This window comes from Paramormyrops kingsleyae, chromosome 9 (assembly GCF_048594095.1).
Source record: "Paramormyrops kingsleyae isolate MSU_618 chromosome 9, PKINGS_0.4, whole genome shotgun sequence".
NCBI lineage: Eukaryota > Metazoa > Chordata > Actinopteri > Osteoglossiformes > Mormyridae > Paramormyrops > Paramormyrops kingsleyae.
In genome coordinates this window covers 1,317,574-1,522,908 of record NC_132805.1, presented here as the reverse complement: position 1 = coordinate 1,522,908, position 205,335 = coordinate 1,317,574, and the positions used below count along the sequence as shown (strand labels likewise).

General features: G+C 43.6%; 5 protein-coding genes and 2 long non-coding RNA genes across 31 annotated transcripts; 5 read left to right on the top strand and 2 right to left on the bottom strand.

Moving 5' to 3' along the window:
- Positions 1-3,787: 3,787 nt before the first annotated feature.
- ahr1a (aryl hydrocarbon receptor 1a) lies at positions 3,788-26,810 on the top strand. 3 transcript variants are annotated; one of them, XM_023802663.2, is made up of 11 exons: positions 3,788-4,338; positions 5,954-6,138; positions 12,752-12,828; positions 13,125-13,214; positions 14,147-14,300; positions 15,736-15,836; positions 17,807-18,009; positions 18,372-18,481; positions 18,657-18,798; positions 21,444-22,659; positions 23,212-26,810. In XM_023802663.2, exons 1-11 carry the CDS (start codon positions 4,283-4,285, stop codon positions 23,371-23,373), a joined length of 2,496 nt encoding a protein of 831 aa, XP_023658431.2. In that variant the 5' UTR covers positions 3,788-4,282; the 3' UTR covers positions 23,374-26,810. The 3 variants fall into 3 exon arrangements, with proteins under 3 accessions (XP_023658431.2, XP_023658432.2, XP_023658433.2); XM_023802664.2 differs by having other exon boundaries at positions 3,789-4,338; positions 14,147-14,270; XM_023802665.2 differs by lacking the exons at positions 12,752-12,828; positions 13,125-13,214; positions 14,147-14,300 and having other exon boundaries at positions 3,790-4,338.
- An 18,865-nt stretch (positions 26,811-45,675) lies between these two features.
- hdac9b (histone deacetylase 9b) lies at positions 45,676-92,425 on the top strand. Of its 14 annotated transcripts, none has more exons than XM_072715973.1 (12): positions 45,676-45,706; positions 46,952-47,083; positions 72,686-72,915; positions 76,183-76,333; positions 76,994-77,117; positions 77,216-77,337; positions 83,570-83,692; positions 83,900-84,015; positions 86,549-86,671; positions 87,476-87,695; positions 87,825-88,042; positions 90,284-92,425. In XM_072715973.1, the coding sequence occupies exons 1-12, from the start codon at positions 45,691-45,693 to the stop codon at positions 90,584-90,586; spliced, it is 1,878 nt and encodes a 625-aa protein (XP_072572074.1). In that variant the 5' UTR covers positions 45,676-45,690; the 3' UTR covers positions 90,587-92,425. The 14 variants fall into 14 exon arrangements, with proteins under 14 accessions (XP_072572074.1, XP_072572073.1, XP_072572080.1 ...); XM_072715972.1 differs by having other exon boundaries at positions 77,213-77,337; XM_072715977.1 differs by lacking the exons at positions 45,676-45,706; positions 46,952-47,083 and adding exons at positions 64,355-64,458; positions 72,558-72,585 and having other exon boundaries at positions 77,213-77,337.
- Positions 92,426-99,062: 6,637 nt separating this feature from the next.
- On the top strand, positions 99,063-110,716 carry LOC111839000 (uncharacterized). Its single transcript, XR_002837008.2, has 5 exons — positions 99,063-99,161; positions 103,158-103,245; positions 105,023-105,100; positions 109,990-110,094; positions 110,543-110,716. It is a non-coding gene; the product is annotated as an uncharacterized lncRNA (long non-coding RNA).
- Positions 110,717-132,866: 22,150 nt separating this feature from the next.
- Positions 132,867-134,353, bottom strand: twist1b (twist family bHLH transcription factor 1b). Its single transcript, XM_023802518.2, has 2 exons — positions 133,658-134,353; positions 132,867-133,376 (listed from the first exon to the last, which is right to left on the bottom strand). Exon 1 carries the CDS (start codon positions 134,202-134,204, stop codon positions 133,683-133,685), a length of 522 nt encoding a protein of 173 aa, XP_023658286.1. The 5' UTR covers positions 134,205-134,353; the 3' UTR covers positions 132,867-133,376; positions 133,658-133,682.
- A 15,976-nt stretch (positions 134,354-150,329) lies between these two features.
- On the top strand, positions 150,330-156,120 carry LOC111839068 (uncharacterized). Its single transcript, XR_002837011.2, has 3 exons — positions 150,330-150,855; positions 151,945-152,043; positions 155,862-156,120. It is a non-coding gene; the product is annotated as an uncharacterized lncRNA (long non-coding RNA).
- Positions 156,121-161,581: 5,461 nt separating this feature from the next.
- Positions 161,582-171,204, bottom strand: macc1 (MET transcriptional regulator MACC1). Of its 5 annotated transcripts, XM_072715970.1 has the most exons (6): positions 170,854-171,204; positions 170,333-170,401; positions 168,191-168,307; positions 165,999-168,043; positions 164,591-164,779; positions 161,582-162,915 (listed from the first exon to the last, which is right to left on the bottom strand). In XM_072715970.1, the coding sequence occupies exons 3-6, from the start codon at positions 168,297-168,299 to the stop codon at positions 162,712-162,714; spliced, it is 2,547 nt and encodes an 848-aa protein (XP_072572071.1). In that variant the 5' UTR covers positions 168,300-168,307; positions 170,333-170,401; positions 170,854-171,204; the 3' UTR covers positions 161,582-162,711. The 5 variants fall into 5 exon arrangements, with proteins under 5 accessions (XP_072572071.1, XP_023658265.2, XP_023658263.2 ...); XM_023802497.2 differs by lacking the exon at positions 170,854-171,204 and having other exon boundaries at positions 170,333-170,413; XM_023802495.2 differs by lacking the exons at positions 170,333-170,401; positions 170,854-171,204 and adding an exon at positions 169,670-169,898.
- A 10,175-nt stretch (positions 171,205-181,379) lies between these two features.
- LOC140592535 (ATP-dependent translocase ABCB1-like) lies at positions 181,380-197,941 on the top strand. Of its 6 annotated transcripts, XM_072715965.1 has the most exons (30): positions 181,380-181,392; positions 181,479-181,547; positions 182,803-182,846; positions 183,006-183,144; positions 183,873-183,927; positions 184,034-184,184; positions 184,832-184,916; positions 185,014-185,205; positions 185,758-185,929; positions 186,084-186,208; positions 186,507-186,684; positions 186,910-187,023; positions 187,114-187,224; positions 187,487-187,612; positions 187,791-187,994; positions 188,194-188,364; positions 188,880-189,041; positions 189,899-190,135; positions 190,596-190,748; positions 190,845-190,949; positions 191,354-191,431; positions 191,551-191,634; positions 193,299-193,502; positions 193,628-193,728; positions 195,095-195,235; positions 195,339-195,495; positions 195,720-195,917; positions 196,098-196,304; positions 196,699-196,845; positions 197,001-197,941. In XM_072715965.1, exons 4-30 carry the CDS (start codon positions 183,011-183,013, stop codon positions 197,196-197,198), a joined length of 3,990 nt encoding a protein of 1,329 aa, XP_072572066.1. In that variant the 5' UTR covers positions 181,380-181,392; positions 181,479-181,547; positions 182,803-182,846; positions 183,006-183,010; the 3' UTR covers positions 197,199-197,941. The 6 variants fall into 6 exon arrangements, with proteins under 6 accessions (XP_072572066.1, XP_072572065.1, XP_072572068.1 ...); XM_072715964.1 differs by lacking the exon at positions 181,380-181,392 and having other exon boundaries at positions 181,399-181,547; positions 182,978-183,144; XM_072715967.1 differs by lacking the exons at positions 181,380-181,392; positions 182,803-182,846 and having other exon boundaries at positions 181,399-181,547.
- Positions 197,942-205,335: the final 7,394 nt, after the last annotated feature.

Here is a 205,335-nt window from a genome sequence, read left to right as displayed (position 1 = left end):
AATACTTTCGGCTGCCGAAATGCAAAGACATGTGAAGTACACGGTCGGAGAAGTGGATTTTTATTTTTATTTCTAAAATACTCAATTCACTTTCTTTATTTTCATATATCACACCAGATAGTAACTAATTAGTTTTATTGGTGATTTTAATTAGTGGACTTAAAAGCATGTAAGACGCAGAGAATCATTTTTATTCTGTTTTTGGACTTACGTTGTATTTGGACCTAATATACATTAAGAGGAAGTAATGGACTGTTACCTTTTTGAAGCATTGTCTCCATCTAATGGCCACATAGAAGATAACAATGTACTGTTTATGCTCTTTGATAAGTGATAGGACTATTAACAAAAAAACTTGTCGTTTAGATAAAAACATTACAAACAGCTGTTCAACATAGCGAATATGACCGTCATTGTGATAATCTGAGGTGGTGTAACGAGTCGAACATCTTGACGGTATTTCCAAAAACCTCATTTATTGAGTCAGCTCAATTATTATTGGTTTTTCTCGACAGAGAATTGTCCGTTTTCATTTTTTTTCTTTGTTGGTTGAGAAGTTATATTACCACCACATTCAGTTATTAAGTTATCTAACCATTTCTATATTGTTGAGAACGAAGTCATTTAATCATTAATGCCACTTCGCGCATTTTCACTATAGGCCTACTTATATATGTTAAATATATTGTATCATCCCTTAGATTACATTCATTGTGCCATAACTTTCCAAAACCTGGGACAAAGAAAATACTGCATTAATCAACACTGCCAGTGGACTCTTTCCAACATCAGCCGTGCAGTGTCAGATTATCTGCGGCATGTTAATTTAACAGAGGAACTACTGGTTACGAGTACCTCAGAATCCGACTCAAAAAGGAAACATTTAGGCTTTATTTTAAGTAGGAGTAATTAGTTATTTTTGAACATCATGGCTGTTTACTTTGTAACCATGTGAGTAATACAGGTTTACAATCAATGATAAGACCACAGCTGAGGCATTATGTACATCAAAGAAATTGGAATAGTTTTTGTCACACATACTATGAATTCGATCCAAACATATACTGAAAGCAAATGAGCATGCATGCATCTAATTACAAATTCTTGTTTATGTTCTATGATTTTTAATATCACCAAAACTTAAATTTACAAATGTTAGAGGGGAAAAGGATTTTGGATGATATACAGCATTGAGTAGCTAATTGTCAGGTCCTGCCTGCTATGTCCACCTGACCCTCCTGCCTCCTCCCCATCGTGACCCTAACAAGCCACGCCTGTTACTTGTTTGTCTTACCTCTCATCCCTAACCCTCATGTTAATCACTCCCAGCTGCCTCTCATTAGCTCCCTCGTTAGTCTCATATATATGTGCTTCCCAGCCCTGCGTTTCCTAGTCTGGTTATTGACATCTATCCTTCTTGTTACCTGTGCCCTCCTTTGTTCCAGGCCCTCCTTTCTGATCCCTTGTGATCTTGTTTATTTCCAGCCTCTGTTCAATAAAACTCCTTTTTGTCTCACTATCACGCCTGTCCCCGAGTCCTTCATCCCATCTGTAGTGACACTAATAAGGCAAATAATATATATTGCTTCTCACAGGAGAGCAAGAAGTTGGGATATATGAAAAGAAGCATTCCGATGGACCTGTACTAATACGAATGGCAAATAAAGCACCATTTCATTTCACAATGTAAATATCACTACATAACACTGTTCACTTGAGAATTAATTTTGTTCTTGAATTTGGTTGGACAATGAAACAATAATAATCAATATAGGCCAATAATATCTTTCACTTATTGTACTAGGGCGATGGTGGTGCTACCGTTCGGCAACCGGAGGGTTGCAGGTTCGAGCCCCAGGTCCTCCTGACCCCATCAAAGTGTCCTTGAGCAAGACACTGAACCCCAAATTGCTCCAGGTGAGCTGGTTGGCACCTTGCATGGCAGCCTCCGCCACCGGTGTGTGAATGTGAGGCATACATTGTAAAGCGCTACATAAATGCAGTCCATTTACTTATAAATTACTGTATGTATGTTTCAAGAATTCATGGAAGGTGGGCTTTAAAAAAGTTTCTAATCTTAATCTGTTTTAGCATCAGGTTAGATGGAGACTAACAACTACAGTACATCTTTACTGCATTTAATTTTTATGCTTTTAGTACTATAGTGATGTCACTTTTCTTGGCAGAATTCCGTTTGCTGTAAGGTACACTTGTAAATGACGACGTCCTTCTTGTTTGCTAAAGGGAGGCCAAATTTCCAGGTACTTTAGTTGCGAAAGGTTGTTCATCCTGTTTAGAATTTAAACAAGCTTTGAATGCCCTGCTTGTACGTTTCTAACATATTTTTGTAAGTACAGCATGTCAATTTGGATAGAATACTTATTCCGATGAGATTGTAGGCATTGTTGAAAAGTGTTTCTGTAAAATCTAGTTATGACATGCACTAATTTGAATACTATATGCAGAATGTTTTTTTATGTCATTTGCATCGCCTAGTACACGATGTCAGGCTTGTCTCAAATATGAAAGCCGAAGGAACAAGACGTTCTTTTATTTCTTTAAGCCCACAAGAGTGTTCCTCGGGTTACAATGAGTTACTCAAAAGGAAATGTAACTTTTTTTTAATTGTATGGGAATGAACATACAGGGCTCTAAAGTCGCTGAATACCCAACTAATGAGTTGTTGGGTACGTTCAGTGGGGGAGTGGCCTCCCTTTCTGGGCTGTGAGTGTGATTGCTGCCGATTTCTGTGTGAGGTGTTTACATGTTCTGCCGAAGTTCCGATTAAGGACGTACAGAGAGTCCAGTATTTGTATCTGTATCTGTTGAAACAGGAAAATTATTTGCATTTGTATTCAAATAAAAGTGGAAATAGATTTAACAATCCAGTTTTCATTTTTATTACGCTTATTAGGATATTAAAGTTTTAATGTAAGTGCTCTTTAAAACCTATTGCTGGTTTTATGAGAACCATACACCAATATTACATTTAAGCATTTATAATTATTATAATAAACAAGTAGGCGTATAACCATAAACATCACTGAAAAGAAAATCATGTTAAACATAACATTCAGTTCCTAATCCACACTCAAACCAAAAAACTAAACTTTAAACTAATAAATGCCTATTTGAACATTGTGAACCCCCCCGACCGCCCTGATAGGAGGACGCTGAGCAGACAGCTTTACAAATAAAAACTGTTCTGAAGTACCGTATGCCAAGAACTAAACCTTAGTTTAACTAAACTTAATTAACCTCGGTCAGAGATATGGAGCAGAGGTCCGGCTCCATCAATTTAGGCTACACATGGGCCATATCTAAGCTATTTTATCAACTGTGCATAGGCTTATTTATTTTGATGTATTATGCCTTTTAATACACCTCAGTGGAATTACCCGCTTCTTAGTAATGCATAGGTAGCCAAAGCGAAACATGAGCTACGGTGACAAGTCCCCTTTTCCCCGGACTTGACCTAAAAATCCCTGAAATGTTTGGGATTTCACGTTGTTTCATGTTGACATTTGCTTTCTACAGTTAGAATACTTTCTATGTGCATATTTGCGCTGCTTCGAAGCCTCTTTGCTCATTTTTGTAAAGCAGAATATGGTCCCTCCAGCATGAGTGGGTCTATTTCGATGCCAAAACTTGTCACAGAATGACACCTATGACGCCAGAAAATTTCGTGCAAAACACCTTAGCATTTTATGACTTTTTTGACGGTAGGAGAATTTAGATGAAAAAGGAACGAGCGACAGCGCTGAGTTCGCGTCGCGATGGAAGTGAGGCGCCGCTCGGTGCAGCGCCGGCCGGGCCAGTGCCGGGTGCACGGGGGTCTGGTCGGGGAAGGAGGCTGGCTGGCTGGGGACACTGCTCTCCGACGGATCGCTGACAACCTAATTTGTCCCGAAATATATTTATGGAGCGGTGCCGAGACAGCGTCTTTTTTTCGAGCTCATTAAGCTTCTGTAGGCGTCGCCCTGCGGCTGGTTTCCTGGCTGCACCGCGTCGTTGGTTATATATCTGATTTGTAGTTGTGCGGCTGGGTATCATACCGTAAAGCCAGCTTGACACGAGATACCTGTATGATTCTTGGCTAATCACCGAAATCGCTTGAGTGGCCCGATTCAAGCAGGAAAACACGATTAATGCGTCGTCTTTCGTGCTGGGCGACGCTTGATCACTGGAGTTTTTTGCATTTCCATTGTTATTTGTATATGTTTGCCAAGAATATAAGGCGAAGTCACGTTTAAGGGGAAACAAACTTTTTGTAGAGCTGAAGATGAGCAACAATGGTTTATATGCAAAGCCAAAGAGGAGAAAGCCGTTGCAGAAAAGGTATGTGAGACGGGGACATTTTATCCACGATTAGACCTCACCTGATCAGTCCCTCGAAATATTAATCTTGCTCTAATTACAAAAAAACACTTGTTCTTATTTACTTCTTTTGCGTAAAAGTTAATGCTCACTATGCAGTGCCCTCAGTTTCTATCTTCTTGCCCGTAAAATCGTTTATTTGGTAGCTTTCTACCTGTAATACTATAGCATAGAATGTTTGCTTAATCAGTCTATTTGACTTCATTTTTGGTTGGAAAGTTAAGATGAAATTATAGGTGTGCAGATGAATTTATGAGCATTTAAATTTTGTCTTTACTGCAGCACGATATTTACGTGGTTAGACTTGTTTTCCGGGGATTTTTTTTTAGGAATGCATAACACTTCTCTTAGCACCACGTTGGGCTGTATAGTGTTTTGCTGCATTAAGAAGATAAGCAGTAGTGCGGAATGAAATGTTCAAGTTCAACGTCACTTTTTCAGACATCTATTCTCCGTCCCAGTTCCAGCTTGGAAACTTAATGACCATGTGGTTCACTTAAGGTTACCAAACGTTTTTCTTATTTCAATTATTATATCAAAACATGATGTTTCTTATTTGTTCACTACAAGTCAGTGTTTTTCTTGTTTGGTTATGGCCACTTTCATACCAAAACCACACTTGACATGTGAGGCACCCCTGGGAAAAGATAATAGGAATAATATAAAAGCTTTATATGAACTTTATATTATACCATACATGATAACATATAGCTTTAGCGGGAAATGCATGTTTATTGCTTGTTGTTTCTTAATAAAAAAAAAATATTGCTTTTATATTATTCTAATGAAAGGCACGTATGATCCCTCCACACCCAGTTGGTTTAATTATACGTTTGAAAATTAATGTTTTGTTATCAGAACACAAAATGCATGAACCGAAACAGAATGTTTCCTGTTCGAAATGCTCATTCTAGTTGTGTGGAACCGATGTGCATGATCGAGTTCATTGAAAGAAACATGCATAAAAACGAAAACATCATTTTAATATGTATTTTACATGAATAAATGACACATTTGAGTACACAGTTTGTCTGCCAATTGTACACTTAGCTGTAGGTCATTGCACCTTTTAAGATACAGAAATGGACTATGAGGATTATTTTGTACCATTGGGCTACATTAATGCTGTTTGTACATTGGGCAGTCCATTTCTGTACCTTAAAAAGTACAAACATGTACAGTAAGGTACAGCCCCAGTGACAAGTAAAGGTGCAAACTGGTACCCTTTTTCTGAGACTGTAATGACACACACACACACACACACACACATTTAGTATGGATTGTACAAGAATGTAGGACTTATATGTTTGACGGTACATTCATTTCATATGTATTTCAATCAATAAAGGAGACATATTTCTAAAGACACTAAGTTAATATGGATTGTATATTTATTTTCAGTGTCATATAAAGAGCTTATATGATTTTCATACTTTTTCATCTTTTAGTTATTTACTTAGTTTGTTTAAACAGTGTTTTCTCAAACATGTGGGTTGAAAGAGTTTCACATAATTTACTCAGAGATCAATTTGAATCTGAATCTGATAAATGTCACCTATATATATATTCCTTGTAGTGCAAAGTCCAGCCCTGTTGGTGTCAAATCAAACCCTTCCAAGAGGCACCGGGACCGCCTGAATGGGGAGCTGGAGAGCCTGGCCAGCCTGCTCCCGTTTCCGCAGGATGTCGTCTCCAAACTGGACAAGCTAACTGTGCTGAGACTCTGTGTCAGCTACCTCCGGGCCAAGAGCTTCTTCAGCGGTAAGACCTGACAGCGGGGGAGCATGCATCATTCGCCACAGAAATATTTCATTTGCATGAAAGAGACTCTGTGAACAGGTGCAATAATCATCAGTGACAATGCATGAAAGGGCCCTGGATTATTTAAAACACCGTCTATTTTGTTTCTGAGAAACATCGGGCTGTACTGTGTGCTGGGCATCACTGTGCTTTCTCCAGTGAAGTCTATTTCTCGGGTGCAGCTGGGTAAATTTCACTGCATGCGGGCTAACTATTCCCAGCAAAAGGGAATACATCTGTAGTATTTTAATTATATGACTATAGTGTTGCTCGTTAAAGAGCCAATGAGTGAAATTTCTGCTGAGGCAGTACCTTTTTCAGTAGATTGTGACATCCTCCGCATGGTTGACTGCAGTACTGAATAGGTCCCTTTTTTCAGTGTGGACCGGCCAAACTTTTAGGCAGAGATGACAGGTAGATGGTACCCTGTCTGCGGTGCTGCCTCTTGTGGGATTATAGACGTAGCTCCCTCTTGCAATTGTCTATTATCCTGCGCTCTAAAGATGATAAATCTGTTTTGAACTCTTTTGTACAGGACTTGGTTTTGCCCAGATAAGTGAAAGTGATGAGTGGTTCCTGTCGTGTTTATTGTTTTATCTGTGCCCCTTAACCCAGCCACTCCCCAGCAGTTTCTCAAAGGTAGTTGTAAAAAGTAATATTTCCTAGCTATTAACTCAGAAAGGGGCACTGGGGGAGCCTGATTCACGAAGCCGACCCGCTCAGTGGGGCCAGGGGAAGCTCTCCAGTAAATAACAGGATGCTATTAGGGTGTGTGAGATCCTGCGGAAAGTGAAATAAAAAATGCGTAATCGTATAATCTCCTCTGAGGAAGTCTGCACTGTGCTGTAACAATGGATACTTTTTTGAAGAAAAATAAACACGTACATGCTTTGTTTTTAGAAACCTTCAAAAGAGACCCAGATATTACACGCAATACTTTGAATTGTTCCTGTCTTAATTCTGTTACGCTGCTCTGTAAAAATGTCGATATCTTAGTAGCTATCAGCGGTTTGGTTGATAATCCACCAAATGCTATGTTACCAAGTGAAGCTGGTAACTGTTAATTAACCTCCCAGTACCTTTTTCCGTGGTAAGAACCGAGGATTTCACTTAAACATTCAAAGCTCGTGTAATCCATGCCTTATCGATGATTTTGCTGTGTACAGGACATTTAGACTAATTGTCAAAATTGTGGCAACACCTGGCATTTTTGGCATTATGATTTAAAAATTATTACACAAATATTGGCGATAATGTCTGTAAACAATCAAAGAATGTTACTAATATCATACATTGGACGATTAAATAGGCAACTGGAGCAACAGTTAAATAAAGTTCTGCAATCTCTAAAAATTGGAAGCATTTCCACAATTTTGGCCACTAGGGTACATTTATTTAACTAGCGGACATTTAATGACGAGACACTGATGTTGCTTTAAAACTTTAAATCAAAATAAATGAAGTGTTGGCCAAAGCAGTGGTTACTGAGTCATTTAGTTCTGCGGAAGTTTAAATGAGATTGAATAACTCAGGCTGAGTGTTAAATGGCAGCAGGATCAGATGAGGCGTGTTTGTCCTGTGGCAGGTGGTCCGTGGCCTTTTCTGGGTAGGTGGGCAGGCGCCCTCCGTAACAGCAAACATTTGCCATGACTGTGCACGTTTTTATCAGCCTGTTTTTCCGTGTCAGGATTGATTTTGGCCTTGACATGAACCCGAAGGGGGTCCATGGACAGAGTGAGAATGACAATTTCCCCTGACCAGCCACTCGTATACCATCATTGTCGTCTTGAGCGAATGTCTCAGCACATCATCTGCACTGCATTGGATTATGGGAAATATGGTTCTCTGCTATGCTGTCATTCCATCCAAGGCTCTGGGATGGATTTTAAGGGCTAATTTAAAGGTGTTAGTGATCTCACACAGAGCATAATGTCATTCATGGACTTGTGTCCTCTACTTGAGCTTCCCTCCTTTTTCCTGTTCCTTTACCATCCTGGGGCGGTTTGCAGCCGCAGTTGTGCAGACATCCGTCCTTCCGCATGCGCTGGAGGACGCTGGGCCCGTCTGCGAGGGCGTCGTGGGTTTGGCTCTCCATTCATGGTTATCACACACCGAAGCAGCTTCTAGGTAACATTTGTTGTTCCTGCACCAGTGGGAGTGTTTGTCTCTGTGGGTCACGACTCCTACAGTTACATTTCGGGTTCAAATCCCACAGCTGATCTGAGCGATGTCACCGGTGAGGCCGTGATTTTCCATACCCACTTGTTCTATGCAATCAGGGAATGATCTGGCAACTCCAGTTCACCTTAGCATGTCTTTGGAAATCGGAGAGAACCCCACGACGACTTGGGGAGAACATGCAAGCTTCACACACATAGGAGATGGGAGGGCTAGAACCCTGGTCATCAGGGCTGTGAGGCTATAGTACAAACCACTGTATCACCATGCCACCCCATCTGCTAAGTCATAAATATGTAATATAATAATCAATAATAAATAAACATGCCTTGGCCGGGACTGGCATCCACCCAGGGTGTACCCCAGCCCTATGTTGTCTGGGATAAGTTCCAGGATAAGCAGATAAAAAATGAATGAATGGATAGATAATAAATTAAAAAGGGAAACATACGATGAGCTAAGTGGCTGGAGTGGCTGACGTGTAGCAGCAGTGAGGCGCTGACAGGGATATTGTTCCGCGCTTATTGTCTCTGGGAATGTTTCGGCACTACGTTTGTCCTTAAGGTTGCATGAGCTGTGTGGCTTTTTCCTTCTGTCGGGGCTTGTTTTGTTTCGACGGTTGCTGCGTTATGAACATTCCCCACTGTGCCGCTGTTTAGACAGACTCCCGGGGGAGGGGGGCCGTGGGGGCTTGCGTGAGTAATCTGGAATAGTTTTGTTGAACTCTTGACTCTGCAGACACGGGTTGCGAAACACTTAGATAGCTCTCGGCTCAGACCGCAAACCTTGACCTGTGTAGCTGAATACCAGGGATTTGAAGCACTGATGTGACTCTGTAGTACGTGTGTGTGTGTGTGTGTGTGTGTGTGTGTGTGTGTGGGGGGGGGTGTCTCCATGGTCAAAGGGGGCTTGCATGTGAGCAACTCTGAGATCCTGCCTGTGATAATATCTTAATGTTTTGCTTGCACAGATTGTTTAAGCCTGAGGGACTGTTTATTTAAGGCATTAGAATCAGCTGCTCATGGAAGGTTTTCCTGTTGGCGGGGGCTGAGGGCCCCTATACTACAGTAACAAGGCTGCAGAAGAATGCCTGGGTTTCATATCTCAGAGCTTGTGTTTTGGAATATTTTAAAGATTTTATTTAAAAATAAACACTTAAATTGGAGTATTTTCCTTGAATCTTTTCAAAGAAATTTAGGTAAATGTGATGTGTACTCTCATCTTTACAGTCTTAATAAACAGGTCAGCCGAATTACTCATATGAAAAGTGCATAATTAGAAATACTTCCAGCAACTACCTCAGCATGTGCTCTAATGGTGCTTTTCCACTGCCACCAAGAACCAAGCTGTACCCGAGTCCTACCACAAACTGCCCGTTTTCCATTGCAAAGTCAAACCCAGCTGGTTTGGTCACCAGCAGCTGATTGGTTGAAATGCTGAAATGCATGGAGATGCCAGTGTTCTGCACATTGATTATCTAAAGATAAGAGCAGTGGAAAACCAAACTGCGCTGGAACCGCGCTGGAACCGCGCTGTAACTACGTATGGCTCAGCTCCTGTATGTCAGTGGAAAAGTGCTTTAAATAGGGGTTTCCTGATTAAAGCGTGTGTATGTCCTATTTTCTTTTAACTCTGTGTTTTATAGGCTTTGTGCAGAGTGGTGGCTGTATGGCTAGGGGTCTGTGCTAGCAATCTGAAGGTTGCTGGTTCAAATCTCATCAATGCCAGGAGTGATCCTACTCCATTGGAAAAACAACCTTACACTGTTCTATTCCACTTGAACTGGTGTGGTGCTGTGGTATCACATGGCTGCACCATATTTTCACAATATCTATATTTATCACGATATTCTAAAATTCATATGTAGAAAACCAGTAAAATATGACAGGTGGTTTTGAATTTTTCTGATCATCATGACCAAATTATTTTACTAATAATCACTAATAATAATAGTGACATGGTATAATAATGAATTATGCCAACAACAGACTCATCCCTTGATGGAATTTCTGTAAAAATTGTGCATTTTAACTGTTAATTATGCAAGAAAACAAGTGTTTAGGCTATATCATAACGACGATATGAATATTCATAATCACAATGCGATATTTTATCACTGTCACCCAGCCCTAATGTATATTAGCTACATATTATGAAGGACAACTGCAATGTAGCTGTAGCAGATCACTGCTTAAAACCAGGCATGAGAAAACAACCAAATGTTCAGGCAGGGAATGTAATAAGAGGCCAGACCCAAAAGCTACAAAGAAATTGATTTGTTCTTGGTCTGTTTTTGTTGTTACTAAATATTTGTGTGAGAACATCCTGAACTGAAGTTGCACTGTGAACAATGTCTAACTAAAAGGGCACAGAGTTATATTTCAGAGAGCATAAATGCTGCGTGTGTTTGTTGTGTTACATTGTCTCGCCTTCATTGGTGCTTCGGGTGTCTAAAATGGCTTTAATGAACATGCTGTTGCTCCATGTGTGCAGTTTGTATCATGCAGGAATGCAAGGAATGCAATCATGTCCTGCTGATGTCACGAGAAATGCATGTTGTGTTTAAAAAAAACAATACTTTATTTTGTGGCTTGCGCAAGGACATAGCAGTTCGTTTGCTTTCACATGTTCCATTTTGTGTGCTTATAAGACACGCAGAGCTGAGTGCAAAGCGTGGGGGTTAGGGTACAGTCATTTGGGGTTAAAGGCTTTGCTGAAGGAGCCGACAGTGGTGTGGACACTGTGCTGACCATAGATTTGAACTGGTGACTTTCTGACTGCAGAAGTCTCAGATAGAAGTTCAAAGTGTGCCTGATAGTTATGTATTTACAGTCTACATAAAAACATTTGACTTGCAAGAGGAATTTCTCTGCACTGATTTGAAAGTCTGGTCATCTAGTAGCTCACAATGAGGAAATGATGAAATGCGGTTTGCTGGCCAGGGGTTTCGGAGGTAAGTAAGCAATGAGGATCCATGGTAGCCAAAATGGGGGCAGTTTGTGGCCAGAAGAGTTTGGGACACACGTCAAATTTAGTCCAGTTTCATGACACCATGCGTCGTGTTCACAATCACCGTAGAGATGATTTTGAGGAATATCTGCAGTAGATTCTTAAATGGAAAGTCTTATGGTGTCTGCTGGTGTACGTCACTAACCCCCCCCCCCCCCCCCCCGCAAAGTCCAGATTCCTTATTTACACTCCCTGCAACCTTCGGGGCTGTGGAGGTGTTCATAGTTCTGTTATCTTACACAGGTCATAAGCTGTGTTTATACCTGAATTAGAATTAATGCTTGCTTATTTTGTGCTTTACGATGGGACCTCAAACGATTAGGCCGGTTCATACATACTCTGACTTTCCTAACGTTCATCGAACACTTAAAACCTTAGGTGCAGTTGTACTCCTGTTCTCGTATCAGATAGTCCTCCTCTTTAGTGGCTGATAGTGCAGTCAGTTAAGTAGAATTGTATTTTATAAATGGCCAATTAATGAGTTGCAAAGGCGATAATCAGAGCCCTGGCCCCAATCACAGCTGCTTGTCCCCCTGGCGACGCCCATTTTTGGGTAATGAAGTGCCTCCTCCAGGCTCAGCCTGCTCTCTTAGGTGAGAGAACTCTATAGGAAGTGAATAAGCCTGCGTTTCCTGTGCTGGACTATGGCCAAGAATAACAGGATGTATCATTTCTCAGTCAGTCTGATCTAGTGCCTAATATAAGTGCTGTTGCAAATCTGTCACGCTCTTGTCTCTGCCTGTAAGTTCATTTCCAGAGCTTCTGTGAACATGGGGCTTCAGTCAAGGCCATTTTTGTGGTTTTTCTACAAACACTGTGTGATTCAGGTCAAATGGACCCCAGACATTCTCTACGTGATTTGATTAGATGTCATCCTTCTGGCAAAACCGTCATCACATAGTCACTTTCACTTATGTAATACAGTTTAATTTACGTACTGTAGCTGCTCTCTCTCCTGAGTCTTCAGCTAGGTGCTGGCACTGTGTAGATGTTTTTTAAGTCCCTGTAGGTTTTCAAGTGCAGATCTGTCTTTGTTGCCACGTTAAACCTGGTTTGTTTTGTCTGCCTCTGGATCAGCAGTATTTTCGATGACAGATTTGAAGAGCCTTCTTTGGAAGATGATTACGTTTGGAGTTTGGCTCGTGACCACAGCAGCGCTCACATACGTGCTGCACGGTGACCGATCCCCGTCACAGGCTGTGCACCTTGTCTCCTGTGTGCACTGGGCTGTCGCATGAACGTGACCTCTGACCTCTGATAGTGGTGTCAGCTGATGCGGAGGCCGAGTGCGTGATGTTGATGAAACGTTGCGTCGGTCACTTAAATCGTACCTCAGTTGCTTACGTGGGCACCAGTCTTACGTTGTGTCAATGTCTGTGCGCTCCAGTGGTCTTCGGATCCTCGGACGCCAGAGGCCCCAGTCTGCAGGGGGAGGAGCTTCTGGAAGCGGAGCTCCTGCTGAAGGTGCGTGCTGGGGGGTCTGCATGCGGAGATCCCATGTGCGGAAGTGCCATGCCAAGCTCTCTGAGACGGTCATGTTCAGTTTTTGCTTTTAAAAACACCCAGACCTGAAAACATGACCTCATTTAAGAGGCTGTTTCTCCTCTTAAGCTACATTTCAATGACACTGGATTATTTTAAACGTACTTAAAATTGGCATTGTTACTTTAAAATGCATATTCACTTCTACTCTAAATAGAAGTGGCTTTATGTTTGCAGTTATATTTGTTGCTGAACAAATTCTTCACAACCTCCATCAGGTGCTAAATGGTTTCCTGCTGGTGGTCAGCGCCGATGGAATGATCTTCTACGTCTCTCCTTCCATAAAGGACTACCTCGGCTTCCATCAGGTGACTGTTTGCTCTGAAAGTTGACGAACGCATGACATCCGTTTCCTGCTCGTCTGATTTCATCTCCATCTTGCCGTTTTACATGGGGACAGATTTTCTTAACTTTTGGAAAACCAAAACACTAGTTTTACTTTACCTGGTTTATGTTAGATTAATGGAAAGGGGCGAAGAAACTGTTAATATTTATAACTAAGATATTTGTCATCTGTTGATCGATCTTGATAAACAGCGGTCTCAAAATCACGAACTAGACTGAACTGAATGCTTGTTTTGGACATTTCCTTGATAGCTGCTGGATGCCGCACAGCATTTCCAGTCCTCCACCAGCACTACACCATTATCTACCATTGCGGTTACCCTAAGGTTGGGGTTAGTGTCAGGCAGGCGTCGGCGTCCCGCAGAGGTTAATGGGGGTGGGGAGGGGGGCCGCAGCACATGCAAACCGACTCACACAACAAAATGGCTGTTGCCATGGCTGCCGTGGTGGAAATTCTGTGTCATTTAGGCCTTAACTGAGGAGGAAGGAGCAGCGTCTGTCAAGCAGTGATATCGGTTTATACGTTTTGAATAATGGCAGTTATCAGCTACCATTAAAGCATTACTTTATTTTGTTAAATATGGCCGTGTAATGAATTTGGAACCAAATTACTCCTGGATAGAGTGTTAAACGAGCAAGCTGGGAACATACTATGTTATTTTAGTGGCCTGTGGGAAACTGCTGGAATGTCCTACTTTTGGGAGGGAAATGAATTTCTCTTCCAAAACGAAATACCAACAAAATTTTATTGGATAACGTGTCAAATGACCAAATGTCCACCCTACTGGACAGTAATGACCATGGATTTAAGGTAGAAAGGGAACCTCAAAAGATGACAGCCGTGTGCATTTTGGCATATCCGTCCTCCTGTTGATGCAACACCTCTCCCCAATAGTCTGACGTCATCCACCAGAGCGCCTACGAGCTCATCCACACGGAGGACCGGTCCGAGTTCCGGAAGCAGCTCCACTGGGCGTTCAAGCCGCCCCCCAGCCCTCAAGGCAGCCCAGGGGACTCCTGTAAGACCCGACCCCTGAACCATGAGCCAGGTCCAGAATGATACATTACCTATGGATAATATGATAGATAGATAGATAGATAGATATGGGGAGTTCAGGAGGTGCCAAACTTTTACAAAACTTTTCAAAGGAAAATCAAGTTTGTAAATCCTCCTGACTCACTGTTCCCTCCATAGACTGATTTATGGGAGTCACCCCCCCCCCCCCGCTGATTTACGGGAAAGACGCAGCATCTCTTTCAGTTCGCTTTCGCTTTTGTGCCATGCCGGCTTCTGCTGTGACCCGCGTTTCACACCATGTTTGCTTTTTTTGTTTTCGCAGCTCTGATTTAATCTCCCTTCCTCTGGTTTCTGCCCAAAATAACATTTCAAAGTAAGAGCTGTATGTGACAGTAACCAACGTTGAGAACGTTTTAATACGTTGTGTGTGGGGAACAGCTTGTTTGCTCTTCGTTTACTAGGCATTTTGCTGGACCTCAGCTGCTAATGCATTACTGACACCTTTGAGTAACCAGGCCCATTGGTGTCTCACCTGTACCTTCTAAGACCTTTAAGATCCTCCAAGGAATCACCGAGAGGGTAGGACCCTGTAAAGGAAAAGTGTGGATGTCTGAGTGTCGTGTGGACAAGCCGCTTCTTCTGCTGGCAACGATCCCACGTGGCCCCACCACACGGGGGTATCTGGAAAGAAAATTCCCTGAGTACTGTGGACAAATATCTCCACAGAGTAGCCTGGGCCTGCTCAGGATCATCATATTCGACACTGAGATCCACTGAGATCCATTGAGATCCATTGAGATCCGGTTCAGTTTGGGAAGGGGCTCCTCTTCTTTTGCCGTGTTACTCTCTCAGGTTGTGGCTGTCCACTCGCTGCCTGAACTTCACAGGGACGTCGATGGTACTTATTAACTCTACAGCGGTGATTAGACCTCTCGATTCTCTTCACCTTGAGATCGAGACTGAGATGAAGCTGTTGTGACAATACGCATTGCGATAACGGATCCTCCATTCATAACTTTATGGTCAGCCCTGTTCAGAATTTTCTTTCATCTGATTAACTCGGGAAGAATGAAGATTTACGACGCTCTAAGATATGAAGCGTATACAATAGTATATGGCGTTCTGATCTTCATCCCCTGGTCTTCAGAAAAGGTTGTGGGTATGCATTTATGAATAAATAGCTAAGGGCTAACGATAACCTGTCTGATTAGCTGCAATGAGTTGAAGTTTATTTTCTATCCTTTGAGTTTATTTTCTAAGTGGTTACTTGACCTGCTTATTAAGAGGGGCCTATTTACTTTTAGAAAGGAAGTGAGTGTGTCAAATCTGTGGCCTGTGATACCCCCAATGTTATTGCAATTTATCTTACACTTTAACAATGCATTATATTTTTAACTGCCTGTCACGTTGCCAGAAGATAGATGTCATACTGGTGATCTGACAGAGAAATGCCGACCCTCTTCCAGCTTGCAATCCAGAAAATCTTCCTCCTGAGAACTCAGCCTTCCTCAAGAGGAATTTCGTGTGCAGGTTGAGATCTTTTCTGGACAACTCCTCCGGATTTCTGGTAAGTCAGAGAGAAATGGGTTTATGCTGAGAGGCAAAAAAGCCTGCGTTGCTAGACAGTGAAGCCCTGGGTGTCTGAGGGAGATTGTCTAGGTGCGGTAGACAGTGAAGCCCTGGGTGTCTGAGGGAGATGGTCTAGGTGCGGTAGACAGTGAAGCCCTGGGTGTCTGAGGGAGATGGTCTAGGTGCGGTAGACAGTGAAGCCCTAGGTGTCTGAGGGAGATGGTCTAGGTGCGGTAGACAGTGAAGCCCTGGGTGTCTGACGAGATGGTCTAGGTGCGGTAGACAGTGAAGCCCTGGGTGTCTGAGGGAGATGGTCTAGGTGCGGTAGACAGTGAAGCCCTAGGTGTCTGAGGGAGATGGTCTAGGTGCGGTAGACAGTGAAGCCCTGGGTGTCTGAGGGAGATGGTCTAGGTGCGGTAGACAGTGAAGCCCTGGGTGTCTGAGGGAGATGGTCTAGGTGCGGTCAGGCGATTGCTGCCTTGCCTGCGAATGAGACGTTGATTTCCGTAACTCTGACGGAGAGCGAAGGGTTAAGTATGTCTCTGCGTTACGGCTGAGGGCCGGTCGACTAAAGTTCACGCCAAGGTTTCTTTCGTTTCCCATCCCTCCATGTGGGTTCACGTAAGGGTCACCGGCTGCTTATTTAGAACAGGAAACGATCGTACCGCTAGTTTAACACGCGAGTCGGGGGCCCGCTGGGGCTGCATTGCTCTCACAGTCTGCATACGGAGGCGTTGCCGAGTTCCACCCGCCAGCGTCCGCTTCTCTCGTGCCGTTATTAGCCGTCGTTGCTGGTTAAGCTGAAGCTAAAGGGAGCGTGGTTGGTACGGACAAGCTGCGTCGTCGCGCCGCTGGTGCAGCTGTGGTTTGCAAGGAGCTGTTAGAAGCCGAATTATTACACAAATGTAAAACGGGAAATGAAAACACGAAGTAAAACGGTTGGTGTGTGCACAAGCATTGATTTCCTGGTGAACTTTTGAACTCCATGTGAGTTTTATCATTTTCTTAGCCCCAAGCGAATGGTTCCGTTATTATGGTCATCTGACACCCAATGTCAGTATCATACTCACTATCTACAACTGCCCCATACCAGTATGGACCCCCCCGGGATGGTGTACATTCGCTGCTTGCACAAACTGTGTACACTGTTGTATTGAGCTGTTATCTACGCATTTGTGATCTTCCATTGTGGGTAAAACAAGTCTGGTCATTCTCCTTTAATGACTTGCATCAACAAGGTGTTTTCTCCCACACAGCTGCCTCTGATTGGATGCTTTGTTTGTTTATCCCACCATGCCCTGTAAACTCTAGACATTGTGTGTCTATCCAAAGATGATGGAAAGTTTCTGAGATGCAGGAAGCACCACGTCTGACACCAACATCACTAAGATCACGCGCCATGCTTGTTCTCATATTTAGTGGGACGGCGAATGAACCTTTTAACCTCTGTCATGCTACACATACAGAGTCGCAGCCCCGTAATTCGCTGCTGGGGGTTATAGGTGTTAATGAGCAGGTGTACCTGATGTGGGGCCACTGTTGTTCCATGACTATGTGTCCAAACTGTCACATGTTGCGTGAAATGACAAGTTTGTGTCTCAGAGTTCAGAGACTGACAACAATCAGGCTCGCAATAGGGGCATGGATACCCTGCAGATCCGGGAGGGCCGGGACTTTCCAGGGGCCTTTGAATAAGAAAAATTATAAATAAAATTGTACGGAATGTGACGTGATTTCAGGGAGCCCAGAGTATATAGCTGACGGCACTCATGTGAAATTCAGTTAGAAGACAAACAGTTGACTTTCTGTATCCAAATTGAGCGGATCGGCTTTAACGAGAGGTGAGGAGCGTATGCTGATTACAGGGCTGTAAAATAACGGGGTAAATATCAGAATGCATCTTTATCGCTTCCCGTGTGTCTCCCTGCCCCAGTTTGACTGAAGGATGTTTCTCCGTGGCTCTTCCAGGCCATGAATGTTCAAGGCCGCCTAAAGGTCCTGCACGGGCAGAAGCGCAGGTCCCCAGATGGCTGCTTGGTGCTGCCTCAGCTGGCCCTCTTTGCCTTGGCCACGCCCCTTCAGCCACCCTCCATCGTGGAGATCCGGACGAGGAACTTCCTCTTCAGGACCAAACACAAGCTGGACTTCACCCCCACGGCCTGTGATGCCAGGTCAGATGGCTGGGCTCCTGGGCACACTGGGAAGTTCACTATGTGTGTTTGTGTGTGTGTGTGTGTGTGTGTGTGTGTGTTTTGGGGGATGATAACAGGCTAATACAGTTTGAGATGTAATAGGTAGATAATCTTATGTCCTCCATCCATCCATCCATCCATCCAACCATCCATCCATCCATCCGACCATCCATCCATCCATCCATCCATCCAAAGTACCCTTGGTTATGTTACAGAGCAGTAGTCTAAATAGCTGCAGAGAAGTGTTTTTATAGGATGATTGTTGTTTAGGGGAATAGTCCTCTTTTCAGTTACTCTTATTTATTTGCTTCTCTCTTCATTTTTTTTTACCCCATATTCAGAGGGAAGCTTGTTCTGGGCTACACAGAGGCTGAGCTTTGTGACCGAGGGACAGGTTACCAGTTCATCCACGCGGCAGACATGCTGTACTGCGCTGAGAATCACATTCGCAGTGAGTGCTGGGGTCCCTGCTGACATCGAGCCTCGGGGAGGGTGACAAACTGCACCTGCGTGGTCGATGTGTGACCATATAACCTGACAGAAAGACGCAGATGTCGATGCTGAGACCTGCCACGCTTCCAGCCATTCAGGTGACTGTCAGTGGCTGTTGACTGTCTCTTCTGCAGTGATGAAGACCGGAGACAGCGGGATGACCGTCTTCAGGCTGCTCAGCAAGCAGAGCCGATGGTTGTGGGTCCAGGCCAACGCCCGGCTGATCTACAAGAACGGCAAACCCGACTACATCATTGCTTCTCAGAAGGTCCTCACGTAGGTTCATGTTTGGTCTCGCACCTGCAGCGACAATCATGCTGTTTAAATGTTAGCTGAGGTAGGTAGGTGGGTAGGTAAGGAGCGTGCACTGATCACAGCGTGTAGGGAGCGTGCACTGATCACAGCGCGTAAGGAGCGTGCACTGATCACAGCGCGTAGGGAGCGTGCACTGATCACAGCGCGTAGGGAGCGTGCACTGATCACAGCGCGTAGGGAGCGTGCACTGATCACAGCGCGTAGGGAGCATGCACTGATTACAGCGCGTAAGGAGCGTGCACTGATCACAGCGCGTAAGGAGCGTGCACTGATTACAGCGCGTAAAGAGCGTGCACTGATCACAGCGCGTAGGGAGCGTGCACTGATCACAGCGCGTAAGGAGCGTGCACTGATTACAGCACGTTGCCACATTCACCACACAACAAACCACCTCAGGGATGAGAACCTGAGTGCAGCCTTGCGGCGGGCGATACCTCGGCACCACACCAGTCCGAATGGACCAGTGTCAGTTTTTTCCAGTGTCTGGAGTGCCAGTCCTGCAACTAACCGCCAAGTTTTTTTTCCCTTCATGTTGCAATGTTAGTGAAATAGGGAATATCTCTCTCCTGTATTTGGGGATCCATATTAAGCAAACGTTTTAAGAATAAAGTCAGGAGGAAAAGGGCTCTGTTCCACAACTGGAAAATAACTAATGATTTCAAAATCAAGCAGGAGTATCTAAGTCTACAGGCAGAGTTAAAAAATGACATTAGGCTATCAAAGAGGGATGTAGAAAGAAAAATTGCATTGGAGGCTAAGCATGACAGTAAAGGTTTCTTCCAATATTTTAACTCCAAGAGAGCACTAAAAGCTGAAATCACTAATTTACAGGATAGTAAGGGCCTTATAATTGATAACGAAATTGATATGGTAAATGAGTTTAATGATTATTTTTCAAGGGTGTTCACAATAGAGAACACAAGTAACTTACCACCAATTAATACGAATACAGCATCGTCATTGACTAATATATGTATAACTGAGGTTGATGTGATACTAAGCCTAGCTAAACTCAAAATAAATAAATCGCAGGGGCCTGATGGCATCTTACCTATAGTCTTAAGAGAGATGAGGGATATTATTAGCCAACCTTTGACTTTAATATTCCAGAAATCGTTATCTGCGGGTGTGGTACCATCAGATTGGAAGCATGCTAATATAACACCCATATTCAAAAAAGGGGATAGAAGTAATCCGGCAAACTATAGGCCAATCAGTTTAACTAGCATTACTGGAAAAATAATGGAAGCTATAATTCAAGTGAAAGTGGTAGATTACCTAGATGCAAATAACATTATAAAGGATAGCCAACATGGATTTAGGAGAGGTAGATCCTGCTTAACGAATCTGCTTGAGTTCTTTGAGGAAGCTACAAGTGAAATTGATCACAAAAAGGCCTATGATGTGATTTACTTAGATTTCCAGAAAGCCTTTGATGTTGTCCCCCACAAACGGCTCTTGTTAAAGCTTAAAGCTGCAGGAATTTTAGGAACTGTGGCAGCTTGGATCAAAAACTGGCTAACTGATAGGAAGCAGCGAGTAGTTATTAGAGGCACTATGTCACAGTGGGCCTCCGTTTATAGTGGGGTACCGCAGGGTTCAATTTTAGGACCACTATTGTTCCTAATTTACATTAATGATATTGACACGAATACATACAGTAAACTGGTTAAATTTGCAGACGACACTAAGGTGGGCGGGGTAGCAGATACTAATCTAGCAGCAGAGAGGCTCCAACGGGATCTGGATTTAATTAGCGAATGGGCTGATACTTGGCAGATGAAATTTAACACAGATAAATGTAAGGTAATCCATGCAGGGAGCAGAAATATACAGTACAGATATTTTATGGGTTCCACTGAAATAAAGGTAGCTGATTACGAGAAAGATCTCGGTATGTATGTTGATGCTTCCATGTCCCACTCTCGCCAATGTGGGGAAGCAATAAAAAAAGGCGAACAGAATGTTGGGTTATATCTCTAGATGTGTGGAGTTTAAGTCAAGGGAGGTGATGTTACACTTATATAATTCCTTGGTAAGACCCCACCTAGAATACTGTGTGCAGGTTTGGTCACCATACCTCAAGAAGGACATTGCTGCCTTAGAAAAGGTGCAACGAAGAGCTACGAGAATGATTCCTGGTCTTAGAGGAATGTCTTACGAGGAGAGGTTAGCGGAACTGAATCTGTTCAGCCTTGAGCAAAGGAGGCTAAGGGGGGATATGATTCAGGTCTATAAGATTCTAACGGGTCTGGATGCCGTTCAGCCAAATGACTATTTCAATATTAGTCTAAATACTAGAACTCGTGGCCATAAGTGGAAATTAGCGGGAGAACATTTTAAAACAAATTTGAGGAAGCACTTCTTTACACAGCGTGTAGTTAGAGTATGGAATAGTCTTCCTGCTATTGTAGTGGAAGCTAAAACCATGGGTTCCTTTAAATCAGAGCTAGATAAGATTTTAACAACTCTGAGCTATTAGCTAAGTTCTCCCCAAACGAGCTTGATGGGCCGAATGGCCTCCTCTCGTTTGTAAATTTCTTATGTTCTTATGTTCTTATGTTTTCTTATTTTTAATATTTTTCCATCATGTTGTTGGTCTTCAGGGATGAAGAGGGGGAGGACAACCTCAGAAAACGCAATCTCAGGCTGCCGTTTCACTTCGCCACGGGAGAGGCGCTCCTGTATGACTCCGGCTTCCTCAGGTCCCTCAGTGATGCCGGCCTGGGAGGCGGAGTCCCTTCTGGGCAGGGGTCCCTGGACCCCGACTCCCTCCTGGGTGCTATGCTGAAGCAGGATGACTCCATCTATGTCTGCCTTCCAGGGCAGGAGCAGATCTCCCTCCAATCTGGCGAGCTCCCCAACACTGCTGGGGACGCGGGCTCCATATTTCACAGTGACTGGAACCAGAACCATTTGATATTTCCGGAAAGTATTGTCACAGAGCCGGATAGCCGATCAGAAGAAGATAAAAACGGCGACCTGTGGACTTTGATGAGCAGCTTGGGCGTGTGCAGCGAGGACCTCGAGCTCCTCCAGCAGGACGGGACCTTCTTCAGAGAGGACACGCCTGGAAACGGCGATATCGCAGATGTAGCCGATGAGATTCTGGCGTACGTAGGGGAATCCCTCACGATCCAGTCTGACTGTGTGCTCGCCGGCGATTCTGGGATGGCAGCGTGTTTAACGCAGTGCCAGAAACCTCACAGTCTTCTGTGCCAGAGCCGTCAGGAGCAACCTCCGGATCCGCCGCGGTGCCCACCGGCACCCGACCGGCAGGACGTGTCCCTGGAAACATGGACACGAGGAAGGGCGGCGGAGCAGCAGAATCCGCATGTGTGTAAGCAACCGCAACTTTTAATGCATCGGGATGATCTCCTGGCCGACTGTCCACATCAGCGGCCACATCACCGGTTGAGCCACGTGCAGGTCAGCGAGGACCCGCCCTCTTCTGTCGCCATGGACGCTATGAATGGACACCCTTCCTCATTCAAGTTGGATCAGCCCCACCTGCAGATGCTGCCCCCCCCATTATATGGATGCTTCATTGTGGAGGGGCCACCCCCAGAGCTCCACGACCAGGACGGGCCGGTCTCGGACCCCGACGGCCTGTTCTCAGCCCGGCTGCCCCAATTCCCGGTGGTTCTGGAGGACCACTTCCCTGCACTGGACCTGGAGGAGCTGCTGGGAATCCCTGAGCTGGGAGGAGTGGGCGGTGAAGCGTGCGTCACTGTCAACCACCCGCCCGTGTCTCAGTGTGTGTCTGTAGCTGAGCTGCCTGGCCTGGGGGAGAGTCCCGTGCCCCCGCAGGCCCACTTCCAGGTACAAGGGGGGGTGCAAATGTGGATTAATACAGTATGCAGATCTGTCCAAAAGCTGCTACACTATGCTAGTTATCATTGCAGTATTATTAGCGTGATGATGGGGGGCCGTGTGTGTATATTATTAATGGGGTGTATTCAAACTGCACATTTCTGATGAGCGGAGTTCTTAGAAAACCATTTAAGACAGCAATTACTTAGGTTAAAATGCTTCTTCTGGAAATTTTGCCTGACACAGGAGTGTCTATGGAGTGTATCTATGGAGTGTGTGTATGGAGTGTGTCTACGGATTGTGTGTATGGAGTGTGTGTATGGAGTGTATCTATGGAGTGTATCTATGGAGTGTATCTATGGAGTGTGTGTATGGAGTGTGTCTACGGATTGTGTGTATGGAGTGTGTCTATTGAGTGTGTCTATGGAGTGTGTCTATGGAGTGTGTCTATGGAGTGTGTGTATGGAGTGTGTGTATGGAGTGTGTCTATGGAGTGTGTGTATGGAGTGTGTGTGCTTTTGCTCTCTTGCTTGTTAATTTTCATGTTTATCTACGTTTCAGAGTGGCACCGGTGACATGGACGCGTTTTCCCAGGACTCCTGCACGCTGTCCTCCTTCCACCAGCAGGGGGGGCCGCTGCACCAGCTTCCCCGCATGAGCGCCCTGTACCCTGACCTGCCCCTGGGGGGCTTTGCAAGGTCCTCACGCCCATGGCTCGGCTGAGTGGCCCCCGGTGGGGATTCCGGAATGAGGGGGGGGGACTTGGCAGTGATCTCAAGGGACAACAAAGCACAATGTTGGAGATGGGAGGCTGGGGTATAAATGTTCCCCTCAATGTAATAAAAACCTGTTATTTTGAAGTTGCGGGGACCATTTTTCAGGTCCCCACAAAGATCTGTTAATGCAATCAAAAAAGTAAAAATGCCAAAAGTCTTGTATGTTATTTGGCTACTAATGGTTAAGGTTAGGGCTGGGTAGGGGTTAAACTCATCAAGTTGGTATTAGTTTTCCCCATAGAAATGAATGGAGTCCCTACAAAGATATAATTACAAACCTGTGTGTGTGCGCGCGTGTGTGTGTGTGTGCACGTGCGTGCGAGCGGGTTTACCTATCCTTATGGGGACACAATGTCCCCATAACTTGATAAATATCCGTTTTTTCCCTTATGGGGACCGGTTTCCTGGTCCCTGTTGACTGCTATGAAAAAACTAAAAATGCAGAAACTCTTGCATTTTGTTTGGTTACTTATGGTTATGGTTAGGGCAGGGTGGGGGTTAAGGTTGTCATAGTTAGCGTTAGCATTTTTCCCATTGAAATGAATGAGCGGTCCCCATAAGGATATGTTTACCCTACATGTGTGTGTGTGTGTGTGTGTGTGTGCAGTTTGCATGTCCTCACTGTCCAGAGACATACGTTGATTTGGTGTTCAGATTCCCTCTAGAGCATGTCTCTACTGTGATGGATAGTCTGGACTCTACTGAAAACCTGTCCTGGGTCTCCCCTGCCTTGTTCCCCTGCCTTGTCCCCTGCCTTGTTCCCCTGCCTTGTCCCCTGCCTTGTTCCCCTGCCTTGTTCCCCTGCCTTGTTCCCCTGCCTTGTTCCCCTGCCTTGTTCCCCTGCCTTGTCCCCTGCCTTGTTCCCTGCCTTGTCCCCTGCCTTGTCCCCTGCCTGGTCCCCTGCCTTGTTCCCCTGCCTTGTTCCCCTGCCTTGTTCCCCTGCCTTGTCCCCTGCCTTGTTCCCCTGCCTTGTTCCTTGCCTTGTTCCCCTGCCTTGTCCCCCAGGACCTGTCCTGTGATTGGATCCAGTGTGGCCAAACGGCTACAGAATGTAATTCTCTCAAGGAAAATTCATGTCTCCACCGTCCTTATTTGGTAAATACTGTGCCATCGAGTAGCAGAGCAAAACCAGCAGTATTGTAATTTCTGTGAAGAAAAAAAAACTTTTGTAGTAATTTCTATAAAAAATATTTGTTATAGGTTTCAATTTTAAGGTTTTTCTAAGAAGCCAAATGACTATTTTTATACTTGTTACAACCATTTGTATGGAGTATTACCTGAAGTTTGGGGGGAGGTGGGGGGGGTAATGGAGCTGCAGTGCCTGACGGAGGAGCGTCTGCAGTTTCTGCAAGTGGCCGCAAGTGGGCAGTATTGTTCACATTACAAACAGTTCAGTCGGGTTAAATCAGCCCGTAAAGGTTAGAACGCAGAATACGCACATTTTGTATGGAAATACGCAAAACTTTAAATGATACTGAGCCTACGCTAATTCAGATGAAAGAGGTAGCTGGGCAAGTCGACGTGAAGAAGCGTCGGACTTTACAGGGATGGTTCGCTGTCGGCTCTCATGTTTACGTGCGTTACTCCTGCCGCAGGATTTATTCAGGAAGAACGTGTGCCGCTCACAGGCGACTATGTGTGAAATTAGTGCAATTAACAGTTTGGTTTACTTTATAAAACGATTTTTCTGGCATTTAATAATATATTTTGGCAACGTCCAATAAGTGTTTGATGTATGTCTTTAATTTAAAAGTAAATTTGTTAAGGAGTCCAACTTATGCGTGTTGTATATGGTATTTTTCTCTTAATGTGTCTGTGTATGTGCGGAAATTCAGATGAGCGATTGAAAGTTCGTCTTTGAGTCCAGCCATTGATATTTTAAGCGCTGCTGGTTTTTTTTTTTTTATAACTGCTCATTGAGACATAGTCACTATTCTCAGTTTGCTTAAACTATGTATTAAATTAAAACACATTTAAAAACACCCCATTAATAATAATTAGGTTAAAGTTTGAGTAAATCGTTGTGTAGTCATCTGCTTATATGCCTGATCACTTGCCTGTATTACAGGAATGATGTGATGTGTCAGATTTCTGACCTCAGAGGGTTATTCCTGAGACCAGAAAATCATACGCTTCTTCCTTTTAGATGAGTAACTTTCACCATACACATATTCTGTCAATATCATGATATTGTTAGGGCTGGGCGATTATAAAATATTGTATATATGATATTTATATATGAATATACAAACAACATATTGTATCGTTATTATGAACATTCGCATTGTCACCAATCTGAATATCGTTAATATTGTGATATAGCTTAACACTTGTTATCTTGCAGGGGTTAATCACCTTTGTTGTGTAATCACTTAATTGGGGACTTACACTCAGTGGATACTTTTATGTAGACCTAGCTTGTACTGGATAGGACTTAACTTTTCCTTCCAGAATTGATCTTATAGTAAATGTGTTTGTTGTTCAGAGAAGCCTATCTGCACAGCACTGTGATTTCTGCGACTGTGGTCTTCCTGTTGGTTTAACACATGTGACTATTGTACTATTCTATTCTACTTCTGCCCGTAACAAGATGTTTTTTTTGTTTGTTACATAACTGCCTCTGACCTGACGTTAATTGTTGGTTGCACCGTTATTTGTAAGCTCTAGACACTGGACATGAAAATCCCATGATGATGGTTGTTTCTGAGATGCTGGAACCGCTATGTCTGATACCAACAATCACACCATGCTTAAAATCACCTTAGGTCCTGGCTGCGTGCTGTATGCAGTTACAGTCACATGACTTATGGGGGCAGGCTGTTTACATTAGCAAGCGGGGAACCCGGCTGACAGGGGGAATAGGGAGTGGCTTGGGGGGTTAAGTCTCTGTGCCTATGATCAAAAGATTGCCAGTTCAGGCCCTGGCCTTGGTGGAACAGTCACATGTCTGTGGGCCTTAACCCCCCCCAGCTCCAGGGGGGGGGGGTTAGCTGACTCTGTGCTGTGCCCCCCCCCACCGGCTAAGGAGAGGAAGATGGGATCAGCAAAGAGAAGCAGCCCAATGTACCTGTACTTGTGCAAATGGCAAATAAAGCATGTTTGCTGTTTTTAAGAGTAAGTAGGTCAACTATTTTAAGATGATTCAGGTAATTGTGAAAGCATGAGGATATGAGAAAGTAATCAGATGATTTTAAATTTCTCATTCCTGTACACTTCCCACTTCCTGTTTTTACTAAGCATAGCGCAGAATTGCTTCTTGAAGAATTCTCTCATGTTTCAGCTGCCCCCTAATGGCTGTGAAGTGAAACACATCATTTGGTCTGTTCGGCCTTGTCTTTTCTTACCCTGCATATCCAGCCCATTAAAAAATTACCCATTCGTTAATTGCATATTGTCATTTTTCTGGCCACGACCCGTTTTGAGGTCAGAAAAGATGGCTTCTCATTTTTCTTTTTTACACTAAATAGCAAGTCTGTTCAGTTCGTTAAATGGGACCATTAACATGCCACACAAGTATCACAATCAAAGGAAGACCGCTGGAAGGTGCTAATGAGAGCGAGCTGGTGCTGGTTGTGTCTTTTCTGCCCTCTGCTGGCCATGTAAAGTCAACCTGTCCTGGGGCTCAGGGTCAATATCGGTGTGTTTAAGTAACTGTTCCCCAATGGCTCCCATTCCTGCCACTTTCACTGTCAGTACAAAGGGGCAAAATAAGATCACAGTCAGTGGAAGAATGTGGCCTGATGATGTATAAAAAAAGAAGCTTGACTCAGGCCTGGCTCCAGCTGTGAATTGTTGGGGGGGGGGCACAGGGATAACTTGCCAGTGGTAAAAAGACAGTGATGATGCCAGTGGTTCGATCTGCAGAGGAGATTTAATAAGTTTGACCGGTCCATTGTCCCCAAGGGTGGCTGGGCCGAGCTTACGGCTGGGCCGAGCTTACGGCTGGGCCTGGCTGGGCTGAGCTTACGGCTGGGCCAAGCTTACGGCTGGGCCTGGCTAGGCTGAGCTTACGGCTGGGTCGAGCTTATGGCTGAGCTTACGGCTGGGCTGTATAACAAGGTCCTTCCATCATCTTTAAATAGCCTCGGCTGTTTCCTGGTTCACGTCTAAACACAACATCATTGCTGCAGTGGGTGAACCTGGATAGAAGATCCTCTCCATTTAACAACTGTAGGGAACAGATACATACATTCACTGATGGGGTAATGTGGGAAGTCGCATAAAAAGAAAAGACTTAGTAACTGGAACTATCTTTTACGGGAGCGAGGTAACAGTTTGCATTGGGGGTGCGTCGCCGTACCATGCGGGGTGGGGGCATGGATGGGCGGAGCCGAGGGCTGAGAACAGCTCCCCCAAGTGTTCTTGAAGGTGAGTGTGACATGTTATGTGATCATGTCTTATTCATTCTTCTTTAATACAAAGGAAAACCGAAGTATTTTCTCTCCATTTTCTGTTTCTATGGACCTTGTGAACCATGGAACTCTGACTACCCCCCCACCCCCAGTATTTAATTTGGCTTCATTCATCCTCCCAACAAAGTCCACAGTATTTAAATTAAATGATTAGGTTGTGTTACCCCAGTACAGTGGAACCTGCTTATAGTGATCACGGTCATATTGATCAACCGCTTACTTGGATCAAAAAGCTTGGGACAGAATCATTCCTGCACTAATACTGTTTATTCGCTTATTGTAATCAAGTAGTCCGTTTACAGTGTTCATTTTGAGTCTTTTCATATATGACAACATACGGAAAAAATTAAAACTAAGCTAATTTATTTATTTATTTATTTTTTTTACTTTAAACTTTTAAGCCTACTATGCAGTAACCCGTCTGCTTCTGGCTACCTCAGGCTAATGTTGCGTGCGCAGAAAACATGACAGGGAAAGTCATTTTCTCTCAATGACAAATAAAGACTCAAGACATATACAGTAGTAAACTGCCAAAAAATGAGCCACCGAGATGCAATGGCGAAATTACAATAAGCTATATTTTATGTACAATATTGTGTTGTACGATTGTGCGGTTATTGTGGTCTGTTTCACCCAGACAGAGGTGGTCACTATAAGCGGATTCCACTGTATCAAACCCTCCTAAACCTACGCCACTGCTTGTGATGGATGAATGGACACGTGCTTTTGTAGATCTTCCACAAAAACTCAAAACTATTCTCAAAACAAATGTGCCCCTGAGAGAAAAATGAATCAAGAAAAGCATGTAGATAAATGTGCAATCGCTGACAGTGAGACAGGTTTATGCTAAATGTTTTACCTTTTAGCCTGATGATGCTGGAGGGCTGGATTGTACTATGGTCAGCCTATAGTGTGCAGTGAATCATGAGACTGCGTACATGACGGCCATTATATGCAATCATTAAGCAGGTGTTTCAGTAATGAGTACAATTCAGCCCATGTTAATTGTTCTGTTTTAGTATGGGTTGGCTTTTTATAACCACTAGATGGCAGTATTGTACTGTTTCAAGTGGCACTTGTGCTAAATTTAGACATTACAAAACACAACAAAACTGAAAGTGGATTATTCTTTTATAGATTCAGAAAATAATGCAAGAACACTTGCCTGATTGTCGGAGGGCGTATATTTAGAACTCCTGTCCTTGTGCAGGTTCCCTTAAGTGAGACTTTTCTTATGAAAACTCGTCCTCAGACTGGTTGGACTGAATTCCATCTGAGCTACCAGTGATTCTGGGAGCCCGGTTCTCCATGCCGAACTCAGCACGTGACAGGAATGCTGGTGTTCATCACCAAAAACAAACTGGAGCAGTGCCTCTGGCTACACCATCACGTGTTGCATGAAATGCCCTGAAAGAAAAAAAAATGTGCGTGCATGACAGTGTGTGTGTGTGTGTGTGTGTGACTCCCTGCAGGTTTTCACAGATATAATTTTGTTGTTTTATCTGAAATATCAGCTGCAAATGTGGAAAAAGTCCATTTCGGAAGGAGTCTTGTGATTCGCACATGCAATTCAAGGGCATCTAGCAGTGTCGGACTTATCTCTAGAGTTGAATGCCAGTTTAGTGTAGCAGGAATTCCAGAGACTACACACTGGCCGCAGTGCAAATCCCAGTAAGAAGTGCCAGCACCAGTTGTTCAGGAATGGCTGTCCAAGGAGCATACAGATCCAAGTCTTCCCTTTGGAAATGGGACGCCATACTTTAAGATCCCATGTAGCTGGAAACATTCCAGAGAGAGTTCTTAACATAAACCAAGTTCATAAAATAATAAAATAAATCTGCTGAATGCAACAGTGTGTCTGTGTTAAAGAGTGTTATTTTAAAGACACAACCGACATAAAGAACTATTCTTTTTAGTCACTAATGTTTGAATGAGTGTGAAATATACTTTTACATTTACATATCCAAAGTGGTGTGTCACTTCTTGTGTAGACGAAGGCGCTCCAAGCCGGTTCATTTGCTGACTGATGGTGGCAATATGGGACATAGTTATTGAGGAGCGTTTTGATGGACAAGGGTGCCTGTCCATCGATGTACCTCTAAGTCAGCACCAAGGACTTGAACTTGATGTAACTGTCAATAGGGAACCAGTGAAGAGAGACAAAGAGGGGTGTGACACAAGAATGTTTAGGTTGAATGAATTTCAGATGTGCTGCTACTTTTTGGATCATCTGCAGTGGTCTGATAGCACAAGCTGGAAGACATGCTAGTAGAAAGTTGCAATAGTCAACTTGTGAAGTAACAAGTGCCTGGACTAGAAGCTGAGCTGCATATTCAGGCAGAAGATACCTGGTCTTCCTCATGTTATACAGGATGAATCTGCAAATTCTGGAGACTCCTGTTATGCGCTCAGCAAAGGACAGCTGGTTGTCTCTCATTACCACTCGGTTCCAGGCATTCCTTGATGGAGACAGTGTGGATGACGATCCAAGCTGAACAGTGATGTCATGATGGATGGTAGGCTGGGAGGGAATATAAGGAGATTAGCCTTGAAGAGAATAAGATGGAGGTGATAGTCCCTTATTCAGACTGCAACGTCAGCCAGGAATGCAGAGACCATGGTGCAATAAGGAAAGAAGGTCAAGTAGATCTGGATTAGAGATAGAAGCCATGAGACTAGATGATCTGACCTAGGTAATACAAAGACACAAGAGGAGATAACCAAGGATGGAGCCTTGGGGGAGTCTTGTTACCTGATGTGATTTGGACACCTCTGCACTCCAAGGCACATTTGGAATAATCTGACTGACAAGTATGAGTCAAACCAGTGCAGAGCAGTCACTGTGATGCCAGGCTTAGAAAGGGTGGCCAAGAGGATTTGCTGATTCACTGTGTCACAGAGGTCCAGTAGGATCAGGACAGATGGCTGATGCGTTTCAGATGCATTTCTTGGGACTTTCCGAGTGTCCACAACAGTGTGGAGAGGAGTCTCAGTTGAGGGTCCAGGTCTGAAGTCAGACTGAAGACAGTCCAGGAGGTTGTTCTTCATTCAGAGTTTTGACAGAGGACAGCACTTTGAAGAGTTATGAACAAGAATAGTAGGAAGAAGACTGGCTCATAGTTCTCAATCTCTGATGGATTGAGTGAGGGTTTTTTAAGCAGCAGTGTTACCTGAGTCTGCTTAAATTCAGCAGAGAATGTACCGGTGAAATGGTAAGAGTGCATCAAATGGGTAAGTGTTGGGGTAAATGCAGGAGAGATGGCCTGGAGGAGATGGGAGGGGACAGGGTCCCGGGCACAGGTTGTGGGCTGGTGGGCAAACAGGTTAGAAACATCCGGGTTGGGGAGGGGGATTGAATGAGGGAAGCAAAGGGCCGTGCATGCGGGGCCCTATGCGGGTGGTTTGTGCGGAGAACCGGCTGTCAGTGGCTGCCACCCTCTCAGGGAAGAAAGTGGCAAAGGCATCAGCAGGTGGGTGGGAGGGGCGGGGAGGGGGAGGGTCAACGAGGTGTTTAGGTGTTAAAGAGAACATCAGCATTAAGAGACGCACTTCACTTCACTCTGTTAATGAAGTATAAAACTTTTTCACACAATACAATAAAAGATTACCCAAAAAGCATGAAAATATGACAATAATTATTTAATAAAACATGGTATAATCACATTGACTCTCATCATGAGAATAGTAGTATCCATCCATTGACTGACTGATTGATTGATTGATTCATTCATTCATTGACCTCCTCGGATTTTCATCTGAGCGTGTAACATGTAACAGGTAATGAGGGGATGAAGGAGGAAGGCCCAGGATGGGGCACTGAGAAAGTATTTAGGCCGTACTATCTGTGCTTCTCTGACAGGCTCTCAAGTTTCCAGAAGAGAGGTGGGGGTTGGGGGGGCTGTCATTTCCCTCAGCTGGGGGTAATTCTCTCAGATCTGTGCCCTAACCCCAAGTGCAATGGCTGGAATGCACTCTCGCTTGGGGTGGCTGAGTTGTTGAAAAAGTGTTGGGGGTGGGGGGGGAGATTTGTCCCTACAAAATGAAATTAAAGGGTGTAAAATGCAGGGAGATGAGAGAAAGCGAGGCGAGATGGTGAAAACAGGTGCCAGGCCAAGGTGCCTGTCTCTCCTTCCTACGCGTGTCGGATCAGCTATTGGCCGCCCAAGGCCTCGCTCCCCGTGACTTCTGACCCCTGGTAACTCCTCTCGTGTGCATTCATTTGTGGCACCTGTCCTGCATCTGCTCTTCCTGATCTATAAAACAATGCAGGCTGGTTGGGCCCATGCCCTGTGAGTGATTATGGGACAAACAGCTGGCAAGGGACACACATTGTAGGTGGCACTGTTGGAGTCTGGGAGAGGTTCTACTTCCGGGGTAGCAAGGGGGGCTGTCTGTGTGATGGGCAGACATTTACTCTTATGTGTGTTTTACATTTAAACATGTAACAATGCATTATGTAACAATGCCACATTATTTAATAACTCGACTAAACATAACAAATTTTTATCACATAAGGCGATGTTATTACATATTGCGTTATTACCCACCATGTAATATGTAATAACTCGAAGAAATGTAACAAATTTATAGACTACATTATAATTTTATATTGCAACATTATCCTATTCATGGTGTCTGACAACACATCATGTATGAACTTTTGCATATTTTAAATGCTTCGTCATGGTTCGCTGTGGGTCATTTTTCCACTAGTATTATGAGCATTCCTGGTCAGTAAACCAGTGTGGAGATCTGAAGACTAAAGATTTATGCACTCTTGGCAAATTAAAATGAATATTTGATTAAAATCCAATTAGTACCATTAGACAAACTCTACCAAGATGCTCATCATTAGCCGTATGCATTTTGATGGTCTAAAAATGGTGTGGCTTAATTTCAAGCCATTAATCTTTATGAGGTATTTATCCCTGGCACATGAAGCCAAGGAGCTCGTCCTGGTGACCAGCCCCCCCGATCCGGTCTGTTCCCCGGGGGCCGTGAACCACGTCCAGTGCGGTCCACTGGGATGCACTTCTGCAGAGTCGTCCCCCTTAGATACTAGCGTGATAAATTGTGAACAGCTGGAGCACGTAGATCCTGAGAGGATGAAAGGGGTGTTACCCCCCCAACCCTACTCCACCCCCACCACCCAGAGTTATGGAGTGCCTCTCCCCGGCCCCACAGGTGGCCCCGGCGGTTCCCAACGGGCCCCGGAGTGACGATTCATGAGGCTCTTGTGACGAGCACCTTCTTCAGTAGTCGGGCGTTTTTATGAAACATCTGCAAGCGATGGAAAAGCGATTTGGAAGACCGTCACTCAGCGAGCCTTTCGCCCGCCGTCTGGACATTCTGATAAGAATCTGTACATTTTTCTGCTCAGGAATGAACCGTTTCGCCCACCGAAGGTGAAACACGGCTGAGATAAATAACAATGAATATAAATATCTGGATATAAATAATGTTTTTAACTCCTCTGAAGTATTTAGCTAAACACAGAGGCTTCAACACAGTGTCCCTCCATAAAAACATAAATGCTCCGTGTGGATGTGGGATGTTGTCTGGAAAGTCTGCTGACCTGCGTTTGTGACCAATGCACAAATACATAAACCTGGAAAATACGGAAGCCCAGATTTGCCAAAAATAGCTTAATTCTAAAAGAATTATGAAAGGGCACAGGCCACAGATCATCATCATTGTGACAACAAAGGTCAGATGGGTGAGGTTTGCAAAACCAACTCCTATTATATGTGTGGACCTCCACATATGACCTTCCACATATATTTACCAGTCTTTTTCAGTGTAATCCCCTCTGTACGGTTGTTTATGTATCAGCTGTATATATACTACTGGATCTGTGAATTTCTTGGTTGCTGGAACACAGATGCAAACATCTGATTCATTTCTCACAATACACCTGGATGTTTTATGGCTGCCCCTTATGTTGCGTGGATGAACTGCTTCAGAAAATACCTGGCATTTGTCTTCAAACGCTCGTTCCTCTCCCATGGGTGAAAAAAAGTTGATTTATCGTGGTTTAAGGCCAAGTACCTCATCTGCCTCCAGGCCTTCATGAGAATCAGTCTTGACTACAGTGTTAGAAAGACCAGTTCTGAGTTAACTATAAACTTTGTTTGTTTAATAAGACAAACAAAAACAGGAAACAAAGACGGGGATTCCTAAGCGAAGACGACTGTCAGTTGAACAGAGGCAATAAAGAGACAGAGAGATGGTGATGGACTCTTTGAAGTGACATATAAAAATGTGAAGAGCTGGACAGCTGTGGATTTATGACGATGACAAATCTGCATATAATCGGCGCTAATCTCACGGGCCTTTGCTCTCTCTGCAGATGAAAGACTCACCCTCCTCAAACAGTCACATTGATGATCAGTGATGTAATCTACACAGTGGGAAAAGACGTGCCGTTTCAGGGTTTTCTGGTCGACGGCAGACTTTGAAGAGAACTACCAATTGCCGGACGGGAGGGGGGGCCTCTTGGTTTTTAAGCTGTAGCCCGGGCCAGCCGTGGGCCGACTTTAAATGCTTTGCACACGCTGTTTAAATGCTTCATGCAATGGACCTGGGGGATTTGTTGCTGGGGCGAGTATGGGGGGGAATGCAAATAAGTGAGCACTCAAGGTCTCAAAATGTTGTTGTACTAGCCGCAATGACAGCAAAGTATTATATTCTTAAAATATTTATTAGAATTTGGAACCTGTGGCTAGACCAGTCGTTACAGATGTCACTAGAATAAATAACTCATAGTCTTCCATGCCATAATGTACTCAGTCTATTAACCCTTTAATACGAGCCAGGATGAAGTCTAACTGTAAGCACTAGGTGGTGCTGTAACCTTTCACAAGCCTTGGGTCTTAAACCTTGTTATCGCAGTCAGGAAGCTCCAGAGCGAGATGCCAGGGTTGGTTCTGTGAGAAATACTGCATGACATATTCACTTCAGATTCCAGCTGTTCCTTAAAAAGGGCCACTAATGATTCCCTGCAACTCAACAGCATATATGATTCAAAACGCAAGCATTTGAATGGCACCTAGATTACGACACTTGGAAAGACTGTCCAGGTGAGAGGAACACAAAAATACGGTGGAACATGTTCAGATGCGGAGCGTAGGCACACTGCAAAAACCCACGCAGGCCACGCCTTCTTATCCTGTGCGGAACCGGGCCCTTCAGTGTGGAGACGTAGGCAGTCTACAGTGAGCAATGAATACTGATAACAAGCTGGCAATTTGAAGTACTTAATTATAATAGTCTTTGTGATATTTTGAATCAAGTAGAAATTAAGTCAAAGGGAAATGTCATTCAGCGAAAAATGGAAACTTAAAAAAGGTGTAAATACAACATAACATTAAATGGGATTTTTTGATGTGGACGAACAAAACATGCCATTTTTCTAAATGTTAGACGTTACATTAATGGTGTAACGAGTAACACTGCAGGACGTGTCAGATCGGGGGCTTAGCTAGACGTCCAGTGGCTCTGGTGTGATGGTACCAGGGCTCTAGTCAAAACGACCTGTTCTGTAATTTGCAAGTGCAGTGACTTGCGAGTGGAAGGCCTACAGGCCAAGGGGGGGTGGGGGTGCCACCCACTTGTTCTTGCCTGTGTGCTCTGGGAACATGATTATCGCTCACAGTGTGCGTTCCCTGGCGCGGCCCGCGGACCTCAGAGCCTGAGCTACCAAACTCCCCGTATCTGGGAGGCAGATAATCTAGTGACCTGGGGAAGGGGAGAGCAGAAGCGGAGAAGGTGAATAAGGCAGATGCTGGATGATATTGGAAGGAATGGAACAGTGATGCTGTGGTTATTAAATGTGGTTTATGAAAGGCTGCGTGGCATTCTATGCATATCAGGTCATGTAATAAACATAGAACTCAGCAGTCATGTTTTCACTTCGCTCTGATGACACTCTTCAGTCAGACTCGTATTAAATACATCACAAATGTACCAATACAAGAGCAATAAATAATAATAAACAGTCGTGAATATTTTACATTTATTATGTTTAATTACCATCCCTTCATCCCTTCCTCCTGGGTATGACGTTAATCTACATCCAGCCCTGCAAGCAGGTCCTCCAACTTATAGGGAAATTTGGGGGTTGATTGCAGGATTTGCACTCCAGCCACCAGAAAAAAACTCACACTGTTCCATTTGGACTGGTGTGGTGCTGAGGTACCACTGCATGTCTGTACTCAGGTTCTCATCTCTGAGGTGGTTCGTCGTGTGGTGCCTGCTGTCTGCACATGCTCCTCACCGCTACCTCTCTCATCCATCCCTTCATCCATCTTCCATAACGTTTATCCGGTCTTGGGTCACAGGGTTCCTGAATCCCATCCCTGGAAGCAGTGTGGATGAGGGGGAGGATGGCCAGTATAGTGGCATATTTAGTTATTTACATGGAATATTTACAGTAATAAACTGAAAAAGTTTGGACTTTTATGCCTTTAAGAGCATCAGGTGTAGTGTTGTGAGAGAGCAGGTCGTTTATAACGTCTCAGTTATTTAGATGCAGTTAGTTAGTGTAGGAGGGAAGCCACATAGTCTTTTGACCTCTGTCTCTCTCTCTTACTTAAGCTTTATTTTAACTGCCTCAGAACTCACTAACAGATGGAGAATTTACATGTAACAGTCTTATTACCTCGTAAATAATCTGTGTTGCAAAACACCCCGACGCTTTTGATGTAGCTAATTTTAGTAATCTCTGGACCTTTTCTGCATACTCATGTATTGAGTCACACCCACACGATTCTCTGTTTGTAGGAGCGGGCTGTTACACCTAAAGACAATTCCAGCTGAGTGTACTTATACACATATAGTATTAAAACTGAATTTACGTCTGAAAGCTCATTCAAAACCAGAGGGCATGAAAGGCGTATCCTTTCCTGCTGAAAAACACAACGAGCTTTCTGCTTAACCTTCTCTTCTTAATGACTTCAGTCTAATTTGTCACCCCTCTACTCATAAAGAAAAATATTGTATGTAGTCACTACACTTGAAATAAATCACCGTTAAGCACCCATAAATCATACCAATTCACTTAGTAAATCAATGTCACAATGTTGCCCCAAAAAGCATCTGGGAGGACTTCCACCCTATGACAGATACAGAAAAGCTCCTTGTCTTTATCCGTGACCATGCAACTGACCTCTTCCCAACCCCCCTACTCAGCACACTCGTTCCAGACATGGAGGAGAGCTGGGATGAACGGGGCTGTCAGTGTTCGCACACCTGCTGCAGTGCAATGCTCCTCCAAGGGACTGGAGAAACCCAGCGGACAAGGCTGAGTGAGGGGAAAGGGTCAGGGATGTCAGACAGCAATCGGAAAAAGTCACGTACCATAGGTAATCGCCTGGTTATATATCTGCCATTCTGTTTCAGATCTACTTAATAAGAAGATGTATATGATGATAGCCAAGTTGAAAAAGTTTCAAGTTTGAAAAAAAAAAAAACGAGGATTGATAAAAGAGAAGGGCATTATTATGGTACAATAAACAGCACCTTTAAGGAATATTGCCATATAAAGAAAACTTTCAGGCAATTCGATCTTCAGCTTGGCATTTAGGCGCCAGATAGAACATCAACTTCTAACAGGGACACAAAATTGGGGAAATATGCAAAATCCAGTAAAAATCACCAGAATTGCCACAAGTTATAGAATGTAGAAATGTCACAATGTCAGGATCTGCTGACCTGTTGCCAAAGGCACATCATTCTGAGTTTCCTGGCAGAAAAAATACATGAGTCAATGGCAGTTCATAAGCTTGCTGTCAAAAGACGTCTTTTCTGGGGGGTGGGGGGGGGAGGTGTTCAGGGTTCTGCAATGCATGGTGTAGTTGGGTGTTATATTGCTTTAATTTCAACTGAAACCTTCATTCAGGCAGATGGCATCAAACACCAATCATCTATCCACCATTATCTGCATGACACATCAGTCATTGTCACCAGTGGTAAAGATTTTGCTGATAGCAGAAGTCGGTGTATGTTTAAGAAGAAAAATGAGTGAACTAACTACATGCAGGTTGGGAAAAAAAACACTTAACCTAAAAAAAACACTTAACCTAAAAAGAAAACTTAACCTAAAAAGAAAACCTAACATAAAAAGAAAACTTCTTGGAACTTTTACCTGCAGCATTTCAATATTTGCTGCATCTGCAATATATACTTGAAATTTATGTATTTTTGCTTTTGTCAGAACAATCTTTCTGTTTTAAGATACGCTAATCATTATATTAATCCATGTTAATAACCAATTACAGCTTTAAGTAAAATTGTTTCGTTTTTAGATATTATTATCATGGTGTGCTACAGATCAGCAGTAACCTTGAGCAATATTCTGAACTAGAGTGGTGGCAGTGAAATAGGTAAGATGATAATTGTATTTTATCTGAGGTACAGCAAACAAGCAAATAGATCAATTGTTTGGTGTAATAAGGAGTTCTATTCGGGGGGGAAGGACGATTCGCCTGAGTGACAGGGGCCCTAAAAATATAATTGTTTTAGTCCGGGTTGGGGGCCCAATATGATATACTTTCATGGGACCCAAAATTTCTAGCAGCACCCCTGGGTGTAATATTTAATATCAATAATGAATTTTTGTTGGGTTTCTGTATGTTTCAAATCATCTGCAATTCAAGAAGTAACATTTGTTGAGCTGTAAATTTGGGTTAAGTCAGTTAAGGATCTTCAATCATCACTGAACGCCTGAGAGCGAAAGATCTGTCCCACCCTGCTGCTTACTGGCTAAAGTCATTAGCATGAGAAATACAATCACTTATTATTTTAGGTGCTATTGGTCTGTTAAGCCAACCACAGAGAGCCTGCGGGAAATGTGCTCTCCAAGAAAAATACAAGCCGATCTGGCAACATCTATGCTGACAGATCAGTAGATTTCCTTCTTCTATGCTAATAGAATATCTATTTAGTCTACACTGACTGATATTTTTAGTCATTTTCTAACCTTACAGTATATTTTCAAATTAGACAGAATCCTTGCAAGGAATATGTTCACAGTATGTATCTTTATGTTACCTCCTGCTAATTCAGGAAGCTGTAAGGTTTCCTCTTTTCAGGATCCACACTGCTGTTCGCTAAGTTGGACGTGCCTTTTGTGCAGTAAACCTCCACTCCATCTGCACTAAACAGTCCTTCAGAAAAGCCCAGCCCACAAACTGGTAGTTTTGCAGTGTCATCATTAAAAATCTGAATTGCTCGGACTGTTTAAGTAGATAACACTAAGGTGGTGGGTAAGCAGATCAACAATAAAGAAAATTTGGTAACACTTTACTAAAGCAGTCATTATAATGCATTATAGATACCTTCATAATGCACTAAAATGCATTCATAAAGTATTATAAATACAGCTATAACAATTTATAAAAAGCCATAATACATTTATAACAATAATTATTATGCATTATGAATGCTCTATGAAGCTCTTGTCTATAGTGCACTATAAATACCTTCATATATATATTATGCTTTTGAGTAGGCCTATATGAAAGGATTTCTTCATTGCAGATTATTAGATAGTTCAGTTCAAGCATGCATTTATACAGCATTAACTATGCATTTTAATAAGAATTGGAGATTTCCAGAGGAAATATCAATGCAGTTCAAATTGGATTTACAATAGTCCAATGTTAAATTAAGTATTATAGTTCTTTGTACTGAGGTAAAACTTACGTGCTTACTACGTTTCCATAATTTAATTGATTTATAAAGAATCGTATACAACCCAGCTTTAACTTCATGGATCATAAAGATGGTTCTCTCTGGGATTATGCCAGTGGTCTGAAACAGATCAGTGCTTGGCAGTGCAAGTCCAGCAGTAAATTGGCTAGATTAGAGTATTACAGCAGTACAGTCACCTGTGTGCCTACATTGTGTCTGTGTCTCACATACTTGGCTTACTGTACTGCAACTGTGGTGGTTATCTAAACCAAAGGAGAGTGACACTTTTGAGGGGACACAAATTATGCAGTATTATGCCATTACTTATTAAGTGTTAATATGTTAGTTAAGTGTTAGTTATCTCATGTTTGTTCATCATTAATGAATCGTCGCACATCTTTTATCTCAAGCAAGTACTAAACTTCTTACTATACATCTGTTAATTCTCTAAACCTTTGTATCCTACAAAGGAACTACTGCAGGAACAAGTCATGAATGACACAAGGGAAGTACTGATGTCATTATTAATGAATCATGACACATCTTTCATCTTAAGTAGCATCTATATTTGTTCATGATTTGTACTTCAGCACTAGCTGAGTCACTACTAAGTATTTGTGTCCCCTCAAGACAAACGGGAGTATATGAGTCATTCACACAAACTCATTGCCTTAGCATATCAATTGAAACATTGTTTCAACTGTTGATTTAGCCTCTAGGGTACTTAATCAGCTTAGCATTTAAAACTAACCAAAAACTGAGTAAAATATCTTATCATACAAGTTGATTGTTTATTATGAGTTAAATGTAATACGGTTTAACGTGTCATTTTGACTACCTACAGTATGTTGTGAAAATAGTTTTAAAAATCCTCAAATCAGAGCAACCTTAATCAGGTTACCTAGGTGTCATCTTAGATACAAGCCTCTCATTTAAATCACATGTAGATGCAGTATTGAAGGCGTGATTCTTACAGCTACGCCAAGTCGCCAAACTGCGACCATTTCTTACTATTCAAGACACAGAGGAATTGATACATGCTTTTGTATACAGTAGGACAGACTGCTGTAATGCTCTGTTATCTGGAAGCACACACTGCACATTAAACACCTTGCGGCATATTCAAAATGCAGCAGCTCGAATTGTCAGCAGGGGCAGGAAGTTTGAACACATAACCCCTGTTCTTAGTTCCCTGCATTGGCTTCCTGTTAGGTTTAGAGCTGACTTCAATGTTCTCCTACTTACATATGAGGCACTTAATGGTCTAGCTCATGCCTACCTGACAGAACTACTTCAAGTTTACAAGCCCCATCGTCTACTCAGATCACAGAATGCAGGTTTCCTCATCGGTCCACATATAAATAAAGTGACAGTGGGCAGTAGAGCATTCTGCTACAGGGCCCCCATATTGTGGAATGATTTACCAGCCTTTGTTCATGATGTCGATTCGGTCTCGGTCTTTAAATCTTGACTGAAGACCCATTACTTCAGTTTTGCTTACCTGCAACCTAACACAAGATAACTATGGCTGCTGTACATGTCATTTTTATCTACTATGCTTGTCCGTTTATGTGCCAACGCATGTTCTGACCATCCATGCTCTCTGCCTTCCCACATGTCCAGGTGGTGCCCGCGGTGGGCACCATCTGGGCTGGAGTCCTGGGTCAGTCCCATGGAGGGTTGACATCGCGAATGGGACCTACGAACTGTATCATCATGGGTGCAGCCTTCAGTGCCACCTGACACAGCCCAACGTGGAGAAAAGACCTTGGCCACCCTTCAGAGGCCAACATGGATAATGGACTCATTGATGGACACTGTCTTCATTTTTAATCCCACCATATATCTCCCTTTTAGCAAGCATGTCCACTATTTTCTGTTTTCAGTGATGTTAGTCTGCCCCGGATGGGGGGGGTTGGGCAGCCAGGTGACCTTGGACTTGGGAGTGTTTGGTTCCTCTCCTCCGTTGTCTTCTGCCTTTCTTTATTCAATTTCTTTCTTTCCTTTTTTTCCCTGTTCTGTATCTCCCTCTACTTCTATTTCATATGTCACAACACAACCCTGTAAAGCGCTTTGGGACAACTCTGCTGTGAAAGGCGCTATATAAAAATTAATTGAATTTCTAACAAAAATACTACTTGCAAGCAAGTACAAGCTGAGTTTCACCAATTTCAAAATGGCAATTAAGAGAAGGCATTGTGTTGTAAATTGGGTTGTTATGCAATTATATTTTAATCCCACACACTGGCGATTAATGGCATGTAGATTCACACTAAAGGGACATGGGAGGAGAGATCTTGCAGTTCTTTTGCGTTACTATTAATAAATTAATAAGTTCAAGGGGCAGAGTTAATGGACTAATAAGTATGAAATGTTTGTTGAGCATTATGTTATGGGGGAAACGTGCACCATTTAACTTTCAGATTATGTGTTTTTGTATGTATTAATTATTAATTGCACTGTGCCCATTCATCACCAGTTACTATAATCGAGATAACTTTCGACCGTGAAGTGGAACTGTAAACACAGAAATATGAATTAAAATTGCCGAAAAGACATCTGGAAAAACCAAGTGTTGCAGCATGATTTTGCTGAAAGGTATTACAACCGGAGAAATAAATATACAGTAAACTATACGGTGTGGGAGTTGGGGTTTAAACGCAAACCCGCTTTCAGGAATACCTCCCTGGGATGATTCTCGCTTGGAGATGTATTTAGGGATACGATGATCAATTCTGATATAATTCTGAAATCAGGTTCAGGTTTAAACCTTAACTCCCACACCACGGTAAAATTAGGTGTGGCCCAATTTCAACACACTCTTAGGTCGTTTTTGTGTTTGCTATGATTATCATAGTTTAATGTGGATCATTTGTTTTCTAGAACTGATCTTTTAAAGACAAATTCATACTTTTAAGCATTTTTAGCAATTACATTCACTGTCTCCTTTGACAAGTCAGTGGGTAACAGTGACAGTTAAGGGCATATTTTTATTGTCCGGGTTGCCAGTTTATGTCCCTGGAGGCTAAAATAGCTTAAAAAGGAAGGCCTACTTCAGTTATTACCGTTTAACATATAGCTGCATAAATGAATAATGTTGTGGATTTGGTTAAAAGCACTGAATAATCCGCTGGATAATAATGCTATCATCAATTCTCACTTGCCAAGGGTTGCTCTTTTGTTTTCTGTAACCTTGTATAGTTGTATAGTTGCATTTAAGCTGCATCTCCATTGTGAAGTGAAGAGCAGCCGGCCTTCGATTATAACACATGTAAATTTTGTCGTTGCGTGACTGTAACCATTCCGCTGAGTGAACCTTCAGAGGCGGTCAGTTACATCTAGTGCCTGAATTCAGATGGATTATACAGTCTCTCATTCGGGGCATAAGAGTCGATCTCACTGAACTTGTTCTTTTTATATTGAAAAAATCAGATGGTCCATTTAATGCTAATAAAACTTGTTGCCGCGTGATAGGCTCCAGGCCCCCTGTGACTTGATGGATGGATTTTAAGTTATTTTTTTGAGAGTGGAAGAAATGGTATGTTTAACTATGACATCATTCTCAATGACATCATTCCCATTGAAATTAACTATCACTCACAAAGAGTGATCAAATTGACCTTGCAACGTGACAATATTCGAAATCCGAAGCAATGAAAAGAAAAATGTCATATCCTATAAACTCTATATAACCAAAAACTGCTTTCTTTTTTAGAGTCTTTATGAAGGTGCCTTGCTTATTCCTTTGCAAAATCTGCCAGAGAATTTTGCATGCTTTTAAAAAAAATATTAGAGTTGTTCTTGGCAGTCCAAGTCTAACAGATGTCCACATTCCCTTTAGGTGACTGTCGACCAAAATATGCTGACAGGCTAGTAAATAATATTAATTTTAGCAACACTGCCACAGTGCAATGTATGAACAAACTTAGCTTGCGTAGCTTAACAGGCACAGAGTAGTTTGGTGTGCTGTCTTGGTTGAAACAGATTTCATTTGCCTGAGGTCTGTAAGGAATCAATTATTCAGCTTTTCTTAATGTTTATAGAGTCTTAGTTATAGATACTAATTATAATGTGTTAGAAACATGGCTTAAGTGAAGGGTCTGTCAAACGCAACGTCTATTATCATCACAGACTGTTTTAAATGACTTTGAAGTCTTCACTTAAACAAGGCTGATTTCTACATTCACACAATTGAGAGAAGTGCTTGTTTTTATTCAAAATGCGAGGGAATTGAAATTCTTCTGGAATCTTTTTCACCAACTCATGGTTTTTGTTCTACAAATCTGAACCTGAAGGAGGACATAAGAACTGAAATTATTCAGTCTTATATGTACAAGCCTAGTGACCGTTTTGCTGTTTTGAAATCACTCATGCCAGAATCAGAACTGCAGAATCAGTACAGCACAATTTAAATGGATTGTGCTGTGTTGTTGAATTTTTGTGCTGTATTATCCTGGGCTCCTCTAATCTTTTTAGTGCGTAAAGCAGGGTGGCTCATTGTTCGCAGTTCTGCTTTTGATGTCTGCCCTACTGCCATTTGTCTGGAGATATTCTGCACCTTTTACTCACATGGGTTTCCTCCTATGGTCTAAAGTTGTGTGGGTTGGTGTCTCGAAATTGCTATATGCATGTGTGTGTGTGTGCGTGCGTATCCGTGCATACCTTGTAACTGTTCTGTTCACGGTGGGTCCTCTGCCTCCTGTGATAGCCTTTTGTGGCCCTGTGTTGCTGAAAGAATTATGGAAAATGGATATTAGAAAACTTCCGTTCATGGCAATTGCCCGTTTTTGGTGGATTAAGTGACCCTCGATTAGCATTGATAGATAGGTCTTCTTGATAGATAGGTCTTCTTCTTTAATCCTGTAGGGGAAATTGCAAGATGCACTGGTCACAAAAATGTGAAAACAAATTAGATTTTTTTGTCTCAAAAATCACAGCAGCATATGGCAAACAGGCTAGTTTCTACATTGTACATTATGAAGCTGGAGTTTATGGTAGGATTTGCTGTTTGGAAACCACATCAATCCAAGGGCAAAGAAGCACAGATGCATAATCGGGTAGAGGGACTTAAAACCTGCCCGTTTGTCAGATATGTGGATGGGTTAATGTATCGCAGGAGTCATTAGATTCCATTCTAGCTCTCCATGATTCTGTAATGGCCAAGAAACAATGAGGCCATTTTACAAGAGCAGGTGCACCTTGTGTTTCCTTATACTGTGCTCCTATCCGAGAAGACAATGCCCCTACACACAACGTTAGAGAAACTCAAATGTTTTCAACAATACCAGAATGTCAGATGCATTTCAATGGACTGTCCAATCATCCGATCTAAACATCTTTAAATGATAATAGGAAGTCTTGCAGTGCAGAGGACAAAATACATTTCAACCCAGTTCACCGTTCAAATAATTGAAGGCTTTTCTTCATAAAGAAAGGCAAAACATGGTTTTAATTTTTAATATAAATAAGCTCATGCTTATGTTTGGTGAATATCATGTGTAAGACTTGAGAGGTATGAAAATTACTGGAGCGATATATGGAAAAAAACAGGTAAAGGAAATGGAAGAATAATAGGATGTTTTCAAAACTTCATGTCAGGTGTATGGTATGTAAAATTATCACCTGAATTTAGCTACCTTATACATTTGTGGGAAAAAAATACCATGTCCTCCTACGATTAATGAGTAGCTGTCGGATAAGTTGACGGTCGTCTATGGCATTAGAAAGTCGCTTCTGCCCTCTACCTGGCCCATTCCCAGTGTCTCCTGCTTCACCTTATTCTTGTACGGCTGTCTTAGAAATTTTGAGCCTGGAAGCGGCCTGCTAGCAGAAACCATCATTAAACTAGGATTTCAAAATGCAGATTAGTTTATAAATATAGAGTGGTCTCTTAATTTTTTCCACGGCTCTATATTTAAACTGTGCATCTCAAAGTGTTTTAGTTTGTTAAGGAGAACTGTAACTAGAGTCATAATTCTGTGTCATTTTTCAGAGACATCAGCCGTAGTCCACTTGCTAACCACTTCCTGTGATTACTAGTGTCGTGCTTGGAGAACTGGGGACTCGTGTGAGTCTGTGTAAAAACCGGGGAAGACGGCAATACTTACAGTGCTATTAATCACAGACGGCATAGCTAATCCGGTCACCTGCTAACGAAAATCATGAAAATCAGAGCCGGTGAGTGGACACTGTCCCTGCGTCTGATCTGTATCTAGGGTGAGATGGCAGTAAGCTGGAGTATTTCTGGAAAATCTACCAATTATAATAGCGTCGATTGACATGTGAAGATGTGAGGCAGACACACATGACCGGTACTGGGACTTTTTCATTTTTGCAATACTGTATCATTAACTTTGATCAATTTTGTTTAAAATATAAAAATATTCTTATTTTGATAATTACGTTTCATTAAGTATTTACAGTTATGTTTCTACAGTTATGGGCAAGCTTAGTAATGTAGCCAAAGATATGTAATTTAATAAAAAGCTAACTTCCAAAGTAATTTATACAATAGAAAAATAAATGCATTAGTTATGTTGCTGCAATGCAATTACAGCGATGGTTCAAAATGTATTTAAGGAAAGATTACTAAAATCTAAGCTTGACTCATCACCCTGTGCTTGCTTGGCTTTGCGTCTGTATGTTTGAGTCACAAGGCCAGGGCCATGATGTTGAATGTCCTGCTGACTCATGACAAGAAGAGCAGTGGGTCTCTTGTCAGTTCAGACTTTTACTCGCCAAAGTAAAATGCCAGGATGCTTGTGCAGGTGGGGAAAAAGATGCCGAAATGAAGAGAGTAGCAGCAGGCTGTGAGTCGCTGGAGGAGCACGGTGGAGTCATTGCGATACAGCGAAAGCGTGGGGAATCATCGGCAAACCAGCTTAGGACCGCATGCGAACGTGACAAGTGGCAGCAAACTGCCTGAGGAAAATGGATAAATGGGTTAAAGAACCATGGTCAGGAAGGCTGTCAATCTGATAAGAGTTTACATCTACCTTAGGGTCTGATTCACCGTGATCCTCAATCAATACTACTACTACTATAGTACTACTACTAATAATAGTAATAATAATAATAATAGGTTACATTAAATAGTGCCTTTCAGAATCCCAAGGTTGCATATGATGTGAGCTTTTGTGGAAGGTAGGTGGAGGTGTAACTGTAACAGTGTCATACATGGCGCGCGTCTAAATTGGCCATAATGTACAAACGCCCCCCCCCCCACAGGAGTCTGGCGTCCCGGCTAGGATGTACCCCTGCCTTGTGCCCTGTGAAATTAAAGTTGTTAAAATGTTGGTAAAAGAGGCTAAAACATACTTTAGTGAAGTAGCTTTTAAAGCAGATAGTTCTTGGGCATAAACCATGGTGTGAGATGTGTTATAGATGCTAAACGGGAACTTATTTATTACTCCAACAATATAGCGGACAGCAGACGGAGCTGCGGCATTGGTGTGTCACAGCGGAGAATGTTCACGCCCAGGCCGGTGTACCGAATCCGAGGCGGAGGCCCCAACCCGTACTCCGTGACTCCGTGGTACTCTTACTGGCGGTATGGTAAGTGCCTTGTCATCCCTCTCTATTTTGAAGAGGAGGTCACCTGTAACATTTATTTGTAAATTAAAAGTCCCCATTGCCAACCATGGCTAATGCCGCCATCTCTGTATACGTTTTGGTAGTATCTTGAGTTAAATGCAGGGTTGTGAGGACAGTGCTGATTTGCATTTGGGCATCAGAAGTACTGAAGAGGGTGGGGGGTGAGGATGGGGGGATGTTGTGAGGGACACGGCGCACGTTGGTTCATCGCTGCATGAATGTGATGAACTTCATTGCTGCATCTGATTCCGCAGCTGATAAAAATTGATCCACACCGCAGTAAATCGTACAGTACTGAAAAACCATTGACATTCTCCACATTTTTCAGAAAGATGTACTGCAAGTATTAGTCCTTAGGCTACGACAAATATTAAGAGCTGATAAGAACCACTAGCGTAAGCAATAATCTCCCCTAGATAAAGGGCAATACTGTGTTTAACATGGTGGCTGTACAGCTAAAAATGTGCTTACATGCTCTGTGATGAACATACTCTCCTTACAATTGGTCTGGACCTCTGTAACATGGAAGTATTATGGGGCAAGTGTTACTGTATTGAGTGAAAGGAAACCTTTCCAAATATATAACAGACTGGTAGATAGATAGATAGATAGATAGATAGATAGATGAATCCTGAACTCCTGTGACTGATGCAACAGATAGACAGTGAACAACAATACACTGCTAGCCTGGTGCTGTTATTTTCAGAGACCAATGCATATCTATAGTAACAAATAGTTATTTTTAAAATTAAATCCCCTGACAGAAGTTTTTTTTTTTTTTTTTTAAGAAACCACAACTTTCTAAAAACATAACACAGGTACCATGATTACTGTTTGACATTTTGCTGAACCACTCGGAAATTTCCGACTTTAAATTATTTTCCCAGCTGTCCTGTAATAACTGTGAAATTGGTATTAAGTTTGAGTGCAGTGGTATAAATCAGCACAGCGCATACAAAGGCACAAAACAACCGGCATCCGTGCCCTTTACAGAGAATGATAAAACTCTGCTAATAATTTGCAGAAATGTTTCGACTTATGAGTAATTTTTGCTAATGACTAATATTGTAACTAAGTATATCAAAATAAGGAACAATCGTTTTTCAGCAGAAACATTTATTATTGGAAAATAATCTAACTATTCTAGTATCCACAAGCTTGTAGTTTTGTTTGATATATTTTTATATATGTCGTAATATATTTATCTTGTCTGATATATCCCCAAGTAGCAGATTGATACAGGTGGTTAAATCAATGTGAATATTTGTCAGTTAAATAACAGAATGGGTAAAACATTAATAACGTCATGACGAGCATTGTGACGTCACGTAATCTTTTAGAACACAACGGGGCGAAGGTGGCGAATCCTCTTTAGGTAAGTGCGTGTTTTTTTGTGATCGATGTGTTCCTCATGGTCGGTGCATTTTATTTTTTTAGCTCTTAGTGAAAGCAAACATGTGCTTGGGAAGGGGAAGTACAATTTCCTTTAAAGAGGAAACGCTACAATTTTATGGCTACGGTTTTCCATATTCTGTTATTTTTATTAAAAATGACCTTTAGGAACTTCCCATTTCTGTCACTAAACAGGGATTTTTTGAAAAAATAAAAAGTGAGAACTCAGTCCTGTTTTTCACACTCTTACAGTAAACAGAAACAGCGGTTGTGGTTTCAGTGATTGTTTTTCAGTCATGTGCTTTCTGGCAGATTCTATGCACCGCGCCGTCATTTTCCTCTCACCCTCTTGAACGGGCATTTGCGTTTTCAGCCGCCGTGATCGCGCTGCCACGCAAGCGGCATTTGAAATGACATTTAAAAGGGTAAATATTTGAACTTCTCCTCTCCAGTTATTTATTTTGTTTTAGACAGGAATCTGACTCACTCCTCTGACTGTGCTAGTTAGGTCTCTCCCTTAAATGAAAATATTCAGAAGAACCTCTTTGAAGTTATATGGGGGTAACTCTGTTGGTTTGGACACTACACTGGTGAACAGAAGGTCTCTGCCTGAATCCTATGGTCAGGAGGGGCATTTCAAAATTGGGCCCTTCAGCAAAGCTGACTTGATCTTAAAAAAAAAAAAACTAAATATATGTAATGGACAACAAGACCTTCATGTAGAACATACAGTATTGTATAAAAGTCTTAAACAGTCAAATAAAAATATGTTTAAATGATCTTCACATTTGTGAAAAACTATGATATTATGTCTTTTCAAAGTGTGTCAGCTTAGTCACCTCCTAAAATCTCCTAAATTCACCTCGGTATTTGAAGCAGCCGTCCGTTATGCATGTGTTTATTGACTTTACCACTAGCACATGGGTTTGGCTAATTAATGCTTTATCAGATCATTAAGTTACAGTATCTGGTGGTGGGACCCAAAAGCACACAGGAACTGGCTGTGCCGCTCCAGAGAGGAGGCCTAGGACCCAAACACTCTTCATCTAACCATCCAACAAGATATCAGTAACCTTTTGGTGGGCAGAATAAATTCTTGTTATTTTTTGTACATATTCTACAGTTTAGTTTTTTTCTTACCAAATATGCACTTATTACGCAGATATATAGTCTTAAACATTTTCTTTGACTGCTTAAGACTTTCACACTGCACTGTACATAGTATTGGTTTTGTGTGGGCGGCAATTTAACAGGAAATAACAGTGCATTCCTAATAAATTAATTATGTCTTAATGAACTCCATTTTCAAACTGCTTTTCCTGGATTGTGGAGTTAATGATAACACAATTATACATAAATTATAGTTATATAATATTAAAACAGACATATTTTGGGCGAGTTTATGCACTCATGAATATTAGAAGGACATTTTTATGTAATGTACAGTCCTGGGATGTTGATGAGAATGAATCGCTTCCCAAACTGCATTACGTACATTCTTGCATTACAGTAGTTACCCTTATTTTGAGGCAGCACCCTGCAGTAGGGTAGCATAGTGTTTATCTAAGTGGTTCTTTTATGAGCTGATACAAATAACATATTGGGTTGTCGCTTTCTATATAGATTATTTTGAAATCTTGATTCTAGGTATGTTTTTAATTAGTTTTTTTTTTTTTTAATACTACCATGCACAATTGCCCACGCTGTGGCTTAGCTGAAGTCCTCCTTCAAGCATTACAGGAGAGCTTATAGGCAATGAATTGGACAATTTTGCTTTTTTATATATTCTTTTTCTCAGGGGTTTTGAGGAAAATGGGTCATTCGTAACAATGTCAGTAGGGGAGTCAAAAGAGCTCACCTGTAATCAGCGGCATCGCTAGAGACTTTGTGGCCCGTGAAGGTATATTACAATCCAGACTAATCCAGGCATTTTTCAGTTTATTTCGGGCCCCTGTCACTCAGGGGGGCCTGGAATCGTCCTAACAATTATGGCTCCCCTGCTTGTAAAATTCACATGAGTAAGAACAATACACCGCAGTCCTTCCGGGGACGGCTACCCTATGGAGAAGACACTCTTCGTCCATCAAGCCGCCCCTAAGGAATGCTAAGATTGAGCTTCATTTTTAGGAAACCACTCCCTCAAGTTACATTGACCTTTTTATGTTACTGCTGTTGATAGCTTCATCAGATATGTGCCAAAACTTATGGTTCCAGCAGACTTGTTTTGGTCATATTCATACGTGCAAAGTTATTTCTCAAAAGCTGTGGGTCGCAGGTTTCAGGACACAATAGTAACATGCGTCATGTTAACTGGAACCTGCTGGGATCAGTTTCGATTATGTGTCCCTCTGCTGGCCAAGGCGTGACATAACCTGTAAGCGCAGACATATCACTGGCTTCATTATTTAATTTCAGTCAAATTTAGCATTAGTGCCTATTAAATTAAACGGGTGGTCTTGAGAAGTGGAAGGAATTATGATGTCTTAATTAGTTAAAATTACTTTTTTCAAAATTTACATTCATAATCAAGATTTTGGTAAATAAAATACACGTCTAATAGTTTGTCACTAATGGCAAGTGAGTCAAAGCCTCTCGAGTGCTCCAGACATGCTGATTGCTGGGAAAATCTCCACAAGCAAATTACTGTAAATCCGTTACTTTTCGCCAAACTTCACAACTAATGGGCCGGTTGTTTTCATTCTTGTTACCGTGGCCCTTTTCGCAGCCCATAAAACCCTTAAGCCCGGCCATTAACTTTCTAAGGCTTGTGTGGCACTGAAGCTTCTTGGCTTCTTGCCGGCATTGATCTGCGAGCCTCTGGTTACCACCTTAGCAAACCCAGTAAGCGGCCCTCAGCTGGGCTTGGGAGACGAGTGTAAAGAAACCGCAAGAGGTTCTGTGCAGACCAAGCTGCTTAAAGGGGATTTTGGGGGGGTTGTGGGGGGGGGGGGGCAAAGGAGTGGCAGGTTGGCATCCGTTTGTCATGTCCTGTTCCATGCGTGGGGAAATCGTCTGGACCCGAAAGACCCAGACGGTCCAGAGCAGCCCAGGTCTCGCAGGAAGAGCTGCATGGTCGCTCGCTTGTTCCTTCCGCCTGTTCCTGAGCCGCTTGTGGTGGTAATCGGAGTGGAACAAAGGCCTGACTGTTGGTGTGGCGTGAGTCGCACGTGCCCTGCTGTTCGTGCGAGAAGCCGCACGGCGACTCGCACGCCTGGTTTACGGGGCCTTTCCTCTGCTTCTCAGTCAGGGCACAATCAAGCCGGCAGCTCTCTACAAAACACGCTCTCTCCTCTGGCCAAAATAAATGTTATTGTAATTTTTTTTCAGAACAGCTGTTTATTATGGGATTTGCAGGAGGAGGGGGGACAGCGACAATTCTTACAGATATCGAACAGGCAAATCAAAGCACTCGGTAAAAGAAAAGCAACATAAAAGCAGATACAAAGTATTTGTGATGGTAGCATCACAAAGCCAGCCATGGTAACATCGTCAGAAGTGCCAAGGGACATGAGAAAAAATGCAAGATGGGATGCATTGCATGCGCTCTCCGCAACCTAGCATAACCCTGATATGGTAGCTGTGGCTTGCATGGTGTACCTGCATGAGCAGACAGTAACGAGATTCATATTTCATAGCAGAACGAGGAGAAGTGTAGCCGCGGGAACATCCTCCTGTACTTCAGAACTTTTCTGCTTTGCTTGCCACCGCATGGGAAGCTTTTAGGGGCCAGAGGTCAACACTTTGCAGAGAGAACAGATCTATCTCCCGCATATGATCAGCGGAGGTGCTGCAAGACGTGAGCTCTCCCCACTGCAGTCACCGGGAAACACAAATTCTGTCTTTCCCCGTGATATATGAATAGTCCTGTGGTCTCATCTGATGTTCTCACATCATTTATTCAGTGCTTACGCCCTCAGGGGATCAACCCGCTCCCACTCAATTTTAACTGCCCTTTACATCTCATTCACTCTGGCCGGAGTGAGTTTTACAGCGTGAATCATGTATGTCTCTGAATGGCCTCTCTGGGTCGAGAAATATAGGGGGTAAAAAATGAAAATGAGCCTTCTGGTGTAAATATATGGTTTCTCACTTTTAGCAAGTCCATGGAAACACACAAAACTTCAGAAACAATGTTATCAATCTCATGTGTCCCCGCAATCCTGTATTGGATGAACAGATGGATGATGGATGGTTGGATCTCAAATGCAGGTTGTTTTTATTGGATAAAAATGTACCTATAGGAAAAGATGACAATAGTAATGTGGAATGACAGTAGTAAAACTGACACGCATTTCTTTTATTTCTCATAGCTATTTTCAGCAGAAAGAGAAATGCTGGTGTACCTTGTGACCCAAATGGAGGATGGCGCAACTACAATACGGTATTCGGTCACGGGCTGCCAGTCTGGCACTGATGATATAAGCAGAAGCGTTTCAGGGCTGCTGACGGTGTCACAGTGGGCCAGCCAATCATCCGAGAGGTTCAGCGCTTTGTCTCTCCCTGTCAGGCCGGGGAGCCCCTCTTGTGAATTATGGGACAGAAGGCCTCAGCAGGAACTCCAGTCCGTGGCATGAAATGGGTTAAACCATCTACAGGGTCATTTGGGGATCGGAAGGAGGCTGCCAAGGTCTGACAGGGGGTCCCAGGGGTCGTCTTTAAGTGCCAGTTAAAACACATGTGAAACTAAGTACAAGACCCCGATTTTTCCACTTTATTTTGGTATTATATATACTTGGGGGATTTTATATTAGGAATGAGTTTAAAACTAATGATGTTTTGTCATATTTTAAAGAAGGATTCATGTCAGAATTTTAATAATTCTTCTGAAAGACCCATTAGTATTTAATCACAATTAAAATTTAGTTCTGTCAAAGTTTTCAATCAGCTGATGTGGGAGAAATGTACACAATTCTGAATTTATAGCTTCACACTTCATATTCTCACATCACAGTTCACATTTCATGTTTCATTCCTTTTTCATTTTGTTTTTTATTTTTCAAATTCAAATTTTATTTGTCACATACATCATCATACATAGAACAACCTACAGTGAAATGCTTATTGCAACTGCTCCAATTAAATATTGCTAGAAACTATATAAAAAGAGATTAAATAGATTAGATATAGTACTATCTATACTATATACAGGGATATACAAAATATATATCTGCTATGTACATCTATTGCACTATAGAACAACTCTTTTTTCCTGATTTGTGGCTGTGGGAACCAGTGAAGCAGCATCCATAGCCTTGGATTTAATCCCGCCTTCTGTCTATGACATCACACTGGCATATTATGTGCACGTTGTCACTGACAGCTTCAGAGACTTTGTGTACGTGTCAGTTGACAAATTATTGGACTGGAGAGAAGTAAAGGCTTAGGGTGACCTGGCAGCAGGGGGAACCAAACCTTTCCGTTCTAAGTGCTTAGGTTTTACCCCATTGACCTTCTCTGATCCTGAATTCTGCTTCCAAGCATCCATTCCAGGTTTCCTTCCATCGTTAAGTAGCAAGCATAGTTCTGTAATCCAATGACAAACAGTCTTGGCTCATTTCTTGGCAAATTAATATCCACCATAATTATATCTTGGCACATTAATTTTTATGGCTAATGGTAATCTGCATCTTAAACAGATATGGCCTTTTTCAGCAAACAGTTGAGGCAGATCTAAATTGTCCACTTCTTCTAAATTAGATGTGTTACAAGGATTATATTTTTTCTGATAGTAATCATTCTTCAACATCTTTCTGCCCCTTTTTGTGGATTAATTTAATTGTGTTGCAGCAGGTTTTGTGGGCTGTGCTAGTCAATTGGGTGCAGGACTGCGTTGAGGTGGCTTTCTATAGGAAACCTTTCTGCTTGTAGTTCACAGTCTTCCTCCAGGGGGAGCTGCTGCTAAGAAACCCAGCTATGCATCTCCAGGATTAAGACACGCCCACTGTCACATTGCATGGACCAGTGTTTTTAGGAGCAAAACTCATTTTCAACTAGAACTAGAAGACGTTTTAAAAGAAAAATATCACGAGGCTGGACATTTGCTATGTAAACCTACGTATATCAAAGAAATAAATCAAAAGAGTAAACAAATAGACAATTTGAGAGGCACACTTATGTAACCTGTAAATAAAATTAACGTGCCCTTGTGATGCAATAGCTAGATTTTCTCTCAAGTATGTGGCGGTTCAGATGGTTATATAAGGGAGAGAGTTCAAACTGCAGGCCAGGAACCTGCTTGAAGACATAAGTCAGAAAAAGGCCTTCACATGTGGAGGGAAATGTTGCTCTTAGCTATCAACCATTTGAGTTCAGTCACTTACATTTCTTTTCAAACAGTTTGGTTGATGATGTCATAGTTATCTTTAATATAGATTTTAATGATATTCTGTTTATTAAACAAAGCAGATCATCCAAGCTGCAGTATTGCCATTTTTTCCCACGCGTGTAAAACTGACTCCTTTTCCCTGAATGAAAATGGAAACTTGGCAAACTGCAAATAGTTGGAAGGGTGTCACATATGTGGGTGTCTGCATGGCCATTATGCTCTTTGGTGTAGAGCATTTGAAAAATGAAAAACATGCAGCATAAGACATTCCTTTTCCCCAGTGGCACAAGCATTATTAATTATAATTCATGCAATATTTAAAATGTCGTTCATATTGAAGTAACATGACAAAAAATATGTGGTCATATTGATCTGCAGGTCCTTTAAACTGGTTTTCAGATGAATTTATTTTAGAATGAGAGGAGCTGGCAAAGCTGAACGGAGTAACAGGAGTGTTAAAAGATATATAATATTTCCATATTGTCCTCTAAAAACATCCTTTAAAATGATCTGCAATTATTTAATTTTTGGGTCAAATATATAAAAATCATAGAGAAAATAACTGGCAATATTTGATGCTGGAGCCCTGCGATGGCAGCTTGGTGGCTCAGTGGGCAGTGTGACTGCCTCACACCTCCAGGGCTGTGGCTCTGGATCCTGCCAGTTGGTCCACATTTTTGCTCCCTCCGAGGTCCTGGTAGAGAATACCATGTTTGTCTTAATGGGTATAATTTAAATTATTCTCCATTTTTAAGTCCAAAAAATAACCCATGGACACATCATGCTTTAAAATAAATTAATGCAGGATTTTGAACATTACTGTGGGGGCGTTGATGTGTTTTTATGTGCTGATGTGTGTGATGACAATGGCTGAGTTATAAGGAGCTTAACTGAAGGAGCCACACGTCATTCAAAGATGTCTGTAAGTATTTAGTACTGATGGCAGAACTGAGGTTCTAAAAGTCAAGGTCTCAACCCATTTAAACCCCTATTAGTCACTTTCCATTTTAACCTAATGGGAAGCAGTGAAGCATCCAACAGGAAGCTGGTTCAAGTAGCCAGAATTGAGAAGCTCATTTCTCCCGTTGTTGGTATTTAGACCCTGTTTCACTTTATTTTTGCTCACAGATAGGATGGATGGATCCACCGTGGGCATTAGCTTAGAGGCAGAGTCACCGCCAGGAAGTTGTACAGCTGCTCCGCTGTCTTAAGATGCGAGCGATTTCTGCATGACAGTCGTGGTGACCTTTGACCTCCGTCCCAGCTGCCCAGGAAATGTGGCATGTGCATCCGGTTGAAAGGGCTGCTGTGGCACGTCTCAGAGGAGGAGGGTTGATGGATTATCTACACGGGCATGTTGGAGGGAGGGAAGGCTAACTGTGATGTGCAGTTTTGCGTGCATTTGTGTACATGTGTGTGAATGAGAGATTTAAGGAAAGTGGTGTGCTGACATCTTTGCACAGCATCTACCAGTTTTACCCCAAGTAAGAACCTTTCACTGACACATGTTGACTGTCTCCCATCTTCAGGGGCAGCCTGTTTGAAGAGTGGATGATTTTGCAGGAAGTCTTGGAGCTATTTGGTGTGACAAGTAAGGTGACCAACTAATCCATGTGAGGAGCGACACTATGAGCTACTTCAGGTTTTACAAACTACTTTAAAACTGAAAGGCTCCTGTGTTTGGTTAATTAGTTCAGTTCTTTGTACTTTTACTGGTTTGTTTCCTTGACCTAAAGACTCATCCAGCTGTTTCACATTAACATTAGTGACACATGCATGATTATAGGAGACTGACCAATCAGCACACAGCAAGGCCTTAGTTCTCAAATCCGGGTCCTTTTAATTGAAATGGTTGAAATGGTGGTTTACAGCTCATAGTGTCTGTCCTGACATGGACTAGATGGTCCCCCGATCAACAAGGGAAGAGTTTACAATGTTCCTTAAGCTCCACTAGTCTAGAATGGCAACAGAGAGGGAGCAATGATAAAAAAAAATCTGAAACAGTTCTGAAAAAAAATTATTTAAAAGGAAAAGAGTCAGCTCCTCTTCTGCCTCTGTCTGCCTCTGTCTGCCTCTGTCTGCCTTGACTTAAGTTGAGCTATATGTCACTTTTGAGATATACTTATACACCATGGTTGAGACACAATGGCTGTTATTAGTCACATAATTTATTATGCTTCCAAAGACTTTTAAGGATTCACTGCAAATAATATTTCATAGTTGACATCTGAGCTACAAACAATGTATACTGTTGATTTTTGAAGGAGACTGGGAGATAAAGTGGTTTGCATTGCTTGCTAATTTCATGACGACAAAATATTTAATAGTATTAATTTTTTATCAATTAAAAAAAATGATCTGTTTCCTTAATGCCTGCAGTTGACTTTTTAAACTGGAATCTAACCTGTATTGTTTGAACTATTGTAATTTTGCCAGGTGAGAAAGTCGGTAACTTTTGGTAGCTTGACGCCGATAGCAAATCTTAACAATTCTTCCTTCCTAGTGTTGTCTTGTATTTCGCTGAGCACTTCCACATCCATTTTTACATACAATGGGTCGTTCGCGCGTGATGTCATGGCTCTGTTTCCTCGATTCCTTGGTGTTAGGGTTGTGCTGTTCACTTCTGCAGGACGCTCAAACGAAACTAGTCGGTCACGGATTACTTGCTAGCTAGGCTTTAGTCCACAGCCTCAATCCGGACGGACTGTTTTCTGACTTCAGAGGTAAGTGCTTAGAGCTGGTGAATTTGTCCAGAGTCATAAGCCGTAACTCTGCAGGGGTGATGAGCATTATATTAGAGAGTGTCAGTGCCCTAGTTTTAGGGACAATGCATCAACAGGAAGACGTCAATGGCATCCAACTGCGATGAACTCGAGAATCGATTCCATTGCTATATGCCGTCCATTGTTTTATTTTTGCGAAACGTGCCGCTGAACTGTTATTTTTGGAATTCTATTGACGCTCGACAGGGAACAATAATTTGGGAACCGATTCAAAGGCAGGGCAACAAAGACGCCATATGTTGCCATAAAAAATGAAAGATGTTAGCCTGGAATATACCTGCTGGATATAGCCTCGGACGCGACGCGCCAACAGGTAAGCCGCCTGTTGTCACTCTTAAAAGATCTTTCCCGTTCAGCATTCGAGTTTAGCAGCATCATTACTCTTTATTATTTCATTAAGCATCAATGGAAAGTTCATATGTACATCTCCGGGGCTCCGCCTTGTTGTATGCATTATGGTACAGCAATTAGCATTTCCGGGCGGTGTTTACATTTATGAAGTCACTCATAAATTATTGCTCTTTAAAAGCTTTTGTGCGTTACTTGATACAAGCTGTAAAGTGCAGTGTGTCTCACCCAGAGAGCACAACAGGAAATACCAGGCCGGCTAACCTAATAAAATCCAGAGAGCCTAAATCATTAGCTGGGAATTCTTTCCCATAATGTTTCCGGGCATAAGCACTAACACGATTTTGATGTTAAATCAGCAGTTTCAGTGCATTTGTTCTTTTATGATCTTTGCTATAAAGTAAGAGAGACTGTATACTTCTGTGAGGCCCACAACGTTTTCAGGTTTCCCTTTTGGTCCAGTCACTTCTGAACCTGGTTGCTGCAACGATAACAAACGTTAAATCACCGGTTCAGCATTGCAAGTGTGGCTTTTGTTTCATCGAGGCTTAGATCTTGTACACCACTCCTCTGACGACCGAGGATCCAGGTGTGACCTACAACATTCTCACCCTCGGGAGACGGTGCTGCTGAGGGCATGAAGGATCCATGTTATGTTCCCCACAAAAAGAAAACAGATATGATGCAAAAATGCTAATTTCTGCAGTGCAGTGTAGGTAGAATACATCTGAACAAACATGTCATGACCGGGGATTGCACGTTTGCATTATTTATGTAATGTAGTGGAGACCGCGGATTGTACTTTTAAGAAACGGCATCCTGCAGATAATGCAATAATCCCTAGAGGATTAGAGGAGTAACGGAGGCTGAGAGCACTAATGCAGCAGTTAATGTTGTTGGTCTGATTGTGAGGTGCATTCTGCCATTCATGTAGATTTCAGAGGATGTCCGGCGGACACGTTGAACGCTGTCCGGCAAAAGTTAACCGTGTGTCCATAACCTCCTCCGGTGCAGTCCGGCCACGGCCCAGGCCGTAACCGGGAAGAGCGAGTCGGGCTGCCAGCGGCACGTGGGAAACCTGCGCGGGGAAACAACGCCGGTCATGGATGCACTTCCTCTCACTGCATACATCTGCGGTTTGGGCTCGAGAAAACTTCTATGTGGCGAAAGGAGGGCTGTAGTTAAGTCTGGCACACGTCTTCCCATCGACTACTGGGAGCTGCTCTGTAAAGAGCGGGCCACAGGAAGGCAATTAAGATCCAGAAAGATCCACTTTTGGTCAGTTTTATTCAGAAAGCCTTAGGAATTTAAGGCTCATCGTTTTCTTTGCTATTTAAATGTTTTGGTTAGTTTTTCTTCTTGATCTACAGGCTGCCTTTCTATCTATGTTCTTCATACCTGATGTGCAAATTGAACTGGGGCTCTGGAGCCACATGCTGCTAATGCAGGAATGGTGCAGCCAGAGTGGATTAATCCTGTTCTGGTGGCGGTTCCCCTGCTCGGCCCGTGTTTGCTTCGTGACGAATGCCCGTGGGAGTCCTCGGGGCTGTCTGCCGTGAGCGCTAATTATTCTGAGGTCACCCGTTTCAGGTGCTCCCCGAAAGTGTTTTCTCAGGTAATTAAGTGGCGCACAGCAGTTAATGCTAACCGAAGCTGGCGCCGTGACGTCAAACTCCAGGCTAGGTGCAACCTGGCCCTCCCCAGACGGAGTGATGAAACCATGTTGTTGGATTGCGCACCTTCATACGCACACAGAGACACACACACACACACACACATAGGCCTTCCTATGTAATTGGGGTCCGTCCATTCATTTCTAAGTGAAAAACCCTAATCCTAGTCACGACACCCTTAACCTCTACCCATCCCTAACCTTAACCAACCTTAAGCAACCAACCAAAATACAAGACTTTTGGCATTTTTACTTTTTTGATTGCATTCACAGATTTTTATAAAACTGAGGTTATCCAAATGGGGACCTCAAAAAATGTCCCCAAAAGTAAGGAAATTTCAGGTTTTACTACACTTTGGGGACAATTTGGTCCTCAAATGTAATCTGTGCAAACCCTCCCCCCCCCCCCCCCCCCCCCCCCACACACACACACACATTTCAGAGGATTACACCCACTTACATGTTTCATGGCATACACAGTTCTTGAAAATCCATATTCCGCTTTGCGTCGCAATGCATTCTGGGACGTTTGGAGTACGGTATATTGAGAGAAGGGGCAGGGAATCATCCACTCCCATACTAATGGGGTATGCTTATACAGAGAGCAGCTTTGGGTGCACAAGCTAGAGGACAAAATAGGGACGCCAGTTATCTATGTTATATATTTGTTTAGGTGTATGTTTATACAAATGGGGGATAATTTTGTGTTTTTTCCCATCTGAATGTCACTTCCGGTAGGTGAAGCCTTGGGGACTATGGAATCAAACTGCTGGAATTATGGAATCGGTTGAAAGTGTGTCCCTGTGTTGTACTGTCCTTAAGAGGTGAGGCGTGGGGTCAGTTTGGGTGGGGCTCTCCTCATTTGCAAGCATGCTTACCTCACTTGCTTCGGGTCTTAATCTGCACGTTTAAATGGGTAGTTAATCCAGCCATATTCATTAGTAAAGTCTACGTAAGTAGCATTGTTTAAAATTAGCCCCGGCACCCCGTCGACCTATATAGCAAAAGGCCTGGCTAATTCTGACATCCCTCCTGTGCTGATTCTTTTGGCTCGAGCCGCATGAGATTCAAAAGAAATACATACAGACACACACACACACACACACACACAGGTTCATGATTATATCTTTGTGGGGACTCTCCATTCATTTCTATGGGGAAATCTCTAATACCAACATGACAACCTTAATCCCTACCCAGCCATAACCTTAACCATGAGTAACCAAACAAAATACAAGACTTCTGGTATTTTTGTTTTTTTCATTGCAGTCAGAGATCTTTGCGGGGACCTGAAAAGTGCTCCCCACAACATCAAAATAACAGGTTTTTATCACATTGTGGGGAACATTTGGCCCCTACAATGTAGTATAAACATAATCCACACACACACACACACACATTATATACTGTATGTATTGTGTATATATATAAAATCGCAACTCAGCACAGGTTTTCCTGGAAATACAATTATCTATTTTTTTCCCTCTTCTCCAGTCCCACAGAGAGCCACACGTGTGCGATAGCAAACACTGCTCGCTTTCATCTGACACAATAGCCATTGTACTGTGACCTTTTGTTTTGCAGCCTTCCCTGTTCTGAGGTGGCCCTAATTGTCTTTATTTCTGCCTCGGGCACTGCACCCCTTCACCCCCCTCGCCTTTCCTACGCAGTGCGATGGGGTGATGGGCAGTCCGGCTGGGGGGGGGGGGGCGTTCCCTGGCACTGCCAGCTGGTTCGCTGACGTGCATGGCTAAATGCTTTAAGAGGACTTAAGGCAGGCCGAGGATGGCTTTGACGCAGGCGGGCTATTAAAGGCCTCTGTTGGGTTTTTAAGGAGAACTGGTCTCGCTGGCTGCTTACAGGACTGTTTACAGTTCCGCGTGTCACTCGGAAAGCTTGCTATAAATAGAATAGTGCAGGTTAATCGCCGCTATCGGCCTAAATGAATTAACCGAGGAATTTAACATAAAGAGAAGTGGGTCTGGAGGGTTCAGAACGCAAAACTCAAAGAGTTACAGCTTTCCTGAACGTGAATGGTGCGTCTCCCCTGCAACTCGTAAACGGTAAAACGTTCTCCGCGTTCCAGGTTTATCCGTGTAGGCTGCTGTCCTCTCCCTTGAACCGCCAGCATCCTGAAGGAAATGTGACAAACCTCAGCTGCGGCACTAACACCGCGGACTGACGCGTTTACAGGAGCCAGGGACAAAAATAGTATGGCGTACTGCTCACCGGAACACAGATTTCTGCCGCCTCCTGCTCTGGCTGCTTTAGTTATTTGTCCAGCTGATTCTCCAGCATACAGTGATCTAGCTGCTCTTTAATTTCTGCAGGTTCTAACAAAACCCAGAGTTTTATATGGTAACTGGGGGAGCTTCTGAGAATGAGGCGTGTTTTAAATGGCGTGCTGTAGGGAGGGGGCCGTAGGTGATCGTCGATGTGGAGCCGACAAGCCAACGATTGTCTGTTTTTGGATAACGGTCGCCCAGTACCCCAGCTCACAGCCAAGTTCCGGGGTTTCCATTCTCCTCTCTCTATCTTTATAAACCCGGGCTGAGGGGTTAAGCATTTCCCTGGCCGAATGAGCCCAGTAAAACTACATTTTTATCTTTCTAGTCCGCAAGACGGCAGAGCTCGACAGCTAAAAATAGCCCCTGCTGGCTTGCTGCCTGTGGCTGTGGAACAGGTCAAATTATGTAGAAAGATGAAAATTTAAAGGCACCTTGCTCTTGGCTATGCTCTCAGTCCTGCATCCCTGATCACCAAGACCTGGTTCTCTGAGAGTTCTACTTACCTTTGAATGTTCTTAATGCCATTTTGACTCCTGTGAATTTCTTATTGCCAGTCCTTTGCCGTCGTTGCAGTATCTGGCTTTGTAAACACTCCGGAAAGTGTGCATAGCAGCAGATGAGGAGTTATAGGGATCTGTAGAACGGTGTCTTGGAAAGTGTCTCCCGGCTTTTCCGAAATCCATGCTGCGTTGTGAGTCGATACGGGAGTCCCGCTTTGTTTTATTGGCAGATAGCCGCCATCATCGGGATCAGGGACTTGATCTTCCAAGCTTTGATGGTGCAGTTGTTGGTCCTCCTGCTCGTTGTCACAATGCCCCATACAGCACATTGATAGCTGCACAGATAGTTATGGGATTGCATGGGCGCCAGTGGCCACGTTAATTGAAAGTAATTATGTTTCTGTCACTGTTACGGTTGGGCTGGTCTGCATTCACGCGGTCTGGCATCTTCTACAGTAGCAGGTCTGCAAAAATGGTTACAAAGTTAATTTGGTGCCAAATCTCATTTGCCTCTGTCGTTATGGCTATGGGTTTATTTGTTTAACGTGAAAATGTTGGCAGATAGTGGCACTCGGTGTTGGGCAATTTATTCCATTAGCTATTTATTTATTCTTGTGCGATTCAGCAGTTTGCCAGTTGTGGGTCTGTTAAAAAGCTGCATTCAGAGATCGTGTTCCTGGACGTGCTGCCCAGTTTGTTTTGTAGTTAAAGCTGGTTTAGTGAAAAGACACAATGGTATTTAAAATAACCCCTAAACAACTGCATAGCAACTACGCTAATGCATATGGAACATTTTGCAAGCACTAATATGAATGATGGAGCAGCACATTTTATGGAAAGTGCTACAGGGCTGTAAGAGAAGAGAGGGACAGACGAGGGAAGCAGGGAGCATCTTCTGAAAGAAGATCATTTTCTGAGCTGTCAGTGTCAGTTTTAATGTGAATTTTCATTTTAATGCATCATTTATCAGTGGCTCAGCATTGTTAACTTCATCCATGTGTATTTCCTTCAATTGCTACCAGCACTAACTCGTTAGGAGGATGCAGAGATAATAGTGAAGGAGGAAACAGCGTAATCATGAAGCCGGGGGAACTGGGAGGAGGAGGAATGGGAAACCCTCTTTCAGAGAATGCAGAAAACATTTCATAAAATAAATAACGGGGAATATCAGTCAGGGTAGTTTGTGTTCCTTGATACAAAAACTGGAGGGAGAGAGAGAGACAGAGATGAAGAAGACAGCTGTGTTTAGCTGGTATTTTTAAGCGCTTGATTGCTGCTCCAATCCCCTAGTCTTGCCTGGCCTATTTTTGGCTCGGGACGGCCATTGTTCTTCCCCCGTCACCTGTGGGCCGAACCGTTGTTGATTCACATGCTAATGAGCCTGATCCCGTTCCAGTCGGCTGAAGGAGCGAGAGAGGAGGAACAAGACGAGACACGGTTCACGGGAGCTGCCGGACGCGACGTCTCGACCCGGGAGGCGTGGAATTCCTCCTCCTCTTTCGTTAAAAAGAGGGGAAAGACTTTCCAGTCGGCAAAATCAATGAAGACAGGAGTAGACAGACTGAGAAGGTGGAAAAAAAAGATGGCAGTTTTTGTTCGTCTCTTCTGTCAGGGCTAGGGTTTAAACCACAGAATTTTTTTTCATATGCGTGTCGGGTCCTATTCTATCGGGATCCGGGGATCTAAAAATACCCCTTGGCAAAAAGCGAGGACTCTGAGCATTGTGATTCCCCTCCCCGCCACTCCGGAGGCAGACGGGGGAGTGAAAGAGGGAGAGCAGGGTTTCACTGAGCTCTGCCTCTCTGGGGAGGGGAGAAGAGCGCTCTCTCCCCTGCGGGCGGCCGGGGGGCCGGCTTAGTGTGACAGGAAGCGTTGGGCGGCCATGAGCCAGCCCGAGACGGGGAGCTGGCGCTGAGCGGACGATGCTGCAGACGATCTACGAAGGTGACTCGTGCTTCCCCACGGTCGGGCTCCAGGCACCCAGGCAGATTCCAGCAGTGTACGAAATGCGCGGCGTGGACGGCTCAGGTGACAGAGGTGGCACTTTTTTTTTGGACTCCAAGGGGATCTCTCTCTCTCTCTCTCTCTCTCTCTCTCCTCTCTCTCTCTCTGTTGCTCTCTCTCCTTCCCTTCCTCACTCTACACCGAGGTGGGCTTTCAAACTTCTCTCAGTGACAGTACAGCATGCCCGTGCCCTGCTCCCTGCGTCTCCACGCTGTCCTTCCCCATGCGCGGCACCGTCTCTCTGTTTTTGCGCGTGTGATGGCTTGACTCCCCCGACCTGCCGTCTGTGCTGCTGCGTCTGTGCTGCTGAGTTCTAATCGGGTCTCTGGCCGCAGAGGGAACCTCCTGCTGTGAGTATGGCATCTTGTTGGCGACTGGGTGATCGAGCGCGTGGATGCATCGCGGGCTGGGTGCGGGGAGGGGGGGTGGGGGGCGTTAAGTGTAGATCAGGGAGGCATCGAGCATTTTCCAGATGCGTGGACATCTCATCCTGACGGCTTTTTGAACCAAGCTCCTGTCGCACCTCTGGGCAGGATGAAAACGTGGGTCTGAACGCTGCAAACAGGCATGGGGCGGGGGGGGGGGGGGGGGGGGGGGAATCTCCAGCATGCAAAACAGCTGAATGCTGTGACCATTATTGCTGAACAGCTGTGGAAGGCTTCTATTCCCCCAAGCATTCTGTTATACATAAATGCTTCTGTTTCTCACCCTGGTGGAAGCTGACATCGCGCTCAGTAACCGCTCCGCTCTCTGACTCAACCGGGTTAGTTCTGTGACTCAAACCACTCCTGCTCCGCAAGCTCTGGCGTTACTTCTGTCGACTAAAATTAAATCTGGTAAAGGAGTACAGTGTCAGCCAGTGCGTCACGAAGGCCTGGGCTGTCGGGAAGCCCGTCGGCTCTTCACATTAAATTTGCATAAAGGTAAAGTCACATTCTTCTTTCAGCCCCGTTTACGGCTCCCAGTGTTTGGTAAACATCGGCAAAAATAAGGCACTCGCCTTATTGGGTGACGAGCCGCTCAGCCCTGTATTGTAAGCTTCTCCTTACCTGGGTTACACATTTATTTATGGGCTACCTTATCCATCACTTCCCTAGCAATTACGATCCAGGGAAGGATTCACAAGGCATGTGAACATCATTTTTAACCATCAGTGGTAATGTAATAGGCACTGGATGTTTACCCAGCTGCCAAAAACAAAAAGATTTATTTCTTTCTTTCGGGGCGGGGGAGGGAAGTATTGTGCTGGGAGATATTTCTGTAATGCAGCTAGACAGCAGCAGTTTCACTGGGAGGTTATTAAAGTTCCATCTCATTACTAATCTTGTCTTAGGTTGCGGATGCAGTAGAGGACTGAGTGTTTTAGGGTCCTTTAAATGCCTGCAGAGTCTTAGGCCTCTTGCTTATTCTGTGGGTCAGCTATTCTTAGACGTTTTATTTTCAGCTTATGGCATTAGGGCGCTAAGATTAGGCCGCTAGGCGTTGTCATCTTGTCTAAGTTAGCTCCAAATTTAACAACACACCGGAACAGTTATTTATAGGGTGTTTGTCATTTTTCAGTCCCATCGACTGTGGTTCCGGCGAAGGTGGAGAATTTTCAGAAGCCTCTAGCTCTGCCCACATGCTGGCCTTATCTTGTTTCATCTTTTTGTGGGGGGGGGGGGTGGTTGTGGTACGTGCCTTTATCTAACGTGCAAACCAGGTTGGCACCGCAAGCGATGCCCGGTTGTTGTCAGGAGAGGTTTGTGGCTGAGCCAGTGCTTGTGACCGTTCCTTTAATAGGCAATGCAGTAACCATGCCATACCTGTGGGGGGCGATCAAGAGAAATTTTTCAAGCAACATCTACTGCTCGATTTTACCTATTGTGCAAAATACATAACTGGTTAGTAAAGCCTTTCATTATTACCATTTACCAAAAATATTTTCTCACTGTGTCTGACAGCTTGGTCATGACGTTAATGTCAACTACTAGTCAATAGCTATAAGGAGTCAAGGGATATGAGCCAATGTGTTGCAAGGACTCATATTAGGTGTGTATAATAATAGCGAAATGTTGTGATGCTTGATTTAGAGATCCGGCTGGATATAACAGCATCGGCCTGGCACACAAAGGCGAACTGAAAATCGATTCCATGCAGGTTCTTCTTCAATCACAGAAGCGGCATGGAACCTAACAGCATGGAACATGCGCTTATACATAAAACACTCCCAGTTGTCTTGAGCTAGGTCTTTAACCGGATTTGCCAGAATTAATACTGTCCATATCTTTGCAAATAGGTTAAACTGTAGACCGATTTAGACCAATGTCTGCTAGGCAACTAGAGAGAGAAAACACTTTTTGTTATTATTAGAAATCCCATGATAGCATTATTAAAAAGATAAATTGTTATATATGACTCATTTGTCAAGGCAAAGAGTGCAGTGTGCAACAGGTGTGCCTTCAGGGAAAGGAATATGCGAGTGATGTGTGAGATAATGAATAACGTGTATGTGGTCATTCCCAAGGGTTAGGGCAGGTGTCACATTCTGCTGCGGACGCCCCCGTCGTTAGGACTTGGCGCTCCTCTGCAGAATGTGGTTAAGAGCCGAGCGAAGTAATACGTCCCTCTGGGGGATTTATGGGCCCGTTACTAACTTTGGGGGGATGATAAAGTTGGATCTGACCGCACATACTCTGCCTTGTGCTTACGGGAGTCACGCCACACCCACATCGTAATTAAACTGCATGCCAAAAGCAACAGATTCTCCATGCACATCTGCATAAACCACCCCGCCCCCACCCCCTCGGCAACGTGGCATCGCCCAGTCGTCCTATCGCAATTCTTTTTGTCTAATGAACAACAATTATGTCAACGCGCTATTTTTTCTCCTGATGCATAAATATATGTATACCGAGCGACAAATGGTATTTTTTCGAAGCCCAGAAGGTGTTGTTTCGGCACGGCACGGAAATGCGATTTCGCAAGGCACTGCAGTAATGCATGTCCCGTTTTTGTGAGAAAAGCTACGGTGTATGTTGCGGGTGGGCACTCCTGGTCAATAGATGGCTCGTATACTAGAGATGCGCCTCAGATGCAGTGACAGATGCCTGACACTCAAAAATAATGCCCCGTTTCCTGCTTTAGACACGCCGGCCGCCCCAAAATAGACTTGCACATAATGCGAGAAGCAGCAGTGCAGTTCGTCTGTCTATTCCTGCGATAAAATAAGACACGGCTTTTGCACCCATCAGCCACTATTAATATAGAGGAAAGCAGAAGCGTGCTGTGGGTTATTCTGGGACCCCTGTGAGTTTCACTACACACAGGAAAATGAAATGTTAGCATGCCGATTTTTGTTTTTCTACAACGTGCTCTGTTTCCCGTGCCGTTCGAGGCTTTTTTATTCCCTGTGACAATGACATTTCGCTCTTGCGACGGCACCCTGTCCCCGTCAGACACTTGTTGCGAATTTCTCGTCCCACGCTTGTAATTCTACGCACTAAAGCTAGCGTCGCGCTGAAGTAGGGCTGTGCCGGAACCATCAGTCTCTATAATGATCGGCGTGAAAGCCTCGTACCGGGAAAGGGAACGGAAATGTATCGATGGCCGATGCAGAGTTTTGCCAGCAGAGGTTCTCAGTAAAAAGTCAAAGTGTCAAGTACGTGAGATGCTGTAAATGCGCTCCTGTGAGTCAGACTGCGCGCTCCACCCACGAAAACAGTCCTGTCAATCAAACCCCCAGACCAATCAACGAGCTCCGTATATCTGCGATACCGGGGCCACGATTTGCACCAGGATGATACCGGCAGACGCGAGGTCATTTTCAGGACAGTTCTGCCTAAAACCTTTTTGAAATCCCTGGGGATCTGTCGTAGTGTGTCTGCTAGTTGACAGAAAGTAGTATTTTAAAATGATGTAAAAGCCATCTGCAGATTTTTCACCCATGTCAAAACAGACGAATGTGAGTCGCTCTCACAGTCTCCGTGTGAAAATGTGGCTCAGAAGGCTTTATTTGTGGGGGGCGCGTGGTGGCTCACTGGGTAGCCCTGTCGCAGTACACCTGTATGGTTGGTGGTTGAATCCCATCTCTGTTTTTTGTGCGTGGAACTTCTGTGTCCTGGGGTCATGTGGTATGGCTTCTTGGTGTTTCCCACTAAGTCGTCATTTGGTGTGTTCACCCTGAAGGTCCGGCATCCCAGCCTTGTTTACTGCACTATTGGGATAGGGTCCAAGTCCCCCTGTTCAGAACTGGGTTGATGTTATATTTAGAAATTACATTTACACCTTAATTGGCCATTTTATTTTAAATAAATAGCAGATAGAAGTTCCTTCTTGTTTTGTTAGAGTGCCAGAAAGGAAAACAAATATCGTAAATCGGTCTGATGGAGTGAACGCCGCTGATTTGGGGTCCCGGGCCGGTCTGTTCTCAGGCGGTCTGTTCTCAGCCGGTCTATTCCCAGGCGGTCTGTTCCCAGGCGGTCTGTTCTCAGGCGGTCTGTTTTCAGGCGGTCTGTTCTCAGGCGGTCTGTTCCTAGGCGTCCTCCGGCAAGGCGCAGTACCTGCACTGCGAGAGTAAATGCCGGGCTGTGCTTTGAAATCGCTTGAATGTGGGTTTCTGCCTCATGAAATGTGGCCGCGTGTTTATCCAGTTCTCAGTTCACATATGTTTTAATGCATTAGATATAGCACTTTGTTAAGGGAGTGTTAAGTGTTAAGGGAAAGATGTGGGCTCAGGGTCTGCCCTCCAGGGGGCGGCAGTATGGGTTCTGTGGTTCAGTAGGGGTTCTGTGGTTCAGTACGGGTTCTGTTGTTCAGTACAGGTTCTGTGGTGTACTCATGGTGCTCCCATAATTTCCCAAAGCATATCTGGACTAGCACTCCAGGAAGTTACCTTCAGGGCCTGCCTCTCCTATGTTTGAGTTAGATGCATTGAGCAGAGCGCCCCCTGTCAAGCGCCGCAGGTGACGCACCTCTGCAGCAAGCAGGTGTTTTTCCATGCTATATTTAGCCTTTTCCGAGACGCGACACCGGCGTCTGCCTCCCCAAAACTCTTCCATTGGCCGGATTCCCAAGCGCTCCTCAAGCTCAGCCCCACTTTTCACTAAAAGCGCCGTGAGCGATTAAGGCATCCTTGGATTTTTCCTGAGTGCCATCCTCATCTCCTTTCAGCGCTGGCGTTTGTTGAATAATCTCCGGGCTTCTTGTGCCTGCAATTGGCACATACTCAGAGGAATAGCTGTTATTTTTCAATCACCCTGAGCGTGCCGTTTAAACGTGGGCGTCCTTCACGGCTGCTTCATTTTTTCTTTCCTATCGGGACTGTAATTTGTTTCAGTTAAACTTGTTATCCGAGTACGAGAGCACAGGCTGCGGTGCCTGTCAGGCAGGCTGGGCCGAGTGGCTGCGCTGAGTCTCCATACCTGCGAGACTGGGAGACAGAATTATGTCGACGTGGTTGCCATGGCAGCGAGGTAGAGGCTCGTCACAGGCCTCGGATTGCGCCATTTGGTTTAGTGTTTCTATTTATAATTGCCCCTGGAACGGAGTCACAGAGACATTGATCGAGATGCAGGGACATAGAAGACAACAAAGCTGATTACTGCTTCTCACAAAATAACACCTGTTAGGTGCAAACGAAGCGGCATGCCGTCCGTGAAGCCTGCTAATCCGACGTATCATGAGATCCGTGTAACATCCCTATTCCACGATGGCTTATTCCGGGCGTGGGCGGGAAGCCAGACCCAGGAAAGAGAGGGATTCAGACAAGGGCCATCAGAGCTGAGATGGTGGCCCGTCCACAGGGAAGCACATCGTAACCCACACAGGTGTGCACACGGGGGGTGCGAGTCCTGGCCAGGTGTAGCTCCACTGCTGCCCACGATGCCACCATGCTGCCTCGTATATAACACCCTCTAGTAAATGTGATTTTAATATTGCCACACTTTTGTTGTCGTGAAATGATCGTACAAAACGATCCATAGGCAGTTTTACACCGTATTCTGACTCTGTGAATTTCTGACTGCAGACAGTGACTCTGACTGTAGATTGTCGCTGACTGTGAATGTGTAACTGTAGATTGTGTCTCTGATTCTTTGTCAATTTTTCATTGTAGATCATGACCGAATTTATGACTACAGATTGTGACTCTGACTCTTTACAGTTCTTATTGTAGATTGTGGCTGAATTTGTGACTGTAGGCTGAGGACTCCAAAGAGTCAAATCCAAGAATTGCCTCTGAGCACATCTAACACTAGTCTTTCTGTGTACTGTGTATTTTCACCTTTCAGGAACCTGTGTGACCATTCTGTGGACTGTGTATTTTCACCTTTCAGGACGCTGCGTAACCTTTCTGTGGACTGTGTATTTTCACCTTTCAGGACGCTGTGTGACCTTTCTGTGGACTGTGTATTTTCACCTTTCTGGACGTTGTGTGACCTTTCTGTGGACTGTGCATTTTCACCTTTCAGGACGCTGTGTGACCTTTCTGTGGACTGTGTATTTTCACCTTTCTGGACGTTGTGTGACCTTTCTGTGGACTGTGCATTTTCACCTTTCTGGACGTTGTGTGACCTTTCGGTGGACTGTGTATTTTCACCTTTCAGGACGTTGTGTGACCTTTCTGTGGACTGTGTATTTTCACCTTTCAAGACTTTGTGTGACCTTTCTGTGGACTGTGTATTTTCACCTTTCAGGACGCTGTGTAACCTTTCTGTGGACTGTATATTTTCACCTTTCAGGACGCTGTGTGACCTTTCTGTGGACTGTATATTTTCACCTTTCAGGACGTTGTGTGACCTTTCTGTGGACTGTGTATTTTCACCTTTCAGGACGCTGTGTAACACTGGGACACACCGGCCGTGATATAATCTGCAGTCTTATTAGCAAATGGTGTTGAGGGCTCCTCTCTCCCCTTGCCTGATCAATCCGCCCCAGTGCCCCCATGCCCTGTAAGCTGTGACCGCACGCCGCTCTTGAATATAGCGATGAGCAGGGGGCAGGTACAGCAATGAGGACGGTCAGTATCACAGTGACTCACCCCTTTCGGCTGGAGAGGAAAATTGCCAGCTCTCTCAGACAATCATCCCCCCATGCGACAGAATATTCTCGCCTACACTAAACCTTGAAAACTCGCTGTTGATATTTCAAACCTGTTTATGCCCAGTCCCCGCAATTACATTGCTGTTAAGAGTCTCAGTGCATCGTTTCATTGAATCTTCCCCTTCTCTTTCCTCTGTGAGCTTTTCGTATTTATAATGATGCTATTTTTATTAAAAATAAAGAACATAGGAAAATGAGGTGACTTTATGCCTAAAACTGGACTGTGAAATAAAAAATAATGAACAACATCATGCATATAAGCTTTGAACAAGCTGATTTTTATTTAAATAAGAAAACTTTGGCAGCGGAATCTTGTGCGAACGAAAGGTGAACAAGCAAATACTTTGAAATTACCTGATTTTTATCGGTATTTATTCGGTAACCAAGAGCTTCCAGAAGACTTATCTAATGAATGCTCCCACTGCCTCCATAGGCAAAATATGATTTTGAGTGTCTGTGCTGAATTTATGTAAATAATAACACAGCCGTTTTTATCTGGGGTCAGGAGCGAGGGTTGGGAGAAGGCAGCCTTCTCTTTTCATCCATGCTTTTTCATCTTTCACTCTCCCTTCACTGGACGAGTGCCCAAACACGTCCCTTCCTGCCGTCCGCCTCCTGTGATCTGCAAAGATTCACGAAACCGTACTTTCAGTGACATCACTCGGGTTTTATTAATGAGCGGTTCCTGGAGAAGTGAATGGCTGCAGAATAAACACTAGTGGGCGTGCCAGTGATGTGCCCTATCAGTGGTGATGTTATAAGTGTGATAGCATAACTGGGGCAGAGAATCATATACAATTCATTTTTTGTGTTTTTTTCTGGTTTGAATGAGAGACCTGTGTGTGCTCTCACTTCCTGGTCAAATCAGAACATTTTGTGAATTTGTGGTTGCAGTTTGTGACCAACTGTGAATTTGTGATTGTAGATTGACTCTGACTCTCTGTGAATTTCTGACTGCAGACAGTGACTCTGACTGTAGATTGTCGCTGACTGTGAATGTGTAACTGTAGATTGTGTCTCTGATTGTCAATTTTTCATTGTAGATCATGACTGAATTTATGACTACAGATTGTGAGTCTGACTCTTTACGTTTCTTATAGTAGATTGTGGCTGAATTTGTGACTGTAGATTGATTCTTTGTCTCACTCTCTCCCCATTTCTGAATTCACAGTGGAAGTCAAACCTGAGGTTCCCAGCGCCCCTCTGGACCTGCGCACCACGGACGTCAGGATGCTGGGCTCCACGTCGGACCCCAGCGTGTGGGAGAAACAGCTGCAGCAGGAGCTGCTCCTCATTCAGAAGCAGCAGCAGATCCAGAAGCAGCTGCTCATCACAGAGTTCCAGAAGCAGCACGAGAATCTGACCCGCCAGCACCAGGCCCAGCTGCAGCAGCACCTCAAGGTGAGAGCCCGGCCCCTTCTGGCCTTGGGAGGTCACTGGCAGCCTGAGGCGGTGCTGTTGACCCAGATGTCGGCTGAATGCTGCATGGCCAGGCAGAATGGAAGCTGCTGGAAGGTGTGGGCACATATTCATGAATAACCCTATGCATGCTTCATACTTTCTAAAAATGATCTGATGAAATTCAAGTTCTACAACAGACTGCCAGGAAAACTTTTACAATAACAATGTAATATATTTGAATATTTCCTGACCTCTGCAGTTATCAGACCTTGAGACCCATGTTATGTTCAATTAGTCTATCCATCCATACATCCATCCATCTTCCAGCTCCAAATCCCACTGTACGGGGTAGTGATGAGATGGGACACTAGGCAGGGTACGCCCTGGACGGAGTGGCAGGCTGGCATGAGACGGGACACTAGGCAGGGTACGCCCTGGACGGAGTGGCAGGCTGGCGTGAGGCGGGACACTAGGCAGGGTACGCCCTGGACGGAGTGGCAGGCTGGCGTGAGGCGGGACACTAGGCAGGGTACGCCCTGGACGGAGTGGCAGGCTGGCGTGAGGCGGGACACTAGGCAGGGTACGCCCTGGACGGAGTGGCAGGCTGGCGTGAGGCGGGACACTAGGCAGGGTACGCCCTGGACGGAGTGGCAGGCTGGCGTGAGGCGGGACACTAGGCAGGGTACGCCCTGGACGGAGTGGCAGGCTGGCGTGAGGCGGGACACTAGGCAGGGTACGCCCTGGACGGAGTGGCAGGCTGGCGTGAGGCGTGACACTAGGCAGGGTACGCCCTGGACGGAGTGGCAGGCTGGCGTGAGGCGGGACACTAGGCAGGGTACGCCCTGGACGGAGTGGCAGGCTGGCGTGAGGCGGGACACTAGGCAGGGTACGCCCTGGACGGAGTGGCAGGCTGGCGTGAGGCGGGACACTAGGCAGGGTACGCCCTGGACGGAGTGGCAGGCTGGCGTGAGGCGGGACACTAGGCAGGGTACGCCCTGGACGGAGTGGCAGGCTGGCGTGAGGCGGGACACTAGGCAGGGTACGCCCTGGACGGAGTGGCAGGCTGGCTTGAGGCGGGACACTAGGCAGGGTACGCCCTGGACGGAGTGGCAGGCTGGCGTGAGGCGGGACACTAGGCAGGGTACGCCCTGGACGGAGTGGCAGGCTGGCGTGAGGCGGGACACTAGGCAGGGTACGCCCTGGACGGAGTGGCAGGCTGGCTTGAGGCGGGACACTAGGCAGGGTACGCCCTGGACGGAGTGGCAGGCTGGCGTGAGGCGGGACACTAGGCAGGGTACGCCCTGGACGGAGTGGCAGGCTGGCGTGAGGCGGGACACTAGGCAGGGTACGCCCTGGACGGAGTGGCAGGCTGGCTTGAGGCGGGACACTAGGCAGGGTACGCCCTGGACGGAGTGGCAGGCTGGCATGAGGCGGGACACTAGGCAGGGTACGCCCTGGACGGAGTGGCAGGCTGGCGTGAGGCGGTACACTAGGCAGGGTACGCCCTGGACGGAGTGGCAGGCTGGCGTGAGGCGGGACACTAGGCAGGGTACGCCCTGGACGGAGTGGCAGGCTGGCGTGAGGCGGGACACTAGGCAGGGTACGCCCTGGACGGAGTGGCAGGCTGGCGTGAGGCGGGACACTAGGCAGGGTACGCCCTGGACGGAGTGGCAGGCTGGCGTGAGGCGGGACACTAGGCAGGGTACGCCCTGGACGGAGTGGCAGGCTGGTGTGAGGCGGGACACTAGGCAGGGTACGCCCTGGACGGAGTGGCAGGCTGGCGTGGGATGTAGTCATGCAAACACAAAGGGCATTATATTGATGCCACTTTGACGAGTCACACGCTGGGCTGGGGTAGGAAACCCACAGGACTCCTGACGCACAGAGCTGTCTGTCAACCTGTGTATCTGTAGTCTCTCTGTAGTTACACTACAAACCAAAATGTTACTCCCATTTACTTAAAGTGTGATATTTATAATACAGAATAGCATTTAAATAATGTGCGTTATTTATTACTTTTTTTAGCAGACACTTGCAGCGAAATGACAGAAATGCATCCAAAGATATACACGGCTTAAATTTCCCCGCGTAGCCAGTTTGCCAGCCGCCCCTGTGATTCCCCATCGGCCTGAAATATGGTGCTCACTGCAAAGTATATCATAGGACAGACTGTATCCTTTGAACTAGATAATAATTCCCGTGGGGGGTGGGGGGGCTCATTCTAAAACACACACATTAAGTAGCATCGCTGCCTTGCCCGAAGCACGTGGTGTGATTCATTATCATCCGGTAGCTGACGTATTTATTCTGGGCCAGGAACTTATCGTTTTACACCTCTGCCCATCTCCGCAGCGTGATACTTATAACATAATGGGGTATCTTTAAGGAGCCCCCCAGGGGTCAGGCAACTGTTTTCATGGGATCCGCGTGCTAAGTCCAGCATGCTAAACCCCCAACCCCCCAACCACCTGTCGCGCTGCTGATGCACCACCGCCCTCTCTCTCCTCACTCTCTCTCTCCTCACTCTCTCCCTTTCTCTCTCCTCACTCTCTCCCTTTCCCTCTCTCTCCTCACTCTCTCCCTTTCTCTCTCTCCTCACTCTCTCCCTTTCCCTCTCTCTCCTCACTCTCTCCCTTTCTCTCTCTCTCCTCACTCTCTCCCTTTCTCTCTCTCTCCTCACTCTCTCCCTTTCTCTCTCTCTCCTCACTCTCTCTCTTTCCCTCTCTCCTCACTCTCTCCCTTTTTCTCTCTCCTCACTCTCTCCCTTTCTCTCTTTCTCCTCACTCTCTCCCTTTCCCTCTCTCTCCTCACTCTCTCCCTTTCTCTCTCTCCTCACTCTCTCCCTTTCTCTCTCTCCTCACTCTCTCTCTTTCCCTCTCTCTCCTCACTCTCTCCCTTTCCCTCTCTCTCCTCACTCTCTCCCTTTACCTCTCTCTCCTCACTCTCTCCCTTTCCCTCTCTCTCCTCACTCTCTCCCTTTCTCTCACCTCACTCTCTCCCTTTCCCTCCCTCTCCTCTCCCTTTCCCTTTCTCTCCTTCTCCCTCTGTCTTTCTCCCTCTCCCCCCCTCTCTATCACTCTCCCACTCCCTCTCTCTCCTTCTCCCTCTCTGTCTCTTACCTTCTGCCTCTTTCTCTCTCCTCAACTCCTTCTTCCTCTGTCTCTCTCCTTCTCCCTATCCCCCTCTCTCTCTATCCTTCTCCACCTCCCTCTCTCCTTCTCCCTCTCTGTCTCTCTCTCCCTCTCCCTCCCTCTCGCTCTCCCTCAGCTCCAGCAGGAGCTGCTGGCCATGAGACAGCAGCAGGAGCTGCTGGAGAAGGAGCGCAAGCTGGAGCAGCAGAGCCGCGAGCAGGAGATGGAGCGACACCGCCGGGAGCAGCAGGCGCTGGCGCTGAGGAGCAAGGAGCGCACCCGCAAGAGTAGGAGGCAATGCCGCCGGGCGTAGACAGGAGTTCTGAGCCCCCTGACAATGTGTCACCTTGCACCCCCCCCTTAATTTTCTGTATAATTTTACGTATAATTTGACTTATTCTGCCAGGGTGTCTATGCCCCTAATTGCCCCGGCCTGTAGACACACCAGCCATGCAGAAACAGTACAGGAGTCCATTACTGGACACTCGCATTGTTTTGTGCATCCTTTGCATGCAGCGAACACTGATGTGTGCACATGACTGCAAATTCCCAAGCATACACTGCTGCACGCTCCTATTACAGAAAGCACCTGTTGTTAATATGAGCTTTGAATATCACACCTGGTATATCTACTGCAGCAAAGCAATCATGCTTTAGGGTTAGGGTTATAAAAAAAAATTTTTATTTAGGAAGCCGAGAGCTATACTGCTTTTATGCTTATTTCCCCTGACTGTCCACTAGAGGGCGATATTCCTTTGTTCAAATTGTATGTTCGCCGGTTTGTACGCCTGTCCGTTTCCCAGGATGCTTCGGTGACATTTTTTCCCACTGATCTCTCAGTGTCGCTACTCTCCCGTACGCAGCCGTGACGTGAAATTCTCGCCCGCTGCAGACGACATGCCGAGCGGAGCGATGGAGGCTAATCGGGTGACTCTCTGGCCTTGCAGGTGCAGTCGCCAGCACAGAGGTCAAGCAGAAACTGCAGGAGTTCCTGCTGAGTAAATCAGCCAAGGATCCCAGCGTCAACGGCGGCCGGAACGTCATCACCCACCACCCCAAGCTCTGGTACCAGTAAGTGACGTCCTCGGAGCGTCCCAGACCTGTCCGCAGCTCGATGACCGCGTCCCACACTCTTATTTGTGTGTCTGCTTCCTTTTTTGTCCCAGCAGATCAGCCCACCACACATCGTTGGAACAAAGTTCACCCCCCTTGGGAGGGGCATCCCCCACCTACAAGTATACCCCACCCTCACCGATGGACTGCAAGGATGACTTCCCACTGAGGAAGACAGGTACCTGCATGGCCAGAATTCATTCATAACACAACTCCAGTAAAACTTGGGCAAAAACAGACGCGGTAGTGATGCCCTTGAATATACCCTTTTCCAAAAAACATTGCTCTTGTGTTGTTTACAGTGGCATTAGTACAGCTAAATTTGGCTGCTGTTTTTGTTCTCGAATGAGTCAGATTTGCTGAGGCTTTTGTAACCTCTTGTTAGTACCGTTCGGGTTTCTAGCAGAAGATCATAGGTAATGATCCCTTAAGATCCGGGGGGGCAGACCATAAATGTGTGACTGGCGGATTGGAGGAGTTGAAAACGGGGGCATTGGGTGCCGGGATGGAGATGTGTGGAGAGAAAGGATAGTGAAAGACGGCTGTTTCTGTGGCAGCACACAGAAGAGAGTGGATGCATACACCAGTCATTAGGCTTTGCCCGGACCAGGGTCTGCAATCCTGATTACGTAACACCTGCCCTTTGTTAGAAATGCCTTCTCATATCTATTCCTATAGGGCTTCAGGATTGAAGGTTTACAGCTGATTTATTCTGGAGAAAAGCAGGGTAACATAACGGTATAACGCCCAGCCAAGGACCGACCGTAGTGTCCCGTTTTACAGCCCTGAGCATGGGGAGGGCCAGCCTGTTTGTGTAATGTGGTCACATGACCCGAAAAACTGGGCTGAACACTGTTCCTTTCCCCAAGAGATGTCCTGACACTAACATAGAACTGTTTGCCTAAAGCCAAATATGTGCTTTTTTTTTTCTTGCACTGAAATTTGAATCTGTGATTTAAAGTAATACACAGTTCATATACTTTTTACACAGGTTTATAGTTTGTTCTTTCAAGAAACAGATGAAATTCTAACGAAATTGCAGACTTACAACAAACAGACATTAAACTGACTTGATCATACGCTACGTTGGTATTCCTGGGCTCCGTCTTGCTTAGATATACTCAGACATGCATAGTGCGGCTTTCGGCTATGATGTAGCTCTCTGAGGTCTGTTTACGGGGAACTTCGAACTTGCTGATGTGTGCTGGAACTGCGACCAGCTGCGTTTCTGCATTATCTAAGCGCAGCCTACCAAAGCCACGGCACGGTTGCGGTTACATCACCGGCAGGCCTGGCTTCGACGCCCGTGCGAGTCCCTCGCTGGTTAATAGCCGCCGCGGCTCGCCGCGTCAGGTTGGCGCCCCAGACGGGCTTAATGAGGAATGACGTCTGGGCCCATGTCTCTGTTTATACGCTCACTCGGGGAAGTGAAAGGCACCCATTAAAAGCACCTTTATAATCCACCGACACTGTTTAAAGGAATGCAGGAGACTGAGAAGTGTTTAATTTCTGCTGAGTTATGCGTTTTGTTAATTGTTTTGAAAATAATACAGGGCTCTCCATCGAAAAAGTGCTTACGCTTTTGGCGTATGTTATTTGAGGAATTCTCCAGGGAAATCTGTATAAATACGAATAATACCTCTCTTGTGGTTTCCACAGTTTCTCATTCTTTACAAGCCAAGTTTCTTTATGATCCCGCTGTGAAGTCAAGGAAACGACGTAACATTCCTTCCTTTTGTGTCGCTGTGAATTATAGTCGCAAACAATTACCTGGTAAATGACTTTGCCATATGGGCTGGCATGTTTGTATTCGCGTCTGTCCAATTAAGCGATCAGACTGTGGGAATTACGTGTCCCGACTGGCGAAATGTAAACACAACGTAAACAGAGCCCAGCTAGCCTGCCAATGCTGAGACGCGGATGACGACCGATCGTGTTTTATTGTATCACTTTGTTCCCGCCTGGGGACTCGATCGCCTCTCTGACAGGGGTCGTGCGTCACTATGAAAATACGCCTGCGGAAAGGGACCTGTAAGGTGGGCGGGTAGGAGGGAAATCGGGACTGCTGTCTGCCAAATTTCTGAACAGAACGATAATTATGGATATATACTGATTCAGCAACATCCAGAAAGTAGGAGAAAGGTCATGGGCATTATAGCAATTTTTTAATGAAAGGCACTTTTTAAATTCAAACCCCATCTTGATGGACGATTGTAACCCAATTTGTCTCGAATTTCTAAAGACGAGAGGCGTACTTCTGACCACTCCAGAAGTTCGTCCCATCCTCAGACTGCATACTAAATCTGTTGTTTTTATTCTTCACTTTTTTTTGGATCTTCCACGTTGAAGCTGTAACTTCTACTCTTAAGAACCACATTTATTTCTCGTAGGTGTACTTTTATACAGCACTTTCAAAAGAACATTCGACAGTCATTTCCTGTCTCTCTACATTATTATTATTTTTTTACCTCAGGCTTGTTTGGTTCTGTCCAAGGCCCCGTTACCCACTTCCTGTCTGTTATCCTTAAAGTCCTCCGCAGGAGGCATACAGGAAGTGCTTTGTTCTGTAATTCCCCTTGCGTCGGCTGACATGTAGGCCGACACCTGTCGATGCTGCCTCTGTGAAGGGGTGGATGCCACAAACCAGCTGATGTCTGGAGTGGCATAAATCGTAGGGGGTGAGCTGAACTAAAGGAAGAGAGGTCTGTAACTGGGATAAAATGATGCTGCATTTTCCATTTGCATAAGTATGAGTATGGGTACATTGGAAGGCTTCTTTTCTCATATCCCATCATGCTCTCCTTTGAGATATATATGCACATAAATAATGTGGAGAGTGAAGCTTGGAGTCTGAACACAGGGTCAAAATGGAGGTGAAGGAAACTTCTTTTACATGGGGATTCTGTGAGCACTATATGGGGGTTCTGTGAGCACTATATGGGGGTTCTGTGAGCACTATATGGGGGTTCTGTGAGCACTATGCCACATCATGTGATGTTTTATCCAAAAATCCATAAAACATATGCCAGTTTTGGAAGTTCACCTCAGCTTGGAACTCACAGGTCGTGCTGCAGGTATGCAGCTGTGAGCAAACACCCCCCCACCCAGCGCACCTCCCCCCCCCCAAGCTGCAGCTAGTGTTTGCTTAAGCGCGATGATGGCTTGGCAAAACAAGTGGCACGGCGTGTGGACCAGTGGGGGCTCGAGTACTTTTTAATGATGCAGCTTTATATAAACAAGAGAGGGGACACGCATATTTGCCTTCTGAATTAAATATCTTAAAGTCTTCCTGGTAATTGCTGGGAAAATATTTTTGTGGTGGGTCTCTAACTGGCACAATCCGTCATGAACATGATTGACTGAACGCAAATATTTTTTAATGCAATTAAACGAATGCTACTGATGAGAAAGCATCCATCTCAAGCAGTACCTAGATAGCTCTGATTTATTTCATTCATTTGCTGTTTTATTTATCGATATCTTCATCCACAAGGCTCCATAGAGATCATTTAAACAGATAAATTCTGGAAACCTCAGGTTTGTTTCTGCATTGTCTCATTATATTATTATACCCCTGATATATATAACCAATTGCCACTTAAAACCTGTGTCCAAAATAGCAGCTATAAAATTACATGTGTGACCTATAAACTGGCAAGGATTTCTGCTAAAAATTGTCTGTGCTATCAGGTGTCTTTCTGTATGTGTCGGTCTAATGACAAACAACGACAAGGAAGTAACCTGAAACGTCTTGCTAGGGTGTGACAGTCCTGCAGTTTGCTTGTGATGCAGTTTGGGACGCTGGCTTTGAATTTTGCTAGAATGGAGACACTTAGGCACAGTGGCCGTAATTATTTGTACAGTGTGACGATGGTTGAAAGCCCACTGGGCTCTGGCTGAGGTGCCGGACGAGGTGCACGTCTGGAAAGCCTGGCATGCTGAGGTTTTTATTAGAAACTGCGCTTCTCTTCTGTGTGTGGAAATTCGGTCTGTAGGGAAGTGAAAATTGCCACCAGTGAAAGACAGATGAAAGGTGAAGTCAGGGAGAATCAGGCCCAGTGCCCACCCCCCCCCCCCCCCAGCCACTGCCTTTTTCAGGCACATTCCATTGCCCCGCCTTCCACGCCCAGCCGCCCGAGGTGTGCGGCCCGGCAGCTCTGGGTAAAAATAGACGGCAGATGGGGAAGTGGGTCATGCGGCACACCAGTCTGGTGCCCCGCCCCCCATCCCAGTGCTACACAGCTGGGTGCGTGTGGGGGGGCAGGGGGGGCTCATAGGGAGCCCCCAGTTAACTCTGTGACAAACTGGGACATCCATGTGACCTGAAGAACTTTCAAAGAACCCCCCACCCCCCCGCGAGCTCACATACATACAGAGGCCGCCATTGTATGATTTATCATTTCTGTTACACTCATGCCGATTATGTACCAAGACACAGGATTTTCTTAGGCAAAGAAGGATTTGTGCACAAAGCCCCCCTCCCTTGGTGTCCTTTACTCCGGTGTGAGAGATCCTGCCAGGTGAACTATTGGAGATAGTTCTGACCGTGATGGATAGTGCTGCAGCCATCCGTGATCCATCCTCCATCCGACCCTGTGTTACCATGAGGGTTATGATCAGCATCTACCTTGCAAAGTTCTTCTGTTCACTGTCCGTGAGCTTAATATATTCGAGTTTCGCTTAAGGCAGAAAATGAATGGCATTTCCTAGTCTATTTATAAAAACATGATAGTGTAAAAAGGATGGTCATGTAATTATTATAAGAATAATATTTTCAAGTGCGTCCCATTACCATTTTGACTTACAGGGGCAAACCACAGCCTCACCTTAAAGTCCTATAAAAAGTCCCCTGATTACAGCATGTGCTGACTAGTTTACTTCCAAACAGAATGCAGGTGCGTGATGAGCTCCCCTGCTGGTGGGTCGGGGTACTGCGACTATGTTTCCCATTAGGAAAACAGGGGCCCCGTATGATTCTCCCGACCCGAAGCTGTGCCATGTTTTTCTGTTAGTTTAACTGCTGCTACTGTATAGGGCTGTGGACACCGGGCCGGCAGGTAGCGGATTGCAGTGACCGTAGCGGTAACATGGTCCAGATGGCAGGCAGCGGATTGCAGTGACCGTAGCGGTAACATGGTCCAGATGGCAGGCAGCGGATTGCAGTGACCGTCAGTGGTGACATGGTCCAGATGGCAGGTAGCGGATCGCAGTGACCGTCAGCGGTAACGTGGTCCAGATGGCAGGCAGCAGATCGCAGTGACCGTCAGCGGTAACGTGGTCCAGATGGCAGGTAGCAGATCGCAGTGACTGTCAGCGGTAACGTGGTCCAGATGGCAGGCAGCGGATCGCAGTGACCGTCAGCGGTAACGTGGTCCAGATGGCAGGTAGCGGATCGCAGTGACCGTCAGCGGTAACGTGGTCCAGATGGCAGGCAGCGGATCGCAGTGACCGTCAGCGGTAACGTGGTCCAGATGGCAGGCAGCGGATCGCAGTGACTGTCAGCGGTAACGTGGTCCAGATGGCAGGTAGCAGATCGCAGTGACTGTCAGCGGTAACGTGGTCCAGATGGCAGGTAGCAGATCGCAGTGACTGTCAGCGGTAACGTGGTCCAGATGGCAGGCAGCGGATCGCAGTGACCGTCAGCGGTAACGTGGTCCAGATGGCAGGTAGCGGATCGCAGTGACCGTCAGCGGTAACGTGGTCCAGATGGCAGGCAGCGGATCGCAGTGACCGTCAGCGGTAACGTGGTCCAGATGGCAGGTAGTGGATCGCAGTGACTGTCAGCGGTAACGTGGTCCAGATGGCAGGCAGCGGATCGCAGTGACCGTCAGCGGTAACGTGGTCCAGATGGCAGGTAGTGGATCGCAGTGACTGTCAGCGGTAACGTGGTCCAGATGGCAGGTAGCGGATCGCAGTGACCGTCAGCGGTAACGTGGTCCAGATGGCAGGCAGCGGATCGCAGTGACCGTCAGCGGTAACGTGGTCCAGATGGCAGGCAGCGGATCGCAGTGACCGTCAGCGGTAACGTGGTCCAGATGGCAGGCAGCGGATCGCAGTGACTCACTCACCCTGTGTAATATCCGCCCCCACCTTAGCTAAGGGATCCTGATGCGCTGGTGCTCCACCCCTGCAGGTGTGTGGGGCTGGTGATGATGAGCGCATTTCTAAAGACGACGACCCCCCCCCCCCCCCCCCCAGCGTATGATTGCAACATTATGTCTCAAGACTAATGTAAATTCAGTCTGAGAGAAACGTCCAGCGATTTATGTTCACACTTGTAGGCTGCGGTTTAAGTTTCAAACGGTCGCCTGGTTTGTGGTCGCCAGTGGGGGATTCGACGGTTACGGGTAAAAGCCTTGGTTGGGGGAGGTTGCATTTTTGTTTTTCTTTTTTTTTTTTGTCTCTGACAGCCTCGGAGCCAAACCTGAAGGTCCGGTCAAGGTTAAAACAGAAGGTTGCTGAGAGGAGGAGCAGCCCTTTGCTGAGGAGGACAGACAGCGCCCCGTACAAGAAGAGGACGCTGGAACTGCTAGGTGGGACGTGTGTGTGTGTGTGTGGGTCACATGATCACAGTCACATGATCACAGTCACATGATCACAGTCACATGATCACAGTCACATGATCACTGCTGTGTGTAATCTAGCCTTCTAATGGGGTTCAGTCACTTCTCCCAAGGTGCTATAGTGTCTTCTCTTTTTTTAACTGACCTGTTACGCTATGATTTTGGCTTGGGCCCCAGATTCTACCTCCAGCAGCAACGCCCCAGGAACTGGGCCCAGCTCTCCCAGCAGTGCCTGCAGCACCCTGGGAGGTGAGAATGGACCCTCCCCCATGTCCACCAACACACAGACTGAGGTACGGCTCCCTAAGCGCCCACCCACATCCACCTACATGGACCAGAAACATCCTCCGCTTGCACCCACTCATATCCATCCAAATTTCACTCGCATCAAGCCACATCCGCCAGTATTGCCCCCACGGCCATGAGCATCCTTCAGCATCTGAGCACACCCCCCCCGCTGTAATCTGAATGCACCTGCACATACCTGCATCTTCCCAGATCTGCACATACACACTGACCTTTATCCACCCTCGTCTCCTCAAATCCACCAGCCTCTGCCTGCGTATATCCACCCACATCCTCTTAAAATCACTCGTATCAGTCAAATTCCACCAGTGCCCCTGCCACCCCCCACATCAATGCATATTCCCTCAGCCTTATGGCAAACTCACCAGGGTATCAAAAGAGCAGATTTATTTTTCCCCTTTGGAAACAAAAAAAAATCTGCATGTGCTATTATTAGACTGAAGGGCATTCCACGGGTGAGACACGGCACTTGCGAGTTTCCTCTGAGAGTTGAAATACATTCGCGCGTTTAATTACTTCGCCGCTTTCCAGACGAAACCGAGAAACGCCGCGCACGTTCACTCCGCGGGTCGAAAGTGTATCTGATCTCATTGCACGTCATGAACTAGAAAATGACGAGTACGAGGCTCTGGAAATATCGCATGACATACGTTACGTACAAGCTGACCGTGCTGGAGGCCACCTTGTATGAGGTCACCGTGTATGAGGTCACCGTGTATGAGGTCACCGTGACACTTGTTGAAGTCACAGTCCTGTTCAGACTCTGTGGGCCTCAGTAGCTGCCTTTTCCCTTCTTCCCCAACAAACAATACAGACAATACTATTTACCGCCATGCCTGAAGGGGCGGCTGGTCCTCTCTGCGTGTCACATAGGATGCCTGTCACACAGCCGCATTTAGAACACTGCCTCATATTTTGGCCACTCAACAAAAGAACCAGAATATTAATAAAAGTCAACCAGTGGTTTGAGGAGAGACTGACGATACAAATACAAACAGACATTAAAACGCACGACTTTCCACAGGGAGATAGTTATAAATGTAGGGGACTTTTTAAGGGATGTTTAAAAAAGACGGGGATAAAAGCGGTCTGGGTTATAGGCCCATTTCATCCTTCTTAGAATGCAGAAGGATGGGCTCCAAGAGGAGCAGAAAGCAGCATCTACGTTAAAAGGGATTCTTTATTTGTCATGGCAGTCACAAATATGAAAGACTGTAGGGTCCTATCAGGTATTTTAAGACCATCTGCTTCCTGTGAATGGAAACTGGAAGTCATGCTCTGATGCTATGCTGATTTTTACAGTTTTACTTGTTAATTTGGGGGGGGGGGGCTCTGCTTTTTCTGAATATAATAAAAATTAAACTGTACCTTAAGACAGCCAGGTTTAAGCCACTTGAAACTCAGAGTTGGTTATAATCATGAAGGGTGTTTGGCTTTATGGAATATTGTTTGATTTATTCTGTATTTGTAATGTGTTTGTAAGGCTCCAACAATGGATCTAAGACACTATTAGTGAATCACAATGCAGGCTCTGTGTGTAACGCTCCTCTCCTCTGAGGTTCCTGAAGTTTTTCTGTGGCATTTCCTTATTGATTCATGGCTCAGTTACTGGCCAGGATTCCCCCAGGACTTTGTCCACAATAGAAGACATTATTGAGGGTGGCTGATCGCACACGTCGCCAAACAGTCTTTACAGACCAGCTGTGTTTTTGTAAAACATCAGTGTTTATGCTCCCATGAACCTCCAGTGAAATGTAACAGGAGAAAATAGACAAAGTGCGGGGACAGGAGGTGTAGACACGGAAAGAGCCTTCAGGCTTAATTGATATCCCAGGCTTTAACGGCAGAAGTCCCAAGACGCCAGCAACACAAGCACAAAAAGGCCGCTGTTATGTCATCAAAAGCCTCGGATCTTTAGCAAACTCATGGCACGGCGAACCTGCCCACTGCAGCCTCCTCTTGTCGGTTCCCAAAGCTGGCCGTGTTTTTGCTCCGTTACATTCGGTGTCCTTTTTCAGAGGGAAGGGTTCCCTAGGGCCAGATATAGGGCGGATATCCCATATGCGGGTCATTCCGTAATGGCGTCTGGGGGTAGCTAGGATAAACATGGCCTCCCACCAGCAGAGGCCAGAGGATAACTCTGATGGGTACAGGAAGCGTGCCCCCGTAGCCTTCCCCCTGGGGGGTAGCCTGAGGGTGTGTGTGTGTGTGTGTGTGTGTGTGTGTGTAGGGGGACTCGATGCTGCCGAGGCTGACCCACGGGGATAGGTTACGCCGCATGTAAACTTTAACCCACTGCACAAGAGCGGGATAAAGATCCTGACTGTAATGAATCTCTGCTGCTGGCTCCGCCCCCTTGGCCAGAAGGCAAGATGGAGGTCAAGATTGTTTTGATTGTCTCCCTTATATAACATATGTAACTCGCATTAGTAAATCAAATATGGCCGGCAGTAGCATGGCTCACGGTGCAGGAGACGGCGGAAGCTCATTTTGTCATCTCTCCCCCTCTTTCTCTGATAGTGCTGGCCGATACATCAGAGGATTTTAAAGCCTAAAGACTCGATGGCTTTGCTCAGCTTGTACACGTCCCCCTCCCTGCCCAATATCACGCTGGGCCTCCCGGCCTCGCCCTCGCCGCTCAGCGTAAGTCACCCGAGTCTTACTGCCAAGAGACCGCTCTCTCATCCTCCGCGTCACACTTTTGGAAAAATCGTTGTCTTAGGGCTGTTTGATAAAAAAAATAAATAAAAATGAGCCTCTCCTTCAAAGTTTCCCTGAATTTAATTCCTGGCAGAGTTTCCCTGAGCAGCCGTCGGCGATGTCTGCTGCACGACCAGCATAAAGTGGCCCTTTGCATTAATATATGGCTTCAGGGTGGTGACCTTTGACCCCAAAGCATTTTATACTCTTTGGATAAATACTGTTCCTCCGTGCCTGGTGTTACGGTGACTCTTATCGCATTGTATCACCTAATTCATCACCGTAAGTTAAATAGCCTGCGAGCTTAACTACGGCCCCAGGTACCAGTCCGCTGACATGGATAATGTCATTAAAATGGCGGTGGGGGAGGGGGGAGGGGGTGGGTTGTGAAGGTATGTTCTGGCAGTTCTTTTATTTATCTTAATATAGACACTGGTGTATTAGTAATGTTCTTAAAACTCTTTGTGTTATGTATTTCCTCTTGTATGCTTTCTTTTAGACACACATATACATACATATCACCCTGGGGGCCATGTAGAGTATTTCTCTATTGTCTGGGTTGTTGTTGGCGATTTACTTTATTACATCATACCGTTTTGTCTTTATGACTCATCTGCATCCCCCATCATGCCTCTGCATTGTCACTGTAAAGGAGCAGGCTACACCCGACCACAGCCCTGCTCTGCCTTAGGTGTCCTTCTCACGCCTTCTCTCCGTCTTCTCCCCCCCCTCTGGTCCGTCGCACAGGCCGGAGTGGCGCTGAAAGACAGCCCGCTGGACTGTGGTGGCGTGGGTACGTCGAGGCAGCCTCCGTCGGGCCCCTTCCTGGGTGCATCTCCCCTCCAGTCCAGTCTGTCCTCTGGCAGCTTGGAGGCCAAACCCACAGGCAGTGGCAGCAGCCATCAGGCGCTGCTGCAGCACCTCCTTCTAAAAGAGCAGATGAGGCACCACAAGATCCTCTCCACCGGTACGTTGCCTGAGGAGGTCTGCAGGAGGTCTGCAGGAGGATCCACGGGCTCCTCCTGGGCGCCGCGATCTGTTTCCTGCCTCACTGCTTATTGATGTTCTCCGTGTTTGCATGGTTTGACCTCGTTAGGCCCCGGTAGCGTTCCCGTGCGGCCTCAGTCCCCCCTGCCCCCGAAAGACCGGCTGACCCCCAGCGTCCGCCATAAGCTGCCCCGGCACCGGCCCTTGCACCGCACGCAGTCGGCCCCACTGCCCCAGGGCGCACTGGCCCAGCTGGTCATACAGCAGCAGCACCAGCATTTCCTGGAAAGGCAGAAGCAGTACCAGCAGCAAGTCCACATCAACAAGGTATCAGGGGCCTTCGGCAGGCCAGCATGCTGCTCTCTGCTGGTGCCAAACAGTCACTGCATGTGGTCAGGTGGTCCAGTTCAGTCCAGATCAATAACGATTGGGCTACGTACAGTAGTGTTGCTGTAGTGTTTTTAAATGGTTCTTTGTTTATCACACTCTTTACATCTGAATTCATATAACTGTGTAACTTGCACAGCTGATCCCTGTGACCGGAGGTTCCCGATAAAGACCCTGGCATCTGTACCTCCGATTCAGTTCCTGAGCTGCGGTTCCACATTCCACAAGCTTTTGTGCCACTGCAATATTACAGTGCAACCACTCCGTCTAAAGGGGGGGGGGGCAGTCTTACCCAGAAAGGGCTACTGGGTATGTGGGTTTTCACTGCCATTCCCTAATTAGATTACTAATCAGAGGACTGATTGGCTGAAGGATCCTCACACCTGGGTTTGAACAGCTGACCTACAGGTTATCCCAGAAACCTGCATAAATCCTGACGCTGAACCTGGAAGGCTAGCTGAGGTCTCACTCTGATAATTTGGGGAAAAAAGAAAACAAAATATGTGAGCCATTAACAGTTATACTAAATTTATTATTTATTGTACGTTCACATTTATTTTTACATTGCGGAAGACACGTCTGTTGTCCTCAGTGAGTGCACACGTGCTTTAAATAGAAGGACCCAAATATCTGTAATCGGAAGTAGGTATCGCTGACGGGTCCCGGTGGCCTGACCCCGTTTTTACTGAAACCTAAAACGAAATTCTGCCCCACCTGAAAGCCACAGGGGACGCCGGCCCTGCTCTCAGTCTCCGACCACAGGCGTCTAAGCCTTTTGTGACTGAATTCAGTCAACTGCACGCCGAAAAAGGGGAGTGGCTTAACAACACATGCTTTCTGCCCCTGTAGCAGTGTCCTGTTGTTTTGTTTTTTTCTTTTGCGCTGGTGGTCCTGATCTCTGGCTTGACCAGCCTTTGACCATAATTGTTGGGCATGTTAGGCTCAAGGTGGATTTGGGGTGCTGGGTTCGAGGCTGGAGGGGTGGAGTAGAGGGGTTTAATGTGCTTTGGCAGTTCTCACAGACACACTAACTGAAAGCAAAAGCATCAAACCACATCACCACGAAACCCATCCCAACTGCTCTCCGTAGCTTTAAATTTAGGCCTGACCGGGCTGAACCCCAACTGCACAGCACAAGTACTATATTTGTCATCTAGCAGAGTTGATGCTTTGTGAAAATGAGCATCACATTTCTCCCAGCATAGGTGACAGCTATTTTAAGCTGCATTTAGCTAATTGTCAAGGAGCTAATCACTAATCCATTTAAATCTTACACTGAGCACTGTAATTAAGCATGGCAGCATAACATTTCTACAAAGGTGTGTATAAACGTTCTCTAAGCAGGGATTAGCTTCCATTGTTTAACAGCTGGAATTTCTGGATCATTAACCCAATTAATTCGGAGCAAGGGGATTGAGTGGCGTAGTATTTAGTTGCATTTTGCTGCTGTCATATTTGGTGCCCGCATTTCTATGATTAAAAGGATTTATAAATATCAGAAATACTGCAGAGAGCTTAAATGCAATTATCCGCTGGGTATTAATGATGTAAGAATCAGCTGTATGTCATCCACATAAATATGTAGGCTATTTCAGCTTGATATCCTGTAAGGGATTTTTTCCCCACCTTTGTCTATAAATGGATATATTCCTTTGGAGCAGACAAAAATTGGGTTTTTGGGTTATGGAAAAACTGCTAAAAAAATCACACAAAACACAATCCACTGAAGCTGGGCAGTGGGCAGTGGGCAGTGAGCAGTGGGCAGTGGGCAGTGGTGGCTTGATGGTCAGGGAAGTGCACTTGTAATTGAAAGATTGCTGGTTAGAATCCCCGACCAGCAAGGCACCACTGAGGTACCCTGAGCAGGGTACCGCCCCCAAGCACCGCTCCCCGGGCGCTGAATTAGCTGCCCCCTGCTATGTCACATATGGGTTAAATGCAGAGGACACATTTCGTTGTTGTGCACTGTGTGCTGTGGTGTGTCAACAATGACCACTGATCTCTAGATTCTAGGGGATAATGCTGCAGACAATCAGTATAATACTGATCTGTGCTGAAAATGACTTCTGCTCTGATTTTCTTTAGTCCTGAGATGTTTGTATATGTTGCTTCTACATTTATTGAAACTGATTGAAATTCCCTGTAAATTAATAAGCCCGTGACATGAACTCATTCCCTCAGATGCTGTCAAAGTCCATCGAGCAGCTGCGTCAGCCGAGTTCTCACCTGCAAGAGTCTGAAGAGGAAGACCCAGGGGAACAGGCCATGCAGGAGGACAGACTGCCCCCTCGAGGCGTCATCCGGAACTGCAGCAGCGGCTCGGACGGAGAGCTCCACATAGCCAAGCCTGGGTTGGTCAAGGTCAAGGAGGAGATGGCTGATAGTGAAGACGAATGCCCCAAAGAGGCTGAGCGGAGCTCCTACCTGCGCCAGGCCAACGGGAAAGATTTTGCCCAGAGGTTGGTCATACGAGCAATGATTTGAAAAGCGCTGTTCTACAGTACGGGCTGAGAAGCGGGGTTTGGGGGTCGCTGCCCCAACTCCTGGACTTTTTCTGTTTGTGAACTTGTGAACTGATCTCTGTAACATCTTTTAATGTTTCACATCCACTCTGGAGACAAGAGATGCCTCAACACTTATCTCTTCTTTGGGGGAAAGAGTTAGCCGCTCCTGGTTTCTCTATCTGACTGGCAGCCTTCCTCTACAATCAAAGCTGGTAATGATATCAATAATCTGTTGCTTAACTTCAAATTTTCTGTATTTTATACCTTTCAGATTTTTTTTTATCCAGTTCATTTTTAGTACCCTGTCCTACACTTGTTTCGTCAACAGTAATGCAGAATTACTGTAATATGTTTGGAAGTCATAACATTTCCAGCAATTTCCTGAGGTAACCGATGAATACATTTGCAGAGGAACTGTTAAAACAGGATAGGCCTCTAATCATATGGGGAAGATATCTTGTCAACATTGACATCAACAATAATAAAAATAGTGAAAAATCTGAACACTGAAGTCCTGGCAGTCCAGCCCAGAGGAGCTTGTCGCGGTGCCACGTGACAGGTTGAGAAGCACCAGCACATTCGGGCCCAGCCCTCTGCTCAGCCCTCCTGGGCCTAAATTAGAGCAGAATCATGTTCCCACCCTGCGTCTAGTGGAGAGGAGAGAGAGGCTGGGCAGGAAATGCCTTCTGGAAGCGGGGAGCCGGAATGATTCATGTGCGTAGGAATGTGGGCGAGGAAACACGGGTTTGGGAGTCCAAGGGGCCAGGATTTAGAATTGATTTACTGTCTTAGCGAGTAGGAGAGCGGGCGGGAGAATGGTGAGGGCAGCTTTCCAGTGAAACATTTCCTTCATATTCCCTTGGGGTGTACTTACCTCTTTGTGCAGGATGGAGGTGGTTCAATGTGAACTTGCAGTATCACTTTTTCTTGATAGGCATTACTCTTCATTATTGCCCCTTACTCTTCTCAGATTACCCAACACAGTCTTTCAACTGACATCTCTCCCTGCTACTCTGACTCCTCTCAGATTACCCAACACAGTCTTTCAACTGACATCTCTCCCTGCTACTCTGACTCCTCTCAGATTACCCAGCAAAGTCTTTTGATAGGCATTGCTCTCCATTACTGCCTCTGACTCCTCTCGCGTTACCCAATAATCTTTCAGTTGGCATTGCTCTTTGTAATTGTCACTCCTTCTCCTCTCAGATGATGAACAATCTTTTGGGTGGCTTTGGTCTTCTTTAGTATGATTCTGACTCCTCTCAGATTACAAACAATCTTTGGGTTAGCATAGCTATTCATTAGTATGACTCTGACTCCTCTCAGATTATCCAACAGTCTCTTGGGTAGCATTGCTCTTCATTAGTACGACTGAAAGATCTCAGATTGCCCAACAGTATGTAAGCATGAGGCCCAAATCATTCAATTCTGTTTTTTTGTGTGTGTTTGACCTTTTTCCTGCTATGTTTTTGATTAAATATCGTTATTGTCAGTCGGCTATTTGGGGGATTGTGGCTCTAAAATCTGTGGAAGATGCAGACAAACAGGCCTCATAGAGAAAAACAAATGTCTTTACAAATGTCTTTCCTGTGTTTCGTGAACCTTGCTGTACAGTAGATGGCTTCAGTAAGACTCCCTGCAGACAGGACATGTCGGTCATGTTCTCCTGCTCAGTTCGTTTTATTGTAACAGAAATTCTCCGTGGTGGAGAGGTTCTGCTTTCTGTTCTTTGCTGTATGTATTTGTTCCCTTTTCGCCTCCTGTTTTAAAACTTTGTTCTTTTTTAAAAAAAAAAATAAAGTTCATTCCCTTTCCTGTGCTGTAGTGTAAACTCTTACTTTTTTTTCTCGATGCTGGCCACAGATACGAGACACTGACCACTTAAAAACCATCAGCATTTTCTGTTTGGCTTGGGCTGGGTAGTTTTTAAATGTGACAAAACATAAATGTCACTCAAAATATCAAAAAACACTATGCAAATGATTAGGAGCATTTCCTCTGCAGAAACCTTTCCTGAGGTAACCCTTCAAAATAATCATGTAGAACTGCTCAATCTGCCACCTGCATTTCCTTAAAAACAGACCCTCCCACTGACCTCATCACTATGAGTCCTGCCTATTATTTGCCATGGTCTTTTAAAAAGGGATCCTCCCCCCAGGTGAGCTCCTTTGCTATTGTTTAGTGGACTTTATATATACTAATGATTGTAGGAGGTGCTGCAGGCAGTCACCTGGGGGGAGGTGGGAGGTGCTGCAGGTAGTCACCTGGGGGGAGGTGGGAGGTGCTGCAGGCAGTCACCTGCGGGGAGGTGGGAGGTGCTGCAGGCAGTCACCTGGGGAGAGGTGCTGCAGGCAGTCACCTGGGGGGGAGGTGGGAGGTGCTGCAGGCTCTCACCTGGGGGGAGGTGGGAGGTGCTGCAGGCAGTCACCTGGGGGGGAGGTGCTGCAGGCAGTCACCTGGGGGGAGGTGGGAGGTGCTGCAGGCAGTCACCTGGGGGGAGGTGGGAGGTGCTGCAGGTAGTCACCTGGGGGGAGGTGGGAGGTGCTGCAGGCAGTCACCTGCGGGGAGGTGGGAGGTGCTGCAGGCAGTCACCTGGGGAGAGGTGGGAGGTGCTGCAGGCAGTCACCTGGGGAGAGGTGCTGCAGGCAGTCACCTGGGGGGAGGTGGGAGGTGCTGCAGGCAGTCACCTGGGGGGAGGTGGGAGGTGCTGCAGGCAGTCACCTGCGGGGAGGTGGGAGGTGCTGCAGGCAGTCACCTGGGGGGGAGGTGGGAGGTGCTGCAGGCAGTCACCTGGGGGGAGGTGGGAGGTGCTGCAGGCTCTCACCTGGGGGGAGGTGGGAGGTGCTGCAGGCAGTCACCTGGGGGGAGGTGGGAGGTGCTGCAGGCTCTCACCTGGAGGGAGGTGGGAGGTGCTGCAGGCACTCACCTGGGGAAAGGTGGGAGGTGCTGCAGGCTCTCACCTGGGGGGAGGTGGGAGGTGCTGCAGGCAGTTACCTGGGGAGAGGGTGGGTCCTGTGCGATAAGTTTGCCAAGTAAGGGCGAAAATATGAGAAAAATCTCTCATTGGTTTTAGAAAAAATATTTTTCAGGGGGTCTAGGGTTAGAACTGCCTATGCTTCTCATCAAAGATTCCAATTTCTACCCTCTGTACTGTGCAGCCAATTCAAACCGCTACAGCAATAAGCGAGACCTCAAAACCACACAACACGGTCACATTACAGGAGTCCTCGTGTCCCAGCCGTGGTTTGCCCTGAAATTTAAGATGGAATCCCTCTCACTCGAAAGGTCTCATGGGTGCTTCCCTAACAGCCCGTTAGTGAGAACACGGTGCAACACCATCTGCAATCACAGGATGCCGGTTTTCTGGTCAGTTGCAGTTTAAGTAAATCAAACACAAATCATTAAAAACCCGTCTAAGGAGGCGTCCAAACTAGTGAACCAAAGGAAGGTGCCCCCCCACCTCAGCATTTAAACTCAAGCTTACTGCCTGCTGATTGGTTGCAGTCTAACCGGTCTATCCAGCTGCCTAAAGGTGCATCTGTTATGTTTCGATATTTGTGCCAGAAGTCTGTATTTTCCACGTCCCCCGCATCACGCCTGAGCACCGGCAGGGCGAGACCTTCGAGCCGTTATAAAGAGCTATAAATACTGCTGGAGAATACATTTAATTCTCCGCTACTCTGGAGACTTGAAGAATACTTATTCATGAGCCTGTAAGGAATCAGGAATGTATCGGGATTGTCCCATATTGTGGAACTGATATGTTCAAGAAGCTAACGACTCTCAAAATGGAATTTATAGCGACTGATTCTTTAGGAGTATATTAAAGGTTTTTTTCAACAATATTTTTTGGATGTAACAGCGACAAACAGCAATATGCCTGTGAAAGTCATTTTTGAACCCTGGTGCTTTTGCCCGAAATGAAGCGAAAAGCCGACGTAGATTAAATGCTGTAATCGGCGACTGCGCTGTGAGTCTCTTCATCGTGTTTGTTTTGCTTTTGATACAGTAATTGACGGATGACTGATAAAAAAGCCATATATATTCCTCAGCATAAATAAAGATTAGGAAGTGTCTCGTATTAAGTATCCAGGCCTGCGAGCAGACAGTGCCTCTTCTTTTAGGTGATGTCATTAGTCTTGTTTTGGGGTCCCGCGATATTAAATGAGCTGTTACTGAGGCATTAAAAATACAGGACACCTCCGCCGCCGCCAGTGTGCCCCCCCCTCCCCAGCCACAGGGCCAGTTGGAAAAGCAAAGACGTGTCTGTGAAGGGCCGGCCGACATGGGCCACTGGCAGGGCCTCTGCATTGCGGCAGGACAGGGCCACTGGCAGAGCCACTGGCAGGGCCTCTGCATTGCGGCAGGACAGGGCCACTGGCAGAGCCTCTGCATTGCGGCAGGACAGGGCCACTGGCAGAGCCACTGGCAGGGCCTCTGCATTGCGGCAGGACAGGGCCACTGGCAGAGCCTCTGCATTGCGGCAGGACAGGGCCACTGGCAGAGCCACTGGCAGGGCCTCTGCATTGCAGCAGGACAGGGCCACTGGCAGAGCCTCTGCATTGCGGCAGGACAGGGCCACTGGCAGAGCCTCTGCATTGCGGCAGGACAGGGCCACTGGCAGAGCGACTGGCAGGGCCTCTGCATTGCGGCAGGACAGGGCCACTGGAAGAGCCACTGGCAGGGCCTCTGCATTGCGGCATGACAGGGCCACTGGCAGAGCCACTGGCAGGGCCTCTGCATTGCGGCAGGACAGGGCCACTGGCAGAGCCACTGGCAGGGCCTCTGCATTGCGGCAGGACAGGGCCACTGGCAGAGCCTCTGCATTGCGGCAGGACAGGGCCACTGGCAGAGCGACTGGCAGGGCCTCTGCATTGCGGCAGGACAGGGCCACTGGCAGGCCCACTGGCAGGGCCTCTGCATTACGGCATGACAGGGCCACTGGCAGAGCCACTGGCAGGGCCTCTGCATTGCGGCAGGACAGGGCCGCTGCCTGCACTGGGCTTATATGCTGGCTGTGTGCTCCTCACCAAAATACTCCAGGAGCTCAGTTGCAGCTCTTGCATGTGGCCTGAAGAAACATCTCCTCCTGTTGGTATCACAGGGGATTTTGCACACCGACTGACCGGGAACGTGTCCCTCTGAGACCGCGAGACCTTCTCTTCAGCTGCTCCTAGACTGCAGGTGTGATGTGGGTGCACTGCGATACCACCCGTGAGTAAAACACTGCGATACCACCCGTGAGTAAAACACTGCGATACCACCCGTGAGTAAAACACTGCGATACCACCCGTGAGTAAAACACGGAGCTAATTCAGGAGCCGTCAGCGATGCCCTGATCTTAGACACGGACTTCAGGTCATATGGTGCATAACTTTGGTTCTACATTGCTGACATACAGAAAAATGCTTCATAAATCAAAACAACAAGATTGTATAAGAATATGGACATCAAAACTAATGAAAGAGGCTATGTTTGACATTACTAATGTAAACGTAATATGTATATCTTAAGGTATACAGTCTTAATGTACTGAATTTTGGTGCGAAAATCTAAAATTGGGGTTTTATTACGGAGAATAAACTTTGTTTATCTGAAGAGCTGAGTATGAATTGGTGTCTCTAAATAGCCATGAGTGTGTGAATTGTTGTGTGAGAATGTGCCCTGGCAGTGACATCACGTCCCACACATCAGAAAAGTGCTTGAATAAGCAAATGATGGATGGGCTGACTTTAAAAAAACCTCCATTTCAAGATTTTTTGGTGGAAATGGCACCCAGACTGAGTGTGGGACAGTTTGAGGACACACTGTGACACGGCCCTCCCTTCTTGGACGTCCTCGTGGTGAGGCACGGCGTTTTGGCTCCCCCACCGTCATACGTAATGCCGGGTCTTACTTTCCATGTGTCATTAGCGAAGCTGTGCTGCTGAGACACAGCTGGCATTGAAGAAGAGGGAAGGTTCTGTGTGTAGATTATGTTTATATTACATTGTGGGGACCAAATGTCCCCCACAATGTAATAAAAACCTGCTATTTTGATGTTGTGGGGACCATTTTTCAGGTCCCAAGAAAAATCTGTGAATGCAATCAAAAAAGTAAAAATGCCGAAAGTCTCATATTTTGTTTGGTTCCTCGTGGTTAAAGTTATGGCAGTGTAGGGGTTAAGGTTGCCATGTTGGTGTTAGAGTTTTCACCATAGAAATGAATGGAGAGTCCCCACAAAGGTATAATTACAAACCTGTGTGTGTATGTGTGTGTGCATCTTTGTGAGGACCAATCTTTAAAATGTCCCTACAAAAACAAAGATGTCCTCACAAAACAAGCTTTCTATGAGATTAAAAGTGTCACGTAAATCTTCATCCACTTTCAGGTTTTGTGGAGTGGGGGGTGGTGAGCCCACAAAGACAGTGAGCAGGAACCCCCCCTCCCCCCCACTGGGAAATGTGACTCTTGGCTGCTGTAGCAGAGATCTTCATTTTCATTTTGGATCCTCACCTCTGAGAGACTGTCCCTCCCCAGGACCGAGGGTCAGAGCGGGTATCCACTCAGCACCTCCTGATTACTGCAAATAATACTGATTACATAATGGGACTTTAGGTCAAGTACCAGGACAATTATTAATACCAGTGGGGATAGTACTGTAATGCTTCCTTGAATCAATCTGTTAGCAAGTACTTGGAATGCTACAAGGACTGAAGTGTGGCCTTTAAATCTTATATTTCCACCACGAGTGAAAGTGTTGCATATGAATGGGCAAAAATCACCCTCTCAGCATAATCCAGTTGAAAATATATAAATGAACTGTTTTCATACGTATTTTGGTTATGTGAGTTTCTGTTCAGTACTTATCAGCTGTTTTACTGGCCTAGGCACTTTTTTTTTTTTTTCTTTCAACATTTAGTGAAAACGATTCAATTTTCCAATCGCTGAATTGCGACACTTTGAACCCACTGAGAAAACGCCAATGGTGCACGACTCCCTTTCATGTGGAGGAAGGAGGATCTCAGTAGTCCGCTTCTCTACTGAGATGAAACACAGAAAGTCCGGCAGATAAAGAGAGCAGAGTTTATGTAGCTGTCAGTCTTGCTGACCGTTGTCATCTATATTGTTGTCTTAGCCCTTCAAGGATTAATATTTCTTTTCAAGTTTAATGAGATAAGAAACCTGGGGGAGGAAAACCCCTGGGGTGTTCAAAGGCCAGCCTGGCTGGAGGAGCTGCTTTATCTCAGGCGGTGATTGGTCTGGGTGATAGGTGATCGTGAGGAACCGCAGTGGCCCAGAGAGTCTCGCTCCCCTCTGGGAGGATCAGCTGGCAAACTCAGCCTGCTTTCCATGGGAAGCCATCCCAGCACCCCAGCTCTTTGACTCCTGTGGAAAAGTGCATTCCCTGCCCCGTCCCTCGAGCGGCACCATGCCGGCCGGTCCCTGCATCCCATGAGCAAGCTGGATGCAACGTGTGTGAGCTCACACAGCCTGGAAGCCATTGCATGGAAGCCATTGCATGGAAGCCATTAAAGGTGGGAAATTATCCATCAGTGAGTGTCAATGGCATTAATGGGAGGCCTGGGGTGGGCATTTGGCTATGTTGGGTGGGTATCAATGTTTGAATTAATGGGCAGGGGGTGTAGCAGCGATGGTGAAAGTTGTCGACCATGGTGACACTCGGCAATAATTAAACGATTTAAATTAAAATTTGGACTGTCTTTGTTGTGATGAGCAGATGACTGGTGTGCAGCTCTCCTGACTCTCAGCACCATGTTGAGGTTTTACTCGACAAAACCAGGCCTGGCTGTTGCCTTCAAAGTACCTCCTGCTAGCTACTTACCAAGTCGATGGTGCAAATGTATATCAGTCATGCAAATGTATATCAATCATTCCCTCATGATGCTCAGGAGAGCGTCACATTTCGAGGGAGATCTGTTTCATTGACGTCATCATATTTCAGGGCAGTTTCTCAGTGGAGAACATCTGTGTGAAGCTGTAGGTGGTACAGGGTGTGTTGTGGCGCGGAACGGCGTAGGCGGGGAAACAGAGATGAGGATCCACGCAAAAACTCCAAGACAAAGGGATTTATTGGGGAAACTGAACACACTGGATAAAACTATAAAACAAACAACAGGGGAAAAAATAAGGGATTAACTAAAAACCATAGAAGAAACACGACTACGGAACCAAGCGGAACACAGGGAACAGGACTGGGCAATAGCACAGGGTGACAAACACAGTAACATTCACACAATGAATCAGTGAGGAACAGAAGGAGGGCAAGTGATTAAAAACAACAGACAACCGAGCTAACGATGAGGCAGGAGTGACACATAAGACAATTAACCAGTAACAGCACAGGGAAATCAGGCAACAGGTGCATTAACTTATACTAATGAACTCAAGACTAGGGAAACTCCAACAAACACTGAATGTAAGAAACACTGATTAAACACTGGGAATTACTACGCTAGGATAAGGAACATGGAACCAAAATTCGAACAGGACAAAAGCAGGGAAACGAAGTACGAAACACTGGGGAAACACAAACAATAAATACAAGTAGACAGGTAAGACTGGGCCCTGGCCAGCCTCAAAGCCAGATCTTCCTGATGTAAATGTTACAGTCAAATGAAACCGTGACTTTACCAAAAACAATGAAAAGGTATAAAACCCATTTTATCTCCAAAAAAATCTAATTACAGCATTTATCTCTCTGGATCACTCCACCGTTTTTCCTTAAAAGTTTTTACTTCTGTGCTAAAGAGAGGGCTCCATCGAAACACATTTTCTGGGACAACGTAGCTGCAGGGCCACGCTGGGATTTAATATCTAAGGCAACCAACCTGGAGACGGACTTCCTTAGAACCACAGTTAGAGCCGGTCAGACGTGTTATACGCGTTCCTGCGATCGGTAATCTGGACGTGACACTGGCCGGCTGCATTGAAGTTGCTGTGCTGAATGGCATCCTTTCTTCTTGCGAGATTTCCGCCTCATGGCAGCTGTAAAGAATTACCACACACGCTCTTGGGTTGTTCTTTGGTCACTCCGCAGGCCAGCGGCCCGAGCAAAGGTCACTGCAGCCCAAACCGCTACCCGCCAGGACGTGGCCTCTGGGAATGCCGGCCTCGAATCACTTAAACATTCCAAGGGGGAGTTAAAACCATAAAAGTTATTTAGGAATTCCATATTATGTCTATTATGTCAGGTTCTGGATGTGTGCACACGTGTGTATGTGTGTGTGTGTGCGCATGTCAGGAATAGAAGATTTATTGACAGCTGTAGCTCATCTTGGGAGGAAGAGTATGATCCAGGAGAAGAGAAGTGGAAAAGGGCTGATTTCACTGACAGAGCTGGAAAACGGCCGATTGCAAACAGATAAAAGTCACCGATACAAGAGACACCATCCATTACCAGGCTTTTACACAGACGCAATTTCTAAAACAAGTTACATTATCGGTACATGTATACAGAATTCCTAAATAACTTTTATTCTTTAGTGTTTGTAAATACACCTTTTATTACCTTGTTATATGGACTTATAAATGCCATTGGGACAGTTTTAATTATTCAAAAGTTTATAAAAGGATAAAATGATTTGTTACGATTATGGCAGACAGACTAGATACACACACTGCAATGCTTATCCTGTTAGTCAACAAAAGTTATGCAAGGTTGGATGTTAACCTGTTGTTCTTAGCGAACATGCTCTTCACTGTTTGCTCAGAGGGCCTTGGATTAATTTTCTTGGGGGTGGGGGGGTTGTCTTGATTCCAATCAGCACATGAAGACACATTGCCGTTTCCGGGGAGAGCCCTTCTCTCCATAATAACAGTTGATGATAAATATGTGACTGTTTCACCTTCCACAAATTTTGCCTTATCATACTTATGAAAAATGAAGCTTGACTTTGGGGAGAATGTAATTTTGGGCTAATTTTTATATGGCTATTTTGACTACTGACCTTTGAGTCAGACAGCCTGATGATTAAACTGTTATTAAAGTATTTTTACTTTTCTAAAACACTGGGTGTAATTAATGCAGTATTGAGTGATATGCAGTATATTGGCGCTTTTACTGAAATGTATTGTGTGATTGTTGGCTGTTAGTAGAATGTGAGGTTTTTTAAAAAAGGCGAATAACATAAAAATAACATCCACCTCAAATCAAGTAGCAATAAATAATGTCATGCTGCACTTCTAATGGTAAATTTGCATTTAGATGTCGTCTTGGATACATAATTTGTTGATTAATAATACTCAGATGTTTGTAAAAGTGTATAATAGAGAATCTTAGTGATTTGAAGGAAGTGGGTAGAAGAGTAATTCTGAGGAGAGAAATTTCATGACAGTGTAATTCTGCAAAATAAACTGGATAATGAAACATAGAGTTTATGACAGCAACTCTAGCACAGAGGAGGACCTGTAAAATAGAGCTGAGAAATTTTTGTCACTGGAAGAAGGTTGTTCCTTTATTTCTTGTATGATGAAAGGATGAAAAATCTAATGTAACCAATGAGGAAGCTTTGCACCTGAGTTCTATTTATAACATAAACGAGCCTCTGGGCCGACAAGCATTTGATGTTTAAAGCTGTTTTTCCCAACCTGGTCCTCAGGAACCCACAGATGGCCCATGTTTTTGCTCCCTGCCAAGTAGTTCACATTTTTGCTCCCTGCCAGACAGTCCACATTTTTGCTCCCTCCCAAACAGTCCACATTTTTGCTCCCTCCCAGACAGTCCACATTTTTGCTCCCTGCCACACAGTCCACATTTTTGCTCCCTCCCAGCTCCCTACCAGGCAGTCCACATTTTTGCTCCCTCCCAGCTCCCTACCAGGCAGTCCACATTTTTGCTCCCTCCCAGCTCCCTGCCAGGCAGTCCACATTTTTGCTCCCTCCCAGCTCCCTGCCAGGCAGTCCACATTTTTGCTCCCTCCCAGCTCCCTGCCAGGCAGTCCACATTTTTGCTCCCTCCCAGCTCCCTGCCAGGCAGTCCACATTTTTGCTCCCTCACAGCTCCCTACCAGGCAGTCCACATTTTTGCTCCCTCCCAGCTCCCTACTAAGCAGTCCACATTTTTGCTCCCTCCCAGTTCCCTGCCAGGCAGTCCACATTTTTGCTCCCTCCCAGCTCCCTACCAAGCAGTCCACATTTTTGCTCCCTCCAAGTTCCCTGCCAGGCAGTCCACATTTTTGCTCCCATGCTTCTCGGAAACTCCAACATTTCTGCCCAGAATACATAGGGGCTAGCGACTGGACTGGATAATAATACAAAGATGAAGATCCATTGATTTCACACCCCAATTTCCCCCTTAACACTTAATGCATTGTGCCCAGTTCCCCTGTGTCCCCTCTGGCCTCGCTCCATGGGAAAAACCCCCCCACCCTTCACGGTGCCAGGTCCCAGACACCCCCCATGGACGTGAGCCACCAGCGGATCGCCGCAGCCAGATGGACTGGCATGCCGGCCCATTCCTTCTGTGCGGGTGTCAGTAGGGATCGGCTCTTAACGGCCCGGGGAATGAGCGTGCGCCGGCGGGGATCGTCTGATTTAAATGCGCGGGATGCCACACATTGCACCGTGTTTAGGCTGGACGTCGCATTGCTTCGGTCCCAAACTCAGCTGGCATTGCTTGGCCGTCTGGGCCGCTGCTAATCCACCCTGAATAATCGCACATTATGTCGAGGGCTTGAGGAATCGCCTTGGGAACAGGTGCTTGTTCCACAGCAGGGCTGCTCTCTCTGTGCTGGGGATTGTTCAGGACCCGACTGTGGGTCCTGTCACATCAGCGTGGCACATTCTTTCGGACTGGCATTCCTTCAGGAAGCCATGGCTGTTTTATTGAGGCAGGGAGAAAGAAATTAAAAAATGGTCATACACACACACACACACACATATATCAATAAATACATTTTTGCTCGTTTTTATATATATATGTATATATATACACACACACACACAGACATATATCAATAAATACATTTTTGCTCGTTTTTATATATATATGTATATACATACACACACACACACACACACACACACTTGTATTTTCTTTGGCCTGCTCTTGAAAAAGGTGTTTGTCTGAATGTCTCCAGACCATCAGTATCAGGATTCCTAGGAGACAAAGCATTTTAAGGGGATATGGGAAAAAAAGCAAAAAACAGCCAGAAACAGAAAGAGAGGTTGAGGTATGAAAGTCAGACTTTATGACTTTCACTGTAGTAAAGGAGCTACATTTCATCCATCCATCCATCCATCCATTCATCCATCCATCATCTATGTTGTTCATTAAAGGGTTGCCAGTAGAGCTGGGATTGCCTATAATTATCCCTTACATCATAAGAACACTTGACAGTAAGGGAGTAAGGTTCCTTAATGCTACACACAAATAAATACGTTGAAGCAGTCTGTTAATATACCAAGCAAAATCATCAAATTAATATGTACAATGAAATACTGCATGAACTGTTCCGTGTGGCACCTTGACATTTGGCGCAGTTCCTTTTACAGAACTAATAACAGCCAAAATTGTTTTCCAAATTAATCGTGAAACTTTTCTGTTGCAGAGACCCAACTTGGCACTTCGCAGAGCAGTATAGTGCCCCCCCCCTTGGTGCGCCTGTGGACGCATCATCAAAGGCCCTTTAATGAAACGTAAGACATACATTTTTCCAATTTACGGTGCCCCATAAAGTGCCACCTTTAGCTAGCTTTCTCATTCATTGGTGTGTGAAAGCTGAACCCCTAATAAACGCGTTTCAGCATTTTCTTAATGCTCCGACTTTGCTTCGAATGGCCCCAAGACTGTAGTAATTACCTCATTTGCACAGCATAAGCAATGCAGGCTAAACAGAAAAAGCCTTTTATAATTTATTGTTTTTAATTAAACTCCAATTTCACAGCTCTTTTTCATTGTTTATCAATACTTATACTGCATAGTTTGCAAAATATATTTATGCTTTTATTAGATACATTCCGACTACTATACAGGGAAATAAAAAAATAAAAACGAAATTGCGTGTAGTTGATGTTTTAAATTAAATTGTTACTTAAGAAATGTTTAGACTATGATTCCTCTACATACATACTTTAAAATAATGTTCCAAATCAATAATATTTCCTTATGGTGAAGTAAAGAAAAATCCAATAAATCTCTGGTGATCCTAAGTATATGTAGAGTACTGTGCAGAAGTCTTAGGCAGTGAAAGCAAATGATGTCTGATGGATATTCATGTTAATGCAAAACTTATAACATTATGTCCCTCAAAGCGTGCCAGCTTAGCCATTTCAAAATCTCTCCTAAAGTCACCCCAGTATTTGCAGCAATTGTCAAATACACGTGATTTTTTTGACTCGTCCCCTATTTTGGCTAAACAATACCTTATTGAATTATTTAACTAATTAAATGAATTCATATATTGAGCCAGTGGAGAAGTGTAACAAACACATGGAATGGCTGTGGTGCCCCTGAGGAGAGGTTTGGGAACCAAAGCGTCGTTCATCTAAACATCCAAGAAGTTATCAGTAATTTTTTTGCAGAGCAGAAGAAATCCCTGTTTGTTTTAATGTATTACTCTATTTTCATATGTTCTGATGTAAAATTGCGAAAACTCTTTATTATATGATTACTAGGGGAATCCCAACCAGTACAGAATACTGTCCGTCAGATTTACTCGGGGCTAAGCGCACGTCCATTATGGTCATTCCCTCTCACCCCCTGCATGGCAGAGTGAGGACATTACGAAGCTCCTTCAGCAACAGACTACTGCATCCAACATGTAAGAAGGAACGATTCCGCAGGTCCTTCATTCCATCTGCCATCAGACTTTATAACACCTCACTCACCTAAAGTTCATAAATTATGTCACCATTCTGTCTATTGTGCAATACAACTATATTTACATCACTCGGTGCAATCTGTGTGTATGTGTATCTGTGTGTATGTGTATCTGTATGTATGTGTATCTGTGTATCTGTGTGTATGTGTATTTTGGGTCTGTGCAGTATGTGTAATTGTGTGCACTAATTTTATTATTTCTTGTATTTGTTACAGTATTTTTTTTTTTGGTCTGATTCTTTTCTATTGCTTTTTATTTACTGGTTGTTGCCACAAGTAAATTTCCCCAGTGTGGGATCAATAAAGTCTTATCTTATCTTATCTTATCTGATCTTATCTGATCTGATCTTATCTGATCTTATCTTACATATATGAATATTTGAAGATCCCCCTTCTTAATGCAAGAAAGGAAGAGAATGAGTGACAGAAGGAACAAAATAGGGCAAACAGCCCTATAATTTAAACGCACAGCGTAGCACCAAAAGACTCTGGCCATGTTTGCGTTCATTCATATCATGGATGGAGCAGAGAGAGGGAGCCATTCCCTGGGAGAACATGATGAGAGATTTTGTGCTGTCTCTCCCTCCTCTGTAGCGCAAAGGAAGAAGTCCAGCCAGCATCACCACCAGTAACCATAACAGTACCAGTATGAAAGGCATGACATTGGTTAAGGTGAGGAAGGGCTTCCTAACTAGGTCGAGTTTGGTGGGAGGGAAACACTCTGGAAAATGGGATGAGATCTTACATATGTTTGGATCTGGCTGCACAATCCCTCAGGGAGCAGGGCCTGTTGTAGACTTCAAAGACAAGATGGCTTCATTTTTCAGAGGTCATCCAGGTTCTAGGTGAGAAACCATAGCAAGCGGTTCTTCAGGCATGACAGAAGAATGCAGAAGAAGAGATCAGCACACTCTGCCCCAGCAGTTTTCTTATCCATAACAAGAGATGGACGTTAAAGTTCTTCTAAACTTCTTGACTTAGCCAACTGCGATTTAAGGCCACCTCGACGGTCTGCCGTGACGGTCAGTGTCCAGACCGCGGGCCAAAGCTAACACGCCGGACCGACCGCTCCCCTCGGTAATATTAACAGTGGCCGCTGATCGTGGTAGCTGCCCTCAGAATGCCAGTGAAGTCATGCAGGCTGCGAGCTGGAGAAACAGGCAAAGCCGGCAAGTGTAGGATTTGGCACGGGATGAAAAAGGCACCAAAAAAAGAGAAGAGTCTGTTTTCCATAAAAGTCTGGTCCCCTCTGAGGCCGACCTGTTCTGCAGTCATAAATCCCCTTTCGAGAAGCAGGGCTTTTCTATATCACCACTGGATATTTTGAGGGAAAAATATGTCTCTTGAACTGAGTGCTCAAGAGCCTTCTGGCATGATGGGGTTTTCAGAGCAAAGGAGGATAGATCATTCTCTATATTATTACTTTGAACTCTAGGATGGCGGCGTGGCACCAAAACACATTTACTGCTGGTTACATTATATGTGTACAACTGTTAATTCATATCTTTATATATTTATCTGTTTAGAACATTTTTATGTCAGTATCATAGAAGAGCATCAAAACTTTTTACTTTGACATCTGTATCCTCCTTTCATTTGAGGGTTGATCTGATTATAAATTGCACCAACATTTCTGGTGAAAAGTAAGAAAATCAAGGCATAAGCACCATAAAAAATGAAGCAATCCAACGCAGAAATATTATTATTTACAAATCATGCATGTCATACAGCATAAAACAATCATGGTAAGTACAGCAAAGGTAGAATTTTCCTCTGTTGACTAATCATTTCACTGGGATTCCAAACAGAGAGACACCCCCCCCCCACCCCCACACACACTTCTGGGGGCCCCACACACACTTCCAGGCTGAGGCCCTCGGTGCCTCTAGGCCCAGGCTGAGGGCCGCAGTCCTGAGGTGCCCTCGGTGCCTCTGGGCCCAGGCTGAGGGCCGCAGTCCTGAGGTGCCCTCGGTGCCTCTGGGCCCAGGCTGAGGGCCGCAGTCCTGAGGTGCCCTCGGTGCCTCTGGGCCCAGGCTGAGGGCCGCAGTCCTGAGGTGCCCTCAGAGGCTCTGGGCCCAGGCTGAGGGCCGCAGTCCTGAGGTGCCCTCAGTGCCTCTGGGTCCAGGCTGAGGGCCGCAGTCCTGAGGTGCCCTCAGTGCCTCTGGGTCCAGGCTGAGGGCCGCAGTCCTGAGGTGCCCTCAGTGCCTCTGGGCCCAGGCTGAGGGCCGCAGTCCTGAGGTGCCCTCAGTGCCTCTGGGCCCAGGCTGATACCTCTGTACCGGCCAGATTCACCCCATGCATGTGCCCTTGTTTGCAATGGGAAATCTAAACAGGGACAGCAGTGAGGCATGACTAGAATGTGGTGATATTGGAGGGAGCCCCGTGCGAGAAAGGCTGGCCGAGGAAGATATATATATATATATATGATGAGAGGAAAGTGGAGGCTGAGCCGCATCCAGAAGGAGTGCTTGGCTCGGCCGAGACGGAAGACTAATGTTATTGTACATTGGCTGACACCCTGCCAGCCCTCCCCTGCTGGCTGGATTCCCCCTCTCCCCGCCAGCCCTCCCCTGGGGGAGCTCTCTGTTTGCTCAGGTGGGTAGCGACACGGTTCGGAATGAGCCGCTCCAGTCCATCTCGGCCGTCAGCCCCGTGTCACGGAGGCCTGCGCTCACGGCGGGTCTCCGGGGGCCACGGAGGTTTGAACCCCGAAGTGCCCTGTATGGGAACAGTGGGGGAGGCGATGGTGGGGGGAAGATGGGCAGGGAGGAGGGAGAATGGGCCTACCGAAAACGATTTGAGTCACGTAGTTGAACGGTGTTTAAGGTCTGCAGAATTTGTCCTACAGTCAGTTTAATTTATAACGCAGTCAAATTCCTACTAAGGATTCCTATTTTGGGAAAAGGCAGCCCATAATTTATACTGAGCAGGATCTGTAATACATTTCTTTTGTCTGTATAACAGATACAGGATAGACTGTCCCCAACTTACTATCTATGCAACTTATAACAACTCGCACATATGACTCAACTTTTAAAGCAAACAAACACAAAAACAAACAAATAAATTTTATAATGTTTGGCAGTGCAGCCTTCCGCGCGTCTCCCAGTCTCATTCTCCTGCCTAAAAGTCAGTGTGACCTCTTTCCTATTCCAACATACACCCATTTCAACGAATGAACTGTCAGTCGGAATGGAACAGGCAGCCCCGGTGTACTCTACAGTTCCAATATGACCATTGTGACATCACTGTGCGCCATGCGATTCTTCCTGGCATTGGCTACTCGTACACGTCAGCTCCATGGTCAGGTGTCGAGTAAAAAGCTGCGTATTGATGTTGAGAATGTGGGCCACAGATGTATATGGATACGATACCTGGGGCTGCACTGAAGATCACGTGCATCTGTCTGTGGTTCTGTCACGCCACACGGAGAAATCTGAGTGCACACAGCATGGGCTATGCCGCATGAAGTCTGTCTATTTAGTGTCACTAAAACTCCCAATAGCTGGAAAATTGTGGGTGTCCCACCCCAGATTTGTTTTACTACCTAGAGTACATCTGGCGGCTTGTAGCTTCTTGAGGTCCATGTTATTATTTCTGCTGCTTGCGGTCTGCACAGAACCATGTGGCACTAAGGGTGTCTGTGACCCCTCTGGAAGGCCTGTGATGTGGCACTAAGGGTGTCTGTGACCCCTCTGGAAGGCCTGTGATGTGGCACAAAGGGTGTCTGTGACCCCTCTGGAAGGCCTGTGATGTGGCACTAAGGGTGTCTGTGACCCCTCTGGAAGGCCTGTGATGTGGCACTAAGGGTGTCTGTGACCCCTCTGGAAGGCCTGTGATGTGGCACTAAGGGTGTCTGTGACCCCTCTGGAAGGCCTGTGATGTGGCACTAAGGGTGTCTGTGACCCCTCTGGAAGGCCTGTGATGTGGCACTAAGGGTGTCTGTGACCCCTCTGGAAGGCCTGTGATGTGGCACTAAGGGTGTCTGTGACCCCTCTGGAAGGCCTGTGATGTGGCACTAAGGGTGTCTGTGACCCCTCTGGAAGGCCTGTGATGTGGCACTAAGGGTGTCTGTGACCCCTCTGGAAGGCCTGTGATGTGGCACTAAGGGTGTCTGTGACCCCTCTGGAAGGCCTGTGATGTGGCACTAAGGGTGTCTGTGACCCCTCTGGAAGGCCTGTGATGTGGCACTAAGGGTGTCTGTGACCCCTCTGGAAGGCCTGTGATGTGGCACTAAGGGTGTCTGTGACCCCTCTGGAAGGCCTGTGATGTGGCACTAAGGGTGTCTGTGACCCCTCTGGAAGGCCTGTGATGTGGCACTAAGGGTGTCTGTGACCCCTCTGGAAGGCCTGTGATGTGGCACTAAGGGTGTCTGTGACCCCTCTGGAAGGCCTGTGATGTGGCACTAAGGGTGTCTGTGACCCCTCTGGAAGGCCTGTGATTTGGCACTAAGGGTGTCTGTGACCCCTCTGGAAGGCCTGTGATGTGGCACAGCGTCCAGGACACCTTGTACAGGAATCCACAGGCACAAACCAATAACTAACCCACACACACCTCTCCCGCCGCTCTGCTCCTCTGTTCAGATTCCAGCTCACGGAATAGCTTCTGCTACCAGAGAGTATATCTTACACCAGTAAACTCCCATTAGGAACTGTCAGGCATTAAAGCACTTTAAAGATATTAGCATGTCGGCAGTGTCATAATCTCACAGCAGAGGACGTCAGCCTCAGTCACAGTCACGGTACTGAAGTGAAAACTCAAAACGCGGTTGCGTCTATCTGCCGAGGTCTGACCGGGACTGAACAAGTGTTCCGAGACGCAGTCCAGGTCAGGACTTGGTAGGAGGCCAAAACAGAGAAGGAGAGTGTCCCAGAGCTGCGGGCCCCCAGCCGAATCAGCAATCACCTGCACTGCTGAGGCCGACCACATCCCCCCCCTGGGGCTGCAGCCGCCCGGCAGGGAGCGGCGAGTTTAATTGTGTGCAGATGGACGCGGGGGCCCAAGGGTACATCTCTCAGGGCAGCTCCGGGGCCGTGACCTCTCCGATTATTTGACTTCAAAAATAAACCTGGACGTTACTGCTGCATGTCCCCTGATGATCCATTTATTTGCCCTGTTTATGGCGTTTCCCCTTTTTTTACCCTTCCTGTAGGGGATACGTTTTTTTTTTTTAAAGTTACAACTGCAAGTAGCTTTGGCAAAAACAAAATTTAAATTAAATTAAAAGAAAAATGTAATACCTTTACATTGACAGTTTATATGGACATACATACATACATTTATACACAAATAAGAACATTAAATCCACATAAATGTTTTCAGACTTGGAGAAAAACTGATATGTCGAACAGCCGATGAATCACAAGGAAGAGAGATGTTCTTCAGATGTTTAACAGAAATGAGGCCTCACTCAACAAACCAGCTTCAATCCATGGAAATCCATGGTCGTGAAGCCTGTTGGCCAATGTGGGTGTGCATGCATACTGTATGCATGAGAGGAAAACACCCCTAAAATCAGTCACAGAAATAAGTGAGACTTATCCTCATTTATGTATGCGCAGGGATTGTTGCCGCTGACTGGAGTAGCCGTTAACAAGGACCACCTTTTTAACACCAACCCATGAAGGAACTTGCATGTTGATTTACGAGTCACACTTTTATTTAAGGTGAGTTCCCCGGGAGGTGTAATAGGTTGTCGAACAAAGCTTACACAGGAAATGAACCCTGGCATCAAACTAAAATCAGTTTCATCTGGGCCTAGTTACCACTTTTCATTTTTATTTGAAGTGGTTAAAGATTAAGGCGAATGGGTGACAACATTTGCCAAGAAAAAAAATTAACTATTTAATCAGAATACACTTATTCTTTTCTGCGAGTAATTCGTAAATCTTTCCAGCAAGCATGATGCATATTTATTTAGACATAAAAGCATCGGAGGATATTTATATTATTATTTTTATTTTGTATAAGGCCCTGCCATGGAGAACATTTAGTCAACTTACTATGAACTTAATAATATGCCTAAGATTTAATTTAATTCCATTGTAATTATAAAAAGTGCATACTGTTTTTTACTTGTTTTTTTGATACACTACATGCTCTTCTTTAATCCAGGTTGGAGAGGCATCTGGGGAATAATGGCTCCGCACTGCACTAAAACTCCCCATGACTATATATTGTGGCAAACAGCTCATAGAGAGTATCTGCGCCTTCTTATCAGTGCTTAAAGCTTATGTTAGTTTCATTACAAAACAGGCAAAGCCTCATGTTTTTTCGGTCCAGATTAAATATTTGCATTTCTTCTGGGGGCCAAGCAAGCAGATTTAATTGAGCCTGAGGGGTTATGAACTGCTGGCGCTTAATTGGTCGTAAAATACCACCACAATAAAGAGAGCGAGATTCCATCTGCTGGAAGCTCCGAGTGTATTAAGATACAGAGGAGAACGGACTGGAATTTGATGTTGTCTGCTCTTCTTCAGGTCTCCTGGGCACGTCCACTTGCGTTTTCCACTGATGGAGGCCTATTGAAATATTTACCTTTGCATTTATTCATTAGGTCCGAAGGGACTTAGGGATTAGAGTATTATGGGGTATCTGCGCTGAACAACAAAAGGTCATCGACGCGATCACTTAGGACAGCAGATTCTGTGCGTATCGCTTCATAATGGAGATCCCGTCTAGCATATAGGAACACTGTATGCAGCTGATAAGGATACTGGGCAATGGAGATCCCGTCTAGCATATAGGAACACTGTATGCAGCTGATAAGGATACTGGGCAATGGAGATCCCGTCTAGCATATAGGAACACTGTATGCAGCTGATAAGGATACTGGGCAATGGAGATCCCGTCTAGCATATAGGAACACTGTATGCAGGTGATAAGGATACTGGGTAATGGAGATCCCGTCTAGCATATGTTGTTATTATTATTATTATTATTATTATACACTGCATTATTAATCGACTTAAAGACAGACTTAGGGAACGGATCTTGTTCGTAACCTGGGGACACTGGGGGTCAGCGTATGGGGGTGAGAGTGGGGGTCAGAGGAGCCCGTCATGGATACAACACGCGCTCCTGGCGTGACCTTAGCGGTCACCTCTGTTTCCATGCCTGATGGAGGGAATTTCCTTCCCAGAGAGCAGAGCCCCTGATGTGGGTCTCGGTTTCAGCCCAAGGCCCTGTGCCCCAGCCAGCCTCCCCTTGTTGGCCCGTCTTAATGGAACAGCGTCTATCACGCCCAAACCTCCCCCCCACCCCCCACACACACCTTGTGATGGAGCAACCAAAATTGCGCTCGATTACTAAAATTGCAGCCCCCCTGGGACCTGCCTCTCCACCTTTCAGTAGCCCCATCCACACCTGCGCTCATCAGAGAATTTTCTGGAACTGCTCCACGTCTCGTTGCCAGAATGCGAGAACACGGCGTCGTTCCCCTTCCCGAAGTTTCCCGGTGTGATTGGACGGCGCCCCTGAGCGAGCATATTCCAGGTGGTCTTCATCGAATCGCAGGAGGTGTGGAGAACCTCAGGGCTTTCAGGACACCATGCCAGCATGTAAAAACTCTCGATCAACATTGGAGCACATGCTGAAGAAATTCCTCACAGTCACCTGACTCAGACGCGAGTCTGGCTTGTTCATACCATTTAGAGAAGCTCCTTCATTCTTCACACATAACATACAGTACTATGGCAACCTTTCTGCACAAAGAGAAATAAACACAAACTTGATGAAAAAAAAGAAGAAAATAGGATGGAAATCCATGTGGTTCTGATCCAAAACAGGCTAGCCTAAGGTTCAGGTTAGCTCCATTCTAAACTTCCATAACTCTCTCAGTCCATTTTACGTTGTTTTTGAGATGAGTGGAGTGAATTCAGAAGTTTCCTATTTAATTGTGCTTCTTGAAAGCCCCCCACCTTGTGTCACCTGCGACAGGCCTCATGCTCATGCCGTAGCCGCATTTCCTGGTTGTTTAGACTGGGGGGTCCCAACCTTTTGATGTCCATGGAATGGTTTACGTCCTACAAAAATGTCATGGACCATTTCCTGTTTTTTTTTTTTTTTTAAGATGAAAACACGTGAACATGAGATTTCATAAAAAAATGAATATATATAGCATCTTTTTGGATTTTAGCCAACCCCTCTGCAAAACCCCCAGTGTCCCAGTGGAATACTACCTATGGACTAGTACTGGTACGCAGACTGGGGGTTGGGAACCTCTAGCTTAGATGCGCCAATGTCTGCTGCCTGTAGTGATGTAAGGATTGGTCCTCCCCCAACTTGGTGCTGTGGCCCATATGTACAAAAGAGACAAGGACAGTCAACCACAAGGACTAAATGGAGAACACAGGGTGAAATGAGATTAATCAAATCAATTAATCAAATCAAACTGAAACACCCAGCGATCATTTTCTGAGCCAGCTGGGGAAAATTCATTTTCTTTTCCCACTATGGAATCATCCGTAATTTTTCTTGGGGGAGGAATTTTTCTACAAGTGTGCAAATGTGAATGAGCATGCACAGTGAGGCACATTCAGATCATTTGTTTAATACCTCCTGGATTAATATGCTAACCTCTAGGATTCACTGTATTAAGATGCATTATACGAAATGCCAGCTGTTCATTGGTGTATAGAAAAGATACAAGTACAATATCAGGTACAGCATGTAATACCATAATGTAAAGTTACTACATGTGTTTTTTATGAAAAGAATATCCAGATAAATATCCAGCACCCACAAAAGAAAGCAAAAAGATGTACACCCCCATTCCCAAAACAGGTGGGATGCAGTGTATAATGAAAGCAGATTGATTATATGCAATCATATAAACCCATATTTAATTGAAAATAGAACAAAGACAACATATTAAATGTTGAAACTGAGAAATTTAATTCTAACAATTATATGCTCAATTTGAATTTGATGCCAGCAATGCGTTTAAAAAATGTAACAGGGACAACTAAATTCTGATTAGGTTAATTGGCAACAGGTTAGTAAGGTTATTGGGTATAAAAAGAGCCTCCCAGAGAGGCAGAGAGAGGTTCACCGCTCTGTGCAGTGAAGATGGGGAGAGGTTCACCGCTCTGTGCAGTGAAGATGGGGAGAGGTTCACCGCTCTGTGCAGTGAAGATGGGGAGAGGTTCACCGCTCTGTGCAGTGAAGATGTGGAGAGGTTCACCGCTCTGTGCAGTGAAGATGGGGAGAGGTTCACCAGTGGGACATTTCACTTTCAGAACTCCAACAACTGGTATCCTCAGTTCCCAAACATTTACAGAGGGTTGTTAAAAGAAGAGGTGATGCAACACAGCGGTAAACATGCCCCTGACCGGACATGTCTGACACGTGTTGCTGACATCAAATTCAAATTGACCATATATTTGCCATAAAATAATTTAATTTCTCAGTTTCAGTATTTGATATGTTGTCTTCGTTAAATATGGGTTTATATGACTTTCTGTTTTTATTTACATTTTACACAGTGCCCCAACTTTTTTGGAGACAGGGTTGTAAATGCCTGTATAACGTATCATTTCAGTCTTAAAAAACTGAAACACCATAATTTCATTCCATCTTCAACAACTGGATGATACATGATCCAGAAACGAATTAGCTGACTTCAAGATGTCTATACACATAAACTACTTCAGAAAGGACTGGGCAGAGAGCACTTAGACAGAAAATATATTTGAAATCTTAAAAAAAATATATATTTGAAATCTCCTGAATCTCTTGGTCCCACAAAGAGCTACTAGTTTTTCCCATAAATCAATTACAAGCAAGAGAGAAATTAACAAAATTAGTGACATATTTAAATGCAAGTAATAATTAGATAATAATTAGTAATAATTAGATTGGACATCTTGAATTAGTGATTTAGGTTGAAAAAATTAAAAATAATTTACCCCAGTGAAAACAAATGCATCTCTTAATTGCTTCCTAGTAAAGCCAAATAAGTCAAATCTATGTACTTTTAAATCTATTTTGTCTTTTTCAATCACTTAACAGGTAGCAATTATGGATTTTCTCATAGCATCTGAGAAAAGTTAAGGTGGCATGTGTAATTTGATAAGACATTTTTTTAAGTCTATTTTTAATGTCTGTTGGCCTATAAAAAAAACAGGAAAAATGTTTCTAATGACGTAATTAGTGCCATTATTACACTGAGAATTCAAAGACCAGAGTTTGTGAATCAAAAAAAAAAATTATGCAACCATAAAAATATTGAATGACTAGAAGAGAGGGGTGAGAGTGTTTAATAGGCAGGCTTGTGCAGCGGTCTGGGGGGGCTGCCTCAAACCCAAGGGTGCCGCCTGCCAGACCCTGGGTCAGCCCCAAAATGAAACAGATAAGATAATTAACTGTAATGAATTCCAGAAGGCCGGGCCCATTCCCTTTGGCTTTTCCAGTTCCCCTATTTGAGCTTGAATTTGAGGACTGCATGAGCAGGAATGGCTCTAATTTAAACCAGGGCCTCGGCATCTGGGCTCGGGGGCCGTTTGAAGTCCTGGAAGCTCTCCGTGTTACAGCCAGCCTGCCGGGCTCGGTAGCCATGGTTACCTTAATTGCCACGCTTTACTGTCGACTTTACAGCATAGGAAGGCAGGCATTATGTGTTCTGGCGATGCTTTTGCCTCTTTTCAGGGCTTGGGATTAAAGGTCACCTGAGGAAAGGCAGAATAGCTCCACTATGAGAAGCTAACAGCTGCCAGAATGCAAAATCTTTCCATTGTTTCCATCAGAGTATCTCCCATAAGAAATCGAGGAGTTACACTACAAACAAGAGTCATGATTGCTTGTTTCACATTGCAAAAATTTGCTACATAATAATGAAGATGATTGTAAGAAGTGTCTGAGGAAGAGTAGCAGTGTCTGGCTGTGTGATGAATGGGTTTAATGTGTCATTGGGAACATGCAAGTCGAAGTCCTCCTAGACCCGGGGTGCCCAACTCCAGTCCTGGGGGGCCAGATCCCTGCACATTTTTGGGTTTCCCCTCATGTAACAGACCTGATTCACCTCCTTGTGCTAATTACCACACAGCTCTTGAGCTGAATCATTTGTGGTGGAACAGGGAAAGAACTAAGCTACACAGGGCTCCGGCCCCCCAGGACTGGAGTTGGGCACCCCTGGCCTAGACATTACATACAAACTGAGACGCGACAGAACTTCACAGTCCACCACCCAAATATGTAGGTCGTCTTCTATTTAATCTGCATGGAATTTGGGATCTTTATTAAAAAGAAACTTTCTTATCTCATATGAAGTTCTTTCTGACTGTTAACTTTGGTCGTGCCTATATCAGTCCAGGGGATAAAATATAAAAATATTTGCTGATATGTTTCTTTACTGAATTCCAATCCATGGGCGCTGGTTTATTCCAACCATTTCAATGATGTGCAGTTGAAGTATATAACTCCATTCATGGTCCATAACTGTATATCCAGTACCGGGGTGTTTCTCAATACCAAGAAAGCAAAGATCATATCTGTGCTCTTGGCAAGAGCAGTCTGGCTAACTTGCCTTCCAAGAATGAACTTGGGTGCGAGGCAGGGAACAACCCAGGATGGGGCGCCAACCCATCACAGGGCACAAGGCGGGGAACAACCCAGGATGGGGCACCAACCCATCACAGGGCACAAGGCGGGGAACAACCCAAGATGGGGCGCCAACCCGTCACAGGGCACAAGGCGGGGAACAACCCAGGATGGGGCGCCAACCCGTCACAGGGCACAAGGCGGGGAACAACCCAGGATGGGGCGCCAACCCGTCACAGGGCACAAGGCGGGGAACAACCCAGGATGGGGCGCCAACCCGTCACAGGGCACAAGGCGGGGAACAACCCAGGATGGGGCACCAACCCATCACAGGGCACAAGGCAGGGAACAACCCAGGATGGGGCACCAACCCATCACAGGGCACAAGGCGGGGAACAACCCAGGATGGGGCACCAACCCATCACAGGGCACAAGGCGGGGAACAACCCAGGATGGGGCATCAACCCATCACAGGGCACAAGGCGGGGAACAACCCAAGATGGGGCGCCAACCCGTCACAGGGCACAAGGCGGGGAACAACCCAGGATGGGGCGCGAACCCATCACAGGGCACAAGGCGGGGAACAACCCAGGATGGGGCGCCAACTCGTCACAGGGCACAAGGCGGGGAACAACCCAGGATGGGGCACCAACCCGTCACAGGGCACAAGGCGGGGAACAACCCAGGATGGGGCACCAACCCATCACAGGGCACAAGGCGGGGAACAACCCAAGATGGGGCGCCAACCCGTCACAGGGCACAAGGCAGGGAACAACCCAGGATGGGGCGCGAACCCGTCACAGGGCACAAGGCGGGGAACAACCCAGGATGGGGCGCCAACCCGTCACAGGGCACAAGGCGGGGAACAACCCAGGATGGGGCGCCAACCCGTCACAGGGCACAAGGCGGGGAACAACCCAGCATGGGGCGCCAACCCATCACAGGGCACAAGGCGGGGAACAACCCAAGATGGGGCGCCAACCCGTCACAGGGCACAAGGCAGGGAACAACCCAGGATGGGGCGCGAACCCATCACAGGGCACAAGGCGGGGAATAACCCAGGATGGGGCGCCAACCCGTCACAGGGCACAAGGCGGGGAACAACCCAGGATGGGGCGCCAACCCGTCACAGGGCACAAGGCGGGGAACAACCCAGGATGGGGCGCCAACCCATCACAGGGCACAAGGCGGGGAACAACCCAAGATGGGGCGCCAACCCGTCACAGGGCACAAGGCGGGGAACAACCCAGGATGGGGCGCCAACCCGTCACAGGGCACAAGGCGGGGAACAACCCAGGATGGGGCGCCAACCCGTCACAGGGCACAAGGCGGGGAACAACCCAGGATGGGGCGCCAACCCGTCACAGGGCACAAGGCGGGGAACAACCCAAGATGGGGCGCCAACCCGTCACAGGGCACAAGGCGGGGAACAACCCAGGATGGGGCGCCAACCCGTCACAGGGCACAAGGCGGGGAACAACCCAAGATGGGGCGCCAACCCGTCACAGGGCACAAGGCAGGGAACAACCCAGGATGGGGCGCGAACCCATCACAGGGCACAAGGCGGGGAACAACCCAGGATGGGGCGCCAACCCGTCACAGGGCACAAGGCGGGGAACAACCCAGGATGGGGCGCCAACCCGTCACAGGGCACAAGGCGGGGAACAACCCAGGATGGGGCGCCAACCCGTCACAGGGCACAAGGCGGGGAACAACCCAGGATGGGGCGCGAACCCATCACAGGGCACAAGGCGGGGAACAACCCAGGATGGGGCGCGAACCCGTCACAGAGCACAAGGCGCGGAACAACCCAGGATGGGGCGCGAACCCATCACAGGGCACAAGGCAGGGAACAACCCAGGATGGGGCACCAACCCATCACAGATCACACTCACACACCATTCACTGACACATGCACACCAATGGATAATTTAGCAACTCCAATTAACCTCGGTGTGTTTCTGGACCGTGGGGTGGAGGGAGGGGGGGGTGTGCCCGGAGGAAACCCCACGATGACACGGGGAGAACATGCAAACTTCACACACATGGAGCCATGGCGGAGAGTCGAACCCTGGTCCTAGACGTGTGAGACAGCAGCTACCCACTACAGCACTGTGCTGCCTCACCTGCCTCACTTAAGGTAAATTAATTATCCATTGATCGTTTTCTTGGTCCTAGGATATGAGGTTCAGGTGGAGCGGAGCCTCTGAATTCCCCTTATTGTGTGGTAGCATTTGTTCTTTGACACACTGGCACAGTGACACAGTGGTGTGCAGTGACAGGTACCCAGTGCAGTTACCGAAAATTAGATTTGAAATTAGATAGATAGATAGATATTACTCAGTATACTATGTATTTTTGTTGTTTTTAATTGTTTATTTTATTGTGATTTTTTTGGTTTTGTATTTGTGTTATTTTTTCTTCTTATCAAGATATTCTCAAGTCAAGTGTGTTTAAAGTGTTTAAAGAAGAAATTCATAAAGTGAGGAGCTTCCGTTGGATGACTGGCAGTCTTGATTATCTTGTATGTTGATTACATTGTAATTACGTTATATTTCAATTAAACATTTTCTTAATTTTTTTATGATTAAATGAAAATTTAATATTTAATAATATTGTCTTCAGCTATTTACAGAAAACCAAAACTCTTCTGGACACACTGCGTAATTTCAAAACAACTGTATCACAGTTGAATTCAAGAGCTGCTGCAGACATTACAGCTGCCATAAGTCACTGCTAAATATTTATTCTTAATGCATTCTGCTTTTCCATAAAGGCCAAAGCGGCCATCTTTTTTGAATAAGGTTATAGCATCCGCACTCGAAGGCAGAAGGAATGGAGGAGGGGGAAATGGTGAAGATTTACTACTCCCCGGTTGAGCACAAAAATGGCTTCTCCTTACAGTTATCTGTATCCACGTTGCATGAGAATAAACATGGAGACACCCCCCCCCCCCCCGCCCCCAGACCATTAGACTTGAAGAGAGGATACTTATGTGGGGAAACGGCAAAGGGACAGCAGCCTTGATGGAGTGTTTGGGCTGGGGGGGGGGGGGATTTGGCTGGTGATTGTTCTCCATGCTTATTCGTCGCTTTAGCCTGCCCTAACAACAAGGCTCAAGATTGGGCCGAGGCTTCAGTACTCCACCATGACTGAAGAGAAGTGACATGCTGGTGGACTGGTGGATTGGGGACTTCTCTCGCCATATGTCCAAGATCAGGGGCTTGAACCCCACCCCCAGTCTGTGTGTGGAGTTTGCATGTTCTCCTGTATCGCACGAGTTTCCCCCAGCAATACGAAAACACCCAGTCAGGCCAGTTAGCTCTTCCTCAATGGCCCATTGTGTATGGGTGCCCTGCAATGGACTTCCAGAAGTCCAGGTGAATTGTGGATGGGCTGTGGATTTCATGGGTTGAGGTGCAAGTCTCAGGCCTATGGTCTTCTGCAGGTCTTACTGGGTGTCGCCCAAGTACCTGGTACAATGGATCCACTCTCACGGAAGCCAGTGAAAAGACACTGGCTGGTTTAATCCAGTTTAAGTAACACTAGCATCAGTGTTGGGGAGTAACTAGTTACATGTAATTATGTAATTACTTAAAATAAATGTAATTGTAATTCGTTACGGATACTGAGAAATATGTAATTAAATTATAGTTACTAATCAAAGTGTTGGTGATTACAAAGGGGTTACATCCAAGCATTCTTTTCAGTACCAAACTTATGCGTAGAATATAACATTTATTTGGTTGCTTTGCATCTTTTCACCATACAGAAATGACTTTTTTTTGGCACAAATGCCAACAATGTGGGTCAGCAAAGCCGTTGGGACTTTTCAGCTGTATTGCCCAGTTTAAAACATGTCTTAGAAAAGTAATCAAAAAGTAGTCAAATGTAATAAGTTACATTGCTTTGAAGTAATCAAAATAGTTACATTACTTATTACATTTTAATCTGTAACCTATTACATTTCAAAGGTAAGCTTACCAATGCTGTTTGGCATCCCATCACCACTGCTGTTTGTTGCTAAGTGACCAAACTCCACTTCCTGTAGAATATGTATGGAAAACTCTATTGCAAAATTTTTTTTACACCAGTTGAATTTTGTTTTCCATTTTTAGAAGAACTTTTTGACTTTTTCATTTTGCTCACAATCTCCAATGAATGTATTTTTCTTCCTGCAATGCCTTTGTTTAAATGTAAACCCTATCCTGGAGAAGCGTTTTGCAAAACACATCAAATTCAATTAAACACAAGAGCAAAAGCTTAATGAACTGGGTTACATTTACATTTTTGTTTTCCTTCTACTTTTTAAAGGTAACAGCAATATACAATTCAAATCATTTTTAGATTTTACAAAATCCTATCCTGATACTTCTGTAGGGTCATGAGTCTGAATTCATCATTATTATTATTATTATCATTATTATTATTATTATTATTGTCATGAATTAAGTGTTTCTATTGCGTATATTGAATGTTCTGTTGCACATTGCAAATCCTCTGCTTTAATTCGAGGAGAACTCAAAGGTTATGTAAAAGTTCAAGACATGTGTTTATATTGCACTTAAAAGATTTAAACACTCTTGACTTGGATTTGTTGGCCTTTGGTTCTGCCGGCCGCGGTCTGAGCTCCCACGCATAGCTCCGACCCAAAGACGACTACTGTTTGTGTGCACATACTGTAAATTGAATATAAATAGATTTGTGGGAATGCTACGCATGATTGGCACTGCAGTTCTGACTGTTATAAACAAGGCAACCCCATTACTTTAACCACCTGATGGAAATGGATAACACACTTTTCTACTTAGAGGATGAATCCTTATAGTATAGAGGACCGCACCAAGCTTAGTGAAATTTAAATTCTGGGTGTATCCCTCCCATCCATAAATGGATGGATGAATGGATGGATGAAATATTACAAAAAATGACATAAAGCTACACAACACTCAAATATCAGTGCAGAGAAGATATCTAAAATAAGGTGGTTAACGGCAGAGAGATGCCATAAAATTAAATTTATAGAGAAAATTAAGAAATGCAATTCATTTCAATTCAATTTTATTTGTATAGCACATTCTAGCAACATTACATTGTCTCAAAGTGATTTACATTGTCCCTGCCCAAAGCCCCCAGTGAACAAGCCAGAGGCGACAGTGGCAAGGAAAAACTCCCTAGAAGGAAGAAACTTTGGGAGGAACCAGACTGAACGGGGAGCCCATCCTCCAGGGGCCGGCAGAGGAAGTGAAATGAAGAAGCTGGCAAAATCCTAATTTATACTGTCCAAAAGATTTGAGTCTCAATGTGCGGGGCAGGCGGGTGATGGCAGGCGGGTGCTGGCAGGCGGGTGATGGCGGGCGGGTGCTGGCGGGCGGGTGCTGACGGGCGGGTGATGTCGGGCGGGTGATGTCGGGCGGGTGCTGGCAGGCGGGTGATGGCAGGCGGGTGATGTCAGGCGGGTGCTGGCAGGCGGGTGATGTCAGACGGGTGCTGGCAGGCGGGTGGTGGCAGGCGGGTGATGTCAGGCGGGTGCTGGCAGGCGGGTGATGGCAGGCGGGTGATGTCAGGCGGGTGCTGGCAGGCGGGTGATGGCAGGCGGGTGCTGGCAGGCGGGTGCTGGCAGGCGGGTGCTGGCAGGCGGGTGATGGCAGGCGGGTGATGTCAGGCGGGTGCTGGCAGGCGGGTGATGTCAGGCGGGTGCTGGCAGGCGGGTGATGGCAGGCGGGTGCTGGCAGGCGGGTGATGGCAGGCGGGTGATGTCAGGCGGGTGCTGGCAGGCGGGTGATGGCAGGCGGGTGATGTCAGGCGGGTGCTGGCAGGCGGGTGATGGCAGGCGGGAGATGGCAGGCGGGTGATGGCAGGCGGGTGATGGCAGGCGGGTGATGTCAGGCGGGTGCTGGCAGGCGGGTGATGGCAGGCGGGTGATGGCAGGCGGGTGCTGGCAGGCGGGTGATGGCAGGCGGGTGATGTCAGGCGGGTGCTGGCAGGCGGGTGATGGCAGGCGGGTGATGGCAGGCGGGTGATGTCAGGCGGGTGCTGGCAGGCGGGTGCTGGCAGGCGGGTGATGGCAGGCGGGTGATGTCAGGCGGGTGCTGGCAGGCGGGAGATGGCAGGCGGGTGATGGCAGGCGGGTGCTGGCAGGCGGGTGATGGCAGGCGGGTGATGTCAGGCGGGTGCTGGCAGGCGGGTGCTGGCAGGCGGGTGATGGCGCTGCTTCGGATGGCAGGATGAACAGCGGTACAGCAGCAGGATATGTAGGAGAGACTTCACAGGCAGGAGATTTCAAAAGATTCTTATGACATATGAATTAAGCAGTCGACAAAATGAATCGCGTGACTGCAGTGTCACATGACTCCTCTAGACCAGCCCTATGGAAATCAAAATTTTTTCCCACATTTTTCCATATGACTGATGCTATGTAGAAACGAGTAGGCGCTTCTTACTTAGACATGAGGAGCGGCCAAGGGGAGCCCACTTCATGTGTTGGGGTTGGGGGGGGCAGGGGAATTGCGTAGGTACCATCTGTGATGCGTCAGAGACTCACGTCAGGCTCCGGTTGGGAAATGAGGCAAAGGGGCGACTGCATCAAAGAGGCCAGATCAGGCCTGACTGTTCGCCAGGAAAACAACTCAGGGAAGGGTTAGGGCCCCCCAGTGATATAACTCAGATACTCACACGGGGTGGGGGGGGGGGGGGGCGCACAGCATACACAAGGCATTGTTTACATGCCAAGCACTTGTTATTGTTGCTTTTCTGATCTGTTCTTACTCATGCTCACTTGCGTTCGGCTAGCTGATGTCCTGTGCTGATATTTATATATATAGAAAACGACTAAACAAAACAATTCAGAATAAACAAACAAACTCAAATGCCCTCTAATGGGCTTCACTTTACTTGAACATATAGGTTAAAGGCCTACCTAACACCTATGACACTTATGTCATAACTTATGTGTGACACATTTATTAGAATTATAGATTATAGAAATAATATTATGAATATTATATGTAGGATCTATTTGTCTACATTGTGTTAAATTAAGTTTCATTAAAACAAGTGACATTTTTTGTGACATTAAATAACACTAAATTGGTTCTTTGCACCCCAAATGTCAGCTCAACTTGCAGAACCGTGAATCTGATTCTCAGACATATTAGTGGGTAAATTTGACAGCGGAGGGCTGGTCTTTGTCCAGCTGAAACTTCCTGGCTTGTCTAAAGAAGCGGATGGGGAGCTGGATCCTTATTATGTACCAAAAACAACATCTTCAAAGGAGACCACATCAGCTATTTTGATGATATGTGGGGTGACTTTCTGAACAATACTACCAGGTGATTGCCCACCAGGTGAGACAAAGGGCAACTCATATGGATCTGGATGATCACGAAAAGTTGCCCACTGCTGATCAGAGTTTTTTCAAATAGAGATTTGTTACCCAATATCAATGGGAAAATGTCCAAGAAACACTGATCAGCAATATTACCCAGCAACGGTGCTCAAAAAGTTGCCCTGTGTATCATCACCCTTAGAGTAGTTTATCTGAAGCAAGTGGTTCTGCCATCCAATTTCACTTTGTCTTGGACATGGGGCGCTGGCAAGCCTATTGGGCTACATCAGCTAGGGTCGATACTGTATGCATGCATGCTTAGCTAATAAAACTGATTCTGATAGGGTAACAGCTACGTGCTGCCTGATGATTCGTCTATGGTGAAGTCAGAGCCAGAAAATTTGTGCAGTAGAGAGTAACGATCCATTGATTCTGCGCATCAGATCTCTGTCACTTTGTGGCTAAGTGGGGCAGCCCTGCTGGCCCCCCCCCAGGTTAATTAAGGCTTAGCACTCATTGAAAATCAGCCCCACTGGGGGAGAAAGGGGGGATTCTCATGGAAGACCAGTTACCCAAAAGGCAGAATCTGCACTGCCCCCCAGTGTACTGCTTAGAGTGTCACTGTAATTTGCATGATTTCAAGCTAAGAAAGATGTGATTGAAGCAGCTAACCTGAAGCTCTTAATTTGTACTGAAAAGAAGAACATTTCTGAGATATTGATATCCTTCCCTTTACCAGCATCATTTATACGAGAATCATGTCTACAGGTTTGCTTTGATTGAACATTTGTAAACGATTACAGCAACAATGTAATTATTATTGCGGTCATTCAGGCGGACAGGAACTCAGATGCTGTGATGCCAAATTCCAGAATCATCCACATAAACAAAAGGACCATCTTTGCTTATGGTGTGTTGGTAAACATACTCATTTGATTTTCTCAACTTAATCTCTGAATTGCATGTTTATTTTCAGTGATTGCTTATGCAGTAAGACGATTTAGGCCCGATACCAGTACGTTTCGGTAATGAGGTGGGCAGCACCCTGAATGGGGCAACACACATGTATGCTACAGACAATGCAGTGCCACTAGTTTTTGTGCATCCATAACATCAGAGTGAAGATGGTGTTATAACATGGTATAATAAGCGGTGGATCATGGATACGTTTGGCAGTGATATTCTAATTCTCTACTGCACAGCCAAACATGCCAGTCTGGAAGCTCATGAGCAAAACCCTTAGCTCTGTCCTCTCTCAATATTGTGCATTCAGACAATGAGTGATAACTTTATCTGAATTACAGCAGGTTAATTTGAGGGCCATTTTAGTGCAGTAGCTGTGCAGAGCGCAGGACCAGTATATGTATTGGTGTGCCATTCCAATGCAATATGTGTGCTGACATGTCATTTGATTACAAAATGCAAAATGCAGTTTCATATTGGTTCAGCATGTCAAATTATTGACAGTTTAGCACAGTATGTGCATTAGCGTGCGCTTTTAATGCAACAGATGCGATATATGTCCCATTTTAGTGCAATAACAATAATACTTTATTCACCTTAAAGGGGAAATTGTTTTTTTTTTGCTTATTCCATTTTGCTCTCCATGAGACATACAAGTTTATGGGTCACAGTGCAGGATCAGCCAGCGTGCAGCACTCCTGCCACAACTGGGGTGACAGGCCTTGCTCAAGAGCCCTATAATGGCAGCACTCTGCTGGCCTTGAGATTTGAACCCGCAGCTGAAGGCTATAGAGGCCTAACCTGCAGGGCCACACACCACCCGGACTTTGCTGCTTAAACTCCCCGCTTTCACAGGTCAAGGGCTTCTGTACAGGTGCAGTAAACCAGTGACCATCACTGCCCCCACTGTGACAGTGCAGCACACCACGGCTTTTTAGGGCCGCAGTACCTAAATGGAGCGGCACCCACACATCCGGGGGGTCTGCGGGAGGCGCCATTCCTCACTGGAACCACGGGCGAATTCTCAGGAGCTCTGCCTGCCGCACTGTCTGTCATCCTGATGCAGTGGCAACAGGGGTCTGACAAAACTGCACGGAATCATAAATCACTGGCAGAAATGCGAGTAATAAGGACATCTGGCGATGTAATTTGTAAAATAGTACACTCCAGAGACGAGGATGAAAAGCAAAGAACAAATGCCGCTATGGGATATGAAGCTGCACTGCGAGGTTGGGAAAGCACTGGAAGGTCCAGAGGAGGTGCACTGCTTACGGACCCAGAGTCCTTTGTTTATTCGTTTCAGTTATTAGCGTGTACGGTGACAGCATTATGATTGTTCTATTTGATATTTACTGCAGTTCAATGGCAAATATGAATTAACGAATAATGGGATATATCAGGATGCAGAGGTAAGAGATATCAATCAATAAGCGTTTGACTAATAGGAAGTAATATAAATAAATATTCATGAATGAATGATGTATAACAACTGTCAGAATTCATTTCATTTCACATTTCTAAAATGATAGCGTGACCCTGACTGGGATAAGTGGGTAGAAGAGGGATGGATGGATGGATGGATGGATGATGGATGAATGATGGAGGGTGGACAGATAGATTTGGGTAGTATTAGCACATAGCTTATATATAGCTCATATGAAATAACATTAGTTACAAATATTAACCATAATTAGTTCATTATTTAGGCATTTACGCTATAATCAGTTCATATACCAAATATAAAATCTGTTACAATTAAATGTAAAGATAGCTAGGCTAGGAATTCCTTTTCAGCGTGACTACAAATCCCTGAATATTCCATGTCGGGTGGACAACTGCAGACTATAATTTAATTTAATGAAATCTAATTTCTGAGATAAGCTCAAACTATGCTATTCTTCATTTATAGTGAATTAAAGCAGCGACTGCATAGCCTGAGTGTATTATTCCTGTGGCGTCTAATCTCAAACTGCAGAGTTTTGCACTGCTTTGCATTGGCTAGGTATCATTTTAAAGTGCATACCATCCATAGCCACATGTGCGAGGGCTCTCTGGCGGGATAAGTGGGTGTATGATTTCACAGCAAAATTAGCTGAACCACCATGAAAGCAAAATAGTTTACATTCTATCGGGGGACTGACTTTTTCTAGCTTTCTTTCTTTCTAGTTTTCCTTCGTCCTTTCGGAAAGCAGAAGTCCTGACTCTCGTTCAAACGTACAGGTCCGCAAACACACTCAAACATAAACAGGAACATTTGAAATCATAGCTCTGGATTTTAACTGTTTTTCCACTTGCCCGTGTGTTTATCCTTCCTGTTGAAAGAGCCTTTATTTATGGACAACTGGATAACACAAATAAACAGTGCACAGAAGTGAAAAATCAGCTTTTATTTTCCGTACGGCTCCGCGGTACCATTGCGTAGCCCTGCGCTGCTCCCTGACGCCCTGTTTATTTTCACAGGGCCGCTCCTGAGCCAACGGCCGGTGAGTCACGCAGAGAAGTGCCAAGACTTCCCGGCCATTTCCTGTCTGTGACATCACTGGTATCCCTCGCAGGCTCCCTGATCCGTGTCTTGTCCGCTGCCTGGGTGGCGTGCATCACACGGAACATAAACACGGAGTGAGGGGCTCACTCTCACCGCGCCGCACATGCGAGGGGGAGGCCCTGGTCCCTGTCTTTTTCTGGGTACCATGCATGGGGCGGAATGATCTCGTCAGACCATGAACCGTGCGGTTATCGGTGACAAAACTGGAATTCTGCTTTCAGACATTACTTATTCCATTCCTTTAGTATGTATATATTACATCTTTAGCTTACTGAAATCTTTAATCAAATCATTAATTTAAACAGCATTGCAGTACCTGTGATAAGTATAGAGAAATAAACTACTTCATTAGAGGATATTATCGACACATTTTCCTCCTAAGAGCGGCTTTTAAGTGTAGAAACGAAAGAAAAGTTGAGTTACATAATTTGCAGCTTTTGGTAATTAAATCAACATCCCTAGTTTTCATCGACAGGCAATATCATTGAAAGTCTTCATCATCTGCTGACATTATAAAAAATTTTGGAGTATATCTTTAACTTCATCAATTTATGCTTACAGTTTACAGAAAAGATAAGGAGAATGCCACAGGCCCGACCTTTTGCAGAATTCCTAGAGTCTGTAGGAATAAGTGCACAGCTAATATTGTGCTGAAATACTGCTAATAAAGACTGGAGTCTGTTTACTTGATGGCAGAAAGTCAAACTGAGCCTCAGCAGGCTGGACGTTGCGTTTAAGAGCACAGGACTAGAACACATTTCTTGTAAGATGAACTGAGGACACCGACCTCAAGCGCAGCCCACAGGCAGCCAAACTACAGAGCTATTGGCCCCAGTCATTTCAACTAATTACTGAATTAGTACAATTAATTTAATATTTTCGTTCATCATTCCCAATTTCATGGAGATTTTTTTTAAATGTTGATGTAGCTTTAATCATGTTGTTCATGTTACTTTTGGATGGTAAATCGCATTTTTTCTTTGCCTTCATTGGAACGTTACAGTGCAGAAAGGAAGCATGAATGAGATGATATAAGGGCCAAAGTTTAAAGACATAGTGAATCCGAAAAGGACGGACTTCAGCCTGTTCTCACTGGCTACCCTGCACTTACACATACTGACATACTTAACAGATTAATCAGAGCACAAAAGGACGGCGTTGGTCTGCTCTCCGTGCCACAAGAGGGCATAGCGATGGCATCCTTCATGAAAGTACCAACGTGAGGTATCTGTAATACCAGACTTCATTTCATTTCCACAGGTGGTTGCTAATCTTTCTTAAAAAGTTGATGTGACACACAGGTTTTTAATTTTTTTTGTGGGTCGGGGGGGGGGGTGACATGTCAAGGACTTCATGGGAAAAAGGTGTCAGTTCAAAGAGGATTTGAGATATGGCTTTAAAAAATAAAGTATCTTATAGGTCACCAATTTACATGACAGAAAAGGAAGGAGGAATAACTAAATAGATCTAAGTGATTTTTCGTAGCATCAATATTAAATAAAACACTAACTTTTTAACACTGACAAAATACTCATATTATAACACTTTATATCATTTACACATATGTCAAACATCAAATTATCTGGTCATCATTGATAGGTTTCTGGCTTTTTTCCTACCAGAAACCAATGTAATTTTGTGTAAATCATCAACTATAATCATCTACAGAATTTATGCAGGAAACTGGTCCCCAAAAGGGAAAAAAAACAGGCATTCATCACGTTGTGGGGACATTGTGTCCGAATAAGGTGTTCCCAGTCTCTCTCTCTCTCTCTCTCTCTCACACACACACACACACACACACACACATACACACTTCAGTAAAACACTGAAGGGCACCATTGGGGAGTACCAACATCTCAGCATATAACCCCTGAAAATTATATTCCTTATCTTTGCCTGTATGTATATATAAATACCAGACTTTATACCACTTTACCAATTTCTGTACCTTTATCCTACCTGGAACTGGGAGGGAGCAAAAATGTGGTCTGTCTGGCAGGGAGCTCGGAGGGAGCAAAAACGTGGACTGACTGGCAGGGATCTCGGAGGGAGCAATTACATGGACTGTCTGGCAGGGAGCTCAGAGGGAGCAAAAACGTGGACTGACTGGCAGGGATCTCGGAGGGAGCAAAAACATGGACTGTCTGGCAGGGAGCTCGGAGGGAGCAAAAACGTGGACTGTCTGGCAGGGATCTCGGAGGGAGCAAAAACGTGGACCGTCTGCAGGTCCCTGAGGACCGGATTGGGAAACCCTGCCTTATACTCATCCGCACATCAGCTGTTTGCTATTCGTCACATTCATCTATGGTGAAGGAAATACTGTATAATAATCAAAAATTGATCCTAATCAAAAAATAGCTCTCCTTTTGTTCCTGTTTTTTCTAGGAGAAACTTCAAAAAGCACATGGGGTCAGGCAAACACATCACACAGCGCTGAGACAACATCTATCTCTCTCTGTGTGCACAGCAGTATCAGGGGGCTTCTCTGAGAGTGCCGGCAGGAAGTGTGCATGCATGTGTCCATCATCGTGTCCTTTTACACATCACTACATGTTTCACTTGGCCAAAATGCCGCTGCTCAGATATCCTCTGTTTTACAAACACTGGACAATCAGATCTAAAGATATCCCAGCCTATAAAGGTCATGCAAGATCATACACGTTAAATGTCAAATCTGTATCCAAACCTTCATGCCTCTTAACATGCTGGAAGAGTAGAGAAAACTCACATCTGTTTACTGTCTCTGTTTGATTAGACATAGAATAACATCTGAAAAAAAGCATCAATCAGCAAAGGCCATGCACTGCAAGCCAGTGGTCTAAGAGCACCTGGAATGTGTACTTTAAGCAAGGATAAGACAGGCCAAATCACAGCAAAACTTCCTAATGCTAAATAGGGACAGAGGAGAACATCACCAGGGGTTTTGTTCCAGGAGTTAATAATAGGTCTTCCAAATCTCCATGTGTCAGCCATTAAGGCTATTTATATTCAGTGCTTCACCTGCCCCCCAGTGACGTACTATGATGCCCCACACCGAAAACATTATGATTTTGGCGGAAAATGTTTTGCGAAACTACTACGTTCATTAACTTATCACTTACAGGAAAAATAATACGGATGTGATGACAACGCACATTCCAAACAAAGTATCGCTAGTAATGTAGCGATTCTACTGCGATGCATCGTCAATGTATCTTTTATTTCAATGCAGGGTAGTCTGCTGAAAAATCTCACGCTGCGGGACACCAGGTAGATCTGCATATAGAAATATGCTATATTATTTACTGTATGTGAAAAATTGTAATGCAACAACAGTGCATAATTTCGTTTATTTAAATGGAAGATTTAGTCAAGAGTATATGCATAAGACATTGAATAATAGTTTCAGATTGTTTTAAGGGGGTAATGTTGTATTATGTGTATCTAATAATAATAATAATAATAATAATAATAATAATAATAATTCAGAGTAATCCCGGATTTTTTGTTGTTGTACATAAACTGGTAACACGCCGATATACGATAAACCTTATAATCAACCAAGAGCAATCCCAGATAGTACCATGTTATTGTTTCAACGTTGAATTATAGTTAAATTATCAAATTTTGAAACTAAATTGATTTTAGGTCAGAATTTCAATATTGAAAAATTGCTGGTGGCAAAACCTTGATTCAATGTTGATATAAAGTGAAACATTGAAGATCAACGTTGTTTCAACCTTTTTGTCTGATCAATGTCATTTCAACATATGTGTGTTATCTGGGAAGCGAAGGAGATATTGAATTACTACTAGGCTACATTTATACGGGTAGTTTACAAAGTTAAAGAAGGTCTGGGGGCGGGGGGGGGGCACAAGAAAATAATTCACTTGCCAAATTGATCTACTAATTTAAAGCACCCGCTTAAGTTCATTTCGAAATAAATGCTATATAACAGACCGAAAGTGTTCAAACTTCTGATGTATGGAGGATAAAAACAAATACGTGAGCGATCGTACCACTGCAAAAGACCGACATTAACAGATACATGCCACGATGATGAACATTTAGCACGCAGATCATTAAAACGTATCTCAAAAAAATATATATTATTTTTTGAGTGCACGTCACACTCTTTTACCGTCGTCTGTCAGCATGTCGAAGATCAGGTCTTTTCTGATGAGAGGTAAGAGCTTTACTAGCCTCAGCAAATACATTTCACTTAGGTTTGATCTTTCTTAAGTAGGCTGTAATAGTTTCCGTTTCCGTCAAACATATTCCCATTTTTTAGATCAAATCTTTTGAAATATTGTTTCGCTGAAGCTGAAAATGTGATAATTTCCTGTGAAAAGCTGTGCTCAGTCCGGCCCAAATAACTTTAATTCAATGCAATTAAGTCACACGTGCCAAAGTCATTAAAAGCCGTGCAGGCCATGTGACTTTTTGGGGCTGGATGCATATATTTAATATGTCTTTCAACACTCAAACCCTGCCTAGTTTTTGGTTTTCCAAAAACCTAAAAAATATAATAATAATAATCATAACAACAACAACAACTGTAAATCATGAAGATCATTTGCTCCGCTATAATACTGCCTCTTAAATGGGGAATATTTAAAGTCAAGTGCTACATGTCATACTGCGATGAGTTTTAAAGGGTTATACTCTGTCATATTAACTATACCGCGATTTGCTAATCATTACTTAAATATCATGACTGTCAGGGCCTATACGTTTGTTCTGCTTGCTAGGCCTGTAACCCGCTCCGCCTCCCAGTGACCTGTCAAACGCGTGTTATATTTCATAGACATCTGGAAATTCCATACATACCTCAAAACCCAATTACACACCTTGTTCAAATGGCCACTCGTTTTGATTCCCAAGAATGTAACAGGGTTTAGGCCAAAATGCTTTTCCAGACTTTGTTTTTAACCCGCATGAAAAGGGTAATGTATGGATCTTTTGACATTTGTCAGATTTGCCTTCGCCGTGCAACCAGGTGCAATATATAGCGGCGATGTAAAATCGCCAATTATGCTTGATCAGCCAACTTCCCAAGAATAACCAAACACAGAGCTGCCTGTTAAATTGTGCAGAACTGTAAATGTTCTCCACTGACGGCTTATTTATTTTTACATATGGCTCTTCATGAGTGCAACAGATAAATCTAATTGTTCTTTAGGAATTAACTTTAATATAATCGTTATTCTTCTTCTTATTATTATTATTATTATTATTATTATCATTAATAATAATAATAATAATAATAGCATTGATGTATGTCACTTTGGATTTTTCTATACTTTTTATGCATTTCTCCAAGAACTACGTAGTTAAATTAAAGTGCTTAGTGATAATTTGAAGACCAGTTTACACTTCCCCAAGATACATTTCAGTAAACTGGTGTACACATATCTGCCTGCTTTATATATTTCGCTCAGTTTTCCAAAGTTTAGTTGAGTTTCGTTTGGCGACCACTTTAGTTTTAAACACTTCAGATTAAATAATATATAAGTAATTTAATGTATGAATCCTGTGCGACTTAGGCCTGTTTTTCCTCTATCGTTTTTACTAACGCTTTATGTACTGTTAGAGCTACTATATCTGTCAAACTTATTTAACTAACTAATGAAACTACAACAACGTTTATATTGGTCATAAAACATTTGTACTTCACAGTTTTAACCTTTTACCCTTAACGCATAGCAACAAAACCTTTGCTTGGCTCTAAGCGGTATTACTGCACGCACAACACGGTAATATAGTCACTGCGAGTCTCATAAATGACATATTTAACTACGACAGATCTATAACGGCCATCTGCTGACGCAATCTATTTTGATGCTTATAATGTAGCCTAAGTTGTACACACGACAAAGTCAAACCTTAATTAATGCGTGTGGAATTAAACTATTTAAGGAGGAAACAATCTTACTGGTACCGACACAACGTTATTATGCACCTTCTTCTTTGTAACAGAAATAACTTTGAGATTTTTAAGAACAACATTTGACACAGCGTAGACTTGCTGTTTTTTCGCGGCAGTTAAAGCATAATTTAAATATATGCGTTTTGGAAAAGCGTTTTAAATTCATATTTTATTGCAGAAAAATACAGTTATTTACAAAAAGTACGAATGCATTTAGACACCGGATCTATTCTGCATTGCGACAAATGTAATTAATAAATAAATAAATGTATTTTGGAGACAAAATATTAATCCAAAAGGTCTTGCATATGTAAAAGCCAAATATCAAGTCATTTCATGGCTGTAACAATCCGGCGGCCATGAAACTGAAATGGCGATGCACTTTCACCTTTTCCACGAGCCAAACACAGACTCGGCACGGCTTGGTCAAAAGACATGCATAAAGAAATACACAATTCCAACATTCATTGTCAAACTGAACAATTAAATTTATATCAAAACGCAGAGTTCTGGATTGTCCACGGCCTTTCTAAGTGCTTTTTACGTTCTGTTATCTTTGGTTTCTTTTTATCATATTTTCCAGAAAATATTGCAGCTTTGCACACATATCCAGCATCGGATTCCCGAGTTGCCCCCTTGCAGAAACTAATGGGATCGCTGTCACCTGTGGGTAAGAATATCGATTGTTATTATTCCGATAACCATTATTAATTTAGTATATTAAGTGCAGAAAACCGTTTTTTGGCTGAGTATTATTATAGTAAGTATGATCAATTTCTATTACGCTGGTAAAGTTTATGTTCACTATTTAAACAAAAAAAATGTACCTATGATTTCAAATTTATATATAATTTAATGTCGTTACTTGGTTTTTGGATTAATTGCCGGGAAAGCAAACAAAGAAACAAACAAACAGACATAAAATATGTTGAAAGCAAATCATACCATCTTTGCCCTATAAATCCACAGACTAGTGAGATGTTGACATGGACCACGCGCCCTCCATCCTCCACACAGAAAAGGCATAGCTTAGTCTCTCGTGTGCCACATAACTACAACTTGCCATTTTAGAGTCCAGTTCATCACTTTGTAGCACTTGGCAGAGAAAGTCGATGTACCTGGCTGCCAGTTTGAGGGTCTGGATTTTGCTCAGTTTGTCTGACGGTAAAGTGGGAATGATTTTCCGCAGTGCCGCGAAGGCTTCGTTGAGGGACTGAGTCCGCTGCCGCTCGCGCACATTCGCCATAACTCTCTGCGTCTGAAGCTCCTCAAAAGACTGCGGACTGCTGCTGTTGGATTTTTTCCCTCTTTTCCCATGGGTCGGGCTATCTGATTCCTCCCCGTTTCTTCTGCTCGATCTCCTCTTCCTTCCACATCTTTTCTGCTGCCTGTCGACTTCTTCTTCACTGTTGCTGGGACTGTCCGCTGGAGACACTGGGGAGCAGGAATCGCTCTGCATCGTTTCTTCAAACACCAGTTTCAGCTTGAACATAGGCAGTTATATTGATTCATTTATTCAACGTCAAAAAATTCCAGTTAGACCTTTTGCACGGTAAACTTGCCACCATGCCCACAGAAGTGGCTACTTGGCCACGACGATCCATCTCGCTTTTTGGAAGTGTTGAGCACTCTTATATCCTGGACGGCGGAAAGTTTTTTTGGAGAAAGACGTGATTGGTCAAGAAAACCAGATGCGCGAATGGAGGGGTGGACATGGACATAAAACTATTTCAGAAGTTTTCTTTCTGCATAATAATTCTTTGGAACTGTCAAACAGGAAAATACTGTGCACGCAATTCAAGTATTCCCTTTAAGTTGTATTCACGATGTATGCACTTAAAACTTGCAGTACGTTATATTTTGAAGCGCGGTAAACGACTACCGACCGTCGGCAGTTTTAGACGCTGCATCCAAGAGGACTAATTAACACAAAAGGGGCAAACATTTGACGTTTTCATCGCACTTAGTATAACGATGGTGCAGTGTTTCATGTTTTATATGCATGAATAAAAGTGTTTCGCTATAGCGAGATGAGCTGAAATATTTTAATCAGATTTGCGTATGACGTACCATGAAATAGTAAATAAAAGGGGAAATATTTTTAAATAGCGTAAAATGAAATGGGAAAATACTGTATAGCCTATTTTAGCAGGAAAATTACATGCATTACCAAAGTAATACAATATACAAACAACACCGTATAGTCCCAGTTCTTCATTGCTGACAAACCACGCTAATAACTGATATTATGTTTCGCTGATTTTCCGTAGGATTTTTAAAAACGGTTGAAATTGTCATCTGACTCGAAACACAATAGGTCACACTAGGCCTATATATATGTCACACCTGATTACGTACCAGTCCAGTGGGCCTAAATTTTGATTTATTTTTGTGACTCAGGTTCCACAACATATGCAGAAGCCTAATGAAGATAGCGAGTGATTCTTCTCATTCTTCGATTATTATTGTTATTATTATTAGTAGTAGCAGTAGTAAGTATATGTGTGTCTGTATGTAAGTATGTACAGTATGTATGTATTTATAGCTACCGCAAGGGGGTGCACGCCTAAGCATTCCGACATCTTCCGCCGATGATTAAACCGCAGTGTTTACTGTTCGTTAAGCACGTGCTCCGTGTTCAGTCTGGCTAGATCCTTAACACTGCTTTCCCGCGAGCACTCGAATTGTCTGTACTGATAGGACACACCTTCGTACTTTGAATTTTGAATCAAAATTTCACTATAATACAATTAAAATGCAGTTCAATTTCAAATGCAATTTATAAAATATTTAAGAATGAATATTCTTAATCCAATGAAACTTTAACCAAGAGCTTCAACTTCAACTTAACACACATGTATTAAAACAAAAACATCAGTCTTCCCGCACAATGTGCTTGGACCTCTAATAAACAGCTACATAGTTTCCATAATATAGGCATAAGATGTGTGACTTTTTCTCTTTTATCTCAGATATAATCTATAGTGTAGGACTATAACAGTAATAAATTAATCAGTGTACAAAGCCTTCTTTTGGTTTTCTCCTTATTCTTTTTAGTTCATATATGCAAAAATGCTAATAAAAAACTTATTTTATATCACTTAGACTCAGCAAATTATTTTCCTTTGACGCAGACGCGTAATATTCATCTGTATTTGACAACTTAACAAGTGAATAACGTAATGTTGTTATTCCATAATTAATTGTGTCGTTATAACTTTAGTTTTGCTACATTCTGGCAATTTGCCCGAGGCTGGTTGAAAGTGTTCAGATAAGCTTTCAGCAGTAAAGAAAAGTGTGTGTGTTCGCTCAGTTATCCCTCCTAGTGTGGGGTCATGTCCTCTGGCTTTGTCATTAAAGATTTTAGGATAAACTCTACATGAGAGCTATTATGTTTCCCAGTAGAATGCAAAATAAACAACGTTTTTAAAATATTGTATTCAAGTGTGTAAAATTACTCACAAATTATGCGGCACGATTTTGAACAATGTTCGAAACAAAAACGCTGAATGAAACGGAGCAGAGTAAAAATAAACAACTGTCCAGAATTCATTTCGAATCTTATACCTCTGAAGACCGCTGCGTTTTCACATTACCTATCTATTTAATGCATTTCAAAGAAGATATTCAGACAGTGTTATTTTTGTAAGCCAGACGGTTTCAGCTGAAAAACACTGCTAAATTAAAAAATGATGCACTTTTGAACTGACGTAACAGCGGTAGATTTTGGGTGGATTAGAACTAGCTGAAAACTATAGGCTTATCACAGTGGGTTTTTTCATGAATATTGTGATTTAATAAACTGAAGCAAAATGTAAAGGTGTGCCAAAAGACAGTTTGCCAAAGATGAATATTATTGTAGCAGATTATTAGGAGTGCAAGCCAGCATTTTAAAGAAGAAATCAAATGTTTACCACATAATCATTTTATGAAAATATTTGGAGAATGTCCTGAGCATATATTTTTTTTACCTTTGCACTTTACAGCAGGGCCAGTCAATCCTATAAGCAATATAGGTGGCTGCCTAGGGCACCAATTTCTTAGGGGGTGCCGACTTGCCAACCTTTTGCACTTTGCCTCAGAGGTAGAGCGCTACACGGGCTGCTTTAAAGTGATTATTAATATAGAATAAAGAACAACAGAATGATGGTTTGATGTCCTATTGTTAGTGATATGTCAGGTTGTTGCTTTTGGGATACTGAATACACCTTGGAGAGGGCATGAAACTCAGGACCAGTCAATGCAATAGGTGACATATGTGGCTGCCCCTAGCACTATTTATGACCTCTGAGGTTCCAGCACACAACAGCACAGGGTCAGCACGTGTGCAAGGGGGTCAGAGCACAGGGTCAGCAAGTGTGCAAGGGGGTCAGAGCACTGGGTCAAGAAGTGTGCAAGGGGGTCAGAGCACAGGGTCAGCAAGTGTGCAAGGGGGTCAGAGCACTGGGTCAGCAAGTGTGCAAGGGGGTCAGAGCACTGGGTCAGCAAGTGTGCAAGGGGGTCAGAGCACTGGGTCAAGAAGTGTGCAAGGGGGTCAGAGCACAGGGTCAGCAAGTGTGCAAGGGGGTCAGAGCACTGGGTCAGCAAGTGTGCAAGGGGGTCAGAGCACAGGGTCAGCAAGTGTGCAAGGGGGTCAGAGCACTGGGTCAGCAAGTGTGCAAGGGGGTCAGAGCACAGGGTCAGCAAGTGTGCAAGGGGGTCAGAGCACTGGGTCAGCAAGTGTGCAAGGGGGTCAGAGCACAGGGTCAGCAAGTGTGCAAGGGGGGTCAGAGCACAGGGTCAGCAAGTGTGCAAGGGGGGTCAGAGCACAAGGTCAGCAAGTGTGCAAGGGGGGTCAGAGCACAGGGTCAGCAAGTGTGCAATATCCCTGGAGCTGCGGGTGAAGGGCCCACGGACATGTGTCTATTTGGCTGAAGCCCAATCAGGCGATCTTCTGATGACAGAGCCACATGACCTAGGGCCCCACATGACCTAGGGTGCCACATGACCTAGGGTGCCACATGACCTAGGACCCCACATGGCCTAGGGCCCCACATGACCTAGGGCCCCACATGGCCTAGGTCCCCACATGACCTAGGGCCCCACATGGCCTGGGACCAGGCCTTATGCAATTATTAGATTTTCTGTCAGGTCGTATGTTCATCACATAGTCCTAATAGGAGGATATTTGCTGGGGTGTATAGACCCTTGATACTATGACTAAACAAACAAATAAACACTTGCTTTATATCTAGGATGTAACTGAGTGCTTTAATCAGTGAAGGTGTGGTAGAAGGTTTGTGCCACAGCCAAAAGCCTTAGATCTCAATATTTATATAACTAAATCATTTTGTGAGAGAATGACTTGTGTAGCAAATATATTTTTCAAATATACATAATAATCTAATAATCAATGTTGCAAATTACCATCTGAATAATTTAATAACCAGTCACAGGATTAATAGGGAAAGCATTATTGCAAGGAAATTAAGAAAAACGGTTCAGCACTGGTGCAGTTTTGTTACCCAAAGTACAAATAACATGAATGTTCCTCGAATGATACAAAAATGTCCCCTAGAGTTAAAGGTACATTTACCTACACCTAGGGTACAATTGGCAGACCCTTGAGGGTACAGCCCCAGTACCAAGTCTTTGCACCTCAGTGATACAAACTGGTGCTTTTTTTAAGGGTAAAGAGCAGGGAAGCAGCCCTTTAATTTCGATCCTTCAAGGCACAACAGTACAGTATCACCATCAGAAGAACTTATAATGCAGGTCACTAGATTAAGTTAAGGCATTAGTCATTTTCTATATTGTTTGCCAAGGTCTATGAATATAGCATAGCTTTTTTTTTTGAGGAAATTGTAGTTAAACGTTATACTTCCTATAAATCTAGAAAAGTATGGATTTTAAAATGGTTTACACCAGTCGTGGTTACAGCACGATGGTTAATATACTTTGGTGATAGATATTTCAAAATTTGCCTGTGCAATATTTTCCGATTCCATCTTTAAATAAGTTCATTTTTATTTGCTAGCACATCTTCTAAGTGATGCATGAACTGTGACCGGCTCGCGTGTCAGTGAAAAGCTACAAGTGTCTGTTGTGCATCCTATTCATATTTATTATTATAAAACCAGGACAACATGTCTCTTCTTAACAGTCTACATGTCTAAGTCATGCCCAGGGTGGGGGATGAGAACATTTTTCCTGGATTTCCCCAATCACCTCGGCTTAATTCAAGACTTAAAGCTTGCTGGAGAATAGCCAGACATCACGACCGTGATAGCAGTCGTCCAGACGCTGAGGGCAAGACTGCGTGTTCCGGAATCAGGGTGGGGAATGAAAAAGCCTCTGTTTTAATATGTCTGGCTCCAAACACCCAAGACTTCTGAAAAGACCTGTAAAAAAAGCTTTTAAAATAGAGAGCTCTTTGATCCTGGAAAACCTAACCAGTGTTGTGTTGAATAATACCTTACCAGCAGAAAATAGACTTAGCAGGACAAACCAATGGGATTATGGCAGTGTTCTGAAGTGCGCAATAAAAAGACTGACATTAACAATAAATAGGCAATACCGTGATTTATACAGTATTCATAAACATACCCCCTTTTAGTCTCATCAATAACAACTGATATAAATATCACACTGCACATGTAAACAAGAGGCAGAACCCAAGCATTTTAAACCATATTGTGATTTTCTTGTTAGATTTATGTTATCGTGATGAGATGTTTGGTAAATGATGACCCACGATCCCCCAGGATAAATTCTAAATGTAAGAATGCTAATAAATCTAATCGTCAATCTGGTTCATTACCTGAAGAGGCCATATTCCATCGTAGAGCATATAATACCCTTAAAAGAAATTCCTTTTATTTAACACCCACGAGTGTCAAAGTGTGTGTGTGTGTATGGGGGGGGGGTATTGTCCATGCATGAGGGAGGGTGAGTCAGCCATCTGTAAGGGTTTACATCTTTTTTTCCTTTCCCTTCCCACCCATCTGTGTCGTCCCCTGCTGTATATCTATGAGTATGTCTCTTTTAGGCCCCCCCCTCTGTAATCTCGCCCCCAGACCCCACCCAGTTGATGGCCCCACCACGACAAATCACCATTTTTTGTTGATGTCTGTTTTCCTTCATACTTGTGCCAAAACGCCCGTCTTTCGCAGTTTTATTCTTCCCCACTGATTTACATAAATCCATCTTGACTCCCATCCCCAAATAAAAACCCCCCTCCCTTCCTTCCATGCCGCCGTCACACGGCTCTGCTGACCTTCCCGTCCGGAGCCAGTCCTATTCATCTGAATAATGTAAAGTTGGAGAGCTGAAGATGTTAGGGGGGGAAAAAACCCTCAGTGACAGTGGTGTGATTTTAAAATGAAGGGAATTTTGAAGGAGGACATTTACGGCTTATTTTTGAGTATGTCTTCTGGAACAATTGGCAAGCCCAGTGTCTGCATAAAAAGGCCAGATTCAATATCCCCTGGGAACGTATCACGATCAGCTCTGCGCTCTGGTGCCAGAGCTGTAAAAATGACAAACTAACTGGTGGAATCAAGTCGTTGTTTTACAAGGTGGAAAACAAAGACTGTAATTTAGCATCAGTACTGGAGAATCAAGTTATTTCAGTTTGGAAAGTTGTTGATGCATTTTTTGAAAAACTAGCTTTAGCGCTGAAAAAAAGGTTCACCGGGGATTTTTAGTTTGTCTACTAGTGTAAACATTTTATCATTTCTGCTCTGGTTTTCAGAGCAAAGGACGGTCCTGCCTTAACCCCCACAAATTATGGAATAATCTCACTTACGGAAAATTTTGCTACCTTCCTACCTACTGCTCTCCAGTCCCTTATTATAATATCAGCCTGGCTAAAAATGGAATTCCAGCAACATTTTATTCTGCATAATGTCCTGGCTGTATTCCTACCTGAGACTGAACACTTTCTGGGTGGCCTATAGTTCACCAAGGATCTATGCGGGCGAGTAGGTGGATGGATGGATTTGACTTATTTAAATTGTTACTGCCATGGTGGAATTCAGCATTACCCAGTAGGTATATCTGTCATTTTAGACAAGCCTAATAAAGCATTCAGAAATATACCAGTGCCTAATTTATATAAAATGTACACTTCTTTTATTTGCTTTAGGAGATCTATAGTTCAGCTCTGCCCCCATGTGGATCTTCCTGGCTACCATTTTCCCAGCAGACCACCGCATGTTTGCGCAGCTGGGCGGCCAACGGTGAGTGATGTTGCACTCCCAGAAGGCCCTGGTCCCAGCTATGAGAGCCACATGCTAACAGAGTGGCCTTTACCAGCAGCCTCAGAGAGTCTCATATTCTATCCTGGGAGCGTCTTCCATACCCATTTCTGATGTGTCTCTCAGTATATTTCATCTACAAGTTTTGAACTGGCAACCATCAGTTTTCAAGTTAGAGATTCAAAACTCTTGTAAATTGCTATGAGAAAAGTTAAAGAAATTAATAACGTTTATAGCTTTTGAGAATTTAAAATTAAACTGAGTCAATCATAGTCCATGATCCTGTACTGAAGGGGTTGGATGGATACATTTATGTATAAAATGCTTATTCACCCCAAAAGGGATATGGCAATCTATAAGCTAAATTATCAATAGTTTAGCCATATCTGCAGTAATGTCTATTGAATCTAAAAAAAATAAAATGGATTCTTTATTAAAGCTATAACATTCAGCAATTTTATAAAATCAATATTATGCATACATATATGTTAAATATGCCTTTTGATGGGCTGTATTGGTACGCCTCTGGTTTCAGTAATAACTAACTGACTTCCTTTCCCTATCTATTCCCAGCGTACCTCGGTTATGAAATGTCTGCGGCCTTGTTCCTTGATATGCAAGTATAGAATTTTGTCCCCAAAACACACTCTGTGAGCCAAGGTGGAAAATATACTGGAAATAAGAAAGAGATGCAGTGTTCACAAACGAAAATACAAACGAAAATACAATGCTGTTATTTTTTTCATATTACTAGGTCTGTCAACACCCTACCTGTCAGGAGAATCGTATCCCCACATAAGAGACTCAGATGTCTTCACAGTCCTTCAAGGAACAGCAGGAGTCTTACTGCATGTGGAACCCAGGGGGGGAAATATGGAAGCCTGCTATATTAAAAATGCCTGCATGTATGGTGGCATTTCCTTATGGACTTTGCAGATGACATTTTGGGGAAACGTCTGGTATTTTCTGCTGCAGTCACTGACGAGTGTCAGAGTGCGGCGCTGGGAAAGTGTGTGGGTGTGAGCGAACTGTTGGGTGTGTTAAAAATAAGCACGTCAAAAAGGGCTCCATCGGGGGGAGCCAGAGAGCCCCAGCTGAACGTTCATGTGATGAGGAGTGGTGCTGTAAAGGGGGAGGCGGCGAGGGGGTTAGAATGATTCCAAGGACCCCTGAGCGACAGGGGCCCTAAAAAATTTGGAACATAATTGGATTGGTCTGGGCTGGGGGCCAAATATGATACGTTTCATGGGGCCCAGAATCTTTAGTGGTGCCCCTGGCCATTAGAGCATGGCAAGGGGAGCTTCAGGAACGTGATCTGCATGCAAGAAGGAAATCAGGACTGATGATGCTGGTTTTGAGTGTGTGTGGGGGAGGTGGGGCAGTCAGAGAGTGGGGTACTGTGCTGAGCCAAAAACAACAGAGGTGTCGGACAGATGTTCCTGCTGGTGCGCCGGGCCTCTCTGGGAAGACACGCTGGGGGAGCCCCTTCTCTGCTCAGCCCGCTTGGGAGAGCGCCCGGGACCCTCCTCCAGGCTTCCCGAGGACACTCACCCTGAGGACACTCACCCCGAGGACACCCACCCCGAGGACACTCACCCCAAGGACACTCACCCCGAGGACACTCACCCCGAGGACACCCACCCCGAGGACATCCACCCATTAACGTTTTCATGACAGCTTAAAGATCAGCTGCACATCCTTTGGAAATCTCCATATAGATATTCCACAGACAGTCGGCTGTGTGTTTGAGGCTTCTGCCCATGGGTGGAGTGTGTGTGTGGGGGGGGGGGGGGGGAGACTGTCCCCCCTAGTTGTCTGACTCAAAATTCAAATAAATTAGCAAGACCAGCATTGCACGTGTTCTGCACTAGCACTGGCAGCTTCTGTATGCATCAGATAAGTGCATTAACACATACGGTACACGACATGCAGACCCCCCCCACCCCAGGCACAAACAGCATTAACACATACGGTACACGACATGCAGAACCCCCCACCCCAGGCACAAACAGCATTAACACATACGGTACACGACATGCAGACCCCCCACCCCCAGGCACAAACAGCATTAACACATAAGGTACACGACATGCAGACCCCCCCACCCCCAGGCACAAACCGCATTAACACATAAGGTACACGACATGCAGACCCCCCCCACCCCCAGGCACAAACCGCATTAACACATAAGGTACACGACATGCAGACCCCCCCACCCCCAGGCACAAACATCAATCAAACTCTGCTTATGCTTCTGCCCTTGGTCCAGTGTGTAGAGACTCTAATACCAGAGGTGGGTAGCTCAGGTCCAGAGAGTAAAAGTCCAGACTAAGATTTTGTTTCAAGCAAACAGTTGAGAGTTGGGTATAAAGAGTCACAGAGCACTCAACTGTTTGCTTGAAACAAAATCTTAGTCTGGACTTTTACTCTCTGGACCTGAATACCCACCTCTGTCTAGTGTGATGTGCAGATAGACACAGTCACACTGGCAACATGTACCAACTTATTTCAAAAACTCTTAGAAGGCTTTTGATCTTCATCGTTTGCAATAGCTAATTCCAGTTAAACTGTAAAAAGTAGGCAGCTTCATGGATTTTGGCAGTGCCAGTACTCTCTAAGACCACCATCACTAGCTAATCTGTGGATATACTCACAAAAGGCAATGAATAACACACATGGATCTTCATACAGCTACAGTACACGCCACCAAGTGCTTCAGCTCCCAGGTAATAGTTCACCCTTCAACTAATAAGTTGATAAAACCTCAGGATGCCAAACCATTTTCAGTATAAAGGCTGAGGAGATTTTATACTACTGCTCCAAACCTACAATGAAAGACAGTCTTACTGTTTTATTTCCAAAAATAATTCTTTTCAGCATACAATGTATCAGAGGTCTGGCCTTGGGAATATTGCTTGTATCCTGCAGCTTTTGATGCTTGTGATTTAAAACCCAGGTGCGTCATCCCCGTCTCAAAACCACACAGGAGTTAGAAAGTTCTAGACGTCTTCATACCAGGTGGATAAACTTTTATTATGGTCACATTTCAAATTTAAATTTAGATTTATTGTTGTCTGTTTGTTAACAGAGATCTACTAATACACACACACACACACACACACACACACACACACATATATATTGACGCCCTGATCTTAGTCGTGGAATCAGAAGATAGAGGCAGAACCCCAGGAAGTAAATGGGCACGATGAGCTGCTGGAGCGATGGAGCGATGGAGCTGAGCCTCAGGCTGAGCGGTGAAGAGAATTGAAGACCCCCGGGCCGGTCTAGGAAAGTTGGAAAACACAGATGTGGGGAGTGCCAGGGTGCCCCACCCTGCCTGAGAACAGAGTCATGGATATTGCAATTCATATAACCCCACAGCAGGGGGGGTGGCGGTTTTGGTGGAGCGGGGCTCTCTCTGGGTTAAACTCCCCCTTCCACAAATAGACTATAACGGGCTCAAAAAAGACAGATAAACTTTCAGCAGAACTTAAAACATTCAAGGAGCTGCGTTACACAAAAGTAGTGAGACTTAGAGAGAAGGAAATGGAAGGCGGTTGGGGGAAAGTGATTCAGTGCAAACTTAAGGTTTGCTTAATAATTCAGTTGAGGAGCGGCAGGAGGGATGGGGGGGGGGGGGTATATGATCCAAGACACAAAATGAACCTGCATAAATATTGCTTGACATGGCCAAAGCCCCCAACCCCCCCCAACCTGAGAGACAGGTCAGAGTAAATAGCAATATCAAACACCGTGTATGTTCTTCTAAGGGCCGAAGACCATACTACTGGTTAGGTTCTGCTGACTGGATTTTCTATAAACCAAAAAACAAAGGAGAAGTATCTCACTAGTTATAGAAGTTAACCCTATGTACTAATCCTTTGCGTGAGACTTGTTGACATTTGAAGCAATTATATTTTCTCAGTATTTCTCTTGAAGCGTAGCTATACATCTGCGCTCTGAGCAGCCACTGACATCTCCCCAGCTGTCCATCTGCTTGTGGCAGACTTTGCAGTAAGATTCACTATTTGCACAAGTATGCTGCTGAAAATTTGATTTCTGTACAAAGTGGAATAAGCGGAGTAAGCCATTGAGTCAGATCATCGATTTATTTGTTCACAGAAATATGTGGTATTCAAGGATTTTATTAATGGTTTATGATTCCTTTTTTATAACTCAAACTATTGTGTATTTATTTTAGATGCGAAGTGGGTTATAGAGACACCTTTGATTTAACTGCCGAGGGATGTGTTGAGTGATACAGTACGGCAGTGTGGATTTTCAACATGTGGTCTGTGTAACGCATAGGCTTACTACAAACTACTAGGTAAACCCCTTAAGCACTGAGGATCAACAGATCGGGCTATCATTGGGCTAATTCCAGCTTCCAATCAGCATGTCGACGTTCATGCAGAGTCAAAATCTTTATATACATATGACTGTACTGTTACTTTAACTGTAACCAATACAACACTCGCATCTGCAAAGACACAACTGCATGTGTCTGAACTCAAATATCTAAAGTAACATTCCATCTTTTATTAGCGGTTTCTGTAATTCTTTTAGAGTTTTCCTAAGGAAAAATATTAAACTACTGAAAACCACAGAGTATGAAAATTCTGTATACATGAATCCCTGTAAATATAATAAAATTCCACAGTAGTGTAAATTGTGGGCTCCGCAAGTAATTTACAGGCGTATATGAAGAAGGGAACAACTGAAAAGTCAATGATTAGCCTACAAACAGAGCGATGTCAACAATCCAAAAAGCACAAGACGACGGATCCTCACCACATTTTTCGATGGGTTCCGTGTTCCTTCCACTACCATCAATCCAATCTGTGAAGTTTAAGAACGGTTTTGCTTGCATTAATTCCAATAACAACGATACAACCTTAAACCAAAATAATATTTAAAAGCCATGCCTTTCATTAGAGATGTATGTAATTAGATACCTTCTGTTATTATGCTCTTTTCTCATAAGGAAATCTTACATTAACTTACATACTAAAACTCAAAGGGCAATTATTGGTCTATAAACTACAAATGTAATAACTGCTTTCATACTGGAATCTAATATCACAAATTTTATAACTGCAGTTACTCTACATAAGCTAATAGTAAAAGGCAATTAGTCTTGATTTGACTGTTTAATAACAGTATTTTGATTAATGGGGAGAACGTACTTCCTTAATTCAATAAAAGGTATTCAGCATGGTTATTAATAGATGGAATAATGATGTCAAGTTCTGTCAGGGTTTCATGAAGCCTCCAGCCATTTTCACCACTGTGGTGGGGCACGTTGTCTCAGGACCTTTTGCGGATTGTCGTGAATCCAGCCACTTGGAACTCCTTCTTATTCTTCTCCTGCAAATCACATCATTCGCCATCACGCCCCCATCTGCTCCCTAGATTAAGGAGGGGGGGGGGGGGCACTGGCTGGCACTTCTTGAGACTCAGTCAGCAAACGCCTCCTGGAGTAGGACCCGGTCCGAAAAACAACCCGTGAAAAATTTACGTTCCGAAAGATGTGTGTTCTGGAAAAAGGGACGTCGGTGGGACCGTTTTCACAGCAACCTATTCACACTGTGCCACTGACGTCTTCTCTTACTGTAAACGCTTGTGGTTTTGCCTTTTGTTGCCATGATAAACTTGACGCCAGTGCGGTACCGTCACATCTATGCCGATGAAGAGGAATGGAGCACAACGATTGATCAAATGCTGCGTCTAAATTAATAAGGACTGTAACTGGCCTATTAAACAACACATCTTTGTAAGTCTTCCAGAGTGGAGGCCTACTCTGTCTTTGGAACATACATCCAATAGCTGTGAGCAGCCTTTCAGCAACATTAATAATATAACGTCAGCAGTGGACTCTGTGGTCATCCTGTTGAAATATATGAGTACCTGACTGACAATTTAATTCATACCCCCTCCTATCTATGCACCTCACACATTAATTAGAACTGTGTTGCACATCTAAGGCTTATTTATTCATTTTACGGTGAACTTCTGTTTTTCTGTTTGCTTTTAGTACAACTATTTATTTCTCAGTATAACTTTCATTATTATTATGTCGATTTACTACCATATCGCTACTTTAAATGTCTTTTTGCTGTCAGTGTTTATAAGGTGGAGTTGACCAAAATGGCCACCTTGAATTTCACTGCAGGTTACAGTTGGATTGTATACCTTGCATGTGACAAATCAAACCTTTGAATCTTTGAATCCAATCCAGATCTTATAAGTGAATATGGTGTGGTGCATATGTCAATTTAACTAGGGTATTTTCAAACGTCAGCGACATGCAAACCAGCACCGCCACATTGACAAAATTTAATTAAATTAATTCTTTGTTGCCACCTGTGTGAGACAGTGCGGACTACACATAGGGCATAGTTTGCCTTTACAATAATTAACTAACACTAATACAATCTTGTGTTTTGTTTTATAGTCCAACATAATAGCAAACGCTGCTCATTAGATAGTGTGTTTATAGATAATACTTAAAACTGTATACCCGTGTACATGATTGCAGTGACCATGTATTAGATAAAGAGCTGGAAGATGGATGGCTGATTGCATTAATATAAGAATATTTGTAAAACTGCTTTGTGCAGTTGCTTCCAGGATAGGTTCCGGACACCCCATGACCCTGAATCGGACAAATGGTTTCAGAAGATGGACGGATTTGCGTAAAAATAAAGTCACTAGTTCAGCACAGGTTGGCAGATAGATAAAGAAAACTACTGCAGCAGATCAGTCAATACTTAGATGTTACTATATTTATACATATTTATCATCTCTAGTTTTATCCTTGGCAGTATCCATGAGCCTATAGATATCTGGCATACGGATTCTGTGGTCTCTCAGACACGCTAACATTATTAGCGCTGCTTTTCACACAATTCTGGGGACAGCAGTTTTTCACCCTTGTTGTTTGGAGATTTATCCAGTTTCATGCCCGCTCAACCTTACTATTTTTTATACTTCCTCCTGGCTATTGATTTCAGCTGAATAAACAGGCTTCGCTTTGATTTGCAACTTATCAAACACGATTGAATCTTTATGTTTCTGTGTAAACGAATCGTGGGAAGTCCTCCAGAATTACACGTCCACTCAGAGTGCCAGACAATGTAACATAACACAACGAATATAAAAGCCTTTGACTCGCAGTTGTTTAAATTCCGCAAAAGGGCTAATTCATGTGTCCCTGCTAGAATCAGCTGTAACAACATTTAATCAAGGGGATGAAGGCTTTTGCGTATATTTTCTTAATGTCAAAATATGAACCGCATAGCTAACTTATCAGGTCTCGCGCCACAACGTAACGCAATGTGGCTTCGCCTTTGTATATAGCAATTAACGAGTCTGATTTGTGATTTTTACTATTTATGTCACTAATTGTGCTCACTTGGCAGATGAAAACAGAAAAGAAACTATACCACTGAAGAGAAGCTGGTTTCAGATTTGGAGACCTAATGTAGCAGACACTGTAAGCTTGGAGTGGAGGTAGGCACCATCACACCATATTACATCCTACTTCCACATCCTACCTCTGCAAACTGATCCTCTGTGGACCTTGAGTCATTAAACTACAAAAGCATTGCATTGCTATCCATCTCCTTTCTCCCAATCAGAAAAGAGCTAATCTATTGAACAGCAACCTCTGGCTCAGAAATATATCACATTACTTACTTCAGCCTAATCCAAATCTAAAAATAAGAAAAGTAAAAGGTCGAGTCTAAATGGGTGCTGATGACCAGAGAGAGTTGGAAAGCTTCAGAGGGGTTGTCCCAAAGGTACTTACAGCAGTACTCATTCCCAAAGGTACTTACAGCAATACTCATTCCCAAATGTACTTACAGCAATACTCATTCCCAAAGGTACTTACAGCAATACTCATTTCAAAAGGTACTTACAGCAATACTCATCTCAAAAGGTACTTACAGCAATACTCATTTCCAAAGATCTCTCATGAAAGAAAATATTTATACTGTCTTGGAACTTAGAGACCACTTGATTGTTTTGTTTCCATTGAGCATCCTGGGCACGATGGAAAGAGAGAATTTTTAAAGGCTCCAATGATGGGCTATTCAGGTCCTGTTTTATATTTTCGACTTTTTCTGGCTTTGTATATTTATTGCTAATGCATTTTACCAGAATCAAACCTTGAATGCTTCATTATTATTCGCTAGATCTGGCCAGCCTTGAGGCTGGTGTGAAAGGGAATAATCCCCATTCGCTGCATTTTCACTTTGACTGTGTTGTACTTTCCCTTCTTTTTCACGTAAGGCATGGCAGTGACATGCACCTGTGTACAGGCTGCTTTTGAGTGCAGTAAAACGTATTTATAGCATTCTCTGAATGTCCCAGCATTCTCATGTATGGGTTGGAAGTATAAGCGAAACAGTGAGGCATTGCCTAGGAAGCCCCATAAGGCACCTATAGACCTCATACCATCTTATTTTGCCTACAGTGAGCTGGACTGAGATCCATGCATGCTGTTTTATTCCCTGCTCCACAGGGCATCCCTGCATTGGTTTGCATTAAGTGACATTGTAGATAGAATATCGGATGACACTGCAGTTTGGAACAGGAGGTACCTCTCCGTACACAGATGTACCAACACAAAATGTGTTACTTGAGGGGCTGAAGTATCAGCACTTTTCTCTATCGTATATATATACACACACACAGACACACACACACACACATATACGTGTGTGTATGTCTATGGTTATAAGGTTCTTCCACCTATTGCCATGAGTTCATTAATCAGCAAACAATACCATAATTACTTTTTTTAATTATTTAAACCTACATTTCTAAGCACACTGCAGCTTTACAATAACAATTATTTGTTTAAGGTGGTGGGACACATATAGGCAGAGGTGGAGATTTCAGGTCCAGGGAGTACAAATCCAGACCAAGATTTGGTTTGTGTTGGTTCTGTGACTGTAACTCGATACTAAACTGGTTGGTTGAAACAAAATCTTGGTCTGGATTTGTACTCTCTGGACCTGAAATCTCCACCTCAGCATAGAGGATATAATCATAAAACAGCAATTTGAAGGATTCCTGAGCTTTTATACCTTAGATGTTTTCAAAGACGTGTAGTGTGTCCTGTGTAGGTAAACTGGAAACGTCAATGCCAATTAAGCAAGTCACTCGCTGCCCTTTATTATCAGGTGTTGAGCTGTTGCCAAAGGGTCTTACAGCTGCCATATGAAATTGCCAGGCAGTTATACCATTCAAATTACTCCATTAACAGCTGAGAAAGGATGTTACATTTTATTTCTTCAAGACATTTCACAATCAGGTGGTTCAGTGCTCTTACTAGACATGTAGGCTAATTAACCTTAATTCAGGGAAGCACATGACCCTTGATCCCTTCACTGTTTCCACCAGTTCTGTGTCATCGGGTGGTCTGTATAATTCACCATATTTTACTTAAAGTCATTTAACCGTGTTCTGATGGTTCATGGCAAAATGCTCAGTCTTTACGCGATGTGTCACATAAGCGTCTGAAACGGCTGCCGCGCGTATGCGGTCCGGGCAGGAGTCCGGCGCACCAGTGTCTGCTCTGCGGAAATAAATCACCACGCTTATTGCCCTCCGCATTTATCATGGAAGGAAAGGAAGAAACTCCCCTCGGAGGAAAGGAGAATGCTGTGCTAATAATGGTGATTTGTGGGGAGCTCACAGGGGAACCCCCAGTGCTCCCAAAACTAAAGACCCAAATCAGCGTCTCTGCGTTTAACAATATAAGTTACCGAGGCTTCCGCGTAGCAAGATATATACTTCAGTGTTTCCGCTCTCTTGCTGGTGTTGAGAGAAGAGGTGAATATTCCCGGTGGGTTTTGCCTGAGAAAACTGCAAGAACTGCCAAGCAAGCACATGGTACTGGTGTTATTAAAATTAATGAAATATTAATGTTTGCACCGAACCGAAAGGGTCGGAGTTAAGCTTTCAGTTTCACATTGTTTTTTTTATTATTATTCATAAATAAACCGATTTGGTTTCCAGCTCCAACAGGAACGTGTCAGCCCGTAAGTCATTAAATCCACCGGACACCTACGCGGCTGCCCACTTCAATCCGCCAAGTGCGATTTTAGCATATTAAAATAAGTATTTTTTTCTCTAGGTTTTACCACTTTTTGTTTGAAGGGGGCGGGAGCAAAATCCTAAATCAGCATGATGAAGTTTTGTTGAAATTGGCTGAAATAGTTTATTTTAAAGAATTTGGAGGCTGAACACGTCGGAACTTAGAAAAGTGCAGGGCCGAAGTAAAGTTTGGATTGAAATAAAGCGCTAACGCTAGTTTGCTTTGCTTGAAAAAAATAGGAACCGTGGTAAAATTGTTGCAGTAAGTGATGATGGTTGTTGCCAGTCCTCCCACATTTCCGCAGGTTGTTACAAAACGTGCTGTCGTTGGGTGAAAACTTTTAAAAAGATTTTGGTTTATATCTTTTCTCGTATGAATTTTGTTGTTACGTTTTGCATTTTGTACTCCTGAAGAATCCTGCATGCCAGCTGTATTCTGTACTGCAGTGCTCAGGGAGCAGCTATTTGTTAAACCAAATATCCCTGCCAGAGTTCTTGTGGATGTTGGAACAGGGAATCTTTCCATGTAAATTAAGTTTTGTCTAGACATTTCCAGAGTTTCAGATGCCAACAGATTATAAATACAATGAATCTCTCTGGCTTGGCTCATGTACAAAAAAACTGGGAATGCGATATGCTGTAATTGGAATAGAGCTAATAAGCAAAAAGTAGTCAAATTACTTTTAAGTACAATCTAAACAATTAATATGATTAAATGCAATTAATTTAAAGCTTGCTTACTACAATGGATCTCTTCATGAAAATGTGCTTTTGTGTAACTTTATTAAAGACACCTCAAGTGAGGTTTTGGTGCTGTTGGAGAGGACAACAATGCATTAAACGCAGCAGACATATGATGAATAAGATGTATCCTGTCGTTAACAGCTGTTGCACCACAAAAGAAACCCGATCTAACATCATCTAAGCATCACTCAAGCGGTCCTGCTCACGGCTCACCCAGAGGCAAAGGCACGACCGGCTCCGGTGAGCTTATGGGCATGACGTCCATATGAGGAGTTAAAGGGGTTCGGTTTCCCCATGGGCCACCTGCGGAGCGGCCATTGCCCTCTTGTCCGAAGTGTGTCACATGACCCCAAGTTAGACCATTTGGGTAGAGCTGGGTGTAACTGCTAGTACTGTGTAGTAGAGGGGACACCAGCACATGTAAATGGAATTTATTTAACACAATACTATAAAACAAATATTTATTAAAGCTATTTTTAACACAGTACAGCATACTTTTGCCCATACACAACATCTACATCTTTTTTGATAAGTATGTGTTGCAGTTTCATATTTCTTGTCCAGAATCTTGCTGTAAATCAAGTTTAAGAAGACAGACCACGTTCGAGAGCATGACCTCTGCATTGATACACGTTTATGTGACACAGACCTGAGGAGCCAAGTTTAATGGTTCTGGGGAGTCTTGGCCTTTTCAATTCTGCACTTTGCACAAACTGAATTCTCAGATTATTCACAACTGAAATGGATGGTTATTTAGAAATGTCTCTGATCGGCGGCCACAGGGGCCCATCATGCACACTTGTGTCCATGAAAGAATAAGAGCAGCGGCAAAGTTTCCTGGGGTTGGAACAGGAATTTATGCAGCGTGTGGATACTTGCCAGCTTACTCGCAATACCATGGTGCCCCCTTGTGGATTGGCATCACACTGCAAGTTTATAGCCTGGTTGACTTCATATATGACAAAGGTCACTCAGCCATGCACAGGTCTGGAAAAAATGAAGAGGCTACAGCAGAATTTTCAGTCTTACTCATTTCTCAATTTATGGGTATGTGACTGTGTAAAATACATTTTTTTTTTTGCAAACTCCAATCTGGTTCTATCATTAATTAAGGGCTTCTTCTTGGCTTTGTGGGTCTTCGGTTCTGCTTTAAGGAGCCTATAATGAATTGTTCTAGCAGTGCACTTCACACCACTTAATGTTTGAAGGTCACTTGAGGTCATCCTCTGATTTATGAGGCACTGCCGGATAAGCTGACGGTCGTCTGGCATTAGAAAGTTGCTCCTGCCCTCTACCTGGCTGGTTTCTGGTCGTTCCCTGTGTCTCCTGCTTCACCTCATTCTTGTGTACTGCTGTCTTAGAAACTTTGAGCCTGGAAGCGGCCTGCTGCTCAGCATAACCCTCTGCTAGCAGAACCGGAATCAAACCAGGATTTAAAAAATGCACATTTTGAAAAAATATTGAGTGGTCTCTTCATTTTTTTCCTGAGCTGTATATACCTTCGGCCACTGGCCAACTCACATCGCACCCGACCCCTATGGCCCCTCCTACAGGTGGTGAGCCCATTGGAGGGGGGACCCACGTGCCACCAGGCGCTCGCCATCGAGCTCCAGGGGGGGGGCCCGGTGACCCTACCAGGGGCATAAAGCCCCGGGCAACTTAGCTCCTGGGATCACTGGAACACGCAAAGCCCTCCACCACGATAAGGTGTCGGGTCCAGGAGAGGAGAGGGAAGTGTGGGTTTCCCTGCTGAGACTGCTGCCCCCGCGACCCGACCTCGGATCGAGCGGAAGATAATGTATGGATGGATGGATGGATGCTATATGCATGGTTTGTCATGTCAAGGTAGATGGTCAGATATGTTCAAGACAAAAGAGGCATAGAGATTACAGTATGTTTGCCCGGCAAGGTGGAGGTTTCAGTCCAGTTATGTCTGTGGTGCGTACATGTTCCGGTCATTGTTGCTTGTGGACTTGCTTTACCAGGAACTGTGTCCCTTCTATATTCCAGAGATATTGCATGTTTCTGTTCTCATAAGCACATTTAAAATCAGTGTGCTTTTGGATAGCTGTAAATTCAAGGTCATTGGATGAACCCACTGGAAACCAAGAGCAACACAATTGCTTATTTTCGGAAAGCTCAAACAAAAAAGGCAAATAATAATTTCCGTGGTAGCATTACAGGGAATTTTAACCCCTTCAGAGGCCAGAAAGCATAATGAAGCCATTTAAGTATCCTTAGCTAGTATGGATTTCACAGGCCCAGTGTTCTGTATGCACAAGCGGAACAGGTTTCCTGTGGCTTACATTGCATTTATTGCTTTATACTGTATGACTTGGCCTTCCTGTTTCATTGTGGAGGAGGTAGCTGCTGATGTGGTGTTCATAGAAAAAAAACAAACTAATTAACATAAAAGAGATTTTCATTATCAGCCATCATCAGTCCAACAGAGACACAACTACTTTTGATTATTTACAATTACACACTGAAGGTAGATGATTTACATACTTTATTGAGAAATATGCTGTTAGCCTAACACTATATATCTGTTTTATTAGCATAGCAAGGGGCGTTGATATTGTGGCAGATTCAGATCTGTTAAAAAGGTAGGATTATTTTTGAGAGATCATTAAAGCCTAAGGGAACGGCTCTTTGATTAGCACTGCAGCCTTACTGCAGGCGTGAAGTGAAAGTGAAAGCTCGTCCAGGTCAGGCCATTCATAACCACCCCAATGCATGAGGCCATCCGGTGCAGATGAACTTCATGTTCTCCCTGCACATTGTGAATCATCGCGTGACACTGCTCCTCCTACATCAAACAGCCAATAAAAATGACGGGCTGTCTCAGGCATTGCCAGGTCCGTGTTCCGAGGCAGTAGGAAAACATACTGTGAATCATTCCAAACGGTTCTGGCCGGAGCCCTCAGAATTAAGAAGGAGAAAAGGCTTCCTGGCAGGTTGTTGGTCAGCGACGGACAGCCAAGTTGAAAACAACATTTTTTTAAACACTAATATAAACCAGGTGCCACGACGGGTTGAAAACATGGAATTGTAGATGGAGAAATGCAAGCAGTTAAACTGAATTGCATTGTTTATGTAAAAATCTGCATAAACAAATGAGAATTGTGTAGCTTGTATTGAAGGATGTTTTTTTCAGTGTTTAGGAAGAAACGGGGGGAAAAAAAAAACGTGAATGCTGTCTATCAACATCTTGACCACATTTCTTGGTCAGGATATGCCTTCTGTAAATACAACTAAAAGGCGAAAATGAATTTCCAATATATAACGACACACACATTCTCAACCCTAAACTGAACATTACATACAACCCCAGGCTACAAATGGTAAGACATCATACAGGATGTGTGGCTCTTCAGCATTTACTTCAATGGGAGAATTGCTTTTCTCATCATAAATGCATAGAGATACATTTTTGTTTTTATTCCGTCCGTAAACTCATGGATGCTTAATATCAGTGGATTTTATTGGGAAACAGATATATATACATCTAAGCCCTAGCTAAGATGTAGTTTGGCCCGTTCCTCTATGAATGCATGCTTCACATCTGTTGCTTGGACAGTCTGTGTCAGATCATGCCTCTGAATTTCAATGGGTCTGAGATCACGAGCCTCACCTGGTCATTCTGTTAGAGCCACGCTCTTGTCTTTTTGTGTTTTGACTCATTGTCATGTTGCATGAACAAACGTGTTTTAAATTTTCTATCAAAGACAGACTCCCACACAATCCGCTGCAGAATTTCTTGGTGCAACCTGGAATTTATTGGTCCGTATCAGATTGCAGGCCATGGGCAGTAAAACAGCCCCTTACTATTACTCCCTCCACAGTGCTTCAAAGTTGGGAGTTTATGGGCTTGGTATGCAATGTTTTGTTTTTCTAACCTTAGCTTTTGTCTGTCCACAGAACATTGTTCCAGTTAGTGCTCTGGACTATCTAGATGGCGTTTCGATAACTTGAATTGGTGTTTCTTGGAGTGAAGTGGCTTCCTCTATGGTATCATCACACAGTCACTGCTTCTGTTCTTGTTTTTCTAACTGCAGACTCTTCAGCACAGACCTTATCAAGGGCAAGAGACGCCTTCAGATCCTTATGTGTCACCCTTCCATTCTGTATCGCTTGTTTGAGGATTCTACAACATACCCTTAGTTACATAGCTCTTTTTTAAACCTTCCTTGTTTTACTTTGCATAATATCAAATTCTGGTATTATATTTTATTCTTTATTTTTTTTTGTATTTTAAAGCTATGCCTTGGCACAATAATTTCCCACGGGATGAATAAAATTTTATCTCGTCTTTCATTGAACTGATCATTGTTGGATTCCCTGACTAGGGCAAGCATCATGGTGATGAATGCTTCCATTTGTATAAACCCTGCCTGACTCTGCACTCGCAGAGGCCCAACTCGCTAAAAACTTTAGTAACCCTTTTCAGTCTTAAGAGTAGGGCTGTCACTATAGATTATATCGATAATAAAGTAATCTACTGATTATATAAAATAATAATAAAACTATATAATAAGCATTACAGTTGGTTCACACTCAGTCACACGTATGGTAAATTTAGGTACCACATTTAAGTTGCAAATTTTTGGACAGTCTAAGGACACTGGAGGATCCGCCGAAAGAGGGCGCTCACACAGGGTGAAGTACAGTACGAACACAAAGCGGCGGTGCGCGCGGCTACCCCTCGTGCCACCCACCTTTTACAGGCGTACACGATGTGTAATGTTGATATCACATTTGTCACATTAATAAGCTGTGTTAAAATATTTTTACTTAGAACAAACAAAACTCAGCAAGCTTTACAATTTTAATGACGGTTCTGTTTCAACATTATCTAGTATATATTAAAAAAAAAAAAAAAAGTCTAAAGTTCAGACTGCATGCACTATCCCAGACAATCTAATCATTCTTGTCCTCCCTGTTTCAACTCAGTAGTAGATATTGTGGTGCATTTGTGAGAAATTAAACAAAAATAAGTGAAAAGGAGAAAAGAGAACAAGTCTAAAAGACATTCGTCTTTCACTGTTTGGAAATATTTTGTATTCCACAGAGACGATATGGAGTATAAGCAAGTGATTTGTCGGCACTGCTTTGTGTCTGTTGGCACGACTAACGGCACCAGCAACTTATTTGACAGACTTTGTTGGTAGATAAGTTGTATTTGGCTATATAATTTTCAACTCCTAAATATCGCAAAAAACTTAAAATGTTGCAATGTGAACTTTCTCCATTATCGTTTCAGCCCTAACACACAATACATTAACAAAAAAAAAAATCTAATTGATTAAATGTACCGTATTATGTAAAATAATTCCACTAAGCGATTGGGCTAACCTGATCATTTAAGCAGCGAGTTTTTTTTACATAGGGGAATCGTAAAAAGTAAATCATGCAAAATAATTATGCAAAAATAAGTCAAATTGGTCACAAAAACAGGTTAGGCTACCCCGAGAGGCTAAATGGCAGACATCTACGACTAACCTCGCAGTACGGGGTGAGTCCTTCAAACCCGATCGTCTTTTTTTAACATGCATTTGCAATGCAGTCGTGCTGTAGTTAAATTTAAGTTCTGCTTTGCAATACTTACAGAAGACTGCGTTTCGTTCTATAAAAGGACCCTCATCCAATATGCGTCGTCTTCCTTCCGCCATATTGCTTAGTAATCGAGAAGGAAATTTTGAATCGATGCTTTTTATAATCGAGTAATCGTGACAGCTCTTAGGAGGTTTAACAATTCTACTTCTGAGGTCCTCTGAGATCTCTCTTAATGGGACTGTTTTATACTTGAACAGAAATCTGTCATGATGAACTTATACTCAAAGTTGTGTGGTTTATATAAAACATAAAGCAGGATAGCTCAAAACATGTCTGAACTGAGACATCTGACTGCAATTATCCTCTTTTCAAGAGCTCATTATCCTAGTGCACTGTTTTTCAATGCAGTACTCAGGGACCCCAGAAAGTCCACATTTTTGCCCCCTTCCAGCTCCCAGCGCACCTGAGTCAAACCGTAAAGAACAAACCAAACAATCAAAAACACCGAATACCTGGTACACGTGTTGGGGGCTGGGAGGGAGTACAACTTGGACTCCCCAGGGGTCCCTGAAGAATCGTTTGAGAAACACTGTTCTAGAGATTCACATAGTCAGAGTTCAATGATCTTGACTATTAAAAGTTTAAAATAAGCCTTTTCATGACATATATTAAGATCAGATCACTTTCAACAATACTAATATATCTTTGCTCCTTGTTAGTTAGTACTTGGATGAGTATAGCTGGTATTTAGTGTCGGTATCAGAGGAGCATGAGCACTGACAGCATGACTGACAATAGATTGCCCTGTTCATCCATAGGTTATTCCTTAATTCTAATCAATTCTGAAACTTAACTGGATCATCACCAACAATGTTGCCTTGCGTCATACTAAAATATACACTAATGAACCTCATTTTACACACGTCTTTTCTTACCCTAAACTGCAAGTTTAACGCATCGCATTAACTTGAACATCAAAGCCTGGTTCATTTAAACATGCGTTTTTTGAAGACATATCAAAGTCTTCTGAAATTACATTTTAAAGCTTAAAATATGTAGTTAATAATAATTGATACTTTATTGATCCCTGTGGGGAAATTGTCTTTACGCCTTCCTCAACTCTATTTTGTAGAGTAGGTTGTCCACGAAGGGCAACCACCTGTATTGGCGCATAGGGAGCTGGGAGTTAAGGGTCTTGCTGAAGGACCCACAAACGTGCTGAGGCTGGGTTTGAGCCAGCAACCTTCTGATTACAGGCGCACAGGCTTCAGTTAAGTGCCATACTATACACATTTTAGGAGTATTGGTTTTGTAAATGGCACAGGGCAGATCAGATAAAAGACTACTCTTTAGCTCAGTAATGTTAATGCTTCCGTGGTTTCAGTATTCAAATAACCTGATTACATTTACATTGTTAGCATAACATTCCTTTCATGCAAAGGGGTGACAAGCTAAGAGTAACTGTCTCCTTTTCAATACTGCGTATGTAGTGTGGAGCAGGAGGAAAACCATTGTCGCAGCACTAGAGGGGTCAACAAAGACAAATTAACATATTAACAAACTAAATGTAAATGATACAAAGGGACTGTACATCATTATGTTCAAACAGGGTCAGTTTAACTTCATTCAGAGGCATTAGCAGGCATGGGATTGGTGATCAATAACCATGGCAACTCATGACATCATCCCCACCCAGGCGATTGGCCTTACTCCAAATGTTGCAGATTTGCTATATATATAAATACAGTGCTATATTTAGTATAATTTTAGTATAATTTGAATGTAATGGCGCAGGGTAAATTATTAAATGATGAGTTTCATATTTTTTCAGCTCGGATACATTGATGCGCTGTGGACAGGAATGTAGCTTCTGAGAAGAATCGGTCCCAACCTTGTCCGAAAAGACGGTGTAGTAGAGTCTACCATTTTATTTGAGGCAGAACTATCTAGGTTACAATGTTAGCTAGCAGGTAATTACATTATACAGCATAATCATTATAATACTATTAATACATTATAATAATATTACATTAATTGCAGATATTGTTGGTGTAAAGATGGCAATTTTTCCACATCATTTCTTGTATTAATAAATGGTAAAATGATTAATTTTCCCAGAACGACATAGACGTAGCCAGTGCTGCATTGCGTCATAGTTGAAGCGATAACATCCTAATCAAAATTTTAAACAGACTTATTATTTCAATAAGATTGCTTAAATCCAATTATCCAGTTAAAAACCAGAATTTCTCACCAGCAAATCTGCTGTTCAAAGAAAGGGAATTACACTGACAGTGAAACACTATTCGTACTAGATGTTTTATTTAGTATACTTTATTTAGTATTTAGTATACTTTATTTAGTATTTAGTATACTTCACTGAGGCACTACTGCAGGGCTACTGCGCACTTCTTGTCTCTATAATTTTTCATTTAAAACGTGTTGACTTCTGAAGGAGAGCGTAGGTGAGTCCTGTTTGCAGTGCAAACAGAGAACCTTGCACCATTTACAAAGTTCAAGGACAATAAGTAATACTCCTGCAGCTATTGTGTCCATCTGCGCATGCATATTTACATGCTTATCAGACGGAAATGGGTTCAGTGATGTATGACTTTACTATTCTAATTTCATAATAAATCTATAATCCATCCACCCATTTTCTACACCCGCTTGTCCTATGCAGGGTGGCGAGGTCTGGAGAGTATCCCGGACGCTATGTACACAAGACAGGGAATAACTTAGGATGAGGTGCCAGCCGATCGAGGACACACACACACACACACACACACACACACACACACACACACACACACACACACACACACACACACACACACACACACACCATTCACAAACACAAACAATTTGGCAACACCAATTAACTTATCTTGTTTTTGAACTGTGGGGGGAAAGCGGAGAACTCCGAGGAAAGCCCACGACGACACGAGGAGAACAGGCAAACTCCATGCACATACAGTTAGGACTGGGACTCAAACTTTGGCTCAGATGTGCAGTGGTTAGCATTGCAAATATTATTGAAAATATTTTACTTTACACAGAAATCAAGCCAAATCTCCTTTCACGCACATGAATATTGAAATGTGGCTGGGCAGAGGCTGAAAAGCACGGCATTTCCCTAATTAAATATTTTTGTAGGCAGTCCTGTTACAACGCGCGCTATCACACCGCCAATCTGTTCCTATTAGTACCCAATTCCAATACAATGCAGAATCACATTTATATCTGCACAATTTTCAATCAGCGAAAAAAGCACTATGCGAATGCCTTGCGCCTTTGGGAGAAACAGTACTTGCACACAAAAACAGCTATCCTTGAAAGTGAATGATAGTGATTGTGATTCATGAACAAAACATTCTTTTGTATCAAATGATTCTTTTGAATGAATCGGTTGTAACGGATGTCAGATTTTAAAGAGATGAAGTTTTTGTACAGTACATCCATGCGTTGCCCAGGTCAAAGTCTTTCATTCTATAAATCTAAAAATATTTGACAAATTATCATATAACAACACAGCAATGTCTTTCATCTCACTTAGATTTTCTTTTTGCAGGCTGTCTGTAACCATTCATGGTGACTACAGTTCAATACTGCTGACTACAATATCTAAAACGATGCTTAATGAACCATTTGCCGTACTTTCTGATCCCACTAGATGGTGCTCTCTGTTCAAGTAAGGGCTCAAACCATGCCCCAAAGTAAACCAAGAGCAGCCATTTACTGGGGTCAGAAAAAACAGCAAATGGCTGATGAAGCATTGTTTTGGCCATCACTACTCCAGACTCTTGGCAATCAACAAATTAGCGAGCTGGGCATGTTCAGTTGAAGCAGTTACTAGGCAAATCTCATGAGACTCATAAGACCCATAGGAGATGTTTATGATATAACAATAAATGCAAACAATTACATTATTTGCCACTAGTATCACAATTTGTGTTATTTAATTAATTGTGTTTGGCGTAAGTCACTAAGTTGCATTCCCCTAACCCTATTTTTTCCATTGTATATGTGTATTTTAGTACACGATTTTAGTAAACTCAAGGTTTTTCAAGGTTATTATTTTTATGTATAATAGCTTATACATAAAAATTTTGAGCTGTGTCCCCTTTAAGGTAAGTTACCAAAATTTCATAATATCCTGAAATGGACTCTTTAGTCAAATATGCATCAGCATATTTAAATAAAAACATGTTGCACCACCATGTAAATCAATACTTAAATTATTAAAATTTATTTTTATTTATTTACAAAAGCAAACTTAACAGCCATACAAAGCTCTTGTTAAATTTTAAATGTATTTAGACTTCATGAAAAGTAGTTGCTGATTGCAACTTGCATCACAATTAGCGTTTGCTACAAAGCCAGTGGTTAATAGTTAATTCACTACACAATGTAACAGATGTGAGTACAAAAGGACATTTCCCCAAAGAGTTAAAACTGAATACAATTACAGCATTAAAAAATTATATTAAGAATATAAATAGTATTGTATACAAAATGACCAAATAGTTTCACATTACTTGAATAGACATATTTTCAATTGATCATTCTGAGGTCTTAAGTGGCATGTCTTCCTAAAATTAAAATAATTGTGAATACAGCTTTGACGTCAGTCCCTCCCACATCCATTTTCCGAGCGTGCCCCTGACACTACATATAAGGGAGTTTTGGTTTCATATTTCAGCAATTAAGCCTAGACCGTGCACAAAGCCGAACACAGTCGAGTATGCTGCCTTTTTAGACTGCTGTGCTTAGCCTGTGTTCCCACCACTGTTTATCCTCTCCAGGAATCGGGCATCCAATGCTTTCATTATACGTAACAGAGTAACACACTACAGCCAAATGTGCAGGTGTGCAGAGAGAGAATTGGAGAAATTGTCCATGTATCTGAAAAGGCTACATGCCACTTACGTTAATGATTAATTTACAGGAGTGGTAACGGTACATGAAAATGATTAATTTACTGCTTTAAATGCAGTGAGGTTGAGACATAGTATTACAGTAAATAATAATATTAAAGTTAACATTTAGTCCAGTACTAAGAACAATAAAACAAATAATATAGGTATAAATAAATTTGTCATATTTTCTGCAGTATATGGATAGTTGTAATGAGATAAACATTTTATAAGTGTTATTTTAAATCTCTATCTTCCAACCACTTACCCAGGTCAGGAACATGGGGACAGGAGGTGGCATTTATTCCGTGCAGCGCAGGATGTGACGTGCACCCTTGTTGGATGCTTGCTTATCGCAGGGCACACGCGCTACTTCACATGGTATTAAGCAAATGTGCCAAATGCCGTGGGCCAGATTGGCGGTATTCTGTGGGCATTATGGTTTAGAGAACGCGGAACCCTGAAGGATTTCCATGCAGTTCACTGTGATGAGCACCCCGGTTATTTCCCTCCACTGCCTGGTAATTGGGGTCTTCATCTTGTCCAGGGCCAGGTGCAGGTCCTGCACTAGGTCCCTAAGATGCTCTCCATAGTGACTACTCCACATATACAAGAAGTCGTACGCTGGCTTCCACATAGACTGTAGTGAGAGTACAAAACACAGGAAATTATACTGTAACATATCACTGTAACAGATCTGAGGAGTAATAAAACTGATTATTGATATTTGTTGTTTTCCGAATATTAATCAATGATACGTATTAGCTCTTATTGTAATCACCAAAAGAATATTGATGAATGCAGGACAAATCATATAAATACAAACCTCAAAAAAGTCAGTGCTGGTGAAGACCAAGGCAACAACATTTGAGCCTGAAGTTTGCTAGATCGCAGACGTATTTTGCAAATTACAGTACTATCTTAACAGTATCACAAGGTATTGCAGTCAGCAATATATTCAAATGCATAATTCCTGCATAATATAAACAACGATTTTCACCAAAAACGATATTCGATATTCGATGACTTGTTTTCTAAGGAATAATAAACTTATTTATCACTTTTAATAAATGTATCTCAGTAAATGTACAAAGGGCGGACAAAATAACATAACACACTGACAAAGATGAGTCTTATTTGGTTGAATGCAAATTATCAGCTACAAAAGAGACATTCATCACTTTGTTATGTGACATTTCAAAGCAACATGAGGCAACAAGGAGACCCAAAAAGGGCAAAGAGAAGGATCTGGCAGGTGCATTGAGTAAAAAAACTCCAAATGATTTCATGTGTCAAGGCGAACAGTTTCACGAACAACAACATCACATGTGAAAAATGGGGAAAAACTGTACTGGCAAAGAGGAACGTTTGTTTGAACGTTTGCACACTGACGCCATCTGACAGGGATAGATAGACGGACTGTTCTTCTACACCACAAAAGTACAGCCTCAAAGATTACCACAGAATTAAATATGGCCCCTATAAGCCAGTCTCAAAAAAATGCTTTCATCCAATGCCAATGCTTAGACTTGCATAACCTGATGCAAATAGCACAAAACTTGGACCCCTGATCAATGGGAAAAGTAATCTGGTTTGATGAGTCATCTTTCACTCATTTTTCCAGCAACTCTGGTTTACTTTTGGAGAAATCAAATGATGTCTTCAACCCACCAACACTATTACCAGCTGTTTCACATGGTGTGGGATCATTAATAGCATGGACGGCCATCTTGCGTGAGTCATTATGTTTCACGATTGCTTCCAATGGCTGTGCAACAGCTAAGGAATATGAGGCCATTTTCCAGGACCATGTGCCCCAGACAGTGGGTCCCCAGGACTGGAATCGAGAACCACTGCTCTATTACTGGCTGACTGAGATGTCTTCCAAAAAACCTGCACCCACAGCAGCTGTCCATGGATCAGGTTCACCACCCCTGGATTACATTAAATGCACCTTCATAATGCATTCATAGAACATTTATAAGCAGCATGTAAGGATACCTTAACATACCTTAACACCTTTATTATACAGTATAATGAACATTATATGATAATAACAAACACCATAATTGTATAATTGAATGTATTATAAATGAAGGTATGGTTAATGTAAAGTATTACCATATATGGTTAGGTGTTCTATATTTTGTCCACCCCTTGTAGCACAAAGTACATAACCTCGATACTTAATTTTACAAAAATTACAAACATAAAAGGCAATACATAAGATCATCAGAATTCACTTTAGTGAGTTATAACTACAGATGTCCATCCATCCATCTTTTCTCAAGGTGCTCATTACCGTTTTGCCTCACCTGACTGCTGACCTGGCCAGATTTGTCCTGGTGTGGAGTCTCATATCTGGCGATTTGAGCACTGGAGAGTTTTCCAAGCTTTTCAGCGAGCTCCCTCCATCGCACCCCGAGCTCCACCGCCGTTGACAGAATCACGGTGTTCTGCGTTAGACGAGATACCAAATCCTGGGCATCCATCTTTAGGAGACCCTGGCAACCCAAACACGTACACACACTGTATTAATATGGCTTTCAGCTGTGCTATTCCGGCAGATAAGACAGCACCATAGAAAGGCTGTTACCATATCTGCAATCCTTTTCTATTCAATACAAGAAATTCTATTAATTCAATAATTAAGAAATATTTTGTTTATTTTGAATAACCCACTGTACCATGTATATTTATATCAAAATACTGGACAACAGCAATCAATCATCTGAATTTCGTGTATGAAGAATACCTATAAAAACAGTTCATATATTTTTCTCTATATATAAATTTTCAGCTACTTATTTAACTTTTAGGCAGCCTGAGCATTATAAATGCAACCAATTTATGCATTATTTGTGAATTTGAAATTATAATTGTCTGGATAAAGTCATTCATGTCACCTGAAACTGTTTGCAAATCTTGTGCCATTCAGTGAAGTTACACATCTGCACAATCACAGAGTAAAAGGCAGGGCAGTTTTGAAATATGTCACTGATCTGCTTAATGGTGTAAAGTTACCAGCACAAGCGATACTTATGCATCTGAAAAACGTGAACCCAACCAACAGGTTTCATACCATGACCCATAGAAGAATGGGTCCACTCAGCGTTTTTCAAATGAATTTCACATTAAAGTTTATTAGAATTTATAATTTAAATGGGGACACATGGTGTTACATATTTTTTTAGAACAAGTTTTTGCTGTTTTCCCATCAGTGTAATACTGGCTGTGTGATAACCTGAATCGTACAATAATAATAATAATAATAATAATAATTGACACTTTATTGATCTCTGTGGGGAAATTCTCTTTTCCATGATAGCAAGCTTGGCCACGAAGGGCAGCCACCCGTCACAATGTCCAGCCGGGGGTTAAGGGCCTTGCTGAAGGATCTTCAGATGTGCTGAGGCTGGGTTAGAAGCAGCGCCCTTCTGATCACGGGCACTTATCACAGATCATAGAGACTTAGCCCACTTGGGACTGACTTTATGTTGACTGAAAACCAGAAGCACGTGTGTATTGAAGTATATTATAATTATTTAGACTTTATTTTTGAATGTCAGTTTTATGCAGCTTTGATGAATCCAAAGTCTTCTTAGGTAATCATAAGCTAAGATTTATAAACTTTTTATATGTGAGAAAATAGTGGTGTAAAAATATCAATGGGATAAGAACGGCATGACCTGCTCCACCCCCCCCCTCGTGCTTCACACTTACAACAATGAGTTCATGCTGAAACTTCTTCCTGTTTTTGTCCGAGTGACAATCCTCCTTGAGCTTCTCAAGCACACATGCCACTTTTTCCGACTCTGTCTCGATCTGCCTCCAGACAATCTCATCCAGGGAAAGGTTGCTGTAGCCCAAAGCCTCAGCGAAGGTCCTCCAGCTGCTTACATGCTCTGTCACCAAAGTCTCAATGGTGGAGTACACGTATGTTAGCTTCTTAAACGGAATAGCTATGTTGTCCAGAAGCACTTGCGTTTTCACCTCCACGTCGGTAAAGTCAATCACCTGATCTTTGGGTATGACCTTCACATTCTTCGAGTGGAGCAGACCAACTCGACCCCTAAGGAAAGCGATGTACCACTCCTTCACTTTCGACTGACCCACTGATTTTACTGTGTCTCGAGAAAGAATGGCCACGGTCTCACCCTTAATGTAGTCCAGCAGGTATTCAACCCTCGGCTGATGAATGACTGACTTCAGCGTCACACCGTACCACTTTATACGTACTGGCCGGTCCTGAAATTTGGGAGACCGTTCTATCGTTTCCTCCGGAATTGTTTCAACTCCTACTTTCTCCCTGAATGTCTCTAACCTCTTCTGAGCAAACTTTTCTGTCCTTTGACGCACAGGACCTGGAGTCTGCACCTGAAATTCAGTTAATGATGAATCCTTTGAGTCTTTTATCTTAACGACTAATTTGAAGGGGACCACTTCCTCTCTGACAGTCATAGACACTGAAAATGGGAGGCGGAAGACCTGGCATGTTTTGAGGTCCTCTTTCTTCAGCACTTTAATTTGTTCACCAGCCCTAACCTCAAATGTCGTTCCCATTGGTTTGGTTGTAACATACAGATCTTTGAGCCCATTCAGGCTGAAATTCTGCTTGCCCCAAAGCTGCAACACAAGTGGCGGCAAGTTCTTAGGACCCCTTTTGGAGTTTGAAAATGGTAGCTTCTTTGGGATTTCACTGTGACAGGAAACGACGCAAACCGCTTTGAAAGATGGATGAATATGCCTTGGTCCGTAAACCCCAATGGTGAGATGTCTGTTCATGTAGTCCCACACCGATGTAGCAGGTGGCTGGAGAATGGTGGCCTGCATGGTAGCAATGATATACATGTGCGGTTTTAAGTTTTCGATCTTCATCTGTAAGGTGTTGTTATATAGGTAACAGTGCTTTATCTTCTGGAAAGGCCCGTCCCTTTTATGGGAAACTAAGCCAGTCAACTGAGTCATCACCTGACTTAGTGGATCATTCTTTACTTCCCCAGAAATCTTCATTAATAGAGAAACAGATGTCTGCATGTTGATGTTGCTAAGACTCACTTCCAGGAGTGGACTTACAACTGTTAAAAGGTCATTGCAAAGACCAATTGGTGGGTCTAGGACTGCCTTCAACCCAATTTCCTGCATTTCCCCTGGAAGAACATGGCCTTCTGGAATATAGACACTTATGTCAGAGTTAGGCAACTGAACAGAGCCACCACTGTGCCCGATCCTGCAGACGATCTGAGTCTCCGAGGCTTGAGTCTGAGCCCACCCCGGACTCGTGGAGCCAAGGTCTAGGCAAGACCTCGTTAGCTGTCTGTGACTCAGCCAGGCCATCTTGTAGGCTTCCCTATCATCCTTTAGCCATTCAAAATCGGGGTTTAAAAGCTGACTTGAGTAGCTGAGGGAAGCTTCTTTTTCAGTTTCCGTCTCGTCATTCACATCCAGGATATCTGAGGCACTTTTTCGCCTCTCAGACTTGTTCTTTCGTATCGGACTGAAAAGCTGGCCAAAGTTTGCCTCATCTGAAGAATTACTGAAGTCCACATTATTCTCACCAAATATCACAGAGGGATCTTCCTTTAGAATGGAAACATCTGCAATTGATCTCCTACTTTCTTTGTCAGTGTGCACGATATCATCCAAAAATGGATTGGAGCCAGAAAGTCCGTTCCAAAAGGGATTAGTTTTGTGTATAGTATTGTGAACCTCAGGCTGTAAAACTGGCACATCAGACTGCTTTGTCATGTGAGGTGCATCAATATCTTCTGTAAAAGAGAGCAGTATATTATAACAGACTTGAAATCCCAATACCAAGATACTAATGCAAAACAATAAGGCTTATGTAAAGGTATACAGAAACTTGTTAAACAAAATATTGTATGTTTATTTTGAATGTAAATTGAATTTGTTACCGCTAAATTTGTTTGGCATCTCATCCTCATTGAAATCAATCAACATTCCCTCGGATCGGCTCCTGAGAAGACTGCTTGTGTGACGTAACATTGTTTCAATAGCTGTCATTTTCACACCTGCAATCATAAAGACAGGAAATTGTTCATTTGAAATGAAACTGTGTACAAAACTTCATGCAAACGCACACACACATTCATAGGATATATATAACATTCACACGACTTTCCCTTATATACACACACGTTATTCCAATGGTGACAACTCCCTTACAATATTACGTAATTCGTGACTTATAGGTTCATCAAGGACAACTCATCATTCTTATGTCTGGACTTCATCTTGCAAGATGAAGGGGAACTTCTCTGAAAAGTCTCCCAAAACGCTTTACACATTTCAGGGTAGACTTTAAGTACATGTTACACTATTTTTATGAAAGAAGTGGATTAAAGGAAAGTTAGATTAGTGTGTAGTTTCAGTGTTCATAACCTCTACACCCCATTGAATAACAACTGCAAGTAACATACCACATAACGAGTATTTTCTGCTCAATTAGGTGAAATGCTATTGAACCCCTCCCCCGACATGCCTTTTGTACACTTTTTGGTGCTCATCTCATGAAGAGGACCAAGTAACAGCTCAGTGTTTTATATATAAGTAGTACACATTGACCACAAAAAAATATGCGTTGAGTCACTTACGATTTATTGGAATCTTATAGAGTACGCCATGCGTACATTATTTCCAAACGACCTTATAGGGCCTGCTACAGAAACATCCATTCTCCAGTGCCGTAAAATAGCAGGTCTTTGAAACAGTAGTTGCTAGCCTTAATCGCGTGTATATAAACATACCAGATTTAAGACCAGTGTACGTTTCCGGCCGTTGCTGATGCGCATTTGCTCTCTCTTTGTCGTACACCTATAGGGATTTGGTTTTACTCACATGGGCATTACACATTTTTATATGCGTAACATCTAAAGATGAACGTCTAAATATTTGGACATGAAACCGAGCTACGTGGAATTATTGCGCCTGTCAAACGCAGTGAGTCATTCCTATCACATTTTCTTACTTCGGTGAATAAAACAGGTTAGTCCTGTCTAGGACTATACAGCGTTTCTTTTCTAAATGTGGCTTCGTACGATCCACAATCATACAAGAAACTAGGTAAATTAAGACTCGTGTTACGGTGTCTGTACACTTGCACGTTTTAAATACGTCAATGCACCTGTTCCCACACTTATTTTTATATAGACGTTCTGTATCTCCTTTTGTGATTCATTTAATTGTCTGTAAGTATATTGTATAAACTTATTCTTTACAAAATCCAAGAAACGTACACAAACTTAATCCATCAACCATAGTTCTACTCCAAGATTTTAACAAAAATGCCTTTAAGCATTTTGTATTTGTACACAATTTGCATGGGTCGGACAGGTGTCTTTCTAAGTTTTCATACAATGAATGGAGTTACTCACCATCGGAACAAAATCTATTTCAGTCCTCATTTATACAATGCAGGCTACATTCACTTCAAGTCTCCATCGTAAATCCGTATGATCGTTTTTATCACCGAGGAGTGTCCGAAACCAACACCTTTCGCTCCAGTATTTCTCTCTCAGCGATTATTGTTCTGTCAAACCTCCTCCCCGGGGCCGACACTCGTCATTTACACGGCAGTTTTGTTTTTGGCAGCGTTTCATTCGCACTGTACAACTGCAACTCCCACAGTTCCCTGCTCCAATGACGCAAAAGTTTCAACACCTGAAACTACTGAAAGAAAGGTAGTTTCGGTGTTTAGAGGAAGTTTATCTTGGAGTTCGCTCGCTGTTGAAAAGCTATTACCGCGTGTATTTCTTAACGATGTTATGTCTAATTAAAGTTGTTCTATGCTATTGCAGCTCATCTAAATGTTTTCTTGTAATTTGTTACAAGAAAGAGACAGTGCAAACAGTAGCAATAATAAACATTCAGTGTGCAATTACAAGATGCAGACACGACAGTAACATAACATACAATACAGTGAATACACATATGACAAAACATTACTGTTGCAGAACAGAGAATAAAAAGATAAATAGTTTAGATCATATAATGTTCAACTGTGAATGCAGTGTCGTAACAATGTTCGTTGCGCTTACTGCTGATCGAGGAAAGGCCAGGCGCTGATCGAGGGAGGGGGGCTGTTAGGTGTTAATGCCTTGTACAACCTGACAGCATCAGAGAAAAAAGATCCACAGTGACACAAGGTACGATGGTGGAACAATCCTATCGGTAAATCCTAGATCTTCTGTGCCTCACACGAGTCCCATTTAAGGTCGATCATAACCGTACCGTACCCGTGACCAACTTGTAAAAAAAAACCTGCCTATATATAGGTCTGGGGATAGAAAGTATATCGCAAACATATAGGCTAGCAGTCAGTGAACCAGCTTGGTTATTTAATGCTGCTAGGTTGAGTTTCCAGTGAGTGACTGGTAAGAATTAAGTGCAAGTTAGCAATAGAAATTACATTATGAAAATGCTGTTGCGTTATGAAACAGTTTGAACATGTCCCTTGCTAGGTTATCTGTTAGTTCCCAGCACAGAGAGAGCTACGGTGTGGGATTCGCGCTCAGTCTTTACTTCTAGTTGAAAAACACACTTGTTTAGATTAGCTTACCAGCTTCGGATAGTGATACACCCTCAGTCTCATGCAGGGGTACTCAGGAGGCGGACTTTGGTCACTATATGGACCAAAACCCAGTTTTTTTCTGGACCATGTGATTGATCATCAAACTAATCCTTGGCCCTGGAAAATTTTTTATCGGGGGCAGTGGCCTTAGGCTTTGTGTTGATGGTGAAATTTGGCCCGCAGAGGAAAATAAATGAGTACCCCCGGTCTACTGAGTGGACGGGTGTCATTCCCTCTGGATACAGCTTCCTTATCCCCTCTTCTAGGTTGAACCACTCTAGGTGCAGATAAAAGGGAGTTACCTGCCTACACCATAACCTAACATGGTTACCCCCCCCTCATGCTTTTCATCCAGTCCCCAGGGCAATTGGGGTTAAGGGCTTTTTGCTCAGAGGCTTAGCAGTGACATCACTCTGCTGACTACAGGATTTGAATCGGCAACCTTTCAGTCATGAGCGCAGCATCCTAACCCCTGAGTCACCCCCCGCCTCCTCTGCCATCTGCCTGAATTTACCTTGCGCTGTAACTTACCTAAACTTGTACTGCAATGTACCAGCGAGAGAAGGATGGGCTTCGCCCTTGATTCTAGCTTCTCCCAGAGGTTACTCCTCTCTCTCAGGGAGTTCTTTCCTGCCATTGTTATCCATGTAGAACTGCTAACTTATTTGGTCCAGTTAGTCTGACGCTGACGCTCCAAATAAAGAGCAAAAGCGTCGGATGTGTGGAAGCACTTCACATTAAAACAGAATGAAAATGTCGTCATCTCTAAGCATGCAAAGCAGAACTTAAAAATCACCACAGAACGACCAATGCAAACATATCTGAAAAGAATATATATGTGTTTGACGGACTCACCCAATAATCACATGCAGGTGGAAATTTCAGGTCCAGAAAGTATAAATCTAGACCATGATTTTGTTTCAACCAACCAGCTGAATACTCTGTGACAGTGACTCTTCATACTCAATTGGTTGGTTGAAACAAAATCCTGGTCTGGATTTTTACTTTCTGGACTTGAAATCTGCCAATAATGCAAGGTTAGCTATAGATATTGTAGAGTATGTGCAATTTAGCCTGGCAGTGTAGCTTAGCCCGTCTTTGTCATCACGTTCGCTTAAACGGTTTGATCAATTTATTATCTACAATTCCTGTATGTCAAAATAATCACTGCTAAAATGAAGGTTAGCCCAGTCGCTTAACCACATCACATTACATACACATTACACATCACCAATATATTAACATGGCACATCGTGCAAGTCATAGGCATTGCTGGCACGTTGGCGCAGTTGGTATCGTTGTTGCTGCACACTGCCAGTTTGTGTGTGTGGAATTTGCAGGCTCACCCTGTGTCAGTATGGCTTTTTGCCGGATCTCCCAGTTTCCTTGTGCTGTAGGAAAACACGCAACTTAAGTGGATCGGAGTGGCTAAATTGCCCACCTGTGTGACTGAATATGCGCCCATCAATGCTTGGTTAGGTCCAGCCTCACGCTAATTTATATATTATATTATATTGTCAGATTAATCGCTAGATATATAGTGACAGCCCTAAATTTCAGTGACCTATGTTTAAATTGATGTTTAGAAATCGATATTTTAACTCTGACGGTGATATTAAAATCACCACCTTGAAGAATGGAGACACAATGTAACACAATCGATTCCCCCCCGCCACCTCTAAAAGAAGGTGTACTCTAGGGCAAGGTTTCTCAACCCAGTCCTCGGGGACCACCAGACGGTCCACGTTTTTGCTCTCTCCCAATTGGCAGGGAATTGGGAGAGAGCAAAAACATGGACCGTCTGGTGGTCCCCGAGGACCGGGTTGAGAAACCCCCTGAACTTCCAGAAATCGTAAATAAACCCTACTAACTTTAGGATAACAGCTCTGTCCCAAACCACTGACCACCACATTTTGTTAGCTATAGCTAAACTTATTTAATCCGTATGATTTGGGTTTGTTTTAGAACCCACCCACTCAGTTTGGTAATTTTACAGATAATCATTTAAATAACACTTTAAATAATAACTAATTAAATAATAATCGAAATGACATATTTCTAAATAATCATTTCACTGACAATTTAAAGTATAATTTATATAATCATTTACGCAACATATTTGTGGAATAATGTCAGAAAACACCCTCCGTACTTCAGAACATTTTTTTTTTACTTTTTCTTGGTTGATCTCTGCTCTGTGAAGGCCAATGCTGCCACCTACAGCAAACACCTAGTCAATCATCTTGCACATGCGCAAGCGACATGCATGGACATGCGATCCCGGGTGTGATTACCGAAACCGATCGACGTGGATAAGGAACGAGTAAGATTCACAAGTGTTTCCAAAAACCCTTCGTAATTCCAGATACAACGAACGAACTTTAAGTGGCACTCTTAAAAGCATTCAATGGTGAAATATGTTATATGTTATATGACAGCCTATATGTCATGATAATTAGAAGTCCAATAAAACACACGAAAGTAACCAAAATAAATGTACTTATTTGTTGAAAATATATAAATGGCCGCAAAATGTGATGTTGCTTCCTGGTAAAAAGGCAACGGGAGCAGCAATAGGAAGAGGAAGTAACATTTCTCAAACGAAACCTTATCAAGGAGGTGCTCAAAAATATACTTCAATAAAATAATTACTGCAGTGTTGTGCAGCATACTGCTGTCTCCCAATAACCAGCAAACACACCATCCTTTGCCATCTGACTCACTGCAGAGCTGGACCAGATATAAGCATCCTGTGCACTCAGGCCACTTGGTCACAATGTCTGTAAAATGTCCTTGAGTTGCATATCACCCTTTTGCATTTGCAACTTCAACTTCGACTTTATTTGTATACATTTAAAACAACTATAGTTGACCAAAGTGCTTCACAAGTTAGCCAGCAATAAAACAAGGAACAATATAGACAATAGAATACACAAAAATAAGATGAAAATAAAATAAAATAAGTGCAATAACGCTGCACTAAGATGTCTGGGCTCAACTCGAGCCAGTAGCCAAGGAAAATAGGTGGGTTTTAAGTAAGGACTTGAAAGTCTCTAAATTACAAACAGATCTGAAGTTCTGAGGTCGGCGGTTCCACAGGACAGGGGCGACAGCCCTACTGCCATTTGCAGATGGGATTCAGGAGACTGCAAGTACAAAAAGGGCTGAGTGTTCCATCTACTGCACCCAAAATGCCTGCAAATGCATTAAAACCAGTTTTATTGTCATACAAAGCATCCCCCAGCTGAATCTTCTGTTTAGTTGTGCGCGTGGTGCAATATAAATGCGGTCAGTGCATGCACAGGTGCAGGACACGGCAGCCTTGCTGAGGCCATGTGCATCTGTAGGTCTGCAGGAATCCACCAATTCAAGCGGAGAGCAGTCAGAAGGTGCACTCTGGTGTGATCCTCTTTTCAGTTCATTCTGCACAAGACCAAGGACGCTCATTATGTCACCCAACCTGTATTTTTCTATGAATTGTTCAGTATGAAGACCGCATTTGAGACAGCGCCATCAAGGAAGTGAAGTTGCTTGTCTAAATGCTGTTTTGCGGGAGCACGTGAACCCCTCGGACTGCCTCCGTAATGAACAGCTCATGGGGAAATACAGGATGGCCTGGAATGAAATAACGAGATTCTTAATGGTCTCAGGTTATTGCTGCTGAGTTTGTGCTGAATAAAAGCAGATGTAACGCTTTGGGGAAAATGTTTTTTAGATATGTGAAATATATAAAAATGTCAAGGTATGTCAGACTGCCTCAAAAAGTGGCTGACAGGCCTCAGACTCCAGAGGACTGAGCCTCCATTTTAGTTATGTAATGCAAATGCGTGAGCAAGGGGGACACAGCATCAGGTGAGCAAGTTGGCGAGAGGTTTAGCGAAAGGTCCCAAAGAATCAGGACGATATTGCCCTCTAGTGGTTGTATTAATCATTACGAATTTAATGACCTGAGGTTTGCGATATAGTCATGCTTAAAAGCAATTCACAAACCACACACAAATGCTTTTTAAATAACAGATTGTATTTTTTGTTCCACACAGTGTAGACACTCTACATTGTACATTTTACTGAAAAGATGTCTGGATACAGTATGGACTAATATATTTGTTATATTCAAATTAATAAAGGTACCTTTTACCACATAATATATTATTGTTGTCTTACCTGTGGTGAGGGGAAAAAACGCTTTATGAAATGTTTGAAGCAATTAAGAACAACTTTATTTTGCCAAGTATCCATTGACAGGTCAATGGGGGTGATGCAGAATTTTTGCCAGTACTTAATGACAGCAATGTGTGGAGGCTCAAGTCCTGCAATATTTTATACCGATTTTAAATAGAAAAAAATATTCTGTTAAAATCCTTCATTACATAACACATCTTTACCTTCTTCATACGCTTACGTTCTTTATATGCAGATATCTTATATACATACATACATACTGTACATATATATAGTGTCTGTCTATATATTGGTTCTTTGCACATGCAAAACGCAGCTTAACTGTCATTTCAGCCAAGTACAAAGCATGGTGAAAAGAAATAACATTCCCTGAACCTACAGTGCAACATTCATGACAGGGCAGACATACAGTAACAGTGCCAAGGACAGGGGCTATGCGATAATTTACATGCAAAACAATTCCTGTACAAACATCAATAACCCAAGGGGCAGGAAGGCAGAGATTTTTACCTGCTGTATATTTTCTATCTAGCATAAGAAACATTCCACAAAACCAAGGGGGGTCGGGAGGGGTTCACCACAATGCCGGAGGCTGTGTGGATGCAGCGTGTTTGGAACACGTCTTGCATTTGGCATAAAGAGGTGCGGATGATGCGTCCATATCGACCTTCGCAGAGTCTTCCGGACCATGGAGCTACAGTATGGCTCCCATACCTAACAGTGATGCAGCTGCCCGGGACACTCTCGAAGCTGCCCAGGACACTCTCGAAGCTGCCCAGGACACTGTCGATGCTGGCCAGGACGCCCTCGAAGCTGCCCAGGACACTCTCGAAGCTGCCCGGGACACTCTCGAAGCTGCCCAGGACACTCTCGAAGCTGGCCAGGACACTCTCGAAGCTGCCCAGGACACTCTCGAAGCTGCCCAGGACACTCTCGAAGCTGGCCAGGACACTCTCGAAGCTGCCCAGGACACTCTCGAAGCTGGTCAGGACACTCTCGAAGCTGCCAAGGACACTCTCGAAGCTGCCCAGGACACTCTCGAAGCTGGCCAGGACACTCACTCTCAAAGCTGCCCAGGACACTCACTCTCGAAGCTGCCCAGGCTCAACATCATGAGGGGCCATGCCCCCCCTCCTCCAGATGATCCATCGTGTCCCCAAATGCCAAACACCAAGGATGCCATCCTTTATTTGATTTTCATATTTTCTTAAATAAATGTGTTAATCCTAAAACAAGGAAGCAAGATCATCTTGTGCATTTGATGTTAAAGCTTGGTGTGTTGTATCATACCCGCCCCCCCCCCCCCCCACCCCCTGACAAGTTTTAACGTTGTTGCTTAATACTAGAAAATCTCACATGATCAATGCCCGCCCCTCCCTGAAATTGTATCCCTTGAAGCCCAAGCTCTTCCATGCCAACCTTGGTGTCCCTGCAGAATTTGGTGAGTACGGGTGGGGGCTGGTGGCTCTCTTCAGCTGCTATAGGAAGTACAGGCTGGACTGGGCTCGCTTGATCAGGGAGCTGGTGTTGGTTGAGCAGGTGAGGTCTTCCAAACACACCTAGAAACATGGTCACTCCATTGTGGAGTTACTGATCCTCAGGGGAGAGGTCAAGTCAGGACATCCTGAAGTTGCCAATCATTTTCTTGTTTTATTAACATTCATTTGTTGTTCCAGCATCAATATGTCAATCGTTATTTCATCATTGCCACCTATCACTCACACTACTGTCAATGTCATGCGCAAAATCGATGAACAAAGCAGTGTTTTGAGTTTTCATTGATGTGGTACTTACTATGGTCTGTAGCTACACACAGAAATATGACAACATGGGAAGCAATTGGTACTGCAGATGTGGACAAACATAGGACAATTTACTTAATGAATTGATTTCTGAAACTCTAGGTTTTCAGCTGTAAAAGCCTACTGATTGTAGTTAATTGTAAGAAAGTTCGAATTTTTATTGTTGGAGCAATCCCAAATTCAAATGTATCAAACAATTAAGATGGTGAGCAAAAATGTGGACTGTCTAGTGGAGAGCTTGGAGGGATAAGATCATCAAGTGGCTACTGAAGTTATTTAAACTATCCATTACCGCATACAACTGATTGTCTGCATAGCTCAGTCTGGATCACAAGACGGCTTGAACTTACATTTTCACATGACAGCAGCAGCCTACATCTACTTTTTAAATATTTTTTCCTCTGACTGTATCTTGGTTTCTAAGTAAACAAAAGTTCATGCCAGTCCATCCTTATTCGCTAAGAGGATGGGATTAATTAGTTGTTTTTTTTTGTTGTTGTTTAATAATTCTACATGAAAATGAAACTGTTTCACCTAATATTTTCTGTTTAAGATTCGTGTAGGTATTGGTGGGGATAGGAATGCATTTCTAAATGATTTGTGCATTGAGGATGACAAAAACTTTATATAAAAAATAAAAAGTATCGCATCATATTTTGATTTAAATAAAAAGAGATATAGCATGTTGTGCACACCAGAAATTCAAAGTTAATAACTGAATGTCCTGACTAAAATGCAATTAAGAACACTGAATATTTTTCTTATGTTTCTCAGCTAAACTTAAAAAGGATATTTAATAAATTTCATCTTTCACAACATCAGATGGTGACCCTTTGTTTACATTCTTGTTTGACTTTAAAATAGAACTGAAGCTATTGTGCTACCTTTCATGCAAAGAACAAGACACATTCTTGAACTTGTCTCCCTAAAGACATAGAATCTTAACTGTAATTTGTGTCTGCAGCGATGGTCTTAGATGTTACACATACTGTGAAATATGCAATGTTCTCTACACCAATCAGCCATAACATTAAAACCACTGACAGGTGACGTGAATAACACCGATTACCTCATTACAATGACACCTGTCAGTGGTGCCATTATATATTAGGGAAGTGACTAGTCAGTTCTTGAAGTTATGTTGGAACAATGGGCAAGTGAGTAACTTTGACAAGGGTCAAATTGTGATGGATAGATGACTGGGTCTGAGGGTCTCCAAAACGGCAGGTCTTTTGGGGTGTTTCTTGTATGCGGGGGTCAGCAGTAGTACCCACCAAAAGTGGTCCAAGGAAGGCTAACCTGTGAGCTGGTGAGTGAGTCATGGGCATCCAAGACCCATAAATGTGCACAGGGAGTGAAGGCCAGCCCGTCTGGTCTGGTCCCACAGGAGAGCTGATTTAGCACAAACTGCTGCAAAAGTTAATGCTGGCTATGACAGGAAGGGATCACACACATTGTATCGCAGCTTGCTGCATATGGCTTTGCAGCCATAGATCGGTCAGGGTCCCCATGCTGCCTACAATGGGCACGTGAGAGTCAGGACTGGACCATGAAGCAATGGAAGGAGGTGGCCTGGTCTGAAGAGTCACATTTTCTGTTACATCATGTGGACAGCCAGGACATCATATGGACATCATGTGTCGTTTGCCTGGGGCACCAAGATGCACTTTGGGAAGAAGGAAGCCTGGCAGATGCATTGAGATGCTCTGGACAATGTTCTGCTGGGAATCCTTGGTTTCTAGCATTCATGTGGATGTTACTTTGACATATACCATCAACCTAAACATTGGTGCAAACCAAGTCCACCCCTTCATGGTAACGCTATTCCTCAATGGCAGTGGCCTCTTTCAGCAGATAAGGCTCCCTGCCACACTGCAAAATATTGTTCAGGAATGTTTTGAGGAACATGAACGTTGACTTGGCCCCCAAATTCCACAGATCTCAATCTAATCAGGCATCTGCATGATGTGCTGGACAAAGTCTGATCCAAGGAGGCCCAACCTCACAACTTACAGGAATTAACGGATCTGCTGCAGCGTCTTGGTGCCTGATACCACAGGACACCTTCAGAGGTCTTGTGGAGTCCATGCCTTGATGGGTCAGAACAGATTTCGCAGCACGGGGGGTCTACACAATATTAGGCAGGTAGTTTAAATGTTTGAATTGCTGATCGGTGTATATACAGTTAAACATACTGACCTCATAAACGTATGGAAAGCCTTACACAGATAAAATAACGATAAAGCAAGTGTATTGCATTCTGATGAATGGCTACAATTCAGTGTTATGCTAGAGCAGCTTCAGGTAAAGGTGTTCAGAGTTCACATACCGTCCTCGGCTTCTACACACCTCATACGCTGCCTGGTCAAAAAAAGTCACATACTTTAATATTTCGTTGGACCGCCTTTAGCTTTGATTATGGTGTTCTTATGACATTGTTTCCACGTGCTTATGCGACATCTCAACATTTTTTTTCATCCAGATTTGCATTCATTTCTCTTTATCAAGATCTTGTATTGATGATAGATGAGTTGAAGCACTCTGTAAAGTCTTCTTCAGCATATCTCAAAGGCTTTCAATGGGGTTAAGGTCAAAACTCTGTGGTGGCCAATTCATGTGTGAAAATGATTTCTCATACTTCCTGAGCCACTTTATGAAATTCAAGCCCAATGTATCTTGGCATAATCGTCCTGGAATATGCCCGGGCCATTAGGAAAGAAAAAATCCATTGATGGGATAACCTGGCCGTTCAGTAGATGCAGGTACTCATGCAGCTTACTTCACTTAAGCTGCATAACGTACGCTGCTGAGCTGTAATAATGATCCAGTCATTGGCTCTTAAGTACTTCCCGATTTAAATGGTGACTTCTTTTTGGCCAGGCAGCGTATCTGAATATTAATTAGCACTGCCTTGATATGTAAGTGAAGGGACAGCTGCGATTCCAGCTGCAAGACACATACAACAATACGGCAGAAAACATGAAAAAGGAGCTTCAAACAAAAAATCATATTCACAAATGAAAATTCATACCTGCATTGTGTAACTATCTCTTTGGAACAGTGTAACTATTATCTTTTGACCAGTTTGACCAAATTGGACAATAACTACTGTACATATCTTAAAGAAGATTGCCTGAGAGAATATTTTTGGATGACTGAAGTACAGTGGTGCTTGAAAGTTTGTGAACCCGATAGAATTGTCTACATCTCTGCATAAATATGACCTGATTTTCACACAAGCCAGGACAGGGTTCACAAACTTTCAAGCACCACTGTAGCTTTAGGCTATTCTGCACACACACACACACACACACACATATATATATTTGTTCCCAGTTATTTCTCAATTTTTGAGTATACTTCTGTGTAAAATATACATTTTTTTGCAAACTCCAGCCCAGCTCTTGCCTGTTATGAATTATTCTAGCAGTGCATTTCACACTTGCACTTAAAAACTGCAAAGTCACAGGCTTATTTTGGGGAGTGGAAACGTACTGCTGAACAAAGGGAATCTACCGGGCATGACAGGTATCTTACAAACTCTGCCCCCAGTTGTGCTGCTTCAGCGAGTATGACCGGTTAGGGAAGATCTTTCAAAGGAATCCACAGAGGAAGGAGGAATGAAGCCTGGTGTGTGCTCACTTTCTAAGCACGCAAGCGAGATCTCCTTCCCATTCATAATGAAAGAGGTCAAACAAGTGCACAGAGCTTTCAACCTTTCACCAACCGATATTACAGCAGCTTTCTGAAAATGAGTCCTCCATCAGTCTGTTACTTTTGTAGTGAACAGCTTTGACTTCCAAAAACACATTTTAAACTACACACTTCATATTTCTCAATATTCATTATCAAAGTGTCTTTTGGAGTTGGTGACTGGCCACTTTTTTCCAAACATAGCCTCAACCATTTCTTTTGGCGGGCGGGTGCAGGAAGGGGACACACACACACACACACCCTGGGCAAGATGCCAGCCTGTCACATGCCACACACCGTCACACACTACGGGCACTTCAGAGGCGCCAATTGGTCTACCTGTGGGAAAACAACGAAACAGTATTTAATACAGTATTTTAAATGTTCATTGACTAATTAACATATTTCATTTACACTTAGGTATATGCATGGTCTAGCTGGAAATTCTAGGGCCTCGAGCATGGGGCGTGGAGAGTCCCCCTAGGGAGATTTTGTAGACTAGGATGCTAGATTTTGAGCCCCTAGAAAGTTCTGGGCCCCTGAATTCACCAGCCTATCCATGCCTCTGCTACTCCCCTGAGAAAGTGAATATAAAGATTAAAACTCAAATCTATCAAATGTAATCGTACAGATGTATTAAAATGACCATAAAGTGAGTGAATCAAAATCTCACGGATGATTACATATCACTTTGATGCAAGAGCAACTTCGGATTAAGGTGCTCAGAGTTCACATACCGTCCTCGGCTTGTTCACGCCTCATATCTGAATATTAATTAGCATGGCACCGCCTTCATATGTAGGTGAAGGGACATTTGCGATTTTAACGACAAGAGACACACGACAATACGGTAGGAATGTGACGTCAGAGAACAGCGATATATATATATATATATATAACAGCCGTGTCACTTAAAACAATTTCCCAATATCAAAGATTGGAAAACGACACATCGGAGGCCAATAATTCGTGACTTACAACACGAGTTATCTGTCGGCATTTTCTGTAAGTTCTTCATTCTGTTCTAGTGTTTGTTTTGCAGTAATGCATTTTTCATCACATGAAACAGGACAGACGTTGCAGTTGCTGTATGTACAATGTCAATATGTCAAGCACGTTTCGCACTACTCGTATTTCTTATCCGGGATACTAATTTTATTTTTTCTGTTTATTTTCGTTTAGTTCAGTTTATTCGGGATTAGTTTGATACGCATTAAGGTACGCGCCTCTAGGTTTCATAGCATCATGTTTTTAAAAGTACAAAATGAAATTAGTGTCAGGAAGAATTAATCACTGAATAAGTATTTAAATGAAAATGATTCTTGCTATGAGAACTCTGCAAATTTTCCTTATAAACTCTTTGCAAAGCAAAGCAACTTATAATGTTAATTTCTAAATATTTTAACAAATTTCCTTACCGCCTTGAGGACGCCTCAAGGCGGTAAGGAAATTTGTTAAAATATTTAGACATTTGGTCCGCTGTTTGGCGTGAGATTTACAGTTCGAGGCGAGTTTACACACATGTATGTAAGAGTTGTATTACCTTGTAAATAGCCTGTAGGGTTTACAAACTATCCACTCGCTTTTGATATAACTAATTTTAGGTTTATCATGGAATAATATATATTTGCCGTAAGATTTCTTGCGTGGGCGTGAGTCTGAAAACTTGAGTGTCAAGCCAGATGCGTGAGAGTTGGCAGCCCTGCAATATTCTATAAGTGTGTACTTTGGAAGTATGTCATACTCTGATAAATAAGAAACATTTCTTATTTTAAATATCATATGTATTGGAGCCTAAACGCAGTTCGAACACATTTTCAAATGCATAACTTTTCATTCACGGTGGCAGCAATCTTACATTAATGAAGACCGAGAACTAGGCTATATACTATATGTTGATGGGGACTTTGGGACCACAGTGGTATTCCCCTAGTCACCCAACAAAGTTACATTTTATTGTATTATTTATTTACATATATTCTTATGTTAAATTGTATTTCTTTGCTTACATACACACACTTACTACCTAAATAAGCTGTAAACATTTCCTTTGACTGTTTAAGATTTTTGCACAGTATATTATAGTGCACCTTGTGGAACTGTACAGCTTTCTGTGTGACACAGTCATAACCCATAGCAAGAAGTACCAGTTTTAAATGACTTTCTCCAGAGGCAGGTCTAGGATTTGACCCTTGAGGGGGGTAAATAAACTCAGATTAATAATTTGCATATGTATGTTTCTTCTGTCGGTTGATTTCAGGAGTTTAATTACAAAGATTAACGAAAGAACACCATCAAAAGAAGGTATACCAGACAATGCCTGGAGAAGGTTTTTTTTTTTAATTTGATTTAAAAAAATGCACAATGATTTGAAAATGTTAATGTATCTAATATTGTAATACATTATATAGGATAATGCATTTTGAAATTGACAGGAGCAGTGATTGACTGGGCTCTGTTTAGTTTCTATGGATGCAGTGTACGAGAATTCGTATACCAACGATGCCTACGTGGAAGACGAAAAACGCAGGGAGGATGAGAAGAAGGACCCCCCACCTCTGGAGGAACAGACTCCCACGGCAAATAGAAGAGGACTGTTTAGGTAAATGCAGGCGGCTAATTTTCACGGACGCAGAGCAATTCCTGACAATCACTCTTTGCTTTGTTTGAACAGAAGAGGAAATGCTCAGGTCAAAATGATCTCTTTTATTTAAAAAAAAAAAATTGAGGACAGCAGTCAGAATAAAACTGTCTGATACTCACAAAGAAATTCAAGGACGAGGTAATTTGCGGCCAGTGGTCAAAACAGACTTTTCCATGGTTTCGCCATGGTTGTTTTTAAGTAGCAGGCTATGATGCAAGCATAAGAGTATGAATTGTATTGTGTCATGGATTGGCAGGCACAGGTGAAGGGAAAGGCTCAGGACACAGGGATGCAGGTGCGAGTACCAAGATGTTAATGAATAAGGCATAGAACAAGTACAAGGTGTAACCCAGGACCAGGAGAACTGCGGCTCAGATAACGTGACTCAGGTTGACAAGACTTAGACACTGGGAATGAAACCGAGAGTCTAGCAAGCAAAGGCTACACAAAATACTGAAAATACTAAATCACCAAATATTACATTTATAGATGCATGAGGCTCAACAGACATTAGAGTCCATATGGAGGTATTCTGTGAGCTCATGGTAGCCCAGAGGCCCATCAGGCACTTCATTCTGCTGTTCCCCTCACTTAGCCATGTCCCCATATACTATATGTATAGCTGGAGAGGCCTGAGGCCTGTTTCCTTCGTTGCTTTGTAACGTTCTTCTCCTTTCTTCATCTAGAAGAAAAAAAAAGGAACCAAAGGAACCAATGAAACTGGTTGGATTTTTCCAATTAGTAAGAACACAATTCTGTGATATTCCATGAAATTACGTGAAATGGATTTTTCAGGAAAAAAAGAGAACCTGTGTAATACTATACTTTATCTCCTACTTTGCCACAGTTCCGCTTTGCCAAACCTCTGGAAATCATTTTGATGATTGTGGGGCTAATCTGTGCCGCAGCCAATGGGGTCGCTCTGCCGCTCATGTGTGTGGTCTTTGGCCAGATGACGGACAGCTTCGTCCAGAGCAGTCGACCCTTAAACCTTACAGGTGGGAATTTCTGGGGACCTGCCTGTAGCCTTTAGCTGGGATGATGTACACATGGCTCTAGGGCTGTCACTATCAGTTATATTAATAATTGAGCAATCTACGAATCAATTTAATGATTACTTGAGTAATCAATTCTATGTAATGAAATAAATACATACATATAAAAAATTCCTGTACATGAGGCTGTACCCAAAGGCTAAAGGGCACATACCTTATAGTTTACGTATGACTAACCATTCATTGTAAGGTCTATGGACGTCTTCCATTAAGATGTTTATGCATTGCAGTCATGCTGTTCTTATACTGAGTTCTGCAACAGCATTTTCATTCACTTTTAATATGACATGCTACCACACAATCGAGACTTCCAATTTTTATTCGGACCCAGATCTGTTAATGTCCCTTTTCATTCTGCCATATTGCAGTGTAAACAAGAAGGCAGATTGTGATCGATGCTTTTTAAAATTTGAGTTATTGTGACGACACTGCTTGGATCAAGAATATCGATTCCAGAGTGAACCTTTTTGTATGTGCCAGTCATGTACATAGAAAATATATCTGAACTTCTGAAGGAATTTTTGCTTGAATGAGCATGCCATTGTTTTTATACTAAATGTGATGCCCTATGTCTGTTTTTCCACTATCAGCCTTACGGAATGTTACTCCCAGTTATGCCAGCTCTGACAATTGTCCTACCATGCCTGGAGTGGATATCGAATCCATGATGGCTAAGTAAGTGTCCTTGATGAATGTTACTTGTGCATTCACTGCTACTGTCAGGTGAAGGATCTTCACAGACATAAAACGTTGTTGCATGTTCCATTCACAGTCATGCCTATTACTTTGTGGGGATTGGAGTAGCAGTACTCATTCTTGGAACATTTCAAGTCATGCTTTTCCTGCTGGCAGCTACCAGACAGACAAAAAGGATCCGTGAGAGATACTTCCATTCAGTGATCCACCAGCAAATGGGATGGTTTGACACACATCAGATCGGAGTGCTAATTACCAGACTGACAGAGTGAGTATATCTGGATACTAGGCTGGTGATATCTATTGGGTGGACAGATTAGTTATAATGAAGTCAAAAGGGACTGATCTTTAGCATTAATATAAAACAATGAATTGACTGATTGTCTTTGAATTATAGATGGTAGGTGATGTAGGATGATGCAGACATTTCTATTTCACTGTATTTCCAAGTGCCTCTACTCTGTGTGTGGAGTTTGCATGCTCTTCCTGCATTGCGTAGGCTTCCAGCAGATAGTCCATTTACCTCCCACAGTCCAAAGGCATACAGCTAGGCTACCTGGCACCTTTATATTGCTCATAGTATATTAGTGTGTGTGTGCGTGTGTCCAGCCAGGGTGTACTGCAGGTGTGTCCTGTGCTGTCTTAAATAGGCACCAGACCTTCCCCCCCAAGCTTGATCAGAATATGTAGTTAGAAGATGGACGTTATGTTCAAGAAGTATATATTGTCATATTTGCTTGCTAAAATGTTATTCCTATTCCTCCTTTCTTCATAATGACGCTGAACCGTTTCGAACTTTTGGCATTTTATTGTTGTTTAGTGATATTAACACAATCAACGATGGGCTGGGAGACAAGATCTGTTTATTCGTGCAGCTTTTCTGCACATTCATTGCTGGCCTCATCATTGGGTTCATCAATGGCTGGAAGCTGACCCTTGTCATCCTAGCAGTCAGTCCACTTCTAGCCGGATCTGCTGCAGTCTGGTCCACGGTAGGAAGAACCAACCTTCTCATGATGATTGTCCAATGAGGTTATATAACAAATATTAAGGAATGTAGGAAGGCAGGCACTGAAGAACCTGTATTCATCTCCTGTGGTCTCACTTTTTTGAGTAACACTGTTGAGTGTTATGTGCTCTCTTTAGATCATTGCCTCCCTGACCAGTAAGGAGCTTTCAGCATATGCCAAGGCTGGAGCAGTTGCTGAGGAAATTCTTGTGGCTATCAGGACAGTCGTGGCTTTCAATGGGCAGAAGAAAGCAGTGGAGAAGTATGTCTCGCTCTCCCAAGTAATAGATGCCTCACTGGGAAATGTCCTCAGCAGTAGCATGAAGGGTTTATATTGTGTGAAATTCCATGGATCTAGATTGGGTCCCGTTGCCTGTGTTACAGCTCCTGAATGTCATTTCCTCTGTCACTGTCACTTTGCTCTGCTTAAATGGGTTACAGTCCGAGCATAATGCTGATGTGAGATTGCCATCACAAAGCACAAAAATCACCTAGCTTAGCTGCTACATCTCCAGATCAGAGTATACGGGAGTCAACCATGGTATCCTATTGTCAATTAGGTATGAATCTAATCTAGTGGAGGCAAGAAACTTTGGGGTGAAGAAGGCCATCACAACAAATGTGTCAATGGGATTGACTCAGTTCATTATATTTGGGACGTACGCCCTGGCCTTTTGGTATGGAACAAAGCTTTCAGTCGATGAACCTGAAAACTACTCCATCGGACGAGTTCTCACCGTAAGCCGTCATTTTATCAGTAATGATGTATCATAGTTGTGTACGATGTATACATGCATATATATTATTATTCCCTGTGTATTTTACATGCTAAGAAATATACTGATTTCTTACTGTATTTGTATATATGAATTTTAGTACATGCTTTTGTATTTGGTATTCTAGTCTTATTCTGAATATTGAAATTCATGTGTTTTAATTATAATGTTCACCTTCATTTTCCAGGTGTTTTTTGCTGTGATGATCGGTGCATTTTCTCTGGGTCAGGGAACTCCAAACTTGGAGAGCGTAGCCAAGGCTCGTGGGGCGGCCTATGAGATCTACAATACCATCGACCTGGTATCAATATTAGCCTGATGCTACAGTCACTTTGGCTAATTAACAGGCAGCCTGTACTGTTTTGATGCAAATTGACCCTTTGTATTCCAGCCGCGTCCGATTGACAGCAGCTCGAAGGAAGGTCACAAGCCAGAAACGGTGAAAGGAGACATAGAATTCAAGAACATTCACTTCAGTTACCCATCCAGGAAGGATGTGAAAGTAGGTGATGTAGGCCAAGTCAATAAAAGTTTTATTTTCAACCCAACCATGTACAATAGATAGCAAAACAAAATAACATTCTTCCTGAAGCCAAGGTGCAATGTTCGTGCACATTACATAGTTTTGGAGTAATTGACATAATTGAACAGGATGTTTTACACTATCAATAAGGATGAAAGTATATGTTCCTTTCAGGGATTAGCAGTGGATCAGAATAAACAGGCAATGATGATAATGATGATCTCCTTGATTCCCCCACTAGATCCTACAGGGTGTGAATCTGGTGGTCCCTCGTGGAAAGACCATTGCCCTAGTGGGAGCCAGCGGCTGTGGAAAGAGCACCACCATCCAGCTTCTGCAGCGCTTCTATGACCCAGATGCTGGAGAGGTGAGAATGCCGATCATCATGGCCACCAAGGCTTTATGGCCGACAGGCCAGCAAAGGCACTGAGTTCTGCATCATATGGCGAAGAAGCAGGATATTTCCTTTAATGACAATGTTCTCACACATTAGCCTTAGTTCTCACAGCGATTAATAACAGTGTGTCTCTGCGGCTGGGTTGCAGATCACTCTGGACGGCCATGACATTCGCACGCTCAATGTGAAATGGCTGAGGGAGAACATCGGCATTGTCAGCCAGGAGCCTGTGCTCTTCGGAACCACGATTGCTGAAAACATCCGCTACGGCTGGGAGAACGCCACGGACGAGGACATTGAGCGTGCCGTGAAGGAGGCCAACGCCTACGAGTTCATATCTAAACTCCCTGATGTAAGGCCACAGACTTGTTATGGGTTTTTATTGGCAAACCTCATGACTTACTTCTGTGATGTTGAAAACTATTTTTTCTATTGTTTATATTGCATAGCTCATATAGCACCATATGGTTTCCTGTTTTGATAGAACATGTGATGACAAAAGACATTTGCCATAGCTTTATACAATGGCCTGCTTGTGTTTCAACTTACAGAAGATGAACACGATGGTCGGGGAACGGGGGGCCCAGCTGAGTGGGGGGCAGAAGCAGAGGATCGCCATCGCCAGAGCCCTAGTGAAAAATCCCAAAATCCTGCTGCTTGATGAGGCCACCTCTGCTCTGGACACTCAGAGCGAGTCTATTGTACAGGCTGCCCTAGATAAGGTAGGGCTGGGCAGGCCAGAGGCTAGACCTCTGTTCAGAAAGTAGGGTTTTACCAGTAGGGTTTTGAGGTTATTGAAACATTGAGCTGTGGAGCTATGATTGGAACTGGACCTCCCCATTTAGGCACCCATAATTGCATCCACAGTGGGGAATCTGGGTTCAATTGCCAGTGCATTGCATTAGCTGTCTGTGACAAGGAATGCCAGACTGGCTCAAGTTCTTTTGGGTGTAATGGGAATAAATTGTCATGATAGGAGCCTACATGGAGTAGATAGAGCAGTCTCATGGCATGACTCAGAGAAGGCCTTATCTCCTTGAGTTCAAAGGACCGGAAGCCTGGAAGTACAACATAAGACCAATGATATCCCGTATGATCAGATTATTAGCAACTCTCTGTCAGGTGCAAATGGAGAAAAAAATATATAAATACATTCATATTTGAGTAATGATGCAAACAGTAGCTAATTAGGTCAAACATCACATTATTTGATAATGATCTAGACTGTCATACAAAGGCACGGGCCGGCCGGACGACAATAATCATCGCTCACCGCCTGTCGACTATCAAGACGGCCGACATCATCGCGGGCTTCAGTGACGGTGTGGTGACTGAGCAGGGAACCCACAGCCAGCTCATGGCCTTGAAGGGGGTCTACTACTCATTAGTCATGCAGCAGGTAGCTTCCAAGATTCAAGCTCAACGTTATCATATGATGACATCAATGTTATCATATTCATAAAATAAATCACTGCAAGCTACAAGCTGACAACACATTTGTATTACTAAAATTAAACCAGTTTAACCAACATTAACTTTTTTTGATTCTTCCAGTGCTATACTTAACTATGCAACGTTACATAGCATAGTTGATTTAATTTCTCTGTGATAGCTAATATACATTAAGTGGACAAATGTATTGGGATACCTGGTCATTATACCTACATGAACGTATATGACATTTTATGACTTTTATGATCAATATGGAGTTGTTCCCCCCTTTGCAGCTATAACTGCTACCACTCTTCTGGGATGGCTTTCCACAAGATTTTGGAGTGTGTCTAGGAATTTTGCCCATTCATCCAGAAGAGCATTTGTGAGGTCAGGCAGTGATGTTGGACGTGAAAGCCTGGTTCACAATCTCCATTCTAATTCATCCCAAAGATGTTCACTGGGGTTGTGTGGGCCAGTCAAGTTCCAAACTTACCCAACAATGTCTCTATGGACCTTGCTTTATGCACAGAGACACAGTCATGCTGGAATAGAAAATGACCTTCCCCAAACTTTTCCACAAATTTGGAAGAATTGTCCAAAATCTTGTGCAAAGCCTTCCCAGAAAAGTGCCAGCTGTTATAACTGCAAAGGGAGGGCCTTTCCATATTGGTGCCGATGGATTTAGAATGGGATGTCATAAAAGTTCCTGTGGGTGTAATGGCCTGGTTTCCCAGTACATTTGTCCATATAGTGTATAGTATAATTCAGCCTCCTCTAAAATAATTACATAAACTAACATTAACTACTGTGATACGTTTACAGAATTCAGGTAAAGTAGAAAATGCAAGTGAGTCAAGCGAAGACGACTCGTTTGATGAGGACGTGGAGGAGGAGTCCATTGAGGAGGGCCCAGTCTATGCAGAAATTCTAAACAATGATGTAGAAGAACATGGCACATCCCAGAACGTCTCTCTGAGGCGTACAGGCAGCCTCCGGCGGAGATCTTCCAAGAAGAAGAAGAAGAAGTTTCTCAAGAAACCTGCAGATAAAGAGAATAAGGTATACTTAATGTAAGTTAAGGTGCCTAGCTTATTCAGTGGAATCCTGCAAGATGAATCAAGGTATTTAAGCCTAGAACCACTGTTTCCCACGTCACTGAACATCAAACTCCTTTAACTGCCAAGCAAGACGTACTTTGACGTAAACAGCCCTTTTGTTTGCACTAATATGCCGTTAGTGTTAATAACAGCAGCAAATCTAACATCCTCAACCAAAAAGCCTTAATGTTCCTAACAGAGTGGCTGCTAAGTCCTTAAACTGTAAAGCAGAAATGTTTTCAAACGCAGTATTTTATAAAATGTTGGATAAATACACATAGTTTATTGCTAATTCAAAAGGTGTTGTGCGTCAAAGTACGTTGCCGCTGTCAGTTAAAGGACGCCAAAAGAAGCACTGACGGTTCTAGTATTAAAAACATGTTTCATTTAATCTGCCCTTTCAAATTTGGATTTTATTGTAGGAAGAGGAAGAGAAGGTCCCAAAAGTTCCATTCAAAAGAATTTTAGCTTTGAATAAGCCGGAGTGGCCTTACCTGCTGACTGGGGTGCTTGCCAGTTTAGTGGGCGGAGCCGTCTATCCCTGCGTTGCTATTGTCTTTGCAAAAATAATTGGGGTGAGTAATTTATAGACTTCCTGAAGAAAAAGTCACTGACCTTCCTGGTGGAGTTTATACATGAGACGTCATGCTCATTTTCTTCTACCACTGCAGGTCTTTGCTGAAACTGACCCGGAAGTGAAACGTCAGAAAACCCTGATGTTTTCATTGCTTTTCCTTCTGATTGGTGGAGTCGCATTCGTGACTTACTTCTTACAGGTCCATCATGTAGCCTTTAGATCCACATTCTATCTGCTTTATATCCAAAAATGTTTTTCCCCAGAATGCAATGCGTAACATCAGTGTAGCTTAATAACATTTGACATTTTTAAATATTAATAATTTAAAACTCCATGATTCCATGGTTAACTAGTCCTGCAGACTAGTTCATGTAAATACATTGCTTATAACTTCACTGCTAATAGGAAGATTGAGAATTTTTTGTGTACAAATAAAAGGATAACATTGATGCTGACAAGGTGGACCCTTGCTACTGGTATCTCAAGGTGTCTTTCCAGTTAGCCTGCACATAAATCAGTCACTTTCACTACTTACAGTGACACTGCCTGTGAAAAATGACTTGCTGAACAACTGGCTCATTCCCAATTTCTCCCATATTTCAGGGTTTCATGTTTGGCAAATCAGGAGAACTTCTGACAATGAGACTGAGAAGTCAGTGTTTCAGAGCCATGATGGGGCAGGTAAGGCTGCATTTGTAAATGCATCTGATAAGTAATGAAAAGTCACAGAAATTCCTGGAAAACTGGGGACCTTGAACACACACGTGCACTGAAGCTTGTTCTGACTTTGTCTCCTTCAGGAAATCGGCTGGTTTGATGACAGCAGAAATGCGGTGGGAGTTTTAACTACTAAACTGGCAACCGATGCTTCACTGGTCAAAGGGGTAAAAGCAACCTTTTATTTTCAGTGCCCATTTGGTATTTGTGGGACTATGCTGATTGTTCTGGGAATAGAGATGCCACAACACCATAGCATGCAGGTTCTGAGCAGACACACTTGTGACATCATATAGCTGACCATAGTATATTTATGCAGGTCAGGGTTAGGGCAGAGCAACATGGATTTGAATCTGCAGCCTTTCAAATGCAATGATGGAAAAAGTACTCAATTTTCATACTTAAGTAAAAGTATAGATGCGATACCAAAATGTTGCTCAAGTAAGAGTCATGCAGTAAAATACTACTGAAGTAAATGTAGAAAGAAGTTTCAAATGTACTTATGAATGCAAAGTTAAAAGTACTATTGTGGGGATTGTGCGGTAGCAAGGAGTGAGACGGACAGTGTCATCAAGAAACTCTGCTCTTTACCCCTTAATGGTTTCACGTTTGTGAATGATTTGTTTGCGGGAAATGAGTCCCTTACTACACACTCATGTTCATTTCACTGCACAGATTTGTTTTGTTCATTGTCCTTGCTTGTCCTCAGAGATGTGACTTGAAAGCTGCTTCCCTTCTTGACTGTGGCCAGTGAGGCATGTAAGGGTGTGCTGTAAGCAGACATATGATTGGCTGGAAACTAAACCTGAGACTTAACTTATACGGGTTACAGTGAACGAACGAACGAGAACTGTGAATGAGGGACTTCCTCTCTTGATGACTTGAGTGAGCGGGTGAACAAGAGACTCATATAGGCTACCTCTTGATAATCACTGAACGAGAGACCTGAAGGAGTTGGTGAGTGAGTGAATGGCCCAATCCCAAACTATCCTCTTGACACTCTGCTTTCATTATGAGTTACACTCATGCTGTCACCCTCACAACAGGCCCTATGCACTAAAACTGAAGGAAATTATTGCAAGAAAGATTTGAGTCAGACTCACCCTCGCTCCGCCTTCTTCATTCTTCTGTATGTGAAGCAAAATGATTTATATGACGTGACGAAATGGCTCCCTAAAGAAGTATTGTCGTTTATTTTATAATATGATTTGTATGAGTTCAAATTAAAAATGTTTATCCGCTGTGAGAAGAGTTACATAGTCTTACCATATTAATGACGCAGTTTGTATACGCTTTATTTAGAGTGCATTGCACATACATATATATATATATATATATATATATATATATATATATATATATATATATATATATATTAGGGATGCAACTGATTATTATTTTGATAATCAATTAATCTGTCGATTAATTTTTCGATTAATCTGACTTTAATCTCAGAATTCTGAGAGTTTAGAAAAAAAGTCAGAATTCTGAGATTAAAGTCAGAATTCAAATAATATTTTCATGGTGGCCCTAATCCTCTTCCGTACAACACTGATTATAATTGAGTAACAAATTATTTTTTTTACAAGACTTATTGGTGGTATTTAGCTTACAGCTTAGCACTATTTAGTCTAAATAATAAGTATTTTTTATTCTGAAGACAAAAGGTCAATCTAAAGGCCAGGTTTAATAATGAATTATAAACATTTTACGGGCCAGTACTTGTATCATTTTTGGTTAGTGATGCTAGATTGACATGGATCTTGACTTGCTATACATACACTGTGACTAATGGGATCCCTATACTGTCCTCCCTGTGTCTCTCTGCCAGGCAGCAGGATCCAGACTTGGCCTGGCTACGAACACCGTATGCGCTCTGATCATCGCCATCGTCGTTGCCTTCATCTTCAGCTGGCAGCTCACACTCCTCATACTCGCCTGCGTGCCTATCCTCTCGGGGGCCAACTTCATACAGATGAGGGCCACTGGTGGCCATGCTTCCAAAGACCAGAACGCCCTGGAACTTTCTGGAAAGGTAGGGCACGTGTATATTTAATGGTGAATGAATCTTGAAGAATCATTTCTGAATGTCTGGGCAAGTATTGTTTTTGCTCTGTTGTTATTGACATGTTTGTGCTTTTTGCCTCCTATTTTCTGCAGATCTCTACAGAAACAGTTGAGAACTTCAGGACGGTTGTGTCCTTGTCACGAGAAGAAGTGTTTTTCCAGAAGTTCAAAGACAGTTTGAGTTATGCATACAAGTAAGTATTAGGGGTGTAACAATGTATCGATTTGTATCGATGTATCGATTCAGCGGCAAACGATCCGATGCATCGACGTGACCGTATAAATGTCGATGCAAGAGTTTTTGTTTTTCTCGCCGGTTCCAGTATTGTTTCCATGATCCACTCCGATGTATACATGGTCTACACCAGGGGTGCCCAATACGTTGATCGGGATCTACTGGTCGATCGCAAAGGTAGTGTGGGGGTAGATCGTATGGCATAAAAAATAAAGGATGACGCGTTCAACCGCGCCAGCTGCTGCAAATCTCTAGCAAGCTACCGAGTCCCCTAGTTAGTCTCCAATTTATTTCTACTAAACTTAAGGGTATAAAAATGAATGGGGGAGCAGGACCAAGTAAGAAGCTAAAAACCTACCACTTCCATACGGAATGGGAAGAGGACTGCTTTTTTTTCACCATGTCATATTCGAAGTACATTTGCCTCATCTGTCAGTCTGTAATTTCCCCAAAGGGAAATTAATAATAAATAATAATATTAAAAAATACTCAATATTTTTTATACATAAATATATGTTTTGCATTTTTATAGTAGGTAAATCATTCTGACTTGGTCATTTATAAGTAGCTTGCAAGCTAGCATACCTTCAGAGCGTGTGTTAAGTACGGCAGGTGACATACGACGCTATGCTCAGAGCACACGATCTCCTGAGCACGTTGACCATTTAATTTTTCTTAAAAAGAACCTCTCAAAGAAGTTTACTGACACCGCAGAAGTCAGTCACGTTAATCTTCCTCATTCTACATGTGTGTCCATGCAATGTTTCTTATTTTTAACTTATTGCACTTTATTTTGTTTGATTTATGGGACATACTTTACACTAGGTTTTGTTTACAATTTCCAATAAAATATGATAAAATTTTAATTTTTAATTAATTGAAATGTAAAGGATTGTGTGAAATTTCCTCATTTAGACTACTAACCCCAGTATTGAACTGAAACGAATCGTATCGTTGGATTTTCTGAGGTATCAAAAAAAAAATCAAACTGTTGGCTTAAGGAATCGATATTGTATCGTATCGCGAGGAAAGCTGTGATTTACACCCCTAGTAAGTATCCTTTCATTCAAAGCATATTTAATAGTTTAAAATGATTTGAATGAAGAAAGTGAAATTAAAGACAGCATCACCTAGTAACATTTCTGGCATTAAAACTGTGATGGCTAGTTTTTCTAATACATCATATCTTAATAACTAACGCCAACCCCGTGTATAAAATCCATCCATGACGAATGATAAATACTGCCCTTTTTTGTAAAGGATCTCACTTTGTTTTGAATGTTTGTATTATTTATTTTTGATAATATGTAATTCCACTGTTTCAGGTCTGCGCTACATAAAGCCCCCATCTATGGATTGACCTACGCCCTTGCCCAGGCAATCCCATACTTTGTCAACGCTGCGATTTTCCGTTTCGGCGCGTGGCTTATAGCGCATTGCTACACGCATTACGAGAATGTTTTTCTGTAAGTCTTTAATTTACATAAAGGAAAAACTAAAGTGACATCAGTGGTGTCTTGCTTTACCTTATGGATGGTTCATGACTGGCTGTACTTGGTGTTCCCCCAGTGTGTTCTCCGTCATTGTCTTTGCTGCCATGAACATTGGACAGTCCTCCAGTTTTGCTCCAGATTTTGCGAAGGCAAAGGCATCTGCACAGCGAATATTAGCCTTGCTGGAGAGGAAGCCTGAGATCGACATTTACAGTGAGAAGGGCGACATGCCTGTAAGTTCTAGACCAGGACTCATGATTCCTTAGAATGTGACTGTTATCTTTATTGTACTCTTGTTTTATGCCCTTTGCTGGCTGGGATAAGCTCCAGGCCCCATCGTGATCCTGTACTGGATAAGCTTCAGGAAGATTCATGGATGGAAAAGACAATTATTGTGCAAAAATAATTAAACACAAATCTATGAGTTTGTCACTTGGATGATATATTCTTCACCCAGGTAAACTGCACGGGGAACATTGAGTTCCATGATGTCCAGTTCATGTACCCGACCAGGCGGAACGTGAATGTGCTGCAAGGCCTGAATGTGTCTGTAAGCTCGGGCCAGACCATGGCCCTGGTTGGTGGGAGTGGCTGTGGGAAAAGCACTTCTATACAGCTGCTGGAGCGTTTCTACGACGTCGCTTCTGGACACGTGGTGAGGCTGTGAAGAGCGCCTCTGGTCCTTTTCCCATCATGGTGCTTCTGGAGAAGTACTGGGGCCAGTTTGGCACGTCTACCACCTTAACACTGCTCCATAAATGTCATCTTCTGGCAGTTTCAGCTGTAGGAAACCCAATACGTAACACGCATGACCCTGTTCCTTTCCCTCTTTCAGTCTCTGGACGGGCACGACATCAAGACCCTGAACCTGGCCTGGCTGCGCTCTCAGCTGGGCCTGGTGTCTCAGGAGCCCATCCTGTTTGACTGCAGCATTGCTGAGAACATCCAGTATGGCGACAACAGCCGTCACGTCTCCCAGACGGAGATTGAGGAAGCGGCCAAGAGTGCCAATATCCATACCTTTATCCAGAGTCTTCCAGAGGTATGGATTTTATTCAGTGGGGAAAGTTATTTGGGTTCCGCAGCTTTGGCCATGTAACTGCATCCAGCTGCAAAAAATCTTTTATGGGTCATTGTCAAACGTTTTCGATAATCAGTTGAAGATGATCTGGGAAGGATAACCGGGGTCAGATCCTGGGGTCGGACACATGACACCTATATAAACAAGTGTATCATTTCGATCCGAAAAACAGAAAATCCATTCATGTACGGTTTAAACCTACAGATAATTAGGTTAATAATGGACGTAAATCTCATTTTAAAGACACAGAATAGAAAGTATGTTCTAGTTTCTGAGTTTATTGCAACCAATGTTAGACTCCATTTGAAAGTTAATAAAAATTGCAAGCATTTTTATATGCAAATTTGGTTGACAGACATACAGCACCAGGGTAGGGGACAAAGGTGCCCAGCTGTCTGGGGGGCAGAAGCAGAGGATTGCTATCGCCCGGGCACTAGTGCGTCACCCAAAGGTGCTGCTGCTGGACGAGGCCACCTCCGCACTGGACACCGAGAGCGAAAAGGTCAGACTCATTTACACATTTTGGAAGAATGCCCAGTGGTGTATTAAATGCATTAGTTTTATGGCACAAAATTTTTGTTGAGTAAACCAGCCATTAGCAGCCTCCTGAGATTTGAGAATCCCGCGTCTCACACAAACTTGCTGTCCGCTGGCCAGATCGTGCAGCAGGCTCTGGACAAGGCGCGGCTCGGTCGCACCTGTGTGGTCATCGCCCACCGTCTCTCCACCATCCAGAACGCAGACACCATCGCCGTCATCCAGAATGGAAGGGTGGTCGAACAAGGAACGCACAGCGAACTCATGCAGAGGGAGGGGGCCTATTACGCCCTAGTAAATGCCCAGGTGTCTCACTGAGACAATGATTCAGGATACAGGCATTCTCTGACGTACAGACTCATGCAACTCATACTTATGAATGGACTGCCATAAAGACTATTATATTAAAATTTTAAGCTAAATACAATGGTTTATAATAAACACACACACACTACTTTATGACGCTCAAGACAACATTATGTGGCTTTAGCGGTTTGTCAGCTTGAGGTACAGTACAGTACTGCACTTTGTTACTTTTGTCATTGTTTATTTTTAAGTTTCATATGCATTGAAAGGCGAAATATATACTACGGCAAACATTTGACATGACGCACAATAAGAACTGTATGTACCTGTCCTAGCTTACCCACAAATTCAACATAAAGACAGACTTAAGGAATGTATCTCATTTGTACCCAGGTAACTGCCTATACTAGAGTTTAATTGTCATGTGCAGCGTAGTCAGTTCCAGGATGAAGTGAACATTTTACTTTACATGTTCTTCCGGTAAGATGAAGTAAGAAGTACATATTAAGGTTTATGTCCTTCCCTCACATAGCCAAATTTAAGCCCTTGCACATGGGCGAATTGCCTTTGCCTCTCCAATCTTGTTCTCCATGAGACATACACAGGTGACCAAAAGCTTAAGGGTGACAGTGCAGGGTCGGCCACTGGCCAGTGCTCTTCAAGCAATTGCTCAAGGGACCAAGAGCCGCCCTGCGATTAGATCCTGTGACCTTCCTGAGCCCGAACCCGAATAAAGCTGTATTTACTTTACTTGAGTCAGTCCCGCTATGAAAATGGTAATTTGTAATTTTATGTCCTGTCTTTCTTTTTGGTATGGTTTTTTTGCATGGTATTTTTCACTGTTCTCCGGAAATGCATTATATATGTGTGACAGTATTATTTCCACCTGAGTTCCTGATTACCTTGCTTTCTATAATTTATTTAACTTTCACGCATTAGTTTATTGATCTCCAAAAGATACTTTTCCCTTGATTACCTTTATACAGTAATACAGTCATTTCCATACAAAGGTGGGGACAAAACCATTCGGCCTCATACTATACCACGCTCTTTCACAGTTAGAAATACGATAGGTGGTAATGCACATGAGAAATGGACATTGCTAAGATTGATTCCCATTTTAATTGGAAATTTTGTCCCTGAAGAAGAGCCTGCATAGGAAATGATATTAGATATTAACCCTCTGGGGTCTATGGGTAGGAAACACACTTTCACTGACTGAGGCATGATCACACATTTCTTCAAATATCATAAACTTAATTCATGGCAAATAAATTATTTCTTATATATTTGTTTTGCCATTACACTCATCTTTATTTTAATGTATATTGTAAATATGTCAGATTTTTGTTAAGTTTGTAATTTGACATCAAAGTATAGACATTGCATTCTGGCTCCTTTCATTGAATATGTAGCAACTTTCATGTGTATGAATGAGCCATTGACACCTGGCCACTTTTATGGCGCTGATGGGGACGTATCTGGATCGCGTTTCACCGTTGCGCTGTTCATCAAATTACCATGTGAATGTGATTTGAATACGCGCTAATGCGGTTATTTAGAATGTGAATATCGATCTTCGGGTGACAGCGGTACTACACACCCCCGATGCAGGTAAAAAAATAAGATGACATGGTTTACTTTTTTGCCGATTAACCTAATTTTAAAAACTTTAATACTTCCGACAATAGACGTTTTGAAAAGGAGACAGATTATGGATTTAGCCAGCATTTTTTCATGAATCTACATTAAGATGTCAGCAAGATATAAGGCCACTTAAAATTAATAAATTGTTTTACATGGCCGCCCGCCTCAATTTTTTGGTGCCGCCTCGATTTTTAAAATATTTTATATTTTTCAAAAAATCCGTTTTTTTCACCTCAAAAACTGTCAGAGATCGTCAATGTGCCAAATCCTGATATCCTGTGCACTGTGAGCAAGTAGTCTCTTGTAGGGTGGTCCAATAATAGTGACCCTCATTGAGGTCAAACAACAGCACTTCTATTGTTTGAAACAATGGAAGTGCAGTTGTTTTGCTATTGTCAGGAGGAGGCTTTTATTGGGCCATTCTGTGGCAAGACCATTAAACACTTAGACTAGGCATTTGTTTTGAAGGTTTCTCTTTTCTAAGAGAACAGTTTGAACTGTTGAGAGCTTAAAATGTTGAGATACTGACAAATTAAAGTTTAATTTTCTAGTTTTAGTATATCTCTGTTGCCGATTGTCTTTTCGCTAAAAATATAAAATATAAAATCCCCTACTCACCAATATTTTAGAAGTTTGAGTCATGTAAAACAATTTATTAATTTTAAGTGGCCTAAACGGAAATAGACGCGAAAAGTACACTGCGTCGCCGACGATGCACTCGACCCCAGAGGGCACTATGGACAATGAGATTTGAGGCTAAGCATAGCTTCTTTAAGCAAGTTGCCCGGCATACAAACTGCTTTAAGAATATAACTTATTCACTAGCAATTAAACACCAGTTCATGCTTGTCACACCCATGACTCCACTCTCCAGAAGTCATTCTTGGAGGTCACAGATGCCTCATTAATGCCTGTTGATGTCCTTAGTGAGGGAGTAGTGTCTAGTCTGAAGCAGAGATACCCAGATGTGACTGAGGTCTATATGAAAAAAAATGTGTCTTGCAGTGGTATGCATTACAGCGATATGGCAAAAAAAAAAAAAAAAAATCATGATAATTTTTCCTGTATTGATCGATATCGATAATTATCAATATTATAGTTTCACAAAATAACCCTATTCTGACAAATAGAACGAATACATTGAAATAAACAAAATTTTACTGTTTACATACAAAATTCCCTTAAAAGGTTATTGATTTTCAAGTATTCATAGAAACACAGCTCAAATGAACGAAACCATATAATAATGTAACAATGTGCAAAACAGTATAATATTACAAATATGTTAAAGAGCAAACATAAAATAAAGGAGACTGCAACAAGTATCTGCCTTTATTGTTGGTCTCTTAAAACTTTTTAAAATTCGGAGGTAGAAAAGTACCTAAACCAAACAAAAAACACTTATTTAAAAAAATGCCAAACCATAGTTAGACTTTTTTGTCCGGCGCTGCAAAACATCACCATGCGTCACCATGTCACATGGTACAAAATCCTCGCGAGAGCAAGACGACTTAAGACAGATCGTGCAGCACCTCTCAGCCGGCTGCACAAACTGGAACCGCCTCCATGATGACACAACTTTGCCCTTATTGGCTGAAGAGTTTAGATACACACATGACGTTTGAATCCCAGGAAGTTCTGATATTTCTCCTGAAAAGCACGTAAAGCAGTGAGAACTGGTTTTCAGTTAATTTACCTGGTAAAATAAAGTTTAAATAAATGACACAAATGCTCTAAAATAGTACACGTAAGTTAGTAGTTTATTTACTGTTCGTTAGTGTGATGTTGCGCTGCTTTATTTGTTTAATCTTCTATAGTCTGTGAAGAAGGCATTCAAGTAAGAATTGTATTGTACTCTGTACATGACAATAAAAACTTTGAGTCCTTGAAATACATGTATTTGATCTTTTCCCTGGCAGCTATATTTTTACACAGGGTCACTATACACAATAGTTTTTTTTTTTCACTGCTAACAGTTTGGATCAGGAGTTGGTTATTGTAAAAGGGGTGGTGGTGCAGGAGGTAGCGCTACCGTTCGGCGACCAGAGGGTTGCAGGTTCGAGCCCTGGATCTTCCTGACCCCATCGAAGTGTCCGTGAGCAAGACATTGAACCCCAAATTGCTCCAGGTGAGCTGGTTGGCACCTTGCATGGCAGCCTCCGCCACCGGGGTGAATGGGTGAATGTGAGGCATACATTGTAAAGCGCTTTGGTAAAAAGCACTATATAAATGCAGTCCACTTAAAAGAAGTCATATGCATGCAGGTGATATTTGTATAGATTATCTACACCCTTCTGGCAGTGCTGCCATTGCAGTCAGGTCTTGCACGCTACAAGGAGTAGTCACTTTATACTCCACCCCTGCAGCTGCCGGCAGACCACGCTCCACGTCACGTCAACTGCAGACAGACCTGAGCCTAAGTCAAACGCACCCATTGCTTCTTTAAGGGAGAATGGGCAAAATCACGTCATCGGTGATTGGCTGTTGTGCTGGCGTTCAGTAAACCTTTGCTCGATGGACCATAGGAAATCGAGTTGTCTGTCTCAACGCATTCTCTAAAACTGAGCATACTTGGTTGATCGAGTTTTATAGTCTGTGTGTATCATCGTGATCGTCCTCATTTCTTAGATAAAATATATATATATCGATATCGTTTTATCACCCAGCACTACAGTGAAGGGATGCTTATTGTGCATGGATCTGTAAATGGACTGCCTAAATTTCATAAGATCATTCAAATGTGCATTATAAAGGACAAGCTGTGCATTCTTGTGAAAGATACATGTGCTTGGTATAGGGAGCATTATCGTGTATTTGAGCTGTCTGCCTCAACCACAGGAGAGGTTGACCTGATTGAGCTTGGTGACTCAGAGGACCCATATCCCCCTGTAGAGAATATGGTTGGAGGTTTGCGTCTGGTAATACTGAAAAGATTCATCATTGTCAAAGGTAAGTGTCAAGCAAATGATCAGGTCTCACAAAATTTTCATCTCCAATACAACCATAATATAATCTTGTTGTAGCACTCCCTTCCCTCTTAGGTGTGAATAAACCTAGCTTTAAGAGGGGGAGCCCTGGGTTCGAAATCAACGCGTCTCTCAACACAGACATGGGATATGTTATTACGAGTCTGTCCCCTTGTCAAATCACCAATCTCACAAGTATAAATGAAATACCAAAAGTAATATAAAATAAATGGTTTTTCTTTAATTAAACAAATGGCACATTTACTGTTTGGAATTTAAAACCCTCGACCGGGAGTAACACCCAAAAAAATAAAGGCAGGGTACAACACGTACTCGGTAAACACGGTTATTAACAATATTAAGCCAAAATGAGTCCCACTGTTTTTGTAAAATAAAATTAAACCCAAACTATTAAGAATTCTTATGTAACTTTAGTGGATCCACACCCTATATATTAACAAAATGAAGTCTGAATTTCCCCCACCCCGTTGCATTCCTGAGTCGTGGCTAGCGTGCGTGGAGGCCTTTAAAACAAAATGCACTGGCCGCTTTACACTGCCGAGCGCTGTAAACTCAATAAATAAATAAAAGTTACCTAAGACCAACGTCGCAAACCAGCTTTCTGTCCTCGTCTGAATGCGGTGGCTCTGGTCTCCCTCCTCCACTTTCGCAGCCCTGGCAGTATATTACACTCGGCAATTCGCGTACCTTTATGTGGGTGACAACTCCAACCGTCACCGGCACGAGCTCAGTCCGCGCGAACGAACTCGCGGTGGCTAATTCTAAACTGATTACTTAAATAAAACAAAATCAATTCCGCTGTAGTCTGTATTGTTCATACGCGAACTAAACTTACAGCTTCAAATAATTAGACTAAAATAAATAGCAAATGCATGGTAGCTTCCCATTTGACGCAACAGCAGGACCTCCGTCATTTGTCTCTCCTCTCCCACACATCGCTCTCCCGTTCATCTCTCCCTCTCTCGCTTTTGGATCCGCCCCCCAAAGACAACGATAGGTCTAATCACCATCCATCAAACTATTTAACCAATTACATATTAAAACAAAATAAACCTACGATCATCATAGGTTTCAAATAATGTCTCAAACAAATCGTCTATTTAATATTTTTAAAGAAACAATACGTTTAACCATTTAAAAAATAAAAAATAAAAAAAAAACATATCTCCCTTAACAAACAAATAATGTAACTTATTTAATTACACTCAATGTTACATAAACATGTTTACCCATCTGCATTAAATCTTTATCCGGGTTACATTGTTGTCCTTCATGGTCTCTTCTCCAGATTAAAGGTGTTCCACAATGGCACAGCCGGCTGTTCTGTGGGTTATTTTTGGTGATGAGTCAGACTCAAGAAAACTGCAGCTGGTTTCTGGAATTCCAGGAACAGTTGAAGAGTTGCATTAAATAGTGAAGACAGTCTTTCAACTGAAAGAGGACTTTTGTCTGCAATACATGGATGCTAACTTTAATGATTTCATGAATCTGACTTCAGTCTCTGAAATTCAAAATAAAAACACACTGAAAGTAATATATGTGTCTCCTGCAGAGCCCTGCATCACTTTGTACCCAGTAGATTCATGTGATGAGACCTCAGCTTACAGTTGCTCAGAGCCTGCTTCGTCTTTAGCCTCATATTACAGTGATGACACACTGTACACGTCAAGCCCACATTCGTCCCCTGAAACCCAACCCTCGAGATCATTCTCTTGGTCAAAGATTTTTGTCGTCCCAAAATTCACTTATGAAGCTGAGTTAGAACTACAGCAGAAGGATGAAGAGTTTGAAAAAAGACCTCAACCCCCCCAATGTTCCAGCCAAAGTTACGCCCTTGGGTGTACCACAGACGAAAAAATCGCTCCATGGGGCATTTGACCTGATTATTTTTTCCCACAGATTTCTGTGCAGCCAAACCTGAAATAAAATTTGAAAAAAAAGCCATATTCACAAAAGCCCTCACTTTGAAAGAGACAAGTCTCAAAAGTTTCCTAAAAATAACAGGAAAACTATTATGCAAATTTCAAACATAAAATTCAAACTTACATTTTTTTGCTCTTCAAATTACATCTCCTCACGGCACTACCCTTTGGCTAAATTACGTCTTTTTTGCTTCAGGGTGACATCACTTGTAAGAGGGAAGGCGTCCTTAAGTGCCTTGTCATAAACCTCAATGAAGATCCAGACTTGGTCTTCAAGGAGTACCTAGTAAGTTTACCACTGTTTCCCATTTAGCTTTGATCATTGTGACTAAGTTATTTTTCTGGATGAATAATGAACTGAGCATCATGTCTTCGTCTCCAAGCTTTTTTTTAAGCATGAGAGCATGTCTTTAACGTGAGTGATCTGCTTTGTGTTGTTGATTAGGCCTCTTCCCGTGTGGAGATGGAAACGGACATTGCACAAACTGTCATGAGCATTTACACAGTCCAAAGTCATGGAGGTGTTGAGCCATATGACATGGGAATCGTGATCGAAGGCATTAAAGTCCTATATGACATAGACAGTGTGATCATGCCATTTATCATGCTTTTTGGGCTCATATATGCCCTTGATCTGAGCTTTCCAGAGAATCTCAAGTGCATCTTTGAGTTTTGCCAGAAGATCATAATGCCAGGATTGTTTTATTAATAAACATACCTAAACCAGATTTTATTTCATGTATCTTTAATGTGGGATTATGTGAAAAAAATCTAAATAATATTACAAATCAAAATAGGTTAATTGAACATGAACTATTCATATTCAAATAAATAATAACATTTTATTTGCAAAAATACAAACTAATTTCACTTGGTAAATGTAAATCAGTTAAACTGTATTGGATAAAAATCAGTTGGTCTAATGAAATAATATTATATTCTACTAATGAACATTATTTGATTCACTCACGTTAACAACAAAGAATTGTGTTATACCAATGTACTTGCGTTAAACTGATTGGATGGAAAACCTGCCCAAAATTTTATTGAGTCCATCCAATGAGTAATTTTTTTGAGTGTATACGCGTGTTTTGCTGGAGGAATTGGTGACTTAGGCATGTTTTTGTAAATGTTCCATTTATATATTCTGGAGTCTCTACTTTAGACTTTGTGGGCCAGATGCCGGTACATTACATGGCACGTACCTTCACAGACTACAGGCGCTTATTTACGTCGGTTAGTGTAACTGCGGGTGGAAAACGAGGAAATGCAAACTCCACACACACAGCGAAGATGGGATTTGAAATATCGGTTCATCTGGGAAAGTAACATAAATCCACTATATTAAATATTATTATGGTACGTATGATTCTGAATTATTAGTCATTTTCTTTATATATGGTAAATGGACTGCATTTATAGCCTATAGTGCTTTTCTACTCCTACGAGTACTCAAAGCACAACTCATGCCTCACATTCACCATCCACACTCACATTCACACACCGCTGGCGGAGGCTGCCATGCAAGGTGCCAACCTGCTCACCGGGAGCAATTTGGGGTTCAGTGTCTTACTCAAGGACACTTCGACAGGG

Excerpts from the sequence above, each read along its gene's own strand:
- ahr1a (XM_023802663.2), top strand. The coding sequence starts at position 4,283 with ATGAGCAACAATGGTTTATATGCAAAGCCAAAGAGGAGAAAGCCGTTG. Across the intron at positions 15,837-17,806 it reads ACAACTCCTCCGGATTTCTG|GCCATGAATGTTCAAGGCCG; the intron begins GTAAGTCAGAGA and ends TGGCTCTTCCAG. Across the intron at positions 22,660-23,211 it reads CCCCGCAGGCCCACTTCCAG|AGTGGCACCGGTGACATGGA; the intron begins GTACAAGGGGGG and ends TCTACGTTTCAG.
- hdac9b (XM_072715972.1), top strand. Across the intron at positions 77,338-83,569 it reads CTTCCCACTGAGGAAGACAG|CCTCGGAGCCAAACCTGAAG; the intron begins GTACCTGCATGG and ends TGTCTCTGACAG. Across the intron at positions 87,696-87,824 it reads CCACAAGATCCTCTCCACCG|GCCCCGGTAGCGTTCCCGTG; the intron begins GTACGTTGCCTG and ends TGACCTCGTTAG.
- twist1b (XM_023802518.2), bottom strand. The coding sequence starts at position 134,204 with ATGTTCAAGCTGAAACTGGTGTTTGAAGAAACGATGCAGAGCGATTCC.
- macc1 (XM_072715970.1), bottom strand. The coding sequence starts at position 168,299 with ATGACAGCTATTGAAACAATGTTACGTCACACAAGCAGTCTTCTCAGG. Across the intron at positions 164,780-165,998 it reads TTCAGCATGAACTCATTGTT|GGTCTCCTAAAGATGGATGC; the intron begins GTAAGTGTGAAG and ends TTGGGTTGCCAG. Across the intron at positions 162,916-164,590 it reads CTGGCCAGGTCAGCAGTCAG|TCTATGTGGAAGCCAGCGTA; the intron begins GTGAGGCAAAAC and ends CTCTCACTACAG.
- LOC140592535 (XM_072715965.1), top strand. The coding sequence starts at position 183,011 with ATGGATGCAGTGTACGAGAATTCGTATACCAACGATGCCTACGTGGAA. Across the intron at positions 187,995-188,193 it reads TCATATCTAAACTCCCTGAT|AAGATGAACACGATGGTCGG; the intron begins GTAAGGCCACAG and ends TTCAACTTACAG. Across the intron at positions 190,950-191,353 it reads TCGTGACTTACTTCTTACAG|GGTTTCATGTTTGGCAAATC; the intron begins GTCCATCATGTA and ends CCCATATTTCAG.